Below are 288,358 nucleotides of genomic sequence, written 5' to 3'. Positions count from 1 at the left end.
ATGCAGTGGTCATCTTGGGGGAAAGTATAGCATCCAGTTTGCTTGTAGAGCAGGATTTAAAGGCAGTTGTCGTGTGAAAAGGGACTAACATAGGAGACAGAGACCTGGCTTCCAAAACCCTCAAATGGAAACATTGAATTTCTACACTAAACTAGGAAACATATACAACAGAAGGGAAAAATCTAGAGAAAGTTTTAGTTCCTGTTTTATTTTAGGGACTATGGAGATGACTCAATGAGTAATAATGCTCTTGTATAAACAAGGGGGCCTGAGGTTGGATCCGTGGGACACCTACAAAAGCCACTTGGACAGCAGCCTAAGCAACAAACATCAAACACCAGATTCAGTGACAGACCCTGCCTCAAGGGTTATAAGAGAAAAAGTAATAGAGGACACCTGACATCCTGCACTAGCCTCTTTGTGTATATGCACATATATGTATGTCACACACACACACACACATACACACACACGTGTGCGCACATACAATTTATTTTAATATTAGTAATTCTCTAGTTTTACTTATGCATGGTTGTTTGTACAGCTTATGTAAATGAGTGCAGTTCATCCTGGAGGCCAAAGGCATGAATACTCCTAGTGCTAGAATCAGAGACAGTTGTGAGCCACTCAACTTGGATGCTGGAAAATAAACTTGGATCTCCTGAAGAGCAACAAGCACTTTCCATTGCTAGCTTACTTCCCTGTCCTCACATTTATTTTTAATAAATGCACTTGCATTATTTTACAACTTATTTTCCTTTGTGCAAACTGGGTCAAAAATATATATGCTGTTTCAAGTTGATAATAAATGTATAAAATGTCCTCTCTAAAATGCTGCTATACCAGGCCTCCAGATCATGAAAATATATATATATATATACATATATGTATATGTATGTATATATATGTATATATATGTATGTATATATATGTATATATATATATATGTGTGTGTGTGTGTGTGTGTATAGTTTATTTCAGAAAATGTTAACAATACACAAAAAATTGTAGCATAAAGGCTTAAAATGTGATGTGATGCCAAATGCATATTTTCATGTCAGTTTATGAAAATTCAATATCTGTAATACTGTCTTGGGGGGGACCACATGTGCACATTTGGAGCAATTGGAAAAGCCTTGCAGATTCCATTAGTGTCACACTTAGACAGTGGAAGTACTTACACCAGTTCCCAGACAGGGAGTCTGAGTGATACCAGTAGTTCAGATGTGCAGTTGACATAAGCAAGACAATTCAGCACACTGGATTCGGCTTCCTGTGGCTGGGAATTATGGTACTGCCTGGGGCTCTTCCCACAACATTTGTTGAAGTTTTATTTGAGTGTGTGTGTGTGTGTGTGTGTGTGTGTGTGTGTGTGTGTGTCATGAACTTATGTATACCACATACTCACAGAGACCAGAAGAGGGCATAAGGTCCCCTGGAAATAAAGATAGAGGGAGTTGTGAACTCTCTGGGTGAGGGGGCCTGAGCTTTGATCCTCTTCAGGAGAAGCAAGTGCTCTTAACCACTGAGATGTCTCTCCAGCCCCCGATACTATTTTTTCTTTTAAAAGAATATGGCTTTCTTGGATGTAGCATGAATACTGAAATGTGCTTGAAAAACCCTAACCATTAGAACTTGCATCCAAAGGAAAAGGCAGCTTTGATGAAAGAGGGAAGAGGTTTAGCACATTGGTAAATAGTAAGATACAAACCAAAGAGCAACCAAAGAGAAATATAGTTATGAGACCAATAAAAATAAGATTTATTGGAGAGTTTTCACTCATAAATGAGCATAAACTCCCAAGGACCATGCCCCATTTTTACTCTATTCACATAATTAAAACTAGTTTTCATTCTGTCAAAGGAGAGAGAACTGATAAATTAATTATTCAAGACTGCTTTTAAAGACAAACAGAACAGTTGGAATATCCAGGGGAAAACTCAATGGGACTAGAAATTCTTATTACTGATTTTTTTTCTCCAATTCAGGCTTTGCCTAAGCCTCTTGCTTGGTATCTGGATACAAAATCTTAATATGCAATACTAGCTTTGGCCTTATTTTCTTGAAGAAAAACCAAAATCTCATTCAGTCTCTATGACATACAAAGGTTGCTTACAGAATTACAGATTCAAGCATAACCAACAGAATACAAGAGATGGAAGACAGAATCTCAGTCATTGAAGATACACTAGGAGAACTATATTCACTGAGCAAACAAAATCTTAAGTTCAACAAATCCATAACACGAATTATTCAGGAAATATGGGACAATGTGAAAAAGCCAAACCTAAGGATAATAGGTATAGAAGAAAGTGAAGAAACCCAACTCAAAGTTTCAGAAAATATATTCAAAAAATTATAAAAGAAAACTTTCCCAACCTAAAGAAAGACATACCATTGAATGTACAAGAAGCTTACAAAACACCAAATAGAGTAGGCCACCAAAAAAAAAAATCCCCTTGCCACATAATATTCAAAACACCAAACTACAGAATAAAGAAAGAATATTAAGAGCAGCAAAGGAAAAAGGCCAAGTAACATGCAAAGGCAAACCTATCAGAATTACACATGATTTCTCCATGGAAACTCTGAAGGCCAGAAGGACATGGATAGATATTCTACCATCACTAAGAGACCATGGATGCCAACCCAGACTACTATACACAGGAAAGCTTTAAATAACTATAGACTGAGAGACCAAGATATTTCATGACAAAACCATTTAAACACTTATCAACTAATCTAGTCCTACAGAAAGTTCTGAAAGAAAAACTCCAAGCCAAGGAAGTCAACTACACCCAGAAAAACTCAGGCAATAGATAATCCTATTTTACCAACAGCCAAAAGAAAAATGGGAAATACATACATAACAACAGCAAATCCAAAACAAACAAGAATTAACAATAAATGGTCATTAATATTGCTCACTATTAATGGTCTTAACTCGTCTATAAAAAGACACAGACTAACACAATGGATAGGAAGACAGAATCCATCCTTCTGCTGCACACAAGAAACACATCAACTTCAAAGACAGATGTTACCTCAGAGTTAAGGGTTGAGAAAGATTTTCCAATCAAATGGACCCAAGAAACAAGCTTGTGTAGCAACCACAATATCTAACAAATTATATTTTAAACTAAAATAAATCAAAAGAGATGAAGAATGTCATTTCTTCTTTATCACAGGAAAAATCCATCAAGATAAAGTCTTAATTCTGAACATCAATGCCCCAAATACAAAGGAACTCACATACATAAAAGAAACATTACTAAAACTCAAATCACAGATAAAACCCCATACACTTAAAGTAGGAGATTTCAATCCCCCAATCTCAACACTAGACAGTACCATCAGACAGAAACTTAACAAAGAAACAAAGGAACTAACAGAAGTTATGACCCAGTTAGGTTTAACAGACATTTATAGGACATTCCATCCAAACACAAAAGAATACACATTCTTCTCAGTGCTACGTAGAACCTTCTCTAAAATTGTACACTTACTCTGCAATATAGCAAAACTCAATAGGCACCAAAAATTGGAATAAACATCTGTATCTTATCAGACACCATGCTTTAAAGTTAGAATTCAAAAAAAAAACAAACAAACAAACAAACAAACAAAAACAAATTGCAGAAAACCTACGGACTCGTGGAAATTGAATTGCACCATTCCTGGGTCAAGGAAGAAATAAAGAATGAAATTAAATACTTCCTAGAATTCAGTGAGAATGAAGACAAAACATATCCAAACTTATGTTACACTTTGAAAGCAGTACTAACAGGAAAATTCATAGCAGTAGGTGCCCACATGAAGAAACAGAATAGTCACATTAGGGAATTAATAGCACAACTGAAAGCTCTAGAACAAAAAGAAGCAAACTCATCCTGAGAAGTATATGCCAGGAAATAATCAAATTGAGGGCTTAAATCAATAAAGTAGAAACTAGGAAAACAATACAAAGAATCAATGTAACAAAGAGTTGGTTCTTTGGGAGAATCAATAAGATAGAAGATAGACAAACCTTTTATCCAAACTAACCAAAAGGCAGAAAAAGAACATGAAAATTAACAAGATCAGAAATGAAAAGGGGGACATAACAACGGGCACTGAGGAAATCCAGAGAATCTTCAGGTCATTCTTTGAATACCTGTACTCCACAAAATTCAAAAATTCTATGGAATTGACAATTTTCTGGATACATATCACTTACCAAAATTAAATAAAGAACAGATAAGCAATGTAAATACACGTATGATGCCTAATGAAATACAAGCAGCAATCAAAAGTCTTCCAACCAAACAAGGCTCAGGGAAATATGGTTTCAGTGTACCATTGTACACTGTACATTGCACCAGAAATTAAAAGAACAGCTAATACTAATACTCCTCAAAGTGTTCCACACAATAGAAGCAGAAAGGCCATTGGCAAACTCTCTTTTATGAGGCTACAATTACCTTAGTACCCAAGCCACACAAAGACACAATTAAGAAATCCCTCATGAACTTTGATGCAAAACTACTCGATAAAATACTGGCAAATCAAATCCAAGAACACATTAAAGAAATCATCCACCATGACCAATTAGGCTTCATCCCAGGGATGTAGTAATGGTTCAACATAGGAAAATACATCAATGTAATCCACCATATAAAAAACTTAAAAAGAAAAAACATATGATCATTTCGCTAGATGCTGAAAAAGCCTTTGACAAAATCCAATGCCCCCTCATGTTTAAGATCTTGGAGAGATCAGGGATAACAGAAACATACCTAAACATAATAAAAGCAATATACAGCAAACTGACAAACAACATCAAACTAAATGGAGAGAAACTCAATATGATTCCTCTAATATCAGGAACAAGACAAGGCTACCCCTTTTTCTCCATATCTCTTCAATATTGTACTTGAAGTTCTAGCTAGAGCAAAAATAAGACAACAAAACTAGATTAAGGGGATATAAATGGGAAAGGAAAAATATCATACTCTCACTATTTGCAGATGATATGATAGTTTACATAAGTGACCCGAAAAATTCCACTAGGGAACTCCTACAGCTGATAAACACCTTAAGCAATGTGGCAGAGTACAATATGAGCAAAAAAAAAATCAGTAATTCTACTATATAAAGATGGTAAAGTTGCTGAGAAAAAAATCAGAGAAACAAGAAACATCACCTTCTACAATAGCCACAAACAACATAAAGTATCTTGGGGTAATGCTAACCAAATAAGTGAAGAACTATAAAATAAGAACTCTGAGTCTTTAAGAAATAAATAAGATACCATAGAAAATGGAAAGCTGTCCCGTGCTCTTGGATAGGTAGGATCAAGACAGTAAAAATGGCAATCTTGCCAAAAGCAATCTAGACATTCAATGCAATTCCCATCAAAATCCCAGCATAATTCTTCACAGACCTTAAAAGAACAACATTCAACTTCATATGGGAAAACAAAAGACCCAGGATAGCCAAAACAACCCTGCACAATAAAGGAACTTCTGGAGGCACCACCATCCCTGACTTCAAGCTCTATTACAGAGTTGTAGTCCTGAAAAAAACTTGGTATTGGGGTAGAAATAGGTGGATCAATGTGATAAAATTGAAAACCCTGATAATAACCCACACACCTATGAACACCTGATTTTTGACAAAGAAACTAAAATTATACAATGGAAAAAAGAAAGCATCTTCAACACATGGTGCTGGTATATCTGGATGCTATGTAAAAGTGTGTAAAAGACTGCAGATAGATGCATATCTATGGCCATGCACAAAAATTAAATCCAAATGGATCAAAGACCTCAGCATAAATCCAGCCACACTGAACTTCTTAGAAGAGAACATGGGAGGTACCCCTGAATGAATGGGTACAGGAGACTGCTTCCTGAACATAACACCAGTAGCACAGACACTGACATCAACAATTAATAAATGCGACCTCCTGTAATTGAAAAGCTTCTGTAAGGCAAAGGACACAGTCAACAAGACAAAATAGCAGCCTAAAGATGGTAAAAGATCTTCCCCAACCCCACATCTGACAGAAGGCTGATTTCCAAACTATACAAATAACTCAAGCTAGTTACCAGAGCACCAAATAATCAAATTAAAAAGTGGGGTACAGAAATAAATAGAAAATTCTCAATAGAGGAATCTAAAATGGCTGAAAGACACTTAAGAAAGTGCTCAGCATCCTTAGTCATCAGGGAAATAAAAATCAAAACAACTCTGAGATACCATCTCACTCATGTCAGAATGGCTAAAATCAAAAACACCAAAGATAGTGTATGCTGAGAGGATGTGGAGTAAGGGGAACAGTCCTCCACTGGTGGTAGGAGTGCAAACTCATACAGCCACGTTGGAAATCAGTATGGTGGTTCCTCAGGAAAATGGGAATCAGTCTACCTCAAGATCCAGTAATTCTACTCTTAGGCATAAACCCAAAAGATGCACATTCATACAACAAGGACATCTGTTCAACTATGTTCATAGCAGCATTATTTGTAATAGCCAGAACCTGAAAGCAACCTAAATGCCCCTCAACTGAAGAATGGTTCGAGAAAATGTGGTACAATTACACAATATAGTACTACTCAGTGGGAAAAAAAAAACAATGGAATCTTGAAATTCACAGGCAAATGGATGGAACTGGAAGAAACCATTCTGAGTGAGGTAACCTAGTCACAAAAGACAAACATAGTGTGTACTCACTCATATATGGTTTTTAGACATAGAGCAAAGGATTACCAACCAGTCCACCCTGCCAGAAAAGCTAGGAAATAAGGAGGACCCTAAGATAGACATACATGGTCCCCTGGAGAAGGGGAAAGGAACATGACCTCATTAGCAAATTGGGAGCATGAGGGGAGGGGAGAGGAGAGGAATTTAGTGGGAAGAGAAGGGGAAAGGTGAGCATGAAAGAGCAAGAAGATTGATTCAGGGAAATAATAGAGGAGAGCAAAAAAAGAGATACCATAATAGAGGGAGCCATTATTGGTTTTAAGAGAAATCTGGCACTAGGGAAATGTCCAGATATCTACAAGGATGACCCTAACTAACAACAATCTAAGCAATAGTGGAGAGACTACCTTAAATGCCCTTTCCTGATAATAAGATTGATGACTACCTTATCATCCTAGAGCCTTTGTCTAGTAGTAGCTGATGGAGGCAGAAGCAGACACCCATAGCTAAACACTGAGCAGAATTCTTGGAATCCAGTTGCAAATAGGGAGGAGTGATGAGCTGAGAAAAGGGGTCAAAACCAGGCTGGAGAAACCCACAGAAACTGCTGATCTGAATACAGGGGATCTCATGGACTCCAGTCCGATAGCCGCGAAACCAGCACAGGACTGACCCAGATTTTCTGAATGTGGTGTTAGTTGGGAGGACTTGGCCATCTATGGGGCCTCTGGTAGTGGGTCAGTATTTATCTCTACTATATAAATGGACTTTGGGAGTCCATTCCACATAGAGAGATACACCCTCAGCCTAGACACATGGGAGAGGACCTGGGCCCTGCTCCAAATAATATGACAGACTTTGAAGACTCCCCATGGAAGGCTTCATCCTCCCAGAGCAGAAATGGAATGGGATTGGGGTTGTTTGGGAGAACAGGAGAGGACAAGAGGGTATGGGAACTGGGAATGACGTGTAAAACAAGCTTGTTTCAAATTTAATTTAAAAATTATTTTTAAAAATTACACATGCGCACACACACACACACACACACCACAGAGGAGCTTTCCCATGTGTAATTACATCTACATGTAACTACTGTAACAACATGTACCTGCCCCATGTATAACTACTCCACAATAGCCATGAAGCCATTGTTTTGTAAGTTCAATGGCCCTAATCTTACACATCCTATACCTCTCTGAAGATAACGTCTTCTATGATAAGTTCTAGCTTAATCAGCTACCACTTCTATTTCTCCTCATAGAAGTCTCCATTTTAGCTCTGGACATGCTCAGTGTGGGTGGGTGGGTGTGTGGAGGCCCTGCAAAACTCTAGATACAAGCATAGCCAGGGTGGGCGGGGGGGGGGGGAGAGTAAAGCATAGTGAACACGTGGGAATGTCTGGACCAGGAAACAGAAAGGAAGATCCTGGAGAAAGCTGAGAGGACATTCCTGGGTAATGTTTATCTAATTGTGAACACTAGGAGCTAAAATTAAAGTCCTCCCCAAGAGAAGGTAATTACTTTTTCTTTCCCTACCACCTTCCACAATAGATTATATTGACAAACTAAAGAATTCTTTAGCCTCCAGATAATTTGGCTAGATCAGAGGGTTTAAAACAACCTTGCCTCCTGTGTTTGATCCAGTGAAGCTTTGTGAGAAGACAGATGAAATGTGAAATATTTAGATTCCAAGGGCAGCTGTGGCTTTGGGATTTACCTGTCTATTGTCCAAGAACTCATAGTGGATGCCTCCTACCAAGATCAAAGAAAACATCACCGCTACTTACACTTCAAAACTGAATTGTTGCAGAAATCAACTCTAGTCCATCAATGTTTTAGAAGTCAAGTGATGATTTTGTTGCAAGAACATTTATTTAACCTTTATTGGGAGACTATTTTCCTATTATATCTCTAATGTCACATCAGGGAATTTGTTCATCAATAGCACTTATGTTAGGGACAACACAAAGACAATTTGTCTTTTTAGTGGTTCCCACTTTTCCATAGCCCTTAACCTTTCAAAATATTTACAAAGAACAATAAATACAGTAACTGGCACTTGAGATTCAGCTGTGTGGCTGTCACTATGTGCACACTTCCTCGGAACTTCAAAGCGATTCTGTGCCTGTGTTATGTCCTTTGCTCTTCAGAAGAGCCAACTGAGGACCAGACTTTCATCACAAACCCAAGGTCACTTACTGGTAAATAGTGGGTAGGTCTCCAGCTCCTTAGGTTCTAAATGGGTTATATTCCTTTGTAAGTTACTGCCTTACCTCCTTTACCAAAAAAGCACTTGCCCTGTTTGTCCATAACTAGACCCACAATGAATACTAAAAACTTCTCAGGGGCAAGGTGAAATGCTCAGTACAATTGAAGCCACATTGTGCCATGACAATGTCATTCTTTGAAAGTAACCTACAGAAAACCCTTGTTCCTAATGCAATAACAACATCATTTTGCATCTACACTTACTTTTAGGCAATAGGAGATTAAGAGTTCACAGTTTGTTAATATAGTATCAAGTATTTAACTTTCCAAATTGAAGAACGTGGTTAACTTATTTCCAAGTAGCTACACTTAACCATTATCACCTAAAAATAAAACTGTAGTATTTGATAAATGTTTCTAGTTTTAGTTATTGTTCATCATCATCATCATCACATGACTTTAGTACTAGGGACAATTTAAGAAATCAGAGACATTAAAAAAAAGTCTGAAATATTTCTTCCAGAAAGCTATGCTCTGGTTTCCTTTAATTTTTCACTTACTATATTTATATGTCTAGGCCCATGTCCCATCACCTCCCACATGGTTCCTATGTTCACTGCCAATTTTTAAGAGTAAATACATGATGTAATTTTTCTCCTAACAAGCTGCCATGACTGTCTACATTTCTTATTTAGAAATAAATAATAGTTGAACACAAAGAAAATAATCATGAGATGAGCTGAAGAGGTCCAGTGACTTAGTCGGCTTTGAATGAATTCAGTTTGAACACAAATCATACCTCTTCAGTTGTTGTACCAAGTGTTTAAGACATAAAATAAATTCACTCAATAAGTCTATAAGCATCTGATAAAATTTTATTATGCAGAAGCTGTGTGGTTCAGCCAGGCTGCATCAAGAAAAAGGTTTTGCGGTTTTTGTTGTTTTTGTTTTTATTTTTTTTTTTTTTGTTTGTTTGGGGTTGTTATTTGTTTGTTTTCCTACATATGCTCCTCATCTTGTTTCTGAGCTAGCAAATATGATTTGTTGATGCTGGTATAAATTGATTGCTAATTTTAAAATAGCATACCAAAGCACTCTATGGATGTAATTTACTCCTAACCATGGACCACTAAGATTTACTATCTCTATTTACAAAAGAGACTAAGATGAGAGGAACATGCCAGTCCACACTGCTATGGAGACACTTTCTCTAGGATCAGCTCTTCTTTCCAAATAAAAACAAAACTGTCCCTTATCCAACTCTACTTCTGAGGGTCCAAGACTATGTTCTTGCTATTCAACAGTGTTCATCACAATTGAATTTAAGAGACAGTTTTTTGCTTTGGGAGAGAGGTGAAGAATATCTCATCCAGCCTCCAATTTCCTGGTGAGGCTCTGCTTGGAATTTCAGTCAGATCCTCTGATGCAGCTGCAGCTACAAGGATCTGAAGTCTCGCTAGCTCACTACAGCAATAAGACAATTGTACATGATGTGTTCTCAATCCCTCTCCATCATTAGAATATATTACTTCTCAGCAAATCAGTGCTACTGCTAGAACCTTGCACCGTGGGAATGTGAGACAAAGATAAGTGAATGTAAATAAGCTTACTGCAGTATTAATTACATACTAGAAAGTGAGGTAAGTATCCAGTGAGGGGGGAGGACCTAATCAATCATGGAGAGATGTTTAATGGCATACTATGTGGCCACTGTGAATATTTTTTTTCCAATTGTGATTTTGGCATAAAGTAAATGTTTTTAACTAAGCTATAACATATATAGCAACCAAACACAGATTATAAGAAATTGCTCACTGCACTATGAGAGCATCATACTCCATTATGCTAGAAGCTGTGTTGTGGCAGCTCTCACTTGCTTACTTCTCTATTCTTAGAAATAGTCTGAGCATATTCAGCAAGATGGCTCAACAAGTAAAGACCTTTTAGCAAGGATCCTGATGACCTAAATTCTGTGCCCAGAACATACATGACAGGAGAGACATGACTGCCCCAACTGTACCCGACCTCCACATTTGTGTTCTCTCTCTCTCTCTCTCTCTCTCTCTCTCTCTCTCTCTCTCTCTCTCTCTCTCTCTCTCTCTGCATGTGTGTGTATGTGGGGTATGTGGGGGGCTAGAAGGGGAAAGGAGGGAGAGATACACACAATTAGCCAACTACTTTTAAAATAGTCATTATCTTACTTTAACATATGAAGAAACAGTTTGATAGATAAATGAGGAAAATTGAGAGAAATTATGTGTGCATCATTCTTTTGTGACCTCAATACAAATGTAAGTGTGCAGAAAAGGGCTAGAAGGAAAAACATTAAATGTTAGCAGTGGTTCTTGCTCAATAATTTGATTGGGAACAATATTTAGTTTCTTCTTGAATGGGAAACTCTATGACACAAGTAAATAATTTTCAGGAAAAAAGCGTTCCTTATGCATAAAACACAGCTTTAACCAATTGAAACATGATTTTTCCCAGTTGTTAGGCACTCAGGATGTTTTCCAGTCTGTGAGATGTAGAAGAGGTGAGCAAGTTGCCTAGGAAATAAGGCTGTTATACAGGGTGGTGTTTAAAGCAATACATTCCTATCAGGACATGGAAAATCATGTCAAAATTTTAATATTACTTAAGAGGTTACTTAAGAGAGCATTTCTCTCTTACCTTCCCTCCCTCAAAACACTCCGATATACATCTCTCCTGTCTCCATTAATTTTATAAGGTCTTTTCTCATTAGTTATTGCATTCACATATGCACACGCAAATACTGATTCCCCCTACACACACACACACACACACACACACACACACATATACCTAAACATAAATCAAACAAACAATGTTACTTGTATATATATTTTCAGAGTTGACTTTTGGACAACCATCTCGTGTACCTTTCCCTGAGGAAGACTGCCTCTTCCACTCACAGCTTTCCTCAGTTGCCAGTAGTTCTTTGTGTAGGACTGAAGCTTCATGGATTTTTCCCCGCATCTACTTCAGCATGCCCATTGCTGTCATCATTGTTCAGCTCATATTTGGGCTGTCATGTTAGTAAGAGTTTATGGCTGTAGCATCTGATGTTACTAGAAGATACAATCTTACAGTAAACTTCTTGATCCTCTGGCTCTTACAATTGTTCTACACCATTTTCTGCAAAGTTCCCTGAGCCTTGGCTGCAAGATTGCTCTGTAGATGTATCCATTGAGACTGGGCTCTACAACTCTACATTTTAATTGGTTGTGGTTTTCTATAATGGGTCTGTATCTGCTACAAAGAGAAGCTGCCTTGATGAGAAATGAAGACTATACTTATCTGTGGGTATAACAACAAATGTTTAAAGATAGTTGTAAGGGATTATGTTTGTTTAGTAAGTTAGTGGTTATAGATTTTTCCCAAATAACCATGACTTCATTAGTACTGAGCAGTTAGCTAGGTTTCCACTTTTAGCAAGGTTTCCTTCTTGTTGAGCAAGTATTAAGTCCAATTAATGAGCTGTCAGTTGCCACCAAGTTTGTGCCACTTACAATTGCACCCTTATGGTTATCATGCCATGGTGGTTATTGATGTGGTTCATAGGTGTCATAGCTGGGTAGGATTGTTTGCTATCCCCCTCCTTTGGATCCTTGAATAGTGCCCTCTGGTACCATTGACAAGCTTTTTTAAATTATACAATGTATACCAGATCCTGTGATTCCAGAGGCAGACAACACAAGGCCAATTGGGATGTGGCTTATCCTCCTGGCCACTGTGGCATGCTTCCCAAGATGATAGCTCTATCACTGTTTAGGCAATTCATTTTCCAGCCTTATATGAAACTCTAGAAGCTGATGCTGAAGACTGCATAAACAGAATAACAAAGTACACTGACCAAAAGTGCACTGACCAAGCAGCAGAAGTTTTTAGAATAATAACTTAAATTCTGCAAATCAGTTGAAACCAGGAGTATAGTGATAAGAAGGGGAAGGCATATCTGTTTCCCTCTTTTTTTTTTCTTCAAAAACTCGGTAATATATTGGTGTGGGAGTAGAGATGTGAGGAAAGATTTAACTCTCAATAAGTCTTGGGTAGACGATAAAATTTAAAGTTATCTGACTCTTTTTCACTCTGCCCTTCCTCCTAAAACTTCTTTCTTCTGTTGAGTATTTATTCTGAAAACAGACAAGCATTTGCTAGAAGGCAGGGTATATACGACCTAGCAGGACTGAAATAATAACTAAATAGAAAACAAATGGAAAGAAATTCAACAGTTCAACAAAGTAATTCACAATATGATTTATCTGGGAAAGGAGAAGCCTAAAAACTTTCTCAATTGGAAAATCTTCCCTCTTGGGAAGTCAGTTTTCTCAGAAGGAGTTGGAAAAGGGAAAAGATGCTTGAGTCACTGATGGGAAAAACCTAGTCCTCCATCCAAGCAGAGGCCCCAATTCTGCTCTGTCACACTGTCCTATGCAATACATTCCCTAGCCAAGTTGCCCAGGTTTCTAAGAAATTAAAATTTTTGAGCTGATGGGAAATATTAGAGATTGGAACCATTATGTATGGTTCAAACACACATAATACTGATGTTTGCAAACCTAAGGCTCCATGCCTCTTTTTTCATTGTCCAGAAAGACATTAATTTTCCTGGAAAAAATAGCCCTGGAATAATGGAATGTCTTTCAAACAAAAACAAAAACAAAAACAAAAACAAAACAAAACAAAACAAAACAAAACAAAAAACTGCTCTACTAGCCAAACTGGATAATTTAAAATCCATCAGTGCCTTTAAGTGTTTTGGTTTGGTTTTTGGGTTTTGAGGTTTTTTTTTTTTTTTTTTTTAGTCTTTTCATTAATTTAATGCCTTTAATACTATTTCATTTATTCTAGGTGCCTGGTAGTCAGTCAGTTGTGCATAGTTATCATTTATGAGTTTGTTTTTGTTTTATTTTCTAATTCATAGCTGCTATTGACCCAAGAAGGATTATTTTAGCAACAACCAGGAACTAATTTAGTGAAAGAATAACATTGTCTTCTGGCTTGGTAAGGTCACAGAACATATGGGAAGAAGGGTCAAAGTTATACCAGAGTATGCATCTCTAGCTAATGATGGCTGTGAGGTCGCACATACAGCTTGAATGTGCATCTCCAGCTAGTGATGACTGTAAGGTTACATACACTGCTTAGCTTCTTTAAGACTTAATTTTGTAACCTGTCAAATGGGAATGTAACAACTTCTTCTGAAGTATCACATGCCATAGATACATACATCAGAAGGCCACAAAAATAAACAAATAATGCCTGCAATAAGTTTCTTGCCTGCTTCTATGGTTCTACTTTCTCACCTGAAAAAAAAGTGTTTGATTTGTTATGATTAATATGAGTTATCTAGAGTATACCATGAAATTTATTTGAAACCAAAGTGGAATTTTCATGAAATGCTAGATATCCATGTCTGCCTTGGCCAAAGGAGGAAGAGCCTATTAGCTACCCCCTACTCCAAAAAAGCTTCTGGTTTTGAATATGGCCTATGTTCTCAGGCTATATTTATTAACCAGTTTCTGTTTAATTAAAGTAGCCTAAATTAGGACCTTTGTTGTCAGAACTTTAAGGCTAATGAATTTCAGATACAATGTGGCAAGTTCCTCATTCAGAGACCTTTGCACACAGATGTTGCAGGGAAACTTGCCTTGTCAACCTCAGGCTAGCAGGACTCTAGCAGTGAAAAGCTGGTATTGATCATTTGCCAATAAAAATATCTCTGTGGAGTTTCATTGCCTTATAGACTCTTAGAGGTTCAGGATAAGAGATATGCTTATCTTATTTCTCTAAACCATTCCACACTTCTTAGTTTACTCTCAGTTTACTAGGAGGGAAACAGGCAACAATATTCTTGGAAGAAATGAAGTGTAGTTAATAATTCAACTATTTAGAAACATGGCTAAGAGAATAGCTTCAGAAATTAAATGTACTGAGTATAACACAAATTTTGCTTGAGACCAGGATTTTAATATTCACTTCTATTTCCATTTTTCACTTTTGTTATAAAAACAAAATACTTTGGAACTATTTTTAAATTCCCTTAAATATTACAATTGCAATCCTGAACCAGTTATTACAAATCTAGTTCAAGTTTCACCTATCTGCACATACATGTGTGTTTTCAGTGGTTTGTAAATTTCAAATATGTTTAATTTTAAATTCAAACCATTTATAAAGAATTGTAAATATTTCCCCATACTTCCCATTTTCATTATGGAAAAGAGGTAATTTTTAATTACATTATAGTGTGTCATACCTATGGGGGCAATAATTTATTGGCCATTTAATGTTTTATTATTTAGTTTTAAAATGTAAAATCATAAACCTAACTTCAAGATCTGGCTAGACTTGGACAGGAATGAGGCCATGTTTGATTTGGAAATAGATTTGTTTTTTATGTGCCAAGCATGGAGCAGTTTTATTAATAATGGTTTGGTGGGTTATTCTGTAGAACAAAGGAACCCAGCCTCTCTCTAATTTGTAATAATAGAAGCTATTTCACATTTATGCTCATCACCCTCAACTAGGATACCCAGATGGACTGAAGAGCCTTGGCCTGGTATTCTGATGGTCTTCAAGTGGTCATCAATAGATGACCAGGCATTGTCAAATGCCATGTCCCCTCCCCATGTGACTGTTTCCAACAAAAATAGGGGAAGACTAATCTATCATATGGTGGGACACTCCCAGCATTTGTCGAATAGTAACAGAATATTTTTGTCATGGAAATGGTTCTTAATCTTCTAACATAGAGCCATATTTCACTTGGTCCTCCACAGCCTTTAAGATCATATTAAACTTCAAAGTTGGGCATTGGTAAAAGTTAAAGGGAGATAATAAGGTTAGCTTAGTCTCTTTCAATTACTTCTGACTATTTGGAAATAAGGATTATGAGTTCTGGGTCCAACAATTCAGAATGAGTCCAGATTCTTATGTCACACCCCAGGCAGATCTTAACAAGTGACTAAGATTGACAAAAGGAAACTCTCAAACGGTAAAAATGCCTTAGTTTTTCTCTACGGTGACTATATCATTAGTGAATTCACACTAAGCATGCTTGACCTGAAGACATACTATCACGAGTCTGTTGCTGACAAATACCATCGACTCTACAAGGTGGGACATGTTTGATTCTCAGAGAAGACCTCTCTGGAACACCCAGGAATTATAGGGAATGTGATTTTCTTTCAGAACAGATCATGAATTCACATTGTTCAATTGCCCTTCTTAATAGCACACAGGATGCTTTCATTCAGTTGCCAGTTTTATCTCCTGTTTTATATTACCAAGTTTGCCTTGCCCTTTGCTGCATTTAGGTAGGTGGACTTCTGAAAATACTTAGACCCTTGCCTTCACATGTTTAAATAATGTAAGGCATTAATTTTATTGAGACAACACTGAGCCCAACTCACTTGGGAAATGCATCTCAAAGTACAATTCATCATCCAGGGCCTGTCCACTAGTCCGTTACTCCCTGGGAGTAAATTAGGATCTTTGAAAGGTGCATTAAACTCTTCCTGATACTAGGTTCCATTTAAGACTACAGCACCATAATTTACTCAATAGTACCTTGGTGACCTCAAAAAGTTTGTTGTTTTGAAAGATTTTAATTTTCTTCTGGAAGGTAATTTATACACTATGAGGTTGGATACACTTATAAATATGTTTCTAGGAAGGCAACAACTATTGGATAGAATAAACAAGATTAAATTGTCATGGATCCGAAATTAAGTATTCACAAATTGTGGTCTTGCCTATTCATGGGATAGATGCATAGATCACTTAACAATTATTGCTTTGTTTTATATTTTACTGCATAAGTTAAATTACATTAATGCCCTATAGCAATAAAGATCTTCAGATCTACATAAACACGTTTTTGTTTATAAAACATAGTTATCCAATGTTAAAGTGCCAAATATAATTTTCTTCTTTCTATCTATGTCAGACTTTCCCCCACATTAAGTTAATTGGTTGTCAAGACTTGATGTCTACTACTTCATCCATTTACCTTCTTTGTTAAAACTAATCAAGTGCCTGAAGAGATAGTTCATCAGTTAAGAATACTGACTGATGTTATAGAGGACCTGAGTTCAGTTTCCAACACCCACAGTGGGATCTCACAATCACCTGTAACTTCAATTCCAAAGAATCCAACCCGTTTCTGGTTTCCTTGGGTACCTTCACATAACCTCATGCTGGCACAAATACACACACGTAAATAAATAATTTTAACAAGTCAAATTAAGCTTTATTAACTAAATAAATGTAATATGTATTGGATTGCACTTTCATTTGGAGAAACTGCTTAACAATTCTAAGAGGCAACGATTTTTTTTTTTTTTTTACTTTTTAATATCTCTAACATCAGGATATATCTTGTAACTGATAGCTAAACTTTTGAACAACATTTTACTCTATGATTTTTCACAATTGGTATCCTCTTTCATATTTTGGAATATAGAAGGCTTGTTATTTTCATATATTTAGAGGAATAATCTGAAAATGGTAGACTTTAATAGTATGAACATACTGTCATTTGTGAGGCAAACTGTCCTTCTAAAGATGAGCTAATTTCCATCAACTAGGTTTCTTTTAATGTTTCAAAGTGAACATACAGTAAGCTTGTTATAGACATGAAACCTATGAAAAATATACATATTTTAACAAAGCAGTAGAATATTTATTTGAAAATTACTAAGGATGATCACTACCACTACCTGAGCAATAAAGGGTAAAATGATCACTCATTAACAAATGACTGTGATATTTTACTTTGTCAGAAAATAACTCTAAGTGACTGTCACTTGTCATGCTTTTTAGGAGGATCATCTATACACATACACCACAATTTGATTGCATATACTAATTATATGCATTAGTTCTGAGGTCTTCTATGATGTTTCTGTGCATCTGAAATGATGTTTATTTAAATCTTCAATATACATTCAAACTCTGAACATTTGGGTATTATCTTCTTATCCACAAACTGCTCATGTGCCCATGGTTTCTCACTGTCTTCATACTTGTAGCAATGTTTAGCATGACTGAGAAAGCTCTGGCTTCATTACGAACAGAGGATAATGTACCTATTTTTTTTCCTTAGAGTTTACTTTAAATGATTAATCAGTTTGTATCTTGCATGACTATTTAGAGCCTGATAGTCAGAGGTTAAGTATGAACAATACAATATTTGAACATTCTTTGCTACTTACTACCTCCCTATCCACCAGAAATTCATTACATTTTTGTGCCTCTGGTTCCATATCCATAAGATAATGGTAGTACTTATCTTTACAGTTATTTACACAATTAAATGAGCTATTGTGTGTGGGATACTTGGCACATAAAATATATTCCTTCATTGATTGCTTAAAATGAGTCTGTAGCAATTGAAGACTAGCTTGGCTTTTCAGTTCTGTGTAACTAGAATGTGTTTGACAGATTAGCCTTAATTTCTAAGTAAGGTTCATTACAGTTTGAATGTGCTTTTCCTTTCTGAAAATTCACATTGAAATTTAATTCTTGTTATGAAATATTAAGATGTGGGAATAGGTAGAACCTTTGAGAGGCTTTTAGAGCTCTGCCCTTCTGAATAGATTAATCATTCAAAGGATTAATGTATTATCTCAAAAGCAGGTCTGCTATCAACTCTAGTTTGGCTATGTTTCTCTTATGCTTCCTGCTCTGTGTGGAGCCCTGTGCCAGCTGGGAACCCTAGCTACAAGAAGATCATCACCAGATGGGAACTCCCAACATTGAATCAGAAGTATGAGCTAAAAGAAATCCATTTTCTTTATACTTTACCCAGTCTGTGGTATTGTGATATGAGCAACATAAAACAGATTAAGACACATAAGTTTTAAATGCAGTCAGTAGTTCAACTGAATAAATATTTGTTAAATACTGTGAAGGATCCAAGGAAGAGGGAAAGTGTGCAGGATTGCCCATTAGAGTACTAACATAGCAAGGAGATTCATCAGAAGATCCTTCAGATTCTTTACAAGTCTTACCAGGAAATAGGAGAATCCATGTGATGAAACTATAGTGTGGCAAATTAATTATAAGAGGAGTCACAAAATGACTCCCAAGAAATATCTAGTTGACTTGAAAATTCTCAAATAAAAAGAAAAATAGAGAAAAGAAGGAAAGAAGGAAGGAGGGAGGGGGAGGGAGGGCAGGAGGGAGGGAAGGAAGGAAGGAAGGAAGGAAGGAAGGAAGGAGGGAAGGAAGGAAAGAAGGAAGAATCACCATCCTTAAAACAATTAAGGGCAACAAAACCACACAACGACAAACTGACATCCAAAGAATTTTCAAGATACCTTGGAGACAAGAAGGGCCAGCTAATATGTCAGGCATGAGTAGTTTCAAATGAGGATTTTGGCCACCTGATTAATTTAGTAGGTGAAACCCATGTTGTCTTTATCACAGAAGAGAGATTATTGGAGACCAATTTTTCATAGTTCTTGGATCAGGGTCACTGGGTCTTTGAAGAAAAGCCAACATCTCTTGCTTGAAGCCAAAGGTCCATGAGGCATGGTCGATTTATTTTCCTGATAAAGAAATGTATGAAGGGCTAAAGGGAGATAAAACATGACCCGAGACTTTAAGGGTCACGAAAGGGGCCTTTATCACAGCTTCCAGCAGCTCTTGTACCTTTTGTTCACATTTGCCTCCAACATCACCAAGTCTTCCTCTGACTCATGCAGAGCAGATGGTCTCTCCAATTTGGCAGTTTAGGATTCAGAATCACAGCTCTATCCAAACAGGCATTTAGACAACCCTCCCCCAAAGGCATTTTCTTTCATGTGAAAAAAAATTTTCTACAGCTGTTAGGGGAGTATTGTGTTCTCCATTTTAGCACACAGACTATCAGAAACGTCTCAAATCCTCAAGCCTAACTTTCTCTGCTCCTATACTTATGAAGCTTTAGGGAAGAGGTTGTAAAAGTACTGCCTAAATCTATGACCATCCACAATCACCTTGATGTTGCAATCAGTAATCAAAATTATTATCTAGTAATGGCATCTTTGACAACGATGCTTTAGATTAATTCATTGACCATGCAAACGTCTCAAAGAATTTCATTTTCTCAATATTACTTGCTTGTGACAAGTAAAAAAAAATCATAAAATTCTTGGCAGAATTCAAAGCAGGCAAAAATGCTATTTTTGCTACTTACTCCTAAAAATTGCTTAGTAGCAAGATTTCTTGGATGATTTTATTTATTCATTCATTTATCTACCTATTTATTTAGTGAGAAAGGGCCTCATTCTCTGTCCTAACTTGTCTGGAACTGTCTGGATTAGGCATGCCCTGAACACAAAGGTCTATACACCTCTGCTCCTTGAATGAAAGGATTAGAGGTTAGGGCCACATCTAATGGCTCAGTGATTTAGAGTGCTTACTCCTTATAAGACCACATGGTTTTGAGTCTCAGAAACCCCAAGTTAGCTCACAGCATATAGTAATTCTGAATCCATGGGACTAAATACCCTTTTCTGATTGCCTCGGGCTCCTGAAAGCATATAGCACACACACACACACACACACACACACACACACACACACACACACACACCACGTATGCACACATACACATTAAATAAACAGAAAGAAATCTAAAACCAATATTTTAAGAGGTGTATGCTAATAATTGTTTTTACTAAGGAAAAATATGTTTAGAAGGAAAGATGATAACAAGAAGGAGAATAGCGTAGAAGTTGCGTGGATGATAAAAATGAAGAAAATTGCTTGCTCCAAATGAGACTTTTAGGAGAGGGGAAACATACATATTCTACAATGAGGCAATATCAAGTTGGAGGTGGTGGAGCATGCATTTAATACTAACACTCAGGAGGCCTCTGAATTCAAGGCCAGCCAGGTATACATAGGAAGCTTCAGAGCACCCAGGGCTACAAAGTAAGACCATATCTGAAGATAGGGGTTGAGGGAAAGAAGGAATTATCAAGAAATACTTTTCTTTATAAGCAGTAGATACTGCCATTTCACTATGTGTTTCGCCACAGAGATTGGACCATATGGAGCCTCAGGTGTTATGTGCACTATAATTTTATGTATAAGTAAAGCATACATGTATGTGTATTATATGTACATAGGTTTCTCTGAAGGCCAAGCTCTTGTTTACTTTCACACTTTGCACAGCTCCAAGCATAATGTAAGATTCTGCACATGGTAGGCATTCAATACTCACTGGAGCCAAAGAAGAATGGCTCCAAATTTGTGTTCATTAAGGTGTACATACTGTACAATATTGGTAAGAGATTGGGACTGGTAATGTGGAAAGTGACAGTTGTATTCTGGGCTTGTAAAACAGTACCCTAGGCATCAGATGCAATTCTTGGTGAAACAGGGACTTCTCTCCTACCCCTGCAAAAGCTCTAAGTCTACTATTTTCATCTCAGACATTTCTAGGTGATTTTATTTAGCATTGATAGATTAAGTACCATTTGGCCAAGAATTCCATCCACTCTGCTCTGAGATTCCCTTCTTGCTCTAAGATTCAGTCAGGTTTAATATTGTTGTTATAGATATAAGATAAACATAAGAGAGAGCACTCACAAAGAAGGGTGAAGGAAAGCCCTTGTTTACAGAAGCTGCCACTACTGTTTAAGTTGCTTGAGATGATAAAGTGGCCCCCAAAATGGTAGTAGCCCCATTCTTATATGTTCTAGGTCACTTATCATACATTTATCTTGTGCTGGCAATAACCCCATTGACAGCTACTCTCTTAGCCAACACTTCTTGGAATAACTATAGGAATCACTAGTAAAAGTTTAAGTTGAGACTGGGGGTTTGGAAGATGCCCATTCACTCCTTGGATCATAACTTTTGTGTTACAAGAAGGTTTTTCCACTTGTAGTTTGAGTTTTTTCAGTGAAAAGAAGAGAGTTTATGAAAGTTTGAATGGGTCTTACTGATACTATGGACTTATCCTTGAAATTTCCTTTGTTCAGTTTCTAGCTAGATCTTTTGGAACTGGCTTTGCCATATAAGTAGACAAGATTTATGGTTCTTAAAAAAAGTGGAAATTATAAAATAGACTAATTGACTCTACTAACACATCTTGCCAGATAAATGAATTGCAGATCAATATGGTATATTAACTGAATCAAACTGATACATAAATATGCATTCTATTGCAGCAGCCTCAGGAAGACAGAACTAGTCTCAACTATTTTGAAAAATAAAATAATAATAATAATATTTAGAGCATGAAGGCTTCCTTCCTGCATAGTTAATGGTTTTTGAATATAATTTAGTAGGAACTGCTTAATGATAACATCCCTTTCTGAAAAAAAAAATACCCAATTACAACAAAATGAATAGCATTCCTCAACAATTTATCATTTCTAAACAATTCTGCAGTCAAATGTTTATTCATATTAGAGTGATCGTACGGCAATAATTGTTATTTTAGTTTACCTTTTTTTCTCCCATTCTAGTATGCAAGTTATTCTGAAAACAGAGACTAATTACATATGATGGCTGTAACAGTCACCCTTCTTGCAAGTTCTCCATTCCTCAGAGCCTAACCTCAAAGATAATAACCAGAATTCCAAAGCAAAATAATTGCAAAAGCACTTGGTTATACCCATCAGACACAAAAATACAATGATATCTGCAAAGCTTCAGGGACTAATTAAGATTTTAATGTGGTCTCATCATTACAAAAATATTAAGAATTGTGATTCAAGAAGCCCTGGGTTTCACAAATTAAAACAAAAACAACAGAGGCCATTTATTAAAGTGCCCCAGGATGGAAGTTTAATGAAAAGCTTTAATTAATATATATTTTATCATTATTGAGAGAATCATTAGAAAAATTAAGACTGCTATGAACTGTCCACATTCCCACTTCGTTATTTTTTTAAAGTGAAGTCAAATGGTAAAATATGACACCTGAGAAAGAGAAAAAAAACAAACTGTAAATTATGTTCTGCAGAAGGATGTGTGTAGCCCAGCATTACAGTGCTTTTGATTTTCATTGCTCATTACACTTTGACACTCTTGACTAGGAACTTGGATTTAAGGAACCCAAACCTGGGATATGGGTGTTCCATTTCAAATAAGAGGATAGGAAGCAGAGATTCACAGTTACTGAGGGAAAGGGGCAAATAAAGTCACCATTAGACCGGTACAGTCTGCAGCAAGATGTAGAATAAAGAAGTCAGCCTTAATTCTGGGGGAAAGGTGAAGAAAAGTCCCGACATCCTTTTCTGTCTCTGTTGACAGCATATAGAAATGAAATGAAAAGGGGAACTATAAAAGATAAAATCTGTTTCTCATTATGCTGTGTCTTAAGAGGAAAAAGATAATGCATCTGTCTAACATGAGTTACTGATTGTCATATCACTGACCATGACTGGAATTTCCTTAGCAAGGATACTAGAAGCACACCTCTCATCCAATAATAATCTTCTATCACTTACATGCACCTTAAATTCCTGTGTTGCTTCCAGAATCAAGATCTACGTGACTTAATTAATTCTTATTTATTTTTGTTTTTCATATGTGCCTGTTTGCTGTATGTGCAAGATGTGCTATATTGACAACAGAGGCCAGAAGGTGGTGATATATCTTCTAGAACTAGAATTATAGATGTGTGTGGGTCATTTAACACAGGTTCTGGGAACTAAACAAAGTCCTCTCCAAAAGTAGCAAGTTCTCTTAACTACTGAGTCATCTCCTCAGCCCCTGTAAGTTAATTTTATTTTATTTTTTAAGGAGTAAGAGGCAGAGTAAGACTGAACAGGTAAGAGAAAACATGAGCTTGCCAAGCTCCATTAGGGCAAGAGTGGGAGAATCAAACTTGCCTGACCTGAGGAGCACTGGTCGGGGAGAAAACAAATGGCACTGTTAGGTACTATTATGGTTAGCCAATATATGACAAGGTATGAACAATAGAGAGACAGAATAGTTCATCTACTGTGAAGACAGGCAGATCTGAAAAGGTGAAGGCAATGAGAACTGGGCTGAGGTAGGTGACCTGCTTGTCACCCGAGGCCATGGTAATTTCAGGGCCTGGGCGCTGCCAAAGACTATGTCTGGTCCTGCTCCCTGATCTTCCATGGGTAATGTGGGTGAGTGAAAGATGGCTCCTTGCTGCCTGTGACAGGTGGAAGAAAAGGCCCAGAGGTTACCAGAGAGAGAAAGAGCTGGCCCTGCCTCTCACCAGCTTGGGAAAGTGGGCCCACACCTGAGCAACATAGTAGAGCTACTGGTAGTGGTATAAGTTTGAAAGAACTGACCTCCTCGAATGTCTGAGAGCAGGAAAACAAGCTCAATCCCTTGCTGCATGGAGTCAGCTAGGCTGGGCAATGAAGCACAGCTCACTCCAATAATGAGGATGAGGCATGCAGACCAACCCAGCAACCACTCAGGACCAGGACCAGGGCTGTGAGTTAGCCCATCTCAACGTCTCTCTGTCTATCATCTGCTGGAGCATACACAGGAGCTAGTCCTGCAGACTCAAAGCTGCAGGATCTTCACAACACAAGACAACAACAGGATATCCAGGAGGAGTCCCAGTGATGGCCAAATATGCATAGTGCCACAGAAGCCAAAGGTCTCGAAGCAGACCTATGGCTCTGAAATCAACACTAGCCAGTAAAGATGTACGGACTAAAAGGGCATACTGTGTGGCTCACTGTATTACACTACACCTTTCACAGTGGGATTTCTTTTTATAAAGTTTAATTTTATTTTGTCTTGCAGTGGATGTTGCTAGGGTAGAGGGAGGATGCAAGGAGATGGGGAGATGGATGGGATCTAGCTATATGATGTGAAATCCACAGAAAACCAATAAAAAGTTAAGTTAGAAGGAGTAAAGGCTAGCTTATTATGGAGCTAAATATTACCCTGAACAAATGAGTATCCCAATGATATGGGGGTCACAAATTATGTCAATTTAAATTTCATGTTCCAATTATCTAATAATTTTATGAATTCTGTCTAGTAATGGAAAAGTAAGGTCATAAATCAAGGTACCCTTTAAATGCATGATGGTAGGCAAACTACAGTAAGACAGGGAATCCATTGCAGGTCTTAGATGGCATTCTTAGCCCTTTGATTAGTGAAAAACTAGCATTTTGTTACAGTAGTACACACCAAAGGAGCTTTTATCTATTAGTCACAGGATCTAAGTTTAGGTTCAACACAGATGAGCAAGAAATGGCTGCTTAGGGAGCTAAATATAGCCCCAAAATTGTGATTGTAATTGTAAAAATAATAAGTTGTAATTAAGCTCTGCCCCTGAAAAATTCCAACCTCTCCATATTTCTGGATTTCTAATCAATTAGACTTTACAGGCATGGCTTGTTTAAGGAGTTCTATTTTTTATCTTGCAGTTCTCCAGCTTGACCCAGCATCACACTTGTGCAGCAGAAGCCACACATTCTTTACCAAATGTTGAAATATAATGATCCACACAGCTATGAAACTTATTTTAGGATATGATATAAATGAGGCTGAGTAGTGGGCAGGACAGCAGTCTTCAGGAAATTGCTACTTCCAGGTCAGCCAAGCCTATACAGAAAAACCCTGTTTGGGGGGGGGGGGAAACTACACACATACACACACACACACACAGACACACACACACACATATATGAGCAATACTAAATTCATTAGGTTGTATTAACATATTTATTCACATATGTGTGTATATGTGTGTAAATGTGCGTATGTGCATTTGTGTAGCAATAATAAAGGAAAGATACCATAAATTTGAGAGGAAGAAGAGGATAAAGGGACAGGAGAGATGAAGGAAGGGAGAAAAGAAAATGCTGCAAGTAATATAGAATACATATATGAAATATAAAATAAGATTAAAAACATTTTCTCATTATTTAGTATAATTTATAAATGGTGTGTGTGTGTGTGTGTGTGTGTGTGTGTGTGTGTGTACATATGACTGTAGGACTGATCACTTGCTATCAGATAACCAGTTAGGAGGCTAATCTTAGGGGGAAACTGGTTCTCCCTCTCCCAGCAATCATTAACTGCCTATAGGTCTTCTTCTAAAGGTAAATGCTTGGAGATTTTCCCTGTCAACATTGGCATGTCCACTGGAGTGCTCCTTTTCCTTTCCAAAATGTACATTTTTTATTTCTTTCTGCCACTCATGCTCTTTTCCATTGTAGATTTACAAAAGAGTGATTATTAATAAAAACCACACAATGACATCATTATTTGGCTCCACTGAAATCTCCTTCAAGAAATCAGTCACTATTTTGTTTTTGATTTTTGAGACATGGTTTCTCAATACAGCCCTAGCTGTCCTGGAATTCACTTTGCAGACCAAGCTGGCCTTAAACTCAGATCCACCTGGCTCTGCCTCCCAAGTGTTGGGATTATAGACATTTGCTACTACCACTCCACTTTTTAAAAATTATTATTATTTTTAAATTTAGCTTCAGGCATGCTCTTAGAACATGGACAGAAAAGCAGCCACATATTACAAAACAATCTCCAGCCCAATTTCCAAAGTTGTTCTCTTCTTGAACTTGGCCTTCACTGTATTATTCTCAGTACTATCTTTGAGTCTTCTACCAGAATGGTCCATTGACATGCTGAGACCTCTAGAGATAAAGAAATGTCACAAAATGTAGAATAGCTGACGACCAGGGCTATTGTAAATGTTTAAATATTTTGCTAAGGTTGCTTTTTTGTGCATAACTGTTATAAGCACAACCCTGTCCCACAACCCTGTCAGCCAGTTGTTGGCCAGTTACTAGCATTTCCTCTCCACGTGGTCTTTGCTTACCAGGAATGACAAACCTTCATCTCTTTTGCTGCTACATCTCTGCAGAGAAGGGAGGGATTTCCTGTTTGTCCCTGCTTATATTCTGATTCTGCCCAGCTACATCACTTCCTGCCTGTTTGTACAGACTTCCAGACCTCTATGGTTAGCTAGTGGCAGTATATGCCATGCTACGTCACTTCCTGCCTGGCCAAACAGTGTTTTATTCATCAACCAATAAGACAAACATACATACAGAAGAACATTCTCCATCACTTAACTTTATGTAATTATTAAGAAACTATCAATAAATATCAGCTTTGTTTCCATGTTTAAAAAAAATAGGGAATGGGCCATTGATCCCTGGCTATACCCTTCAGCTGTTTTTATAGTCTAAAGTTGCAAGGTTTCCCTCATTCCTTCAAAGGAAAATAAAAGAATGAGAAAGAAAGATAGGAAGGAAGAAAGAAGAAAAGAAAGAAAAAGAACTACAAGATCAAGTCTATCACAGCAAAAGTCCATTTCTGGTTCAAACTCTTAGTTACTTTTTTATTGCTATGATAAAACTCCATAGGCAAGGCAATATATAGGGGGAAAAAGACTTATTTGGTTCCAAGGGTTAGGATCCATAATGGTAGATACAACAGATGGCAGGCATGGCTGCAGGAGTAGCTGAGAGCTCACATCTCAAAGCACAAACAGGAAGCAGAGAAAACTAATTAGCAATGGAATGTGACTTTTGAAATCTCCAAGTCTGTTTTCAGTGACAAAGTTCCTCTAACAGGGCCATACCTTCTCAGCCTCCCCAAACAGTACCAACAAATTGGAGTGAAATATTCAAATGATGGAACTGAGTTATATCCCATTCATCCACCATAGGAGCTTTCACAGTTCTTTCAATAACTCAAGGGCAAGTCCTTAAAAAGGGAGGTTTCCAGGCAAGACAGAGCCAGTTTCTTCCAAGTCCTGTCTCAACTTCATGGTGTCTTCAGCCAGAAGAACTTAACTTCAACTTCTAGGAATCAGTCAAGGGCTATAGCAATGACTACATTGTTCAGAACTTGCATCAAGTCAGCTGACCAACAATTCAAAAGGAGATTACTGATGCCTAGTACTGCCAGTTTTGTTAGATATTCTATTGTTGGAGGGAGCATTATCACCATATGTGTGGTGTGACTTCATTTAAACTGTATGTATGTAGGTATGTATGTATGTGTGTATACATGCATGTACATGGGTAAATATAGCACATATACCTGTAATTTTGACAAATATAGAATAATATGATTCCCTATGGGTTCCTCAAGCATGCTGTTATTTATCCCTCTTCCATAACTCTTCCTCCATATTGTCCTCCTCCTTCCCCAGTTAAAGCTCTGCCCCTGGCATTCCCATTTCCCCCCTCATATCACCTGTATCCTGTTACTTATTTCCATTTCTACAGTTCCTACCACCACCACGGTCCTACCAACATGGTCCTTTTTCACTTTCCTGGATTTTGTAGTCAGCCCACATTATTCGTACATATCTGAAGAGTTGTATCAGGGAACCATAAGTATGAGAGAACAGGAAGTTTATGTCTTTCAGGTTCTAGGTTAGCTTTCTCATTATATTCCTAGTGCTATCCAGTTATCTGCAAATATCATGATTTCTTTTTCTTAACGTCTGGATAGTATTCTATTGTGTATATGTGTACTACATTTCTAGTATCCATTCATCAGTTGAAGGCATTAGGTTGTTTTAATTTCCTGCTATTGTGAATACAGCAAAAATGAACACAACCAAACAACTATCTGTGGAGTAAGATGTCTAGTCCTATGATACATGCCAAGAAGTGGCATAGCCGAGTCAAACGGTAATGTTCTTTTAGCTTCATGGGAGTTTTCCCCAGTTTCCAAAGTGGCTGACCCCATTTCCAATTCCAGCAAAGGCAAATGAGGCCCCTTCCTCACCATAATCTCACCAGCATTTTTTGTCCATTGTTTTCTTTCTGTTTGGTTGGTTTTGTTTTGTTTTTCCTGTTGTTATTTTTTGTTTGTTTGTTATTCGAGACAGGGTTTCTCTGTGGCTTTGGAGACTGTCTTGGAGCTAGCTCTTATAGACCATGCTGGTCTTGAACTCACAGAGATCCTCCTGCCTCTGCCTCCTGAGTGCTGGGACTAAAGGCATGCACCACCACGACCCAAAGTTTTCTTGAACTTAGTCATTTAGACTGGAGTAAGATGAAAACTCAAAATTATTGTATTTTGCATTTCCCTAACTTCTAAAGATGTTGCATACTTCCTGTGATGTTTATTAGCCATTTTTATGTCTCCTTTTGAGAAATGTCTATTCATATCCACAGCCAATTTTTTTAAAAAATTGGGTCATTGTCATTTGTTTTTGTGAAAGCTTTCCTCTGTGTGTTTGTGTCTGTGTGTGTGTGTGTGTGTGAGAGAGAGAGAGAGAGAGAGAGAGAGAGAGAGAGAGAGAAAGAGAGAGAGAGAGAGAGAGAGTAGGTGTGGATGTGGGTGTGTGTATATATGTGCTCATGTTTATTTTCCTTGCAGAAGTCAGGGAGTCAGGTATAAACCTCAGATATCATTCCTTTGGAGCTGTATGTCTTGCTTTTTGAGCCTGGAACTTGCTTAGTTATCTAAGTAGCTGGTCAGTGAATTCCAGGAATCCCCCTGCCTCTACTGCCTCTATGCTAAGATTTTTAAGTGCATTCCACCATTCTCAACTTTGTATGGGGTTCTAGAAATTGAACTCATACTTGTACAGAAAGCACCTTATTGACTGTACTGTCTCATAGCCCTGGATCTATTTTTAATATCATTATATTCATATTGTTGATGATCTAATAATGATGATGATTTTTTAGCCATGTTTGACATTTGATTGGGATATGCTGCTTAACCTTTTAATTTTTACTCTAATGACTAACAGTTTTCCCCATTACTAACATAACCCTGAACTGCCATGATGAGGACATTATTGGCAATAACCTATCCTTCTCCCTTCTGGATCCCATTTCCTCAGTAGTATTCTGGAACATCTTTTGTCTGTAGGACTCAGGCCAAGCCTGGCTAATTCTTTGTCATGACTTAGCACTTGAGTCATTTTGATTGTTCTCTGATGTGTGTTCCTTCAATGTCCTTTGACAGTGTTGTATGCAGAACTGTGCATAGCAACATTCCCCAGTGCAACTTCATCCGTTCTTCATGTGGTGCCAGGACAGCATCAGCACCTTGAAGCATGCTGCGTAATAATCTGACTGTCTTCCTTCCTCATTTGTCCCAGATCATGAAGACAGGTTGGTGAAAAGTCCACATTTACTCCCACAGTGTGCTCCACATTCCAACTTGATAATAGTCTCTTACTTTTCATTCCCAATCATTTTTATTATTAAAATGGCTTTGTTTTGAGATGTGGTATAGAAACAGCTTTCTCCAGATGAGAGAACGGAAATCCATGCCTGGCGTATGAATGATTCACTGCAGACCTTGTCTTCTCTGTAGTCTTGATTCTGGTTTAAAACACTGAAGAGGAGAGGAGAGAAGGATGAGAGGATTCTCCAGACAAAGCAGGTATCTCTGTTTTCCGATCTTTCTGTAGTTTTGTAGACCATCCTGTATTCGACCTCACTTTACTGACAAAGGGAGGATCACTATATCTGCCTATTTGGGCTGGCATGAAGGGATAATGTATGCAGAATGCCACCCTTGTTACATGTACCCTTTAGATATATAATTTGCATATTGTGTCAGTACAGTAAAATGTACATCCAGAAGCAAAGATCAAGTTTCCTTTTCAATACCAGTCCTGAAGGTCGCATCATGTTGTAGAGTTCCAAGGACATCAAAAGCTCTTCCCAAGTGAACTTTGCAAACCAGGAGCCTCAATTTCCTTTTACACACTCAGAAAATTATGATGTGTTCCCTCTCTACACTTGATTCTTAAAACAGTTTTCATTTTTCACATTATCTCACTGTTGGACATTTCAGGATGTGGGAATTCTTCAAAACTTTAATTTTATGTTCTCTATAAAACAATTGTAGAAACTAATAGACATCTGTGAATAAAACTTCAAAATAACAACAACCACCTTTGCAAGTGGTATGTTCCCACACTTTGGGAACAAAGCAATTATGGAGTGTTTAATTTGTTAATAGAATGGCTTTAAAATAGAATGACAATTTGGAAAGAGAAAATTACTTTGTTGTTTGACAAATCAGTTGCCTTTCATCAGATGTGTTCAAATCTTGACTCTACAATTAAATTACAGAAATGTAACATCCAGATCTCATCTGAGGTGCTCATCCTATGCCTTAGTCCAGTCAGGTAACTTCCAGGAACTCACCCACTGACACCAGGTCTATTCCTGGTGGCACATACTATGCATTGGCCCTGTCTGCTTATTCCTACCTGAATGGCTGAACAGATACAGTCAACATAGCCAAGAGCAGTCACCTTCCACATGTGCCTAAATCCAAGATGTCTGAATATGGTGATATCTACTAAGGCCCCTTTAATTCTTTAATGCTAGCATCTGGAGAAGTCTTCCTTTTGTAATGAGATGGATTTCTTATTTTATGATTAATTTTTTTAAGTCTTTACAGAATTTATTTTTATATGTGCGGGTGTTCTGAATGCATGTGTGTATCTGTCGAGTATGTGTGTGCTGGGTGCCCGTGGAGGCCAAAGAAAGGATCCGATCCTCTGGAATTGGAATTACAGACAGTTGTGAGCTGTGACATGAGACCTGTGAATCCAACCTAAGTCCTCTGGAAGAGCATTAAGTGCTATTAAACACAAAACCACCTCTCCAGCCCCTAATTGATTCTTTTAATCAGAAGAAAAAACAATAAAACAATTGTCCATCACAAATTGTATTTAGGAAATAGATATTATACATTCAAAGTACTCTGTGTATATACTACACAGTCCCACCACTTTCAGAACATAGACCCCAAAACTATGTCTAGATCTAAGACCAGTTTGTTGAACTTAATGTAATAATGTAATTCTTAAGATGAGAGATGCTAGACTAGCATCACTATTATGAAATATGTTTTATAATAACCTTTATTGCTTTTATTTCTCTCCCAATTCTTAGATTGGTTTATTTCTCTATTAGCCTAACCTAAGCATTTTCTACAGGGGTTAGTGGTTTGCAAATCAAAGGGTGAGAACTGGTTCTTTAATGGTAAAATAAGAATCTAACTCTTATTTTGCATTAATCATACTATATAAAGGGAACCTAAGAAGATCACTGTGTATCTGGGAAATTGACATTTCATGATGAAAAGGACATGGGGAAATACACTGTATATGTACATAAATATATAGATATATGTACATGTATAATATGTAGTGTGTGTGCATGTGTACTCTTAGGAATACAATAAAGACAAAAGAAGTTGAGAATTACTGAACATCCATGAAGTAAAAAAAAAAAAAAAAAAAAAAAAAAAGGTAGTCTGTGAATAGGGTGATGCATCACATTTTTAGGTTGATCATCTTAGGGACTTACAGTTGCCTTCACAATATTGTATTATCTCCATAGAGTTCAGGAAAATGTAAATAAAATTCAGGAAGGAACCCCTTTGTCCTGAATAGTATATTCTATTAGCAGAGGTATCTAATTTCATGTACAATTATATAAATGACATTATTTTATTTTCATGATTCTGTAGCATAAATTCTAATTGGTCTTAATACTAAAAACCCAGAGTCAGATATTAGAGGGCTAAAGCTTAAAAAATCAAGAGAAACAGAGCATCCAGCCACTAGAGTTCTCATCTCTACAAAATCTTCAGACCAAAAAGAGGCCGAGCTCCTGGTTCCTCCTGCTTTATATTCTTCTCTCTGCCCAGCCATATCACTTACTGTCTGTCTGTAAAGACCTCCAGACCTCTAAGGATAACTCTTGGCTTGCTTCACCCTCTGATCTTCAGGCAAGCTTTATTTGTTAGAGTACAAACCACAGGATTCAGTTATTCCTCTCTCATATACTTTTCTAAGCCAAATTTTATTTAAGAATGGTCAGTTCCTTAGGAAACTCTATCCCTTCTTGCAGGAAACTGTAAGGAGTATGGGTTTTTCCTCCCGCCGCCAGGTCTAGTCCTGCTGCTGCGCCAGCCCCAAATAATACACAGAGATTCTGTATTTGATACTATGCTGTTGGCCCAGTTACTTGTTTCTTATCGGCTAGCTCTGCCTTAATTATTAACCCATTTCTGCTGATCTATGTATTTCTCTTACCGGGGAGCCAGCGGCATACTGCTTTCTTCAGACTCTCCATCTTGACTCCTCCTTACTACTTCCTATTTCCTCCTTGTCTCCTAGTCCCTCCTATCTTCCTTTCCTATTGGCCAACAGTGCTTTATTATTAACCAGTATGAGAAACATATACAGAATGACATCTCCCATCAGGAAACCCCAATTGTTCCCATGATCTCCTCAAGATCACTGGATCCTTATTCTCTTCTGACCTATAACTAAACCAAGAACAGGCCTCAAACATCCTCCTGTTAAGCAACATGCCTCTTAGCCTGGGGAGTGGGTTAAACATTTAATATGCATTGGCTATCTCAGTGTTGGGACCACATTTGGCTTGAACTTGAGTAGGCCTTATGTATGCTGCCAAGTTCTCCTGGGTGCATATGTGTATCAATCTTGTTGTGTTTGGAAGACACTGTTTTCTTGGAAACATGCATCTTCTATGGCCCTTAAAATCTTTCCACTTCCTGTTCTGCACAAACGCTGAGCCTAGAGGGAAAGACTATGTTCCAAAGTATCTCAATCTCTGCAAATTATCTAGTTGTAGTTCTCTGAAGCTTCTATGATGAACCTAAATGAGACATTAATCTATATAGCAGTGTGTCATTAGGTGTTATTTTGTTGCTATGTTCCTTTAGAAAAATAATAATATTTGGTTTTCCTCTAAGCCCATGATCCATCTAGTCTCAGGTTCTTGGCCAAGTTAGCACTGTCAGGTATGAGTTCCATCTCATGGAGTTGGCTTTAAGTGCCATCAGAGAGTGGATGGTTATTCCAATACCATGTGTGCCATTATTACACCATTGTATCCTACAGTCAGGTCACTATTGTAAATCATAAAGTTTATAGATGGGAAATACTGATGGTGACCTTTGTCCTCTAGTATTTGTATAGAGTATCTCCCAGTAAAATGAGTAACAACTCAGTAGGCAGTGAAACTTCCAGTTAGTTCAACTTCTCCATTCTCAGTGACATATTTATGTGTTGTTTTCAGCAACAGGGATTTACCATCAGGTTTTGGAAGGTGACCAATTTTCCTGGCAACAGCCTGTGAAGTTGGGAGATTTCCATGGAGCCACATTAGCCAATGGCTCAAAAGTTGTAAAACCATTCCTGGCACTGGAGGTTTTACTTCATGGTATAAATTGTCTAATTGAATTATTTTCTTCCCTTAGTATTCAGTGACTTATTTTAATATGTATATTTTGTAGGAAACTTCTATAGTAGCAGGTTTCCATATTTCTTCTCAAATGGACTTTAGTATTTGTTATGCCTCTCCATATTCCCTCATTTACCCTTCTCGTCTATCCCCTCCCTATTTAATATTGAATAGGTGTGGAGAGAGTGAACATCTTTGACTTGTTTCTGACTTTAGTGGAAATGCTTGTGTTTCCATTTAAGTTAATATTGGCCTTGCTGCAAATTGTGTTTAGGTATGTTCCTTATAACCTTAATCTCTCCAGAACTTTTATCATAAAGATGTGTTCGGTTTTATCAAAGGTCTTTTCTGCATCTAATGAGATGGCCATACTGTTTTTTGTCTTTCAGCCTGTTTATGTGGTGGATTACATTTATCTATGTATATATGTTGCAGTATCACTGCATCTCTGGGATGAGTCTATTTGATCATTGTAATTAATCTTTTTTTAATATGCTCTTGAATTCACTTTGTAAGTATTTTATTGAGTATTTTTGCATCTATGTTCATAAATTATATTGGTCTATAATTTTCATTGTTTAGTGGCTCTATATATATTGTTTGGGTATCAGGGAAACACTGGTAGTAGTAGATTCACAAAGAGAAATTGGAAATGTTCCTTAAGATTCTATTTTGATGAACAAATTCAGAGATATTAGTGTCAGTTCTTTGAAAGTCTGGTAGTTATGCCCTGAATCAATCTGGTCCTGGGCCTTTTCAGTTCTGAGATCTTTTTCATTACTAATTCTATTTCACAAAGGATTATGGGTCTATTTAAATTGTTTCAGGTTGATTTGACTATGGTAGTTCATATATATCATATACATCAACAAATCCAACTGTTTCTTTGAATTTCGTTGGCTTTTTTTTTTTTTTTTTTTTTTTTCTATCTTCTTCAAGTTCATGCAGGGTTTTTTTCTTATGTCATCATTGAATTCCACAAGTTATTTAATCATGTTGTATTTGTTCTTATACATTCTGTGTCCTCCATTTCATCCAAGTAACTTCCATTTGAGAACATTTATAAAGGACTGGTGGTCTTTAAATGCAATGTATTGTCTTGTTCTATCATATTCTTGGTGGTTTGTGATGGGACCTGGTTGTGTGAATTTTGTTTGTTGGTTGTATGCCTGATATGTGATTCTAGTCTGCCTCCATATTGTGGAAATTTGGTTCTGTTTTTTATATTTGCCAAACTCTGTTAATATCAAGTCAGGAAGAAGTAAGCAGGTCAGTGCTGATTATTGCTTAGAGAGATTATGGTAACTTCAATTCACTAACAACTAGTATAACAAGAGGTGACAGCCAGCCTTAAAGACACTGTGAAATTGCTTGGGTAATATCCAAGAAAACACTCTTATGCAGCTCCCAACTTGACCTGGACCAGAAAGGTTGCACAGGGCAAGGGACTGACAGACCTACAGAAGCAAATATGTGGCTTAGCCCAAGAGCTCAGAGATGCAATTCCTATCTGCTAGAGGGATAACTTGGATCTTATCTGCTTCATCTTTTACTTCTCCTCTTCTCCTCCTTACTTTTCTGAATTTTTTTACTTTTTGATATTAGACTTCAGTCATAACATTTTCCCTTCCCTTCCTTCCCTCTAGAGCTTCCCTTATACTCCTCCCACTCTCCTGCAAACTCATGACCTCTTTTTCACTAATTGTTAATATATATGGTGATTAATTGTTAATATTTGTTGATTAATCTTTTTAATGTGATCTTGAATTGGATTTGTATGTATGTTTCAAGGCTGATTATTTGCATACAAGAAGCACCATAAAGGCTAAATAAGCTATGTTTAGAAAGAAACAGCATGAATTATAGATCAATATCATTTATGAACGTAGATGCAAAGCTTACAAATCCAAATGTTATGTTCTTCATTGGGGAAGACTGTTCTCAAGCTAGCAGTTTTCCTCAGTTGCCTATAGTTCTTTGTGTAGGACTGAGGCTTCGTGGGCTTTTCTCCATTTGGTTTAGCACATTGATATTATCTTCTTCAGTTCAAGTTTGACCATTCATATTGGTGAGACTTAATTAGTGCAGCTTCTGCTATTACTGTGAGACACAAACTCACGGCTTTCTGATCCTCAGGCCCTTTCCCTGAGCCTTAGGTGTGGGAGTGTGTGATAGATAGGTCCATTAGGATGGAGTTCCACAACTCTACATTTTGGTTGTGACTTTCTGTAGTTGTCTCTGTATGTTTCAAATAGAAGTTTCCTTGACAAAGAGTTTTTTAATCTTTATATGTGGCTATAATGACAAATGTTTATATATTGCTATTAGAGTTTACTAAACAGGTTTAGTAAAGTAGTGGTTGTAGATTTTTTCTCCCATAACCATAATTTCATTAGCAGTAGTAGTTAGATAAATTTCTAGTACCATAATTCACCATGCAAGTTTCCAAAAGAGGAATGTAGCCAATGGTCCCACCCAGATATGACACTTGTAAACCATATCAGTGACTAGAACAGCAAAATAACCTTAAAATGTAAAGTTGTGACACATATCCCTTGATGATAACCAACAGTTCTCTAATTAAACTTAAGATCTTCTCAACAAGAAAGATACCATTCCTACCATATTTGTAACATTTATAGTGAGTATATTCCTTACATGATCTGCTTTCTGAAATGTTAAGTCATTACTAAGACTATATTCGTAAGAAATCAGGATGGTGTAGTGGTTTGAAAGAGAATGGTCCCATGGGCTCATATGTTTGAATGCTTGATCCATATTTAGTGGAACTATTTGGAAAATCTTAGGAGGTGTAGCTTTATTTGGGTATGTATGGCCTTGGAGAAAGTTTGTCACTGGGAGTGGGCTTTGAGCTTGCAAAAGCCCCCACCAAATCCAGCCTCTCTCGGCCTGTAACTTGCTGATCAGTTGTGAACTCTCAGCTACTTCTCTAGCACCATAGCTGCCTGCCTGCCATTATGCTCCCCACCATGGTGATCATGGACTAACGCTCTGAAACTGTAAACAAGCCCATAATTAAACATTTCCTTTTATAAACTGCCTTGGTCATGCCATTTCATCATAGCAAGGTAACCCCAGCTAAGAAAGATGGAATAGTTGTTAGCCCTCACAATTATAATTTTGATTTCATTTTCAAATGAAACACAGAATTTTGGCCTTTGCTTTCCTATATTCTGAGAGATATCATAGATCATTTTCACTGGTAGTAACTATTGCTCCAAGATATTTATATTTATTATTTCTGCTAAAAATTAGGTCAGGGTCGTGGCTTGCTAGTTAGTTTAAACCACAAAAAGTCATTGCATCATGTTTCTGGTAGATAGAGTACTAGGGCTAGGGGGGGTTGACTCCTGACTCTGTCTGGAAGCATTACCTCTGCCTTTATTATCTTTACATGTTTCTCACACTGTGTGTGTGTGTGTGTGTGTGTGTGTGTGTGTTTGAGAGAGAGAGAGATAGAGAGAGAGAGAACATATGTATTGTGTTCAGTGTTTAAAGTTCTCATTTTTTAGTAAAAACACCATCACATTATATTAGTGTCCATTCTTATCTTTGTGTAACAAATTATCTGCAAGTTTATTCCAAATAAGACCTTATTTCAGAGATACTGTTTAGTAGAACTTGACATTTTGGGGACTCAATTCAACTCTTACTAGTCACCAACAAACATTCCAAGACCAAATAACACTTCCCCAAGCTAACACTTGTCAAAGTGAAGATATATGAATCATTGGGTGTAAGTACATTAATGTTTATCATTACATTATCATTATCATTACATTAATGTAAGGAAAATTGTCACCTCTACTCTGTAGCTCATCCCACCTTGGACTTCTCAGTTTAAAGAGATGACTTGTGCACACCCAGCTGGAACACATAGGCCCTGTGATCTCAGCCCCTGAACCTGTACCTTCTCCAAGCAGATAAGTGGTGAGCAGATACTCAAGCCTCCAGAGTTTCCCTCTTTATCAACATCTTTTTGAAAAGCTAGTTATCCCAGAGGCTGTCATAAAGTGAATATTTTACCACTCATTTCCCAGGTCTCTGTGAAGGCCAAGGGCAGCTTAGTGATGTGCTACACAATTCGGCCTGATACAAGCCTTCTTCTGCCAGCTTTCTGAGCCCAGCCCAGGGACTGTAACACACACTGTGAAAGTCCATATAATTTTGGTTCATTTGTTCATTTTAAAGCAAGACATGTTTGGCAAGTTATTCCACTGTTCCTATGACTGAAAAAAAAAAAAACTGGCTCCAACACAATTATTGCCCAGAAAAACACTGTGGCAGATTTATGAACATAATCAAAGAAGAAACCATAATCTAAGATTCCAAAATCCTGACACAAATAGCTTCCATGATAATACTTCTGAACAATAAAATTATACCTTACAAGTCAGAAATATTGGTTATAAAAGAGCAAATGTAGTGGAGGTTGAGTTCTCAGACATCAGAGATGTGGAATAATCTTGTCCAATTTTCACCTTTTCTTCAAAGTAGTGGGACTCAAAAATGTATTCCTTAGAGCAACAAAGCAACATCATCTGGGGTCACGATGGAAATACAGATGCTGGAGCCATTCTCCTGGTGCAAAGTCAGAACCTGGAAGATTTTAAGATGCTCCTGGGGGGGGAGAGGCCTTACTCTAAAGAGCTGGTTCTCATCCTAGGATGCACATTAGCATTTTCAAAGCCTTGAAGAAAACAAACTGTTGTCTGAATCCTAAACCCATGGTCAGATCATAAACTCTTGGGTGAGGCTGGGAAGGGGTTTCTTGAGGAAGATCCTCAGATGGTTCAAAAGGGCAGCCAGAGTCCACCTATGAATCAGCCACTTCCAGGCCCTGCTCCAAGGACAAGCAACCCCCTATGGGTTGCTGTCAGAGGCATGGGTCCAGCCCCTGCCTTGGCCACCTCCCAACCCCCCCCCCCAAACCAAGAACAGCTGGAAAGTTATCTGTTTCCCACATTTGACTGCAGCGTAATGTTTTACTTGTATAAAGGTTTCTGTGGCTAAAAAGTACAAAAATTAATTCTCTAAAGGATAATAAATTGTAAAATTCAAGAGGAAAGTAATGGGAAAGTGTAACAATGAAATAAATTATAAGCAGAGATTACAAGAAAAAAGGGTGACAGAAGGGTCCTCCTGAGGTGAGAGGAAATGGAAGCCAGAGAATGAACTTGAGGGCAGGCAAACCTGAAGGGAAGTTCAGAAGTCTGCAATCCAGAAGCCACTTAGCTAACCATATCCTCTGAGACCCCTTGCCCATGACAGCAGGAGTCTCCCTACCACAAGTGACAAAAATGTTCAACTTTTGGTAACATTTATGGCACAAAGGCATGAATTAGAGGCCTTTCCTGTTGTCAATATCCAATATTAAGTCAATTAGTGGATGTCAGAATATGAAGTACAGAGATTTAAAATAATAAAATCATCAAAGAGAGGAGGAAGTCCATGATGGAATTTTTCATGGAAAATTTAATAAAAGGAATTAGAAGTAGAATTTTGAAGTATTTATTTTAAGTATATTTATTTTTTATTTAGGGTGATTTAAATACTTCAGTGAAGGTATATAAGGAAGAAGATATACATATAAGGTTGGATAGCTTTTTAAATCAAGGTGAGTTATAGTTTAAAAGCCAGTACTCCCTCTTCCCATGTCCTATACACACATACACACACTCAAAAAGGCCTTTACCACTTATTTGATTAGGAACTCCTAAATAGTAACCAGATCCCTGGAAACATGAAACCTTACTAGCAGTAGCCATGCAGATCACAGGAGTGTGTTCTGAGTAAGCACAAAAAGGAGGACAATATTTAAATTTGAAGAGGTATGAAAACAAAAGGCCGATGAGTGTCATCAGTGTCAACCCAACAGATGGAGAGGGGAATGAGCCTGGCAGGTGGGAAGACAGAGGTGGCTGTCAAAGGTTTTGAAAACAGGAAGCTCCAGTTGGTGTGGTGCATGGCTAGGATTATAGTACTAGGTGATCATTATAGCCACTTCCTTCCATTCCTCACTCCAACTGAATAAATAAGAAATCATAGGAGGATGAACAGCCCATAAAACACTCACAAAATTATGTTGTGATTTCAATTGTCTTGCATGTGCACCTTGCTCTGGAATTTCAAACAAATGACAAAAATCTTGTCAGAGAAGAGCTGAAATGAAGCTTTTCTCTTTTGGGGGAAACTCAAATGAAGAATTAGTACAAAAGAAAGAAAGAAAGAAAGAAAGAAAGAAAGAAAGAAAGAAAGAAAGAAAGGAGGAAGGAAAGAAGGAAAGAAAGGAAAAGAAAAAGAAAACACACACACAAAACTGAAAATACACAGCCCCATGGTTTGACTTCATAAGCCTTCTGAGGTGAGTTTTAAACTCTTGAAAGGCAGGAACTATGTAGCTCATGGTTTATGATACTCAACAACACGCACAGTTCCTTTAATAAGAAAAAAATTATGAAGAGAAACATAAACAGGCACAGATCTTTTGCATCGCTTCCCAGGGCTCTTTGTAAAAGGTCCTAAGCTTTATCTAATTAAGACATGCAATTATATTTAAAATATAAATGAAAGTTAGAGTTAAAAGTTCTCCAGTCTTATTTGTATAGTATTTTAAAATGACACATGGAGATGACATGTAGTCTCTATCTATCCTATACATATCTTCCTATAGTATTTTCAAACAACAGCATCATGTCTATGCACTAACTCTTACAACCAGTTTATGAAACTAATTAAACTAGTGCTTCTCTTGGTGACATAAGGGCAGGGAAAGGCAGGCAGTCAGTTGCTGGGTCATCTCTTCATCCCAGATTGACCTGGGAAGTCTCCCATGAACCAGAGCTCATTGAAAACCATGATAATGTTTTATAGCATATAAAGCATATGGAACAAGTTAATACAAATAAAGAAATGTTCAGCAACAGCAACCATTTACTACTTAAAGTTATTAACATAGCCATTTATTCCTGTCAATTACCTGGGTACTATATGCATAGACTTTCTTGCTCCAAGGTTATCAACTCCTTGCTCTGAGTTTTATTTGGGAGGAAGGATTTCCCCAGAAAGAAAGGAAGAAGGAAGGAAGGAAGGAAGGAAGGAAGGAAGAAGGAAGGAAAGAAAGGAAAAGAAAGAAGAATAAAAACAAAAGCAGCTAAGTGTAATGATTGAGCCTGTAATCCCAGGTACTCCAGAGTTTAGGTAGGAGAATTACAGACTGAGGCTAGTTTGAACTATTTAATAAGCTCAAGACCCACAGACTTAGCACATTGGCAGATTTAGCAAGACTTTGTTTCAGAGGTAAAAATAAAGAGGGGTTGAGAGGGTAGCTCTGTGGCAGAATGTTTGTCTAACATACACCAAAACTCTGAGGCTAGTCCCCAATGTTACACACACACACACACACACACACACACACACACACACACACACACACACACACACGAGATACATAGTGGGTGGGGAGACAGATGTAGTGAGTAGTGAGATCCTACTTAAACCAGCAAAGACAAGTCTTGCCTGCAGCTTCCTCACCCTGACCTGTGCATACAATTGTGTAACTTCCTCCCCATCACAACAATGTAGCCTCTGACTATGAACACTCAAGTTTCCCTTCTTTGGCAATGTAGAATGTATTGTTTAAATTTTGGTCTGGCTGCAAACATGAGTTACTTTCCCATGGGTTTGTATATTATCAGCTCATTTTCATTACTGACTAGAGATGACTTTTGCTTTCATTTTTCTTACTTCATAGGTCATCGGGCAGCTATGCGTCTTACCTACTCACTCTTCATTTTTGCATAAATCAGCATCAGAATTTAACAATGGACAGAACCTTTAACACCACAGAGATCATTGCTGATAATATTAGGTATTAGGAGCTGGCATAGGTCACAGTTCTAATTGATGGGAGAGTCTTGAAGGCAGAAAATCCTGTACATACTCATTATTTCTGTCATATGCCTCATGTCACCCTTACTTCCTTAGGAAGTCACACAGGCACTCTTCTTGCCTGTTGATAATAAGGTTATCATGAGTTCCTCACTTCTCCGGGAGAGATCTGACCCTGTTTGTCCTCTTTCAGATCCTTACTCATCTTCAATATACTCACAAACTAGATGTGTTTTGTCCTTTATTGTCAAATATGTTTACTGCACTCCCTTCACCCTCAATCTATCTAGTCCTTGGTACTTTAAAATACCTCTTTTGTCAAGGAAATCACAAGAAAACCCACAGACTCAACTAACCTGGGCTCATACGAGCTCACAGAGACTGAATCCACAACCACGGGGCCTGCATGGAACTGACCTCAGCCCTCTGCATATACGTCACAGTTATGTAGCTTGGTCATCTTGTGGGACTCCTAAGAGTGAGAGCAGGAGCTGTCTTTGACACTTTTGTTGGCTTTTGGGACTCTATTCTTCTTACTGGATTGCCTTGCCCAGCTTTAATACAAGATATGGGATGGGGCACTATTTAATCTTAGTGCAACTTGATATGCCATGTTTTGTTGACATCCATGAGAAGTCTGCCCTTTTCTGAATAGAAGTAGAGAGGATGGTGGTGGAGCAGAGGGGAGGTAGGTGGGTGGGGCTTGAAGGAGAGGACAGAGAGGAAACTAGACAGGATGTAAATAAATAATTTGTTCAATATAAAAAAGAAATCTTTCTTTAAATGCAGTGTGCTAGTTAATGATATTTTCCTAGGTAACTGTGTCCCGTATTCCACAATTTTCTCATATTTATTTGTCTCTTATTTTTAATATGTTTCAGATTATAATATAATTACATTGTTTCCTTTTCCCTTTCCTCCCTCCAAAAGCCTTCCATGTATACCCAACTCCTTCTATCTTTCAAATTCATGGCCACTGTTGAAAGAGTTGTTGTTGATGTTTTCTGTGTTTGTGTTCCTAAACATATAAACACAAATTACTCAGTCCATATGTAAATTGCATGAATGTTCTGAGGGCTGATCATTTGGTTTTGGATAACCAATTGGTGTGTACTTCCCTGAGGAAGACTACTATTTTTCCTGCTCTCAGCATGCAATACGTCCTTCAGGGTGAAGCATTATGAACATTCCTTTTTTCACATTAATATGTCTATTGAAGTCATCCTTGTTCAGGTCTTTTTTAGGCAGCCATGTTGGTGTAGAAACCAGGAAAGTAAAAAGGGACCATTGCAGGAAGAATGGAGGAGCAATAGATTAGCAGAGTACAAGTGTTCTGAAGGAGAAAATGGGAAAAACAAGGGTGCTCTAATTAGGGAAGAGGATGGAGACAGATATAGAAGAAGGGAGATGGGCAAGAAGAGAGATAGGTAAAATAACAGTAAGGATGACTGAAAAAAAAAAATCATCTCTCTACCCCAAAAAATACCTAATACATAAATCAGCATCTAAATATAGATATAGTTTAAATGATTTTTTTTTCTATTTGGGATGACAATGCCACCTCAAAGAGTCATAGACAAGCTAACAGAATTCCATCACCTAGGAGGAGAGGCCCTCTTTTAAGTTGTTGGTCAGGGCTGTCTATGAGGCTCCCACAACATTACAGGCTATTTTTGTTACCCTTTGTTGCCCCCCATGAGGTGGAAAGTAAGTCCCTACCGCTGAAGACTTCAGGCACTTTGGACCCAGGGCCAGAGGACATGATTGGAACTAACCTGAAAACTTCCTCCCTGAGGACATATTTTCATGGTAACAGAAAGTGTTAGGTGAGCTTCCTGTTGGGAAATGATCAACAGTTCTCAGCCTTCTGATTTCCATCCACTGAATAAATTGTCATCCCACATATCCTCCTTTAGCTTTCCCTTCTAACCACTGCCCTTACTCCACCACCAGTGTAGAGGGTTATTCACTTTGTCTCCTTCTGTGGCACTGACCACGCCCGTTGGGGGGAGGAGCCAGGGGCTTAAGTGACCTGTGGAAATAGGTCTGAAGAGGAGCCAGGGAAGGGGAACACTCTCTTGCTAGCTCCATGGGGACAGGAGGACTTCTGCCCCTGGCTCCACCCCGCATGGACGTGGTCATTACTACAGAAGGAGACAAAGTGAATATCCCACTACACACCAGTAGCCTGGCTCTGTGTCTATGTTTATTTGTTTTGCTATGTGGCTTTTCTTCTCAATGTCTAACTTTTTGGACTGGCAAAACCATAAGTTCATCTTAGAGTATCACAACAGTCTTAATGGCAAGCAAGCATTTATGTAACATGTGTTATGGCTCATGCACCTTCTTAAGCATTTTATACAAATTAACTCACTCAATTGACTTACTTGTTTCACAGATGAGGAAGCTAAAGCAATAAACAAATTGCCTAAGGTCATATGCTCTTAGTCATAAGACTCAGTGAGTCTGGCTGCAGAGTCTTTGTTACAAACTCCTTGCTTCTGACAATAAAAATGGTCCATGGTACACGATACAGTAGGGAAAGCCAACTGAACATGTTTGTGATACATTTTTAGAAAAACAATGGGGATATAACAGGCACAGGAATTTGTATGGCAAAGGTCCCTGGAAGGAAATGGAAGGAAAAATCCCAAAAGGGTTAGAAGTATCCGCTTACATGTAAATAACAGAAGGGACAGAACGAGTCACCCAACCACTGTTGCAAGGATGAATTACTGAGGGAAACAAGCTGACTCATCTGCAGAGAGGGATATTTGGGGGTGCTCCAGAATAATTACTTAGACTAAGTTGATTTTTATAGATTAAAGGATAATGACAGCCTATACATTATAAAAATTGAAAATGCTAGTTCATTGCTCTCTATCGTGCATCAAATGGGGTGAGCTAAATGGATAAAGTAATTGATTTGGCAGAAATTTAACCACATGTAATTTCTTCAAGAACATAGATTGCAGTTAATTATTTTCTGTATCATATTCACATTTCAGTACCAGAGCTGCTACATTTGTATGGGAGATACAGTGAGAAAAAAGGGTGATGGATACTTACATCTGGTTGGGAAACATCAAGCAGCCAGGAACTTTTAAAGCAGTACTGTGAAAACTGTTTCATGCCTTCAATTTTTTGTTTTGATGATATAGCCTCTCCCTGTAACTCTGGCTGGTCTATACACAAGGTTGGCCTCTTAACCACTGAGCCATCTCTCTGTCTTGGACCAGGTTGGTCTCCAACTAATAGAGAATTACTTGCCTCTGCCTCCAGAGTGCAGGAAGGCTGTGGTTAAAGGTGTACCACTAACTATAGCAAGCCCCATTCGATAAAAAAAAAAATAGTAAAAAAGAATAAAAAGTGGCATTACAATTCTAAAATGAGAAAATTGAGACCTAAAGCAATTGCATAACAACTCACAGAGGCATAGATAAGTGCTGTAACTTGGAATTGAGAAATAAATTACACACAGGCAAATACAGATAGCAAGAATGATTGCTGCAGAGGGAGCCAGAGTCAAAGATAGAACTGGAGTGGTACCCAAGGGCTGTGCAGGTGCCACCCTTAGTAAAGTGTTTGCCTCACAAGTTTGAGGACCTGAGTTTAATTGAAAGAACCCTTGTGAAAATGCTGAGTGTAAGTTAAGTCAGGCATATTCCAATCCCAGTGTTGCTGCAATGGAGACACACAGGAGGATGCCTGGGACACACTACCAGCCAGTCTAGCCCTATTGGTGTGCTCTAAGCCTGTGAAAATCTCTGTCTGAAAAGAGGTGGGCAGTGTATTTTAGGTTAACACATAGAGTTGTCCTTTGCTCTGCCACACACAAACATATTCATATATACATACATACGTATGTACACACGATATTTTTAGGTTGTATCTACATGTAGAAGCAGTTATGATGTAACTGTTAATTAAAAGATATCTCAGAGCTGTGAGATGTTTCATTCAAGGTTACCATGATATAATTTGGCTTTTTCTTCCACATACATTTTATGGTGAGACCTAAGTTCTCCATAAAAAAGCCATTAGTTGGTGATTACACTATCCACAAACTCACTAGAAGTGAATAGTGTTAAATATTTCTATTGCCTATGCTTTGAATATTGCTCTAGCTTACCTAATCTTATTTTGTTATGAAAGTATGGTAAAAGTTGTTGCACAGAAGCTTACTCACTGGGAGGGAAAAGATCTGTTTGCATTCTGTAGAAAGGCAGTAACTTCAGGACCCTGTTTACACTAGCATTTTAATTTATTGCTTTTCACACTTGCTTTCAGACTTTTTTCTTAATTTCATTCAACTGATACCCCTTGTCTCCTGACACACCTCCAACGTTGAGTCTATTTTCTCTAGTGATTATATTTTTAAACTTAGGAAAGATGTTTGAACTATGTGCATGGGTCTTAAACTTTTGTGAGAGCTAATAACAAACAACACCAATATAAACCAATACTTCCAATAAGCCATTTGGAAAAGCATGTATTTTTGTTTATAGCCAGATAAATATATTTATAGAAAGTTCTCTGGAAAAGAGATGATAGCCACTGAATTTCAAACTTTACTGAAACAACAAAGTTCAAGTTGTGAACAAAGCCAACACATGAGGATTCTGTACCAGAAAACAGACAGATGTCTGTAACGAGTACGGTTTTTTCCTCCCTCCGCCTGGTATTGTCCTGCTGCTGCACCAGCTCCAAATAATACACAGAGACTCTGTATTTGATATTATACTGTTGGCCAGGTACTAGTTTCTTATCGGCTAGCTCTGCCTTAGTTATTAACCCATTTGTGTTAATCTATGTGTGTCCACGTGTTCTTCTTCCCGGGAGCCGGCTGCTGCATACTGCTCTCTCCTGACTCTCCATCTTGACCCCCTTTTTACCTTTAAAAAGAACTGGCTGTGATCATTAACCATTTATACCCAAGTCCATTTAAATGAAAACAAACATTTATAAATATTTGGGAATTTGGGCGTCGTTCTTTCCAAACTACTTCCTGCTGATAGGGGGCACTGTCATGGGGGATCCTGAGAAGATGTAGAAATCTTGGCTGTAGTCTGTAAGGCTGTTTTGTTTAGCTGTTTGGAATGTAGGATCACCTGGTACTCTGTTTCAGGCGGTCTGGCTTGCTCAAACCACATTAGTCTGGAAGGAATCCACAGCTTATTATTTTCTGTGGAAACAAAAACAGAAATCCTTTTCCCCAGTAACTTGTCCTTGAACTTAAATGTTGGAGTCAAAGCATTTTTAAAATATATAAATTGAATTAATGCAGCAACATTTCCTTTATCAGTTGTTATTTTCTCAGCAGTTAAACAATGTAGAGACAACACAATAGCATACAGTAACCAGATTCTCTCTGAGCTTTTCATCTTTACGTGGCTTTATTATTACTCTGTTTATTTTACTTTAATTTTTTTATTTTTTGACATGGGTTTTACTGTCCCTGTGTAACTCTTATCTGTCCTGGAATTTACTCGGCATACCAGGTTTACTTTACAAATCACAGAGATCTGCTTGCCTCTGTCTCTTGAGTGCTGGGATTAAAGGCGTGTGCTACAACACCCAGTTCCTCTTTGTCTCTTTAAAACCATTTTTTTCATGTCTACGTATATTTTAAAACACACTGTAAACCTTTAGAGGTTTTTCTTAATATGAATCTGTCTTTACTGTAAATCTTTATCTTCGTCTGGCTACAAGTCTTTTATCTGGTAAACAACAACATTGCTAAAATGAAAGTCATAGCTGTGTCAGCCGCGGTTTACCAAAGATGGTGGCGGGTATTTTACCGCCAGCACGGAAAGCTGTGCTCACTGCCCTAGTCAACGCTGCCATCCAGCCGCATGCTGCCGGCTTGGAGATGTGGTCACTGCCATTGCCATCTCTCATACACACCAATAAATTGTTAGCAGAGTTATTTAAAAGCTATGCGTTTTTTTGCCGCTTATTCAAAGTAAGGAATCTTCCCTTAAAGGAGCCGTGCGAATATCTGCTTGTCTCTAGCAAAGCAGAGTTCAACTGAGAAAAATGCTGCTACCAAGAAACCTTGCTTATCTCTGTTCTTTTGTTTCTAAAACCCATTTTTAACCTTTTGTTAAATTTTAAGTGGAAGTTCTTACTAGCCACGTGGGCGCCATTTGTAAGGTGTACGGTTTTTCTGCCCACCACCTGCTCTTGTTCCGCCACCAAGCCAGCCCCAAATAACACACTGAGACTCTGTAGATGTCATTTCACTGTGTGGGTGGGAGTTTGGATTATTGGTTCCAACTTTCATTCCTACCTGGTCAATAACAATGATGGCTTTTGGTTGATTGGTATTCAATAAGTGTCTTCTCTCCCAACTTTGTTCAAACTCTAGCACAAATACTGACAAAGATTAGACACCAAGAATGAACAGAACACTGTGTAAGACCTTTGTACACATACTTGAAGAAGTCTGGTGTAAATGCTGTTAGGAGCACTCACTCTATTTTATTGTTCTGAGTCTAGCAGAAACCAGCCCTGGCACAGCTGAGTTAAAACTTTGGGGACTTTCACTACTGCAGTCTGAATGCATCAATCCTACACAAATTGCGTTTCTTCTTGGAAGTGGAAATGTATGGTCATTGGTGGTTATTTGACAACTATGGTTTTATCATCTTCAAAAAGAAACCCTTGGATATTATAAGGAGGCATAAACAGAGAAGAAAGCTCAGGGAAAGAGCTCAAAGTCAATGGAAATAAATGGAAATGTTATATTATAAAAAATCTCTGCTTTTCCTTAACTTGTATTACTTTAAGTGATTTTATTTTTAATTGTTTTTATTTTAGAGCACAAAATATAGAGATGGCCAGGACTGTGGTTCCTACTGAATTCTAGATTTGAAAGGGAAAAATTCTTTCAAAGTAAATTGTCAAGGTTGTGTTATAATTCATCAAATCTAAGAAAAGGTGTTTATAAAATTGGATTACTAATCCAATGTGTCACTAAGAAGACAAACTATTGGCAATCAAACACGAGCCCCTTCCATATGAGAAATACTTTTATTTCATAAAAGTTAGAAGATGGCCATACCAAGACTTAGAACTAGTAAAACATGAGAGTTTCCTTCCTAATCAGCTAGGAGTTTCCTTCCTAATCCTTTTCAAAGGAGACTATATACTATGTAATAGAGAAAGTCAGTTAAGTCTGCTCATCTTGTGATGGTGGGGGGGGGGGAGCATGAATTTACCTTGTAATTGTCTGATAGGATAGGTCATTGATTCTGTACTCTAGAAATTCAAGGGATCCTTACACCAGCCCTCTTCCCATCAGCCACTGCAAATGCCAAAGTAAAGAAAATGCTCAGTGTTTATAAGTGATAGTTGAGGTGTCCCTTGACAGTTTTATATAGTTTTTACATAGAACAAATGATTCAAGGAAGAATCCCAATACTCATTCAGAATAAATTGCTAGGGAAAGTACTAAAGTTGGAGATCTGGGGATTAAGAAACAGTTGAAAATCTCAGGATAATTGTGAGATCATTTGGGACTGTGTCAAGGTTCCCCTCTCCTCACCAGCCCCATTTTAATTCACTGAACCATTGTGTGATATATCTCATTATGCTGGATGGTATGAGGGCAAGTAATGGAAGCTGTGTTCCAAAGGGCTTGCTGGGGCTAAAAAAGGAAGAAGAAGAAGAAGAAGAAGAAAAAGAAGAAGAAGAAGAAGAAGAAGAAGAAGAAGAAGAAGAAGAAAAGAAAGAAAGAAAGAAAGAAAGAAAGAAAGAAAGAAAGAGTCATGGAAACAGGAAAGTAAACTGACAGTGGCCAAGGGAGGGAGTTAAGTCTACCTACATTAACTTGGGAGATAAATACAAATGTGTTGGAGCTTGCTTACACACTTCTCTTCTGGTTGATTAGCTACAGTATCCTACAGGAGGAAACCAGAAGCAATCAGCCAGAGCATCTTTTACTAGTTTCTTTCACTCTGAGTGATGAATGAGGGCCACCCACTAGGACTTTCAAAAATCTCCAAAAGCTATCTCACCAGTGTCTCCGGGGGGGGGGGGGGGAATCCAAATTTTATAGCAAGTACAGAGATGCTATCAAAGCTCCAGCATCCTCATATATGAACAGCTCAATTACAGAGAGAAGAAAAAGAAAAAAGACAAAAAGAAAACACCTAAAGTGAAATCGGCTCTCATATGTACAGTCTGCTTCCTTAACAAAAACTTCGAAAGTTGCTCCTAAATTTGCGATTCGGGTTTTACCTTTTTCAGTCTCATTACATATTGTTCCTTCTTTAAAAGGAAAGCAGAATAAAAAGTTGTATAGGTCTGATGCCTGCTTGGCAATCTACATAAGCAACTCATCACAATGAGAGTCAGGTTCAAGTGTGCCAAACTTCAGGAAGTTGAAATTATTGAAGCCAACCTGGGGGTGGAGGTTGGGCAGGGTGGGCTGTATTGAAATTTAATCCCAAGGGAGCCTAAGAATCTACAAAAAGGACAAAGTGAGCTGTGTGTTCTTCCTCGTTCAAATAATTGCTAAGCTGTTGTAATTTCAAATATGTGTGGCCTTTCTATGCGTGACTCTACAATTTTTGATAGATTTCAGGAAATCGGTTCGGCTCTGGTCCTGAAGGCTTGCCAGTGCATTGGAATGCTGTCCTTTGCTCAGTGGGTGCGCCACGGGGGGCTGAACAGCTGCAGCCTTGAAAAGCCTTCCATTGTGCCTTTCCCACTGTGGCCCTGAGAACTGGGCCTGAGGGAGGTCTACCCATCCTGCTCTGTCTGCCTTTATTGCTGTTCAGTGTACCCTCCTTTACCAAAGGCAGACACTCGCCACACCGAAAATGAGTTTCTGCCCGTTGCCTTCCACTTTGTAATCATCAAATTAGTCTACTATGTTCCCACAGAAAGAATTTGGCTGTAAAATAAAATTCCCTCCTCAGTTTGAAGTGACCGAGTCACATGATTAAAAGGACAACATTCCTTACAATTTCCTAATGGTAAGCTTCCTAAGAAATATTTGTGCAGGCTGAACTGAAGCTGGCCTGGCGCTATGAAACAGAGCCCTCCTGGGGCTTGTTCCACATAAAAGTCATACCCTTCGTCTTTAAATGCCAAAGGCTGCCCTTTAAACACACTTGCATCCAATTACTCTCTCTGAGGCAGAGGCAGACATTGTCACCCCTCTCACCATAAAGGTTCCGCTGACAAAGATCCCTTAGAATGACAGGAAACAGGTATATTTGTTTCCTGTTTGTCACACATTTATCCTGTGTTGGGTGCTTCCTCAGAGCTTTAGTTTCTCTAGACTTCTCAAGACTGAAATATACCTGTTTAATACCACAAGTTTTAAAGATCAAGGGTCCAGTGATGTTCAAATGACTGTTCATAGAAAAGTTCCAAGTGATGAAATTAGATTTTGGACTGAGTTTCATAGACAGTTTATGCTATTTTCATATTTTACTTCTAAAGGAACATGCTGGTCCTGGCATTGTCCGTTGGTATTTTCTTTCCTTTTATCAAGGCATGCTTCAGTAGAATTTTACCCAGAGGTGTAAGGCATAATTGCCTTTGGGAGGTCATAACAAAAGCTGTGTGGGAGAGAAGGAAAGAGAGAAACAGAGCTGGGAGAGTAAGAGAAGGAGGAAGGAATGGGGGGGGGCATGTTCACCTCACATGTATGAGAAACTATTAGCAACCTAGGGTACAAGAAGTCCCTAAAGCAAGGGGCTTGGGAATACTTGCCTTTAGCAGTTTGATTAGACACTGGTTAGTTCTACAGTTCTTTCAAAGTCCCACTGCTTAGGATTCCCCAGGGTGTCTTGTTCAAATGTAGGTTATTTCTCTGGATCTGGGCTGGAGGTTTCAACCTTTCTGGTAAGTCACTGGGTGCCACTGAGGTTGGTGGTTTAATGACCACACTTTGAATAGCAAAGGTGTAGAGGTTATACATACAAAAAAAAAAAAAAAAAAAAAAAAAGAAGAAGAAGAAGCTGATTCCACTTTCTAGGACAGCTTTTTTTCCCCCCAGAGGGACTCCTTGCAGAGTTGCTTAGCTAGAAGAAACCTTTGGTGTTCAGAGATTTGCATGAATTGCCCTGTTGATGGAAGAACTTGCTTTGATCACTGTTGCATGATCTTGTGATCCATTTCTTTCTTTTCCTTCTAGAAGTGCTAAAATTGCCAGCAACAGATAGAAAGGGACATTTTCTACATCTATGCTCTAATAACTCTACCATACTTTTAGCAAAACATTCTTAACAGACTCACTGAAAACATTTTGACTGTTTTTTAGAAATGTGTGTGTATATGTGTGTAGGTCGTGTGTCTGTGTGTGTGTTTAATATAGCTGTGGTGTTAACGTTGGAAGCAACAGGAAAACATCTGTATACACTGCTTTTCATATGAAGTTTTACCATCATAGCAAATATAAAGGAAAGATGATTGAATAAAAATTACTTTTCAGTAGTGGTGTGAGCGTTGGCTTCAAATAGCTGCTTTATATTTTATTTCCTGTGTATCAGCATGTGTTCATGTGTGTGTGTGTGTGTGTGTGTGTGTGTGTGTGTGTGTGTGTGTAAGTTCATGTGTGAACATATGTCATGATGTACATGTGCAGGTTAGAGAACAGCTAGCTAGTAGGAGTCAGTCCTCTCCTTCCACCAAGTGGATTCCAGGGATCCAGCTTAGCTTGTCAGTTTTAGCAGCTGGTAACTTTACTCTCTGAGCCATTCCACTTGCCTGAAAAATAAGCATAGTTTTAAATATTTAATGCACAATTGTAAGCATACTTAACAGGATGAAAATTGCATCTGCTTTGACTGCTGCCTGCTGCAATTTTCATCTTGCTCTCTGTGTTGATGGATGGAGTTCCAGTTCTCATCAGCACCTTTCTCAAGTCCAGAGAACACATCTCTGGAAATATACAACACTCTTGTTTTGCCCCTAAAGATTCTCCTTTAGATCTGTCAGGTGCTAAGCATGCTGTAGAGATTCCTCTTTTGTAGTAAATATGTTCTAGGTAAATGTGACATGTGGAAGAGAAGAAGCCAGAGGGATGAGTCTGCCCTAATGTTGGTTCAGATGAGTAAGGAGAATTTATGATTGGCTGGGAATTAACAAAACTTCACAGAGAGTATGTTTCAAATTCTGAGTCACTTAAGCAGTGTGGTGGTAGGATATGAATGAATGACAGTGCAGTGACATAATACAAAGAATCTAGAAATAAGTTTAAATGAATAAAGGAATTTGGAATATAAAAGAGGCATCTAGTCCAGATAAGGAAAAAAAAAACCCACATAATTAAATAAATGATTGGTTCAATAGAGGGCACCTCATAGCAAATGTAAATTTGTAATAGGCCAAAGGTTTAGATGTCTGAAAAAAAATGCATAGACTTAAGGGGAAAGCAACATAAAAATAATTGGCAATTTTAGAATAAGAATAAATTATTGTGGGGGAGCAAAGAGGTAACTCAGCAATTAAAAGCATCTTTAGCTCTTACAGAGGACTCAAGTCTTCTTCCCAAGACCCATATGGGGCAGTTCATCCATAACAACAATTTTAGGGGATCTAACATCCACTTCTGACATCTGTGGATATTTACACTAGGGTGCACATACAGAAACACACACACACACACACACTCACACAATGATAGATAGATGATAGGTAGATAATAAATAATAAATATAATTGCAAAACTATAAATGAATCATAACCTCTGAAGATGTATAGGAAAGTAGATAACAACTTTCCACACACAGCCTGACAACCATTGCTCAGCCCACTGTAACAGTGTGAGTAGCAGATATTGCTGGTTCTGAAGTCCCTTCCTGTCTGTTCTTGCACCAGTCTTGCCTAAAGTACAAGACACACTTCAAATATTTGTCCTTTCTTCAGCCTTCCACCCTATCTGTATTTAAACTAATCATTGGTTGCCTTTCCTCTGTGCCCTGCAGTATAGAGTTTTTGTTTTAATTTTGCTGTTTGGTAGCCTTTTATATTTATTTTCCCATTCTTTTTTAGATTAAAAACAGGAACCTAATATTTATCAACACTATCATTGGCAGATATAAATAGAAGAATTTGAATATTTAATTTGACTTTTGAGGTTAATATCCATCTTACTCATCTTTGTTCACAGAGAAGAATGACATTTTCTTAACAATAGAATACTTGTCTGTGTCAGTCAATTAAGTCAGGAGACCACAGGGTCCATCTGCTCTCTAGTTGTTCCTGCAAACTGAGTTTGTCCACACACTAAAGGAGTATTTAGTCCTAAAACACAGACCAAAGATATAGAAGATAGAACTTTTCCTATGGTGTGCCCCATAATCTCACAGGGAGGGGAATGGTACTATTAGGAGGTATGGCTTTGTTGGAGTAGATATGGCATTGTTGGAGGAAGTGCATCACTGTGGGGGTGGGCTTTGAGGTTTCTTATGCTCAGGATACTGCCCTGTGTCTCAGCCCCTCTCCTGTCACCTGCCAGATCTGTTTCACCAACACCATGTCTGCCTGCACACTGCCTTGCTCCCCACCATGATGATAATGGACTGAACCTCTGAAACTGTAAGTAAGCCACCCCAATTAAATGTTTTCTTTATAAGGGTTGCCATGGTCATGCTGTCTCTTCACAGCAATAAAAACCCTAACTAAGACAGGGACTGGGGTGTTGCTGTGATGGGTCTTGACTGTGTGTTTGGAGGAATTTGTACTTTAGTACTTTGGATTATGAAAGCAGTAGAATATTTTAAGCACTGTTTAATGGGCCATACTGGTTGGAGCATGGAAGACAGAAGTGCTAAGATTATTTGAACAGTCCGGGGCTCACTCAATAGGTTTCAGGAAAGAATTTTAGTATGTTGCCTAGAGATCATTCTTGTGATACTTTGGTGAAGAAAGTTGCTGTCTTTTGCTCTTGTCTGAAGAGTCTGCCTGAGGCTAAAGTGAAGAGTTTGGGATTAATTCCATTGGCAGAAGACATTTCAAAACAGCCTAGTGTAGACTGTTGTGTGGATATTAGTGGTAACTCGAATAAAGATTCATAATGAAAAGGAGGAAGCTGAACAGAGCAAATTGAAAAATGTAAATTTTGACAAGAAAAAGACTGCCAGGAAGTGGAATGGAGCTAAATCTTGTGTTCAAGGAAATAAATGCATTAAGATATGGAATAAAGGGAGTGGTGATCAGGGGGAAGGGAGAGGGAGTTAGGAGAAAGAGAAAGGGAGAAGAGGAAGGCAGAGGAAGACATGAGGGACCAGGAAGATTGAGTCAGGGGCAGAATATAGGAGAGCAAGAAGAGAGATACCTTAATAGAGGGAGCCATTATATGATTTAGAGAGAAATCTGGTACTAGGGAAATATCCAGAGATACTATGATGATTGCAACTAACAATCTAAGCAATAGGGGAGAGGCTATCTTAAATGCCCTTCCCCTATAATGAGATTGATGGCTACCTTATATGCTATCATAGAGCCTTCATCCAGTAGTTGATGGAAACAGAAGCAGAGACCCACAGCTAAGCACTGAGCCAAATTCCTGTAATCCAGTTTTAGAGAAGGGGGAGTGATGAGCAAAGGGGTCAAGACCATGCTGGGAACACCCACAGAAATAGCTGACATGAAAAAGGGGGAGGTTATGGACCTGAGACTGACAACTTGGAAACCAGCATAGGACACAATCAGGCTCCCTGCACATTGGTGATAGATAGGAGTCCTGGGCAGTCTATGGGGCCCCTGGTAATGATACACCATTTATACCTAGTATACGAATGGACATTGGAAGCCCACTCCCCATTGAGGGATACTCTCAGCCTAGACACAATCCTAGACACATCCTCCAAATGATGTCACAGACTTTGATGATTCCCTCATAGAATGCCTCACCCTTTCTATGGAGCAGAAGAGGGATGGGATGGGGGTCAGTAGGGGGCCTGAAGAATTGGAGGGAAATGGAACTGGGATTGATATATAAAATAAGATTGTTTCTAGTTTAAATAAAAACAAGAAAATAGATTCTCATTCAAGGATTTGCTGTTGTCTACCCACGGAGAGAAATGCTCTCATACAATACATGGAGAATGTGGACAAGCCGCCCCTGCTGTGTTCCCCTGTCTTATATCATTTGACAACATTCCCTATTGTCCACTCTTACTTATCCATGACTATCCACTTTCATCAACAGATTTAGCATAAAATTACATATGTTTAAGTGTTTCTTTGGGAATTCATTTCCTTCTGAAGATTCCTATGCCACATGAAACTCAAAATTGATTGCTTTTCTCTTGGTAATTTATCTTTCTCTGTATTGGACTCAACCATGAATCAAGAATAGGTGAGGGAAAAATATTTTTCCTCCTCTATAAGTACATCCCCAAATTTGAGTCAGTTCCAGGCCCAGAAAAAGTTACACAATAATCCTGTTAGATTTATGCTGGAATTATTAGCAATCATATCTTATGGTTTTGATTTCTTTTGTCCCTAGATAGTACTTTGAGGGATGAATGTTGCATAAATCTAGCATCAATATTTATGTAAATAATTTTGTTTGTACTATCCAGTAAATATGCATCATTATTAACTAGTTATCATAATTGAAAGCAAAGGCCACTGCTTGCTTACAGCTCTAAAGAGATGAATGTCTGGTGAGTAGGATCCCTTGTAAAAAGGAAAACTTGTCCCTTATGACCTGTGGAGAGATGGACTCATCCAAAGTGTTGTGTAAATGAGCTCTTGGCCATTGGTGGGCTTTACATTCCCACTTTAGTATTCCCTAATTTTAGCACTTTTTGACATCCAATAGTGAAGCAGAATACTTTAATTGGGAATATATTTGGAAAGGATTCCAGAGAGCCTAGGCTGAATCAATTGTACTCTGGGAGATTTTCACTCATTTTGTGTTCTGTAACTAGCTGGCGCTCTTCCAACTGTAATGTAGACTTACCATGAACTATAGGTTTTTGTTGTTTTCCCCCTTCTTTTCAGTGCACAGTGACTTTTTTCAAACCTAATTTCTTTCAGTTGTTCTAAATTTTAATTTTGTACATTCTCTTAATAGTCTTGTTATATTTAAGCACACTCTAGCCTTGCATGCTGATGTTTGTAACAAAGTACATTTTATCAGTGGTGTTTATTGTTTAAACACTTGGGGTAGTTGGTAATGTGGGTTGACTTATAAAACTTTTACAATCCCTTTGTCAGCATCTTCAGAAATGTCAGCCACCCCACTACTACTCTATTTAAGTTATAATAGGAACTGCCTTTGAGAATTCGAGGAGCCTGATTTATGCTCTTTTAATGGAGTAACTGTAAAAGGGGGTGTCTCCCTTAGGGTTTTTATTGCTTTAAAGAGACACCATGACCATGGCAACTCTTATAAAGAAAAGCATTTAGTTGGGGTGGTGTGCATACAGTTTCAGAGGTTCAGTTCATTCTCATCATGGCAGGGAGCATGGTGGCATACAGGCAGATATTCTGCTGGCTACATCTTGGCTAGCAGGTAACAGGAAGTCAACTGAGACACTAGGAGGTATCCTGAACATCAGAAACCAAAGCCTATGTCCACAGTGACACACTTCTGCCAACAAAGCCATGTCCACTCCAACAAAACCACACCTCCTAATACTGCCATTCCCTATGACATTATGGGGCCAATTATATTCAAATTATAGCATTCCACTCCATGGCTCCTGTAGGCAAACTTTTTCTGTTCTGACTGCCTGCTCCCCTTTTCAGCAGCTGCTTCCAAATTGCCACACAGAGACTATTATTAATAAATGCTTGACCAATAGTTTAGGCTTATTACTAACCAGTTCTTACATTTAAATTAACCCATTTCTATTAATCTATGTTTTGCTTGTGGCTTTACCTGTACCCTACATGTCCTGTTCCCCCAGCAGCTGACTGGCATCTCCCCTAACTCTGACATTCTTCACCCCATCATTCTCTGTTTACCTTTCCTGCATAACTTCCTGCCAGGATACCGGACTGTTATTTTTTTTAATTATGCAGTGAGAATAATACATAGTGTTCAGAATTATTCCACAGCAGGCCCCCATAGTCTTGTAAAAATATCACAATTTAGTCCAACTTCAAAAGTCCTCATAGTCTATCACAGTGTCATCAATATTTAAAAATCCAAAGTTCAAAGTCTCTCCTGAGAACCATAGAGTCTCTTAACTACAATCCCCTATCAAATTGAAAAGCAGATCACATACTTCCAACATATAATGGAATGGGATATACATTACCATTCCAAAACATAGGGAAGGGAGTATAATGAGGAAATACTGGACCAAAGCAAAACCAAAAACCAGCTGGGCAAACTCTAAGCTCTGCATCTCCATGTCTGATGTAAAAGTGCTCTTCAGATCTCCAACTCTGTTCAGCTTTGTTGACTGCAACACACTTCTTGCTCTTGGGCTATTTCCACTCCCTGACAACAGCTCTCCTTCATAGGTATCCCATGGCTTTGGCATATTTAACATCTTGCTGTCTCCAAGACAATCTAGGCTTCAATTTCACAGTTTCACAAAATAGCCTCTCTAGGCTTCCATTCAGGGACATCATTGACACATGCCTGGTCTCAGCATCTTTCTTTAGGCACAGAAGCAAATAACCCATTTCTTCTATCCTTAACTCTAAAGCCAGAACCATGTGACTGAACCTGCTGAGATCTGCAGCTTGTTGGGACTGAAACACAGCCCTCTCATTCAATTAAATCTTCACCAGCTTTCTGTTTTCCTTCATTGCCTAAACACGGCTGTTCTGAAACTTGCTCTATAGACCAGGCTAGCCTCAAACTCAGAGATCTGCCGGCCTCTGCCTTCCAAGTCCTCGGATTAAAGGCGTGTACCATCACACCTGGTTCTAATTTTTCTTTAACTCTTTTTCACAAGTGGGAAACTTAGCTAGGTGGGATCTTACCCTGAAGTCACCATTCCCCCCCCCCCTTTTGATGTTTTTATTTATTTTTTTTAATTTAAATTAGAAACAATCTTATTTTTTGTAGGGCCCTGCATGGACCCCCAAAGCACCTTGAGCAAGCTTGAGCTGTTGGCTGGAACATTCTGCAGTTTTAGCAAAATATCTTGCACCAGAGTAGTTCTTGGTACTCTTCTTGATTTGGTAACATACATCTGCTGGGGAGGAACTAAGCCCTTGATTGTTTTCCACTGTACAGTGAGTCAGTATATACACCAGCTCCTTCCCCTCAATAAACGGCCTTCAGCATTAGGGCATTCCTGTTGCAGGAATGACCTGCTGTCTTGTCTTTTATTTAAATCTCTAGGCCTTCACCCAATTAACAGATTGTAGGGCAGGCCCTACATTTTATATATCAATCCCAGTTCCTTCTCCCTCCCATTCTCCCAGCCCTCCCCTAACTACTCCCATCCCATCCCTCTTCTCCATAGAAAGGGTGAGGCCTTCTATGGGGGAATCATCAAAGTCTGTCATATCATTTAAAGGAGAGCCTAGGCTGAGAGTATCCCTCTATGGGGAGAGGGCTCCCAATGTCCTTTCGTATACTAGGTATAAATGGTGTATCATTACCAGGGGCCCCATAGACTGCCCAGGACTCCTAACTGTCACCCACATGCAGGGAGCCTGATTCTGTCCTATGCTGGTTTCCAAGATCCCCCTTTTTCATGTCAGCTGTTTCTGTGAGTTTCCCCAGCATGGTCTTGACCCCTTTGCTCACCACTCCTCCCTCTCTACAACTGGATTACAGAAATTTGCCTCGGTTCTTAGCTGTGGGTCTGTTTCCATCAGCTACTGGATTAAGGCTCTATAATGACATATAAGGTAACCATCAACCTCATTATAGGAGAAGGGCATTTAAGATAGCCTCTCCCCTATTGCTTAGATTGTTAGTTGGGGTCATCCTAGTATATCTCTGGACATTTCCCTAGTGCCAATTTCTCTCTAAACCTATAATGGCTCCTCTATTAAGGTATCTCTTTTCTTTCTCTCTTGTATTCTGCCCTTGACTTAATCTTCCTGGTCCCTCATGTCTTCCTCTGCACTCCTCTTCTTCCTTTCTCTTTTTCCTAACTCCCTCTCCCCTCCCCCACCCCACGATCCCAATTTTCTCAGGAGATCTTGGCCCTTTCCCCTTCTCCATGGGACCATGTATATCTCTCTTAGAGTCCTCCTTGTTTCCTATCTTTTCTGGCAGTGTCAATTGTAGGCTCTATGTCTAATATCCACATATGAGTGAGTACATACCATGTTTGTCTTTTTGTGACTGGGTTACCTCACTCAGGATGGTTTCTTCTAGTTCCATCCATTTACCTGCAAATTTCAAGATTCTATTGTTTTTTTTTCCCACTGGGTAATACTCCATTGTGTAAATGTATCACAACTTTGGTATCCATTCTTCAATTGAGAGGCATGTAGGTTGCTTCCAGGTTGTGGCTACTACAAATAATGCTGCTATGAACATAGTTGAACAGATATCCTTGAATGAGAATCTTAAAAGATCTGTTTCAGGGGAAGGTTTGAGGGACAGCTACAGGGTAGAAGATTGGGAGATGGGGGACTGTTCTAATTATGATTTTCCCCCAAATTCCTCCAGCTTAAAATATTTGGGTAGCCTGTCTTAAACTCCACTACAATTATACCTAGCTTTTATTAATATTAAACATAGAATTGTCTCAAACATCATTATCTGTAGCCAATTGAAACACTCAGCACACAAATGGAACTTGTCATTCTATAGTTCCTAACAGCACTTGATTGCTCAGCCTTAGAAATGAGGATGTATGCCAATTTTCTAAAACTGAAAATCCATTGTCTTTGATACACAAAACTAATAAAAAAAAATGTCACCAAACCTATGTGTTATCACTGTGGTCTGGGCAAGAGAAACAAGTTGGGAAGAATCTAGATAATCTAGAATTTACTTAATAGGGAATCAATAATTTATAGAACTAAAGGGAAAGTCTGCCTTTCATAACACAGAATGTCTCATATCATTATGGCAATCTTTGTTCATAAATGATAGATGTTTCTTAAGTTCTATAATTTATATTTATTCCCACATACTGTTGGTTGCCTAATAAACAGACAGAAAGGGATACAATAGAGACTGATTTGTAGATACTAGGTAGTGATACTAGGCACAGCTGGTAAAAGAAGGCTGATGTCAAGCCTGATGATCAATACCCACTTGGCAAAAGGAAAGAATATTACCTTACCTTGTCCTCTGACATCCACACTAATGCCAGGGCACATGTGCCCCACCCCACCTCCAATAAATAAGAACAGAGTTCCATTTTTTTATTATTATCATCATTTTTCTTACTATAAGATACTCATTTTCCTGATCTCTTTCCCTCTCAAGGATCCTGAGTCTTGAGTAATGAAAACTAGGCCAGATGACTAAAGACAAACCCAAGTTATGAGAATAGTAGATTATAGTCAGAATTTATGTTAGCTTTCCACAAATGTGACAAGCAAACTACTTGACAAAATGAATTTATGAGCAACAAGGGTTTGTTCTGCCTTACAGTTTCAGTTTTTCAGTCCAATATGGCTTGGCACCATGGTCTTTGGATCTGTGGTAGCACAGCACAACATGGCTCCAGTACATGGTTTGCTTACCTCACAGCAGCTAAGAAGCAAAGGGAAAAGAAAAGGAGGAGACTGGTCCCAACATTTCTTTCAAGTACACATACTAATGATCTAATTTCCTTCTAGTAGAACCCGCCCACCGACACAAGTTTTCACCAACAACCCATTGTGTTCTGACTTAAAGGGAAGGCCTTGCATATATGGGCCATGGGAGATACTCAAAGTCTGCAGCAGACTGCTGATTTTCACTTTGATTTACTACTCAGTTAGAAATCAAATGGTATAAGTGATAGGTTCAAATAAACACACCTCAGAGTAAGTGTTCAGCTTTTGGGCCTCTGTCTCAATAGTGCAACTCACAGACTGAGAAGCCCATCTTTTCTCCAGAGTCGAGGAACTGTAGATCTCATCTTGTCCTATGCTATCCCAGGAGAGAAGCCACGATGGCCCTAAAATGTCTACTGTCACACAAGGCAGCTCCCTGCAGTAATATATCATTCTTCAGGTTTTACTTTACATCATGCATCCTCCACAAACCATCCATAGTAGGGGAAATATTTTTAGGGAGGGACAGAGAATGAGATGCTCCTAGAGATTACTTTTTCCAAATAGAAAGAAGGGTACATTTGGAGTAACTGTGCCTCCCTTCCCCTCCATGCTTTTGAAAAGGACCATGTGTCCCAAGTTCAAACAGAAATGGCATGGCTGGTCTGACCAGCAGAGAAAAGCCAACATCTAAGGCAGGCTAGGAAAGGTTAAAAACAATCCTAGATTCCTGACATGTTATAAAACTGCTAAAATAAAAAAGTCCTGGATTCTTCTTTCTCAGTTGAAGAAAACAGTGAAAGCTGCATTTGGTGGGGTTCATTATGAAATTTGTATTTCAGCTCAATAATCATTAAGACCAGCATCCCTCATTAAGAAAGGGAGGCTTTCAGGCAAATAGTCTCTGAAACAAAATAAGCACCAGCTCTGTCTTTGCCTTGCTTTCGCCTCATGGATAGTCAAACATCTCTGATGCTTTCATCCTGTTTTTTATAACTACATATTTATTGTGCATGAGTCACAGTGTGAGTGTGGAAGCCTGGGAACAACTTGTAAGACTCAGTTCTCTTCTTCCAAGTTGAACTCCAGTTGTCAAGTTTGGCAGCAAAACATTTAGCCTTGGAGGGAGCTTTCACACTGGTCCCTCCAATATCTGATTCTTAATTGAGGCTCTGTTTGCACATATGGTAGGTACAGCCTGTTAACCTTCATTTATTATGTAATTACTTGTTCAGTGTCAGTGGTCCTCAAGAAACAGAGCACTAGCAAGCTCCAGAAGCAAGAGCAAAAACTGTCATAAGCTGTGCTGTTAGCCATGCCACACCTGGCACACTATTTGTATTGAATTAATACCTCTGATTGATTACTTACGCTCTGAAAGCCAACCTCAAACTTTGGCCATTAATTATGTGAAGGTGTCTTCAGCGGCTTTTGCATTTCTTTCCCCTTTTCCCTTCACAAAATTCTTGTGCTTCCGTTGTTGCTGCAAGCCTGCCTTTACTTCCTCAGAACTACTGAGTCCAGGGAATTAATTCTGTTCCCTCATGTAAGTCTTTCAAGCCAGATATAGCGTATGGTTCTACACATGCTTTTAATTATTTATGGCCGATAATATGTACTTAAGAGCTATTGAATAAATAAATACATGAGTCAATTAATGATCTGGGCACTGGTGCTAAGTGGATAGTATCTTTGAGCCTTATTTTTAAAGTATATTAAATGGAGATTCGGCCCCAAAAAATCTACATTTAACAGCTCATATGTACAAGACACCTAATCATTGACTTTATATTTCTCCACATCAATTCAATTACTTCAGTGGTGAACTACGTTATCCACTAAGGGTTTTATTTTTGTCAAACTTGAAAATGTTCTAAGCTTGTGGGATAAAACTGATTAGCACATTAGTTTATATTCATTTGTTACAGTAATTAGGCAGTATCTTGGCCTCTGAAGGAAGATAGCTTGGCCTGGAAGAGCAATCCTGCCACTGGACTAGAGCTTTTAAAACCCAGTGATATGATGTTCTCAGTTTATAATCATTTTAGTAAATGCTAAAATTTTAACTCATGTACATTTGTTTTCATTGCTGCTGTTAATGATTTATCAGAAGGCCTATAGTTTAAACAATGCTAATTTATCACCTGTGGGAGATCACATTCCATGTGGCTGCCTTCCTCCCTCTGTAAAGCCTGAAGATTCGCATCTCTCTGACCTCCTGTCTGCTGCTAAACCTCATTCTTCCTGCTGCTGAAAAGTCTCTTCTGAGGATCTATATAAATTAGATTGAGCCAATCTAGTTAATTCACAGATTCCGGAAATTAGGATAAGCATATCACTTCGAGGTGTGGGGGGGCACTATTGTATCACACTGAGAGTTCTATCCATATGTTAACTAATGTGTGTGCCTGAATTATTTAAGGAGAACCATGGTTTGCTGTTGAAGTGGTACCAGGTAGGAGATGCTAGAGGGAAACAGATGTAAAGTCTTTTGCTTCCTGAAAAGAAGAATCAGACAAAGGGTGATGGTACTGAAAATGGCAGGAACAGAGCAGGTGATGGAATGATACAGATAATGGAAAACTCAGCATTCACACATGTGATCACTGGTGTTGGAATGTAATTTTTGTATGGAATATTTTGGGGAAAGTTCTCCAGAACTTTTTTCTTAAATATAGTGTCAATGGCTCTGAGGTAATTTGGATTTGAGATCCTATATCAGTGCTTGGAATAATGAAATATGCTGACTCCAACCAGGTGAGGAGTGCTAGGAAAAGCTTCAGAGCTGAGAGATGAATCAAACAGAAAAAGATGTGTGGGGGAATGGGCTTTAAGAGTTTCACTTAGGGTAACACATAAAATGAATACCATGGAATGAAGGGATGAGCATTGATTAACTGGGTAAGCAAATTTTTTTGTTTGTTTTATTGTTGTTTGTTGGGTTTTTTTTTTTTTTAAGATTTAATTCAAAACAGTGTCTTGGGAAAATAGGGGGGGGGGAAACAAAAACAAAAAACACCCTGCAAACTGAATAACAAAAAGCCAGGAGAAAGGAGGCACCCCACTGAAGGTTACAGGAATTCCACTATTTACCACTTATCAGTTTAGCAAGGACTAAGGTCACAGAGCCATGCTGCAGACTGAACATTTCTGATTTGATTATATCTCAGAGTCTTCTGGAATATGTTCTGACATTCTGTTACTCTCCTGACTTGATATTTCAGAGTTAATTTTTCCAGAGAAAATCTGGCCTGACTCTTCTTTGTGAGCGTTGGCAAATTCTTAGTCTGTTGGTGGTATGGCTGCAGGCCCAATTCCCATCTAGTGAATGTAGGCAGTGACTGCATGTTTTTGGTATGCAGGCCTGTTTATGTGTACCCAAAAAAGAACTTCAGTGTAAAGGAAAAACCCTTTAAGGTATTTCAGCCTTATAACAACTGCTAAGTGAGAGATGGACTACCTCCCTATTACCGCACAGGTTTGCCTGGTTCTCTTAATAAAATCCAGGTTGCTGTTTCCATGGTCACCTTATGGCGATGATGGGTGAAGAGAAGAAAGACCAGATGTTAAGAAGTTCAACAAGTAATGAGACTTAGCTTTCTTTCCCAGGGTTAGATGTTTGCTGTTAAAAGATGTGCAAAGGTAGCCGATATCTTTTCTGATTTGTTAATTCGATGTGGCTCAAGTTTTAGAACATAGTTAATGCTAACGGTCTACCTTTCTAGTATTATATCAAAAGTTCAGACACAGTATCTTTAACAAATTAAATGTCTTCAGAAACTGAAAATTTTTGGTGCACCTACCCAGATGTTTGGCCATATGGTGCCAAACACCTGTGTGTTCATTTCATATTAATTCGAGAAGCTTTTGTTGAAATGGTTGAACAATTACATGTAGGTAAACCAGCTAAAAAAAAAATCAGGCCCAGAGAGGGCCAAAGGTTATCTAGTTTCTCCATTCTAGAAGAGTGAAGAAAACAGAGTCTAGTGTAGGGAAAAGCCAGTGTTCCACGTGGTGGAGATGATGATCACCCTAAGAAGTAATCATAGCTGAGGTTTTGTTCATTCTAATCATGTTTGTTGTCAAGCTGTTAAAATTCTTGGCTTTTAAAATTTGACCAGCTGAGTCCTAGAGGTGTGGTACAAAGAAACAACTACAGTCCAAAAATACCTAGAAATCTGAAAAGAATTCTAATTTTCAAAGTGATCATTTAGCCTCAAAACAGAAAAAAAAAATAGAAACCTATTTTCCTTTACCACTAAAATTCCACCATTGCTCAAGGAGCAACACTGGCCATAGTGTACATATGAAAACAATTTTGAGCGTCTGTCAATACAAAATATATTAGTAAAAGTCCTTGGACTTGAAGTTAACAGGGGAGAGTTAAGATTAATGGGTCTAGAAATATCATCATTTTCTCTTGGCATGGTCTTCACAACATCTTCAGTTTCTTAAAAATGGAACATTCTGCTATGAATCTACTATTTCACCTCTTCAGATAATTTTGTGAATTCCTCAGACCATAGGACAACAAAACTGAGGCACAATTATTGTGTTCTTCACCCATGTGTCCAAATGTTGCAGTGATTTTTATGACATTATACAGTGAATTTAAACAATCTAAAAAATAGGTCAAACTACTATCACTTAAAGAGTATTAGTAGCTTATATTAATTTTATATAGTCAGTCATGAAGAATATATCTTGAGTACCCTGTGGAGGATGTGAGACAATTACTCAGTTTTCCCATTTCTCTTTCAGTCCAGATCATGAAATAAAATCCAGATAAAGTTAGGACACAATAAAAGTCTTATAATTACTTCTTAAGTGCTAAGTTTCCAACTACAGAAAACTTTAAGACTGGAAGCAAAACATTTGAGCAAATGTGTTCCTAGTAAGCCTGCACATAATTAGCAACACACAATTCCAAATGAACACGTTGTAGGCCTTGACTTCTGACGCCTCACTTCTGCTAATAACATGTCACAAAAATGGTGACTCTGAATTGACAATGTAACATTCATTTGTGCCAATTATAGCTGGAGAGACTAACAGGGGAATCTAATGCTTGTTTGAAATTGAACTTTTGCAGGCATCTTCTCTATGCTTCTTGTGTGACTCTCATAAGTACTTTATGAAAGGACGAAATGGAGAAAACTAGAGTGATTCTTCCCCAGCTTGCATAACTAGAAGGAGAAAAGTCGAATACCAGATCCAGTGTCCTATTACAACCACCTCATGGTTAATTCTCATGTTGTAGACACATGAGCATTTAAAAATGTAATTACCCCAGAGTTGAGATGAGAGTGTGAGACTGAGGGAGACAGATGGACTCCAACTTAACTCTGTCACGGGCTCAGTGAGTGACTGTGTCTCAGTCACTTCATTAGAGCAAATTCCACTTTCTCATTTACAAAGCAGAAAGTTTCTCTTGGTCACTTAGGAACAGTATGGCTTCCAAATCAAAAAAGAGCTTGTGTCTCTGAGATGACAAATTGTAATGACTAAGCCCATCCAGATGTCAAGGGAGAAGCATATTTCAAGCCAAAACCAAATTTAAAATAATGTGTTTCTGTAGGATTCATTTGATAACTAACTCTAAGTAGTAAATATGTGCTTTTGTCTGTGTTTGACAACATCATTCCCAGGAAACAAGTTAGGACATACTGAGAAGTAATTCTCAAATCTACACAAATAGTATTCTCTTTTCTCTTTGTTACAAAAGTTATTTTGAATGCTTATGGCTTTTTTTTCCCTAAGCCTTATCTTTTCTGAAGAAATCTGACTAGACTTGCTTAAAATTTTTCTGGGAAGTTGTAAAATAATAAGAAAAATAGAAACCAATTTCATAATAGTATTGGGATTAAAAGCAACATATAAATCCTACTTTGAAATGAAAATTCCTATCAATCAATTATGCAGTGTGTCAATGGAGCCATAAATATGGAATGAAGATTGAATTTTAAGACATTACTTAGCCATCATTCTTACTACTTATTTTCTTATTAAAATGAAAGGAATTTTCCCTCTATTTTAATGATATCTTTCCCATTTGCAAAATCATCCAAATACTTTATAAATGGAGACTAATTTCCTGTCTCAGCTTTACTGTATTTTGCCAAAATATCTTGAGTCCAAAATCAAATAGCAAAACCATGATTCTGAAATGGATTTCAATGAGTCATTTTTCCCCTCACCTAACTCAGTGTCTGTTTCTTTTTCTCTATTCTGGCCTTCCTTCATCTCCCCTGTTCAATGGTTCTCCCAGTCCACAAGCAAACCATATTCTGTACTTAGGAAAGAGAATCCTTCTGGTAAAATAATAGCCTTTGCTTTTACAACTCAAAGATGCCTTGAGTTCCAGTTCCAACCTATCCTTACTTCCTTGACTTGAACCTTAATATAAAATATGCGAATCTGCTTCCTGCATGCTGTCAAGTAATTACTGTCTCCCATACAGCTTCCTTACTGGCTTAACCTGTGTGAGTTTCATCAACCCAGTACACATACAACTTAAATTTTAAGAATTATGCTGCTATATAGCATAAAAAATATGGTATGGTGTTAGGATATTAGTGTTGCTTATTCTCCATTTAAGTAAGCAGAGTGGTATTTCTATCTCATTTCTTATTGTGACAGCAGATAGACAAATAGTAAGCTATGTAGATTTTAGCCAGGGTATGATTCTATTTTAGAAACATATTTAGTTTTTATATATTTTGATTTATTTATACGTCTCTACCTGGCCCCAAAAGTCCCATGTAAAGCATGTAGAATATTAGGGCAGAAGTATATGAGAATGAAAGCAAGTCAACAGAGTTTAATAGTGAGGCTGTTACAAAAATGAAAACCATTGCTCTCAGACCATCACTTTGGCTCTGTGCCTTCATGGAGCTGAAGTCTGAGAGCTGTATAAGAGAAAGAAATATGGTTATGAAATGATTCCCTGTCTTAAAAATAAAGAACTCTAAAGTCATCCAGAAAAGAAAAAGAAAAAAAGAAAGAAAGCAGGTCATAATTATTTCAAGGGTTGAAATTTGGAGCACTGTGAAGTCTAGCTACCATGCTCAGTAATAATCTCATTCTCCAAACAATGAAGGTCCATTAAACCCTTTCAGATACTGGTTTTCAATAAAAATCAAAGGCATTCTGACAAAAGGAATGAATACGAAAGGAATGGTTCTAGCCACTGTGATTAAAGTATATCAGTTGATGGCCTATTTTAATACAAGTTTAAAGTTTGAAATATCTACTAAACCAACCTTTGTGAACTAGTGTTTCTCCAAAAACTACAGGTCATATCATGCAGTTGACAGATGCAAGTCTTTGTCACTGTTGTGCCTCTGCTGTGGGATCTACAGTGTGGGCTTTGTAAAGTACAGCATCTGTATTGTGCAGTTAGCAAAGACCCATTGCTTCAGGCTTAAGAAAGTGCTTGGTAACTATTTCTCAAGAATTGACATTTTTGTCAAGAATATGATTTCTTTTTAAGAAACTCTGTTCTTGGCCATGTCATGACATGTAACAGTATGTATAAGACCTGCACCGATTCAAGCCACATAGGGACCAGCAATGAAAAAGGGAAATGTCTTGTGAAATATGTATGTATATATGTATGTATGTATGTATGTTTGTATGTATGTATGTATGTATATGTATCCTCGTGGTTTACAGACAATGGCAAGAGAAGGAGTTCACAAAGCCCTGCTTACTGGTATGAAAGAGGATAGAAAGCAACATTTTTCCCAAGCTAATTTAGCACCAAGGAGATGAAAAACTCAAGTGTTTGGGGTTTTCTCCTCTTTCTTGGTGAACTCAATGGAGGTAGGCCTGACCAGAACAATTCACAGAGGATCACTTTTATATCATATGCAGTTTCTGGTTTAAAAACAAACCAATTTTTAATTTATTATTTAAAATATTGAGTGCATCATTAAACATCTTAAGTAAATTAGACTGCTCTCTAACCACCTTGAAAAACTCTATGACCAAATTAAACTTTGACTTGTCAAATGAGACCCAGTCTCATCGTGACTAGTGGCATGTTCACATACCTTGCCCTTAAAGTATACATGAGTATAGACCACCTCAAAAGAGCATACATATTTCCAAATGCAGGGATTTCTAGTGATAACCCTTCACACAACAGTTTAACTCAACCTTGCCAACTTAACTGCACTAGGCAGTCCCCTCTGAGACCACAAGTGTAAAAACAGATCTGTTTCATTGTGGCCAGTGCTTCTCTGTGTAAGTTCCCCAGACATTGTTAAAACATACTTTTCTAAAAGACTTAGTAATTTAGCTTCCTGTTATAGGACAATATATGCTTAAGAGGCCACAGAAAGCAAAATAGGATAGTTAATATTATGTCAGCTAAAGATCTTTCTTCTCTAAGAAAACTTACAAGGATAGTTGAAGGAATAAAGATTTAAAGAGTAAAAGTCATGTTTGTGAATTCTTGTTAAATTATTCCTACGAGTTATATTCTATAGAATAATGCTGAAAAAGCCAACCTTAGCACATCCAGGAAAGCCCACTGTATATATTTAAAAGCTCCTAAGTTTCTGTTACTTATGCTGCATATTGTATTAAGTCCATTTAAAGCATACATGCTAGCTTCCTCAAGCCAATGTTTTTACAAGTTCATGACCATGATAAAATATATTGCTTCAGAATAAATACCCCTTATGCCTATCATAACTGTGTTCTACCAATTAAATTATACCAACATTCATATGAGAAAGTTTCCTAGAAATAGTCTGTGTGTAATGCCTGCAGTGACATCTACTGGTAAAGAAACACACCTAGTTCTTGAAAACAGTAGATACTCAGGTTCACATTTTCATTCCCCAGACATAAATTCATCATCAACCATAATTCTTCTTCTCAGATGATTAGCTTTAGAAGCTTTTTCATAATACATGCATGAAAATGAAATTTTATTTGGGAGGATAAGGATTCTCCATGCAGTTGTTTGTCTTATCTTGAGTGAGCATGATAAAGACATGCCTTTCTGGCTGTAACAGGTTACCACCATTCATCTTATTTATGCCCATGCAAAAGCAGAAGCCTCCTTCCTAGCCAAAATGCTCCTGAGAGATGGTGGTTCTGATAAGTTGAGAAGAAAATGAAGGGAAATGAATTGTTTCCATAGAAAAGTAAAGCGTTATAGGGTGATCACTGTTTCCATCATCTCTGAGAGTCTTTGACACATTTCACTTCAGCAATGCAGAGTTTATGTACAGTTCTTGTTGCAAATGATTTTGATTTATCCTTAGACAATGTCTTCAATCTGACCATGTTTCAAGGCAGCATGCTATACTTGTGTTCCTGTCACTATATCATGCACTCCTCTTCCTCAATCCTCTATATCAAGTCAAGTTATTAAAAATTTGAGGGAGTTGGGCATGGTAGTGCCTGTCTTTAATCCCAGAACCTACAAGGCAAAAACAGGCAGATCTCTGAGTTATGACCATCCTGGTCTCAAGTTCCAAGACACTCAGGGATACACAGAGAAAACTTGTATTAAAGAAACAACAACAAAAATATCCTGAGGCATCAGTAAGATGGTTCAGGAGGTACGGATGCTTGCCATCAGGGCAAACATACAATATGAACAATGATAAGAACAGCAAGATACTCTGGAAGATCCAATAGTGCCGTTTACATCTGGGATGTAACCAGCAGCTGTCTAATTGGACTGGAAGAACTCTCAATAGAACAGGGTTCACATTGGGTACTATAAACCTAGACAACTACTCATGCTTACTGAGGTCATGGGCCTTAGATAACTTACTATTGCCATTTTCCTAAAGCAGTATTGTTTATAACTATATTTCAAATGCATATCCTTATACCCAGGGATAAGTGTAACCCTCACTCCTCATCAAAGAAATTTCTTTTTTGAGCAGACAAAAAGCACCAGGGCAAGCCACAACTGGTTAAAACACAAAACATGGCTGTCTATGGGGTTCCTGGCCTTGACTGGTATATCTGAACACAACCCTAAACCCAATGGGCTGGGAACAGGAAGATGTGGTAGAAAGATTGGGAAAGCAAGGAGACCAAAACAGGTCATCTAATGGGAAATATTCTCTTCGGTATATACCAGGGAAGCTTCAACCAGGAAATCACAACAATATGATTGCCTAAGCAAGATCTAAAAAAAAAAATAACATCACCAGTTGACATGCCAATGTGGATGTATTAAATTCTCACAAGGCCTTACCCCTAGAATGAAGAGATTCAGGCAGTGTCAGTTTGCTAAGAAAGGGAGGATTCTTCAGTTGTAAAAAATGCACCATTCTTCTTCTGGATGTTAATGGTAAGGAGATTTATACATGTGTGGAATCTATGGCAATTCCTGCACAAAAGTTCTGCAATTCCTGTTGTGCAATGGCACAAATTTGCCATGAATCTAAAACTGCTCTAAAAATAAAGTTGATTAATTTTTAGAAACTGTTAATGGCTGGTTAGAATCTTGGGTCAGGCATTTGGACTTGTAGGTGTTTGTTTTCCCAGGTGATTCTCATGTGTGGCCCAGGTTCAAACCTGCTGTGCTGATATCTCCTATATACCTGCAGTGCTCTGGTCCTCAGGCTGGAAAGAGCCAGCTAGAAAGGGCCATGTCAGAAATCATTGAAAGTCAGCCTCTTTGTGCATGCATGCTAGGGCCATCTCCATTGTTACCCCTCAGCTTCAGCCTTCCTTGTTACAATGATATTTGTTATACCATACATAACAATATAATAAAATCATATCTTATAGAGACCACATATGCATGTAACATGGCAAACCACTACCCACCTCATCTCTGAGTCTTTGTCTCAGAGTCCCCAACATCCAAGGCATCATGAGATCCCTAAGTGCATCCTCTCTATACATTTACAGACAATTCCCTGGAGTGGGTGAGAATGTACAATAACAGTTCACATCAGAGGGCAAGCTCTTAGAAGGCCTTATTCATCTCTGCCACCTACGGTGCTTGACAAGCCTCAGTATATAACACTGCAAGTGGAAAATACAGTTCCTACCTACCTTCTTGAGGTTCTGAAGAATGCCTAATGATTAAATGCTATTTGTATGAACATTAGTGGCAAAAAGAGCTTGTGTTAATTTATGTGAGAGCTTCACTGAAAGACCTCTTGTCAAAGTTTAGACTGTGAGATGCTTACATAAAACAGTATCTTTGAGGGGGGCATCTGTTCCTTACTCTAAGTAACTGTGAGGTGCACCAGAGAGCTATGACATCTTATTGGTGATTTCTTGTGGGGGCAATGGTAAGTTAGTTGCTTCCCAGAAAGAAGATGTTCTTTTCTTAAGTAAAAACCCAGACCCTGCTGCAAAGCCTTCAGACATAGCACAGTGTCTGAGCTAAGTCCTGTGTGAGATATATATATATATTTGAAGTAACAATTTTATGACAGGCACAGGGTCATCATTATTACTAAAGATATTTTCTTTATTTTTCCATAAAACATGAGGATTTACCCTACAATTCAAGTATGAAATCTTTTATTAATTTACACTGTATTTAGAAAGTTTTGCAATTAGCTAGGTCAACCAATAGTCTTGGAATCTCTCCTTGTATTCCTAAGAACAGGTTATTTAGAACTGAACTGCCAAGCTCAGAAATTTGGTTATCTCAGGAAAATGTTAGTAAAGCCACTTGTATTTATTTACTGTCTATATCAATCAAGTTGTGTCTGAATGTTCCTGGTCTCAGTAACTTACAGGAACACTCTAGATCTATGAGGTGTTTCTAAAACTCACCTGAGCAATACAAAGCTCTATGGTCTACTACACTTGATATAGTACAGCCAGGCTTCTGGTCAAACACCAGCATATTTAAATTGTCTGATATTGTTTTGATGGCCCCTAAGTAGAAGATTAATATTTTGGGATAGAAATGCTAGAGCTAGACTGTCCAGATGTTTGGCTCAGTGTGTTTGGGCTGTGATTGTTTAAATACAACCTAAAGGAAGGCCTAATGAGTACTTGCTGTGGTGGTGAAAGTTCCCACAATGCCTCCAGGGTTGCCACAGCAGTGGGTTTGCATTTCAGCCCTCAATGTTAGGACGCTGGTGGGGGCCTATTAATACGATTTAAAATGCATTTTCTGTGTGTCTAATTTGGTATACATTGAAATGTGTACATGTACACACATAAATGTTTGTGATTGCTATTTAAGGTATTCCAAGTGAGGCTTAAAACATTACAACCATCTGATTTGCATTTTTCAACAAGAACCAACATTCATATGTATTTATGGAAACATTTTGGCACAAGACTTTCTACTAAATTATAATAAAAAGCTTTCTCTATCACCCTGGGGAATCTGGCAATCAGCCTACCTCCTACCCAGATCAGTCTTCCCCACCTACTCCTGTTTTCTCCCGCCCACAGCTGGCATAACTCAAAACTCTGGTCTTGCCTTGAGTGGCTATTTGAGGAGAAACAGAAAGTTCCATAAAGCTTGGCATGATAACATGGCTGGGATTCCTTTGTTTTCCGAGGAGGCGCTTTAGGTATTCATAGACTAATAGTGTATCATTTACATATCTGTGCTTTAGGTATTCATAGACAGTCTATCATTTACATAGCTCTATTTTCACTTTTTTAGACAGTGAGCACAAAATATATTCACCCTTATATTTTAAATTTCAACTTTTAATAGCATCCAAAAGACTAATTCAATATTATTCTGGCCTAAGACTGATAAAGCCATATCACATCAACATATTCATCTATAATCTATAATCAACCTACATGTGGAGTCCAAATTGATCAATAACAAGCTCCCAAATAAACATCATGGTTTTAAAATTATTGCTACTTACTCCTGTCAAGGTAATGACAATAAGATATATTGAAATCTTATCTTTCAGGCAATTGTAAGAGTCAGGTGAACACACTCAGGAACAACCATGACTTCATTTAGTTGTCAAATTAAAACATGAAATAGTTACTCATTTCATAGATGGCAAATCCAGACCTACAGAAAGCTAAAATGGGACTGGGGAGATCGCACAGCTGCCAAAGTGTTTGTCACACAAGCATCACGCATGAGTTTAGATCACTGGAAACCATTTAAAGCTAAACACAGTCATCATGTCTGTTATCTCAGAATTTCCACAGTGGAGAAAGGAAAGTCCACAAGCTGTAGGGTCAGCTGGCCTATGACACATAGCAGCAAACAATATACATCTCTGTCTCAAACAAAGTGGAAGATGGAGACCAATGCCCAAAATTGTCCTTTGACCTCCACATGTGCACTGTGGCAGGAACATACACATTGGTGGGGGGGGGGCTCTTGTAAAGTGACTTGTTCAAGATCATACAATTAGAAATTGATGGTGATATGGCTCAGAGGACAAAGGCAACTACCACCAAATCTAATGAATGATCCAACTCCAATTCCTGAAACACATGTTGTGAAAGGAGAGAACTAACTCCCCCTGGTCTCTAACTTCTACATGGATGCTAGTACATATGTGCCCCCATCCCATATACATATTATGTAAACAAATAAATGTAATAAATATTTTTTAAAGATAGTAATAAAAAAAAGAAATCTGATTTCATTCTAAGATACATGACTACAATAATCCTAGGTGGCTGACTATATTTCCAGTACCAGATATGATTTCCCTCCTCTTAAGCAAGCCTGAAGTCCAATTACACAGCTGTTGGCTGTCACCTAGGTATGCATACCACTACTGCACACCACTGTGGTCATTGTTACCCCCAGGAAGGAGGTTTTCAGGTCAGACTCAGCTCATATCTCCATGTCTTATGTCTGAAGTACATGATGTCCTCAAAATTAGAGACTTAGCTTCTGGGAAAAAACAAAGAGCAACAGCAACAACCTCTATTGTTTTAAGTGTCTCTTGAACTCCCATAACCAGACCAACAACTTTAAAGGAGGGTTATATTGTTTTGTATTAGATTGTCTCTGGCTCTTGGGAGGGGGCATTGTCAGATCAAGTGAGATAACTTCCCTTGAACTATGTATGTATATGTATACAAATAGACTTAATTCAGTTAAATAAGTAATACTTTCATATGGCTTTTTGAACATCTTTACTTTTATTTTACCTTCTTACCTCTTCTTCTATATTGACTACCCTCCCTCACACCAACTATCCATTTTAACCATTTTCCTCTTCCATATCACTTAGATCCTTCTATTCCCTTCTCTTATGCTCTTCCACTCAGATCTCCTTTTGCTTTCCTAGTTTTTGCAAATAGTCTAGGTTATATACTCACATCTGAAGATTTGGATCTAGGTACCACATATGAGAGAGAACACATGACATTTCATTCTCTTGGTTTGGGTTATTTCACTCAACATAATACTTTCTAGTTCCTTTCATTTGCCTATAAATTTCATTATTTCTGTTTTATTTATAGCTGAATAATATTTCCCAATGCAGAAATATCACATTTTTATTGTCCATTCACGAGTTTAATGACATTTAGATTGTTTCCACTTCCTGGCTATTGTTAATGGAATGGATGAACCTGGCTAAACAAGTATCTGTAGACTAGGCCATTGAGTCCTTTGGGCTTGTATCAAACAGTTGTATAGCTAGGTCATATGGTAGATTTGCTTTTAGCTTTTTGAAAGCTCTCTACACTGATATCCAAAGTGACTGGACTACCATGAGTGAATAAGGATTCCTCTTCCCCCATATCTCCTCCAGCATATGTTGTCAAATGTCAAATATTGATATTTGCCATTCTGACAGGCGTGGGATGAAATTTCAAAGGTTTTTTTTTTTTTTTTTTTTTCTGATTTGTACTGTTCTGATTGCTAGAGATGATGGACATTTTGTGAGCTATTTCTTAGTCACTTTTATTTCCTCTTTGGAAAACTCAATTGTAGTTCTCGCCCTTCACCAAAGAAATTACTCTTTGGAACAGAAGGAGACCATTACAAAAAGATCACAACTAGTCAAAATACAAAGAACAAGTGATCATGGTCTGAGATAACTAGCCTCAATTGATACATCTACAACACAGCTCCTCTACCTATGGTTCAGAGAACAACAAAGAAGAGAGTTATGGAAAGATTATAAGAGCCAGAGGACCTGGAAAGCTGTTGTGAGATTGTGTCTCATAGAAATGAAAAGGGAGCTTCATCCATGATACCCATTAACAATATGGCTGTTTAAACAAGATATGAAAAAAGGCACTACCTCCTTCCAACACAGATACACAGACATACACACAAATTTTTTTTTAATGAACAAAAATGTTCATGGATTTCCCCGTTGGTTAAAATCATTGTATATAAGTCATCACACTAAATTTTCAAATAACCCTCACATCCCTAAATCTGGGCATAATTAATTATACCAGGGGCCTTTTCTCTGCCCAGATTCGCAAGTCTTCGGGGGGGGGTATTTTAGTCCCTGTGTGAGTACATCTGTTTAAGAATTTGTCACATTGAACCTTCAGGAGAGAAGGAAAATGAGTTGTTGGAGAAATGATAGGGAATAAGAAAAAAAAATCTTGAAATTTTGGATTAAGAGACTATTTCCTAAGCAAAATACAAAAAGAAATCCAAAACCACAAAAGACACTGATATAAATGTTGAATATCTACAAAATAACAATACCCATTATATAACAATAGACTAGGGCACCTATCAGATAAAGCATGGCACAGCACAATTGGCAGCAAGATATATGCTGGCACAGGTAATGGGCCACAATAAGAACACAGAGAATCCAGTATGAAGATAATCAAAGAAACTGAGGGCTCCAATATTTAATATTGGAGAAAATATGGGAAGAATAGGAAGTGTGTGTGTGTGTGTGTCCATGTCTATATCTGTGTGTAGACACTTAAATGTTTCTATCACTTTAAACTAGTGATGCCTAATCAACAAAAAACTTCATCATGACTAGGAATTTTGTTCTAGGTAAGTATTCTCCAAAAATAAAGGACTTATCCAAGTTTATTGGCAGCATTGTTTCATTTATAATAGTAAAATTTGGAAGCTCCTCAAATCTCTAGTAGTACAAATTTAGTTACAATTCAAAGGAATAAACAATTCTACACAGATCTTTAAAATTCCTTTGTTTAACAGAAAACAAATGGCAGAATAAAATGCACCTGGATATATGAAAATAAAACATGGATGTCTTTTAAGTGATCCCAGGAGTTGCTTTAAGAAAGAGACAGGAAAGTTGCCACAAATGGGATAAAAAAAAATATCCCATCTTAAATGATGCTGAAGTATGCAAAATGAATCAACTAAAAGGACTTGAGAGATGATTCTGAAGATGAACATTTTGCCCTGGAAGCATGAATTCTGATTGTCATCAATCATATAAAAAGCTAGGTCTGGCAGTTATTCCAGCACTAGGGAGTAACAGGAGGATGTATTGGACAGAAAGCCCAACTAACCAGTGAGCTACAGGCTCACAGGGAGATCCTGGAGCAATAGTGGAAGATGCTGATGTCCACGGGTGCATGCTCAGGTGAACATACCTGCAATACAATATGCGTGCACACCACATGGTGGGGGAGGTGAGGGAGGGAAACAGAAAGAACAATTCCTTTCCTTCAGCTCTTAAGTGTTCAAGTACTCAGACAAGAGACAAGATTTATTTGTGTACCTGTATGTATGCACACATGTATGTGGGTGTCTGTAGACCCCAAAAGAGGCCATTTTATCATCTGAAGCTAGAGTTACAGGCATTTTTGAGTTGCCCAGTGTGGGTGCTGGAAACCTAACTCCAGCCCTATGAATGAGTTGAGAGCACTTTTAACTTGTGAGCCATCTCTCCGATCTCCCCAATGTATCTTAAGATCTTTTCTTTTACATCCACATTATGGAAGCATTTCTCGTGTCCTAGTAAAACAACAGTAATGGGCAGTGATCAGGGATCACACTCTTTATATATAATTCATCATCTAGTTCCTGTAACATGTAATATAATGGTATATTTGCCTCAATGTAAAAGACAAGACAACTTGGTTTTACACCTGTTACTAGTGCCAGTTTATAGAATGAGTTCTAGAGACTGAGTTACTATATATAAGAGAACTTATATACAGCATTCTATTTTCAGTGGTTGGAAATCAAGAACACCAAGGCTCTAGGAGTATAATTATGTTCTGAATCAAAGAGCTGGTGAAAATCGAGAATAAGGATAGAGTGAAGCACTTAGAGCTTAAATACTGTTTGGAGAGTTGGTGTGCCCATCCTCTTGAAGCATAGCAAAAAATACCAGAGAAGGCAAGACTTGGTTTGGTGTGGGCTTTTGAAATGTCAAAGCCCACCCTCAGTGACACACCACCTCCAACAAGACCACATTTCCTAATCCTTTCTAAATAGTCCACCAACTGGGAACCAAATATTCAAACATATGAGTCTATGTAGTCCATTCTTACTCAAACCACTATATAAGATTCAAATGAGTATCTATAGCATGCTAGCCTTTGTGCAAAATAATCATAAATATGTCTGCCTGGGTATGGGAATCTTCTTAAGATTCTAAAGTGATGCACAGCAAACCACAGGCAAAAGTTTCTAAGGTGGCAAATACATAAATAAGAACAATGGATGAACACAAAACGCAATTTTAACATTGTACTTCCTGTTTTCACTTTACCCTGTGAATACATTAAGCTATTCAAAAACCAATAAATTATTCATAACTGCTTATCAAATACTTTTACAGGTATCCATTGCCCATGTCTGCTTAATTATTTCCTTTCTTGCAGTAAAAAGAGGATTGGGAAAACCTTACAACAAAGGAGTTAAGGGGAGCTGGACCTGTGTCAGCATTTGGGCAAGATCAAGAATGACAATATATAAATGGGAACCTGTGGAATGGAAAATAAGAGAGGAGAGGCCTATGAAACTGTCCATATTATGAATCCCAACCCTCACTTGGAATCAAGAGTCTAGAACACACCAGTGTGGATGACAGTTTTGGAGCTTGGAACTGGGAAGTTGGACAGCATGGAAACAGCCTTTGGATAAAGATGAACAAGTACTGATAATCATGAAGAAAGTTGCTGCTCATAGCTGGAAGGTCTTTTGTATTGAGCTTTCCAGATACTACCACAAAATTTGGAGATACACTTGATAAAACAATATTTGGAAGTTCAAAAACCATATGCCTTAAAACTGGACAATCAAACAGCCATATTTGTAATTTTATATCAAAGAGAATAAAACAAGAGTCAAGAAAAGTCTTGGGAGCGCCCACCTCCCTTGAGTGTTCTGCTGGAGATGAAAGTACACCCAGTGAGCTGTGGCAGTCTGCAATGGAGTTACCTTCCAGAATCCCAGCATGTGGCAGCCAGCCATGCAGATGTAGTCAATATTGTTTGACATTCTCTCAGTGTAAACTATGGAAGTGATGGCTTCAATAATGAAACCATATTCCCTAAAATAAAGTTGATGAGTTATTTTCTTATCATTGTAAAATTTGTTGCCCTAAAAAAAAAATGAAAAAAATTTTGGATAAAGATGAAGAAATCCCACTTTGGCGAGTACAGAGTGAACAATGATGAATCATTTTAACAGATGAGCAAGGGATTTAGTGTTCCTGGACAGCAAGTGTTGTACAGCATGGCAACCCTGGGATGCATGAAGATTTTGCATGCACATGTTGTATGTGCTATGGAAACCTAAAGTTTGAACAAGTCCTGTGAACATTTCACTTTGCTATTATAAGGAAAAACCAACTGGAATTACATAGGAAACAAAAGAGAAGATAACTATTTCATGAGACTGGCTCTTAGGACAGGAGAGAGCATTTCATAAGAAATAAAACTAAAGCACACACATAGCTCCAAGAGAAGTGAAGAAACAAGAATTTTAACTTCCTGGTAATTTAAATATTGCTGATAAAATAGCTGTCAGTTGACTTTCCTTTCTTGTATCCATGAATAAGTTATTTGTTTTAACTGTTTTCTATCTCTTCTTACACAGTTGGTAAATATAATTCCCCAGTTTTCCTACATTGTTGCTTGGGAATTTTCTTGATTTAGGTTTCAAAAGACATTAAGGACATTTTCCAAGAACTACTCCAGATTCTAACTCATTGAACTTTCATCCAACTGAATTTTACTTATTCTTTTAATATACTGTTTCAAAAGTTGATCAGAGATTTTTTTTTTTTTTCAGAAAGACAAGAACAAAGAAGCACAGAATGAGCTTTAACAGATGTTCGGATATTTTAATTTCTGGAGTCTGCAATTCCCACTTGACTCTAATGAGCTTATCCAATAGTTCTGGCTTTTAATGAAGACTGTGCACTCTCACACTTGTTCCTAAACCACACAAGGATACTGGAAGGCAGAGCACGTAAAGCAAGCTTACCGTGTAGGAAGGGAATTCTCACATGCCAGTGACTTTAGAGTGAGGGAACATGCTCAGTTGGGGTGGTAGGAGATGAGGAAGGATGACAACAAGAGAACACTTCAGTAATAAATGCTGCACCATGGAGTTAAATGGCTCAACTTGCAAGCCAGCTCTACATCTCCTTGAATAGCTTTAGCTCTCTGATCGCAAGTGACTTTTTATTGCTATTGGTTGTTTTCTGTCACTTTTTCATGAAAAACATTAAATTTCATATTTTCAGATTCTGTCTAATTGAATCAAACAAGTTTACTGTCTTTTGAAAGTAAGAGAACAACCCTTGAAGCCTTATTTCCTCAGTACCTGACTAGCTCTTCTGCTTTGAACTTAAATGTCAGTGTTTATTTTCTTATGTCAATAGCTCAACAATAATGTTACAGCTCTAAAATTTCAAGTTCTTGCACTGAAAGAATAATCGCTCATAAAGACATTCAATTAGATTACTCCAGACCTCTCTATGATGGAATTAACTTATGGGCGGGGGGGGGGGGTGGAGAAAATCCATGCTAGATGTCATATACAGCACAGTATAATAAGGACGAACTACTAAAATTACCATTTACTTTAAATGGGTGTCATAGATTTTTAGATCGACTATGCAGTTAATTTACTAGGGAAAGTATACACTATGCAGACTTTTAAGCTATTGTTAGGTTTATATAAAGTTTATAACTTTATAGTGATTAAACTGATAAAAGAAACACAATAAAAAAGAGGTTTGTATTTATTTTCAGAATAAAAGAAAACCTAAGAGGATAGTTACTAATGATGTATAGATTAAGATACATGGGAAGAGGATAAAATATGGGTTATATATTTTATTCTGGGAGAAGTCACTTACATGAGAATCCAATGATCCACGGGTTCCCGTTCCAAGGATCCACACTCAGGCTACTCCCGGTGACCCCGACTGGAACCAAGAGAGAGCAAGACTGTCCCTGACCCCAGAGCAAATACCACACACTCACCTACCTACCTGTGACCATGCCCGTTTGAGCATGGTCAGAGCCACAGGTGCAGCTGGGTGGATCTCTCAACACAGGTTACCTGTTACATCTGATTAAAAAATAAAAACAAAACTGTAAAAAGTAGCATAAAAACCATTAAGTTAGTAAACCTTGGATTATTAAGCGATGTCAGTTCAAGTGTGCTACTCTTTTGTCTACTGTTATTATTTCAAATGGTATCACAGGGTCTATCTTTCACTTCAAAGAAAGTTCTAAGCTGGGCATTGGTGGCACATGACTTTAATCCCAGCACTTGACACTTGGGAGGCAGAGGAAAGCAGAACTTTGTGAGTTCAACACCAGCCTTGTCTACAGTGCTAGTTCCACGACAGGTTCCAATACCAGAACCCCAGTCTCAAAAAAAAAAAAGAAAAAGAAAAAAAAAAAAAAGAAAAAAGAAAAAAACAAACAAAAGAAAGTTGTAAGAATGTAAAATGAAATAGTAAGATTAAATTTGTTGTTATTCTAGGTTCAAAATGATAGCTTAATGATATAATTATGAAACTGAAATAACAGGTCAGCTATTCAAAACTAAAATCAAACTATATACATACATAAATATTTTAAGGCTAAAATGTAGGTGATAAATTCTAGTAACACATGGATAAATATCAGAATACCTCAAAGAGAATTAAGAACTACCATGCATAGTACATCTTACATCAACTACCAAAATCATATTAAAAGCAGAGTCATTTTTTATTTTATTTTTTTTATAACCAAGTCCATTTAAATGAAAGCAAACATTTATAGACAGTATTTGGGAATTTGGGCATCGTTCTTTCCAAACTACTTCCTATTGGTAAGGGTCACTGTCATGGGGTATTCTAAGAAGATGCAGAAATCCTGGCTGTAGTCTGCAAGGCTGCCAAAGAGTCATTCTTAAGAATATGATCAAAATATAAAAAATACTTCTCTCTGTGCCCTTTGTCTTTAGTGAACACCCTATCAGGATACAAGGAAGAGACATATTGTATGATGTGTAATGCAGACATTACTCAGGCACAGGTGTAGGCCAGATTAACCCCAAGTGGCTCTTCAGCACCGAGACCACTGAGAGCAGAGAGTTATACTAAAGTGAGACCATCTGAAGGGCTCTGAAAAGGCACAAAAGTCTGGGTGGACACAGTCCCCAGACCATCTAAGCAGAGAGGGTAGCCTGGAAAGAAATCCCTTCCTTTGGTTTCTTCCCCTATGATTTCTGGTCTGAACTCTCACTGACTGACAGGGGTGTGGTACAGAGCAGGGATGGAACTCTGTGGGGTGAAAGGCAGATGTTCAGCCAATCAATTAGTGCAATATGTTCAATCCAGACAGATGGGACAACCTGGCTGCATGATCAGGCCTATAATTCCTGCTTCATCCACTTCTTCCCAGCCCTGAAGTTACCATGTGGATGCTATAAAGGGAAGGTTGATTTTAATCTCAGTGGCAGGAAAAATGATATGTGTCATAAAACATATAGGGATAAAAATTAACAATATATAGGGACTACAGCAAAAAAAAAAGAAAGAAAGAAAGAAAAGAAAAAGAAAAAAGAAATGAAAAAGGCTTCACCAAGGGTTTTAAAGACATAACATGCTCCTTGGTTGAAATGACAAAATAGCATTCCTTCCCAAGTTAATTTTAGACATCCTAACACGGTTAAGCTTTTTATAGTATCTTTAATTGAAATTTCTTTCAAGATTAGATTTAAAGATACTGGCAAAAGAGAAATCCATGATTACTTTTACTAGAGGTTATTAAGGGACTACTTGCCCATTACATTGGGAAATTAAATAATCTTAAAAATTTAATGATTGAATATACTATCTTAAAAAAATCAGATATGGAGAGTAACTTTAATCTTTTCTGTTGGTATTTAATAACTTCAAAACAACAGGCTTCATTGTGAAAATTCCATAGGCTCGCTGGCTCCCCTTTCATTCCCTGTCTTTGTCCTCCGATAGGTTCTACATGTAATATTTGTTTTTCAGAGTCTCACGTAAGAGGAGCTTCCAGTTCCATCCATTTTCCTGTGAATGACATGACTTTATTTCTATTTGTAGCTGACCAATACTCCATTGTACATATATGCCACAACCTTTAAATGCATTCTAATATTGATACCATAGCTTGTCCATTATGCTGTGATAAATATGGGCACACAGATGTCTTCAAGTCAGCTGACTTTTATGATTTCAGAGTCCTACCTTTGAGCAATGTGCTACATACAGCTAAATCATATGGTGTCTTAGTCACTTTTATTTTGTTGTGATAAAATACTGGGTCTAAGGCAAGTTATAAAAGAAAGTGTTTAATATGGTTCCAGAGTATAAGAGTCCATGATAGCCAGAGAAGAAATGGTAACTGGGACACATGAGAGCCCTGAAGGAGACTCTTGCACAGCGGGGGCTCCATTCCAGACCCTGAGTTGGGCAAAGATCACACCCAAACACCTGTTTTCACGGAGAGATCCTTTATTAATGGGGGAGGAAACATTCAAGTGGCTGCTTTCTGACTCAGGCAGGAAAGCAACATCAACTTGCAGGTGGCATTCTTAAGAAGATAAAAAGGGTAAGTCTGGGTAAGAATGGACTAAGATTACTTCTTATTTTGTGTTGAACATATTATATATATTAATTCTGTAAAATGAATAGCTAGCAAAAATTTGTAGGCTGGTTTGTCATTCTGATGTTTTCTGAATTAAAAATCTCTCTCTCTCTCTCTCTCTCTCTCTCTCTCTCTCTCTCTCTCTCTGTGTGTGTGTGTGTGTGTGTGTGTGTGTGTGTGTGTGTGTGTGTGTGTGTGAAGGTAAGAGAAAAACTTGTGGAGGTTAGTTTTTGCCTTAAACTGTGTGGGTCCTAGGATGAAGCTCAGGTCCTCTGGCTTGGCAGCGTGTGTCTTTCCCTGCCAAGCCATGTCTTGACTCCTGGCATTCTTCTTTCTAGAAAGCTTTCAAATCTAATGCAGTCCCACTTGCCAGTTCTTGCTATTATGGACTCACTGAGAATTGTGTAGCTGAATTATACTGGCTTGTATACGATTCCTTTATTCAGTAGTATTGAGTTACATGCTTTTGTGTCATTACCATGTAATCTTTTTTACAATAATACTTTAGTATAATTTAAAATTACTCTTTTTGCTCAGGATTGCTCAAGGTCTTTGTGTTTCTATATGAATTCTCTCTCTCTCTATCTCTGTCTCTCTCTCTCTCTGAGAATGTCATTGCAATTTTGATTGGGATGACATTGAACCCATAAGTTGCTTTGGGAAATACAGTCATTCAATAGTTTCAATTCTGCTAGTGCAGAGCATTTTCTAGTGTCTTTATTTCTTCAATGTGGATTGCTTTGTAGGGTTGTTTTACGTCCTTGCTTAGATTCATTAGTATTTTGTTTAGCTACAGCTTATTTCCTGATGACTGAGTTTATCATTGGTATATAAAAATATGTAGATTTTTGTATGTCAATTCATTATCCTGTTACTTTGTTAAATTGTTTATCAAAACTGAGGTTTTTAGTGGTGTCTATAAGATCTATTAAAAATAAAATTGTATCATCTGCAAATAGAGATAATTTGATTCCCTCTTATTTGTATCATTGTTTTTCTTCTGTCTCTATTGATTTAGCTAAGATTTCAAACAATTTTTGAAAAGAAGCAGTGAGAGTGGAAACCCTTGCCTCATTCCCAAGTTTAGAGAAAAATCCCGTCTAGTACTCTACTAAGTATAGACAGGCCATATTTTCTTTATTCACTCATCCATTCATGGACACACTCAGGTTATATTTGTATCTTGTGAATAATTGTAGGGAGTATGGTTTTTCTGCCCACCGCCAGACTTGTCCCGCCACCACGCCTGCCCCAATTAATACACTGAGACTCTGTATTTGATATAATTCTATTGGCTCATTACTAGTTTCTTATCGGCTAGCTCTGTCTTAAGTACTAACCCATTTCTGTTGATCTATGTATTTTCACGTGGTCTTTTCTTACCAGGGAGTGGGGCAGGCGTCTGGTCTCCCCAGTCTCTCCATCTTGGCTCCTTACTACTTGTCTTCTAGTCCTCTCCTATCTTCCTTTCCTATTGGCCAACAATGCTTTATTCATTAACCAGTATGAGAAACATGTACAGAATGATATCTCCCATCAAATAATGGTGAAGTAAAACTTAAGTTGACTCAAGTATTATTTTCTATAAGAATATGCCTTGGGTCTAGGGAGGTGGATTAGAAATTAAAGCCTTGTCATGCAATGGTGGAGACTAGAGTTTGGATCTCCAGCACCTACATAAAGATCAGGTAGTTGTGTTAATTCTTGAAATCCCAGCACTCAGAGGCAAAAACAGGGGATTCTCAGGGCAAGGTGGCTTGCTAGTTTGGCAAAACTAGTGAGTTCTAGGTTCCATGGAGAAAAGCTGCCTCAATATATAAGATGGAGAGCAAGTAATTGAGGATGATATATGAAGTCAACTTCTGGCCTCCACACTCAATACACTTGACCTACATATTCATATTCACATGTGAACACAAATACACACAAGTACATGGAAAAAGAAAGAAAAACAAATACATAACACAAAACAAATATCTATACATAATTCAACTAGATTTTAGCTTTAACAAATATTCTTTTTAGTACAATTTCCCTTAATTTTTAAAAAGTAAATATTTTCTGGTGCTACTCAAGGCCTCAGTGGTAAAGAACACTGTTTACTCTTCTAGAGGATACACATAGATGATACCTAGACATTAACAAATATCAAAAATGAAACAGAATATGTGTGTATAAGGGAGAAAGACCAGCCAATTGGAAAATCACAGATTACTAAACAAATAATAAGGGATAATTAGTCTAGCTTTCATTATTTATTTAAATTTTATTAGTGTTTATTTTGTGTATGTGCATGTATATATGAATGTGTAAGGTCATTTGTGTGTGTGTGTGTGCGTGTGTGTATGTGTGTGTACTTGTGGATCAATTCCACAAGTAAGTGAGGATGTGAAGTATCATTGACCAGCTTATTTTACCTTACATAATGCCACGTGTGGTCATCCATGCTGTTGAAAATGAAAGGATTTCCTTCTTTTTAGAATATAAATTTTCCACTGTATATATACCATTTTTTTTAAATCATCTATCTATCTGTGGACACAGGCTGCTTCTTTATTTTGGTGTTCCAGAATGTTCTCCTTCATCCCCAACAAGGCCCTTTTGAATTCCACGAAGTTGTGATTAACTAAAAGATACTTGTTCAAGATTGAGCCCATTGACTTCCTGTCATGGCAAGGAGAAGGGTTCCTAGGAATCTGTCCATCCCTAAAGACTTATGCACTACTAATAGTTATTAGGGGTTAAATTCATAAGCGCATGCCCCTTCCCAAGGACTTATAACAGTTGTTGGGAAGAAATAACTTCTTCAGTGGCACAGCCACACAAATGTTGCTCTTTTACCTAACCCCTCCCCAACTTAACTAACCCTAACTTAAAGTCACTGTCTCACAGTGAGTGCAGTCACCATTTCACCAAGCCATACTGAATTTGGCACTACCTAGGGTGAAGAGAGATTTGTTGTTTCAGGAAAAGGTCACACAAGACTTGGCTATTGCAAACAATGCTGAAATGAACACAGAGTGCAGGCATCTACATATATTCTTGTGGGTTCACATTGAGTAGTGGATTTCTAGAGCCTGTGACAGTTCTCTTCTGAACTTTGGGGCAATGTCCATACTGTGTTCCAATATGACTCTCCCATTACCTCCCACATCCTCGCCAGCATTTATCTTTCCTCACTTTGATAAGAACCATTATAAACAGGTCTGAGGAAAGAACATTGTGGTATTAATTAGTATTTTCCCTACGGTCAGTGATGTTATCAATTCCTAATATACATAACAGTTTAACTGTTCAATGAGTTATGCTATTTACACATGGATAATTATATAGATGGAAAAATAAAACCAAGAACACTAAGAAATGTTTAATAAATAAAAACAGTCAAAAATGTTAATTTCAGGATACAAAATGTATGTATAAAAGAAGTGGTCTCATTTCAGAACATTCGTGTGCACATGTGACTGAATCAACAATAATAGTTCTTGAACACTTACTGTATGACATAACCCACTCTAAGTGTTTTTACAAGATCTGTTTTTCTCAAGTCCAAATCCACCCATTCTTCCCTGTTATATGGGAAGCAGACTCTGAATATTTTCCCTTTTCTAGCTAGAGCAATCTTAAACTTTGTCAGTAGAGTGTGAGAGTGAGACACTGCAGATGCAGCAGTTCTCAACCTGTGGGTCATGACCCCTATTGTGGGGGTCAAGGGACTCTTTCACAGTAGTTGCATTTCAGATATCCTGTATAGCAGATATTTACATTATGATTTATAACAGCAGCAAAATTAAAGTTATGGAAGAACTATGAAGTAATTTTGGGGTTGTGGTCAACACAGCATTAGGAACTATATTAAAGGGTTACAGCATTAGGAAGGTTGAGAACCAGCACTGTAGAAGATTTTACTTCCTGTTGGCAGGCTCTTCTGGCACCAGACACTAGCAATCCTGCAGGGCAGAATAACTAGCATCATTAGCCCCTGTCCCTTCCTGCTTGACTCAGCTTGGTAGCAGAGTCTCCTATGTTTACTACATACCACACCACCTTGACTCATGAAAGTTTTCCCTGACAATTTATAGGACAATTATTTTTGGCCAATTCCACCAATATGCCATCAGAATAAATGCTATTCCACTGACTGAGCTACAGCTACATCCTTAAAAGATGAGCTTTGGGTGAGAAGAGGGTGAAAATGAATACACAGTTGAGGAGAAGAGCTTATTGAAGATATGATGGAGACAATAGCCAGAGGCATTAGAAAGGGTCCAGAATGAACTGGTCCATAAGAGGAGGTGGTGGTAGGGGCAGAGGTTGAGAAGAGAAGTGGGTCAAAAACCAAATCAGGAGACCAAAAGAGAGCAAGTCTGGGATTCAAGAGAGCAGTAGCCAAAATGGCTGAGTTATTTAGTGTCCTGGGGGGTGCTAAGCCCAACCCCTGGGCTGGAAAGGTTTAGGGTAAGGGGCAGGGTAAGAAATTCTTGGTGGAGCCACACAAACTTGTCTAGGGTCTCTTTGGGAGTTGACAATAACTAGAGTAATCTAGAAGCTAATAGATGATCTGTTATACATGAATAAAAAGCATATCATCTGATGAGATGCAGATGGGGGCTACTGAACTCAGAATGAAAACACTTTGGCTCCAAAGTTCACACTGGCAGACATCATTAGAAAGGGCCTGAACTGTTGAGAATATGCACACAGACCATAGAAAGGCCTTTGAAGAAGAAATTTCTACACACATGTGGTCACTCAATGGACTGGTGTGAAATTTCCCAATTTCTTTCCATGTGTGGAATATTAACTTTATCATCAGAGAGATACATATTTAAGCTAGAAAATAAAATTTTGAGGCCTCCTTTCCCGACTACTTTCTTCACAAAGCTGTACTAGCTATTCAGCAAAGTCACCCAAGCTGCCTCTCCATTCACTTCAAGCCCCTAGCCAAGGTGTGACCTGCCTCAGTGAAAGGACAACACCACATTCCAGAGGAGCTATGCTGACAACCTATTTAGCACCGAAGAAAAGGAACTGTAGTTAACTTGTAATCTGCTTAATTGCAAACTCACACAAATATAAAGCATCTATTATGGTTGCAACTGAACTGGCCCCAGTTTTTATCATCCCCTGGATTACAGGCCGCTAGTATCTTCCATGGAACATAGTATTTTAAAAAATAAATTTGGGAAGTAAAACTATGAACATTATTTCCTGTGATGGCTAGTTTTGTGCCAGCTTGACACAAGCTAGAGTCATTGGAGGGAAGGGAGCCTAAACTGAGAAGATGCCTGCATAAGATCAGCCATAGGCAAGCCTGTAGAACGGTGGTTCTCAACTTGTGGGTTGAGACCATTTGGGGGGTCAAATGACCTAAGACTATCTGCATATCAGATGTTTACATTCTGATTCATAACAGAGGTCAAATTACAGTTATGAACTAGCAATGAAAATAATTTTATAGTTGGAGGTCACCACAGAATGAGAAGCTATATTAAGGGGTACCCTTAGAAAGGCCGAGAACCATTGCATTTTCTTAATCAGTGATCCATGTAGAGCCCAGCTCAATGCTGGTGGGACACCCTTGGCCTGGTGGTCTTGCATTCTATAAGAAAACAGAATGAGAAAATCATGTGAGCAAGCCAATAAGCAGCCCCCTTCATGGCCTCTGCATCAGTTCCTGCTTCCAGCTTCTTGCTTGTTTGGGTTGTTGCTGTGGCTTTCTCAATGGACTGTGATATGTAAGCCAAATAAAGCTTTTTCTCTCCAGGTTGCTTTTCATAGTGTTTCATCACAGCAATAAAAAAAATCATAACTAGTATATCTCACAATTTCAAATTGTATAAATTCTTTCTCTCTTTTTCTTTTTATCAGACTTATTTTTACTGAATTTTCAAGCCACATTCTGATAACTTAATCCTGTGCTGATAGAATCTGAGGGAAGGCCAGCTTTTATTTTCCAACTCCCAAAATTGCTACTGCTAAGTCTGTTGCAATTCTGAACAGTTTTAAATAAAGTCATCTTTTCCATTTAGTGTCTTGTTGCACTGGTCTCTTCTTCTAATTGATTGAAGTTGCATGACGGTGTTCCTTGATTTCCACCTATTTTGACCCATTTCCTCATCAGACTTTGAAGTTAGAAAACTCATCATATTTAGTTAAAGTTGAGTTCTAGGCTGAATGGATCCATATCCATGATTGCTTGACAACAGAGGCAGCGTATTTTTTTCTCACAGTGTCCCAGATTTCCTGGATGGTTTGTGCCTGGATTTATCTATCTATCTATCTATCTATCTATCTATCTATCTATCTATCTATCTATCTATCTATCCATCCATCCATCCATCCATCCATCTTTCTTTCTATCTATCTATCCATCTTCAATTTGCCATTTTCATTGTCTGGGGTATCCATTTCTTCTATCCTGTCTTCTTCGATGACTGAGGTTATTTCTTCTATGCCAGTATTCTGTTGATGAGGCTTACCTCTGAGGTTTTGTTTGACTTTGTATGTTTTTCACTCTCAGTGTTATCTTGGGTTAGGATTTCTTTAGTGATTCCATTTCTGCTCTCGTATTCTGAACTGTTGTCTTCATTTTATTCCACTGTTTGTGTGGAATCTATTCATGCCTTCTTTGAGGGCCTTGAAAAATATTCATCATAGCTGTTTTGAAGTCCTTGTAGTGTGTGTTTCAGCTATGTTACATATCACAGGGCCTGCTATAGGAGCATTGCTTAATTCTAATGGAAATATATTGTCCTGACTGTTACTGTGTTTTTATGATACTGTCCAGGCCTTTGGGATGATTTTAATTCTAGGTGTTGATATCAGGTCTTGTCTATGTAGGGTGGGTTTTTTTATTATTATTATTCCTTATTTTCTGTTGCTTTCTTTGGATCTTAAAAGAATGTAGTAGTTGGGGTTTGGTTGGTAGGAGTGCTTCTGAGTCCCTCCCAGGTGTGGGCACTGAGGGTCCCAGTAGAAAGTGTTACTAGGTATTGGGATCTGATATGAAGGAAAGGTAATGGACAAGAAGGGTGGGGGGTGGTAGTAGAGAGGGTCTGTAGCAGGGAGGAAATATGGATCTGCCATAAGGATTGGGGGAGTCCCCTGGAATGGAGTTGGAGATAGGAAACAGGTCCCTGCAACTGTTCTGTTACTGGACATAGGATGAGACTGGGAATTTGAAATGGAGGACAGAAAAGAGACTGATATTTGCCTACCTGATTCCCAGGCTGAATGTCACCAGCAGGTTTCAGAGGATAGAGTTCTTCATGTTACCTGTTGAGACAAAGGGATGGATTGGAGGTGCCTGTAGAAGATCTGCTTTGTTCCCTGAGGATGGGGACAGAGAGAAAGGAGAGGACAAAGCAGGTGGTCTGCTAAAAAGCTGGGGATAAGACAGGGGAATTGCATTTCGAGGGCTCTGTTAAATATTGTTAATAAGTCTATCCTCAAATTTCTGCTTCATTTAGTGGATAACTGTGGATCATTGTAATCCTCCTTCACTTGGAGGAAATGGAACCATTTATTCTGGTAGCTAACAAGATAAGATATATTATTGTTGCTATGGAAATAGTTTTAAAAGCTAATTTAAAAAATCATTATACTTTTGAAAAACACCTATCACTCAAAAGCATCTTGATACTTTAAATTCAAACCTAGCCTGTTGCTGAATAGCATGTGGACTGTGGAACATGTAACTATTTCACAGCTCTCATTATTTTACATCATGTGTATATGAAAAAGAAATGAAGACTTGATTAATAAAATCAAAATAGAACCTAATCATAATTTCATGATTTGCTATAGATAACATCTTTTGCCAGACATGGGAGCACATGTCTTCAATCCTAGCACTCAGTAGGCAGAGGCAGACAGATCTCTATGAGTTCAGGAGTCCAGCCTAGTTCACACAATTGTTTCAGGACATCCAGCACTATGTAAAGAGACCCTCTCTCAAAAAACAAAACAAACAAACAAACAAACCTTTTCGGTATATTTAGCCATCCATGTAGTTCATTAGAAGTTTTGCTATATTTACTCTGGTGAAAGCTGATGCAATTGTTATAAGATTATTTTTTTTTTTACAATAGTAGACATATTTTAATGTGTTGTAATTGTAGCATCCTCTTAATAGTTGTTTTAAAAAAGTCTCAAAGATGATAACATTGTAATCCCTGGTTCTACATTAAGGGGCAAATTCTTCCCAAGATACTAATGCATAAAGTAGGGTAGTAATAATAGGTATGTGGAAATGTGTGCTCAGGGAAAAATAGAACTTTTTAAAATTACTTACAAGAGGAAATGAATGCCAAAACATATTTAATCACAACTAAAACTAATTTTCTTTTCTTGCAAATACAATAATAAAAATATCAAATGAATTCCAAGGAGTAACTTAAGATCAAGTTTCTTAATTTCAAGTACACATGTAACATGGGTGGTATTTCATAAACATTCTCCAGCACAGATTTTTATAGGCTTTACAGCAAACTAAATGTCAAGTTTTCTTCAAATAACCCTTAACCAGAACAAGGTTTAATACATGACCGATTTTTTTTAAATGAATGCTTTCTGACTTAAGATGATAGAAGAAGAGTCAAAAGGCCTTTGCAACTGGCCCTTGACCCCAAATTAGAACTAGGTTTTTAGAGAGGATCACAAAGTGCTTCTGAGAAATTACTAATACCCTAGACACTCCATCATCAATATCTTATTGAATAGGTCCTACTTAATATATAGAATTTCTTTAATAGTCAAGAACTTTAAGGTTAACTAAGGTGTTATTTTAACCTCTCACCAAATTACCAAATACAGGTAGAAAAAAATGGATATTCTTTAGCATTAAAAATAGTATATTTAATATCTAGCTGGCTTGCATTATGAATATGTTAATTTACAGTAAATATGAGAAGACATGTTTTCCTAAAAAGCTTTTGATTTGTGAGGTGTTTGGTTTGGGGCAAGAAATGTGTGTGCTTTCTTTTTCTTTATTTTGCAGGAAGATACTATTCTGTTATATATTGAAAATGAGAAAAAAATGTTGAATATCCTGACCTACTAGGGATAGTGACTCTTCACATATCCCACCATTAATTGTTTTGTGGCTGCATAAGAGAGTTTAGAATAATGTTAAGGATAAATTTTGTCAAAATAGTCCTTGGCCAATAGACTCATTTCACCTTACACACTTGCCACAGGGATTAGAATAGGAATGGGTGTGGTAAAATAAATGATGCTGATTATGACACAGGAAATCTCCTCAGAGACTCTTCTTGACTCCAGCCACGCAAAGTGTTGAGAAGGTCAGTTTCTAAGTGGTGGTCTGTCATCAGGCGTGACATACCTTCTTAGAACAAGTACATACCCAGAAATAGCAAGAGAACCTAAGAAGAAAAACATTTTCCCTTCCATTCAAGGCAGCCATGTAAGGTATCCTAAAGCCAGCTGGCCACAGAAAGGAACATCTGTGTGGAACAAAGAAATGGCCCCACAGAGAGCACAATCAGCAAGAGTAGTCAAGAGCATTGGCAACAATTACTGAAAGAAGTGTACAAGTACCCCCATTCCTAAACACAACTGTATCATTACCATCTATGTTGTTAACGCTATAAACCAGTCTACTCAAAAAAGAAAAGTCTATGTCTAGAAGAAGAAACTCCAAATTAAAGCCCATTAGGATATCCACACCAAACAATATGTTAGCTGAAATATTTAGTATCAAATATCAGAAATATATACAATACTCTCTGAGAAGCCAATCTAGATTATTCCTGCTATGTAAAATCAGGGCCATTCAATGATTCTGGAGACAGGGAGAAAACTAATTACTCAGTTCAAATTCGTTAATCATCTTCTTTCTGTATGAACTAAGATAAGCAACAGTTTCTTTGTAACTGTTTGCCTATCCATGAATGTGTATGGAGAGGACTACTATTAGAGTTGTTGAAAGAGTAAAGGGTTTCCTAGGGTTTACTGTTCAGACCCTGTGTCCTACACTATATTAGTTCAAGTTCTAACTTCATTGCATGCTAATATGTGCAAGTGCCTGGCTGGCATTTGATCTTCTGATACCTGCTTACTATAAGTGCTAGTCACTGTCAATTGTCATGGTATGCCTATATAAATGCACTTTCACAGTCTACACCGATTCACATCCACAGCACACACATTCATGACAATCATGGCTATAGCTACAGGAAGAACTTATAACTCTGGATAGGATAGATAGGACTGTATGAAATTAGGCAAGATGCTCAACATCAACATTAGCTGGCCTGGATGAATATCACTTTTTTGTCTGTTTGGCTCATGCTTTTACACTTGAAATAATCCAGAGGTTTGAAACTATTTCCTGTCTTTTGCATGCTTTTAAGATGAGCTGACTTTCACTAGAAAGTCAATGCTAAATGGCCAATATGTGCAAACTGTGGTCCACAGGGGTTGTTCACAGCCCTGGCCTAATCTTCCTCAGCCCTAGTTTCTTCCTAATTCTAACTTCTAGCTTGATCCTAATATTTGGTGACTTTTCCTGCCTTCCTCCTGCTTTTGACTTTGTGCTTGCCCAGGTTCTCCTCTGAGACTCTTTGTCTCCTACTGTGGATTCTTCAAATGAGCTGACTGGATGGCCTTTGTCTTGCTGTACTTGGCATTGTATGATTTAACCTATAAGGTTGAATCAGTGATCAAAGCGCAAGAAAACCACATTTTAATGTAGCTAGAACTTTTGAAAATTTAAACAATGTTAGAAAATATATGAAATTTGTGTCTGCAAAATCCATAAAGATAAAAATGAGGGTGAAAATGTTGATACAATACTTGGAAATAAAGTCTGATAAGTTATTCAACTTACTTTGATTGATTGGTTGACTTTTAAAGATTTCTTGTGTGTGTGTGTGTGTGTGTGTGTGTGTGTGTGTGTGTGTGTGTGTGTGTGTGTATGGGTATGTGCAGTTACCTACTGAGGGCAGAAGAAGGTTATGGAACCCTTGGAACCGGACTTGCAGGAAGTTGTAAGCTGCACAGTGCAGGTGCTGGAAACTGAACTTAGATCCTCTGAAAGAACAGCTAGTACTCTTAACCACTGAGACATCTCTCCATCCCATTTTTCCTTGTTTCTATAGAAGGCCAGGCCCCTTACTTTAAGGTAGGATCTTGCAATTCCAGGTCATGCTGTGAGAGTCACTGAAGCCTTTGTCACATTCAATAGCATTTGTTGTCTACTCAATTCTACTTTTTAAATAATCCTACCTGTATGGACCCCAACAATGTTTACACTACTCAGGAAATCTAAGGATTTTTTAAAAAATAAATCTTTCAATTGAAATGTGTAACATAATTACACTTAAAGTGTAGCATTTAAAGGTAAAAAAGTTTTCATACAGAAATTCTCTTCCTCTGAAAACTCTGAAAAAATAAAAGTACCACAAGGGTTTTTTTGTTTGTTTGTTTTTAAGACAGGGTCCTGTCATGTAGCCCAGGATGACCCCCAACACAAGATTCTGCTACCACAGCCTCTTATGGAGGAAGTACAGACTTGTATCATAATGCCTTTTAGAGGACTTCTTATAACGGACACCATGCACCAGCTCTTCTGTAATGCCACCATCTACTCTGATCTGATTTGTTCTTTCCAGTGTGGGTACCTTAGAGCAGGTGCTGGGCCCTTGCTTTGATTCCTGTGATTATTTTAGTGCCTGGTTCTTAACAAGTACTCAACTATTAGTCATTACATATTGAGAGGTAGGCAGTTACCTTATTGCTTTTCCCTGCCAAGGATATCTATTACTTAATAGTATTAAGATAACAGACTAGAAGGTCATGGCTACCTTTATTAAAATAAGGTATTGTATACTCTCTCTGACCTCTTTGATACTGACTACTGAATACAAATTTCAATAGTTCTTGGAGAAAATATACCAGTTCTTATACGGTCTAGTTTCTTTCTTATTTTCTGTCAAATTTATTAGTTGTATCTAAGTTTAAAAACCCTTGGTAATTCAGAAAAATCTGTGTGTTGCATATACATAAAATTACCCTATAGTTTAAAACTAGAAATGGTATTATACACGCCAATCCAATCATGTTATCTAATTCCAACAATTTGAAATATTCCATAGAGACATGGCAACAATCACATATGTAAAGAGCCTGAATCCAGAGATTATGGAAGAGCCAAACTCACTATAGTAAAAATGTAAATATTCCCTCATAAGAATGTGACTGATTTACTCATTAGATTTCTGACTTTTACCCAGTTCCTTTCAATTTTTCCATCTCATTTCTTACTAAACTAAAATTTATTTTTTAAAATATATATTATGCACACACACACACACACACACATATGTCATGGTGTGTGAATGTAGAGGTCAAAGGGCAATTTCATGCATTTGGTTCTCTTACTGTATTGTGTGGTTCCTGGGGATTGAACTTGGGTTCTCAGGTTTAGCAGCAAGCACCTATACTTGCTTTACCACTTTGCTTGTCCCCACTAAACTAGGGTTTCTAAGAATATATCACATTCAAATTATGAATCCTTTTTCAGAAAGTGCAATTCCTTGTTTATTAGATAACAAAGATATTGTAGATTAAGTCATTCATTTTTGTTTTCCAACATTTGTTTTGGTTTTTCTCCAATTTCAGAGATAATACTACAACGGAGAAACTGATATGTGATGAATTAGAACGCAGAGCCTTTCAGAGATGGTCGTAGACTAGTGGGGCAGTTCAAGCAACCCAATTCTTTGTTTCTAATAAACGTGTGCGCGCGTGTGTGTACGTGTGTGTGTGTGTGTGTATCTGTGTGTGCATGTATGTGTGTGTTTATCTCTGTGTGTGTGTATGTGTGTGTGTGTATCTGTGTGTGCTTGTGTGTGCATGTATGTGTGTGTTTATCTGTGTGTGTGTATGTGTGTGTGTGCTTGTGTGTGTGCTTGTGCGTGTTTATCTGTGTGTGTGTGTGTTTATCTGTGTGTGAATGTGCATGTGCATGTAAATGTCCATCTGTATGTGCTTATGGGTAGCAGAGGTTGACAGCAGGTTCCTTCCTCAGTGGCTCTTCACTTTCTTCTTAATAATACCAAAGGGATACCATTGTCAACTTACCTGATTGACAAGGTTCAGGTCGCGCGCGCGCGCGCGTGCGCACACACACACACACACACACACACACACACACACACACACGCATACATTTATTAGAGAAAGCAAAAGCTACAGATTTTATTCAAGCAAGCAACAGCTCCCATAAGTAAGGGAGGACCCCAGGGCTGTAGGCAGAATGGTGGTCTTATAGAGCCCTTGGAACCTTCCTTTCCCTGAATTCCCTCCCCATCTTCCTTTCTGGTATCACCTTGTTATCCTCCATGGGGTTCTTTCTTCCCTCAGAGATGAGGGAAGGGATGCTTTCCCCACTACTGGTGGCTAGCAGCAACCCTCTTAAAGAGGTACCCTTTGATTTCTCTATCTGCCTAAATTTGATTTCTCTATCTGCCTAAATTCTCCTAATTCTCTCTCAGTCTAGATAAAATTACAATAAAAAATAAAAATAAAAAAACCAGAGTCCAAATTCAAAAGCTAGTAGTTTTCAAGAGTAAAAATATAACAAGGGATTGATTTTAAAAAGATTGAGGTAAATGAAAAGGAAGCAATACTAATCCTGAATGAGTTCCTTAGTAAGAATTACAAAGTCTGAAGCCACAGGTAGAATACCAAACAAAATGGACACTTTCCCAAGAAATCCCAGCTGGGAGTGACTCGAAATAGTCAATATACAATGGCAAATATTGCCACAGATTCAGCAAGTGACTGTCTCCCACCCTCTTCCTTCTTCTTCTTTTTTTTTTTTTCTGAGTTGGCAACAAACTGAAACAAAAATGCCCAGAAGCTCAGTTACTTTTGAAAAGAAAAATAATTAAAGACAAAAATGCTTACACAACAGAGATAGAGCTGAGCTGCTGGCTTGTCACTAGTCAGCATCCTGGAAGCAGGGGCTTCAGCACCAAGTCAGCCTCAAGTGGCTGCAGGCCTGTAAACCCAGCTCTTGGGAGGAGGATCAGAAGTTCAAGGCCAGTTTGGATCACATGAGACTGTCTTTAAACTAAAAGTGCACTGGTATATATCAAAAGCCTCCTTAAACCCTGAATCGGAATGGATACCAAATGAGGCTGCTTCTTTTAAATTAACAGTTATATAGAGCCTCTGGCCACTAAGGGGCCCAGTTAAAATGTGGTTGGTTACTTGTCCTCTACAATTCTGAGTGCCCTAACTACATTCCTGGAGTTACACAAAAAAAACAAACAAACAAAAAGAAAAAACACACACGCAGAGAAATATAATACAAAATTAACTGCAGTTGAGTTGAATAGTTTCTAGTAGGTTTTACTATGACAGAACGCCCCAATAATAGGCACAAAGTTCTCACAGATATTAAAAGCATTTCCTATGTCAATTAGAATGAAGTAAAAATTTGGTAAAGTGACAAACTTGGAGGCTGGAGGGATATTTGACCCACATGTGCTATGCAGAGGGATGGAGAAAGCCTCATTGTTGCTCAGAGATGTATCATGGCCCCTCCGCTTTACCCCTCCTCCCCTTTCAGGCCACACTGCACACAAGGCATTCAAAGGCAAGTTTTCAGAGTGAGAAGCTCTTTATAGATACTGTGTGTTTGGTAGGGAGTGTCATTCCTTCTAGTGGGCAGGCTCTTTCTTCCTCACTATATCCCTAGATAAAACTCAGGGGTCTTCTAAAGAATCAATCATTCAGAGAGTCTGGAAGTTCTACTAACAGGAGGCACTTTATCTTTTATCCAGATGCTTGCTGGACTGCAAAACCCCTTAGGCCTTGCATGATGCAGCTATTAAAATTGATACCAGTAAGAAAGATTTTGGAGACTAGATGGGCTCCTCTGGAATTTGGAGGATAAGGAGATCACTACCTGGTTCTTCATGGGCAAGTTGAACTATGGAAATCTTTGTAGTCATGGGTCCCACATCACAGATTTGGATGTGTTGAGTTTGTCTGTGGTCCTTGGCAGGTATTCATTCTGAACTAGTACCATGATGAGATAAGTTTGACAAAAAGAACTGCCTTCCTAGATGTATGGGCCCTGGCAGGAAGAGTACTGGACTGTGCACCAGGAAAGTGGGGGTTCCTGGGCATTTTTATGAGGTCAGTAAGAACATACATCATTCTCATAAATGGGCAGATATCCAAGGAGAGAGAGTGGAGGAGGTCTCCAAATAACTCACTAAATCACTGGGTAACAGACAAAACCAGCCTTGGATATCTGCCATTGGAGGAAACTTTTGTCATCTTGTAGAGTAAAAAAGATACTTTGGCTGTTTTTCATGTCATCTACAGATCCATCCCCTAACAGAGAAATCAAAACAGAGGTAGATAGAAAAGTTACAGTTCATCCAAACATGAGGGCAAGCCAACTTGCTTTAAACTGAATGTGTGATGGCTGTTTAAAATGAAATAGCTTGTAGCTTATGTGTGATGGTGTATACTTGTAATCTCAGTATTTAGGAGTTGAAGTCAGGAACATTAAGTGTTCAAGGCCTTCCTGGGCTGTGTGTCTATGTCTCGGAGTGAAGGAGAGAGAGAGAGAGAGAAAGAAAGAAAGAGAGAGGGGGGGAATTGAAAGCGCTCTTCTGCCACTCACAAAAAGCTACAAAAATAAAAGTATTTTTTATGGTGATTTTAAAGGACATATGCATTTTTGATGCTTTAAAAAAGAAAAAAAAAAAGCCCAGAGACAGTCTATGCTACCTCTCCTGATACCTGTCAAGTCTTTGTGACTGCCCTCAGTGAGCAGATTCAGGCTGGATCAGACCAGACATGCATCAGGCTTGCCAGGTTAGCAGTCTCTAGACATGGTTCATTGTGGATATGATAAGTGAAACTGCCAGGGCTGCCCAGTTACAGCGTGTGAAACAGGTGTGAAACGGAGGACAGAACTTGGAAGAGTCAGGTATGGAAACCAGAGCCCTCCCTGAACTGTGTCTGATAAAGGCACTTAAATATGGGTATTCTGGGGTAGATACACAGGTGACAGCCTTATGATTTTATAAACCATTTTGAATTAATCTTTCCACTCTACAGAGAAGGCAACAGAGACAGCAGAGCAGTACCAGCCAGGAGTGGGTAGAATTCATCAGAAAGGCAAGGCAGTACAGGTGGCATGGAGCCTACCTCAGATGCAGGGCTAGCGTGGGATGCGGGTGGAGAAGAAAGATCTCTGCTCTCCTAGAGCTTGTTTCCTAACAGGGGTAGACAAGAGGACAGTAATGCTAGATACTGGAAAATGATACAAAGGTAGCATAGAGTAATGCGAAACTCAAGGGGGTGCTACTTTCATTGGAGAGCGGAGATATCTTCTCTACAGAGGCGACACTTGATCCGGGACCTGGATGAGAAGATTCTAGTCATTTTAAGCTGTGAAAAAAAACGTTTGCTAAAGATAAAGTACATTCCTGGGAGGCAGAACCAAAACAAAAGGAAGATAAAGGAATGAAAGCTTTCTGTGGGCTTTAAAATGAGAATAAATCACCTTAGGACATAGTCAAAATGAGAGATGCTGGTTGGTAGTAGGTTTGGTGTGTGCCTGAGTGGATGTATTTTTCTTGCCTTCCCTATTCACTGTCCTTTTCTTATGCTTTCCCTTTTTCCTGGGGTCTTGTGCATTCCCTAGCCTGACTTTGAGCTTGTTATATAGCTCAGGATGGCTTTAAATTCATTGCTCTTTTCCTTATTTTCCTTCTGGCTTATAGGTATGTGTCATCAAGCCTGACTGATTGGGCACCAGAAACAAGCCTCAGATCCATCGAGAAGTTTTCTGATTTACAGACCACATATTGAGCACTGCTTCCAAAGTGGAGTCTATAGCTTGGCCCACAGAGAAATTAAAACATAACCTTTACAAGTATCTATAGCAGTTTAACATTGGAAATAACAAAACACAACAACAACAACAAAAACCAAGATCACAAATAGTTTGAAAAGCATTGCCCTTGACTGAGTGATACTGTAAAGGAGTAAGCTAATTTAGCCACCAACACAGCATAGATGGGGGCCTGTTAAAACCAAGTACAACAGAATGAAAATGTCAGGTTTCTCTGTCTCTCTGCTTTTCTATCTCTCTGTACCTTCCCTCTTACTTTCTCTCTCTTTCTCCCTCTATCCATCTCTCTCCTTTTATCTCCTCCAACATAGTTTCTCCATAAAATTCCAACAACCATCCATCTTTTCCTAAAAAACAAAAATGTCACATAAAAATATCCCAAGGACACAGTGTAGCTTCAGCTTCGGGAAGACTTCCTCATTCTGGAATTTTGAGGCACTTTCCTTCATCAAGAAGAAACACAGGATTCAAGGGAATCGACATGTCTTCCCATGCACAAAAGTCTCAAGCCCATTGATCCAGTTTCAAACAGGAATAGACCCGAAAGGATATTTTGTTGGGAGTGAAGAGGCCCAGGAATAGTCATTTACTAACCCAAGATAAGAGACTAACAACAGAGCAAAGAAAGAATTCTTCTTAAGTCTAGCTAAGTGAGACCGTGGGTTTATTAGCATTACTTACAGGGACATTGGTGACTGGAATACAGCAGTATCACACCTTCTGTGTGTGGCAACTCAGAAAAACTGCACCCTGGAGTTCTCCCATGACTTGAAGGCCATTCATCTGAGTAGAGCCTGCTCTTTACAGAAATGGGTAATTGTTTCTATAGCCTTCAGCTTTTGCATGTCTTGTCACTGCCTCAGTTTCCTCTGTGTGGTATGTATCCTTTACTTTCTGCATGTAACCAACATCCCTCCCCCTTCTGGGAAATGTTTCTACTCCCAGGAAGCAGTTACACAGCAATTTTCATGGAATAAATCAAACACTTTTAGAAACAGAAGGAAGGCAAGATACAAACACAATTATACCAGGTTACAATTAGGACAGAATGACCAGCCTTGTGGTAAACAGGGAGAAAAACCTGGTCTCTAGCTCTATGTTCTGAGACAACCTTTAGTTTTGCTCTGTGCTTCTGTGTAAACTGAGAGGTACCATACCTCTTGGTGAGACCATGATCTTCACTGAAAGAATCCTGTTTTGCTGTCTGTCCTAGCTTCCTTTTTATAACCTCCACACACTGAGTAAACTCAAGTGTGCCTTTTGAACTCCAAAGGGTTTGTCCTGTTAGCTTGTTCCAGTTAGCTTAATATGTATATTACTTCAGAGTGAATAGCTAAAATGTATTAAAAACTAGTGATGGGAGATGTCATTCTGTAAATATGTTTCTCATACTGGTTAATGAATAAAGCACTGTTGGCCAAAAGGAAAGCAAGATAGGCAGGACTAGGAGACAAGGAGGAAAGAGAAAGTAGTAGGGAAGAGTCAACTCATATAAGGCACCACAATGTGGCTAATAAAAATTTCCACTTAAAATTTAACAAACACTTTAAAAGGATTTTAAAAACAAAACAAACAAACAAAAAAAAAAACAAATACAAGCAAGGCTTCTTGCTAGCAGCATTTTTCTGGGTTGGACTCTGTTTTGCAAGAGACAAGCAGACACTTTGCACGGCTCCTTTAAGGGAGTTTTCCTGAGGTCACTTCCGCCCCTGGCTCCACCCCCAATGGGCGTGGTCAGTGCCACAGAAGGAGACAAAGTGAATATCCCACTACAGAAGACCCCACATTCAAAGCATGCTATCCTGCTCCAAACTGCCACATACACTTCTCTCTCACCTGCTCAGCGGTGGCTGAAATAGCTCATTGTCTGCTATGTTTTGGTTATTGACCTGGATTGTTAGTATTTATTGGCTGATGTTGATGACTTTGACCTTATAGACTCCTCAGTCACTGTTTATTATACAAGCTCTCTTTGTTTTTACAGCTATGGAAGCACAACCTAATCATTCTTAATGCTAGTTAACTACTTATCTATGGAATGGTCTAGGGTTTCCTTTGGAAAACTTGTAGAGGTCTTCTTCGGAAATTTTACTATTAGCTGCATTTGAAGTAAGAATATGTAAAAGGGCAATAACATCCAGCATGTGTTTCCCTGGTCTCTTGGAAGCCAAACCTTCCCATGGTAACATGTGAAGGCACTGGGTACTCAATACTGACCTATTCCCTAGTAGTTATGATAAGTTGGTTCCTATATTTGCGACTTACCACAAGTCTACACCATCAATTCTCTTTCCATATATGTTTATAATTCTCCTTTCATTCCTAAACTAGTTTGTAACGAGTAAGGTTTTCCGGCCGGTCTGGTCCCACCGCCACTCCAGCCCCAAATAACACACAGAGACTCTATATTAGATATAATGCTGTTGGCCGGTACTTGTTTTTTATTGGCTAGCTCCATCTTAAGTATTAACCCATTTCTATTAATCTAAGTATTTCCTTGTGGTCTCATCTTACCGGAGAGAGAGGCTGCTGGCATCCTGCTCCTTCCGTCTCTCCATGTTGACTCTTCCCTACTACTTCCTCTTTCCTCCTTGTCTCCTAGTCCTGCCTATCTTGCTTTCCTATTGGCCAACAGTGCTTTATTCATTAACCAGTATGAGAAACATATTTACAGAATGACATCTCCCATCATCTCCTCTTTTCTGTCTAAATAAAAATAAGGGTTTTAAATTTACCATAGCAAAATATATCACACAACAATTATCAAATAAGAATCACAGTTAACATTATTTAGTCCATTAACATTTAGTAAGATTTAAGAAAATATCTCATCATCTATTCTATCTTTGTGAGTCTAAAGTCCCTTTTGTAACTTATCTTTAATCTTAACTAAGGAAAACTATAACCATAACTATTTGTCTTTAACTCCTTCAAAGACCATAGAAGGATAATATATAAACTCCAGAAATGACAGAGACAACTCACTGCCTGGTCAGTCACCCTAAGTTCTTCTGTAATTTTCCATCTTCAGGCCATAGGCCATAGTGTTTCTGGCAGACTCTTCAGCAAAGCAGGAAAGTCTAAACTGTCTTCTTGTATTGGCAATTTGTCAGTCACTTTTCTCTGTGTCCTGCAGACTGTCTGGCAGACTCTTCCATGAAGCAGGAATCCTGTAGCAATGTCCATCTTGTATCAGTAGTCACTTTTCTGTGGGTCCTGCATGTCCAGTTTATACAGCATAAAGTCAAATAGTCCAGACAATAGCAGTATCTCGCCAAATGGCTAGTTTTGCCATATTGAAAGTAAACTTCATAATGTGTTTCTTCCATGTCCATCTTCCTTTTTGACGCAGGTGGTATTGCCAGGAGCAGTTGTTCCTCACTGTTAAGAAAAACCATAAACCATTTTAAATGCCATATTCTGTAGGTCTTTGAAAGGTTTGAAGAATGCTTATTCATCTCAAATACATCTCTGTATATCTAGAAATCCTAACTAACTTAACTCTAAGTTTTGACTATTATAGGCAACTCTATAATCTGTACTAAGTTATACATTTTTAAATAAGCTATATAAACACAATACCTAAACAAGAGGAGAAATATACACATTACAAAATTGACCTTAAATTGTATCAATAAATGAAAATCCATTTGAAAACAAATATTTATATCTATACCATAATCCCCTTTTTACCTTTAAAAAGAGATTGGTTGTTGTCATTCATAACCAACCCCATTTAAATGAAAATAAACATTTATAAACAATATTTGGGCGTCGTTCTTTCCAAACTGCTTCCTGCTGGTAGGGGGCGCTGTCATGGGGATCCTAAGAAGATATCTTGGTTGTAGTCTGCAAGGCTGCTATGTCTCAACTGTTTTGAATGTTGGATCACCTATGCCTCTGTTTCGGGGGTCTGTTTTGACCAAACCACATTAGTCTGGAAGGAATCCATAGCTTTTCATTTTCTGTGGAAACAAAAATAGAAATCCTTTTCCCCAGTAACTTTTCCTTAGACTTAAATTTGGAAGTCAAAGCATTTTTAGAATATATAAATTGAATTAATCCAGCAGCATTTCTTTTTACAGTTGTTATTTCCTCAGCAGTCAAACAATTTAAAGACAACAGAATAGTGTATAGTATCCACAGATTTTTGTGCTTTCCTTCTTTAGTGGCTTTTTTATTACTCTGTTTCTTTTACTTTTTATTTTTTTATTTTTTGAGACAGGGTTTCTTTGTGTAACTTTTATCTGTCCTGGAATTTACTCTGCATTCGAGATTTACTTTGCAATCACAGAGATCTGCTTGCCTCTGTCTCCCGAGTGCTGGGATTAAAGGCGTGTGCCCCCACACTCAGCTCCTCTTTGTCTTTTTAAAACCATTTTATTCTTTTTTCTCCCAAGCCTACGTATATTTTAAAACACAATATAAACCTTTAGCTTTTTCTTAATGTGAATCTGTCTTTAATGTAAATCTTTATCTTTTTTCTGGCCACGAGTCTTTATCTGGTAAACAACAACATTGCTAAAAGGAAAGTCATAGCTGTGTTAGCCGCGGTCTATCCAAGATGGTGGAGGCTATTTTAGATAAGCCCATCTTCTTGTGAATTATTGAGTAAGAGTGAGATAATAGTATTATACAGCTTACATTGTTATATATTCTTATTTGTGGTAAGCTATGTAAAATTAAGTTTATATTCCCTTCCCGGGAGAATTGTATATTGTATTTTGTCATATTGTGTGAAATCTTTCCACTTATTTTTTTTTGCGCATTATTCTTACCATATTCTATGTATGTATACTTTTACTTATGTTCAAGACATTTTGTGTATTAATACATTTGGGGATATTTATCATGCTGCCCTTTATAGTTCTACCTCTTGTCTAGACATTTCTACTCTACCTCTATTTTAGGGATTTACATGTGTATATATATGTACATAGTTATATTGTTTAGGTATTAATCCCTGCTTTACTCAAGGAAGTTTTAATCAGTTTTTTTTAGCTAAGTTTCTGAGTATTACAGATTATCTTCACCCATGTTTCCTTTACCTATGAGATTAGTCAGACATAGATGCTTCAGTCACTTCATAGACATGCAGAACATGACATTTAAATGTTTTGATATTAGTACGCTATTGACATGAGACACTATTGCTCCTGACAGCACCATGCACTTTCCCAAAAATATGTTGGACATTGTTGTTGCTCCTTCTGGAGTTCATCCTTGCTTCGGCTAATGTCCTCTTGGGCAAAGAACTGCCCCCACCTTGACCACTGATTTTGACATGTGGTCCTATGTGCTTGCAGGAGACAAATATAGAAGACTGCTGAACCTTGCCATGTCAGGGTAAGAGAGCCTTTCTATCTCCCTGCTGTTGTTGTGGTCTGTCAAGTACTCTTGGCCTTAGCCAAAACTGGGTGTACCAACTTTGCTGTGAGACCTTGGGTGACTGTCCAGGAAGCCTGCTGTTTCTGTCCTCGCTGCACCTTTTTGGAAGTTGCTCATCCACACTTCCTGTCTACCCTAGTGTCGTTATTTTCCTTCTCAGGTTTTGATGAGGTTGAAGACTAAACTATCACAACTATTATTCTCTCTTCCTAGTTAGATATATTAGGTACTAGAATTAAGTTTCCTAATTTAGGACAACCCTATTGTAAACTCCGTTATGCTTTCATAAGCATAGACTAGACTAGATATGTAGGTCGTTTTATTTTTGATTTTCCTTTTCTTAGAGCACACTTGTTATTTACTATTTTGTGTATAGTTTTGTATCAAGCCTAAATCTTTTCTTTAGAATAAAAGGGGAATTGTAGTGGGATATTCACTTTGTCTCCTTCTGTGGAACTGACCATGACCATTGGGGGTGGAGCCGGGGCTAGAATGACCTGTGAAACTAGGTCTGAGGAGGAGCTGCATGGGGACAGGAGGACTTCTGGAGTCATCCTTGGGAGCAGGAACCTGCTGGTGTTCACCTGTCTATGTTGTGAATTTTTTCTCCCTGAATAAACCTCTGTTCGGCCTAATTGTTTATCCAGATCCTTATTAAACATCAATAGTCTTCTATATGGCCAACTAGTAACATGTCCCTAGTTTTTTGTCATAACCTGATAAAAATCTTCAGAATCAACTTGCCTTGGCACTCCACTCATGCCCTGTTTCCGGAGTTGACAATTTAACTTTCCTTCATACTAAATATATCTTGAGAGTTTCTCTAATCTTTTATTAATTTCTTAATTTTATGTAGTTATCCCTAATAAAGTTTGTCTCAATTACTCCTACAAGTGTCAACATCATTAACCCTCATTGCATGAGAAAAAACTAGAGACCCTTTGTCCCAGTCCATCGTTGGTGTCTGTGATAGCCGGTATTCTATGTCCTTAGATCAAGCACAACTGGACCATGAAAGGCCCTCTACTCTAAAAGTACTGGCTCAGTGTGATCCACTGGCTCAATGCTGTCCTCAAAAACCCAGTTTTAGGGGCCAGGAAGATGGCTAAGTGGGCAAAGGTAGATGGACAAGTAGGCAAAGCCCTTGCATATATGTGTGAAGATAGGGATATAAATTCCCTTCATCCATAAAAGAGGTGTGGGTGTGGGTGCTCACCTGTCATCTCAGCATCTGAGAGGCAAAGACATGAAACCAGCAAGTTCTGTGTTCAAGTGAGAAACTGTTCAATTTATAGGGTAGAGAGCACTCCAGAAAGGCACTGACACAGGAGGCAGAGGCAGGAGGATTCTTATGTGAGTGTCAGGCTAGCCTGGGCTACAGAGTGAGTGGCAGGATAGGTTTCAAAGCTACATAGCTACAAAGAGAAACTGTCGGAAAAAAAAAGAAAAGAAAAGAATTCAAATTGACATATAAATGCATGCACCACAAAAACATACATACACTGCACACACACACTGCATACACATACACATGCATACACACATACACATACATTCACTGCACACACACAAACACTGCACACACAAGCATACACACATACACAAGCATAGACTACATACACACACACTGTACACACATACCTACACTCATACACACCACACACACATACACAGATATATACCACATACACCTGCACACACACACACCCATGCAGACACACATATAAACATCCAAGGGTGTATACTTTAAAAAAAACATATACTTTCTGAGAATATTTTCACTCTTATTTGTTATTTACTTACTTTTATGTAATAAAATAGATTTTTGCCTGCATGTATGTCTGTGTACTGCTTGCTGCCTAGTACCTGAGGAGGTCAGAAGTTGGCACTGGTAAGGTTGTGAACCACCATGTTTGTGCTGGAAATCAAATACAAATTCTCTGAAGAGCATCCCGAGCTCTTCACAACCCCAGCCCTGTACTGCTTGTCCAGGGAGGACTTTTGCCTGAAAGATACTACACAACAAAGCATCCCCCTTTTGCTAGTGTTATTGCTTATATTTATTAGGGACAAAGAACTTATGCCTCAAAGCATAAATGGTAGGGAAAATGTGTTGTGTAGCTAGATTCCAAGATGTTATAGTCTCTGTTGTAAACTGAGATACAGATTCTGGAATAGTGTTTATGTTTCTCCTCTAAACAAACCTCATTCCAATGCTTCTGAATGCCCATACTCACGTGGGCCCCAAAGCATTTGAATTTAAGGTTAGAAGGTCATGGCCTCCTAATGCTTTTTGTTTCCTCAGAGGACTGACACATAATCAGGCACATTGTTGGATTTTAGAGCTTCCATCCTGCTATAAAAATTTTGCTATATGAAGAAAGACAGATTGCACCTTCTCAAAAGAAATAAATTTTACATTTTTCTCATACTTGAGATTCCCTGCCTCATTTTCTCCCACTTAAAGGCTTTTTTCCCCTGGACTCATGCACATCTACTATCCTCTTTTATCTCTAATTTCTCCTTTTGTTTATTTCAAATCAAGAAAAAAAGAGTGCATCTAATGTTTCATCTTTAAATGAATAAATTATTTCCCATTTCTTTTCTTTGACAAACTAGAAACCAGTTGAAACCATAAAATCAGCCAACCAATAGATGAGGTTTAAAAATATTCCTGCAAATTATAATAAGCCAGAACTGTACATGTGTTGGACATTAACTGCCATTAGGCAGAGGATGCTGCATGTGTGCCATCTAGTTTCCATTTAAACCAAGTATTGTTAGTAGGAATTATGCTGGGGAAAGGTAATGGGAATAGTTCAGGGTTCCACAACTGGAAACCCCTGAATCACATGGTCCTAAGAAAAGGCTTTGGTACCAACATTATGGTAATCTCAGAGTCCCACAGAAACATTCACTTTCATGTGTCCAAATGTGAGGAACACAGAATAAAGGCTGTGTTTGGGAAACACCTAAAAGAGACCTCTCATTTGCAGTGGATCTGAAGTGTAATCTCTGAGGTGTGCCTGTTCAGCTGACAGGATTTGACATTTCGCTTGTTTTAGAATTATAGAGTAATCAGAAATGTAAAACTATATTGGCTTAGTTTATGTTGTACTTGATCGACTATACTGTCAGATAATTTAAACTAGGAAAGAAGTGGCCAAAAACTTCTTTCATATAAAAGTGACATAAAATAGAGCCTCTTGGAAATCAGAATGAGATTTGTGTGCCTGGTCACATAGTGAAACAAGTTCTAATTTTTAAAAAATATTTGTATTAAATGCTTTAATTGTATGTGTTGTGTGTGTGTGTGTGTGTATGTTGGTGTGTGTTGTGTGTGTGTGTGTGTGTGTGTGTGTTGTTTGTGTGTGCTCATGTGGGTATGTGCCCCTGAATGTAAATGCCTTTGGAGGCCAGAGACATCAGACTCCCTAGAGCAGTTGCAAACTGCCAGGTATGGATGATAGGAGGTGAACCTGGTTCCCCTTCAAGAACAAAAACGATCTTAACTATTGGGCAGTCTCCCCAGCTCCCCCAGCTATGTGAAGAGTTGCCGTACTGATTTCCATAGTAAATACACTAGTTTCCACTCTCCCCAACTGGGTCTAAGAGTGCTCCCCCCCCCATTTTCATCAGCATTTGCTGTATTTTGTTTTCTTAACCCTAGCCTTTCTGACCAAGGTAAGGTGAAATTTCAAAGGAATTTTAATTGCTCTTCTCTAATGGCCAAGGATTGTGAACAGTCTTAAACATATTTCTTAGCTATGTATTTCTTCTGAGAACTCCCTGTTTAGTTCCATGTCCCACTTTTAAATTTCCTTATTTTCTTGATATTCAGTTTTGAGCTCTTTATAGAGACATTTCCTCATTCATGTTCACTGCTGCTCTATTTATAATATCCAGAAATTGGAAACAGCTTAGACATCCAGCAGCTGATGAATGGATAATGAAATTTTGGTACCTGTACACAGTTAGAATCCCATTCAATCATGAAGCAAAAAGAAATTGTGAAATTTACAGGTTAATGGATGGAATTGGAAGACATTATATTGAAGTAACCCAGGCCCAGAAAAACAAAAGTCACATGTTCCTACTCATGTAGATCATAAAGTTGAATCTTAATTCTGTGAGTTTAAGTTGAACCATCTATAAGTCCAGGAAACTAGAGAGGGACTATGGTGGTTTGAATGTGAAAATGTCCACAATAGGCTTTGGTATTTGTTCCATTCGGTCCCTATATGGTGGCATTGCTTAAGGAAGTTTAAGAGGTATAGTCTTGCTGGATAAAATACATCACTGGATGTGTGTTTTAGATTTTATAGCCTGGCCATACTTCTAATTCACTCTGTCTTCTCTGTGCTTTCATTTGAAGACATGAGCTATAAGCTTTCTGCTTTGCCTGTCCTGTCTACCTGCTGCAATGCCTCCCTACCATGATGATGAACTCATCCTTCTGGAGCTATAAGCCAAATAAATTCTTCCTTCTTAACATTGCATTGGTTACAGTGCCTTTATCTAAGCAACAGAAAAATAACTTCTACAGAGTCTTTGGTGAAGTGGAGAATAAATGTCTCAAGGGATGGTAGCAAAATGCAGGTGATATGAAGAGGAAAGGGGGAACAATGGGGATGGAGGTTCACTTGAGGAGAGGGATGGTGGGGTAGGGAGAGGAGAGGTGAGAAACGGGATAACTAACACTAAAAAAAACTAAAGGTGCTTTTAAAAGTTGCATGGAAACAATTTTATAAGTTAGACATCCAATTAAACTCATAAAATATACCTGAGATCAGTTCCCACCATCATATATATATATATGAGTTTAGTTGGAGTTACCCCACACAGAGAATAATGTTCCTTCCAAAAGCCACAAGGTGACAAATAGAAAGTCAGGTATGCAATACTTCCCATGGAGTTGCTGGTCAGAAGAGTTCCAGAGAGCACAAAAATAAGACAATGATATTGTCATTTCTCTTCAGGACATGATACTATGACTCTATTTTAAAGACAGCACATGCTTTGGCTGCAGACATGGAGACATCAGGTTGGTATTGATAAGGGAACACTTCACCACTAACAAGACTTCATAGGACTGAAAGTGCTATGCAGGTTGCTGGAGGGGGAAAATGTAAGCAATGGTGGCATGAATGTTATGTGGGTAACCAGCAGCTTTCTGATTGGGTTCCTCATGCCTGGTGCTATAAAATCTGCCAAGAACCTATTGTTGAAAAACTCACAAGCCCCAGGGAAGAACCTGCTACTAGTATTCTGCTAAATGGACATAGTATAAAACTGATCTCTAAATCTCCATCCATAGATCAGTATAGCTTTCAGACCTTATCATAGAAGTTTCTTTGTGCAGTGTATGAGGGTTAGTGTAGAAACTCACAGTTTTTAAAGGATAGCAAGACAGTGTCTGTGGTATACTCATCCAAAAATATGGTATCTATATCATATATCACTTTCCCAAGGCTGAAGAACCATTACAGAAGTGGGTACATAAAGATTGCAAGAACAGGAGGTCAAGGACAATCAGGGCAAAACAGTGTCTTCCTGATATGATGTATGCCTTAGTTAAGGGTTCTATTGCTGTCATAAAACACTATAAAAGCAACTTGGGGAGGAAAATGATTATTTGGCTTTCACATCCTGTGTCATAGTCTACTGAGGAAAGCCACGGCAGGAACTCAAGCAGGTCAGGAACATGGAGACCAGAACTGATGCAGAGGCTGTGGAGCAGTGCTGCTTACTGGACTTTTCCTTGTGGTTTGCTCAGCTTGCTTATGTTTATAGTACCCAGTACCATCAGTTTAGGGATAGCATAATAAGTGGTGGGGTAAGGGAATTGTCTCAACTGAGGTTCCATTTTCTAAAAAGACTCTAGCTATTGTCTGTCTCATTTTCATAAAACTAGTCAGCACAACTGCACTACACTCATGAAATCACAGTGGCTGTGTATGCCTTCACACGACCAAGCTAGTCAATAGTCCACCATAGAAGGGAAACAGAATCATGGACCTTCATCCTAGCTGAAGCACTATTCACAGTTGATGGTTTCTGGGGGTAAGGAGAGTCAGTTTCATTTAAATTTGTGGACCCAGATAGGTCAAACATGCTCCCTGGTATGGTTCCACACACAGCAGTATATGCATAGCATAACTTGGAATTTAGAGGCTATTAAAACTTTAAAAAGACAATGCAAAGCTGGGAGGAGTTTGGAGTATATGTGAATGGGAGTGGATCCGGAAATATTCAGGGGGTGGAACAGAGGTGAATATGACCAAAATATGTTGTATACATTCTCAAAAACATAAACATTATTCATTTAAAAAATAAGAATGCCTTAAGCATTATTTGGATTTAAGAAAAGAGGATGGTTATGGAGAATGTCTCATTGGGGATGTTACTGGAATGAGGACATTGTAATGCTCCTTTTCCTTTCAGATCCCTGAGTCCAACATAAAATATAAGGAATCTTAATAGTGTATATTAGGCAAATCAAGCAATCTCACAGTTAGGAACCAAGCAAATGCTAACATAGAAGCAATGATGTAGGTTGTAGCACTTTGGGTCTTAAGTGTCCATACTGCCCTAGAGAGCCCACATGTTATAAAGACTTGATGGTATCAGCTGGTAGATTTGCCTTTCAAAGGTGAGCAGTAATGGGAGGTTTCCAGGTCTTTGGCCTCATTCCCTTGAAGGACACAGTGGGACCAGTCTCTTCCTCTCATTCATTCCTAACATCAGTAAGCAATTTTGCTTTGCCACACTTTTCTTGTGATGAACTTCCATGTCAAAGACCAAAAGCAACAAAGTCAATAGACCATAGGCTCAAACCTCCAAAGTATAAGCCCAAATAAGGCTCTCTCCTTTTTAAGTGGACTAATGCAGGTATTGATTATAATGACAGAAAACTGACTATGTATGGGCTAGCTTCAAAGTTTTATTGATGAATGCTCACCCTTACAATCACTTATTTATCCTTTGCCATTTGAAGCTCAGTGAGGCTACAAGGTGATTTGTCTTCTGCTTTCATGGAGTTTATGGCTTAAGTGCAGAGTAAAGAGAGATACACAGCAGTGCATAAGTATTTGTAAAAAGTAAATCTATGACCATAAAGTAGAATGTATAGTATGAAGCCAAAATAGAGTGCAATGAGAATTTGTCACAATGGGTCTATCCTAAGTTGTAGAAGTAATGGACACTGAAGTATGTATGATGGCCATACTTGAACAGAGATATTACAATTTTATTTTGGGTGGGTCACACATGAGACAAACAAGGATGATCAATAAATGCTTGAATATATGAAACACTTGAGCTGAACATACAAATTTATGATTTCTTGGCCATTTAATGATAAGGTAGAAATGAAAACGTATTTAGAGGGACACCCAAGGCAGAAAAAGAATCTATTACTGAATCTTACCTAAGGCAGAAAAATAATCTATAACTGAATCTTGAGGAAGTTCAGCATTTAAGGGAGGCAAAGACAGAGGGGAAGCCGGATAACAGGCAGTTAGACCTGAAGACAAGGAAACTTTACATTCTGGCTCTTGTTTCTAACACAGGCTCTAGGAGGTCACTTAGTGTTTTAAAATTTCTAAAGCTATTTCTGTTGTGTTCTTCTTAAAAAGAACTACCGAAGCCTACACATTTGCACCTAAAAGGAAGAAACAAAACCAAAACAATTTTGACTGAATGAAATCAAAAGGGGGCTACAGTAAAGGCAAGATGGACAGAGGCAAGGGCTCTAAAAAGTGTTCAGCATGAGAGAACACGAGGTCTATGATAAAAATACATCCCACGGATTTAGGCTGAAGAAGGCCGATGTTCTCACCAAGTCACCTGTCAGTGATGACCCAGAATCAGGTCTCGATGAACAAGCCCAGGTCTGGATGAACAAGCCCAGTGAAGACAGAACTCTGGAGAAAGCCCCTCCTGCTTCTTTTTTCCTTTGTCTTTGTTTTTAAGATGGGAGACCCGAAGAACAGATACAAGTAGGAGAAAGTTAAGACTTTCCCTTATCTGAACTACATTTTCATTTTCAAAATCCTATAGTTGATTCATATCCATAAATTCTGAAGACATCCAGTTAAGAGTTTGTATTTTCCTGCTGGACAAATCTATGGTGATTTGGGTTTGGTGGAACCAAGGGAACCGAGGGCTTGAGATAGTGTTTAACCAAGTCCCATCAGCAAGCAAAAATATCCATCAAAAGACACCAGTTTCATCCTGGAGCTTTGTGTATTTTATGTGCCGCCTTTCTCCTTAAATATTTACTAAATGTTAGAGAAATGCAAATTGATTTTTAGTAGACAAAACAAAATTACAAATCTGCCAAAGGGAAAAAATAGTATACTTTTATTCAGCGTTAAACGCTATTCTTGTAAATATTTTAAATTCCGAGTTTTACATTGTACACTCTAATATTAGACATTAAAAGAGAGAGCACAGCATTTACTTCACAGTAAGGGTAGTAAGGGTGAGGGTGGGGGGGTTGCAGTGAGGGTGCGGATGGATTGGGACTCCAGAAGTCAACAGAAAGACCATCTTAAAAGGCACAAAAGGAACATCCTCTCTTCCTAGCAGCAGACACCCCTTAGCACTTCCCCAAGTTTACTGGTGTTTTTTTCCCTCTCGTTCTAATTGGCTCACCGGGCTAGGAATGCATCCTGATGTGCTAAGTAACTTCTCAAGAAAGGTTTCCCTTGGCCACTAAAGCAGGAAAACTGCAGGTAGTGCAGTAGTCCAAGGGGCCCGGGAGCATAAAACACAAAAACTGCTTTCTTACCCCAATTCAAGTTCTCGATAAAATATGAGCAAGGTTGTAATACAAGTGTTTCCCGCGCAATATTTGGAAAATACGTATACTTAAAAACCAAGCCAACAAAACCCATTTCCTTTGTAAGTCCCATGCAGGAGCCTGCCCCACACCCTGCCGCCTCCTTCGCGCTGTCCGTCACCCACGCGGGCCGGGAGGCCAGGGCGCCGGTGGTTCCATCCCGGCGGTGGCTGGGCCGCGCCCCTGATTGGCCAGCGCGCCCGGCCGGCGTCACGGCTTCCCGCAGCCCCGCGGCCTCCGGGAGCCTGGTCGGCGCGCAGCGAGGCCGGCCGGCCGCGGGCTCCGGTTCCCCCACGCGTGAACGTGCGCGCCCAGCCGGAGCAGCCGGGGCCGTGAGTGAAACGGGGAGGGGCGCAAGCGCTCTGCCCACCCTGGGAGACCCGCCGGGTCGCCGAGCCGGGTAAGTGGCCCCGCCCGGACGAGCAATGCCCCCGGGGCTCTGGAAGTTTCCCCGGCTGCGCGCTCTCCCCGCGGCCTGCGCCCCGGCTCGCGCGCCTGTTGCTCTCCGCAGGCCTGGGCGGTGCGGGGAGTGCGGGAGGATGGGGCCTGGTATTGGGGAGGGTCTGCGGGAGACGCTTTGTGTTGGAGCAATGCTGAGCGGGGCGCGGTGGTGCGCTTGGGGCTGGCATTATCGAGGGGTGCGGGGGGGGAGGCTGGGCAGTTCCTTCCCGGGTCACCGGCGGCGGTGAGGAGGAGGGGGCGGCGGTGGCAGCGGCGGACGCAAAGGGTTTGCTCTGCGCGGGGAGGACGCCCTGGGCATGCAGGCCTGCGGGAGGAGGCTGGGGTTTCCTTCTAGCATCAGATAAGAGGGCGGTGACTTCTGCAGCCAGAGGGGAAATCCCTCTGCGTGGTATTTCAGTGTCCTGAGGGGATGTGTGAGAACTCAACCCAGGCCACTTCATCCTGTGTTGTAGGGCTGCTTTACGGACAGCAGCATCATCTTTGTGTGTCCATAGACCTTAGTTTAGGATACCCTTTATAAAGTGAGTGATCTGGGAACAGAGAGGGGATTGGTTCTGGGAGTGTGAGGGTGTATAATTTGTTCAGAGACTATGAAGATGGTGTAATGACCAAATTATCCAATTTAGTATACTATAGTTTTAGAGGTTGATAGAGTCCAGGTTAACAATTGCACTTAAAACCCTAATAAAATTTGAACGTCTTTAATTTGAACTTCTAATGACAAAGTTTTGGATAAGTGCACCTGGGCTTTGTCCCTTGATAGAATAAAGCTAATTTCGGATGCTCTGTAACTTGCCTTCACGTCTCTTCCTCATTTGTTAAAAATTGATGGGATGTTTACTCAACACAGATAATAGCTCATAGGCACGCTATCTTTCTTCAGTGGATTCTACTGTTACCTTCTAGTTTCTTTTGGATCTTTCTCTCTTTCTTTCTTCCTTCCTTCCTTCCTTCCTTCCTTCCTTCCTTCCTTCCTTCCTTCCTTCCTTTCTTTCTTTCTTCATGTTCTTTTGCCACAGAACTCTTATGGAGGCTTGGGGAGGGAGCTAAGTTTGTTTTAAGGTGCTCATAATTCCAGTCACATAGATAATGATCTACTGAGTCCTTAGCTGTGTGTTTGCATTTTAATGCTTTTTATATGGGGCACACCATGGGGGGGGGTAAATGTTGTCTGTACCACATACATTTCTGCAGGTTGGAGGTTTCTAGAGAGGTCACTTTAAAAATGCGAATTTTCATTGATTCAGTGCTGGTTGGCACTTTCAACATTTAACTAATAAAGTAGGCAAACTGGTTTACAAATGAAAGCTTGGACACATGGTTTGGAGGTAAGATTAGGGGATTTAGACGCTATTGAGCAATAGGGAGTTGCTGGGAAGGTGTCCTGAGTTAGAGACAGATTTTTCTGCAGATTACATCCCTGTCTGTCATCAAAGATTTGACTGGAGATGAGTTGCAGATTGGCTCCACTTTTTACATTCATAATATGGCCAACATACTCTGAATTTCATCAAATATTTTGAGGCAAAGTTGACATACTGGACTGGATATGCCTCCAAATATGGTGTTTACCCCATCTGTTAGAGAAAGATCTACAGTCATGAATGAAGAAACAGACGAGTTCTCAGCAAATTCAGGATTGCTAGATGCATGGGAAAAGAATATATACACCCCACTTTTATGGGTTTGTAAAAATAAGACATTTGGCCTTAGATAGAATTTCATTGAGCATAGTTACATTGTTTCAAGCATCAGTTTGCTGATAAGAAAGGTATTTTCTTTTGTAAACTTAAGCATCTTGTACTGAAAAGTATTTACACAAAACTGAGATGCTCTATTTGGTGTGATAAAACTATCAAAATGTCAAGATTGTAGTTACTACATGGGAGGAAGGGTAGCTTGGAGAAATCAGTACTATTAACTAGTTGCCTTCAATATCTAAGGTAGTTAATCCATAGATAGTAATAGGTAGTTTAGGAGACTTATTGAATTGGATTAAGGTTGTAGGGTGTGCTGGAAGGGTGAATGCAAAATAAATTCAAGACAGTGCTGTGGAAGCTTGATGTCTTTACTAATCACAGGGGAGAATGGAAAGCTCTTATAGGTGGTCTTGAGATTCATCTATATATATATGAATAGCTGATAGGTCTTAGGACATGGTGAAGCGATGTAGTTTTGTTGTTGATGCTGCTGTTAGTGTATATTAGTGGTTTTTCATTGAGAAGTGGGCACAGACCTATAGGAGAAATGTCTGGGAAGAAAGTGGGGAGCAGGGACTAGAGAGGTCCTCAGTTTTTATCTTTCTAGTATAGAATTGAAGTTTTATGTCAAGGGGAAATGTTTGGATGATGAAGCTAAAAGTGCTAGGAAGCACACACGTATAGGCTAAGTTTTTTTTTTCTCACTGTTTATAATTTCCAGATGGGATCTCAGGGAAGTTATCCAAATGTCCTTGTATTTACCGGCAGTCCCTTCAAGACAATCCAGGCTCTTCTGTCATGTGCTTCAAACTCTTCTGGCTTCTACCCATTGTTTGCCTCCAAAGCTACATAGTTTTGGTAGTGCATTAAAAGGTATTCCCTTCCCAGCTGGCTGTAGTTGACTCAAGAGCTGGAGAACTATAATGGATGTGGCTGAGACAACAGGAAGTGATACCCTTGTTTCTCAGGGGCAGCCATCACCAAGTGTGGCATTTGCTTGGTTGGTTCCTGTCCCCTTGCCTTATAGGACTTCTCTCTGTGTTTTTCATGGTCTTCTCTCTTTGTAAGTATTACCCTAATTTCTTGTTAAGAGGATGCTCAGTCTCCTTAGATTAAAGTCACCAATTGTCCTACTTAATCTTATTTCTTTAAAGAAGCTTTCCAAATAGAGTCATATTGTCAGCTACTAAGGATTTGGATTTCTCGTGGGTTTTTGGGAAAGAGGCAATATATTCCTTAGCCCATAAGACAGTTACTTCTTGGAGAAACCTAACCTGTAAGTTGATTAGAACCAGGGTGAAGGAGAGAGATCATGGGGAGGCTGCTGAGTAGTCTGAGCATCACTGTGGTAATTTGATGCTTGGTAAGAAAAGGAGACTTCTATTTGAGGAAAGGCTATTTTATCTCTGGCTCAAGGCCGATTGTTTTCTTAAGTGTTTACTCAGTACTGTATGCCTAGGGCCCTACCTTTTTTGATAGAACTTTAGTTCTTCTTAGTGTTTTATAAAAGCATAATTTTCTTAAATTAGTTTTCTAAGCCTTAAAAATAGTAAAATATTCATTAAAGAAGAAAAATGTTAAAGTAAGCATTATGATTTTGTTTCTGATTAAAACAAGAAAAGTTTTTAAATTAATTAACTTTGTGTTTCTAGAGACAGGGTCTAATGTAGTCTCAGCTGGCCTCTGCTTCACTGTGTAGCTGAAGTTGGCCTTGAACTCCTGATTCCGTTGCCTCCACCTCTGTGATGCTGAGATTATGGAGAGGCACACTACCTCACCTAGCACAATTGCATTGATTTAGAGACTATGTCCCTTGTGTGTTTTGTAGCCTACTCTTTGTCACAGTCTTTTCCCCTTTTGAAAGATTCCCCTTTTCGGAAAAAGAAAAGAAAATTAAAAAGGCAGTGTAATCATATGTAATCAAATAACAAAAGCTCTCATTTGGATGTTGAAATTACATTTGATGATTTAGAGACATAGAAAAGCCATTCTTCCAGTTCTGACCAGCTGGGTGAAGAAAAACCAAATAAACAAAAGAGAAAATCGAGACTATCATTTGTATGTTTTCTTTCCTTTCTATCTTTTGGCCTGTGGTAGTTAGACTTGTTGGATTTAGGGAATTCTTATCTTTATATTTCTTACTCTTATAAAACCATTTACCTCCAGGTTTAAGATATTCTAAATGAATGCATGAAGGAAAGGTGAGAAAGCAAACATTTGTAAGAAAGACAAGAATCACACATAATGAAGTCAATACACACACACACACACACACACACACACACACCTTTCTCATTTAAGGTTGTGTTGAATATTTACTGTTGGTAGTTTTGAGTATAGAGTGAATAGATCATTTTTTCTATTGATTGCCTTTAAGCTTATATCAACTATAAATAATTGTCTCTTTTCATAACTCCTTTCTAAGAGTTACAGACATGAATATAAAAGGTAGCTTAGTTGATTTTATATGTGTGTGTGTGTGTGTGTGTGTGTGTGTGCGTGTGTGCATGCTTGCATGGGTGCATGCATGTGTGTGTGTGTGTGCATGACTTAGTTTAGTAGCTTGTTGTCTTGTCCCCTTTCTCTACTATGTTCACAGTTTTTTTGGGAGTGCGGAGTATAATCATGCTGTGCCAGTTAAGAAAAATATGTATAGCATGGGAAGCACAGAAACAGCTCAGCTGCCTGCCCTTTAAGCATGAGAATCATGAAAAAGTCAAGAGCAGAACCATGCATCCAATCCAGAGTAGAGGGTGTGGATTGAAGAGGCGTCCTGAAGATTTTTGGACAGCTAATTTAGGCAAGTCAATAAACTCTAATATAGAGAGTGAGAGAGGAAAACACCTGAGGTGCATGCAACTCTCCCACGTAGGCTTGCATACGCCAGGACATGAACATATGAATGTACATCTTACATGTATAGATACATGTACAGCATCACAATGCCTCTTATTATGTAGCTTGCTGAGTACAGATTGGATCAGGCTAAGTCAGAAAGCAGTTGTCTTGTAGCTGATAAGAGACAACAGGATAGATCCTTTGGGGCTGGATTATTGCTCCCTTGCATCTCCATTAAAGTTGGTGAACATCTCTTTAACTAAGGAGCTTCAGACTTCAAGTTCTCTTAAGGAGGCCTGGACTGTTTAATGTATTTGTTAATCTAAGACATTTCTTTATGACCCTTTATATTTCTTTCCTGCCTCCTTACCTACCCATGTCCCTTCTTCAGGGACCACCAACTCTCTTTCTGTCCCTGCAGATGAGCTGGCACACACAGAGCTTGACTAAACTGAATGAATTGATTATACAGGCTGCTCCAGTATTTTTTACTATGTAATTATTTTAGAGTTCAATGATGTTATTTATAGTTATTGCTTAGTTTGGTTTATTGTTCAATGCTGGTTCATTGAATGGATATACCATTAAAGAGATTTTAATAGTTTAGAATTCATCTCTACTTTCACCCTTCAATTATAGTATATTCATTCTTAATTTTGTGGATGAGTAGAAACTTTGCCCTTTTAAGTTTTATAGTTGAGCTGTGTGAATTAAAACAAAAGACAGATTGCCTGATGGAAAAGCCATATATATGTGTGTATGTGCTTTAGTTTATTTGCTTGAAATGTTACTTGCATGGAGGTTACACATAAAAATGAACACCTGAAGTGGTTAGACAATGGGAGTGTGCCTGTGTGTGTCTTTGTGTGTGTGCAGTAAAAATTTTTCTTCTTTTATTGTTATGGGAAAGCCTAAAATCTTTACTAATAACAATAAAGTATATGCATATTATGACAATAAGTGTATGTTATTTAACAACAGGCAATTTTTGCCTCATTTAGGGTAGAAAGAGAGAGGGCAAGGAATATTTTTGTGTTTTCTGGTACTCACTGCCTTCAGATCAAAATAATCCTCATGCCAAAGAAGCATATTTTAGGATAGTGTATTCTCATCCTTGTGTTTTGAGTAAGCATCAGACTTTTTTTGTTTGTTTGTTTCTGTTTGTTTGTTTGTTTTGTCAGGACAGAGTTTCTCTGTGTAATAGTCCTGGCTGGCCTGAAACTCCTTTGTAGACCAGGCTGTCCTTGAACTCACAGAGATTCACCTGTCTTGCCTCCAGAGTGGGATTAAAGGTGTGTTACCACCATCTGCCAATAAGAATAGATGTTTAAGCTATGAAAGTCCAATATTTGTCCTTTCTTCCTTTTCCCAGTATTTGGGATTGGATTTAAGACCTTAGGCATACTGAGCCAGTGTTCCACCATAGAGCCACACCACCCCCATGTGTTTCAGTCTTCTTAAGGATACTCTTGGATGGTCATAGAGTTTCAGTGTCTTTATTAGATGTTACTTGATGTTTCAAGATATGTAATCAATAGTTTAAAAAATACTCCTGGGACTTTAAATACAAAAAAGATCCAAGATACTTAATTTTTAATAAGGTGAATAATTCATAATAAATAAATGAGTAGTTCAACAAAGTGTTTCTTGTGAGGGTCTGAGCATAGCAGATTTCACAAGGAACCCTGTGCTTTTATTTCCAGACTTCATGCCAAAGTCTCTGCATGTGCTCACATATTTTTAAAATCATTTTTGTTAGCATTATCTGCCACTCCATATGAAAAACTAATATAACAAGAATATAAAAGACATTAAGCAGGAAAGGAATAATTTGGTATTGCAACTATACAAATAATAAACATTCTGTAAATGTTCCAATAAAGACCATTGAGTACATCAAGAATCAGAGATGGGATGGACTGCAAACCTATTACATTTCAACCTATTTTATCCAATAGAAAGGACACATACAATCAAAAATGATTGTGTGTGTGTGTGTGTGTGGTGCATGTGCAAATGCAAGTGCCTGTGGGTTCATGAAGAGGCCAGAAGACAGCCTGTCCTCTGGAACTGGAGTGACTGGCAATTATCAGCCAACCGCGGTGGGTTCTGGGAAAAGAAATCTGGTGCTATGTAAAAACAACAGTGCTTTTACCCCCCCAAACCATCTCTTCAGCTCTCAAATACATAAATTTTAAAATTTATAGGAGCCATAATAAAGAAAAATGCAGAAAGAGGTGAAATGTATTTATTTGTTTGTTTATTTTGGAGGTAGGGTTTCTCTGTAGCTTTGGAGGCTCTATAGACCAGTTTGGCCTCAAACTCCCAGAGATCCATATGCCTCTACCTCCAGAGTGCTGGGATTAAAGGCTTGCACCACCACTACCCACTGGACAGAACAGCATTTTATTTAGGACAGTTTCTTCAAAAAGTTATTTAAATATGCAATAAAATATGAACTACAGATGGAGCATTTGTTTTCCTTTTTTCATTAAAACATGTCTCTGAAGTCATTTCTATATTTTAATGTCATTTCTGTATTTTATACACAGAGTATCTCAATTTAGAATTTGCTATATTTCAGAAGCTAAATAGAAAAATTTGCTCCTAGCTACCATATTGGTCAACAAAGCACTTTATAACATTCACCTAAGCCTTGGATGTGCTTGGAAAGTGAGAGAGGCTATTTGTCTCCATCTTGGCCACTTTTAGTGTTTCTGTGTTTGTTTCTACTTTCTAACCATTTAGTTGAAAGTATGAGAGAAAACACAACACATCATTTTAAAATTAAGTGTGCTTTTGAGTGTTAGTAAAATACAGTTAGTGAGTATAGTTGGATAGTAGATGAGTTATTTAAAGAAATATGTCCAAACAAACAAAAAAAGATATTTCCAGAGAGCAAATACTGCTTGCCAAGGTGAACCAGGAGATTCCTAGAGAATCGAATTTGGTAGCTAAGTAATGTGGTTTGTCATGTTAGTGAATCAGTAATTAGGGCTTTGAATTAATGCTAGTTTATCTTGACATACCTAGGGTTTGTGTTCAGGGTCATATTACCATACATTTTAAAATAAGTTTTCCTTGTCTGAACTACTGGGAACCAAGCCAGCAAGGCACACATTGCCACCCTTTGCTGACTTTCCTGGAAGCCCTGGTTACCAAGGACTGAGTGTACTGTGGGATCTAGGCAGAACATTTCCACTCTCAGAGGAGAGCAGGGATCTCTCTAGCAATTGTTGAGTATGGTTCATGAAAAATACTTCTTGTACTTAATCTTCCTCAGTGTGTGCTTACATAATTAAGAAGATCCAAAAGTTAATTGTCATTGATTTAGTGACTAAGATGGAGGGGAAGGATTTGATGAACACATCCTCTTGAGAGCTGTGTGTTCCAGTGTCTCTGTGTGTAATTCTACCCTCAGTTCTTTTTTTCATCTTTGCCTTCTTCATTGGTCTTTATGTTGAGCAGAAGAAGTTTAGAGGCCGCATATTATCTACTTGCTGTCCCTATGTTATTTTGTTTCTTTAAACTTTTTCTTAGATGAATTTACATGTATGTTTATTTTTGCCCTCATGTATGCAAGTGCACCATTTGTGTGTCTGGTTTCCTGTGGAGGTCAGAAAAAGGTGTTGGATCTCCAGGAACTGAAGTTCCACATGGTTTAAAACACTGGGCTGGGAACTAAATGGTTCTCTGCAAAAGCAATGTTTGCTCTTAATCACAGAGCTGTCTCTCCAGCCCCAGGCTATCTTCTTGTGTAATTGGTCATTTTGCACATGTTTGCGCAATGTCTCCTCTAGGTGTCATTCAGCACATTCAGTGTCTACTGTGTGCATCACTCAGCACATTTGTGATGGTTTTGACTGCTGTTGATACATCCGCAACTATATTCTATAATTTGACATTTTCTAGAACCATTTCAAATTCAGTATGTCTGTCTATAAGGAATATATTTCCAGCCATCTAGGAGGCTGTGCCTTTTCTCTTACCTGCTGCTATTCTTTCAGCTAATGGTCTCATAGTATGTCCAGTGTCTCAGCTTAAAAATTAGGAGGGGTAGCCTCCTTTGATGTCACTTACTTTGCCCTCTGCTCCTGGAGTCCATTGAATCCTTTTGAATTGCTCTAATGAATTTGTTTGTCTTTTTTGGTTTATTCTAGCTGTTACCCTGTTCTGGATTCCCGGGAGTTTGTTTTGTTTTGTTGTTGTGGCACCATAGTTTGTTTGTTTGTTTCTTTCTTTCTTTTCTCTCTCTCTCCCTCCCCCCCTCTTTCTTTCTTTATACTATTGCCAGAATTTTTGTTTTTTGTTTTCTTTTCCCATAATGGAAGTTTTACAGTCTCCCATTTCGAAGCCTTCTTCCTTGTGCCTGTGTGTGTTCTGCTTTGCCTGCAGGGCAGTCCCAAGCAGGTCATGGAAGTGCTGCTTTCCTACTAGCTCCTCTCATTACCTCACTTAGCGCTCCAGCCATACTGCCATGTGAACTTTTGCATGCTTTGTGGTTTCTTGCCTTAGCAAGTATCCTTTCCTTCTCCTGGATCCTTTCTTTTCTCTCCATCCTCAAGGTGAGGTTCATGTGTCACATTTGCAGATTCTGTTGATTTCTGATGATGATGTTAGGTGCTTGGCATGTCACACACAATACAGGGGCAGGATATCCATTTAACTGGGCTCAGAAGGTAAACTCATATCCTTATTTTTTGCGATTCTTGTGACAGTGACAGTGACAAGCAAATGAAGTTTTTTTTTTTTTTTTTGTTTTGTTTTTAATACAATTTGGGTATTTGTCTTAAGTTTAAAAAGATTGAAGTTAGTTATGAAAATGTGTAAACACTGGTCACTAAATTGTTCCTGAAGATAAAGGAGATAAAAAATGAACAGATGGAAAAGAAGGAAGTTTAAAGTTGGAAATAGGAGTATTTAAAAATGTACTGTGATGTGCAAGAATTATTCCTTCAGTGAAACTGTTAGAAATAAAGACTCTTGCTTGGCCATGCTGAACAATTCCAGTATCTTATTTTATTTGAAAGTGAAGAGTATGGCTAGAGTGCTTTCCTAGCATGTGCGAGGCCCTGTGTGATGGTAACTTTTGGCTGTCAACGTGACAAGATGTAGAATCACTCATGAGGCAAGCTTCTCAGCACACCTGTGAGCTATCTTCTTGGTTAGGTTAATTACAGTGGGAAGACTCTTCCTAAAAGTAGGTGTGACCATTCTCCCAGTTTAGATCCCACACTGCATCAGATAGAAAAGTGAAAAGAGCACAGATATCCATTGCTCTTTGTTTCCTGGGTTTGGGCATGCTGTGGCTTTTCACTTCATGCTCTGATTTCTTTCACTTCTCTGGCATGATGGAGTGGACACTTGAACTGCAAACCGAAAGAAACTTCTCTCTTGAGTTGTGTTTTAGGGTATTTTCTCATAACAATAAGAAAAGAAAGTTAGATTCTCTGTGTCATATTGGAATGCCAAAAGAAGGGAGAGAGGAGGAGGGGAGGGTGAGATGGGATAAAGTAGTCATTTGAAGGAGAATGAAAGAACACTGGGCTCTGAGCATGTCTTAATAGTTGCTAATTCTTGTGCCTCGTATCTAGGAATATTTCAGTGTTTAATTAATAGTTAACGAAATAATACACTCATTGATTTTGGAGTTAGTAATATGTGTCAATGTCCACATTTCTAGGTTCTAGGTTAATATGTACAATTTTATTTTTGTGGTTGATTTCTATAAAGCAACCAATAACACTATTCTTGAGGTTAATATTGTAATAATAATGTCTGATGCCTCTGTAGTATTTCTGAGCATTCACAGTTTTTTTTTTTTCCAGACTAGATTTTTTTTTTCTTTGAGACTAGATTTGACTTTGATGGAGGAAATGATTTGGTTTCTTTCTAAACATGCATCACCTCAGTTACCAACACTTTGTTGTGCTTACTCTTGGCTCGTGAGTCATGAGTTGTGAAGCAGTTTGTAGGGCTTCCTGTGTCATCTCCCTGCTACTCTGTCTTTCTGAGTCTTTCTACTTCTTCGTTTCATTTATATGCACTTCATTTCACCTACGTTTGCTTTTGTGTATCTTATTGCACATCAAAACTAATCTCTCTCCATTGACTGCTCTGGTTAGTAACACTTTTATGTGTCAGCATTTTGTCTGAAGTTTGGAATTCACAATTTGTCAGGTTAATTCATGGGGTATGAATAAAAAAGTGTTCATGGCTGGGGAGATGAGGCAGTGGATAAAGGACTTGCATATAAGAACGAGGACCCTAGTTGGATCCGTTTGACCCATGTGAAAAATCCAGGAAAGAGTGCAGATCTCCTATAGTCTGAGAACTGGGAGGTATAGGCATACTTGGTTGGCTAGACTAGCTGTGGGTCCATGAACTCTTGAGTTCTGGTAAATACCTTGTATCAATTGAGAAAAAAACAAAACAAAACAAACAAAAAACCCAGCAAATACCTGTCAAGGATAAGAGCCAGTGTCAAAGTCAGTGCTCCAAAAACATGGGTACACATGCACTCTTACACACATGTGATGACACTTACGCACATATCACATCAGCAATCAATACAGATGCAAAAAAAGTTTTCAGTAAATGAGACAGGTATCATAAAACCTTGTACTTTTCTGCGTAGGTAAGAATAGGGTCGTTTTCAATTTTTACTCTAGAAGCAAGTAAAGTAACATTGATTAAACTAAGTACTTATTCTGATAGCTGTTTGTCTTAGTTTCTATTTCTAAGAAGAGACATCATGACCATAGCAACTCTTATAAATGAAAGCATTTATTTGGGGCTGGTTTACAATTCAGGCTTTAGTCTGTAGTTGGTGTGTTTTGTTTGGTTTTTTTATTTTACTCTTTACTTTTTGCTATTTGAGGGGTCCACCACCTAGTTCCCAAATAAATACATATAGGCGTATTCTTCCTTACAAATGCCTGGCCTTAGCTTGGCTTATTTCTAGCCAGCTTTTCTTAAATTATCTAGACTATCTTTTGCCTCTGGGCTTTTATCTTTCTCTATTCTATATTCCCTTCTTTACTTTTTATTCCATGGCTGTGTAGCTGGTTGTCTGACCCCTTATGTCCTCCTCTCCATCTCCTTTTTCTTAATCCTTGAACTTCTCTTCCCAAATTTGTCCTCCTATTTATTCTCCCTGCCTGCCAGCCTTGCCTATCCTTTCTCCTGCCTAGTTATTGGCTGTTCAGCTCTTTAAAATCAGGTGTCTTAGACAGGAAAAGTAATACCTCTTCACAGAGTTAAACAAATATAACATAAAAGAATGCAACATCTTTGCATCATTAAATAAATGTTTCACAACATAAACAAATGTAACATATTTTAAATTAATATTCCACAACCTTAGTCTCTTATTACCATGGCAGGAGGCATGGCAGCATGCAGGCAGACATAGTGTTGGAGGGGTAGCTGAGAGTTCTAGATCTGGATAGGCAGGCAGCTTCTGGCTTGAGCTTATGAGACCTCAAAGCCCATACACTTTCTCCAACAAAGCCACACCTACTGTAACAAGGCCACACCTCCAAATAGTGACATTCTCTATGGACTAAGTATTCAAACACATGAATCTATTGGTGCCATTCCTATTAAGACCACCACACTGTTGGAAACATAAGCATATAGCAATTAATATACAGACATTAAATAGAATACAACTTTTAATCAAAGTAGCTTTGTATGTCTATTGCTCATAGGCATTTTACAAATGTTAGCCATGGCTGACTTTTCCAAGTGGTTAGAACAGCTCAAAGAGGTCAAAACTCAACCTAAGATCTCATAATTAAGAAAGTGAGAGTGTTTGTTCAAGAGGGTTATTTAAAAAGCAACCATGAAACAGGAAATGTAGCTGCCTGAGCTACTTAATCTGAAAACATACAACTATTGCCTGTCCAACATTATTATTATTAGACCTAGAGGTGAGACTTGGTGCAGGGAAATTTCTAGTCTTTGATCTGTGGATTCCTAGGTTAGATGTATATGCTGGCTCTGTTTATAGGCTGTCCGCATTGGGAAACATTGTTTTCATGAGGCTCATTCTTATCTGAAAATGGAAGGATCTAAAAGCATGATGAATGCTCAATGAAAGAGGGACATATGACCAATGCTTCACAAGTAGTTCTATTTTATACAGTAAAAAGAAAGTACAGAGTGTTTTGCTGTCAGGGAGAGTCATTACTACAATAGATTTAATAACAAGGAATACTTAGATACAGTTTTATTTCTATTTTTCAAGACAGGGTTTCTCTTTGTTGCCTTGACTGTCCTGGAACTCTCTAGGTAGATCAAGATGGCTTGGAATTCAGAGATCGCCTTCCTCTGCCTCCTGAGTATTGGGACTAAAGATGTGTGTCACCATACCTGGCAAGATAACAAATGTATTTTAACAGCTGTTAGTGAACAGCTCATTTTGTAAGCCTCAAATAGCCTGACTGTTGCTTTCATTTAGAGATCACGTTTAAACATACATTTCAGATATTTCAGTGGTAAATATGTTTAAGGAAATATTTTATAATAGATTCTGTCTGAGGAACAAGGTTACTTTTCTCAATCAGGAAAATGTGGAATATGGTCACGGCTTTAATCTTTCCTCCATCCTTCCTCCTCTGTTTTCAAATACTTTTGTAGCCAAATCAATTTTAGATAAGCTTTGTGGTTTTATCATGTATAGTCTTCATATGTGATATTCTATCATCTTGAGGCTCATAATGACTGCTACAGTAAAACCTCAGGTACCTAGCTTTAAAATCTGGTCTTAGCAGGCATAGAGAGATCTTACTATTCTGAAATAATAATTGTGAAAGGAAATGTTGCTATATAGCAACTGAGTTTGAGGGTTTTGAAGTGCTCCTTGGAAACCATTGTGAAGAATAGGCTTGGAAAGTGAGGGTCTACCTGCTGCCCCCACCGCTCCACTTTTTCATAGTCCCTGCATGGCCTTGCTCTGAGCTGACCTGGAACTCAACCAACAGGGCTCACAAGCCATTAGTCACCACAATCATAGTACAGGAGAGAAAACAGCCGCATTCACTACTGCTCTAATGTGCTTTTTTCTTACCAGACAACTTCTGATCAGAAATTTGAGCCTGCCTTTTCTTGAGTTACTTGCAAACTTTCTCTTTACTTTTGTCCAGATTCAGGAAAGGGAAATCATGAAAGCCACAAACTGAATTTAGAAGCACTGATTGATGAGGAAGGATAAAAATACCTAATTACGTGCAGTGTTTTTTAGCTCAGGGTAACTACGTAGGCGATATGATAGACGACACTCTTGATGATTTCTGTAGAAAAGATTCAGTAACTGGAGAAACATTTTGGAAAGATAACGGGCAATGTTTGAAATCGAGTTACTCTCAAGAGCTAGAAGGAAAACCCTAGAAAATGTCCGTGGAGAATTTTTTAAACTTGAAGTAGTAGTTGGACAGAGACTTGCCTTCCCCCTCCACTACCAATTTCCTAGTTCCATAGTGTTTTTTCAGGGAAGGAAAGTTTGTCTCTATTCACTACCTTTTAGGATGCCACTGAGAAATCCCTCAGAGCTGACAAAGCCACATATTGTCTTGCCTCAGGATTGGTACTTCCATCTCGTTAACTCAATTCTATCATTGAGTAGGCAGCTCAGGAATGACAGACATCTTCAGTACCACCCCTTGTCCTGTAGCTACAAACTATTGTAGAGCAACTGCCAGCTATGCTTTTGTGCCCATGGGGATGTGCAAGGCTCCATGCCTTTTATAAGCACCAAGGACACAGTGTGCCCAGGCTCACTGGGGAATTAATTGCCTCATTCCAGGCAGGCAAAAGGGCAAACAGCAGGAGCCAGAAGTAACTTCTCTAGGGAAATCATTTCCAGTATAGGAATTACACCTGAGAATTCTGTGCCACAGAGTTTATCTTCCTGTGTGTCTGAGGTCACCCACGCAAACAGAGTGGCAGAAGCGTTTTGTGGGCTCCTGGCTGCATCTGCAATCTTGTAGTGACACATTTATCTGCCTGAGCCACTCTTGGAAGAATCCCTGTGCCTCATTCTATCCAAGAAATATATTTGGCATCTGATATTTTAGCCCTTTACACTGAAAATATGGTGGGGAACCAGGGCAAAAGGCCCAACAACCCAAATTCCTTTGAGTTTCACTAGGGAGTGAGAGAACAGAAGAGAGTAAATCTTCATTCTTAGAAGTATCACTTTCTGAGTTAGTATGCTGATGGGAGTTGACTTGAGAGCAGGATCCAGTTATAAAAGGGGCATGGGTAGAAAATATGTGAGATGAATGCCAAAGGTATCAGTAGCTTGATAGTTGAATGTTAGCAATGGCTGTAAAAACTCAGAAACTATTGATTTGTGTGGACCAAACCCAGTGAGTACATACTGTGTCATCTGTATGTTTTTTGAGTCTTCTTCCCAACTCTAGAATTGAGATCATAGTAGAGTATAAGCTGGGAATAAGAGAATTTAAAAACACTACAAATTATAATTTAAATTTGTAACTCATGAAGTAGATAGAAGTCTTTACAAAAACAGTATTTTTATGCATTGGGGTATTTGTAATTCGGGAAGGAAATTTATGTGTTTTTGAAAGGATGAGCATATCTCTCATCCAGGCAACCTTCTAAAAAAAATGAATGTAGACATACATGTAGACCAAACACCCACACACTTAAAATACAAATAAAGGGCAATTTTGAAAATTAAAGCAAAGTTAATGAATATTTGTTAGTTTGAATGCATTTGTTATATAATATATCCATAACTAATGAAATATTTAAACTTTTATTTCCAAATATTTTTTTTCTTTTAGGTGGCATCTTTGTCCCTCTAAAAATGGGGAAGTCTTAAGAAAAGGAAGGAGGACAATAATAGTAGGAAATTTATAAGAAATGGAATTAAATGATATTATTTATATTCAGACATCTTTAAGGCATGTGGATTCTCAGTTAAAGCAATAGTTTCCCTCTATGAGCTTGTTTATGTAGCTGCTATATTAATACAGTTTCCTATGGTAATATATGTCATAATATATTATAATGCTTTGCCATTTGAATATATGTGAAAAATAACAAATCTCTTTTAATTGAAGTGGAATTATGTTTGGGTTCCCCATCGCTTCCCTGAATGAGACTTTTAAATGTTTGTGTTGCATGTACATCCAGAGGTAAGCAGCAGGAGGGCCCAGCCTGCTGTAGATGCTGGGAACCTGCAAAGGTGGTCTTGGATGGCATAAGAGCAGACTGGGTGGGGTATGGAGAGCATGCCAGTAGGCTGCATTCCTCCATGGTCTCAGTTTCAGCTCCTGCCCTGAGTTCCTTTCATGAAGGACTGTAACCCACAAGATGAAATAAACCTCCTCTCCAAGTCACAGTGTTTTCACAGCAAATAGAAAGCAAACTGAAATACCAGAACAGAACAGTTTCACTCCCTAGATGCATGAGACCTACATCATGCGAATGGTTTGCTATTTGAAGCTCAGAATTTTTACTGTAGACATTCTGTGCCTGCATGCTTCCAGAACAGCTTGTCAGAAAGCAAAACAGCCAGTTAATGCTTGTTGCTCAGTAAACCCAAATATTCAGTTTATTTTTTATTCCCTGAAAAATAAAAGTAAAAAAACAAAACAAAACAAAACACAAACCCCAAAAAACATGTTATCAACCCATTGTTGGGGAATCATACGGCTACAGGCAATGTCTTATAAAACTAAGTCAGGATCTGTGAACTGTCATAATCATAGAAAGTTACAGAAAGCACAGAAGCCTAAAATTATAAAATAGTGTTTTAGTGTTATTATTCCTAAGCGAACTCAAAGATAATAGGGTTATCAATTAAAAGCTAAGTTAAATTTGAATTTTGGATATACACCTAATTGGAATGTAGCATAAATATCTCTGAAGTATTCCAAGAGATATACACTTAAATAGTATTCATTTTCCTATAATTCAAATATAAGTAGGCATTGTGTTTGTATTTGTTCAAGGTGATTGTGCTCAGTTAAGATGCAAAGATAAAGAGTGTGATGCTCAGTGGTTCTTCTCCCCTCTGGTTGACTATGTGTCACTGTGAGCATTTGTAGAAAAACCATGGAAGTAGTTTTTTATAAATATGCACTTTTATGCTTCTTGGAAGTATGTCTGTATTTATCTCCACCTATAATACATTTTATATTTCTTTTATGTTTTAAATAGATAGTAACAACATAATACACCATCTTATACATTCTCTTTTGAAAAATCTGTACCTTTACCATGTAATTTTAGTTTCAGGATGATATGGAAAACAGGGGGTAGAAACTGAGTTCAGTAGCACATACTTACCCTTAGTAGGCTGAGGGAAGAGGATTAAGAGCTTGAGGACTACATAATGAAATTGCCGTCAGCCCATGCAACATGGTAAGAACCTCTCTAAACAAATAGGGGCAATATGCTAGATTGTGGGTGGGCTTGGAAGCGAGGCAGAGATTTCAAGTACAACTTTCCCCCACTTAAGGGCTCTGTGATTTTTGCAAAAACATCACATCTTTCTTGCCTGGAAGATGGAGAACAGTATGTGGGGAACCAAAGGCTACTATTGTGAGCAACAAGATAGTCAGCATCCTCCCCAATACCATTGAGCAATGGTTGGTGTGTCCTGTTCTTCCTAGTGCATGGCTACTGAAACAGATTTTAGGTCCATTTATAAACAGATGGTAATACGACTACAAGTTGAACACATGGATGGTTGGTTGCAAGTGGGGAGCCGCTAATTCTGTGCTGGGAGATTTAGTCCTAGCACTTGAAATGCAACAGCCATGTTTTGGACATTAGTATAGATTTACTGTTTCTTGAGGAATTTTCTTAAAATACTGCATTTTAAAAGTGATTGTTTAAAATATATGTGATGAACATTATCTTTCTTTGGCAGGACTTACCCATAAATTCTAAAGCTACATAGTTCTGATTTGTTCAGATTGTGCTGGTAACTGGCTGTGTTGAATGCATATAACAGTCTATTTAATTTTATACTTTATTTACACTGAGTTTAGTTTTCTTCATTGGTTTAATCATGTATAGAGTACTGGTTAGTCTTTTTGGTTTTGCTTTTTAATCAGCTTGACATAAACTAGGGTCAAGTAGGAAGTGGAGGAACCTTTTCTTGTTTAGTGATTGATATGCGAGGGTACAGCTCACCGTGGGCTGTGCATAAGAAAGCAAACTGAGCCAGCCTTAAGAGCAAGAACATTCTTCTATGGCCTCTCCTTCAGTTTCTGTCTCCAGATTCCTGCTTGAGTTTCTGCTCTGACTTCCTTTAGTTATAGATGTGTTGGGGAAATGTAAACCAAACAAACCTGCTCTCCTCAAGTTGGTTATGGTCAGTGTTTTATCATAGCATCAAAGAGCAAAGTAGGAGATCAGGGAATGGTTTGCATGACAATTTTATAATTGAAAAGGAGGAAAAGAATGGCAAGGTGAATTTTTCTCCTGTTGAGAGACAGCATCTTGAAGTAGTTAAACTGTATACTCTTGAGCCAAGCTGTGTATTCAAATCTTGGCTTCATAATGGTGATGCCACATGCGACACAGGACTTACCCTGTGTCTGCTTCCTCTTGTGTAAGTGAGTGGACTGTGAGGATTAAGAGTATAATTGAATAATGTGCTGTGAATGGGGCCCATATTGGGGGTTTTCTGCTTGGCCATGTCATCACAGTTACAATGATAATGACCTGTAAAATGGGAAGGATGGTTGACAGGTGAGTAGTTGAATTAGTGTCAGTAGTTCAAGGGGGTAGATTTGATTTTTTTATACCCCCAAAGTTCTGTTTTTACAAGTTTATTTATAATTGGAAATGAATTTTTGGGATAGGGTGTAGGGCATAGAAAAGAACAACTTAAAAAAAAAGTTCTTGTCCTGTCACAGTTGTTGATATGGAAATCCCATGGAAACCTCTGAAAGGAGTAGGGAAAGGAAAGCTGTGGAACTGCTTTCTGTTTCTTTTAAATCTCTGAAATCCGCAGGAGTAATGCTCTTATCTGGAAACTACTGTTTGTGATTTGCTGCTGAGCGGTCTTCCTTTTTAACCCTCCTGGTAAGTGCTTTTTTGGAGGGGGAATATGCCATTCTGTTTCTCAGTTACTGGCTTGTAGCTGAATGTGGGCAATAGTGTTTTCCTCAGGTGGGATCTGCTCTGCAGATTCTTCATAAGCCTGCTAGCCTCCGAGCAAATCCTCAATGCTACCCATCTTTCTGAGTTTTGTTAGGGGACGAGTGTTGTCCAAGATTTCATTCAGTATACCAGTAACATTTTTTTCTCTCAAAAACTTTTTTTCTTATTCCTTATTTCTAAATGCACTCATGTTCAGAATGGATAAATAAATTAACAAGGGAAGTTACTTTTATTTATATTATATAAAACTTTTTATAGAGTATTTTTTGATCATGTTTTTCCTCCTTTAGCTCTGCAAGCAAACATACCTAGTCACACACAAAATCCACAAAACAAAAATCACAGTAACTAACCAAAGACCAATAAGACAAAAAAAAAAAAAAAAAAAAAAAAAAAAAATGTCAAAATAGCAAAAATTACAAAAAACCTGTGAAGTTAATTTTGTGTTGGCCAGCTATTCCTGGCTAATTTGCCTACCCTGAATTGCAGTTCACATGCTCAGTGAAACTCCACTGAAGAAAACAGATTTTTTTTTCTTTGCCATCAGCCATCAGTTACAAGTAGCTTCTTGGTTAGGAATGGGACCCTGTATCCACTTCCCTCTTTGAGTTCTGTGAGCTCATCCAGCATGAACCTGTGCATCCCTTGTATATGCTGCTACTGTCTTTGTGAATTCTTGCGTGCATTAGTCCTGTTGTGTTTGGAGGACACTGTCTCCTTGGAGTCATCGAATCCCTTTGGCTCTCACAGTCTTTCTGTCTCCTCTTCTGCAAAGAACCCTGGGCCTTGAGTGAACAGGGCTTTGATGAAAACTTCCAATTTAATACTCAGTGTTCCAAAGTCCTATACTCTCTGGACACTGTCCAGCTGTGGGTCTCTGTGTTATTTACTGTCCACTGAAGAAGTTTCTCTGAGGAACAGTAGTTTTTGAAGGGCTGGTTGCTCAGAATGCACAGACCTCTGCATTTGCTCTCCATCAGCACAGAAATCAATCAATCAAGGGGTTTGGTTTTTTTTGAAATGGTATCTAATAATGTCCTATTTTATGAAGGGCAATTCAATTATTTGTGGTTTATTTGTAAGATCTTCCTGTAGCATTTGTAAATTAAAACTTGCCATGTTATCCTTTTCATTTTGTGTTAGACTACACAATAAAGGACTTGTTTTCTGGGCAGTCAAGGATTAGATGCTAGGCCCATTGTTTAAGGCCATGTAGCTGTTTTGATTTCAATTCTAGGTCTGAGCCAGGGCCTTCCTTTAATACTTGGGAACTGTTTCAAAGAAGCACTAGCCTCCGTGATATCTCCCTATGTGGAATGGAGCTGGTATTGTCAGTGCCTTCCAAATTGGGAACAGAAAGTAAACACTGCCTTTGGTTATTGCCCAGAGCAAATGGCAGCCATTGCAGGCATTGGTGTTCAATGCAATTGTTTGACAACTTCATGTACCACCTAGTTTTCCAAGTGTAGTTTCCTGTAAAGAGGTGGTTGGGGCCAACTGGTGATTTTTGGAGTTATGGCCTGTTTTTTCAAGACAAAGAATGGAGAAGAACTTTTTTCTTTATTTTCATATATATTGTGATATTTTACATTTTTAGTAGCATGTGCTCTGTTTCATTATGGCATTTGCGTACATATGCCATTATACCGTGTAATGTTGTTTGGTCAGTAACACTTGTAATTTTTTCTTTGGGCCTGTAAGAACTTGTTCTGCATTTTCAAATGAGGAAGAATAATAATACAGACTCTTTGGCTCCAAGGCAGTGAAGGGGTTGAGTTATAGAGGTAGTTGTGAAGAATAGCTAGGGGATGAGGGTTGGACATAGTCAATGACAATGGCTTTGCAAGTTTGGGTCCACTATTTCAAAGAGCTTAGTGAAGGGAGTGTTAGCAGAAAACTAGTTTGAATTGAAACAGTTGATAATGTTTGGGGTTGGGTGTTTTATTTGTTTTTGTTTTTGTGGGGAGAACATTCTAGTCAGGGAGCTATTTTGAATACCTTTGAAGTTGTAACACTGTGAATTTTTTTCAAAGTTAAGTTTATAATCCCCAGTCTAATTTATTGTCCTGAGGAGATTTATGTACTGTGGTTGTATCATAGTATATTTTCAGTTGTCTTCCCAGTTAGGGCTAGGGGCATCTGGAGAAAGATAACAGCTTTCACAGTGTTGGTCACTGAATTTCTTCTGTGCACACAGGTCACTCTTGTGTTCTGTGGCATGAGGGTCTTGCTGTTAATTCAAGGTGTGGTAGTCTATTTTAAGAGGTTTCTCAGGAAAGGCTTTGGACACTTTGCCATCTTGTTTAGAACAGAACTTTTTCCTTATTACAACAGTTATAAAAGTTTTGAAATGACTTTTTAATTAATAAAATTTATTTATTCTATGTTTTTCCCATTCATTCCCCATCCCTTCACATCTGCCCCTTCACCCTTTCCCCCCTTTCCCAAATAAAACACGATTCAAGATTAAAAATGAAGAAAAGGGAGGGAAGGAATTAAAATCTTGTGGAAGCTGCACTGCGACCCAACTCACACCATACCCCTTGGTCCATACATCTCTACCTGCAAGTGTTCATTGCCAAGAATCATTGGTCTGGTTTGAGGCCCCTGGTCTTTACTACAAGGTCAATGTTGGGCCCTCATTAGGATTTTTCCTAGACATCCCACTGGTGCCCTGTGCTGTGGAGATCGTGTAGCTTTGGGTCTATGGGTCAGATTTCTTCATGTGCTCCAGCAGATCATAGATGGGGTGGATTTTGGGGCAGGCCAAGTCATAACCCTAGGTCTGGGCCTGGACAGCTTCAGGGTTGGTTCACCAGAAGGGAAATGGGGACAGTTATCTCATGCTCAAGGTTTCAGAAGTGGCCCACCCACACCTCCACTAACAGGGTTGGATCTGTTGTGTGCTGCTGGTGGGGATAACAAATAGCTCTCTTGCTTTTATGACCCAGGGTCAACTCTCTCACCTGCTCCAGGCGTTGATGGGAGGGGGGCAGGACTCTCCCCCTACCCATAATGCCACAAGACAGATGAGAAAAGGGGGCAGCTATCCCATGCACACAACTTTGAGGCTGGCTCACCCCATCTGAGCTAGTGGGGTTGGCTCTGTTGCGATGCCTTGGTAAGGTGCGGGGACTGCTCTGCAGAGATTGCAGTTCTTAGGTTAAAATGACTTCTACGCTGCATACAAAGAAAACTGTTGAACTTAAGTCAATATAATTTTAATTAAAGAATTATAAAAGTACTGAACACTTTTTAGTCTTTAACTTTTATTGAAATATAACGACTTCATTTAATTTCTTCTCAGAGTTTCATTTTAGTTGGTGTTTTGAGTCATTACAGAGAACACTGAACTCTGAAAAAGATGCTGGAGACCATAGGTAAGACTTCCTCTTTTCTTCCTGTTTTTATCAGAATTGAACATACTTCCACTGCTCTTTTAGCATGTTGTGTTCTACATAGCTATAGGAACTTATTTTAAATTTTTTTATCCAGTAGCATTGAACCAGGTAATGGATTTCTGTTTGCAAAAATGGTTATAAAGAACAAATCATAATAAAAAGTAAACATATGAGATAGTCTATAAATTATGAGTTTTAATAAGCTTAATCTTGTTTTAATAAGCTCTGTCTTGTTTTGTGAACACAGTCATGGCTTTTGGGTACCACAAGAAAGCATAACAGTTAGTCAGCTTACTTGTTAGTGCAATAGGTGCTCCTGGGTGCTTGGTTCCACATGCTAGGACCATAGTCATCTCTCAATTCCATTTAAAATAGTTTAGCTTTTGCATGACAGATTTCATCAACTGAGAGATCCGGATTTCTGTTGATTGTGTATCACTCTTTTTCCCACACTGCAGTGTAGTTTTAGAAACAATTGATGAGGGAAAGCTTGTAAGGTGTGGCACACAGATCACTCTTGGGAGACTGGATACACAGTTCACTCTGGCACTAAGATGATGTCTCCACAGTTGCCAGTTTTGAGGGATTGGGACAGTAAAGGGAAAAAGAGCTGTTTGTGACATTGGGCTTTTGATTCTGTTCCTACTCTGATAATAAAATTGTGTGGATATATTTTCCATGCCATGTTCCACATTGAAATCATAGGATATAAAAACTGTTGGAATGCATAGGCAAGATCCTTATAATCCAAGAGAAGGAAGGGGAAAGTATGGCTTCCATTAAACCACTGTTTTCTAGATTTCTAGTTATTAAGCAGTATACCTTTTCAGAATTGATGTAAACATGAATAATAGATGTGTGTTCTCAGTTACCATGGGACATAGGACACAGAACCAACATTTTCATGTGTATTTTTTATCATTCTTTGCTTAGAATTTCTGAAGAAATAGTGTTGTTTATCCCAGCTTGTTTGTGTATATGTACTCATTATTGATAGGATTTTGTATTTAGTTACCCGGGATCTGTGGAATGCTAGATGTGGTGCTATAAGCACTGTTTCTGATGATCCCTCTTTTCTGGTTACATGATTGACAATAGGTGCACATGCTGGGTTATGCCATACTAGGATAATCTCCACTTCAGAAAACAATTTGACTTAAAAAAAGAACCTGTATTGTATAATTCAGGAATATATTAAAATTCATTGGTGGAAGTGTGTATGTAACTGGGTGGGACTGAAGATGTTCACTTCCATAACATATCAAATTTGCAATATGTTTAATAGTGATTTGAATTAGTTGAGAGCATTTGTAAATATGCTATTTAATTTTAGGATATTACATCCCAAGGGTTGAAATAGCACTTTTGAAATTTCTATTATTTATTATTCCTAAGTTATTAAGTATAGAATACATTAAATTCTAATATATGAAATTATGATATTTTGGATGTGATTCATCAGTGGTATTCACATCCACTTAATGGGTTAGTTATTCTTTTTTATGTATAAATGTAATATCATGTTTATTTTTTAAAAAGAAGAGATTGGATTTTTAAGGCCATGCAAGGCTTTATGTGATTTTCACAAGAGCTGAAACATCTGGCACTGAGTTCAGTTATACATCATTTGCATCAGTGTCTATGACTTTACAACTGTTTGCCTATATACTTTGTTCCTGCTTAAACGGATTTCATTATAAGAGACTTATAGGTTTACAGTGAGAGGCTGTAGTCTACCTTTAGGTTCGAAATCTAATATGAAGCAGCTGGATTGCTTTGAAGCATATGTAAATATGCTATTTAATTTTGAGGAAAATATTTAAACCTTAAAAGAGTGCCTTGTACTTTTGTATAGTTAGGGATTCAGTTAAACTGTTGAGGAAGCTGTGCACTTAGGGAGAATTGTTTTAGGATTTCTAATGGTGCAGAGTCTTCGTGGATTTGGCAAGTCTTTTGACTGATGCTTCTCTTTGGAATAGACAAAAACAGAGCCCTGCAGGCAGCAGAGCGCTTGCAAAACAAGCTAAAGGAACGTGGGGATGTTGCAAATGAAGACAAACTGAGCCTCCTCAAGTCTGTCCTGCAGAGCCCACTCTTCAGTCAGATTCTAAACCTTCAGACTTCTCTACAGCAGCTGAAAGACCAGGTAGGATGTCATCACCCAAGGTGGCCTCCATGGAGTCCTAAAAATCTTGTGAAAAAGGCTTATGCTTTTCCAAAGGCTGCCTTTTGTGTGCTAATGGAGTCATTTAAACCACTAACAGACTTTGAGCCTTCACTGTGGCTTTTCCCTGCTAGTTATTTTTGTACCCGTTGTTGTTGTGGATGATGTGACATTATGTTGAAAGCTCATGTGGATGCTTAGACACGAGCTCCCACAGGAGGAAGGCTGGTGAAAATGTTTGGGTTGGGTGGCTGCAGACTTGGTTTTCATCATCACTAAGCCCTGTTGTTCATGTGATCTTGCTCATTCACATTCAGACATCCAGTACAGATACAGGATTTCAGGGTAGCATGAATTTGTAAGTTTAATCATGTGTGTGAGCAAGGGAAGTCACCTCTATTTTGACAGTAAAAGGATAATTACATTGTCATCAGTTAAAGGAGCTGCAATTCTCACTTCTTAAGAGTGTGCAAGTAGCACTTGCTTTCATGACAGCATCAGATGGTGATAAACATTGGGACTTCTAAATGTAACACCATGTTTTATTCCCTGTAAAAATTATGAACATTAAAATGTTTGAACATTTATATTAAAACTGAAAGCATATCACACGACAGGATGAAAACCAAAGTAAGTTCTTTGAACTTACTTAATTTAATCACCATTTCACAGGTTTTAAAAAATATTTTTAAAACAGTTCTTATCCTCTTAGTGTTTGAAGTCAGTTTAATTATGTTGTCATGTTTTTAGTATTAATTTAATGGTTATGGATGACTTGCTAGCAAGTATTCTGCCTTAAAAGGATAAAAATGAAACTTAAAAACTAGTTTCGTAATTCAGTAAGGAATAATTCTAATGAGATGGATGTTCCAGATACCAACAGATGGACAGTAGAGGAACAGGCTCAGTGCTTGCAACCTCACCCAGATTCCGATATGCTCTTGGAACTCCCAAGAAATTAAAGGAATCTTCAGAAAAAATTTTCTAATGGGCCAAGGAGATAGCTCAGTCGACAGAGTTCCCCCATTCCCAGAATGCTTTATTAACAGGCAAACAAATGAAAACAGACAAGCTGGGCGTGGCAATGCTGAGGAAAAAGAAACAAAGGTTACTACATGCCTATACACCTGCAGGTGGCATTATGTAGACACACATACACCCTCACAAACTATTTCCTGTTGTAAGTTTCAGCCTAATTATTTAAAAAGTCATGGTTGTAAATTTAAAAAGAAGTTTTTGTTGGATGTATGTGTTTTTCCTCCTGATAAGCTATTGGATATATTGATGGATTAGCAAGCTTTTAGAGAAATTAGTATCTAGGATATAAGCATGAATATGGTATAGGAAATTATCTGGGTTTATTTTTTCTTTTCCAGAGTGTAAGGAAATTGAGCAGAGGTCTCCTTAGTGTGCTGTGTGAACACATAGTTGTAATGAGAGGAAAGTTAAGTCATATTCTGAGTATTAAAATGCATAAGTAGTCAAGCAAAAGTAGCTGGATCTTTGTGTACTAGCTAGCCTTCTGCAGAGAAGGGGGTTGTGTTCACTGTGTCTGATGAAGGGACACCAATTGCCTGTAGGTTGCACTGATTCTGCTGTTTCTAAGTGGAAATAAGATATAGCTCTAAGGCTATGTGGGCCTTCTTGATTCACATAAAACCTTCTGGGAAACCTATTGAGTATTGTAGCGAGTTTCACTTTCTGTGACCAAGTATAGCCTACTGTGGCTTTTATTACTTAAATAGGAATGCCTGATACTATAGAAGATACTGAGACAGAAATTGTTCCATGAGGATGTAAGATTTATTTAAGACAAATGGACAGATGACAGTGTGGCCAGAGCTCTGAGAAGAGCTCAGGTCCCAAGTACCAGACATAGATAGCATGATTGGGGACTCTGAATAGAGGAAATCAGGATACACATGGGTCTTCTTACACATTTATAAGGATGAGGGATGTTTCATAGTTCAAGTCTGCAGCTAGGCTATTGAATTTCCAGGCAGGAGGCAGCATAAGGGATAGGAGCAGGGTGTGTGCCCAACAATACCTCTTTTGATACAAACCTACTTCTTAGGTGGGAAGCTCCTGGCACCAGGATGTCTAACTTACTGTGAGTTCACAGTAAGTTAGACTTCTCAGTAGTAGGTTGGCATCTGTGAAAGGCAGGAGCTGCAGCAGAATATTGTGTCCTGAGCAGCCATTAGAATCTGCATTACATTTTTACAATATATTTTCAAGATAAGTTGTGAGGCCCTTGAACTCTGCTGCCATGTCTTAGATATATTTGAACTTTTGTCTCCTTGGCCATTTGTCATGTAGAAGTAGAAGAAGAGGGAAATGGGTAGCTGTGCCCTCTTTGTCACAAAGGCCCAAGAAGATAAGTGATACATTTACAAGGCAGAGCTATAAGAAGATGTTGGTTTTTTTAATGGCCTTTGGTATCTGAAGCTTGGTTGAGACATTTTATTTCTGTGTTTTTTTTGTTTTTTTTTTTTCAAGGATAGACTTGATGCTTATGCATTTCTCAAAGGTTGGTAACTTTTTCCACTTTTTCCAGGACTTTGGAACTTTTTATTTGCACATGTATTCTGTGAAATTTCTCCTCTCTACTATAGGTGGATGCCATTCTTTACCAGCTCCTCTTGCTCAGCAGATTTTTTTTATTTTTTATTTTTGTATGAATCTAGTGTCATTTCAGCAATTGTATTGTTTCTATTTTAAATTTTAATATAAATTTCTAGACCATCATGTTAGATTTAAAAATTCTAATTTGTGAATGTTTACAATTTGATAATTAATATAAATAATAAGATTTTTTCTCATGCTTTTAATCCAGTACCCATAGAAATTACGCATTGCTAATTTGTTGCTGTATACCTATATTATGTTGTTAACGTACAATTTTATATGCACAGCAGGTGAAAAATTTTTCTTCCATCTCTCTTTTTACTATAGCCAGCACCCCCCATGCCTAATATCATTCTCTGTCTTTTAAAGAAGCAGAGGAAGTGAATAATTGAAAAGCTCGAGGTGTATATTGCACAATGAAGAACATGATCATATTGTTGCATTAATGACAGATGCTGACATGCCATGTTGAATTAAACCTGCAATTTTTCCCCCTCCAATCCTTCTCATTACTTCTATTCAATGATGTTTAATTTTTCCAATTTGCTTCTACAGTACTAAGATTGCCCTTAGAAATCAAACTGTTTCCCTTTGGCAAATTAAACACTTGACAGGTGTGTAACTGAGAGGGCAAAAAAGCCGTGCCCTGAAGGGATGTGCTATTTAAATATTGTCAAAAATATTAGCAGGTCTGAGGGTATAATTGATGCCTCTGTTTAACTCCACCACATTGTGTATTGTTCTAACGCCAGCTAAAAGGATGTATGCTATTAAACGTGAATAATCTCTAATCGCTCCAGCTCATTTCCTATTGCATGATTCCTGTTTAAGTGAAAAGGAACTGTGACTGTGTGTCAATGATCTGTCAAATGCAGGTTCTCAAGTAGTGTCCTCACTGTCACCTAGTCATCACAGCTATTAACTATGGGGTCTAATGTGTATTCATGAAAAAAATCTAGCTATTGTGGGAGAAATAAACACGTTAGCAGTTTAATAATAGAAACTTGTCAGCCTTGAGGATATTGGATTTGCATATTTATTCAGTGAAGTTACTCCAGTCCAGTATAGATGTGGATTCTGCTTTCCTGATTAATTAATCGCCTTACTTTATGAGTGGCCATGGGCACTAAATAGCTCCCCCATGTTACTTGAAGGAGCACTGTGAATTAAAATTTTTGATTTTTAAATAAAGATTTAGGTCCAGGACTTAGAAGCTGTCATTAGCAAGATTATTTTTAAACCATGGCAACAGAGACTAATTCTAAGATTGGAGAAATGGTGTGGCTAGCTCAGATTACCAGGGACAGTTCTCTGGGAAATGTGTCTTGGACCAGGAATATGAGGAAGCCACTTGCTAGGGATCTTATTAGCATCTGTGGCATATGGTATTCTGCTGCAGTAGTGGTTTGGTTAATATATCCAGGTTCCTAGTTTATCTACCCACCCCTTTCAAAAACATGTTGGTGAGTACACATTTTATTTAGATGTATGATATATATTCATATAACCTAAGATAGACTTCTTTTTGAAAATTTAAAACTTTTGAAATATCTCAAGAGATGCTAGGTTTTACATGGCATAAGTGTTGGCAGTTAGAGCAGTTATATCATTTTAAAAAATCATTTTTATTTTTGAAGCACCATCTGCATGCTGTAACATTTTTGTATATATTTCTTTATTTGTGAGTTTTACCTGTTTACATTCAGAAGCACTCCTGATGACAAACAAGGAGAACAATGAACAACAGTGAACACAAATACACACACACTAAAAATACCACAGAAGTAGATCAGCAGATACCTAAGAACCTTGGTTAATAAAATCCATATCATTTCATTTCAGTTCCTGAGGGTTGGGGCAAAACTAAACCAAATGACATTAGAACTGGGGGGTTATATACCTCTTTTTGTGAGACATTCATTGAATTAAAAATTCCCATGGCAATGAGAGTTTTTTTGCACAGTAACTGTTTTATTAAGTATTTACAGGCATCTATAATGTCTTTTGTTGACCACCTAAAATCAGTGAGAAACAAGTGAATGATATGGTAGGGTTCTTACTATCTCAATGGGAAAATAGAACACAGGAAAACAAGGTGATCCATGCTATGATGGAAAGAATAACTTAGCTTTGACTAAAGGAATAGTCCCCATTAAAAGGAACAATATTTAAGGCTGATCATGAAAAATGAGTACTTTTCTGCAGAGCTGGGAGAACAGTTTCAGATGGAAGGAAGAATAATCACACTTGCACAGAGTGCTTGTCAAATGACAGTGTTGTTGTCTGCAATCAGTTTTGCTTGTGAATGATGGGTAGAGCTTGGGAAAGCTATTACATACCCATCAGTGCCTAGCACAGGCGTGTCCTCCCCCAACTTCCAACTTCTTCATGTTTCTTCCTCTTCTTCTTTTCATTCCTACGTACTTGTTTTTCCTACATTCTTACCCTTCTACATTTCTGTTAATTTCTGCCAGCTTCTTCCTCCAGCCATTACTCTCATGTCTCCTATACCCAGAACTCTCTTGCCTCAGAGGTTTGAAGCAAAGGCCAAGAATTACAGAGTTCATTTTTCAATGGTCAGGACCACATTTCTAAGCTAAGCAACAAAGGCAGAACCATAGTCATGGCAACATAAGGTCCCAAAACCATAGGAGTGGAATTGCATCCAAACAGGGAGGGCACAGTGCCCAATGGCAACTTTAAGCACAGATCTATTGTTAGTAGACTGGCAAGTGAAGGATAGGCATTCTTTATGGTTAATGTGAGGTTGGCTTGGGACAAAGCTTTCCTGTCTGTTAGCAGAGAGAATCCAGAACACTCAAGTCTCTTTCTGAGAGCTATGTCTCATCAACTTTAGAAATGCCGTGTAATTCTTGTCCCTGGGCATCTGTGAATGTCTCAGTGGAAACCAGCACTAACCAGCTGTCTGCAAAGGAAGATCCCTATTGGGGGGAGGGGAGCAGGTTTCTAATTTATTCAAACACTTGGTTGAGAGAGTAAGGGTGATGACTGTGATTACTTTCTTGACAGAATCATGCATTGCTGGGGGGAGCCATCCAGTGTACCAATGCACAGGAGGAAATGTGCCCAGGAAATAATTAATACACTGCTGGAGGTTTGGGGATGAATCCCACTATAGAAAAGGAATGCTATGGCCTCACAGGGAATTTGCAGTAAGGGCTGTGACGATTCATAAAACAAATATTCCCACCACCCTGCATGCGTGCCTCCTCCATCGGAAAATGATTCCCATGGGTTAGCTCCATCATTTGTCAGTTGACTTCATACTGCATAATTCTGCGGTCTGTAGCACCTGTACAGAAGAGCCATATGCACACCATTATTCTCCAATGTTCCTTCATGATAAGAAATCTTGAGGAGAATAGGAATACAGGAGATATAGTTCAGCATGATAAAGTCAATCTATAGCAATCACATAGTGAACATCATCTCAAAAGGAGAACAACTCAACATCAGGAGTAGGACAAGGGTATCTACTCCCCTTCCTCCTATTCGGCATAGTAGTTAAAATCTGAGCTAGAACGATAGGAATGAAGGAGATAGAGGGATACAAATAAGAAGTGAAGACAGTCAAAGTTTCCTTATTAGCAGATATGATCCTATACATAAGACCCTAAAAGCTCCAACAGAAATGTCCAATTTTTTTTTGGAATTAAACATAGCAAAATTAAGGTAAGAGTGTTAGTAATATTTTGATAAATAACATCTTTGAATATAATTTTAAAATATATGAATTGTGCTCCAAAGTAATGCTGTTTTCATATTCCTCATGATAAGAATACAGCATCATGTTCAAATTTAGCAGTGGCCTCTCTGGTGACGGGTACCTGAAGTGACACTGCAGAGATAAAGGCGAGGCTACATGTGCATTTTATAGAGTCACTTTTGATTGTCTGGCATGAACATAGGCATTCCTGAAGAGTTGAGTCTGTGTATAGCTATCTGTAACACTGAAGAATCAAGTTTGTATCGAGATGTGGAGACACGATGCTTTCAATTCACAACATCATCAACTGTGATAACTTCCTATGTTTTAAATTGACAGAAAGACAAGGTCTGGGGAGATGACTCAGGGGACAGAGCACTTGCTTCTCAGCTGTGAGGGCCCGGGTTTGTATCTCCAGAACCTTTATACAACCTAGATGTAGTAAAATGTGTCTTCAGTCTCAGCATTTCTGAGAGGTGACAGGTGATTCCGCAGAAGATCTGGAGCCAACTACCCTGGCACACACAGTGGCAAAGGAAACAAGACTGTCTAAAACAAGGTGAAAGACAAAGATGCATAGCCAAGGTCCTCTGACCAACACACACATGCATGCACACGCACACACTTGAAAACAAAAAAGAGAGAGAAATGAGAAATTTTGGTACTTGATCATTTAAAATATTTTAGTATGGGGTGGGGGCAGATGTGTGTATATGACATGGTATGTGTGGAAAGGTCATAAGACATCTTTGTGAAGTTAGTTCTCTCCTTCCATCTCTATGTGGCTTTCGAATATTTTACTCATGCTGCTAGATTGAGAGACAAAAATGCTCTGGTTTGTGTGTGTGTGTGTGTGTGTGTGTGTGTGTGTGTGTGTGTGTGTGTGTGTGTGTGTGTTGTTATTCTGTGGAAACTTGGCATGGGTATATGTGGAGGTCAGAGGATAACTTTGTGGAAATGGTTCTCTCCCACTTCTGTGTGGGTTCTGGGGATAAGCTCAGGTTGTCAGGTTTGTATAGTAAGCAACTTTACCCACAGAAGCATCCCACTAGCCCAGTACCAGAGCACTTTACTGCTTAATTTGACCTTTGTAATTTGAAAGATGCTATTTTGTGACATTTCTGTTAAATAGTGGAAATGTTTATGCTTCCCAAGCTTTATTTCATTACCTAACATATTTCTGCCCTTTCTTGATTCTAATTTGCACTGAAATGACTATGATCCATCTGTAGGCTTTCTGCTAGTTAAAGCAAAATGACAACTACTTCCTAGGAGCGTCTTGCTAAGTTGGGACTTGCTCTTGGTTGGGGGAAGGAGGACAGAAAGAAAGAAGATGTATCAAAATCCCATTAACAGAATTATCCGAGAAAAATGCAGTTTTCCCCCAGTGTTTGTTGCTTATGAAATGGAAAAATATCTTACTTCTGGAATAATTTTAAGATAGAGAGCATGGTAGCTGGCTAAGATGAAAATATCTGTTGTTGCAAGGAGACAAGGCAGATGAGTGGGATCTGACTGCATGGTGTGAAATCTGCAACAGTAATCAATTAAAGTTAAAGAAAGAAAGAAAGAATCTGTGATATTTTTTGGAATTCTGATGTACATTATGTAGACATTAAGAAAATGAGTATTTATTTTTTCACTTTACTTAAAGCTTGTTTACTGTAGAAATTTCCAAATACTTTGTTTCAGTACAATAACAGCTTTAATGTTAGTTTCTTAATTAAATAGTAAATGCAGAGGCACTGAATGGACTGAATTCTTGTTTATCCTGACTAAGAAGGCAATGTTCAAATGGTGCAGAGCTGGACTCAAATGAAGCTGTGTTTTGTTGTTGAAAATTCCTGTGTATCTGAAATAGGAAATGGTGATAATTATATTGTATTTTTGTGTCAAAGATAAAACTTCAGAGAATTAAAAAACAAGTGAAGAGGACTTTACTGCTCTTTCAGAGAATCTGGATTTAGTTTTCAGCCCCCACGCCAGGGAGCTCAAAGCCCACCTGTTACTCCAGGTTCAGGGAATCTGATGCTTCTTTGTGTGTACATGCAGCTGCATGCATGGTGCACATAGACCCACAGAGGCACACATGTGTACATATAACTAAAGATAACTTTAAAGAATTTAAGAAAACTATTTTCTTTAGAAGCTATAGCAACAACCATTAGCTTTCAGAAGCCCTTGAATGCTTGGACATTTGTTTACTTAACTTCTGTATCAGTCTGCCTTATTCCTATCTTATCTAGTGATAAGGCTGGAGCTTCTGCATGATATGAGTGTTACCCAAGACCATGCAGATATTCATAGTAGACTGAGAAGGAAATAGCCAGTCTGTGTTACCTGAAAACAATGCCTTTTTTGACTCTAAGTTTACATTATTTCTGACTTTGATTCTCTTTCTAGAAGAATGAGTGAGACTTTAAAAAATTGAAAGCAAATGCCATTCCTGATGTTTTAAAATTCGGATTAATTAAGATTAGCAATGACTATGAAATTCTCTTATAAAAGTTAATCATTCTTCTAATTATGACAAAAGTTTCATCCTAATTTTATTTATATTTATAATTTAGATGTAAAAGATCAACTCAATGTAATAGGTTAAAATGATATTGGGGTGGAGAGACTGAAAGGTGGGAATGGTGTTGGTTTCTGTGGGACTCTGACTTCCCAGCTGCATTTATCTTCAGGGTTATTCATCACTTCTCTGAGAAAGTTGTAAGCACTTAATAGTTGGATTTGTCTTCTGTAGATGTGAAAATGATGGGAAAAAGTCATTGTTAAACCATAGTGTCCTTCCTAAACTCCTGTTTGCCTTGGCATGCAGTGGGTTAATTCAATTAATCTTGGTACTTTTGTTGATGTAGAAAATTTGAGTATACTTTGATGGTAATATGTTTTGTCAAGATACATTCCTTGAATTTTTCCTTTGAAAATTTGGCCGAGCAAACATGTATCTTGAGATTTAGATGAATGAGTACTATCCTGAGTTATGCATGAGTCGAACACAGACTGCTGTGTGCTGTGATGCTTGAGTTGGTGCCAGAATGCACCAGGAGGAGCTTTGTGGCCAGTCAGAGTTCAGCTTGGCTGGAAGTCCATTCACTGTGCCTTGTTTGTCTTTGAATACTTTGTATCTCATATACCCTTAAGCTCAAAGATGATTGCTTAACTAATTAACATTTAAATAATATTAAATACTCAAAATACTTCTGCATTGAATACGCAGAAGTACCATTCTTTTTCCAAGAGAGAACTTTTTACATAAAAAGACAAGTAACCAGTGTTCCTATGGAGATTCTGTACTTTCTCTGAGTAGATACCTCCTTGAGAACTATGTACCATCATTTCATTATCATTGTCCTCACGGTGAACAGTTAGAGTCTTACTCGGTGCCAGGACTTAAGGTAGGTACAGTTCTGTGCCTCATAACTTCAGTGTTAGGAAATAGAAGAGAGGATGCTCCTCATGTCCTCAGAAGGATGTGGGATCACAGTGAGAGTACATGACCAAACTGGTGTCTGAACCCAGCAAGCTGAAGCCAGGACCCACGTCTTAACTGTAGAGATCCCCGTTGTTTATGTTTTACTGACTTCATAAATTATTGAGCATAATTAAAGGATTTCCTCATGACTGGAGGGCTCTTTAGGAATATTTTCAGATTGCCGTAGGGCGATTTTTGTATTATTTAGATAGAATGAGATTTGTATTCTGTTACTAATAGGTTTCAGTAAATGATCTTAAGACTTCAATCTTATGATGTGCACATGCGCAGTGCATGCTCATGCTCTCTCTCTCTCTCTCTCTCTCTCTCAGACACACACACACACACATACACACACACTGCCAGTGCCATCACCACCACCATACTTCTTCACTGAGCCCTTCTCTCTCTTTACTCAAATAATGGGATCTAAATGAAACAGATCTGAAAGGCCTAACCGATAAGCCAGTACTTTAATAGCACTAGTGTATACTAGACATTTTTTTTTTAATCAGCTCACCTTTCTTACTGGAATTTAATAATCTAAGGCAACAGTTTTCAAACACTCTGATTTCATGATGAACTAGTATATTGTTAGTATTTATGAAGAGCTGTGGTTAGAGAGATGACTCAGCAGTTAAGAGTGCTTTGCAGTCCTGAGAACCACAGTTTGGATCCCAGCTCCCATATAACAAGCCCTTACATGACTATAGTTCCGGTTGTCAGGGATATGATGGCCTCTTCTGGGCTCTGCTACAGTGGTGCAGGTCAGTACACACAGGTCCACATCCTCTCACACAGACACACACTCATAAATAAAATAAACCTTTAATACTATTGATAAAGAGCTATAAAAAGTTTTATGGATTTTACCCACAAGCATTGATCATAGGAAAAAATCACAGAAAACCCATTTTATATTTAAAAATAGTGAGAGGAGTAACTTTGCTTTATATTTTTTGCTCATTACTCTAATGCTTGAAAGAAGGAAGTTGGGTTTTCTAACTTGATTTCACATTGATTGATTTCTGATTTTAGCTAATATATTTGGGGAAAAAGATTTGTGATGTTTTCCTAAATGTTAGATAGAATATGGGGCCTGAGACTCAAGAGTATTTCATGTTCCTTTGCAGTAAAAACCTAGTAGTCTGTCTTGCCATTTTAGCTTTAATTTTTTACTCAAGCATGACTTTATGTTACCTTGGCCATTTGAAAATTTTGATCTGACAAAATTAAGTTTTATATTTAATTATATACTAATTGCACTTGATAATAACATTTGAGATCTTATCAACAACACCTTAGTTAGATATAGAATGGTGTCAAAACTGCTATCTGTTCAGAAATTATAATTTCACTTGAAAGCTCAAGTTACTTAATTGGTAACAACTACAGTCAGCTGTTTTACTTGAGATTGTAATCTTGGTGTGACAGCTGTGTTTTGTTCATTTTTTGAGGAAGAGTACATTATCATAACTTGAATATGAATCATATTTTCAGATATTCACATTAAAAACTTGACTGATTTACCTTGCAACTGAAAAGTAGTAGTTTTCCTTGATCCCTCCACGAAGGCTTTTTCCTTTATATGACACTACCATTAAAACGACATGAACTCAAGGTAAGACTTTTGAAAGGGCTTTTTACCACTACATCAGGAAGTTTTGGGCCAGGTATGATGGCTTGCATCTATAATACCTGTATTTGAGTGGCTGAGACTGGAGCAGTGCCAGGAGTTTACAACCATCCAGTTCTGTACAGTGAGGCTCCATTGTGACACTGATTCCACAAGCCAGACCATAACCAACCAACAAAGAAACAAATCCCCTCCCCCCAGCCAAGTTGAAACCTTTGTAAGGTGATTTAAATCATGGGGAGATAGAACCTTACTCTTGGTGGAAGAGCTAAAAGTATTTGTGGTCATCTGTCTTTTAGCCTATCACAATATAAATACCCCCTCATTACAAACAATAAAACTGAAGATATCATCCAAGCACATGAGAACTGCTCTGGGCACAGGACTTGGTGATAGAGTTCTTGCCTTACACACCCAGTGCCCAGAGGTGAACCCTTGGCTGCCAAGACAGAACCATTAACTTTGGAATTAGAATCTCAGTGTAAACTAAGACAGTAAGTTAAAATCCTTTCACCTGACTATTTTATTACATTGTGTGTGTGTGTGTGTGTGTGTGTGTGTGTGTGTGTGTGTGTACACTCAAGTGCACATACATAGGCCATAACTTAGATGTAGTGATCAGAGAACAACTTGTGGTGGTTAGTTTCTCCTTCATGTGGCATGTGGGTCCAGGGATTGAACTCAAGTCATTAGGCTTGGCGACAAGTACCCTTACCCTTCTTTTCTTGTCAAGGCATTTCACAGGCCTCAGAACTTAATGGCTTTAAAAGGTAAACTTCAATTTTTCTTTTATAACACCAATGGAAAGAGTTTGATACACAACTGGGACTCTTAAACTTTAGTTTCTTCTTCACAAAAATTACTCAATTATTTATACATGTGTTATGAAATTGGGGAGGGGCAAGTCCCAAACTTTTCACTTGAGTATCCTTTAAAAAGATTTTAACATCACAGGTCTTCTTCAGAACATCAATTTATATAGTCAGATGGAATACATTCCATTATGTTTCTTGGGCATAGTTTAGTGTGTGATGGCTGAATTTTAACATATGTATGTATGTATGTATGTATGTATATTTATATATTACCTGTAGTTTCAGAAATGAATAAGATCTTTGTAGATATAGTTTTGAGTGAAACCTATAATGTTATAAAATAGCATAACCCATGAAGTGGCCATTCATTTGAAGTAATTGACATTGTGTAGAAGCTGGCCTACAGTTTTGCACTTGATGCTGTCATTTAACAAACTAATCAGCATTGCATTGGGTAGGTTAGTGATTATCTGTATATACTTTACTAAATACCAGAAAGAAAAGTCAAGAGCCTTACATACTCTTTAATTCATTTCCTTCTCTAGGCTTTAAGTGTTCTTTGCCTTCCATCTTGAGTTTTATAGTGGGTAATTTATGCTTTCTAGCACAGGGAATGTTATGACAAATAGGCCATACAAACTCAGCACTCACGCCTAATGGGCACAGGTGCAGAGACTTTACATCCCCACCACTCAGAATGGCTTCTTGAATTCTTAGGTGAAGGAATTAGTTTCTAACTTGAAATCTCTTATTTGTTAAATCTATCAGCTGAAGGCTGTTAGAATCTACTTTAGGAGTATCTGTAAATTACAGGTTCTAGACCACTATCTGCTCTGCTCTTAAAAATTCATAGCTGAGAAAGAAAGTTATCCATCTTAGTAGTTGAGGGAATTAATCTGCTCAGAATGATATTACAGTTAATTTTAAATACAAATTGTTATTTATATTTAGAATTATGACTAGGAAAAGAAAATTTTCACTTAACTGCCCCTAACACTGCCCAGTATCACATAACTCAATGCTTACCAGATATCTAAATGAATGAAAGGGAGGCTTCAGACAACGTGGAAAATTGTGCTTATATGTGACCATGATTCCTTTCATGCAACTACATTCCATTCTGTCTATTTCCCAAAGATCAGGAACTATAAATTCTTTTTGTTTACAGTTGCCTCCTGATTGAACACACAACACAATTTCTCATTAGCTTTAAAAACAAGGATTATTAAATCAGAGTGCTTCCATCAATTTCTGTCTAGTTTGTCTGTTCAATTATATGTTGAGATTTACTCTAATCAGCACTGTGCTGGAAGAGGTACAGGAAGAGAGGTCTCACCAGGTCCCAGGCTTGAAATGGAGTCCTGATATGTAGCCACGTTTTCTTGTTCTTGTCATTTCAGCTGATAGATTTCCTTGAAAAGTCTTAGCTTCTCTCCAACTTTGCACTTCATATTTAGGATCGTTCCAGAGAGTATTTTATACATTTTTGTAAATCTGCAAGAAAATAAGCACTTTTTTTTTTTTGCTCTGTTAGAAGAAAAGACAGTGCAGGTTTAAAGCCTTCTTCTCTAAGAGGTGCACCTGGTGAAGGAGAGTCCCCAGGCAAGCCCCCCTTATGTTAGCACTAAAATGGAAAAATGGAAAAATACTGATATTTGATAAGCATTTTTCTGAAATCTACCAAAGCTAGCATTGTAAATGCAATATGAAAATGCCATATTTTAGCATTCAGATGACAGAAACACAATGCCTAGCAGATGCACACAAGCACTGTTTCTATCATTTGAGTTCTCTAAGAGAACTGTGCTTTCATGTTGTGTACTAGAAAGCCCTGAGTTGTGTGCACTCGTCATTACGTCTCATGTTGTAAACTTTAATACAATTGATAAATAGTGGTATAGAAAAATTTGAAAGCTCCACTTTTTAGCATATTGAATATGTATCTTCAGTTGTGTTAAAAGTCCAATGTGTGTTTGTATAGTCAACACAAATCAATTTATAGGAAGTTACCAGCATTTCTAATGTCCTGTGGAATTGTTTCTCACTCAGAACTATCCCTTTCCTGAAGAATCTGTGTGATGTTCATGTTGTGGGAAGAATAACATATATGCTTGGATCTTTGTATAAGGGAGAACATATATTTACTTTTTTTTCTGAAATTGTGTGACCTTACTTAACATTACACATTTTCCTGAAAATGTTGTGGTTTCATTTTTCCTTAAAAATGAATAATTTTCCATTTTATATTTCTGCTAGATTTTTATTATCCATTCATCAATTAATAGACTACTAGAATAGTTTAATTTCTTGTTATGTTAAATGCAGTAGCAGTAAACATGGAGGTACAAATATCTCTATGTTAGTGTATGTAGTTCTGTGGGTTTTGAAATATGTAGTTCTGCCCAGCTTTGAAATAACAGGGTCATATGGTAATTCAATTTTAATTTTTTTGAGAAATACTCAAACTTAATTCTACAATTACTGTGTGAATTTACATCCCTACCAACAGAGAATAAAGATTCCTTTCTCGCCACATCATCCACAACATTTGCTATCTTTTCATTGCAACATGCGTTTTTATCCACTTTTTATAAAGAGGTTGTAGCTTTGTTGTCTTTTTTCCAGGTCCTCTGTTCTATTTTTCTGCCAGTATCACTATAGCTCTGTAGTATAGTTTGAGGACAGGTGTTGTTAAATGTTCTGCATCATACTGAATCCTTTGAATTGTTTGGTTGTTTGTGGTCTTTTGTGGTTTTGTATGAAGTTGTGAATTGTTTTTCCAGATCTATGAAATCTGAATTAAATCTGTAGATAAATTTTAGTAGTATTTTTTATTTATAATCTGCCAATCAAGGAGCACAGGAGGCCTTTCCATTGTCTAGTATGGTCTCTAATTTCCCTTTTGATTGTCATGGTTTTTTTTTTTTTTTTTTTTTTTTGGTTTTTGTTGTAGAGGTCTTTCTCTTCAGTCAGATATATTTCTAAATACAGTTATTTATATCAGAGTATTATAGATGTATATAGACTACTTTTTTAAAAAAAATATTGACACTATATCCTCTAACAGTACTATGTTTATTAGATCTAGGCATCTTCTAGTAGACTCTGTTTGAATTTTTTAAGTATTTATTTCATAAATATAGAACATTTTAGACTATTTTTCATATAGTACAATACTCTTGAAATGCATCCAAAATGCATTCAATCTTTGTTCCTTGAATAATCTGAAGTAAACTCACTCCTTTCTGCTATTCTTGGTAGGAGAAGCACAAAAATCATATTCCAAGAACAATTCCATGTTTTGTAAAAAAACCAAGGTCACAAGACTCCTGTCTTGTTTTCCAGGCATTTTCTCAGAAGCATATGAGAATTGTCCTCATACGACTCCACTCTTGGTTCTTGTTCTGACAGTCTGCCATTTGTGTTTAATTTCATGAAGCTATATGACATGTGTGATGTAAAATTTTTCTATGGAAACATAAAATACTTTGAAAACTATATAGGTGAATAAATTAGTTATGGTGGATTCGTTATATGGACCACACTTTAAGACTGAGTAAAGGTCTGTAGTGTTCTAGAAATCCTTGTAAGAGGAATTCTCACATTTCTAACAACTGGCACCATGCTAGAACCTGTCTTTGCACTTATAGTTAGGGAAACAATGTTTCTGCTAAACAGTGAGCACAATCTTCAGTTAAGGTCTATTTTAGGTCACAGTAATAACCAAAGTCCGTAAGTTAATATTTATTTGTTTATTGGGCATATAAAAGCTCCTTGAGACTCAAATAATCTGCCAAAAGTTAATAAGTAAGATTCATTCCCGTGTTTCAAGGTGCATAACAGAGAATGTCTCTATTTTTATTCCATACTACTTTCTAGACCTTGACATTCTTGCTACCCCAGGCTGGCCTAAAACTTGAGATCTTCTTGCCTAGGACTCCCTAGTGCTGGAATTGTATTTGTGCATGGATGCCTGGGTTAGGAAACCATTATAATAAATAGTTGAAAATGAATCAAAATGTGCCTTTGTGCTTTTTCCTTAGAGTATACATTTTCAAACTTAAAAGTCTTTTGATGGTATAATGAAATGACAGTTTTAAAATATGTGGACTGTTTTCAGTAGATAACCCTGGCTCTTCATTTATATGAAACCCTAAGATCAGGGAAGAAGCCAGGCAAATCAGTGACCTTTGACCCTTAACAGGTGATCTTTATATTGCAATGATACTTTTTCTCCTGTGATTTTACTCTTACAGTGCCCTTAGCCCTGGCCCTCTGTAACATCAGAGCTTTTGCTTTAGTGGTTAATTTCTTGTAGAGAAGCCATCTATTATTGGAATGGAGTTTTGTTCACTCTGGCACACTGGAGCAGAAGTCCAGATATTTTTCACTATGCAAACATACCATAGGCATTAGGTCCTAGTGTGTGGGATCTTCAGCCTGTCACAAATTTTATTATGCCATCTGCTTCAACCTGAGCAGTGTGCTTCTGCCGGCAGACTTTGCTGAAGTTGCCATGGCTCGGGATAAAAAAAATCAGTCTTGGCAAAAGAAACTTGCTTTTGAAAAATAATAATTGATCATGCCTGCTGTAGATTTTAAAATAAGCATTTGAAAGAATTCCCAGAAGCTTCCTCCCTCTTTTTCATGGGTGACTAAAGGTAGCTAATATAATGGTAAATTTTTGGTAACTTTGGTAATAAGTTTTCTGTTTTATTTTTAAGAATGAGTGGCAAACTCTTATTGGGACACAGGATGAAACATTTTCGTAGAGTTCATCATTGGAAGCTCTGCACCTTCTTTATCCAGGAATGGTATTGCAAGTGACTATATTTTGTGTGTCACAAAAAGATGATAGCAGCATGATGAAAATGTATCTTTGACACACATTATTATTAGGTCCTTGATTTTGTGTTATCCCATCATCTATGAATTGGAGACAATACCAGTGGAGGAGTTGTGTGGATAAGTGTTTACTTTGTAAAGTTATGTTGATGGCCAACTCTGTGCAAGGCATTCCTGGAGAGATTAGCGACCTGGAAGTAAACAGAATGGCTGGATTCCTGCACTGCAGAGAAATACACTCTGGTTACCTTTACTGGATGGAATGGAGGTGATTTGACAGTGGGTGTGCATCAACAGCTTGGAAGTGCTGCCCTAGTCAGCATTAGTTGTCAGTCAAACAGCCTAGAATCTACTGAAAAGGGAGTCTTTGTTGAGTAATTATCATTAAGTTTGCCTGTGGGGATGTCTGTGAGTCATTTTCATGATTGGCAATTGGTGTAGGGCCCAGCCCCCGGAGGAAATACCATTCCATGGGCTGGTGGTCCTGAATTGTAGAAGAAAGCTAGCTAAGGAAGAGTGCTTGGGAGAGTGAGCCAAAGAACTGGCTGGCAAGTTGCACTCCTCATGGTTCCTGCCTCTGTCTTCCTGCCATGAATTCCTGCCCTCTTTCCTTCAGTGATGGACTATGGCCTGAGTGTAAGCCACATAAACCATTTTCTCTCCAAGCTGTGTTTGTTTAGAGTGTTTTATCTATCATAGCAGCAGAATGAAACCAGAATAAGAGGTCTGAAGAGAAGCATGGCAAGGCCTGCCCACAGAGAAAGATGGCGGGAACTATCTAGATTAGGCTGTTGGGGAGAGCTTCCCCATTGTAAGGTTGAATAGGTGTGTATGAAATAATTGGATGTATTTCTACCTGGCTGGTGGTGTGAGATATACTGAGGAGGTCAGCACAGCTAAAGTTAAGGGGCTAAGGAACAAGGCAGAGCTATTTTGAACATATCACTGATGAATCTGACACAATTGAAAACAAAAAGTTGCAGGAAAACTTTGCAACAATGTCCAGTTAGGACTGACTGCATTGTGCAGGAAAGATTGGCTGTCTACATGGCACAGATACACTACTTCAGTTAGGACTAACAGTTTATACTGCACAGTTAGGATTATATGTCTACACTATACAGTTAGGATTGAGCATCTACATTCCAGTTAGAACTGACAACTGTCTATACTTCTTTGAGTTAGCTTTTCTTGACCATGTAGTAGCCATTGTGATGTTCTGTTTTACAAAACGAAATAATCGATTTTTTTGTTTTGTTTTGTTTTGTTTTGGTCGTGTTATCCCAGGTGTTTGCCAGTTCAGTCTAATACTTTTGAGAATATTAACCCAAAATTAAAGAGAAAAGTGGGTTCAAGGCCACTCTCAAGTCTTAGACAAGTGCGGAACCAACACAGTTGACTTAAACACACTAGACCTGATGTTATTAATCTCTGCATCCTTCTAGGTAAACATTGCTACTTTGGCAACTACAAATGCTGATCCTGCCCACACACCTCAGCTCAGCCCTGCTGCAATTCCCACTCTGCAAAGTGAATCACTTTTACTGTCTCCAAGTAATGGGAACCTGGAAGCACTTTCTGGACCTGGTGCTTTACCTGTCATGGTTGGGAAGCCTGCCTTTGATGAACTTGATCAGCTCATCAAAAATATGGCCCAGGTAAGAGCATTTCTCCCTGTCATTTAGCACTGGATATAAGAAGGTGTCTGATTCCTGCCATAATTCGTGGAATACAGTATTTATAACACCTGAACACTTTGGGCGATGAGAAAGAATTTGGGGGATTTATGTAGTTCAGATTTTTCTATTACATTTTAATTTTGAAGATGATAATGTATTATTTCCCCCTTGCCTTTATTCCTGCCAAAACTCTTTTAAATTCATGGTGTCTCTTTCCTTTTTTATTGTTATACACACACACACACACACACACACACACACACACATACACACACTTTGAGTACATGACAGCAATAAAAGAAAGCGGTAAGTGTGAGTATTTTTATCTGGCTGGTAATTTGAGCACTCTGACTGTGTGTGTGTGTGTGTGTGTGTGAGAGAGAGAGAGATGCAATGAGGTCAGCATAACTGTAGCTAAGGCAGCGAGGACAGAATTCTAGGTGACAGGAAAGAGTAATCTGGGAAAAACACTGATGAATCTTCCTAAAACTTTCAGTTGTCAATTAAAAGTTGCATTCCTGATAAATATAGTTAGGTTTGACCATCTACGCTGAATTCAGTGAACTCATTCACACACACACATTCTCTCTCTCTCTCTCTCTCTGTGTGTGTGTGTGTGTGTGTGAGAGAGAGAGAGAGAGAGAGAGAGTTCCTAATACATAAATGCAACCTGTTTAGTCTGTATAATGTTACTTGCATATTTATATTTTCAAGGCTGATCATTTGGAAAAGTGATTGCATTTTAAATTGGATATTTCATGCCACATTCCAGAAATATTCCTCTGGAAAAAATGAAATATTCTATTCTAGGTGATGACTGCTAAACTGATCTCTTTTTGGTAAACAAAGTAATGTCTCAAGAAGATGATTGTTATCTGTAATAATGTTTTTTGTTTTCTGTAGTTTCTATTTTGAGATTGTTAGTTTGATTCTGATTTTGCTATGTAATCTGGTGGTAATGCTGGCTTGCTTTCCATGTGTAACCCCGGTTTGCATAAAACTCTCTATCCTCTGGTCTCAGTCTTAAGAGCTAAGATTTAAAAAAATGCACCATTGCTGCCAGCTTGTAATCGGCTCTTAATTTTATTTCCTGTTTTGTTTCCTGAACAGGGCCGCCATGTGGAAATATTTGAGCTCCTCAAACCGCCATGTGGAGGCCTTGGATTTAGTGTTGTTGGACTCAGAAGTGAAAACAGGGGAGAATTGGGAATATTTGTACAGGAAATTCAAGAGGGCAGTGTGGCTCACAGGTGAGATTGTCACAGCAAATTATTTGGTTTTGATGTAACAATCAGAAGGCTTTTGATCACTACAGGGAAAAATGAATATAAACAAAACCAGAAATAATGAGATATTAGCCATTTTTTAGAAATTATTAATATTTTTGGGGGGTCACTACTATTTTGGTGCTATAAAGCAAGTCAATTAAAATGAGTCACGGGGTGGGTAAGATGGTAGAAATGTTTGATGTGCAAGTGTGAGGAGCTAGGTTTGGATCCCCATAAAAAGAAGAAAAAAAGCCAGGCGAGGTGGTCCACATTTCTAATCCAGCACTGTTGTAGTAGAGATAGCCAGATGCCAGAGTTTGCTGGTCTGCCAGTCTATCCAAGAAGATGAACTTGGGTTTCTCTGACAGACTGTCACAAAAAATGAGTTGCAAAGTGATAAAGGAAGACACTTGATATCATCCTGTGGCATCCCTATACTGGTGCACAAGCAGTCATGCACATGCATGTGTATGTCACACATATACACAAAAGTAAAATGAGAGTAGTTAAATTTTAGTTAAGAAATCACTGTTATATTTTGGGCTCCTTTGACTAGAAATCACCAGAACTGTCTCATTATAATTTGAACCATTTTTTATTAATATATTCAGAGCAGGAAGAAATACATGTTTATCTAGCAGGCTTTCTTGGACCACCATTCCCCAAATCATGACACAGAGACTTATTAGTAGTTATGAATGCTCAGCTTTATCTTATGCTTGTCCTACTAGCTCTTGTAAGTTAATTTAACCTGTTTCTCTTCATTTACATTTTGCCTTGGGCCATTTTTAAACCTTTCTTTCATTCTGTATGTCCTCCTTACTTTGTTTGGCTGTCTGGTAGCTGCCTGTCTGGCTGGCCTCAGGCATCTCCCTCTTTTTCTCCTTCATTCTCTCTCCTCTCTCAACCCTAGATATCTGCTATTCTTGTTCTCTCTGGCCCACAGTCCTGCCTCTCCTTCTATTGCCTAGCCATTGGATTTTTATTAGCCCAATCAGTGGCCTTAGGAAGTCAAAGCAACACATCTTTACATCATTAAACAAATGCAGCATAAACAAATGGAACACATCTTTGCTTGGTTAAAGTAATATACTACAACATTTCCCTCTTTTTCTCTAAATAAGAAGTGTTTTAACTTTAATATAGTAAAATTTATACAATAAGAACAGTTATCAAATAAGAATTATATTTATACTATCTAGTTATTTGTAGTTGGCCAATTCAAAGAAAATATTCCATTATTTGTCCTATCTTGGTGAGTCTAAAGTTTTGTAGCTAATTTACCTTCTGTCATGACTAAGAAAAACTGTAACTGTAACTGTTTATAGTCTTCAACTCCATCAAAGACCCCAGGTGGATATAATATTACCTGAGTAAATGGGAAGTGCAGTGCAAGCCACTTCCAAAACTATAGAAATGATAGAGACATTTGTCAGTCTTTACAATCACCCAAGGTTTCTCTGCAATGTTATGGTACTCATCTTCAGCTTGTAGGCCCAGACTATCTGGCACACTTTTCTATGAAGCAGGAATTTTGAAGGACTGTTTCACCTTGTGTTGGCAAAGTTAAGGCAGATGCTTTCCTTTGTGTCCTGCATATCCAGTTTGATGGTATATGCTGCCAACAGTTGAGGTAAAAAACAGTTTCTTGTCAAAATAGCTAGATTTTCCATATTGAAAGCAAACTCTATATGGAGGTTCTTTGATGTCAATCATCCTTTTATGAAGTAGATGGGTGCTCCTAGGAGTAGGAATGTCTCACTGTCATGAAAAGACTTAGGTTATTAAATAACTTAAATGCCCTATTCTATAGTTCTATGAAGCATTTGGAGATGATCTGTCTAAAAATATATCTGTGTTTACCCTTGAAAACATACCCAACATGACTATAAGTTTAATTATTATATATGACTAACTATTAACCTGGCCTTCTGATTATACATTACATTTTCAAATGAACTGTGTAAGCACAATATACTAAACAAGAGTAGAAACATTCAGCATAACAAAAATTACTTTACATTTGTACCAATATATCAAAATCCATACCAATATAAAATATTTGAGGTTAATAGTTTTCTTTTTATCCTATATTTTTATATTCCCCCTAAACAATGACACGAATCCATAATCCACTGAATAACCAAAAATGACCTACCCTACATCTTGGGGATATGGGCCTTGTGTTCTCTAGATTGCTTCTTGTAATGTGGAGGTAATGACATCTTTAGGGGACCCTGAGAAATGTGAGATAATGGTCAAGTCCAGGAAAAAGTAGTTGTAACTAACATTTGTTGACCAGTCTCAGAACTGTTCCCATGCAGAAGGATCAGTATATATATCACCTGTCTTGTAGTTTTCCTTGGTTTATTTCTTTTTGGCTATCACCAAGGTTTTTAGGAGGTCTCCCTTGATCAAATCTGATCTCTATTAACCTTGGAGGAAATCCGCAGCAGTTTATTTCCTGTGGAAACAAAAGCATAGCCTCTTCCCCAACACAACAATTTTCTGAATTCCATTTTAAAGTTAAGACCTTTCTAAAGTGTCTAGGCTGGTTTAATTCCGTGTCTCTCAGCTCTTGTTTACTTATCAGTATACAAAACATTCAAAGTCAATACAACACTATCAGGATCCTGACTCCTTTTTTTTTTTTTTTTTTTTTTTTTTTTGGTGGCTTATTTTTTTTATTATTATTACTTTACTCTCTTTAAAGACTTTACTATTATTTTTAAACTATACATCTTCTTCCCCCTATGACTGTCAATATCCATTTCTTTTCTTCCTTAAGCATACACACATTTTTAAATATGCTGTAACCTGTTTAGAGGGTTTTCCCCCATCTGTACTTGTCCTTATTGCATGTTTCTAGCCTTTCTGACCACATGAGCCAAACCTTAAACTCACTGCATAGCTTTGCACTGAAAGCTGATTCCTCCTGGCTCAGGTCTGTGATAGCTGAGCTTTAGCCCCTGAGCCTGACTGAGAGCTGCACACAACTGGGTGCTGCCTCTAACCAGGAGTTGTATTCAATCTCCCCTTCTCTAGCAAGCTGGTGCCCTTGCTGTGACAGGCGTTTTAAAATACCTTTGTTTCGGGCTGGAGAGATGGCTCAACCGTTAAAGGCTAGGCTCACAACCAAAAACATAAAATAGCTTTGTTTCTACTTAATGTGCCAGCTACTTAAGTGTTCCCTTTATGGCAGAGTCTCTTAAATGAACCATATCCTTTCTTTTTTCTTTCTCCCCCCCCCCCCCAGCTTTCTCAGGCCCTTTGTGGAAATACAGGCTCATATTGGAATGCCTGATTCCTCCTCCTGCTTATTCCTGATACCTGCCAGCCAGCCCTGCCTATCCTCCTATTGCCTAGCTATTGGTTGTTCAGCTTTTTATTAGACCAATCAGGTGCCTTAGGCAGACAAAGTAACACATCTTTTAAACAAATGCAGCATGAACAAATGTAACACATGTTTACATTAATAAAAAAAGGCAACATGAACAGATGTAGCTCATCTTTACATAGTTAAACAAATGCAGCTTAAACATATGTAACACATCTTTGCTTAGTTAATGTAATATTCAACCACATGCTTACTTTTAAAATAAAGGACCATCTGTAAATAAGTGCTTGGGTTGGTTAGTCGGCAGTTGATGAAAAAGTGACCTTTGACAGTGGTTCAGGTAGCAGTGAAATTGCTACAAGCACTGGTGCCAAATCACATGCTTTTAAAAGTAGATGCTTTAAAAATATTCACAGTAGGATTAAAATGACTTGAATACTTAGGCCACAGAACTGTCATTTCCTTGAGAGTGTTAACATCTTTCATTATTTCATTTCCTTCCTTGATAGAGATGGCAGGCTGAAGGAGACAGACCAGATCCTCGCCATCAATGGCCAAGTCCTGGACCAGACAATCACACACCAGCAAGCCATTAGCATCCTGCAGAAGGCCAAAGACACTGTGCAGCTGGTTGTTGCCAGAGGCTCCTCGCCTCAGGTCCCCAGCCCCCAAATTTCCAGGTCTCCATCTGCAGCTAGCACAGTTTCAGCTCACTCGAACCCAGTGAGTAGACAAGGCACCACCTTTTCAGCTGTGCTCTCGCTAATGCCTGCCATTTCCTCATATGTCTTAGAGGCTTGCTTGCTTTTGTTTTTCGTGTTTTATATATATATTTCGACATGGGATATTGATTTCTGAGTCATGATTAAGTTTTGAATTTTTAAAACAGCCTTTACTTTGCATGATCCTTTAACAGCATTCATACTAAATGCAGTCTCTTAGTAAAATATACCTGTAAGTAGATAAAAATATTTAAAATATTTCTCTCTCTCTCTCTCTCTCTCTCTCTCTCTGTGTGTGTGTGTGTGTGTGTGTGTGTGTGTGTGTGTTTGTGTATGCCCAAGCTTGAACGTATGTGGCACCATACCTCATGTGGTTACAGTTAGCAGTCAATGATGGTGTAGATTTATACAAATTAGCTTCCTGCCTCAAGGTATGATTAGAAGGACTCTCCTACCATAGTACAGTTGTTGTTTTGGAAGTTCTTTTTAGTGAAGTTTTACAAATATGTTACAGACTCAGTGCCTGTTTCTGTGGGTTAAATGCAGTCAATATAGTGATATATTGATGACTATAGGAAGGCTCATAATCAATAGTGGTAGTTAGGCGTCTTTTGAAGGGGAAGTATATTAAATGAAAAGTTGGACTTGGTTAGCACTCATGATTCTGTATGAAGTCAGTATTTAAAACAAACAAACTACTTATCAAAAGCTTTCCTTTTAGATTCACTGGCAGCATGTGGAAACTATAGAGCTGGTAAATGATGGTTCAGGTCTGGGATTTGGCATCATAGGAGGAAAAGCAACTGGTGTGATAGTCAAGACCATTCTGCCTGGAGGAGTGGCTGACCAGGTGAGCTGCTATGATAGGTTATTTTTCTGTTCTTCTAGTATGGCTTCATCATTTAGGTTTTCTGTTAAAAGAAGGAAATTTTGATCAATTAAGAATCTTTCATCTTATTGGACTGACCTTCAGATATTCTCTTAGACTTGGAAGAGAATACTTGAAAGTAGATATGGATCTTACTTAAAATACAGTTATAGGCAATGCACTGAGCACTCTGAAGAACCAGGGGCTAAACCAGGCTTATGGCTGCAATCCCTGTAGAGATAGCTACCCTTTGTTTGATAATTATATATTTGTAAACCTAGCAGCTGTTTAAAAACCACATTAAGGAAAAAGTACGTTATTGTGTAGGTAAAACCAACCCATCTCTCCCTTTAGTGCTGGTTCCCTGGCTTCATATCACACACAGCCTCTTTTCTGTTCAGTTTGTTGAGGTGTTGGTGTATATGAAATGTGCCATTTATTGTATTGTGTGTGAACAATTGTTCAATGCACTTATTACCTGTGTCTCATATTTTAACTTTATAAGGTTATAAAGCTAGTGTTTTCACTTACAGATTTGAACTTAAATTGGGAAGCTGAGTTCATCAGGCACCCTCATATTCATGAATGAAAGCCCTAGTTAAACAGCAACGCTTTAACTAGTGATATTGACAGTAACATAACATTTAAGTTTTAGCCAGCATCTAGCAATAGCAAATGAATTTCATATGCTTGAGAGAAAAGGCAGAATACCATTTACTTATTTTCCTTAGGATATACAAAATATAAACACATTCAGCTTTAAATCACTAAAATTAAGTTAAATTACAAGGTTAGTCCTTAGTTGGACTGGCCACATGCCTGGTGTCCCTCAGCCACATGTCACGAATTATTTGCCCTGGACAGTACAAAGCAGCTTGTCATTTCAGAGTTTTTCAGATACCGTTAATATCTCTCATCTGTTTGAATTTTCCTTTCATTGGGATATTATCTGCAAGTGCATTCTTTGGCATATTTATAATTGAAATGGCCAGATAGAATCTGTAGGAACATTCCAGTACTTTCTGGTGTTTTTTTAAAATCACAATCTAATTAATATGAACTGTGTTTACATAAGTAACCTCATCCTTCATCTATGCTTAATGACATTTTCTTCTTGTTCGTCAAAACTAAAAAAAAGAAAAAGTCATATTTTCCTTGTGAATTCTTAAATAAAAACCAAACTGAAAAAAAATCATATGAGTTACTGACTTAACAAACTATATGTGAGTTTTGTTTGCTTTCACAACACTGAATGGTGCTAGAGTGATTCAGAAGACAATTCATAATAAAATCACACACTTAATTCCATATGATCGACACATGCCTTATTATTGCCATTTTTATTATTGTTTCTAGATCATTTACAGTTTTTCTAGAGCAGTTAAAATCACAGTACCTTAATTATTGACCTTTCTTTAAATTCAGCATGGGCGATTATGCAGTGGAGACCACATTCTAAAGATTGGGGACACCGACTTGGCAGGAATGAGCAGTGAGCAAGTAGCACAGGTTCTCAGACAGTGTGGAAATAGAGTTAAGCTGATGATTGCCAGAGGAGCTGTAGAAGAAACTGCAGCACCTTCTGCTTTGAGCATCACCCTCTCCTCTTCCCCCATGTCTACATCAGAGATTCGTGTAAGTAGCTGAAAACAGTAAATGCAAAGGTCTAAGCAAATAGCGTGCAGAAGTTAGACTTACTGATGCCTGTATGAAAGTATTAAAAGAAAGGAACGAAAAGCATGAGTGTCTATGCGATAATTTCATTTCCCTGTAAGCAGCCTTTTTTTTTTTTTAAATAAAGATAGTATTATGAAGCATCTATGAAATTTTAGGGTTCTGTTTTTCTAATGCCTATATTTGAGTCTGCCTTAGTCTTAATTAGAAGCCTTTTTGTGAACTGGGTCACCATTGTAATCATGGACTTTTAACAGTTTTTCTTTAGACGGTTTCTTATTTGTTTTGGGGGGGCTGGGAGCTCGGATTGTGGAGTGAATGAGGTTTAAGGACCTCCTATGTCATTGATTTAATATGTGAGAGCTATGAACTATTACTTGAGTTGTGATGAGTGGTTGTCATTGTAAGTAGTTGCTTGAAACAGCAGCAGCAGCTGTGTTTTGGTGTTGTACAGGAACATGATTCATTGTTGTTGTGTCCCACTTATCATAAATTGATATAAAAAGCATTAGAACATTGCAAAGCTCTTGGAAATTAGAAGTTACCTCAGTTGGTTTACAGGCCATAACACTATAGTGAATAAAAAACTTTTAAAATTCCATCCAAAAATGTCTTAAATATGTTAGAAACAAATTCTACCCATTTCTACATAATTTTTCTATCACATGCCAGCCAGTCCTATATTCATTTCCCATAGATGTAAAATGTTAATGTTTTCTTTTATTGAAATTGCTCTAACCATTGGTTACACATTCTTTGTTTTAAATAACCTAACATCCTCCATGAGCCCTTTAAAACTTTATTAGAACATTTGAATTTTCCATGATTCTGTTGTTTTTCGGACTAGATTTGGTTGCTATTTTTTACAGAGGGAAAGAAGAAAGCACGCTTGTTTATGAAAGTGTTTAAATGGCATTCTTTTGTGGAAAACAAAACATTTTATTCAGCAATATATAAATGAATGCAATACGAGAAACTACTTGATGTAATGAAAGCTTAGGGCAGTGTCTATTCTCTGCATACCATCATTTCTGAAGCTTGTGCCCCGTTTAAAACCATTCGATAGTCAAATTGCCACCCTCTAAAATAGCACGCGAATAACTTATTAAAAATAGAAAACACATTTGTTTCAATTGAAGCAGATTTCATCCTGTCATTTTCTTGTAATTATCTAAACTTTAAACTTTTGCTAAGTTTGCACAGATAATTATGTGCAATGAAAAAAAAAATGAATCCAACTTTACTTGTTAAATTATACTTCATTTAGGTGGACCATCAGTGAGATAACTGTTTACTTTTATAGGAAATCAGAAAATGTTATAGGCAAGCCTCAGCCTGCATGCCTGTTAAAGCCCATTGCCTTGATTTTTCTAGGGTTGACTAGAGAGTCTGCTGGCATCACACCAATGTGTAGGACCAATGGCTTATTGATAACATCATGTGTCAGTTCAATATTGCTTAATTTAGGGAGTATTTTCCTTTTGTTCAACATACAATTAATAACTGTATTAAGTACATGTTAGAGATGGCTCGGTCCGAGGCAGCCCTTTTTGGCTACTGTCTCAGAGCAGGAGGATGTCCATGAACACGTTCTTTATGAATATCTTTAAATTTACAAAACAAATAAAGGGACAATGTAGAGAAACTTCCTAGCTGCCATTTCATTCTTTTAAAAATAACTCACCAGCCTATTAATAACACGGCTGTGGGGTAGAGTCACCCATATTCATGGTTTGAGATTCAACTACAAATTATAGGTAAGACTACGAGCTCTCTGTGGAGGCTTTGGCCCTATGTTGTACAGTCTTACACACTGTTCATCATCTACAAACAGGAGCTCTGCAACCACACTGTTGAGATTTGAGTTCCACCTCTCCAAGTATTAGCAGTTTGTCCTACGAAATATGTATATGCCTTCTTCTCTAGAGAAAAGCCAATATAATTGGACCTGTCTTACTGGCTCACAATTGATATAGACAATTGTAAATTGTTAGATATGCTAAATACCTTACAATGAAACTGCTCAGTAAATGGCAGCTGGTCATTACTCTTCTTGGTAGGTGGTTTTCCACAAAGATTAAGTGGCAACACTAGATTGTAATTTTTTTATATCAATTCAAAACATGACTTTTTTGAACTTTAAACAGCCCAACTCCTTCAGAAATGATGATTTGCTATGTCTGAAAATACTTTGTTAAGAGTCTGTTCATCCATACATTTTGTGTATACAGTAAATTTGTCTGAGAAGGGGAAGTTCAGCTTTCTCCTATATTTCTGAATGAAACTGATGCTCAGCCTATATTGTCAGGATGTAAGGGACCAATTCTACAGCATAGTTTGTGATATCTCAGGCCAGACTAATCCTGAATTGCATCTTTGAGTTTTTAAATTTGACCTTAATTTTCCTCATATGTTGATTTATTCATTAATACTATTTTAGGTTGATGCATCTACTCAAAAAAGTGAAGAAAGTGAGATGTTTGATGTGGAACTCACAAAAAATGTCCAAGGATTAGGAATTACTATTGCTGGTTATATTGGAGATAAAAAATTAGGTAATATTAACCTTAAATATTTTCTAAATATCACATTTGCCTCTAATACCTGTCTTAAGAGATATTCAGTCATTGTATAGGTTCTTTTATTGGATATGATTGTTGTCAGATTTCTTAGAAATAATTTGGTATAGGTATGAACAGTTGCTATTCTTTCCACTTGATGCCTTTGTTGCTTATTACTAAATACTTATTCATATTTAGGATATGATTTAGACGATAGAGATGGCTATTCTTTGTGTGTGCTTTATAGATAGTGAAAAATTGCCTATTTTTAATCTTAGAACCTTCGGGAATCTTTGTAAAGAGCATTACAAAAAGCAGTGCTGTGGAGCATGATGGAAGAATAAAAATTGGAGACCAAATTATAGCAGTAAGTTATACATTTAGTAATAGTTTTTGTAATTTTCATGATTAAGAATTATGTTCTCTGGGATTGAAGAGATGGTTTGGTGGTTAAAAACATGTATTGCTCTTCTAGAGAACCCGAGTTTTGTTCTTAGCACTTGTATTGGGATACCTAGAACCACACCCACATACATATATGTAAATAAAAATAAAATCTTAAAATGAAGACCTAATTTTACATGTATCGATGTAGGTACTTGTGTGTGCATGCTATTGTACGTTTGTGTACATGTATACTCATTTGTTCATGTGTGCCAGAGGCCAGGGCTCAATACTAGATATTCTGTAGCATTCTGTGTCTGTTTTTTTTTTTTTTATTGGGATAGTGTTTGGCACTGAATCTGGAGTTCATCAGTTGGCTAGACTAGCTGGCAACTTGATTTCTCTGGGATTTGCCTGTCTTTGCCTCTTACTTATTGAGGTTAAATATTATGCTTCCATGCCTGGGCTTTATGTGGGTACTGGAGAGCTGTACTCCAGTCCTCATGTTTGTAACTAAATATATCCACTGAACTGTGTATCAAATATTTTGATTTTACTTTGTAAAAAACTATATTTATTAACATTAATTTTTGTGTGTTTGTATTTGTGGTATATACATGTATGTATATATGAACTCGTGTCTGTCTGCTGATGTTTGCACATGTAAAGGCCAGAGGTTGACACTGGGTGTTTTTTTCTATCCACCTCTGCCTTATTTTTGAGATAGGGTCACTAATTTGCTAGACTGGATGAGCCCCAGCAATCTTCTTCTCCCCATTTGCTGGCATTACAATTATAGACCTGCACCAGCACACTCATCTTTTCACATGGGTACTGTCATCCCAATGTTGGTCCTTATGCTTGAACAGCAAGCACTTTACCTCATGAGCCATTTCCCCAACCACAGATTGATTAATTTAGTCTAGCTTTAGTGGCTTGAGACTGCCATTATAATTGCCTACTTTATTATTTTCAGATTAAATGGAACATTTGATAGAGGCTTTACTTTTCTTAAGTATAAAATGGAAATTTGCTTCTTATGTAATTTTTATGATGTATTTGAACTATGATGATAATGAATTTGTTATGCTAACATTACACAGTACATTTTCTTGTGGATATTCTGAAGGAAGATTAAATGTTTGCAGTAGTGGATCCTAAATTTCAGATGCGTGCATTTTATTTTAATCCTGCAGAATGATATTATCAATGAGATGAGCTCCTTTCAGTTCTGTAAATGCATAGGAGTGAAAGAAATTAATCCAGCCATCTTTAATGTGATTCTTATGCTATTGTAGTAACATTGTGTTTTAAGTATGTGGCTATTTCAGATAGTTGAGAAGAAAAAAAAAATCTCACCTGCTGTTCAGTGAATACTGGCTTCTTCAAATTGCTCTTTGATCTAGAAACTAATTTAGGTTAAATGCACGAAGGAAGCCTGTAGATGATATAGTCTCTTAGGGATTCCTAGCCCACAATAAAAAAAAGATTACTGTGATATGACTTAAACTTCTGTAATTATAGGTTCTGTCTCATTGCCAGCGTTTATTTTAATATCATTTTCAAAACATTGGTGGAGAATGTTGACTTATTAGTTTATCATTAATTAAGTCCAATATCCCCTTGTGATCTTATTAATTAGAATAAGTTAAATAATAAAGATTCCTTACCCACAGTAGTGTGAGCAGTCCAGATACTGTTAGTAGAGACCTGGATAAAGAAAATGTAGTATACAGATGCCATGACTTGCTTTTGACCTGCTAAAGAAGGAAATTTTGTCACACATTGCAACATTGTTCAGTCTTAAAGACTTGTGCTAACTGAAATAAGCATGTTGTAAAGAGACAAATGTGTGTTCTAACTGACATGACCCAAGCTTGTCAGAGAACAGAGAAGGGGCATTTGGGGTTGTGGAGTCACATGGTTGGAAGTTGCCACTCAGTGTGACAGTGATTCATCTACGTGTTAAAAAAAAAAAAAAAAAAAAAAAACAACCCTAAAATCTTTTATAAACCAGTCTGAAAATATTTAACACTAAGAACTGGATGGTTACAAGATGCTAAATTGGTAGGGTTTTTGTTACATATTTTCTGTCACATTGTAGAAATAAATTATTAAAGACTATTACTTCTGCCCTGGTAATGTCTACAGCATGTCTCCTAGAGTGTTCCTGGGACATCAGCACTGGGAATTCTTAACTGTATCTGTTTACCTCTTTAAGTCCAATTGAAAGATCAAGTTGAGCTTCCTACCCATTTGGGTATTAGCTGGGAAAGCCTCCTTGATATGTCTCTGTCTTTTCACAACTGGAAATGAGCCACACTGCACACTTCATTTCGGGATTAATAGAGAGATGAGTAGACAGTGTAAATCCACATAGAGTTGTCCTAGTTAGGATTACTATTGCTTGTGATGAAACACCATGACTAAAAGCAATTGGGCGATGTTTGCCACTCTAAAAGCAGTGGGACCTGGGATAATGAAGTCCAAAAATGAGGTGAATTAAAGTCTCACACAATAGCCAGCTTTATTCAGAACATCAGACAACTTATCCTGTGGGAGTTGAGAGGTCACTTGAGTAAAGGTCTCATGAGTTCAAGTTGTATACGGTCACAATGACAAGCCACAGGTGGCAAAAACATGCTTTTTCATACAGGCATATAAAGGACAATTCAACATTTATTTGAATAAAAGCAGCAAGCACTAGTATCTGAAGTAAACTCACTCCTCTCCGCTAAACCTGGTAGGAGCACAAAAACACATGCTGGAGACAGTTCCATATTTTGAAGAAACTAAGGTCACAAGACTCTTGTTTTCTTGGGGAGTCCTCACAAGTGCTCACAATTCCCCTCACATGACTCCATTATTGTACCATGTTCCAACAAAGGAGGAAAGGTTTACTTGGTTTGACCTGACTGAAGGAACTCAGGACATCAAACAGCAGGTACCTGGAGGCAGGAGCTGATGCAGAGGGCATGCTTGGGTGCAGCTTATTGGCTTGATCTTCATGGCTTGCTTAGCCTGCTTTCTTATAGAACCTTGAACCAACATCCCAGTGGTAGGCTGGCCCTTCCCCATTAGTCACTAATTTAGACAATGCTCTACGGGCTTGCCTCCACCGCCCCATCTTATGAGGCATTTTCTTAATTGAGGTTCCTTCCTCTCAGATGAGTATAGTATTTTAATGAGCTGACAGAACACTATCCAGCACAATAAATAAACTGAGTTAAAATTTACTTTTTATTCCTCCAACTATCTACATCAGTTTACTAGACAGTTCCAAATCATCATTGTAAGTAATTTATATATTCTGTAATTTGTCCCTTTAAATTGTACAATTCTGTGTCTGTTCATATGCTTCCATAGTTGAACATTCAGCATTGCAATTGGCCATAGAATATTTCCTTTACTGTAGTTCTTGCTCCCTGCTTCCCCTGTCTTCATGGGTCTGTGCACTATGGGGTCTACTTCCTGTCTCCACAGACTTACTTGCCTTTCTGGGACACTTACTGTAAGTATAGTCACATAGGATTTGGAACTCTGTGATTGACTGCTTCATTTAATATAATGTCTTCAAGGTTCATCGGTGTTGTAGAGTGAGTTTCCATTTCCTTGGGGGTGGGTTTGCCACATTTACCTATTAGTCAGTTCAGCCATGAGGTATGTTTTCACGTGTTTATTTGTTAGAGTTAATATTGTTGTGAAATTCTTGAACAAGGTTTTATTAGGATATGTTTTCTCTTTTTTATTGTATATATTAAACAGTGGAATAGCTAGATATTAGCCATTAGATGGTTTAGATAGCTCTATGTTTAATTTTTAAACAAACTTTAAAAATTTTTTGGATTGTAATTTAATTATGTCATTTATCCCTTCCATTTTTTTCCTCTGAACAATCCCATATACCTCTTCTCTCTTTCAAATTAATGCCTTTTTTTGAAAACTAATTGCTAGTGCATGCTTATGTGTATATACATTTCTGAATATGATCTATTCAACCTGTACAGTCTTTCTTGTTTTCAGGGCTGGCTATTTGGTACTGGGCAGCCAACTGGGGGCTCTTCCTTCCATAAGGCTACATCTTCTACCCCCAGCTTTCTTCACTTGCCTATAAATTCTTTGTGTATGATTGGGGTTCATGGGTTTTTCTCAGTTCACTTTGGATGTTCATTGCTGACAACCTTTAGTGAGCTTCTTGATTCAGTTGCATTATCTTAAGATAGGATTTAATCTCCCTTGAGTTTCCCTTAAGAGATCCACATTAGACCTTCAAAGGCACTGGTGTAGAACTTGCTGTATTAGTGTGTTTTAATTAGGGAATGTTTACTGAGGGAGTAGATTTATTACAAATTTTTAAATTTCACAGTGACTTGCCTCCAGGTTGTCACTGCCTTTGTTCTTATGTGATGACTTCCTCTTAGCTAAGTAAGGTGATAAAGAAATGTACTCAATAAGGGGAGGTGTACTTTCCCTGTCTTTAGTTGCTTTTAATGAGGTTACCTTCACTGTCATCCATAGTGTAGTTTTACTTTTCACCAACATTTGTTTTAAATTGAGAAGTGCCTTAACCTCTAGGGAGTGTTGTGCAGCGCTCTTGACCATGTTTTCATTTAGTGCAAAGTGTCACCCTCTTGTGGTCTTTTCATAAATTGGTAATATTTCCTTCCTTCCTAGTTGCATTTTTATAACCATATTCTTTATTTCTTCTGGCTTTATTTTGACAGCAAATATTGGAGCTATGGTCTATTTTTAATTTGTATTTATTGAGGTGCTGAGAAGATTAAGAAATTATTTACTATTTTGAGGAAGCAATTATTTTGTAATTTTAACCTATTCTGCTCTTCTGTTACAGATTGTGTTCTGTGGACCCCTAGCGTTATGCTGTGTACAGTATAGGGGCAGGAAAGTGCAAGTGATTTCCCCCAAAAGCCTCTTCCATGTTGGCATTCTGAACAACAGTTATTTGATAGAGGGATTTTTTTTCTCTCTCAGAATGTTAGCTGATCATATCAACAGATAAAAATCAGGATTCCGATTAGTTACTTAGTGACACATAGTTAAAACCAACATCCAATTGTGGTTAATGAAGAGAAATAGCAAATGTGCCTTTAATACTCTGTGATAGAAGAAGATTCTCAGTCTCTGTTAGTAGACATAAGTTGCTGGAAGATGGCTTGGCAAACTACATGGAGTACCCTAAGGATGCAGGTTTTCTCAACTGAGTAATTGGTATTGCTTCTTCGTAATTTCTCTGCTAGTTGTGGAGCCTGCATTATGTGTTAACATGATGATGAGTGTGTGCCTTTCATGAATGGAGGCAGTTTGCCTGTTTACCTACTTCTGCTACTCTCCTCTTTGTGGTGTCACTGAGGCAGAGCTGACCCCCTAGCTCTCCTGCAGTCAAGAGTAGCCAGAGTTAAATAATGTTTCTCCATAGGTTTTTTTGCTGATTGGGTCTGACTGTAAATTGATTATTCCTTGGAATTTCATGTTTATTACCTTTTCATCCTAGTAATAATAATACTAGCCTCTATGTGTCTTAGTACAGGGTGTCATGTGTTGGAGTTCTGGGAAAGTAGGTGCCTTATGTCCACTTTACACATGATATTAGGAATCTAAAGTGAAGTATAGTTTAAGATCTAGTCCTTTGTAGTGACTTTTTGCTTCTTTGTGCTGGTACCATTCTGTGACATTTAGGCAGTGGACATATTTTAACATCCAATTTGCCAAGTTTTTTTTTTTTTTTTTAAAGAAGCAAATGCATTTTCTACAGGTTTGAACACAATCCTTTGTACAAGCTTTTCCTTAATGAAACTTCTTTTTACAAAGAGTGATAAAAATTGGTCATAGACCAAAAACTTGAAAGGAAAAGTGTTGTGCATTTTAAGAATTTTCATGGGGCATCAGTGTTCATGTTTGAGCCATTTTGTCCACCTCCACACCTTTGCCAATGGGTTTGGCTCTATTGTACTGCCCAGGCAAAGTGCCTGCTCTCCTGAGCGTTTCAGCTGGTGGGAGACACAGAAACAGTGCTCCCAACTGCCTTGGGTGTTAACAGGGTGAGAGGCATCTCTCCCCTGCCAATGCCCTCATATGGCAGATGAGTGAAGGTGAGGGCTTGGCTTATTCATGCCCCTAAAACTAAAGTATTTTAAATTTGAAAACTTCCATATCTATGTTTAAATATTACTGTTTTCTATTTGGCATCTTGAATGTGCCGTGTCTCCTCCCTTTCCCCCTCTCCCTCTCCCTCCCTCTCTCTCTCTCTGTATGTGTGTGTGTATATGCATATTTGCATGTGTGCACATAAATATGGAGAAGTTGATGTTAAATGTATTTCACAATTAGGCAGTCAGTCTCCTACTGAACCTGTAGCTTGCTGATTTGGTTACACTGGCTAGTCAACAAGCCCCAAGGATTCTCCTTTCTGTATCTTCCACATGTCATGGTATTAAGAGGTCAACTTGTAGGACTCCATTCTGTCCTTCCTTTAAGTGGGTCTTGAAGATCAGACTTGGGATGTCAGAACTGACAGAAACCATTAGCTAATCCATCTTCAGTTCTGTTCCCAGATTGTGGGGGGGGGGGGGTTAGCGGGGGAGTTCTAGGGGAATTTGTGCACTCACACATACATAGCTAACCACTGACAAAATGAGCCATCTCCCCAACCTGGAATCATCTCTTCTTAATGAGAGAATTTGGTTTTATTTCTATTTACATTTGTTCTCTGATCAGATGAGCCACTATTAGGCATATAGAAATTAAGCTAGCTTACCTTGAGCCTGTATTCCCAGACCATTTTAGTAGACGTTCTTCCAGTTCTGGTGTAAGAACTTTTTTCCTTCCTTGATTATGGATTCTATTGCATATTCTTCTGTTATTCTTATTTGCCAATCTTTTGAAAGGGAATCAGAAAAGTTGGGTATTGGGAAGAATAGAGCCAGAACCAGGTGCCTGTGTCCAAGATCCTGTGTAACTCAGAGGAATTGCACAAGAGTCAAGGAATCAGAGTTTGAGACTCTTCTGTAGAGTCCCTAGATAATTGACTCACTATTCCCACTAAAACAAAACAAAACTATGTACTCATTTTCTCTTCTGTATATATCTTCTGTATATAGATATCATATATTATTATATACATATTTCGTGTAGACAGTAGATGTTTATGCTTGTATATACTTATGTACATATAAATAAAAAATGGGTTTTAAGTATTTAATTTGAGGTTTTAATGTATCCGATCAAAAACTTTAGTTTTTGGATCTCATAGCTTTTTATTCACCCAATGAATATGTGATTGCAAAAATTTTCCACTTCTCTTGTTCACAGGCAATGTAAAATACTGGGATCTGTACATCCTAGTGTCTTGGGGGAATGCTTTTCTCACTGCATTTTGTAACTTGATTTCCCCTATAGTGCTGGTTTCCAAATTTGACTGCCTATGAGGATCACCTAGGGAGTTAGAGAAATGATCTTAAAAGTCACACCCTGAAAATATACCACAGAATGCATAGAAACCAGCAAAATCCTCAGAAAAGTCCTGAGCCAACCAACATTGCTCCTAGACACTGAGTGTGAGCAAGGGCATTGTAGCCACTTTCCAGTTCCAGTTAGAGAAATATCCATTGTCTGTCCCTTCCTCAGTACTAAGCGATGAATACACGTTGTGTGAAATAGCAATACAAAAGTATTTTTTGTATTTGATTTTTAATGTGTCTTGTTATCACAGGTAGATGGCACCAACCTTCAAGGTTTCACCAATCAACAAGCAGTAGAGGTGTTACGGCACACGGGACAGACAGTGCGCCTGACACTGATGAGGAAGGGAGCAAGACAGGAAGCAGAGCCCACATCTAGAGAAGACACCTCAAGAGATGTGGACGTGCCACCCGACGATGCCACTGTAAGCAAAGGTAATGCTTAGGGCCTGGTTCTCACTTGGACCTTTGCGTTATTTAGCATTTCCTTCTAACTCTAAAGTAATTTATGCAGAAGACTTTTTGGTTTTAGCTGGAGTCACTGATTTGTGCATTAGCCTTCTAATGGGCTCTTCAGTAAAGCAGACATCCATTTATGCTTGCCATCACATTGCTGTTTCTCAGCTTGTTCCTTCCTGTCCCTACCTTAATTGGGGTATAATCAATGTTTTCTCTTCAGAGGGATGCATTTCTGTTTGATGCTTATAGAACATATGTGGGTGGGCATACATGGTGTTTGTGTGTGTGTGTGTGTGCATGCCTGCGTGTGTGTGCATAACACCTACACAAGTCAGAAGACAGCCTCAGGTGCTAGTCTTTTCCTCTATCTTGCTTGAGAGAGGGTATCTTTGTTGTTTGGCATGGTATATGCTGAGCTAGCTGGCCCACAAACTTCTGAAGAATCTCTTTTTTTCCACCTCCCATCTCACTATAGGAACACTTGAATTAAAGACCCAGTTTATTGTCCACAGTTTTACATGAGTTTAAGGGATTCAAATTCAAGTCCTCATGCTGTACCCACTGAGTAATCTCTCCACCCCATACTTGCACGTTTTTTGAAATACTGATAGCTAATTCCATAGAATTTCCTTAAATTATCAAATTGAATTATAGAAATGCCATTCACAGGGTTTGGGAGTTGTGTCTGCTGGTGGAGTTTCTGCTACTCAAGCAAGAGGACCTGATCTCTACCCTAGTACCCATAATAAAAGCTGGGTGTGGTACATGTGTATAATCTCTGCACTGGAGGGGAAGAGACTCTGGGGACTCTGGGACTCTCTATCCAGCCATCCTAGTCTAATTAGAACATTCTAGGTCCTGGTGAGTGACCCTGTCTCCAAAGCAAGGGTGGCCAGCTCCTGAAGAGTAAAGTTGATCTCTGGCTTGCATCTAAACACGTGTATCTGAACATACATGAAGACACTCACCTACACCCACACTCACAAATTCAAACACAAATGCCATTCATAAGCTGAGATCCATGGATACTCCTGCAAATTACCGAAATAATCCCCATCGTGAGGTTGTTGGCTGGAAAGTTGTTCTTTCTAACAGTTGAGCTTGTTGGTGTTTGTGCCATGTGCTATGTAATGCATTCCTAGGGGATGGACAGGCAGGTTTCAGGAAAGTTCTAGTCTACTTACAGGATGATAATGAATATATGTGGTTACTATGGAATTTGCCCCTTTAAAATTGTACATTATCAGTGATTCAAACAAGTAAAGTGGGTTCAGAAAAATTCCACTGCTTTTATTATCTTATGGATGTAACTATTAAAATATTTTTATCTTTTAGAAAATTATGAAAAAGATGAAGAGTCTTTATCTTTGAGGAGAAATACCAGCATATTGCCAATTGAAGAAGAAGGTAAAACTTAGAGCCAGGCTTCAGTGTTCAATGTGTTTTAGAGAGGATGTTTGCAAAGAGCTTACGTTCTTTATGACAGACTGAGTTACTAACCCACTATAAATATGCTACTAACCTCTTAGGAAAAGTGATGTTGACTAACCCATATTTACCAATAGGGCTAACTGCTATTTTAGATTAAATTAATTAATTTAGAGTTGGTTATTTTGTTTTGCTGAACCAGTCTGTTCTTTAACGTGTGTGTGTGTGCAAAAACACATGAGTGTGTACACAAGTAACAGAACTATTCTTGAGACATCAATTGGTAATATGTTGTTTTAACTTAGTATTTATATATAGCTGATTTGTCTCTACACAAATGTGAAACAATAGTAAGATATAGATTATTTAAATACAAACATGGAGACTCTTAGGTTTTTAGGAATCGAAATCCCTGGTTTTTGTTGTGATGGTTATTTTCTTTTTTAATTGTATATATATTTATTATTTTTTTAATTTTACATATCGATCCCAGTTCCCTCTCTTTCCCTCCCTTCCATGCAGCCTGACCCCCCCCCTCCTGTCCCATTCTCCCTCACTCCACAGGGAGGGTGATCCCTTCCAGGAGAGATCATCAAAATCTGTCAAGTCATTTGAAGTAGGATCAAGGCAGGCTTTTGATATGTAGTAGCCCAGACTGACTCTGAACTCATGACCTACTGCTGGATTTCAGGCAAATACTACCACTTCTGCAAGGAACTGTCTGTTTAGGGCGGCTGTTATTTACATTTCAGCTTTTCAGGAGTCACAAGTTTTAATGTTGGGGACTTGAAAGCAGTTCTACAGAGAAATTGTTAAGCTTGTCTAAGAATTCTTATCACTGTAGATTTACTAGGGTCTCTTGTTTTAACATACTTCATACTTGTTCTGCCCTCCTTTTATGCCATGTGCCTTCTGCTTCTTTCCCTTGTCCTTTTGATGGGTATTCGGACACTTTTAAAGTCACTAAGCAAATGGAAAACAATTCCTTTCTGGTAGTGTGGATTCAGCTGTTCGGCAGGAACACGGAAGCCTCTTCACTGTGTCGTGGTGTCATTATTGCATTTCGTCTACTGCTGAAAGTTTTAGTTTATTTTTATTATTTAAAGGGATTTTGGGTATGTAATGATATCCTGGAAGGAAAATGTGTAGTGTTCATACATATTAATTACATTCTGCCATTTTTACACTAATTAGTAAAGAAAATATTTAGGCTAAAGTGAATATCAAGAGTAGGGGGAAAGGATAAAAATAGTTATGAAATAACTTGAAATGGGAAGTGAAGATGGGCACGAGGGGTTATGTTAAAGATTCAGAACAGTCTGTTTTGCTATGGAAAAGGCAACTAATGAGAAATTTGCATATGCATGTGGAAGGGTGGTAAGTGGTTGGCACCTCCAGCCTTATAATTGAGAATTCTCGAATTATTAAAAAAAAGTAGTAATGCAGAAACCTGGAAATGGTCCTAATGTACCTGTTCTGCCCCATCTGCCCCAGGGTAGGATGCTACTGCCCTCCTGCAGAAAGGTGACTCTCTGTACCAGATAGTCACTTGACTGTTGTTCACCAAGCCTGGAGGACAGGGCTCTGAGGCTTTTTGTGTGTAGTTTTAAATTTCTGAAATGTAATCTGGGGGTAGGTGGGAGGTAAGAATGGCCTGGCCTTGAGTTGACTTCATGAATATGAATCTCAGCAGTGTCATCTGATTCCCCACATTCCATTTACAATCCCACGTTATATTCTGCTTGAGCTGTGTGGATACAAAGGAATGATTCAAGGTGACCTGGGGGACTCCAGGATGACCTCTGCTCCCAGAATTAGGTTTAAAACTCCCTTATGATCCCTGCTCCCTGTTGATTGTGACCTCTCATGTAACTAAATTTAGTTTTTAAGAGAAAACACTTATTCACGGGGATAGCTTCCAATCCTGTGTTGCTTCGTTGTATAAGCTTGGGACTGAACCTAGGACTTTGCACATGAGCAACTACTTGCTTTCCTGAAACCTTCCAGACTAGTTACCAACTTTGTTCATTTTCTCCAGACAAAATCAGAATCATTATCCAAAGCATGAATTGCCTGGAATTCTCATGAGAGAGAAAGCAACTGGTAGAAATCTGAATTTTGGAATATTTCTTAAATTAATTTAGAGACTCTTTTTTATTTTGTTTGTTTTTTAAAAGAAAGCCTTTATGAACAAGTACAGAGTAAATGTAGACATGTTGCAGGGCGGGAGCTGGAGCTCAGTTACTTCTGGAAGTGACAGAGACCCACATAGATGCTAGATGCTACTTAGTCACCCAGCTTTCAGCTGCAAATTCTGCATTTGGAATTATTTATGTCACTTTCTTGATTCTTTCTTTCCTTTTTTGACTAATTAGCGGAATTCAGACTACAGGCTCTTAATACACATTTCCAGCTTTTTATTGTTTCACATTCTTATTTATATTGTTGTTTTTCATGGAGTTGTATGTTACTAATTTATATTGTTTGTATGTGGGCTAATATGATAGCTCCCTTTTCTCCTGACCACACTTTTTTACTGCAACATCACCAGTAGACAAGCTTGTGCATCTGAGCGCAGCCCAGAGCTATTATCTTTTTAATGACTGTTAGATAATATACGGAGACTCTAATGAAAAGTCTACTTAAAGTAAGTAGTACTTTAAGTAAGTAAAGTAAGGTGTCCATTTTTAGAAAAAAAAGGTGTTGCATTACTTAAATGTGTCTATTCAAGAATAGTGTTGCATATGCCCATGTTAGTCTAAATTAGATCATTAATTCAGTAGAACTATGAGGAATATAGTGCCCACAAAGGTTTGGCTAGGTCTTCCTTCCTCCCCAAAGCTGTAGAAGGTGAGTTTTGGGGACTGACAATAACTTTGGTACTTTGACTATTTCAGGGTATCCACTGTTGTCAACTGAACTGGAAGAAGCAGAAGATGTGCAGCAAGAGGCTGCCCTGCTGACAAAGTGGCAGAGAATTATGGGAATTAACTATGAAATAGTGGTAGGTTAGCTTGCTTTTCATGTTTCCTGACTTGTTTCTGTGTGTGAGCAGGAAATCTTGGTGAAAATATCATAATCACTGGAAATGAGCCCTGTAGAGAGATCAAATGTCTAGAGCTCTTCAAAGGCTGTAATAGTAGCTAAGACACCAAAATACATGGTTTGAAACCTTAAGAATGCATGTGTCATTATTTCTTAATTCTGGGGATGATGTAAGTAATATATATGCAAGAAAGGTTTTCCTGACTCTTAAGCATGTCATTTATAGAGAGAACCAGAATGGAATGACAATTTTCTTCATATGAGCTAAAGTTTATCATGACCTGTGACAGAATTTTAGGCTTGCTTTCCTCTTTTCCTCTCTTCCTTTCTTTCTTTCCTTCTTAAAAACAAAAACAAAACAAAACAAAAAACAAAAACAAAACAAAACAAAAAAAACAAAAAAAAAAAAAACACTTGAGGCAAGGTCTCATATAGACAGCCTGACCTCAGATTCTCTGCATAGTCTCCTGCCTCTACTTCCCTAGTGCTGGGCTTACAAAAGTGCACCACACCCCTTTTGTCATTCTCATGTGTTTAGCTTCTGTAATAGATGGATTCTGCTTATTTTTTTCATGTCACTTATGTCATGGTAATGTTTGATGTTTATTAACAGTGTGAGTATCTAGCTAAGATACCATGGTTTGCTATTCTAAAAAGTTATAAAGTTGACACACATTATTAAAATATCAGGCAATTCAAAATCAAAGTAAAATACTACATTTAGTATAGTTTTTCATATTTACCACATCCATAAGAGATAAAGAGAAGAGACAATATGTTAAAAGTAACACTGGCTTTCATTGCCAAACAGTTATATCAATTTTGCACTTACTTTTCACAGCAATATCTACTTTTAAAACTCAAGGTAATTTATAGTTAAATGAAAATGAGTAAGTATAGCCATGAGCATTTTAATTCTTAAGTTGGGAGGAATACAATAGGATCCAGGTGAAGAGTGGTTCATTTAGCATTGGCTTTGTGAGATTAATATGGCTGGTGTCCACTGCAGACACCTGCTGTTTAGATGGTAATTGAATAAGGGAGCCCTTCACAAGCCATTTCATCCAGATCAGAGCCAAGACTGAACCTTTAGTGCCCTTTGTGCACCTGTTGTCTGGATGATATTCCCAGTGCCCTGTTAGGAGTGTACAGCCTTAAGTAGGATCATGTCATTTGTGATCCTTGCTCAGGTAACTGGGAGCATCTCTGCCTTCTCCTTGCCTGTTGCATACTTGGTAGCATTAACATAATCATTAAGTGGGTGGTGTAGCAGAAATGGCAGGTGACAGCAATGGGGACCTACAGTTTCTTAGGGTATGTGAGCTCTACATTAGGTTTTCAGGGCTAAGAAGAATGTTGCCCAGCCTTACAGCTCAAAGTCAGGTGATTTCCTTCTGATACTGACCTCTCACCAGCTACCATTAAGATATGGAAATTCTTGTTTGGTAAATGTATTGTGGGGGATGACATGTGACACCCCATAGAATGCATAGCTGCAGGATGCAGCTTTTCAGGCTGTCAGCTGTGCTCAGGTCTAGAGTAGTTTCTGCCTGCCTCCATTTATTACCTGCATTCTACCCATTTACTACTATATGCTCAGTAGGCACTGAAGATGGCCCTGGGTGCTTGTGGCTGGGCACTTCCCTAAAGTCTTTGTTGGTTTGTGAATCTATTAGACATCTATATTTTCCACTGGCAAACCTCTAGTGACATGCAGTTTGAAAATAAGATTTCGAAGCTTTTGTGAGAAATTTGACTTTTTTTTTGGTGAGGGGAATGCACTCTATAATATTTACATGAGTAGGAAAGGAAAAACAGAAGAATATTACACTTGTGAATGTTTTTCTCATTTTAGGTGGCTCATGTGAGCAAATTCAGTGAGAACAGTGGATTAGGCATAAGTCTGGAGGCAACGGTGGGACATCACTTCATCCGGTCTGTTCTACCAGAAGGCCCCGTGGGACACAGTGGGAAGCTCTTCAGTGGAGATGAGCTGTTGGAAGTGAGGAGCTCTGATTTCCTTTTTTTGCTACAGATATAAAATGGAAAAAGCTGCTGGAGAATTAATGGTGACAAATAACTAAAGTCAGCTCAAAGCGGAAATAGCAAAGCTGTGTGTGTGCGCACCACACTACAGATCCAGTTCAAAACTACATTCCATTTCGGTGGTGTTTGTTGTGTTGTGAAACTTCCTATGACAGTTTTTTTTAACATGTACTCAGTTCTTAGAATAGGCAACACTTTCGCATGCTTCCATAGAGAATAATGACAGTGAGCATGTCCTTTCTGTTCCCAATTACTCAATTCCTATCACTCACTAGCTATCTACTGGTATTTATTTCTATGTAATATGTCAATTTTTTTAATGCAGAAATAAGAAAAATTGAAAAGTTTTGTTTCCACTTTTATAACCATTTTCACATACTGTTATGTCATTTCTAGTTTAATTGTTTGCTTGTTTTTTCTATCCTGCATCCTTTGGGAGTATTTTTATTTTCTCTTTCTACAGTACACTGGCAGATCAAACCTAGGGAGAAGCTAAGGGTTCTGCCCTGAGTACTTGTGAAGTTCCAGTTGTAGCCAGACTCTAAACACGAATGCAGGACTCTGTTAGTTAGATCTAACTGCAGGTCTTGGCATGGCAGAGCCACAGCCATCACAGTGAAATTTATATTCATGGAAAAATGGTGCTTCACACAGTCTTTGTATTATGACATTTTATCCTCTGGGGACCATGTGTGTTCTTTTGCAGGTGAATGGCATAAATTTGCTTGGGGAAAATCATCAAGATGTGGTTAATATTTTAAAAGAATTACCTATTGATGTGACAATGGTGTGCTGCCGCCGAACTGTGCCACCCACCGCTGCATCAGAATTGGATGGCCTGGACATAAGTGATCTTGAACCAACGGAAAAGGTATTAGATATGCAGAAACGAGGATAATTTGCATCACAGCAGGGCTTAATAGTGTTAAAATGTTACAACACTTTTATTTTCATTAATACTTCATTGTTCTCACATAGTCTGTGCTTACAGAGAAGTCATACAGGCCTGGGCTTGAATCAGAATTGTCCCAACAGGCAGAAGTATGTAAGTAGTGTATGTGTGGTACACAGATGGAGAAACATACTTCTATATACCTTCATAGCTGTTTCTGGTTTCCAGTTAATCGTTCAGTGAATAGCTGAAATACAGAAGAGTACATTCCAGTGTATTTATAGGTTTTAACTTATTTGTGCATTTTAGTGGAAGAATATGAGAACGCCAAAGTCATAATTCCCATCAAATAATTTTCTATGATGTATATTTTCTTATCTGCTTGTTCTTAGCTCTTTGTATCACAGTGTTCAAAACCAGAATGAATCATCTTGTTGGAGGAAGTGCTGTACATATTTAGCATAGGAGCCTAGTCAGATCTCAGGAGGAAGGAATCCCATTTACATTATGGTAAAGGATTCAATACAGTAAAATAATTTTACAACTTAAAAGGATAAAGTGCATGGTTTATTAGTCACATGGGTGATCATAATAGGACAGAGTAAGAAATAGTATTCTAAACTGTGTGCCTCTCAAGGCTGAGCCATGTATATGTGTGTACATATTCACGTGGTGTCCATGGGATGGTCCCAGGGAGGCAGGGGAGGCGGATTTGTGTACATGGCTCTAGGCAATGCAATAGAATGTCAAAAGAAAAGGCAGCACACAAACTAGAATTATATTCTGTCAAACACCTTTGTTAAATTTGATATGTTCATATAGATAAATAGGGTTAGTTAACCTATTTTCACTTAGATTTGTTTTTGTTGAGAGAAGCTAACATTTGAAGCCCAGTTTCTGTGTCAAATATTTTACAAACATTACCCCTGCTTAATCCACCTATTTCTATGTATTTAGAGGCTTATTTGCCTATATTACAAAAGTTTACACATACCCACCTTTCCCTGAATTTATCTTATTTATCATGAGTTCTTTTTAGTTAATGACAACACAGTTCCTTTTATTCTTCTTGTAGAGGTGACTCAAACTTATACAGAAGGTAAAAGTCACATATAAACTGTCTTGTTCTATGCAGATACCAGAACCAGAATGAAAGAGTTTTTGTAGTGTTGGTACATGTGTCAAATGCTGTTTCCTCTGAAATAAGAGATCCCTGATCTGTTATTCAGCCTCATATAGATCTCGGTGAGTTCATCGGGTCCTCAGAGACAGAGGATCCCATGCTGGCGATACCTGATGTGGATCAGAATACTGAGGATATTCAAACACCACTGGCTATGTGGGAAGCTGGCATTCAGTCCATTGAGCTGGAGAAAGGGAGCAGGGGCCTTGGCTTCAGCATTTTAGACTACCAGGTAAATAGATCCTATTTTCCTAATTGTTGAAAGGATGTCATATTTTCAAAGTAAATTCTTGTTAGCAGATAGTAAGAAAATACTATTAAGTTAGGTATGACTTTTACATGTTCAAATTAATTGCTCAGGATAATAATATAATTGGTATGATTTCTCTTTATTATAAAAGGTTCCTTTTAGCATTATACTTATGAAACTGTTTTATGTTTCAGCTTGAAAACTTGAGCAAACCACAGAATGCTTTTTAGGAGTATTATAATACAGTGGGCTCTTGTGTCATTTGAGGCCTCTTTATTTCCATGCTTCTAATTGACAGCTTATATTCTAGTTATCCACAAAGTCTTTGCTATTTCTTTTCTAATATGGAGATAAGTTTGTATTTGAATATATCACAAATTATAACATTTCAGTCATTTTACTATGTTTATGATAGTTTTTAAGTTGTCTCAGTGTGGCTTGGACCCTTCCCTGTATTGTTTTGTGCTAGGCAAATGTGGAAATGCTGAACACTGCCTGATAAAACACAGGATTTATTGTCAATAGTTTTCTACTCAGGCTATCTCTAATTACTCCAGCACCTCATGCTTGTAGCACAGGTGCTGCCTGACTTCTATGTGTAAATCTTCATTTCTAAGGGTCAAAACCTACTTCAGCATGCATCCATCTACTATAAAATACTATGGTTATGAATGCCCTTGACACCCAGCTTCTGGTGATAGCAAACAATTTACCACTCTACCAAAAATTAAAATTTCCTCTTGAAGTTATCTACTATTACCTGGGGGATTATTTAACAGCACTAGCAAATGAGGTTTCCATTGTTTCTGGCAAACTCCTCTGATCTTTCTAAAATGAAATAGGCATCACCTTGTCCTAGGTATTTATTAGAACCTCCATGAAAACCTTAAGACACTTAACAATTGGAGGGGACAGCCTGTAAAATACACTTACAATGTCACAATGAGCTGACTTCTTTTCACACTCCTGCCCTGTTAGGATCCCATCGACCCAGCAAGCACTGTGATAGTCATTCGTTCTCTGGTGCCTGGTGGCATTGCTGAGAAGGATGGCCGGCTTCTCCCAGGAGACAGGCTCATGTTTGTCAATGACACTAACCTGGAGAACAGCAGTCTTGAAGAGGCCGTGGAAGCCCTGAAGGGAGCGCCCTCTGGGATGGTGCGGATAGGTGTGGCCAAGCCTTTGCCTGTAAGAATTTGGATTTTATTGATTTCTCTATATTTGCAAGGGAAATGGCTAGGGAGGCACTTTACTGCCACTAAGGAAAAAACAATAGTTATTTTGAAGCAATATCTTTTTGTAGCTAGTTCCAGGACAATATTTGGTGTTTCATATTCTGTTTACTGAACCATACTGTGAGTATTTCTGTCACTTAAAGTGAAGTCTGAATAAAAATAAACTTAAATCTATAGGCAAATAAGAAAAATGCTTTTCCTATAAAAGTTCTACACATGTTAGGGTTACTAATACCAGGTAATGTGGTAAGACAATAAAAATTTCCCTTTTCATTAGAAAGTAGAATACAAGTGTAGAGTTCTCAGTATTTCAGAACTGTAGTAGGAATTCAAGAGGGTTATTCAGGCAGATGGCACCCCTGTGCAATTTAGTTTCATTTTGTCTTATAAGCTGTGTTGTATTTAAACTCTCAAGTTATCCCCTCTTAATTTTAGGAGACAGGTGATTATTTTAAGTGTTTCCAAAGTTTCTTTCTTTGTAATTCTAATGGCTACCTGGGAAGAAGTGCTTTCCACTTATTTTAGAGATCTTTAATGAGTTCATTATGTCCTCAGAAACATTCATTGTCAAGTAAGCTTCATCCTTTATAATACTTGAGAGAGAACAAAACATCAATTTTCTTTAATGCTTCATTCCGCAGCTTTTAAAGTCTTAATACTTAAAATTGCCTGTCATTAATTAGCCAGAATATTTAGCAGATAAAAATGACCAGAAGATTAGTATAAAAATCATTGCTTTTGATTGTAATTTGCAAGAATAAAAATAGTAGAAATGGATTCTCATCTAATTGTTTGTGCTTATGCTAGGAGAAAGACCTCTGTACCCTTTCAAGTGAAATGATTAGGACTAATATTTGTCTAACTTTGTAGTTTTCATTCTGTGTTGAGGTTATATGTTTTGATGTGAAGACTTCATTTCTTCCCTTCATTCTTCTTTCTCTTCCCCCCTTCCCCTTTCCAATCCTCTTTGTTGTTTGTTCTGTTCCACAAACCCCTTCTTGACACCAATGTCCTGCAGCTTTCACCAGAAGAAGGATATGTTTCTGCCAAGGAGGATGCCTTTCTCTGCCAACCACACTCCTGTAAGGAGCCAGGCCTGCCTGATAAAGCCCTCTTCAGGGCTGACTTGGCTCTGGTTAGTGGCTATAACTGATTGATTTTTAATAAATATTCTGCTGAAGTTATATTGAGTTACTTAGTGTATGTAGACTCTCAATGTGCGTACATTGCTTTAAGCTAGAGAGTGTGAATTAGGTCTTTGATATTGTATATATTTTGCCAATACTAATTTCAAAGGAAGATAATTCTTTCTGTTAGTATTTTTAAATTATAAACTCCTGAATCACTATTTATGGGATATTTTGATATGTTTATAATAAGTATAATATATTCATATTATACTTAAAGTATGAGATCACTTTGGCTTCCTCTAGGGGCATTGTAGTTTAGGACTTTGTGAGGTGTTATGATAAGTCATATCTTGCCATAGCAAATCCATTTTGAAACATCATAGTACACAAAGATATCATTCCTTCATTTTTTTTTGAGACAGGATTTCACTATGTTGCCATGGCTTGTCTGCAACTCCCAGTTATCCACCCACCTGCCTCTGCCTCCTGAGTTCTGGGATTAAGGGCATAAACAACCATCCCAAGTCAGGGTCTTTAAAGTACACCATGCACCATGAATCAGTGTCCTCTCTAGGGTTTGGATGGCACTTTTGAACCCCTTGAAATGAATGTCAATTGAAAGGATTACTTTCATTCTCATGGAAGGTCAGTACCTTGTCATAGTCACAGGAGTCCTCAATATTTCTAATGAGCTCTGTTTTCTTGAACTGGTCACTCAACTTCCTGGGGACTTCATGCTTCATCTCTACAGTAACTAAGCTAATTGAATTTTAAGATTCCTAAGATTCAAAGGCAGCAGTGATAGATATGCAAATTCTGTTTGGAGTATTCATTTAAAAGTGCTTTAAAACAAACATTTGTCTATTATAAGCTGGCATAAGTCTCAGTTAATACTAGATAGCACACACTAAGTATTTATCGCTCAGATTGTTTCACATAATGTACATGTGTAGACAACCTCCACCTTGTAGCTTTTTAGTGAATTTAAACAAATATTTAAAATATGTTATCAGCCTGGGAATTATATTTTGAGATTCACTTTGAAATGTTCCAGTGACATATTATCAATTTTTATATTAGTATAGCTTGCTAATTTTAAAATGTTTATTACTTAATATTTCTAGTAACCAGTCCATGATCAGGCCCCTTCATTGTTAGTGTGATCTAGCTCAAACATGAAGTTACTCTTTGGTTTCTGCATCTTAGTTAGACAATCACAAAACTGCCTTTATGAATAATGGTTTATTAAATATGAAGTATGATAATGAAATTTTTCTTTGCATCATAAAATGTTGTATATTTTTCTTGCTTATGTAACTGTTTAAACTTAAAGTGAAAGTTGAGGTGGTGTAATAGTGTCCAGAGCCAGAGGCCTCTGCTGTGAGTGGTGTGTCCATGTTTGTACTGCTCTATCAATGAACCTTTCAAGTGTTAAGAGTAGGGAAGGCACATGAAGAAAGCAGGGCAGAAGAAGGTGCAGCTGTGCCTTCTAGCTCAGATAGTGATAGTGATAGTGATGTGGGATAGGGTACGATAACCAGCTGGTCTTATTTTATTCCTAGATAGATGCACCTGATGCTGAGTCAGTAGCCGAGTCAAGATTTGATTCTCCGTTCTCTCCTGATAATGACAGTGTCTACTCTACCCAGGCCTCTGTTTTATCTCTTCATGATAGTGCTTGCAGTGATGGCATGAACTACGCCCCCTCCCTTCCATCATCTCCTCCCAAGGTACAACAGAAATGTCACTTTATTTTGGAGAAAAGTCTGTGGAAGTCAGAGTTTCTCGAAATTGTAGGAGTAGCAGAACAGATTCACTGTTCTGTTGCTGTGAAGAGACACCGTGACCAAGATAACTAAAAACCAAACAAACAAACAAAAAAAGCATTTAGCATTTAACTGTGGGTTGGCTTACAGTGTCAGAGGGTAAGTACATTGTCATGACAGGGGACATGGTGGCGTACTGACAGGCAGGATGCTGGAGTGATAGCTAAGAGCTTATATCTTATCCAAAGTAGGAAGCAGGTAGATGATGATACTGAACCTGGAGTGAGCTTTTGAAACCTCAGAGCCCACCCCCAGTGACACACCTCCTCCAACAAAGGCACACCTACTAATCCTTCTAGACAGTCCACCAATTGAGAGCCCAGTACATAAGACCTGTGGGGGCCATGCTCATTCAAACAGCCACATAGCATATTAATGATGTTACTTCTCTCCAGCCACAGATTTTTCACTTCAAATCAGAGTAATTTCACCATTTTGATTGTTTAGATTACTAGTGACTAGTTCAATGTTTGGTAGACAGACTGATAGAAACAAAAAAAATTAGAATGACTTTTGTTGTAGTAGTTTTTAAAAAACTAACTTTTAGGCAAAAGAATATAGTATGTTTAATTTAACAGTCGCTAGCTAATTTATAGTTAGCGTTGGACTTACCAGTGTGAGGTGATGTCAAAGAATGCTTTATATAAAGACTATAGTGGGAGGCAGTATGTGTTGATGTCAGTGGACCTGAACGCAGGGCATAGTCACTGTGTGACACATCAGCTGTCCAAGCTGTTAAATTGGTTATTAGTGTAAATGCTAGTACTCCATTAATTTTCTTGGTAAAGCACCCTATATTGTTTAGAAGTAATGTTTTAAAACCTCTGGAAACTTTTAAGTACAAAGTGACATATTGATATGTATTTTAATTGGGATTTCCTAATTCCTGTAGACCATGTGCTTCTCTATATTTTAGCCATTGTTTTTTAACTATCATTGATCTCTGCATCTATTTCAGTCATTTTTATTTTATACTGGCTCTTATTCTGTTGATTTGTTAGACTCTCCAAGGATTGATTTATGAATTGATTATACATATAAAGATACATTATGGATATCTGTGTTCTTTTGGGTAGAGGAAAACCTAAAATGTATGGATGTGATACTTTCCAACTTCAGGACACAAGCTACTTCCAAGACAACAAGGACATGGGGAGGGGGGCGCTCTGCTCTGTCTGATTTATCTGTTGTGTACAACAGTGACTGAGGCTCGAACAGGGCATCTAGGCAGTTCATGTGTGGACATAATTCTGTGTTGGAAATATATAGTAAACCGACATATAGATACAAAGTGTTGTTCTTTCCTTATAGTTATAAGACTAAAAGGTGGAGAAGGGATGGGGATGAGTGGTCCTGAGTGAGGCCCCCAGGTCAGTGGGGGTAGCTGGTGGCTAACCAAAAGCAGGAGAGAAAGAGAGGAAGAGAAAACAAAAGAGTGAAAGCAAAAGAGAGCCTAAGTGGGTGGGGTCTGACTTTTAAATGGGTCCTTTACACCTGCCTGCAGACTAGTACTCATGGAACCTTGGACTGACCAGAGCACTGCCTAAGTACAATCTGCCAGGTGACAGGGGCAGGCCTTTGTAATGCCTGAATCCTTACACAGAGACTAGACAGCTTTTTTCTTCAAGTGATAACGTGTTTTTTACTACAATGAATTCAGTGGGAAAGGGCCCCATTCAGTAGTATGATGGGGAGCAGGATCTCTCAGGCCTGCCTTTGTTTCCTTTCTTTCCTGATTAACAACTGGCTTTGGCCAGGGCATTTGCAGAACATTTTGTGCTATGTCTGAAGTGCACCTGTTACCCTTGCCGGTGCCACTGGGCATCCTCCTGGAATTGGTTTTCAAAGTACGTCTTTAGTGAGCAGCCACTCCTCGCCTGCACACCTGAGGTCCATGGCTGCAGACTGTCTGGACTGTGTTCATCCTTGACTGGCCTCGGGCCTGGAAGCTTGTTTTATATCCTGGTGGGATCTCCTAATCCGTAGCATCCCACACTTCTTCTTGCCAGTGGGACAGATTGCATTGTTTAATGTAGTAATTATTATTTAAAGGAATTACACAATCTGCACACCGAGAAGCATATATTTTACAGGGCAAACACTGGCTATATGCAACACAACATATTGACTTGCTGAAGTCTGTTTGCCTCATTTTTTTTTCCTAAGCAGTTTACTCTTTTGTTGAATCAAAGTTTGGCAAGCTGGCCTGACAACTGAAATATTTAAACTAAAAAGCAACAAATAAAACATTAATGAGGGTGTTTAAACCTCCTGTGGGCTTTCAGTTTCCTTAGTTAAATACTGCAATTCTGGTGTTTTCTTGTGTTTTGCCTTTGTTTGTTTCTGTCTCTAAATTTTGGTACCTAGATTTCTTAGTAGAAAAAAATTATAAAACTCAATGAATTATATGGTCTATCCTCGCTGTTTGCATTAAGTTCATCATAAGGGCTTTATAAGAAATTCAGAACTGACCCTTTGATAAAATGGAATCTGACATCAGGGCTTTTCAATGAACAGAACTATACCATTAACACCTATGGCTATTTAAGCATATGTGATTAAGTGGTTATGTACTCTATATGACTATATCATGCATATGGGTAATTATCAAAACCAAAGATTCCCATCATGTATGCAATTTTAAGAATGATGAAGTAGAAGCTCAGTGTTTCCTCCATTTTTTATTTATTCTTTTCTTTCTTTCTTTTTTTTTTTTTTTTTACTTACTATGTATAGACTTGAAATGGAACTTTCCTCTGTGGAGACACATCTCTATAGCTCGGTCAAGGGAAATCCCAGTGGGGATTTCTAAGCCCTGACCTTAGAGCATGAGCTTCCCCTTGGGGATGGCCTTGAACTATAGAGCAGAGTTTAGTGCACCAGGCTAAGCAGCTGTTCTCAGAAGTCTCCATTTTGTCAGGGGGAGTGTATATTATGTTTTAGTTTTAGTAATAATTAAAGAGTTAAATTATCCATTCTGTTTTATATGCAGTTTACTAAATTGCCCATTTGAGCACTGTGGCCTCCTTGCCACTTGCAGCCTCCTGCCTTTTTTTTTTTTTTTTTTAAACAGGGTCTTAGTATTGGTAGCTTGGACTTGTTCCGTAAACCAGACTGGCCTTGAAGAGTTCTGCCTGCCATTGCTCCAACCCCAACCTCCACCCCTGGTGCTGGGGTTAAGGCCTTGCCACAAAGTTCAGGCAGTCAAGACTTTAGCAGGAGGATTTAGAGTTCTAGGCCAGGAAAGATAGGCATAGCAAACTCCTGTCTCAAGAGACCCAGGAAATAAAAAAATAAATACCAAAGTATATTTAGTATCAAGTAGCTGTAGCCATTGAACTTTTTTTCCTTTTTTTGTTATTTTAGGTTTTAATTTGGGGATAACTTGAAAAAAATAATTTATTATTTTTTTTATTGCTACACCTATGGCTATTTAAGCTGTAATGCTTTTCCAAAATTAAGCATCAGTTGACTCTTGTTTAAAGGTTCAACATAGTTTCTGAAGAAATTCTTGCTTTAAAAAATGACCCAAGAAAACAACTGGTAAAGATTTTATAGATATGTTATGTCCCCTGTAATCTATTCTCCTGTTATACCCATATTCTCAGCCTGTCATTAGACTGAAACTGTCTGTCATGACTGACAACTTTTCTCCACTAAATGCTGTGTGTTCTAGTACGTGGTAAAGTTGTGTTTCTTTAGATAAACCTTCCTGTTCACTTAACACAGCAAGCACAACTAATGGATTTCATCATAATAAAAAAAAGCAGCCCAAGCATCCTACACATTTCTGCTTTGTAGCATTCTCTACCATATGATGCTGATGTGTGTATAGTTGCACCTGTTCTGGGATGGTTTTGGAGAAGAGCATATGATTGAAATCTGAATCTCTTGAGACAGAAGGTGGAAAACAACTTTAAGGACAGTGGAGGAATTGCTGGCTATTAAAAGGAAAGATTTTACCCTTACAACAGGAACCATAAGAAAACAATAAGAGGGAATGCAATTCAGAAAATGGGAGAATGGCGGTAAGGTAGAGGAGTCGGAATTAGGATGTGCAATGGGAATTCTCTGTTGCATTGCTATTGCAGCTGTCAACAACCTCATTTGGGTAATCTATATAAATTGTTATCAAGAAAAGTGGTGAGTAGTACAGATAATAAAAACGTAGAGACTGATATTTGGGTTCATCAAAAGATCAGAAAAGCAAAGCAGTCAGACAGTAGTTCTTACCTCTACCAAGACTGAAATGGAGATCCTGTCTTCCCTGTGCCTGGAAACTGAATCTCACATGAGACCCTTTGCTTCTTCCTTATATACCTCTAGTGCTGGGATTAAAGGCATGAACTCTCTTTCTCTTTTAGATTGATTCACTATTGTGTGGCCCAGGTAGGTCTTGTAGTGACAGAGATCTATCTGCCTCTTCTGAGTCCTGGGATTAAAGGTGTATACTACCACTACCTGGCCTTTATGGCTTGTGGCTATTTTTACATACTGAGTCCCAGGAAAGCTTTATTAAATCATAAACAATATATCACCACAGTAGTGTGGTAATCAGCCACCTTCAGTCTTGCATTAAACTAAGAAATATAGCTTTTCATTTACATTTGACCTTTTAATTTCTCATCTCCATTTCTTCTGAGAACAAGGATATATCAAGTATTACTAGGAATTTTTGAAAGACTTTACTTAAGATACCAAGAAGCATGGGGAAATGGAAAGATTATTTTGAACATTGGGCTAGAGGAAAAAAAAGTTTTACTTTTAGATCCTTATGAGCTTTAAACATGAAGAAGGATGTTCAGTACCTCTATCTTCTAAAATAGGTGTGTGTTATATTCCTTGTTGATTAGCTATTCCCTTTCAGTGTATCTCTACCACTTTCTATGAATAATGCATGGACATTTTTGTCATGCAATTTCTAGTAAATCCCAGCTAACAAGGGTGGATAGACTGCTTCTTCTCATGAAAAGCAGTTTTGATTATATTTCTTTGAGACGTAAATGAGATAACTTTTCTGGTAATTAATTGTAATTAATTAGTAATTTTGAAACTTAACAGTCCTTTAGTAAGTATGTTATTTATTTATTTTTTTGTAACAATAATATAACTCAAGTTGGATACAGGAGCAAACAGTCTATCTAGATTGTGGATTGTCCAGGCAGTCTCTTCCTACCCTTTGTTCCTAAGAATACTGATGATGTTAAATACTTCTGTGAGAGACCATTATATCTATTCTCTGTGCTAGGAATATCTGATAATTTAGAAAAACGACTACTTAAATTGAAGGCAGGAAGTACAATAGATTGTTGCAAATAGTTAAGTTCATAACAAATGAAGAGAGCCACAACTGAATGGGAGTCTAGATATCTAAAATGTCAGTTATTTGTAAATTAGAAGAAAAATACTAGAATGTGTCACCCTTCTCCTTTGTGGGATTGTGAGTAGTACATGAAGCTCAGAATCCCCCAAATGACAAATTTGGTTATGTAAAGAACTTTGTCATTATAAAATACTACATGTACAGATTTAGGACACTAGTAAACTACTTTCAGTCCAGACTTCACAACCTGAAAAGACAAAATGTCTGAATCTGGTAAAAGGTCCAAAGATGGATGTGGAAAGAGTATTCACCAGGGTGCACAGGTTTACCTATGCTACTTGTCAGGAGTATGCATGCTAAAATGCTGCCCAGTGTACTTCTTCCAGATCTCATTTCCAAGCAAATATATGCTTGTCAGGATAGTTTATAGGCACTGTACTGTCTCTTTTCTATGAGAGAACACTGGGGTCAATGAGCAGTTGCTGAGCTAATTCAAGGTTGGTTTGACTATACTACATTGTGTTACATAAATAACTGTAGTAGCTAAGGTCTATTGGGTATTTCCTATTAAGTCAAGACTGGTTTTAACTCTTCTTGTTCCTCTCAAAAGTCCTGTGCACCAATCTATTATTTTTCTCTTGAAGTAGGTGACAGGAACAGAATGGAGAGTGTAAGTATGAACTCTGCCAAGGCTTATAGTAATTGTGACCCAGTATCTGAACTGAGGCTTTAATGTGACAGTCCACCATTTCTTGTCAGCAATAATTATGTTCATGAGTAAAGTGGAGTGGACTTTAAATATATACAGATATAGAGAGTGGACAAAAGTCTAAATACCACTTAATGATGGTTCTGTTTAGACCTTAAGATAGTAGCGTCATGTCCAAGTATGTATATATATTTACATGAATAAGCTTGTTTTATTTTTTACAAGATAGTAATTCACTAAACAAAAGGCTTATAATAAATTGGTATAACTCTTAAGTCTCAGTTTTGGTGAGTGGCTTTGTCTGTTCATTATCAGGATGTGACTGGAAGTTCTGATCTAGTGCTTGGTCTCCATTTGTCCCTGGAAGAGCTCTACACACAGAACCTCCTGCAGAGACAGCAGGCTGCCTCTCCTCTCCCAGACATAAGCATGGCAGCTCCTTCTGGTTCTGCCATTGGTGATTATACACCTGAAAGTGCTGTTGAACAAAACTATGAATGTGCAAACCCGGTAGTATGGACTCACTCACAGTTACCAAGCGGCCTGTGCACCACAGAGCTTGCTCCTGCACTGCCAACTGCAGCTCAGAAGGTATCATCTTAGAGCTAGCACCTGCTGTTGTGGCTAGGTTGATGATAGGGGAGGGGAGAGAGGAGAGTTACACCCTGAGTCTCTTCTAGTTTGAGATGAGTGTTTGTGTGATCCTGTTGTGACCTATGAACTTGATTAATTGTAGGTTCTTGCTAAAGCATGACTCATGGGGAACACATGCAATGTTGAAATGACCACTCCAAAGACTAATTTTCTTTCCGTGTGACTTTCATTTTTCTTTCTTTTGGGATTCCGAGTATTCTGAACAGAGCTCTCTGGCTTCTGATGCTGAGTCTGTCACACTGCAAAGTATGCCCCAAGAAGCTTTTGAGAGGACAGTCACTATAGCAAAAGGCAGCTCCAGTCTGGGTAAGTTCCTTATCTTTCACGTGGTGTTGCTCCTTAGCCCACAAAGAGGACAGTATATTTCAACATCATTTTTTATCTGCAGAGAATGGATGCTAGAAATGTTCTTGCTTCTTTTTATGTGCTTGTTATTTTTCCTGAAACGGGAATGGGTTTGTTTATTTTATACTAGCCTACATCCCTTGTTCTCTTATTTCCAAGTATTCAAAAATCTCATTTATGTTCAAGTAAAAGTTATATGAATTGTGTGTGTGTTAAGTAACAAATCAGAAAAAGAACTCTTTGAAAATGTGAAGTCAGCAATTGGAATTCTAAGTTCTTTGGGAAAGTAAATTATTACTTTCTCTGAACATTGCTAGTTATGCGAGAGTCAGATTGTATTTAATTTCTTTCATTCACTGATAGAAAGACTAACGACTGCCAGGTGTGCCACTACCAAAATATAAATGCAGGTTATTCATAGTCTCCGTTTGTCCCTGGAGGAACTCTACACACAGAACCTCCTGTGGAGATAGTCCTATGCCAGTCTTAATAGGCTTTGCCTGTTTCAAAATCACAAAACCTTCTAAATGGGCCCAAACTTCTTGAGGAGCTGAATCCCTGGTGACAGTAGGTAGAGCTCCTGGGACAGAGTGCACCTGTTCCTGCACTGACAAAGGCAGCTTCCCTCCTGTTGGGACTGATGGAGGACCATCCATTAGAACCTCAAATGACCAAAATTAGCCCAGTTGTTAGCTCACATCAAAGACTGTTTCCCTAGAGTGACCAACCAGCAAGCGACCTTTACACAGGTACCCTGCCACTGGACCTGCTTTCTGTTGCAACTTAACACTGAGAAGAGAAATTCCTAGAACCACCCCCAGACTCTCCTAGATTTTGTTCTGTTTGGTGGTAACTGGATAACCTACCAATAACAGCTGATAGGAGAATTGTAGGATAGGATGTGTATTGCTGTGCTACATATAATTGCATATGAAATAATGATTTAAAAAAGACAATGAAAGCAATTGCATGAGTCAAATGAGTCTATCTTATTTGCATGATACATGTGTATTAAATAGGATATATATGTATATATATAAAATAAATCAAACATATGACATAACTATAATCAATAAATATATTAAATATTCATATTCCATATGCAATAAGCATGTATATTACTTTGGTTCTGGGATCTTCATTAACTCACTGGTCTTAAGATAAGTTTTGCTGACATCTATTCAGCTCTGACTGCTGCCCAGCAGAGTGTTGGGAGCCACGTGGTTCTGTGCTCACTTTGTAATATGTTGGTAAGAGTTCTCAGCAAGTTCTGTACTTCATATTTTGGGTTGTGGCAAATGTAAGATTACTCATCATTCAGAAGGTTTGGATGCTGCTGTGTATTGTGGGTCTCTGAGGAAATTATAATGGAATGTAGCATGGTGACTTTTACAGAAATGTACAAGCCTTTTCATTATTAAACAGCTCATGCTAGAGGAACCTCATTTAGAAAACACAATGGAAATATATTCACTCCACCATCAAATAGTTGGTTTTCTTTTATCTGGCGCTCACTATACAGATACACCACAGTGTAACTCCTCCCCTGCACACACCGAGAGGGAATGAAACTCCTGGTTAAGCTGATAGTGCTCTATGCTTGAGTAGCATAGTAAATGTAATGCTTCAATGCTTTTATGTCATATGGTGACTGGCCTCCTGCCTTCGGTTTATGTTTTTGCTCTAGTTACAAGTAAGTGGGCAATACAGTACTTAAACTTTTGAAACTATTTTACATTGCTAATATCTTTAAATCTCAATTGGCACATATCAAAAATATCCTTTTTTTAGGCCAAATACTATTCAATTGTAAGTAAACATTGCATTTTTTAAAACTCATGTGATGATTGACATTTGAACTACTTCACGTTAACTTTTAAGTTTTGATGGGAAAATGTTATGAGTTAATTAAATTCTTGTTAAAAAACAGTAAGGGTTAAAAGTATCGTTTATCATATCTAGAAATTCATTTAAACTTCAGATTTAATTAAAATACAAAATATTCCTTAATTGTGAATACGAGAGTAATGTTGATATAAGAAATCACAGCATATTACCCTATACCTTGTACCACAATATGAGACTGTAAAATAAGTGCCATTCAGTTGTGCTGATATTAATTTATTTGTATTACTATTATTACTTCATTTTAGTGAAGAATTAGGGTACATACTGAAGTATTATTATTATTATTATTATTTTTATAAATTTAGGCCCTGGTTGTTTGATATGTTGGTACTCAGCAAGGTTCCTCTTACATGTGTGTTCAAGCTGAGATCTGTGGGTCACATTTGCCTCTGTTCAGCTGAGCATATCCATGATTAGAGCCTAAAACAAAATTGTAGTTACCTCAACATTGTGCGATAGTCTACTGCAACTTTTTAACTTAAAGGTTTAGTTCTTAAGTGTGAACTTTGTGAATGACATCACGACACAATATCAAGATTTTGAATATGTCTCCCAGCTTTTCAGAGTTAAAATTCAAAGCCTATCATGTTGAGAACATTTCTCTACATAGTTCATTTGACAGGAGATTTAAATGTTTAACTATCAACAGTACTAACAGACAAATCTTGCAAGAGTCCCATTTAAAAATTTTATGGACATAAATATTAAAATATTTCAGTATACATAGCTAAGATTTAATGTGGTAAGATGTTTATATTATAAACTAAAGTAACATAAAGCTTGGTAAATAATACCATAGGAAATCTAAACAAGTGAGTGTGTTCCTGGTGGGTGTGCAGTCATCATTTGCTCAGGTTCCTAGTCTCCTCAGCCCATCTGAGGTGTGCTGCCTTTCTCTTCTACATGCTTTGCCTCTATTCCTAGTGATGATGGGAACAAATCATTAATAAATTACAGGTTTCTGTAAAAGGTCTCACCACAAATTTGTTTTGATTTTATGAAACATTTTTTGTGGTTGCAGTTTTTGATATTATAATTTGAGGACAGGGTCTTAGGTAGCCCTCAAATTCATGATTGGGATTTTAGGCATGTGCCACCATGCCAATGGGTTATTCTTTGATGTTGTTAAACTTAGAGATTAGTGTGTGTATGTGTGTGTGGGGGGGCATACCCACTTCAAGTTATGGTGGGTAACCTAGGGCAATGGCAGTATCCTGTCTTGTTTTGGAGACCTCTGGGGTGTTCCTGACTGATAGGGAGATGTCCTATGACTTGCACTGTACTTTTCTTCAGTAACTCATATCTTCTGAGACCAGCATTGCCAACCCATGCAAAGCAATTCTTTTATAACTTTATTTTTAGTTATATTTTTAAATTAGCTCTTGAACTAGTGAGATCCCCTCAGACTTGCTCATATCTGTGATTTGGGTTAATCCCCGCTGCTAGCTCTGTAGCATTGGATCTAGTAGTGCTTGTTTTATGACACTTGATATGCGTATATTTAGAACTGTAATGTTCCCTTGATGGGTTGTGTGCTGATTCTGAGGTAAACTTTATTTTTCCTGACTAGTTTTGTTTTGAAGTCTATTTTGTCAGATACTGAAATAGACCTGCTTGTTTTTTAGTTATATTTGCTTAGAATAACTTTCCATCCTTTTATCCAAGGTAATATAATTATTTAGAGGTGAGTTATGTTCTTGAAGGCAGAGGAATAAACAATTATAGGACAATGTATTTCTCCTATCCAGGTCGGTGGCACTTGGATGTAAATATTACAGGGAACATATTAAAGATATATGATTTGATATAGTTGATATTCATATTAAGCAGATAATAAAATATATTTTATTATAAAAATAAAAAGGCTAACAATGACTTTTTTACTTTTGTCAAAGTTTCTATTTTAAAAAATCATTATTGTGTGATTTATACCTATAATCTTGGCACTTGAGAGGCAGAGGCAGGTGAATTGTTGCAAGTTCAAGGTTAGCTTGATCTATATGGCAAGTTCCTGGCTAATCAGAATTGTAGAGCGAAACCCTGTCTCAATAAAACAAAACAAAATGACAATAAACCAACAAAAAGTACTAGGTGTGGTGGCTCTTGCCTTTAATACCAGCATGCTAATCCCAGTACTGGGAGGGGGCAGAGGCAGTAAGATCTCTCTGAAGCCAGTTTATTCTACATAGTGAGTCCCAGGTCTACCATAGCTATATAGTGAAACCATGTCTTGAAATAGCAACAGCAACAAAACTCCTCTACTAACAAGAAGAGGGAGAAAATGAACAGGAAAAATACTCGATAGCTTTATATCTAGATCCTATCTTGTTTATCCATGCAATCTTACTTGAAAAGAAAATATTACCACTTTACTAAAGTGAATTACATTGTACTTGAAATGTGAAATGTTTTCAATGTAAATTTAAAGGTTTTTATGTGTTAATAGGATTGAAGTAATAGTAATTCAAATAGCATATATGGAATGGCTGCCTGTAGAAGATAATGCAGAAACATTAGAATGAATTAGTTGATACACTGCAAACAGAGTATTGGCTAAACAGAAAAAAAAAGTGAAGAGGTCAACTGTATATATGAAGGAAGGCAGATATGCTAAGGCTGGAACTCAAGGGCCAAGGACTATGTGATAGAAAGGGAGGACACAAGTTTCAAGGAAAGCAGGTCTCCTGTGTTTTCTGGATTGTACCTGAGAGATATGTTATATCTTAGGAAAATGTTGTCGGATTTCATACAGAGGATACATAGGCTAGGATTTTTCTATTTTGAATTATTTCTCTACTGTGAGTACAGTGCATTAGAAGGGACAATATCAGGAAACAGATGACTACTTAAGAGGCTGCAAAATTATAAGGTGATGACTTGATCCAGGATTTATTTAGAAATGTAGAAAAAAATATAGATTCAAGGTAATATTTAGAGATAAAAATGGTAGGTCTTAGGGATGTGTTAAATCTAGGGGAGAGATGCCAGATAGTAACCAAAACAACTCCAGGACAGTGGAGATGGTTAAATTGATGAAACACATACCAATCAAGTATGAAGGCCTTAACCAGAACCCACATTAAAAGTCAGATTGGGTGTTCCATGGTTGTCATTCCAGCTATGATGACATTGGAGGCAGAAATGAGCAGCCTCCTGCAGTTTGTTAGCCAGCTAGCCTACTATACCTGGTGCAGTTCCAGACCAATCATGGACTTTGTCTGAATCAATATATTGAAGATGCCTAAGGAACATCACCCAAGGTTGTCCTCTGATCTCCGCACATGTTTGTACACACATGCACCCCAGGCTCACACACATGTACACACATGCACACATACACATACACACACACACACACACACTCACACATACACACACATACACACACATACACACACACCAATATGCATACAAAGAACAACTCCTGTGTTTCTTTTTGAACAATGGAGGATACTAAGATAGGATGGCAGTGCCTTTTATCAAGAAGGGGAAGACTGTAGAAATGTAAAAGTTATACATCATTATAATGACTAAGATTTAATTTTTGTCTTGATATGAAATCCAAGGAATATGTTAAGACAGTATCTAATGCCCACATTGGGGCCTAAATAGAGTTCAGAGTCAGAAATGGAACGGATGAGAATTCCATTTTTCTTGGTTTAGGTCAATAGACAACATTCAATTACAGGGTAGGCTCTAGGTCAAGACTTTAGCCTTGGCTGTAGATTGTTAGGAGTTCTGCTTTCTGTGTTTAGTATCTTAAAATACCTGTGTCATATTCTGCATATACTTCCACCTTCCATACACAGAGAGATAAATGAGTGAACTAGACATAAGGTAGTAACTGACATCTTAGGCTATCCTCTTGGAGTCTTGCCTTTACTGTGTTACATGTAAAAGATACAAACTGCTGCTAGAAATCTAATCTGATGCCATATGGTATTTTCTCTGAGAGAGCTTTATCTTGAAAGGTGGACCACATCAAATGCTGTAATTACAGTGAGTTTTGAAGTATAAATTGTTTTCAGGTCTTATATATTAAACATGGAATATTTTATCTTTATACAATTTCACTAACATCTTAAATCACTTGAGAATATTTTATTATGGGCCATCAAGATGACTCAACAGGTAAAAATGCCTGCCATGTGATCTTGATGACCTAAGTCAGTCCCCAGAAACAATAGCAGAAAAAAAGAAGTGACCAAAAAGATGTCTTCTGGTGTCCACATGTATGCCATGGCACAGAAACACCAACACAACCATGACTGACAAAATAAATTTAAAAAATATTTTAGCAAAACTTCTTGGTAACTAAGGACATGACTCATACACTTTTATCTAAAAAGCCATAAGTGAATGCTAAATTATGGTGAGTTTGAAAATTGTGTCTTTGATCATTGTGAGCATTCTATCTTCCCACAGGGATGACAGTAAGTGCTAATAAAGATGGCCTTGGAGTAATTGTGCGAAGCATTATTCATGGAGGGGCCATCAGTCGGGATGGCCGGATTGCTGTTGGCGACTGCATTTTGTCCATTAATGAGGAATCAACTATCAGTTTATCCAATGCCCAGGCACGAGCCATGTTGAGAAGACATTCACTAATTGGACCTGACATAAAGTAAGTGTCATCAGTTCCCATTTGCATTGAGGAATTCATGAATTGAATCTCATTAATAAGGATATTTTTTCTTATTAATAAGTATATATTTCTATACAACACACAGAGTTCATTACATGTAAATCCGTGCTTTATTTCTGATTAGTGTGGTAACTTCTGCTTATAGACCCTGTAACTTATTTTGCCAGGAAGTTCTTGGATTTTCCTGTAAGTCTATAATGGTCTGAAAACACATCATGTGATTTAATTTTTAGCTCATTAGATGTTCTTTGAGGCAACATAAAATGCAGCTCAGGCTTTATTGCCATGTCTCATCAATGTGGCTCTCCCTTCTAACATTCATCATTGAACATTTGTGTTTACCGTGCAAGGGATCAAAGTATAAATTAGCTCAGGGGAAAGCTGCTTACCTTAAATTGGTAGTGATTACTAGTGCTGGGGCACTTTTCTACAATATTTTGCCATTGGCATTCCATTGCAGAATATGCATTGATAGAGTATAGTGACCGTGTGGTTTCTCCTCTGCTATTCATAAGCAGTGAACACATCCCATTGTAAACAGCTTCTGATGACTTACATAGAAGGGCTGTTACTCAGTGTTGCTCAGGCAGAACCTTCACTCATGCTTTCATATTCCACATACCCTTTTGACTTTATTATATAGTAGATCTGCTTTATTTATAGTAGATCAGATCTTCAGATCATGTGGCAATTTCTTAGATATCTTTTAGTGATAAGAGTACAGGAGAACATCATTTTAAGCATCAGTTCTTGGGCTAAAATTGGAGAAACTTTTCCGTTCATTCTTTATTGCCCTTCCTTTTGCCTAAAGGCAAATGATGTAGAGCACAAGGGCATTGTTTGTTGCGGGATATTTAGCTTACATGATTGGGTGTGGTATGAAATGCAAATGGCCTGGTGATTGGACATTCAGTTCTTGTTCAGTGATGCTTATGTTGGCTACTTGCAGCATCAGATTTCATACGTGATACTGGAATTCTCCCTAAATGCTTATTAAAATGCAAAAGTATCTCAAAGCAAGGGTCCTTCATCTAGTTAATTGCAAAGACATTTTTAGTACATTTAAAGTCAAAATGTCTCTTCCCTTATTTCTTATGATTTGTGTTGTGTCTCTCTGCTTTTCCCCTTCACTTGCATATCCAGCCAGAATCCCCAATCCTCCAATGGAGAGAGCACTTTAACTTTGAAAGATATCTAGAGGGGATACCTTCCTAAACATGGCATCACATCTCAAAAGCCAAACACACTGCAGCATTTACATGTAAAACTGGAAGAAGAAAATTCTGCCATCTTAAGGAATTAACTAGTTAGTATTACACATACACACACACACACTCACTCGGTATTTCTCACACATTAGTCATTTTCACACACTTAGATGAATGTCATTGTTCACACACACTCTAGTTATTCTTTCTTAACATACATATGTCATTATTTCTTACACACATGCTAGTCAGTCTTTCTGTTACACAGCATGTCAGTCTTTCACAGAGATATACTAGACAGGCTTTCTCTTATGCACATGCTAACTAGTCCTACACACACACTTCATTTTCATACTCATCTACACTGAGACATCAGCATATTCACAAAATATACCGTCTCTTTTTAAAGGCCCACCAATGCTGACTCAGATGACTGTAAATGAACTTACTGAGCAAGTGGTAGAAATTAAGTTCATTCTTCTGCAGTTCTTTTTCAGAAACATAAAATATTATGTGAAGGGCTGCTTAAATCTGTTCTCTGGGTTCTCTGACAAGTTTTGGCCCTGTCCCTTTTCTGTCACTTCCGTTTCCTGAAACAGGGATTTAGAGCTACCCTGGAGTCACTATGGCCATTCTCTCAAAGGGAAGTCCAGTTGTTCCTTTATTCTGAGTAGAACCATATCACTGCCTCTGGCCAATTAAGCTTTGTAGTTATTGCTTGGCTCTATGCTCTGTCTAATCTATTTCCCCATATTGCTTATTAAGGGGGAATGCTTGAAACTGGAAAAATAAAAACAAAAACAAAACAAAGATTCTGGCTCAGCTCCACAACTGGACCTTAGGGAAAGGATTGCTTGTCGAGACAATGCATATCCTCCCTTCTCTTCCCTTCAGGATAGATAACTATGAAGTTTATGTGCCTTCAGAAATGCCTAAGAAATAATACGAGTTTCCAGAGTTCAAGAACAGTCAGTTAAGTTCCAGGCCTCCTTGTTTCCCATGGAAAGCCAGATGTGAAGCCTCACCAGAATACATTCTGTTTCTCTCCAGTCTACCTTGCCAGGAGCTCTTCCACATTTCTGTAATAATAGCCAGGGTTTTGTGCTTAGCAGCAGCTGTTTATAACATCTGCCAGATAATTACTAAGCTGAATCAGAATTCACCTGCCTTAACCCAATGTGTGGGATGAATTCCTGATCAAGGAATAAAAGATTGATTGCAGTTACATTTTTCCATGCTTGTTAATAATCACAGCTATAGACACCAGGAAAGAGCAGATGCTTTCCTGGGGGAGGTGTAGATGAGAGGGAGGTGGAAAGGGGGAAAATATCCAGGAGCACCCACTTTTAACTACATATGTATGCGTCTCACATTCAGCACAAGACATTGACATTTGTTAACACCATTGTAAAAAGATGCTGCGGCGTATGCTTCACATTCTAGATTCTCTGCAGCACCTGCTGACGATCGAGCCCCCTTTTATGTGTGAGTATCGGTGACTCAAAAGCTCATTATGGCTGTGTGTTACAACTTGTCTGTGAAAACCATTTCATGCTTTTGTAACATCCCAGTGCAGGAATAGATCCAGATTAGATTCAATGTGTACAGTTTGGCTTTTTCTTCATTTAGAAGAACATAAATTCCAGCAAGCTATGCCTTTGCTACATTTTCTCATTGCAGCAATGGTTGTGAACTCATTTGCTAGCCACTAAGCTTTCAGGCTGCTTTGGGAGGCTTATTCTGTCTGTGTGTGCAGGCGTGGCCCCTGGATTAGTGGCTCTTATTACAAGTCAGCATCACTGAGCCTCTTTTCTTCCACTCCATGTGTAACCATAAGTTAGATTATAGCAAAGGTTTTAACACAGCTCCCAAATAATCTGCTTCCATGTGTTTCTGCAGCTTGTCATTCAGCTTTGCCATCTTCTGGCTCATATGGAGGTTATGGCTTGTGTGACTGCTCATGTGCTAGAACTGCTATGCATGTGTGCTGTGGCATTGTGGGATATGTGTTATGGTGGTTTCTGTCAATGTTGGGCTGAATGACCGTGACAGCAACTTTCTTTATTCTTTCTCCTTGGTAATAAAATATCAAACAAATATTTTCAAAACTCTCTTTTCTTTTTGATAGAAGTAAATCAGTAAATATAAACAGCAAACATGAATGCTACTTGGGGTTTATAGCTGGCCAACAAAACAGGTGATGCTTCTTTTTAGTATCAGTGCTTCCAAGTCCTGCTTTGACCATATATTTTCTCTTGGTTTTAACTTAAAAGATTATTTATATGACCTGTCTCAAATTTTAGAATTAATATAGGTTCTTTAAAATCAAGTTACTTTCAGATTTTATGTTAATTTTTATAAAGTACATTAGGGTTTTTCTGATACATAATGCTGCATGTTTTTGACTCATGGAATTTGGAGGGAAAAACAGCAAATCTACTATTCAGTATATTTATAACACCTTAAAGGCGTTTTGTTGTTGTTTTGTTTTTTAATACATGAATAAATTAAGCTGGGCCAGTGAAAAGGCAAGCCTTCACCCTGCCTAAGGACATTTTCCTTACTGGTGTTTTCTACTTGTAATTTAGACCATGGGGTAGAAATGTCACAAGAAATTCTAGGGGTTAAGTGTTCTTTTGGTTTGACGGTGGTATAGGAAGCTGTGTTTGAGAGAACCTTGCCTCATTGTCTATGGTGGCAGTTAACGTATTTCTACTGTATAGTATAAAGAATGTCATGCTTGTGGTTGAGGGTTTGGAGGTTTATCAGTGTTGTCTCACCTTGAACCCATGAGACTGCACTTCGGAGACCTGAAAGACAGAATGTCTTTATGGTATCATCAATATGTTTGAAACATACCCTCCTAACTCCAAAGTAATGAATCAGTGTAATTTTTATTTTCTTACAACATGATAGATAGTCATCTTAATGGATGTATTATTAGTTTAAGAGTCTTTGTAATTTCTATATTGAGCATGTTTTATACATACTCTCCTCTCCTAGTTGTACAAACATGCCTGCCCTACTGACATCAGATACAGTATTTCTCTATTAATTTGAGGGCTTTGACCACCTTACTTACAAATTTTATGAGCCGGGTAACAGGCCTTTCAGAATAGCAGTAAGTTTGAACTTTGCCATGTTGGTTTCTAAGGATGTCGCTGTATGACACATGCAGTGCACTGACTTCCACTTGATGAGTACTCAGTCGCTACTTGTTGAATTTACTGGTTTGCTTCTAAGTATAAACAGATTTCTTTGAGGAAAAAAAACAAGATAAAAGAAGTTTCTGCACATTAATGAACCTTTCTATAAACTTAAGCATGTTAGCTTTAGGCTTCAGGTTTTCAAGTTTGTAATTTAATAGAGCTCACTCAGGCATTGAGTATGATAATTAATATACACAATTAACTGTTTATTGTGAACAACAGTAAGTTCTAAATATTTAGTGCTTAATATAGTAAACCTCATTTAATATTTCTAGGGCATCTACCTTATGACAGAAATAATATTAATATGGATATTTATTTATGTACATATTTATTTTGTGATACTAGTGATGAACCTAGGCCTTGGGCATGATAAGCAAAAATTTACAATTGAGCTATAACTCTAGTCCCATTTATTCATTTACTCATCATTGTAGTAAATGGAGCAAACCCAGAACTTTTCACTGTAAGTGCTCTGCTCTTGAACTGCCTCCTTAACTCTCTTATCGAATTTTATAGCTTCCTAATCTCAAAAAAAAAAAAAAAAAAAAAGAAAGAAAGAAAGAAAGAAAGAAAGGGAAAAGAAAAAAAATATTGGTTAAATATTGGTTTTCTCATTTCGAGAGAATAATAATCCTACTTCCCTGTGTGGTTGTTAATAAATTGGTAGTTTATCAGTAGCATTTACAACTTTTATTCCAATTGTGTTTGCCTGTAAAGTACTTTGCCTTTTGAATTTCTCATTGCCTGTATAGTATGCTCATTGCACACATCACATGCAGTGTAGAGGTGAATGGGCAGTGTGATGATTGTTTTCTGTGTTTCAGAGGCTTTCATAACAAGCAGAACTCTTTTCCCTTTGCTTTCATGAATTATGTTTATTTCCAGAATTACTTACGTGCCTGCAGAACATTTAGAAGAGTTCAGAGTAAGTTTTGGTCAACAATCTGGAGGAATAATGGCACTGGATATTTTTTCTTCATACACTGGCAGGTGAGTAAATAAGTCTACTACAAAACAATCATGATGCAGAAAGATTAAAAAAAAACCCTCCCTTTGTCTCAGTTATTTAAGTAATTATCATTTGGAATTGAAATTTTGGGGGATTTTATAAATATTCAAATCAATAAATTAAACGTCTTTTATTTCACCCACCTAATATAGCCCTTTTAACATTAACTTTTGGTAATTCTCCCCACATTATTATTTCATTAAATTCCTGGATAGCATATTTACTGTGGCTTTATATAATGTTTTCAATTTCCTAAAAATCTCAAAACAACTCAATCAGAAACATTTTTATTTAGCAAATATGTTTATTATCTTCAAAGATTTTAGGCTGAGAATCTTGATATGTAGTGATATTAAGAAACCCTGCTTAGCTTTTTAACCTCTTGTTTGTATGTTAAGAACCTTTCAATAACAGAATACTCTTTCCTCTTAGAAAAAGACAGAATTGGGGCTTGTTGGTACTACTGATTGAGTTCATAGCAGGAGAGAAATGTCAGGGTGCTTTCTCTGGAAGTATGTTCTGTGGGTTGTGTTTTACATTTACACTAACAGTTGGATACCAGATTTCTCCTAAGCATACTGTAGAGCATAGAGCTTCACAAACATTTGGATGTCTTCTCAGAAGAATCCTACATCCACCGAGCGTGTCAGAACACCCTGGTTCCCAGTGGCCCTGAAGGAATTATGGTGTAGTACCATTGCTTCCTCTGCAAATTATACAAGGCCACAGTGTGTACAGAGTAGTTGGGACTGGAAAAGACATGATCTGTGCTCAATGAAGAAAAAAAATTACAGTCCTTTGTGCCTCATGACATGTATGGTAGGAGTATCTCACCCTGTGCAAAAGTTGGCCCATACTAAAGAATTCCTATGTCATCTTTAACAGCATGGGTTGATTGTAGTTTCTCAGTGTTTCCTATCAAAATGAAAAAGTAATCTTTCTTTTGTCCAAATAGAGGGCCATTTACCATCTCAGAAAGTTCATGGGCCTTAAAGCATTCAAAAACTTTAGAAAGAAAGAGCTACTTTCATCACCTTTCTTCTCATCATAGACAGGAAATGGCCTTGGTTGCCCAGTCTAGTGATTAGCTGCTTCATTACAAAGAAAGTGTATTTGTTATTAATAGCAGGATGCTTACAAAAGCCGGTCTGCATCTTATGGAGGAGGAATGTGCTGCAGCTAGCTAGACCTTAACTCCCTGGATTCCCACAGCTAGTTTCAAAGCCAGACATAGGATGTAATCAGTCAGACTCTGAGGTCTTGACCAGTGAATTCAAAGGCAGAATTGTGCAAGCCCTTAAAACAGAGTAAACCCTAGGTTGCCTCACTTCTACTCTTATTGTCTTGTACTATGATTTTGTTTTTTACCAGTGACTTTAGTGGCACTTAGATGCATTAACATGGGTAGCGGTTATAGTTATAAAAATGTCTTTGATTGGCAACACTAAGTCACAGGGAGAAAGCAATTAAATACTTGCTTGGATGCCTGAGTGTAGGAAGAAAAGAATTGTTCTATTCTGATCTAAGAAGTAGATGACATCATAGTACCTGAAACCACATGCTAAGATAAGTAACGAATACCAGCCATATCTAGAAGAGCATGTATGAGTTAGTAAAAGGACTCCACATGGTAGAGTCATTTGAAGAAGCTGAGGTCTCTGTGTCAAAGGATTAAGACTGTCTTCTCAACTCAAATGGCAGGCCTGCAGTATAGCATGACCAAGATCATTTATGTTTAGCTATGCATAGATCTCCTAGCCCAGGCCTTAGGGCAGAGAACCTCCCCAATCCTATTGCTGTCAGTAGCTGTTACAGTAGTTACTCACATTCTCTGTCTCCTAAACCTACCTTTCCCTTCATCTCCTTTTCATCTTTTCAGCTTACATTTCTCTGGGTCGAGAGGACTTGGATTGTTTCTCATTCAATGCCTTGACATCTTTTTACAGTATACCTCTTGGAGCTGTTGCTAACCATCCTGGCCCATTGTCAGGTGTAGACTCTAGAAAGCAAAGCTTTTCCAATATCTATCCTCTTTAGTTTACATAAAAGGGGACTTCAAGTGCAGAACAGCTGGTAGAGCCTGAAATAGCTAAATTTCATTTTAACAATGTTTAAACAATGTTTGACCATTCCAGTTAAAGAAAAGAATGTTCATGGAGAGCCTGGACCTGGGTTTGTGAGCAGTGTGAATCATATTCAAGTGCAGATCCAATGGACTACCAAACTTCTGATCTCAAATCTGAAGATCACATAGTTTGAATAAGTTCAGTATTCCTAACAGTGAGCAATGGCTATAATTGGGATATAAGTTTTCTATAGATTTTTTCAGTTCTATAAAATCAACTGATGATGAATTCCTTTGGGCCAGAGAAACCTTTGCTGAATAAATTTCCTTTAGAATTCAGGAATTTGTTGCAATTTCTCCATTCCTTTCCTCTACTCCTTTATTCTGCCACATTTAATCCGCAAATAGATCAGGCAAGACTTTATGTGCAGCTGGATCTTGTGTAGGTTGTTACTTGTTTGGTTAGGTTTTTCGTTTGCATGCTTGTTTTGTTTTGTTTTGTTTTGTTTTGTTTCCTGTGCTGGGAAATGATGTAAGTTTGTAGGTCAGGGACAGTGAAACTTCAAATAGCTCTGCTATTTTAATTAACAATTAAGGGTATTCAAGGCAGTATTGCTCAGAATTCTCTCTGTTTCTTTCCTAAAGCAGAGACATTCCAGAACTACCAGAGAGGGAAGAAGGAGAAGGGGAAGAAAGTGAACTGCAGAATGCAGCCTACAGCAGCTGGAGTCAGCCCCGGAGGTGAGGGTTATTTCTGTGTTCAGCCCATTCAGTGAGTTTAAAGAGAGAGAGAGAAGGATGTGTGCTCTAAAGGACTGGCGTGCAGCTCAATACTTATAGCATGAGACACTTTTTTTTTAATTTTTTTAAATTTATTTTATATAACAAAGACCATTTAAATGAAAACAAACATATATAGACAATATTTGGGAATTTGGGCATTGTTCTTTCCAAACTAATTCCTGCTGGTAAGGGGCGCTGCCATGGGGGATGGAAAAAGATGCAGAAATCCTGGCTGTAGTCTGCAAGGCTGCTTTGTCCAGCTGTTTTGAATGTAGGATCACCTCCTACTCTGTTTCAGGTGGTCTGGCTTGATCAAACCACATTAGTCTGGAAGGAATCCACATCTTTTCATTTTCTGTGGAAACAAAAATAGAAATCCTTTTCCCCAGTAACTTGTCCTTGAACTTAAATTTTGGAGTCAAAGCAATTTTTTTTAATTTAATTTATTATTTTACATGTCGATCCCAGTTCCCTCTCCCTCCCTCCCTCCTTCCCTCCCTCCCTCCTTCCCTCCCTCCCTCCCTCCTCCCCTCCCTTTTACCCTCTCTGCCCTCTCACATGCACTCTAACCACCCTCCTCTCCCATCCCCCCACCCCAATTCCATATGTAGGGGAATGCCATCCAGTTGGGGTCATGTAGATCTGACAGATCATGTGAAGTAGGGACTAGGGCTTCTTTCCTGTCTCTAGATTAAGGCAGTTATCCCTCCATGGAGGATGTGTTCGCAAAGTCCTTTTGTGCACCAGGGATACATCCTGCTCCACTGTCTGAGGTCCCTTAGACTGCTCAGTCCTTCTGGCTGAGACCCATATTCGGGGGGTGGGGGGCTGAGTCAATCCCATGCTGGCTTCCCAGCTATCAGTCTAGTGGCCCATTAGCTCCTCCTTGTTCAGGTAAGCTGTCTGTATGTGTTTCTGCCGCTTGGTCTCGTCCTCTCCATTTGCATCTGGGTTCTAGTTCGACTCAGTGTTTATGTATGGGTGTTTGATCCTGTTTCCAGCAGGCGTTAGTTGAGGGCTCCATGGATAAGTTAGTTGTTGATCTCACTCTCCGGGGAAGGGCATTTATGACAGCCTTTCCACGGAAGCTTAAATTGTTAGTTGGCAGCAGTCTTGTAGTTCTCTAGACCTTTCTTTGTGTTCAAATTTTATCTTCAAACCAATATTGGCTCCCTCTTTTATGTTCTCTCTCTCTGTCTCTGTCTCTCTCTCTCTCTCTCTCTTTCCTGTCTTCTATTCCTAACCAGGCTCAATCTTCCTGGTCACACATGTTTTCCTTTCCTACCCCTGGTTATCTCCTACTTCTCTCTCCATTCACTGCCCCCCTTTCCCTGAGCTCTGGGGGATTTGTCCCTTTCCAGTTCTGTGAAGGACTTTATATGAATCTCTTAGAATACACCTTGTATCCTAGTTCCTCTGGTGGTGTGAATTATAGGCTGGTGATCTTTTGCTCTAGGTCCAAAATCCATATATGAGTGAGTACATACTGTGTTCCTCTTTTTGTGACTGGGTTACCTCATTCAGGATGGTTTCTTCAAGTGGCAACCACTTGCCTGCAAATTTCAGGATACTATTATTTTTTTCTTCAGAGTAGTATTCCATTGTGTAGATGTGCCACATCTTCATTAACCATTCTTCAATTGAGGGGCATCTAGGTTGCTTCCAGGTTCTTGCTATTACAAATAGTGCTGCTATGAACATAGTTGAACAGATGTCTTTGTTGCATGGATGTGAATTCTTTGGGTATATTCCTATGAGGGGGATTGACGGGTCTTATGGCAGTTCCTCAGGAAAATGAGACACTTTTTTTTTTAAAGCAATGTTAATTCTTTATTTGTTTGTATGAACATTAGAGAAAATATTTATCACACAGGGTAAAAACCAACTTATATGCAAGGATCTGTAGTAGACATTAAAGACAATTACCTACAGAAAAGTATGGACAGATTTTTGGAATGAATATGTTCCAAATAGTTTTAGGAATAGTGCCAAATGTTCATTTAGATTTTAAAATTGTGTTTACATTTCAAATTTTATATATATATATATGTATATATATATATTTAACTTTAATATAATATATATGTAAAACACATTGTTTTATGTTTTACAAACATTTATAAATGTGTGTGTGTGACAACTATTAAATATGTAAAAGAGGTAGAAATATGAGCAAAGAACTTTGCTGTCACAGGCTGAGTTTGTCAAAGCTGGCACTGATTCCCATATAACAAGGAACACACTCAGAAAGATCACTACATCCTGAGGACACAAGAACATGCTATTGCTGAGGAGTCAAGTCAGCTTCTCTGTAACAAGTTCACTGAGTCTTGGGTGTGAACCCAGAATAACCAGGGTGTAAGTCTGAGATAAATTCTACCTCTGAGGAAGTTCAGATGTCCTTAACCAGGAAAGATCTAGAGATGTATGAAGCAGGGAACAACCTGGGATATTAATATCAGTACTCATGGCTCAGCTTCATACAGCCCTGAAGGCTCATACCACAGAGCCTTACATTGTCATGTTGGCTATTCATTCACAAATGAGCTTTAACCTGTGGCCATACTTTTCAAAATACAGAAAAGACAATTTTTAATGTCAATTTCAGAGAGACTAAACATCTCCAGCCATCTAAAGGAAATTTTCAGTTTGAATTTCTGCAATATCCAATTAGCTTGCTGTCTTTCTCAAAGCATTTAGACAGTGAAAAAAAGGATATATGTGAAAGATTCTTGGCATATATTATCTATTATAAGTTGTTACAGGTTTTATTTATATTAATGGATAGAGAAAGAAATTAAAGTTGTTCTAGAGCAGGTTGTCACAGGTAAATTGTGTTGGAAAAAGTAATAACAATAGGAAAGGTAAGTTGGCTTAGTTTTAATGACACATTGATATGAAAAATAGTTTAGGCAGTGTTCGAATGGTTGGAGGCAATATGAACTGAACTTGAGTCTGTTGTGCACAAGTTTCTTGATTTGTAAAGCTCTTCACTTGTATAATTGGATTAGTTATGGAGTCTCTTAAATTTGGAGGAAGAATCAGTAAGTTCTGCATCTAAACAGATCCATGAAGGCAGTGGGAAGTCCTCAGTAGTACCTGGTCCAGTCTGTGTGTCTATCCCAAGTAGCTAAACAAAAGGCAGGTGTTACAGAAAAAGAATCACATATCTTTGGTACCAGAAAGTTTTGTATGCTTTACTCTCCTCAGTTTTGTCTTCTCATCAACCTAAGGATTCCCTCCCTCTATGGTGTTGATTTACCCAGGAAAAAAATGTCCAAGGCTTCTATGGAGGCCTTTTCAGCAAGACACTTTGCATCTATACACTACCGTGTAGAGAGGCAATGACTTACTCTATGGGAATGGTCATACATGACATACATGGCAGACCAGCACAGCAAGAGCTTTCTGTAAACAAGGGCCTACTTTCCAGTATTAGAAACACAAAATCAACAGAGATTTGTTAAGAAATAGAGGATATTTGTTAATTAAGTGTTAAGGATTTTAAAATGGGTCTGATGACAGAGCTCAGTGGTAAAGGTGCTTGCTGCACAAGCCAAATGACCTGAGTTCAATCCCCAAAGCATACAAAGTGTGTCAAGGGAGAGCCAAAGCTATAAAATTGTCCTGTGACTTCCACATGCACATCATGGCACACATGCCTCTGTGTGTGCATGATACACACAGTCATAATTTTAAAAATTAAGATATAAAGTAGGCATGAGTACATTGAATTTTTGCTAGTGATTTTATTTCTCTTTTTAAATTTAAGTGAGAAACCATCTTAGTTTACATATCAATCCCAGTTCCCTCTCCCTTCCATCCTCCCATCCCCTTTCTGCTCCCCAGGGAGGGTGAAGCCTTCCATGGGGAGTCTTCAAAGTCTGTCACATCATTTGGGACAGGGCCTAGGCTCTTCCCCATGTGTCTAGGCTCCCAAAGTCCATTCATATACTAGGATCCACTACCAGAGGCCCCATAAACTGCCCAGTCCTCCTAACTGACACACACATTAAGGGGTCCTGGTTCAGGTCTCTTATGCTGGTTTCACAGCTGTCACTTTGGGGTCCCCCTTTGTTCAGGTCTTTGCTAGTGATTTTCACGTATGTAATTTTCCAGCTTGCTTAGTGTTTTATCTTGTGTTTTGGAGATTTGTTGTAGCTGATTCAGGTCACAGCTAATACTTAAGTGGCTTGTAGTATGTTGTTACACTAATTCTGTACAGCAAATGTGTATTTTTTATGTGTGTATGAAACCTTATTTAGAATATGTATGTATCCAGAAGTAGAATTACTGACTTATAGATTTACATGCATTTTGAACATTTATTTGAATTTATCTTGTTTCTTTTTTATGGTCATTATAACAGTTTCCACTTCTATTTCAATATATAAGTGTTCTCCAAATGGCATATTTAGCATTTTTTAAAAGTTTTCTGCCAATGGATGGAAATGTTACATTTTTTTTTACACACTTTAGGTTTGAGGAGGTGGGTACATACCTGCTCAATTGTCATACAGATAGATTAGTATACTTCCTGCAATCTCTGTGCAAATCACCACCATCATGATGGTTACCAAAAGACTATCTTATTGGAGACTTTTATTGGCTGTGTTTCACAGCTGAGATAAATAAGACAAAGAGACTCAGGAGGTTGCCTAATGACATGTGATTAAGTAGCAGAAGAGCAGGGCTGGAATCCAGGGACTCTGTTCACACAACCCAGATGTCTGGTTCCAGAGCCAGAACGTGCTCTGCAAAGTGCTTCTTGACAGGTGTCCTTCTCATCCAGGGATACTCACTATGATGTGTCTAATGACTTGGCAGCCTAGTTTTTTTGCCTGTGTGATCATTTGACTATTGTCTGCATTGTTTAAGGATTCACAGACCATACATCACAATAGTATGTTTAAACTGTAGATCCACTAGAGTACCCAGTGCCAGAGCTCACTAATCTGTGATTCTTCCTTTTGGGGTCTAAAGAGTATGTACCTTCCATGTTTAATATGAGGATTAAGTGGAAACATATTAGTTCCCTTGAAGATCACAGTGGGGACACCCTTAGTCTTACTATAATTTGTTGTTTATATCACTCCCAAAGTCATTTAACTCACATTTATCAATGGACTGCCTTAGGTGATATTTCCTGTCTTCCTTTTTAAAATTTTCTTAGGAGTTCAAGATTGCTACCTGGCTTCTAATGTGTATACATACACATTTCTGTGTTTTAACCAACTTACTATTAAAACTAATTAAAGAAACATTTCAAAGGGGCTTGAAGACCCTTTTCTTCTCTCTATATGGACACAAGCATGAGCATCCATGTACACTTCATACTGGCATGTGCAAATACAGGCACACACATCTGCATATACCTGTGTGCATAATGTGTATACCTCACTCTGACATATGCATAATTGTGCATAGACACACATATGCATATAAATAGGTACAATAATGCATAGTGTTATTATTATAAAAATTAAATATAAAAATAGAAAATGATGTTGATTCTTTGATTTGTATAAACTAAAGAGAAAGTGTTGAATAATATTTTAGTTTGTTTATTCACAAAGATCATGGATCAATTTCTTCCAACTGAACAAATCAACTTTTGAGGATTGTATATATTCAGTTAAGAAAAAAAAAATTGCCTGACCAAAGAGGAAAGATTTGTGTTGTGCATTTTATCTGACACACCTGCAGCCCTACAGTAGCCCCTTCCTTCTGACAGTTCATTCACTTTGCAGCAGTCCTATTTTTCCTCTCATTGAGACACCCCAAATGTCAGTGTTGAGGACACATTGACAATGCTGTCTTCTTGTCCTGATATCTAACACCATTGTCTTCCATTAAGTCTGGAATAGATACAGGGTCAATACCCTGAGTTTCTTTCTCACTGAAAATCACCTCATGCTTCATCTCTCCCTTTTCACAGATGGCCCTGTCAGTCTACCCTTACCTCTATTTCCTTTTGTGGTGTTGATGTCAAACACCAAACGATCATGTTACCACTTAAATCCTCATCCTCCGTCCATCCTTAACTCTTTAGCTGTTGATAGTTATTCTGGGTTAGTTCTGTGTTGACTCTGTGGGTAGGGAGGGACATTAGATAAACTGCTAAGACTGCAAGGTAGTAGCATATGAAATCAACTTACAGAACAGTGAGGAGCGGCTGTGCTTCCTGGAGGGAAAGGTGCAAAGCAGTTCAGGGAGCCTCGGGAGGTGCTGGAAGGATGGTTTCATGTAGAATATTGTCAGCAGCTGCCCTTCATGGCCTGACTGTTAATGACCAGGTCTGCTCTGGCAAGGAAGACTCCCACAGAGGCAAGCTTCTGATTAGTGTGTGCAAAAGTGTTCTTTCCCTGGATTTGGCTGCTAAACCTAGGAGCTGCCATCTGTTCAGTGGTAACTGAGTCTCCTGATCATGTAATGTCTGTATTATTAACACTCCTGCAAAATGCCACTTCTCCACTGGGCTGTACATTAGCATAGAATTTGAGTTCAATATTAATACCAACAAAACACATAATTTGGGGGAGTATTTTAATTAATCTGTTATGACTAGGGTGCTGTTGAGATTAGACATTTATTATTCTATTCTAAGTGTGTGATTCAGAGGTTTCACTATAGAAATTCAGTACCATCCTCTACAGAAGACTTTTCATCTTATAAAGCTAAGACTGTGTCCACTGAACATTACCTCCCTATCCACTTCCTAGCTGAGCAAACCAGTCTGTGTCCTCTCCCTGAATATGCTTCCTCTGGACTTCTTGTGAGTACAACCATATTCATTTAGCTGGTCAATTTTATATACATTGAATACTTAGAGTTTGTGTATGTCAAAACATATTTCAGCATTTTCTTCCTTTTTAAGAAAGAATATAATCCCAATAAGCTATGATGATTTTGCTTGTTCATTTTTAAATTTTAAAACTGTTATTGCATATGTGGTATGTGTGTGCATGAGTGTGGGTGCCTGTGGAGGTCAGAGAACAATTTTTTGAAGTCAGTTTATCTCTCGCTAATAATTCAAGGCAAGGTGAGCTTCTGGGTAGTCCTTTTTTGTCTGTGCCTCCCATCTCTGTACAGTACTGATATTACAGATGTGAGCCAACACGTTTGGCTTTTATGGGCTCCAGGGATCAAAATTGTTGTTGAGATTATGCAGTTAGCACTAGTCCTTATTAGTTCATTTCTAATAGAAGTTAGGGTTACACTTACCTACTAACAGTTGCGGATGATGTCTTTCTGATGTACGTGTTTAAATATCTCTTCACAACCCTGATTTGTATTCTTTTGGTTGTGTTCCCATATGGTAGTTGTATTTTTAATTTTTCATTGTGGTTCTACCTTGTCACAGTACCACCAGCAATGCACAGAGCTCCCATTTCTCTCCATTCTCATAGACACTAGTTATTTTCTGTTCTTGTTAATAGTATTCAACCTAACGGGTATGAGGTAATGTACTATTGGGTATTGATTGTGTATCTACAGATGCTACTCATTATTTCACATCTCTATAAATCATTTATAAGCCTATAGATAAATTTTATTTATTTTAAATTTTAATAGATACATTTGTTTGGATTTTTGATAACTGGATCTTAGGAAATTCATTCAGACGTTCTGGATATTAATTCTTTATCAGATGTGTGATTCCCAAATGTTGTTTTCCTTCTGTGAATTGTCTCTTTTTCCTCTCATTTTAATGAAGTCCAATTTGTCTGTGTCTTTTTTATTGCCTATGCTCTTGGTGTCTGTACTGACTAGGTTTATATCAGCTTGACATAACCTAGAATCATCAGAGAGGAGGGAGCCTCAATTGAGAAAATGCCCAGAGGTGTTTTCTTAATTATTGATCAATGGGGTGGGTCCAGCACATTGTGGGTGGTGTCATCCCTGGGCTGGTGGTCCTGGGTTCCATAAGAAAGCAGCCTGAGCAAGCCACAAGGATCAAGCATCAGCTCCTGCCTCTAGATTTCTGCCCTGTTTAAGTTCCTGTCCTTACTTTGATGATCATGAACAAAGACATGGAGATGTTAGCTAAAATTAACCCTTTCTTCCCCTATTTGCTGAGTCATCTACAGAATATTCTAAAATTCAGGAAGCTTTCCCTTTGTGTTTTTCTCTGGGGGTTTACAGTTATTTTTTGTTTTTTGTTTTTTGTTTTTTTTTTTTTTTTTTTGTTTTAAGGGTGGAACTGTGGAGAGAACCAAGCAAGTCTTTGGGTATCAGCATTGTTGGTGGTCGAGGGATGGGGAGTCGTCTGAGCAATGGTGAAGTGATGAGGGGCATTTTCATCAAACATGTTCTTGAAGATAGTCCCGCTGGCAAAAATGGAACCTTGAAGCCTGGAGACAGAATAATTGAGGTAACCTCCAGGGAGCTTTCTGTTCAAAACTTTCTTTTCACTTTCTTACCAAAGGAGTTGCCATCCTTGCCCTAGTGGTATAATCAAGCGTTTGTTTCATTTTCTTCTTTTCACCTATTTTTTGTATGGATGTGATGGTAAATTATGTGTGTTGTGTAAAAACAAATGTATGTTTAGAAATATAGACAACCAATTATAAAAGCATTGGTCGTAAGGAATATAAATAAAAAAATGTTCTTAGGGGAAAACGATAATATTTAATATCATGTATATACAGGGAAAACATACATCTCATAGTTCAGTTCAGATATTATTTCTAGGAATATTTTACTGTAGTCATTTCTATGTACACAAATTTTGTTATGTGACGTTTTGTTCCAAGTGAGTCTTTTCTCCTCAAATTTTCAGTGCTATAAACTTGATTACTTTTTAAATTAAAGTTTTAACAAAGCTAGGAGCTTCCTCCTCAGAGCTATGCCCCTTCACCTAAAAGAAGGCCTTTTATGTGCAACTGCAGAGGAAGCACTTTGCTGTGTTGAAGAAAAAATCATAATCAAATCACATGCCATCCCTAATTAAATTTAATATCTTACACAGACTTCTTATGTGCAGTAAAGTCACACATGCATTTACTGATGTGTATTAAAAAGCAGCTACTATATTCCCGGTGCTGAGTCAGGAGCTAGTGTCCACAGTAGACAAAGCACTGTGCCTGCCTGGCCAGAAGGAAACAGAGAAGTAACCGAGATACCTCAAAGAAGTACAGTAAAATGTCTAATCAGATTAGGCACAGTTAGATTTAAAATGTTGAGGAGTCCGATTTTTCTAAACCATAGAGTGAAAGTAAAGGAGTAACTGATAAGTAAAGATGATTGTGATGGTAATGGACATTATGTTTCCTTATACAAGGGATGTCTAATTTTCTCAGTGTGTAGGCTTATGCATTCAAATGCCTTCCTAGTTCAGAGGCTGGATATTATATAGCAGTCATACTTTAGAATGAACCCTTGTCCCGGCATTTAGCTCAGTGCTGCATGGTCACTGCATACACATGTAAGGCCCTGGGTTAACCCCCTCCCCACCAGAATTGTGAAGTGAAAATAAAATGTTTTAGTATTAGCTATCTTATTCACTCTTCTATTTATTCATTCTCTGGGCCTGAGGAAATGAGAGATTGAAATTTGAGAGGAAATGGGCATCTTGTGCCTTTCTATAAGAACAAATGACAGGACAGACTGGCCTATTCTCATTAAATGATTTACTAGCTCCTTTAATGGAATTCTTTCTTGTAATTAGAACTCCCATCTAAAAGTTTCAATTTTGAATTGTTCTAGGATGTTTATTTTATATAGTTTAAATATTAAATACTTTCTGCCTAAAGAGAAAAGCAATAATTACTTACAATCATCTTTAGACATGATTGGGCATAGTTTGCTCCCAAATGCCCTTTAAAATAATTAACTATTAATTAAAATTACTAAAGGTAAGCAATATTAATTAAAACATTTCTTTCCAATTGAAAAGAAAAGATGTTTTTATGTGTATTGTAGAATACCTGCACTTAGGTTAGTGGTAACTTCTTCAGTACATCACATGCAGAGTTTCTCAAGGAAATAGGCAGCCTGGGCCCCTGGTCCTAGGATTCTATAACAAGAGCTCTATAGTAATGTGCCTGCTTTGGACTTGAGGAACAGTGTTTGATCTACAGTAGGCATGAATATTGATTTGTTAGAAACATTAAATAATTTTAGTATGAATTAAAAAATTGTCGTCATATTACCGAAGTATCAACCTGAGAGGCTTTTAACTAAATGTGTCTAATTGTATGACAGGGCTTAATGATTGGTTCTCTTCCTCAGAATTGTGTCCACTGCAAGAGCATTACTTGATAAGTGGAAATGACAACATCTGCGGTTATCTGGCAGAATTAGCATTTGGCCCTTTCACTATGTTCCTTCCTGACCATCTAGTATATAAGCTAAGCTCATCATCACCCACAAAACATTACAAATTACCTTTCATTTTCCAAACTATTTATATAAGAAACTAACAAACAAGCACAATTTCTTTGCTTACAACTTCTGTTACATCTACTGCAGATTCTTTTGCAAAACTAACCTAGCAGTAGTCTCACATTTCTGAATAACACTAATTTTTTTCTTATTATTCTTTAAATTTCTCTAAGAGAAACACAGAAAGAATCATTCTCCCTGCTCCTGCAATGTCCTTAGTAAATTATTTTATGAAGAATTAGCAGTCCAGCACAGGCTTTGATGACAGGGACCCTGGATGCATCCACCTAGATTGTCTCTTTAATGATGCTTGTCCATAAACTGATTCAGGAACATAGAAGAGCAGAAAGTACAGCGAGGAATGGAGAAGCAGAGCCCTCATTTCAACTGGCTATGATTCCAGTTGACTTTGCAAGCCCTGTATCCAAACAGTGTGCCACAAATCCACAGAGGGATGAGAAGTGTGTAGCCTAACAGTTCCTTTTGTTTTTGATACCGAAATAAATCTGCCAGGCTCTAAAGGAGCCTCAGAACTCCTGATACAAATTGCTCTTCTGTTCTTTTAGCTTCTGAAATTGTTAAGCTGAGGCCTTCCATTGCAGGTGGATGGAATGGACCTCAGAGATGCAAGCCATGAACAAGCTGTGGAAGCCATTCGGAAAGCAGGCAACCCTGTAGTATTTATGGTACAGAGCATTATAAACAGACCAAGGGTAAGATACTGAAACAGTACTCAACTTGGAATCTAATGTAGCAAGGGCCAAGTTGTCTGCATGTGCACCTCCCAGTTTTTGAGATCTCAGAGGTGTTTATAAAAGGTTTTGTTGTTGCATTGAAACATTGAGCTCCCCTGCAAATCTCTTTTACTGTATGTCACCATGCCAAGTGGATATCTTGCTAGTATTGATTCTGAATAAAAAATAAATTAATTAATTAATGAAAGAAATAGAATGTGATATGTAGGTTAAATACTAGTCCTTTTTAGTTGAGTCTCTTGGAAACTATAGACTTCTATTTTCCCCTAAATTTATTCTTTAGCTATAATCTCCTACCTATGCACTCACAACATCAGATCTTTAATGTATTTGCATAATCCACTGGATACAAAATTTTCATAAAGTACATTCTCCTTATGTAAAAATCATTTCATAATTATTTCGCAGATATAATCAGAATGCAGGTACTTGGGGACAGAAACTTACTAGCCCCTTTAATCTTCGGCCATCATTGGTAAAGTAGTGGAAACATTTATTTTAGAGACCAGTCATGTTGTTGTGTTCCTCCAAACCCACCTGTCCAGAGACCAAGCCAGGGGATTTCAAATTCCATGCTCCTGATATCATCTAGCAAGACCCTGAATTAAAATAAACTTTAAGAATATTTATCACTGGCTATTATTGATATAAAGGACACAAACTGCAGCTTAGCATATTTGATATGTCCTAGTGATGCCAAAGGTGAACATTTATTTCGCTAATAGTTTAATGTTGCTTTTGAGTCCTTTCTGCCTCACTGAAATGTCTCTTCATATGCAGAGACATCTATGTACCTCCATAGTGGAGTTTTCTTAGTACTAATTTCCCAAGATTCCTCAAGCTCCTGAAGCTCCAGGCAATGCCAGTTTTGGGGTGTAAAAGCTTTGGGTGTATACTCATTCCCTGGACTTGTGCTTGCTGGCAGGTCTAGGGTTAGTTGGCTTTGAAAGAAAAGTGTTAGTACATGTGAGAGCAGCCAAAGGCTTCATATGAAACTTAAAATATGTTGTGTTGTATGTAAAGTACATTGAACTTTAACCTGGGAAATCAAGATTTAAGATGCTGATGCTCAAATGAGGTGAGGAAAGCAGCAGGCTCCCTGTGAGATCAGTGAGATGAATGAGAAGAACCTTCTGTACTCCTGAGTACAGAGCCCAGGTTCATGTTACTGGTCCATTGCCTTGTAGACAAGACAGGTGTGGCTCTGGCCTGGGGTTCACAGTGTGGAGTGGATGGAGTGGTTCTTAATCTAAGCAGCTCTCTTCACATCTGCCGTTTTTAACCATTCAGTTGTTTATTGTTAGGTAATAATTATCCATTCAGATAGAAAATCTGCCAAATGATAGGGCTGCCTCATGCTGCATTCTTTGCAAATGCTATTCAGTTTGTTTAAATAACTACAAATCTTCATACATTTGTTAACATTTGTTGTGTTAAACATAGACACAGCATGGTAATATTGTAAATGGCTGTTTAAGTTGAGTTACAGCCATTTTTTTGTGTGTGGGGGAGGGTTTATTCCATTTTTTGTTTTATTTTAATTTCTAGCTCATAATTTAGGATAATATTATAAACTGGTGAATAGTGATTTTTAATATTACTTTGAACACTTAAACTACAAACATTTCTTTCAATGCCAATCACATTTTCTAATGAGCTGGAAAGATATTGTCTCATACACCTGGAAAATATTCCTTTTTTTTTTTTTTTTTTTTATTTGAGGCATAATGACACCTAATTTTATAGCAATTATTCCAGGATAAATCTTGCTTAGAAATGACATGTTTAGTCAAGTTAGACACATTTTGCTTTGGGAAACTAGAATTAATTTTGCATTTAAAATGAGATATTCTTTGTTAGTGGTGATTTACTTCCAAATGGAAGTAATCAGGCCTGTGGTTAGTTCAAGGAAAAACACCACAAATGCACTTACCATAGAGTCCCCGTGTGGTGAAGTTTTCTTTGTGAGCATAAGATAAAGCTTCTGGAAAATCTTACATGGTTGAGAAGGCCTTGTGTCTGTTTCTCTGTGTGTTGACTATTCAGGGATGAGAACAGCATATCCCATATAACCAGTCAGTATGATCTGAGTTGGGCTGTGCACATCTGACTGCTGGGTGGGCCCCTTCGTGGGGCCAGAGGATGTTTTAGTGTCCTCTCAGATATAATGTTCCTTACTTCCATGGTCCTAAGGACATTTCAACATTTCATCCTAATTTTTTTTTTTTTTAATTTTGTCAAACTATCAGTTAAACTATTTCCTTATTGACAAAGTGACCTACCATTCCAGGCCCTCCTCTGACCTTATACTATGCTTAAAATGCCAAATTAAAATCTTGTAAGGTCTGAATAAAAATGAAAACTCGGGACCTCTCACGATGGCCTGTCATCCTGGTTCTGTTGTTGTTATTCCACACAGTTACAAAGGACACTCAGGCCCTGGATGTGCCATGCATGATGAATAGAAATAGTCTCCATCCACACCAGCAGGCCTCCAGCGTTTTCCACTGTCCAGTCATTTCTAACATCTTACTAAGTGGTCATGTCTTTTGGCATTTCTACCCCTCTTGAGTAAAGCAGGAGTTGACATTTTAAACTGAAAATCAGGGAGGAAGTTGAGAGGAACAGAAATGTCATTGTACCAGTATCTTTTCCTGCCTTGCCTCTTGGGAAAAACATTGGGAAGCACAGATTGAAAGGGGAATGTGGCAGAAGCATTGATACTGGCACAGGAGGACAGTGTCTCCAGCATGCTCTCCCATGCAGGGCAGAGTCACGTGACCAGTCCCTCCGCTCTGCTCCGGCCGGCAATGGGGCTTTTTCAGAGGAAGAAACACAAACATTTAATTGGAGCCAACATGAATTTTAAATGTCTGCAATTTTCTTTGAAAGATACAGTCAATAGAAGGAAAAGATAGCGAGTGTGAAAGGAAGAGTTTATTGTGCTAAGGAAATTACTTTTTTTTTTTTTTGTCTTTTTAAATATGAACGTGCTAAATTCTGTTTGGCTGACTTCCTGCCTTTGATACATATCTTCAGCTCTAACAGTCCTGGCTAGGAGCTTACTACAGGCAAGTCACAAAAATCTAGGAGAAAACACTCTTAACACAGAATTTAAATATTATCCAAAGCTGTAAATTCTTCAGTAATGTAGAAGATGTTATCAGAGCTTTTCATTTCCTTTGTTAAAAAATATGAATATGTCAAATCTCCACAAAAAGTAGAACTCACTGTATAGTGGTTCATTTCTTATTTTTCTTTTTCCCCCACCTTTTAAAGTTTAAAACTGTGACTGTTCTAAATCAGCATCTACTGGCCAGTCAGAGTGCAATTCCCTTAATGGGGGACAGTGTAAAGTAAGGAAGGTTACTAGCAGGTTGGCAGGTAAGTGCTTACTGTGCATTCTACACCATTTATTGAAAGTCATGTCAACCCACTTCTAAAAGTAAACGAAAAAAATGTTTTGGCTTTCCTTCTGAAACAGGAGTATTGGTACTCAGGAGTCAGAAGCTAGTACATAACAAGGGCAGAGCGCATGCATTTCCATGGGAGTAAAACCTTCAGAGAAAATGGAAGAAATATGAGTCAGCTTGACCATCCAGTTTCCTTTATGGAGAGATTAGACTCCAGTATAGGATTGGGTCATTAGACTCTTTGGTTTCTTTTAGGCAGGTCTCTAAAATCAGTAAGTACTTTGATCTTGGGAGAGGGTTGTTTTAAATACATCTTCTGTTTCCTTTTAGAAATTACCTTTGCCTTCCTTGCCGCCACACAGCCTTTACCCTAAGTACAGCTTCAGCAGCACTAACCCATTTGCTGACTCTCTCCAGCTCACCACAGACAAGGTTGGATAATGTCCATTGTCTTGTCCTTGCCTTTGCAAATGTTTGTTGTTGCTTCTATGCCTTTGTCCTAGTTCACTGTTTGCTACACTTGGTCAGAAAAACAAAAACAAACCACTGTGTCTTCTGTACTGCACCTGCATGCAGGTCCTTGTAAAGACTTTGTCCAGCCAGAGAATATTGGTTTTTTTGCCTGAAATTTAAAATAAGAATCCAGTATTTTTTTCTGGATTGATTTAGTATTTTATGTTTAAATTTTTGTTGCCTTTTGTATAAACTACTTTTTAGTATATAATTTTCTTAAACCTTGTAATTGTCTCAAAACATCTTCAGACTTGTATAGCATAATCATAAAAGCTCTCTAACCAATTTGCCAATAATTGTATGTGTGTATGTGTACATGACAAAGCCCCTGAATATTCCTAAATTAAGCCTATATGAATACCAGGTTAGGAAGTATAAATGTTTCTGTGCTTGTCAGTTGTACTTGGATATTCTCTTATTCTAATGAAATTGTAAGAGCAAATTTAAAATAAAAATTTATAAAGATTATTTTATACCATAACTTGGTAATAGAAAGGAAGAAAGTTGTCAACATTTTCTTTCATAAACCACATCATGAATATTCATTGGATTTTCATGTTACTGTGTCATGGGTAGAAGACGCCAGACCTGAATGGATGTGTTTTCTATTACTGTAGGAGCTACAAAATCCAAATATTATCATCTCCCATTGTTCCCCAACTAACCCTTTTGCTCCTACACCATTTAAGGTTTGTCTCCATATGGGTGTGTTTTTGTGTGACATGCATGTCCATTTTGCTTGATGTGTGCACACGGGCTTGGGGTGATTGCCTTTCCATTTTTGTTTCTTCCAACAAGGTTAAATGACCTTTGTTAAATATACATTTTTGTTAACAAATTGGAAGAAGTGTCAGTAACATGTCATTATTTTGTCAATAACAAACATTATTTTGATATGGGCAAATAGAAGACTTAATTGCACCTCCAGGAAAAAAGTAATATTAGTTCTATGAGTACACAGTTAAATCGGGTTACAATTATGGTGTGTAATCACAGTGTGAAAGTATGACTGTAATCTTGAAGAAGTTTTGAGATTAGCAGAATTTTTCTTCATTATTAAGAAGAATAACAAGAAAGGTATAATGAACTATAAAATATGCATCTGTCAACCTGAATTAATTCATCCTGGCCAAATAATTGTTTTTGATGATACAGAGAAGCTATTTTCTTTTTGACCAGAACTCTTCACAAGTTTATATCCTGTCTTCTTTAGTGTGATGTGTGAGCTTTGATTGGATCATATGAAGTTTCTGGTGTGCTTGCACATTTTTATTTGTATATTATTTGAGAAATTTATAGCATAGCATTCTGGAAGACAGCAGAAATTTCATTGGCACTTGTAACTTTTTGTTTGGCCAATGATGTGTAAACTGAACATTGTTAGTACAGGAAGTTCTGTGCCTGAAAATAAATTGCCCCTGAATCTGTCAGCTAGTCCTGTGCTCTGCTGGTAAACTATGTGCATTTTTAATTAACAAAAAAGATCATATTGCGTGCATGAAGTCCTAGTGTTGATATATTCGCATTCCTAGCACCAGCTAATCATTCCTGATCCTTCATGTCCCTGATCTTGAGATATAGGTACTCTTTCACTATGGAAACTGGAGAAGACAGTTTAATACAATATGCAGTATTATAAAAACTAAACAGAGAAATGACTAGTAGGGTGGCTTAGCAGCTAAGGGTACTTGCCACCAAGACCAATGACCTGATTTCAGTCCCTGGAAATCACATGGTGAGAGAACCAGCTCTAGCAAGCTACTCTCTGTCCTCCACACTCACCCTCAGGCATCACACTCATGCACACTAGTATGCTAAATAAACAAATGCAACAGAAAAGAACTACAGAGAAGGAAGTCTAGCACCTGAATTTCAAGAAGATTTTCCTTTCGTTGGCCTTAGTGTGTTCATCTGCAAATTAATGGAACACACTGGAGAACCTAGAGGTTTGCAAACTTTTCAAATTCAGACCTGCTGCCACATAAATAACTTATATAAGAATTCAATTAAACCAAATTGTTTTTAAAAGTAATACTAATGATCCTAAGTGACACCAGGCATGTCATGTCTGGCTTTGTATAAAGGATTCCTTGTGAGCTACTATGACAATAAAAAGTTGGAGGTGGCCTTAAACCCAAACCAGACAGATCTGAGTCTAGGCTCTTCATTAACAAGCATGCTGTCCCTAGAGAGCAGCCTGCAATGTGTCTTGCTTTCTTGGGTTCAAGTAACAACAAAGAATTGCTCATGTGGGGCTGGAGCTGTGACTCAGTGGAATACTTACCAAGTATATGTAGGATCCTGTGTTTAGTCCCTAGCTTCACCAAAAAAAGTCTTCCTGTGTAGTCTTCCAAGTTTTGATGCTGTTATTATTACATTTATTTTGTGGATATTGGTATGTGCGAGTGCATATGTCAGAGCTACGTCAAGATATGGAGGTCATAAGTAAACTTGTGGCAATTAGTTCTTTCCTTCTACTGTGTGAGCCCAGGAATTGAACTCAGGCCTTTGAACTTGCCCAAGTGCTTTTATCCATTATGCCATCTCAGTGGCTCTTACTAACAAGATTTAAGGGATATGTTTCTTGTTAATTTGCTTTGTACTGATTTGTTTATTTCTTGACAGACTTGAATGCTCCATAACATATTGTACACATCCTTACTCTTTTTTCTCCAATAGGAAAACATGAACAAATTTCTCTTAGGTCATTTAGCCTTTGAATTGAATTATTTATTGTTTGCATCAGCAAATAACAATTTAATGAATTGTGTTCTGATAGCTGAATCTTGGCTAACATTTCTTACATGCACGTGTAAGATTTCTGTTATTTGGAGAACATTTTCAAGCTAGCCTTTGGTTTTGGAATTATAGTCTTATTTGTTTTCCTGTAAGTTCTCATGAGATTGCACATGCCCACTGAATTCTTCTTATTCCCACAGGCCCCCAACCAGTCAGCATCAGAATCAGAGAATGCTCCATTGTGTGATGTTCCTCCCTCCTCCCCTTCAGCATTCTCAGAAATGGGTAGTGACTGTGCACAGACATCTGCAATCACAGTCTCAGAAGATGCAGACAAAGCGGATGAGTTTGGGTACAGCTGGAGTAAGTTGTCTGTGATGCTCTTAATTATAAGAAGTTTTAAAATAGCTCAGGGTTTTTGTATGAACAAAATTTCAGCATTAATGATCTATACTGCAGTTGTATGTGGGAAAACTACTGTTTATTTTCCTTGAATACAACATGCATTCCTGAGGCATGATTTCACATTCCTTCTTTACATTAAATGTGCATTTCTCATAAAGCCCTCTCATTTGAGAATTACAGCAGTCAAGAGGACTTCTCAGAACCCAGTACCAGATCAACTTTCTTGAACAACCTCTGCCCTTTATAGGCCTCAGATTCCTCCTTGTAGTATCTGATTGTTATTAGTGTTATGCTCTGAGTTTCTCATGTTTTGTTTTGGGCACTAGAATGGTGTCCTTGTAGTTATTAAGATCAACTCTTTGGGCATCTAGGAAGTGGTCTCAAGTTTGAATTCAGGTCTCTCAGGCTACTAATGTATCTTAGGTATGCGAGGAATGCTGATACAGTGCCCCATGTAAAATTTGAGCCAAAAGTCATAAATTTGTCATCAAGTTAAAAAGTTTCATTTTAAAAATGGTTTTAGATTTATTTGTTTTATTGAATACATGTGTATGCAGCACATGTGTGCCTGGAGCCCTGGATAATCGTGAGGGCCCCAGATCATCTGGAACTGGAGATATAACCACTCTATGGGTTCCGGGAACTGAACATGGATTCTTCATAAGAGCAACAAATACTCTTAACATGGAACCATCTCTTCAGCACTCAAAAAGCTTTCTTTTCAAAACCTAACTATTTTCTTTAAGAAGTCTACAGTACACATATTCTAGAAAACATGGAACATGAAAGTTACCCTGCTTAACTGTGAATGGGTTGCAGGGATGTTTGTTTAACTGATGTAGAAAGAATCAACAAGTGTAGGTTATTAGACCTGTAGTTCTTTTCTAAGAGATGACTTGTCAAAAATAATCACCTAATCAATGATCCCATCTTACAGGTAGTTGGTTGTTTTTGAAATCAGTTACCACAAAACATAATGGCTTAAAATAAGAACTTATGACTACTCATGTGGGATGATTGTCTTGCTCATCAGGGCCAGGCTCCTAAGATGACTCTCTGTCTTGGGGCTTATCAGGTGACACTGGCATGGGCTTTTGCATTGGGCACCTACATGGGGCCATATCCTCTCAGATTAAAGTAGGTAGACAAACTAAAGCAAGAAATCTGATATCATGTAGTCAGGGCAAATTCTCAAAGCTCAGACAGGTATATTGACTTGTCCTGGCCTGATGGCTCTCTCCACCACGGAAGCCCATTCTCTTCCTTCTGAGTTGCTGCCCAGCATGATGTGACACATGGTGGAGACTGTTCTCTGTTGGAAAAGCTTTCACTCACCACTAAACAAAAGTATTCTGAGTACTTTAGCTCTGCTCCTTTCTCCAAGTGAGAAGTTGATGTTTTGGTCTAATCATAGTCTTCTGAGAGGTTATATAGTTCAGTCACTTCTCTTGGAGCTAACACCACCAAGGTGAACAGTTTAATGTAGCCCCCAGCATGAACTGGCTAGTCTGACATTATGCTTTGTACACCCTCAATACAAGGAAATCTCTCTGCTCTTGGTTATTCTGGAAAAACAAACCTAATGTCCAGGCAGCCAGTCTGTCTAACTTTTAACTGCCAAGAAATCATGTTGAAACAAATAATGTCCCTTAAGGTACATAAATCTAAATAAGCTTTTATAGTAAAGCATTTGGCTGTGAATTAACTGTAAATGCATTTATTGTTACATGGAGAAAATATCCAAGAGCGTTATGGATCCCTCTCAGGCCAGCTCCACATGATTGAACTAGAGAAAGGCCAAGGCGGTTTGGGTCTAAGTCTTGCTGGGAATAAAGACCGAACCAGGATGAGTGTGTTTATAGTGGGGATTGATCCCACTGGAGCAGCAGGAAGAGATGGCCGACTACAGGTTGCTGATGAACTTCTAGAGGTAGGTGTTGGTAGACAGTTTTGAATTTGCTCTTGGCTTCATCGGTACAGTGAAAACATCAGTTTCCAGAAAGTCACCCAGACATTGTGTAGTGACTAACTTAGCCAAATCATCCACTGCCTAATAAAATGGATGCAGTACAGCAAATTTGACTCCACACCAAATCTCTACAGCATAGTTTGTGTCCCATTAACTCACATTAAAGTTCTTGACTCTGCAGCACCAGAAAGAGTTTTTGCCCCAAGATAGTAATAAAAATCACACTTCAAAAACATTTTTGTGCCTTTGCTTTATTTTTTATTGGTAGTTTTTGAAATACCAGTAATGATGCTGACCCACTAAACATTCTGGAGGTTGAATCACTAATGAAACAAGTATTAGGGGTGAGGTGAGATGAGGCCAAAGCTAATGCAAGCAGTAACTAAACCTGCCAAGCAAAATAGGTCTACAGGTCATACTGTATAATGTTTATACTTTGTCTTTCCTTGGGCGGGTCTGCATGACTCCACACTGCCTCAGTGCTTTTCCATGTGTTCGTGTATCTCTGCTGTCTGGACCAGTTCTGTCCATGGCTCAATGACTGGATGCCTCGGCTGGCACATTCACTTCTGTGCTACTTATAGACAGTCTGCTGCTGTGCCCTGAGCCTCCCTGGCATGAATTTCAATACCCTGTTTTCCAGGATATGCTTCTTAAGACCAACTGAGAGATGTGACAGTAAGCTTACACATGTGGTCTTTGCAGGCCACAGAGCCCTTGTCTGTAGGGAATTTGACTGTCTTCTCTTCTTATTTGATCAACGTGATGTGTCTACAAGTGCCCAGGGATATCAGAGTTCTTGTATGTCACCTTCATGTTAGCTTCAAACATGAGATCTTCTATATTCATCGTCCAAATTTTGGTTTGTGTTCTGGAGAGGAAAAATGTACATAATATGATAAATGTACATAATATGATAAATGTATCATAATATGATAAACTCACTTTTTATTATCTAGACAAGATGACAAAAACTAAAGAAATGAAGAAACTTAGTTTCAACTAATGATGCCTATTTCTTACAGATCAATGGCCAGATATTGTATGGCAGAAGTCATCAGAATGCTTCATCAATCATTAAATGTGCTCCATCTAAAGTAAAAATAATTTTTATCAGGTGAGGATTTTCTCTGGTGTGCTAAATGCTTGATTAACATTTCACCTCTGAATTATTTTCAGTGAAATAAAACATACATACATATACATACATACATATGTAAATACACACATACACACACTACATACACACACACACACACACACACACACACACACACACATATAATGCTAAGACTTTGGGGTTAGATAATTTGTTCCTAATAATCATTATGACTCTTCAAGATAGAGATGGGAATGTCATGGTATGATGAACTGATACATTCTTGTGTTCTTTTAGAAATGAAGATGCAGTGAGCCAGATGGCTGTATGTCCTGGAAATGCAGCAGACCCTCTGCCTTCTACTTCAGAAAGTCCTCAAAATAAGGAGGTATCTGTAATGTATTTGATTCTCTAGGAAAATTTGATTGATACACATTATTAATTCGTCTAACCATTGTAGATCATTACAGGGATTCAAAGATAGCTATAATGCTAATGTTCAAGATACTACCACCAAATAGCACACTACTTTCACAAAGGTCACCTGAAGAGCCTGCATATGCAGTGGTAAGAGGAAAAGAGTGGTCTGCTCTGCTCTGGAGAAGTTACATGTGGAGAATATGGTGGAGGATTAGGGGACACTGAGAAAGCCATCCATTTCAACTTCCATCATCATAAAAATTCTATTTAAAATGTGTTGGGGTCCATGAAATTTTACACTGCTGGAGAGAATGGAACCGTGCAAGGCAAGAAGGAAACTGCGTATAACACGACTTAGTTAGCTGGACTGGTTCTAACTTCTGAGGTCTGACCCCAGCCAGTTTATTTTAGTCATATTTAAGTACAGTACAATTTTGGAAAAGAGTTTTCCAGTGACAGTTATCTCAATATCATGTGCACAATAAAGCTTGTGGTGTGACTACATCAAGACTCTTTTGCAAAGTATATGTGACTTCTACCATGAAGTAGGTTATATAGCTTAGCTTAAGGGCCTAGGATCTGGTATAGTCTCAGAAGAAGATAGAATAGAGGTCACTAGGCTAAAAAGTACATGTGACATCTCCCTTAAAGATGGATTTTATTGAATGAGAACGAAGTCTCAAGATAAAGTTGTAGGGAGGAAGAATTTGAGATAAACCATATCATCTGGGTGATTCAGATGTGAGCAGGCCCTCCAAATAGTACAGATTACCAGGATATTAACAAAATCTACTCTGAGCTTTCTTGGGCATAAAACAGGCTTGATGGTTCTTTTCTGTTGAAGAGAAAAGCCTGCATGTTCAGAATTCCTGGTTTCTCTGGTGCTTTTCTGTGAGCATGAGGCCCTTATGCCCTCTTCATAAATGAATGATAGTTATATTTTCAAAATCTATTATCAGGCATTTCAGGGCATAGAAATGGAATTTAAGGAATTACAGAAACAGAAGCAATTCAGGAGAAAATACAATGAACACCCATAGTACAATAAGGAAAGAAGAAGAATTCCCATTAGAGGTTTTAGACCCAGTCTAGTAATATTCACTCCTACATAGATGTACTTGTGAAAAAGAGTTGGGAAATTTTCATTCATTGAACACTTCTTGACTAATTTGATGGTTTGGATAAAGAATCAAAGAGTGATTAAAATAGAAGGAAGTACAAGGCTTTCCTCCATTTATCATATTTCACTAACTGTAAACCTATGTAGAATACTTTTCATAACCACCCCATTGGCTATCTCAGGCTATCTATTGGGGAGTGGTATACAGGAATGTTTCTAAACTACCTATGCTTTTACTGGGACTGTGGCTTTTTCTTCTTGAGCCATTGACCAGTCTACAGGTTGGGAAGCCTGCTAAAGTATACATTTAGATACATTGTGTGGTGTTTAGAGACAACAACTCCCCACAGAGCATATTGCATTTGTTTGCCCTGGGGGCTGAAAATACTGGCTTACAAAGAACATTAGGAGAGAAGATAGCGAAGGGCAGCCTGTGCAATGTGCAGAAGGTTAAAAAAAAAATTACAAAGAGGAAAAGGCCCTTCTATAACAGTAGAGGAGAGCAAAGTGGATCCCACAGCCTGAGATGCTGCAGAGAAGGCCAAGAACAAGGTAGTAAGAGAGGCCCCTTGGATCTACAGCCAGGTTGTGATGGGAAAGCAAATAACAACAAAAAAGAAAACAAGAGGTAGAGGACAAAGTAGTAGTTTTTGTTTGAACTGAGACATCTTGGGATTTGTGCCTAAGAACAATAAGACAGCAGAGACAGAAGAGCTTGCCATTAGAGGAGCCATGGGGTTACCAGTGGCAGAAGGTAAGGGTAGGCTTCGTTCTCCCTTCAAGGAATGTTTGAGAAGAAGGCTTATTTACATATATAAGAGAGAAAGAAATCATAGTCTGCATGAAGCTACTTCCTCCTGGGACCTAATATGGGTATGCTACAAAGTTATAGATGGCAAACATGTATTTTCATATTGCACCAACTGTGCCCCTTCAATATTATAGCTTAATGACTTTTAAGGAAAGTACTTAATAATTTCTGAACACCTATCAAAACTTCTGGAGAAAGAACAATGCAGGGCTCCTTTTCTGTCAGACATGTGACAATAGGCTTACACATGTGGTCTTTGCAGGCCACAGAGCCCTTGTCTGTAGGGAAATTGACTGTCTTCTCTTCTTATTTGATCAACGTGATGTGTCTACAAGTGCCCAGGGATATCAGAGTTCTTGTATTTCACCTTCATGTTAGCTTTAAACATGAGATCTTCTATATTCATCGTCCAAATTTTGGTTTGTGTTCTGGAGAGGAAAAATGTACATAATATGATAAAGAGAGCAACTACTTTTTATTATCTAGACAAGATGATAAAAACTAAAGAAATGAAGAAACTTAATTTCAACTAATGATGCCATCCGAATACACTATGCTCTAAAAACAATTACTATTCAGTCACCCCTCCCAAGCATTTTAATATAAGATACACATAACTAGCATCAGATATATATTAAAACAGAAGTAGTAGATAACATGTAATGTTAGGTAACAAATATACCTAAGTTACCTTTCGGTCATTTTTCTTTGTCAGGTGGAACCAAGTGTTACTACTTCTGCTGCAGCTGTAGATCTCAATCCACTTACAAATGTATACCATCTGGAGCTTCCCAAGGTACATCTTCTTTGACTGGGAGTTAAATGAATGAGAACCCTCACACTGTTCCTGTTCACTGGCTCCCTGAAGGTTTCTCTCTAGAAAGTGGTGTGTGCACCATCTGGAGTCTTGTTAGAAATGCAGGTGATGGGACACACCCAGAGTTTCCTGTGAATGAGGAGCCCTGGGGTGAGCCTGGGACTCTGCTTTAAACCCCCCCCCCCAATGATTGCAATGCACAGTCAAGCCTGCGGATCACTGTGCTAATAGGTCCTGTACTGTGACCCAGCTTTTCCTGGTTTTGGTGTTACTGGAAGGCATGAAATCTACCATCTTTCCTTAATTCATTTACTGAGATGCTGCTTAGTAGATGCAGTAATGAAGAAACTAGTTCATAAAACTGGGATAACTAGAAGTTCAGCTGATAGGCTGGCACTCAGTGAAGTATTTGCCTGAGAAAGGTTTTGACTTTCAGGTTCAAATACTGCTTTACAGAAGTGGTTTGCTGAAAAGAAACATGTTTTCATCTGCTGCAGCTCATACTGAAAAGCAAGGGGACGTGGGGATGTAAGGAAGGGCCCAGGAGGTGAAGGAAGTAGGGTAGGGCAGAAGGCTGTATGCAGGAAATGTTGCAAACATAGGTAGCAGGAGTGGTCCATTTCCTCTAGCCATGAGGCACCAAGGCCTGATACTCTGAGCCTGGATCATTCTATCTGGGAAGAGTCTGTGCTCCATCACAGATAAGCTTTATTTCATTAATTTTCTCCCATATTGTTTGCAGATGATAGCACTACTTTTGTCTTAGACATTCACGAAGATTAAATGAATTACTTATATAATAGCATAATTCCTAGCACACAGCCAGAATAGTGGAAAAATATATGACTGTACTGTTTCTTTTTATAAAGAAACAAACTTGTAAAAAGATGGGTGGCTGCAGTGTTTTATTATATAATATTTTTTATGAAATTATTGAGAATTTCATATGTGCACCCGATGTATCAAAACACTTCACTCCAACTCCTCCAAGTGTTTCCCACCACTTCCCCAGCCCCTCCCAGCTTCACGCCCTGCACCCCACCCCGGTTTGTGCTGTTCAAACACTCAGTGGGACAATCTCGATGGAGCATAGTTGACCAAGGGGCACACCCTCAGCTGTCAGATGTCATGAACCCAGCACACTATCACCAATTCAGGAGTGCTTGGTTATGTACAGCAGCCCCAGGTGTCGTGAGGTCTCATCATGGGTATAAAAAAAGTGTTTCTGTTATGGATTGTTTTGCTCTAGACAGATGGAACAGAAGTCATTAGAAGCTTTTCCTCATACATTTTAATTAGAACCCCTGCCAGTGCCATGTCAGAGTGATTATGTCCTCTGTGTTCCTGTCCAGATTTCAGGACTCAGTTTGTCTTAAGTCTGTGAATGCCAGTAGCACTGTTTAGTAGTGTAATTATGTACCTACAGTTTAATTAGTTTATCTGTAGAAAAGTTGAAAATATGGTAAATGTCTCACATGACCTTTATTTGTAATGCTTAGTGTATACTACAATAAAAGTGTCAAATAATGCTAAAAAAATGATCATGGTAGATGAATGAGGCCCACAACAGTATAGCAGCTTAGAGCACAGACTGAAAGTCAGACTATCTGGAGCAGAGCCCTAGACTTAGCCCTTAATAGCAATGGCAGCACTGTTAACCTAGGGAAGATTCCTGATGAATTATCCTGACAAAGTAACTTAAGGAGAAACTGGTTTACTTTGGCTCACAGTTCAAGGTGAATCATGGCAGCACGACTTTGAGGAAACAGGTGGTCATGTTGCATCTGTATTCTATTGATGCTCAGTTTAGTCTCCTTTACATTCAGTCTAGGACACCAGCCTGTAGAATGGTGCCATCTACAGTGAAGGTGGGTATCACCACCTCTGTTAACCTAATACATATAATCCCTAATAGGCATGCATAGTGGCTAACCCCATCCAGGTAATATCTCACAGGAATATATTGAGGCCTGTCTTCAAGATAATTCCGGATCCTGTTGTTTAGCATCAATAGTAATATGAGAAATGCAAGGTGTTGCTGTGATGAATCTGACCATACTAGGGTTTTTTGTTTGTTTGTTGGTTGGTTTTGTTTTGGTTTTGTTTGTTTGTTTTTGTTTGGTTTGGTTTTGGTTTTTATTTGTCTTTTTGAGGACTGTAACATTTTAGAGCTTTAGATATGGAAAGCTGGAGAAATCTCCAGGGAAGCAAGGAAGTATTTCTTCAAGGTCATCATGCAGGAGCTGTGGTCTAGAAGTGGCCAAGGCTCATCTGAAGCTGGCAGCCACACTTGGCAGTGTGTAATAGTCACCCTTGTGTCACTGATGTTCATGGCACGAAAGTTACAGGCTTGATCATAAATGGCAGCTGAAGCTTGGCATTGGGGGAGGCTAGGAGAGGCCATCTGTGAAGGTACAGCCTTAGCTTCAGTGGAGAGGAGACCCCCATGATTGAAGGGTTTATAGAGAGGAACTGAAGCTTGGCACCAGGAGAGGCCACTGGTGAACATAGATCCTAAGTTGCTATGGAAATTCCAAGGTATTGAAAATACCTGGACTATGAGATGACTACCAAGGACAGCAGGAGGTATGGAATAGTGGACTGGGCTGAACCTAGGAGATGAGCTGCATGTGCTATTGGGGCCAGAGCTAGAGAGGTGGGGCTTTTGGAGACCAGAAGATCATGAGTGAACCCAAGATGTGGGCCACTGAGCTATTTACACTGTTTAGAAGTTTGGTTTCACTTTGATTTAATTGTTGCTGTGCCCTGGGTCTTCCCTATTGGGAATAGCAAAGTATAAAAGTTGGTTTTTACTTCATAGGAGCCCACAGTAAAAAGATTTCAGATTTGTAAAGAGACCTTACACTTCCAAAGATTTGAAAGTTTTAAAGACTGCTAGATTTTCAAAATGACATTATGTTTAATAGTGTGAAACTACATGAAAAAGAAACCATTATGGTCTAATTGTGGTGTTTTCATGGGTCAAGTTGACAAGTGGTCAGTCATGCTGGTTGGTTTCTGTCAAATTTGACACCCATGAAGAAGGAACCTCAATTAAGGAATTTCCTCCATCAAACTGGCCTGTGGTCATGTCTTTGATGCTTTTTCTTGATTAATAATTGATGGGAGAGAGTCCAGCCCACTGTGGGCAGTGCCCCTCATAACAGGTAGTCCTTGCTTGATAAGAAAGTAACAAGCAAGCTGTGATAAGCAAGCTATGAAAAGCAAGCCAGCAAGCATTGTTCTGCCACAGCTCTTGGTGGCTTCCACAGTTCCTGGTAGCTTCCTTGAGCTTTGTCTTGCTTTTCCTTGAATGTGGACTGTTAACCTGGAAATGTAAGGTGAAATAAACCCTTTTCTCCCCATGTTGCTTTGGTCAATATTTTACCACAGCAACCAAAACAAAGCTAAGTATAATACTCTCCAAAATAAGGATAAAAAATAGTACTCACTGTATAGTTAGTGATAAGTACATACATACACATAGTGTATGTAGTACTTGGTATACATGTGCACACACACACACATACAAACAAGTATTGGGTATTATTATAATTGTTAGGAAAGAATGAAAGATATCTCATTGCTGACACTGGTCTTCTCTCTTCCTGCCTTGTTGAACTATTCCACACTTGTTTGCATTACTTTCATCCCTGGCTTAGAAGCTTTTAACAACTTTGATTGTCAAGCAGATCAATCAGCATTTCTATTGCCTGGTCCTTAGTAGCAAGGTAGACAGAAGCCTGTTTTGTCCACAAGAAGCTATCTCATACCCTGAAGGATCTCAGATGATGCTTTAATCTCATTTTCTTCTGTTTTCTGAAATTAAGGCTGCCCCAGTCAGTTATGGTTGGATTGGATGAGACCTGGAACAATATTCCTTCATGCTGTAACATAACTTTGTTTTTGCCCTTTACCCTTCTTAAGATTCATTCATAGATGCCTATCTGACTTCCCTTTCTGACATTGTTGCTATATGTTGAAATTACAAAACCTTGGAGATGTCAACACTTTGTCCACAAAAATCTTCTATTTACAATTAAGTTTTGTTCTAAACTAAAATATCAGGGAATTGGAATGTATTCTTTTGACAAAGGGAATACACAGAGAATATTTAAGAATCTTTTAAAATAAGCTAGACATAGAGGAAGTCATGATTTCAATTGTGAAATTTGAAGACACTGTGTTCTTTTGGGGTGCTTTCCTTATCTATAAGGGGGAATTTACAAATTCATACTGGAAATACTATTCTGATATTAAGTGAAATCAATGAAGCACTTGTCAGGATCGATGTTCCCACAATTGTTTTCATAAAGATTTTTAAACCTGTGAGATTCAGAATGGCCTACAGAATGTGCCCTTGGCTGCTTCCTTTGGGGAAGTCTTTTCTCAAAAATGGTGAGTGGTGCATCCTACTAAGCTTGTGTGTGCCTCATTCTTAGATGGCATGGGACTGAAATTTAGTGAAGTATAGGCACAAGTGCCTTTTAACATTAGTGACTCATCTCAAGTCCTTTGTCCCTTAATCCTCCAGAAACTTCAAAATATGTTTGTTTGGAAAAATAATTTAATAGTAAATAGAAAGTTTTTTCTTTATGACATCTATTGCTTGGCAACAGTGGAAGATTGTCATTACCCCTCAACCTTTAACTGCTGCTCTCTTCCTACCTGAGACTACATCACTGGTGTTCCCGTATGTTCCCCTGTGTCCATGGAAATCCTCAAAGAAAATGTCAGGGCTTTCTTCTGAATTTTAGAAAACCATCCACCTTCTGATCATAACAGTAGTTTGCTCAGTTCAGTCTCGCCTGCAATTCTTGTTGACAGTTTTCTAACTATGTGTCTGTATGACTTCTCCAGAGTCATGCATGTCGCCATTTATGAACTAGCTCAAGACAGTGTTTTAATGTCTTCTCCTGCTGAGGAGGGACCTCATAAACCATGGCAGAAGCAAGTGGGGGAAAGTTAACAGTTAGGTAGGAAAATACACACATCCTACTCTCAGAGTTTCAGCCTGCTTCTCTGATACCATTTATCTACAGTACATGTACTTATTTTTGTAGTGCCCTCAGTGGGTTTAGGGCATAATATATATGCTAATGTTTGGCTTATTATTCCTTTAAAATTCATTGCAAACAAGAACAAAAAACACAAGCAAAAAAGTAACAAAAAAAAAGGAAAAAGAAAAAATTAATTCCATCAGGCTTAATCAAAGAAGATTTTTGGTCCCTGGAGGAGTTAGGTATACTAATGAAAATGATTCATTATTACCTAGGGTAAGATGAGAATGTGTATGAGATAAGTAGCACCCCTTCCCCATATTCGTAAAGTCCTTCTCTGACTAAGTATAAAGTGCTACTATCATTTAAAGTTTTAGATGAGAAAACAGATTTTTTTCCCTCCTTAGATAGGAACATTAAGATATCATATGATATACCTAGTTGTAAGGTAGATTCAAAGCCAGTAACCTACTTTCTGATAGTAAGTGTGGCTCCAGGTGTATTCTTCTGAGAGACCATACAAGATGCCTTTTCTCTCTCTGACTTTGTGCGAAATTCCACTATATGAAAGCTATAATGCAAAAAGTGACTAGCTCAGGCTAGCCCAAAAGCTCAACATTCAGTTTTAATTTTATTGAAGTAATCAGAAAGGAAGATAAAAACCCCTGTTACTGATTTTTTTTTAATGTTGAAAAACAACAGACCCATGTGTTTGATGTGTTGGCTCTGAAGCCTTGGCCATTTTGTGATTTACTCACAGAATCAAGCATGCTCATTCTGTAGCAAACAGAGCCTCTTCTTGAGAAATGACTCTGAGGGTTGTGCCTAAAAGGAACAGAGCCTTTGGGCTGATGGTGTGCTGGGTCATCAAGACTCCTAATCTTTACATTTGAGTAATATAAATCACTTCAATTTTCTTGACTGGTCTTCATTTCCTCCTCTAGGATCAAGGAGGTCTGGGTATCGCTATCAGTGAGGAAGACACACTCAATGGAGTAGCCATCAAGAGTCTAACTGAGCACGGAGGAGCAGCCAAGGTGACACTAGTTAATGTTCTTGCTGCTGATAAATAGTGGAAGGCGTGGGGGGAACTGCTCTGAGAATGCTTACTCTGATCTTCCACTTTCTCCATAGGATGGACGTCTTAAAGCTGGAGATCGGATCTTGGCTGTAGATGATGAAGTTGTTGTTGGGTGTCCTGTTGAGAAGGTATTTTTGCAATAAAGGCAGTGGCACTGCCAACCCATCCTTTGGCCTGGCTAAAGTGGGGGGATAAGTATTAAGCCTGGGTAGATACGTGAAATGGATTATTTCCAAAAGAGGGTTCTCAGGCCTCCCAATTGTTTTCTATTATCTAATTGAGATGATGTTGTGATTCTGCCTGATGTATTCACTGTTAGTTTTGGTAAGTGTTGTCTCCTTTCTTTTGAGAAATCTGAGACCATTGAACAGTAGATTACTTCATGTTGAGAATAAGGGCATATTTTCCTTATGAATATTTAGCCTTAGGTAGCTGTCATATATATTGTTATTAAATGGATTTGAAGATGTAGCCATTACATGCTTGATATTTGTTGGTGTTTAGCAGCTCTTTATAACTGAAGTCTGAGTGATGCTATTTGTATATAAGTGCCAGAAAAAAAGCGTTGTTTTCCTGTGGATGTGATATTCTTCCACTTAACCCCTTCTAGGGTAGAATCCCTTTCTATTTTGGCCACCAAGAAGCTTAAAATCTTTCAGTTTTAATACTAAAGCTTTACTTCAGTCCATTAACCTATAAATCTGATTTTGATTTGCACTTGTCTTGACTTTACTTTTGCTTAGTTTGCTGCCCTGCCTTTAGCATGTGCTTATCAGTGTGTTTGTCAAAACTGGTGGGTGGAAGCTGCTTCAGATCCCATGTAGAACCAGAGAGTAGGCAAAATGCTTTCTTTGTAATAAACATTGTAGGGATCTAGGGAAATGGAGAAGCTTGATTAGATATGTAACAAGCTGAAAGCCACTCCCCCAAAATACTAACATAAAGAAGAATCTTGGCAAAGCTATTCTAGAAGGAGAGTAGAAAGTAACCATATGTGTAATCTCATTGGACAGTTAAAGGACTAGAGGGGGATTTCTTTTTGGCCTCTCCGGGAACCACAGGAAATCATTTGTCTCTTTTTTCTTGATAACAGATGAGTTAGAGCACAGCAACACTGGGTCTTGGGAGCTAGTTCAGCCAATGTTGTGTCTTAGGATCTGAATCTTTGGGGCTGGAGCCAGGGTTCAGTGGTAAAGAATGCTTCCCTCAGAACTAAGTTATGTTCCTAGCACCTATATCAGGTAGCTTCCAGCTGCCTTCAACTCCACTCCAAAAGATCTGACACCCTCTTGTGGACTCCACAGGCACCTGCATATACATATACATGCATACACACACATACCAAGTAATAAATAAATGAATAAATCTACACATAAGGAACCTGAATTGGATACTCAGAACCCATATTGGAAGAAGGAGGAAGGGAAGGAGTAGGAGAAAGAGAAATATAAAGCTAGCATAGTGATATATCAGCTTTTATAATCCTCTGAAGAAGAAGCAGAAACCAGAGAGTCTCTGTGGCTCATTGAACATCCAGCCCAGTATCCTCACACAAGTGATAAACCCTACGACTTCGACATGCCCACACATATGTACTTATGCACACACAGACATGTACACATGCATACACACACAAATACACAGAAGAGATTCCAGTAACTCTGGTGACTTAATTGTATATGTTTACTCATTTGTCTTTGAATTTTGTTCTCTTTCACATGAATATCTGGCCAGTTTATCAGTCTTCTGAAGACACCAAAAGCAACTGTAAAACTGACTGTTCGAGCTGAGAATCCAGCTTGCCAGGCTGTTCCTTCAGCAGCTTCTGCAGCCAGTGAAGAAAGGAAAGACAGTTCCCAGTCTCCTGCAGTCCCAGCTCTAGACCCAGACTCCATCCCAAGTAAGGACTGACTCTTGAGAGTCCTGCACACAGGGCAACCTCATAGAGGGTCTTCCTTTAAAACAGGCCTGCCCACAGGGAAGTTTGAAGGGCATTAATGTCAAAGCATCTTCAGTGACTGACAGGTTTAAAGAGGGACTAACTGAAGAAAGGGGTCCCTGGGCAGTGGACCTGTGTGTATAGGTTACACAACTGTGATACCATAGGAAGCCACTGTGGTGCCTGCTTTCCTGTCTTCTTTGAACACAAGTTTTTGCTAAGGGTACATGAAATTACAGATATTCACATACAGAATCAGACATGTCATTTTGTAACTTCTGGTAGAATGGGAAAGGAGTGTTATCTTCAGTTTCCAGATACATGAAGTGGATACAAAATGATCCTGATTCATAACTAGGATCAGTACTTGCTGCTATTACACTAAAGCTTAAAGTCCTGGCCATTGCTGTGTATGGGATAGATCCAAGTTGGGAGCTCAGGGAAATAGAGCTCTTGTCAGATGAGTTACTGATGAGACTTCTTGTAGCACTAAATCACAACTTAGTATACAGAGCCTTCATTCAGTCCCAGCACTCAGAAGGCAGAAGTAGGTGGGTCTCTCAAGTTCAGCCTAGTATACAGACTAAGTTCCTGGACAGTCAGAACTGCACAGAGAAAGCCTGTCTCAAAACAAAACAAAATTTGACTTGCTTTTTTAAAAGGAATGCTCATGGATAATAAAATAATAAATAACTCTAAACTCTCTAAAGAATCATTTAGAAATGATTTGAACATTACCTTTTCTGTGGTAGATAGGCAAGGGAGAAATGTTTTTGACCTATAATATAAACTGATATATTCCATTCATGTGACAGCTTGTTAATGAAAAAAGGACTGGAAGCATTTGTAATACACCTATTAAAAAGTCTTAAAGTAAGATATCTCTGATAACAGTAATCGTGTGTTAGAAGGACTGGGAAATTTATTCAATGAAGATTTTCTCATTTAATATTGCATCCTAAATAGAACTGCATATAAAATATGAAACATTCAATGAAAACTTAGCATAAATTAAAATATAATACACCTGTTTGTACCAATTCTGGAGGAAGAGCATAGTCTGTTTCTGATTTCCTGGAAAGAGAACATCTTGTCTGCATTACACACTACTCAAAAAGAGTGGCTCTGCTAACCCCACTCTTCCCTGGGTGATTAAAAGTGTATCTTGTGCCACTCAGAAAAGGTATGAGATTTTTCCCTTTATTTTTTTCACACTATGTTCTTATCTGTCTAATTCAGAAAGGTATGTAGCAGGATTTAATGTTGAAAGCATAAAAATACCAACCACGTGAGACTCAGGAAGAAAGATGAAATGGATAAAGTGAATATTTTTGCATGTGTTTATATATGTGCAAGTATGCTCAGAACTGATTATATAAGAAGAGATGTTTCATGATACCAAGAAAAGGAAAAGAAACACCGTCAGACCGTGGTGCAGCACCATGACCACAATTAATGTGAGCTTTGCTCATCTGAGTGTGCTTGCCAGTCTGTGCAGGCCAGCCCAACTCTTGCACATAAAGCACATTTGGGTCTGGTGAAGTGTAGGGTTCTAAATTCTAAAGAGAGTCTCAACCTGACTCTCAGTTTGCTTTCTTTCATAGTCTGTCCTGTTTAGCTCCAGCAACTTAAAAATTACAAAATAGCATTATAAAATACAAGTAATTTTATACCTAGTCCCCAGTTTGATGATAACGAGTTAGTCATACTACTTTGATGTTTTAAATATAAAATGGCTAAAATATTCAAGACAGACTTGAAGTTGCTTTTCCCTAATGTCTTCCCTTTCTCTGTCTTCATCAGTAACTTATGTGCTGAATTTGTTATGTATTCTCTCTGAGTAGTTTGTATGTGTGGCTCATCCATTCTAAACTCACTTTTTAGGTACAAGCAGGTCGTCGACCCCAGCAGTCTTTGCTTCTGACCCTGCCACTTGCCCCATCATCCCTGGCTGTGAAACAACCATTGAGATTTCCAAAGGGCAAACAGGACTGGGCCTGAGTATTGTTGGCGGGTCAGACACACTGCTTGTAAGTACCCTACCCATTACAGAGGCACTCAGGTGGTCCATGAGACCAGGAGGCGGGGTTTCCTGTCTCTATTGTTAAATGTGATGTACAGGTGGAGAAAACAAATAGTATCATTGGTAATAGACACTAGGATTGTGACTTTGCCTAAGCCAAGACTGACATAAGTAGATGGTGTTACATATAAAATTTTAGAGTGTTTGTATTACTTCACTGGTCCTTGCCATTGTTGAACTTGCTTTTTAGTTATGCCCAGGTTATGTCAGCTCCATATTGAGAAGAATCTGAAATAGTTTATACGTAATTTTTACATGTCAAAATACTTTAAAAGTTTTCCATTTGTAGATCATAATGGTGCTATATCTCATTATATTTGCATATGCTTTATAAATTTTATGAGTTTTATCATGAAATTTATCATTACAAAAGAATATGTGCTTCTTTCAGCCTTTTAACAAAAATTATGTCATTAGATGTTTCCTTACAGTATGATAGATGGCTTACATATGGATCCATAAAGTACATGCCCATTTGGCTATATACAAAGTACAGTGTCCTTGGATTCCTGTATTCTCAGCATTACTACAGAGAGTGCATAACACATGGGTATGCTATGTTTTGGCCTCTAGGGTGCTATTATTATCCATGAAGTTTATGAAGAGGGGGCAGCATGCAAAGATGGAAGATTGTGGGCTGGAGACCAGATTTTAGAGGTACAAATATTTATTTTTAACCAAGAGTAAAAGGCAAAGGTTATGTGTGTTTTCCTTCCTTTTTTCTCTCCCCTCCTCTTCTTTCTCTCCCCTCTTCCTCTTTGCTCCCTTCCTTCACTCACCTCACCTAGCTCCTCACCATCAGTGTCCTGCTTTGTACAGGTGAATGGTATTGACTTGAGAAAGGCCACGCATGATGAAGCAATCAATGTTCTGAGGCAGACACCACAAAGAGTAAGGCTGACGCTCTATCGAGATGAGGCCCCATACAAAGAAGAGGATGTGTGTGATACCTTCACCATTGAGCTACAAAAGAGGCCTGGCAAAGGCCTTGGCTTGAGTATTGTTGGCAAGAGGTGTGTTGGAGGGAACAAACCTGGGGCCCTTTTGAAACTGATCATATCCTTAAACGAATATATCAATGGCTTATGTTCTGTCACTGTAGACATTGTAAGTCATTGTGCTGGAGGGTTATATAGTCTTCAGTAAAAGGTCATTTGGTATGAAATATCTACTGTGTACATTACATCCTGAGAGAAGTAAAATAAGAAAGAGTTATTCACCTCAGAAAATTCTTCCTCCAGGGTCACTGGGCCTAGGGAACACTAAAGGTGACCCATTTGCTGGGTTCATTTCCCAGCACCCATACTGGGAGGCTAACAGATGTCTATAACTACAACTCCAGGTGATATGATACCCTCTTCTCACCTCCTCTGGTATTCAAACACAAGTAGCATACACACATACTAAAAATAATAATACAAATATAAAATTAAAACCTTTTTAAAAAATAATTATCTGATGAATGAAACTCTAATTCTTATAGCAAATGAATTTATCCAGAGTCACAGAGGCACACTGGGAGTGCAAGAAAAAAGAAATATGAACGGGACCAATGGAGTTCCCTAATTAAGAGAGAGGATGGGCAAAAGGTTCAAGAAAAGAGGATAGCTGATCTGTTAAAGGAGACAGAGGGTAATGTAGTCTAGGGACAAGAGTCATTATGAAAGGCATGTGCCACCAGCAGAGAACTGAAGCATAAATCAGGGCATCTGAGAAGATTGGTGAGTACACTTAAATTCAGTTCCTTATTATTGAAATACATATATACTTTTTAAAGAATATTGATGTATAATTTATATTAACCAATGTTTATATAAGTAATATTAACCACTAGTGAGTTTCGTAAACATTTCTTCCTTGTGCATTAGAAGACCATCAGGATGAGAATCTATGGAATAGTTAAGCAGATGAGTCAGAACTCAGAATTAGCTTCTGTGTAGGCTGCAGTAGCCCTGTGTTACCACCAGCTGTCCTTATTCCACACAAACCATCATATCAGAGCAGTCTTCCTGTGAGGCACCACCTATGAATTGTGCTTTTCTAGTCTGCAGCTACACGTCTGTATTAGAATTAAAGAACACATGTAACAGATTGTTTTTGCAGAGAAAATCAAAGACCTAACTTCTTTTTTAATGCATAAAGAAAATGCATGGTGCTACTTGAATCTCAATGGGAATAAGTCTGGGGAAAGTGGGTTGTTTTTGGAGATACAACACCCGTAAATTCATTCTTGCACAATAATTTCAGATATAAGGCTGCTGTGGCCTATTAGGTAAGCAGAACACTACGCAGAGTTCTAGTAATAAAACCTAACTAGACCACTTAGTCCTAACATCTAATTTGAAAATGAGAAAATCTACTGTTAGAATAGAATGATTTTATGGTCAGATGGTATGTTTGAAGTCTTCTTTTACAATTCAGTTTTCACTGTACAATCCTATTTCCATCTTAATGGAAAATCCTAGAGTTTGTTTTCAGTTTTGTGAATCAATTAGATTAATGTTTGTTTTGTATTGTATAAATCTATTTATATCTAAAAGTTAAATCTATTATATGTCATGACCTAAAGACATCATAGTAATGTGGTTAAACTGTAACAGTTTCAGTTTCTTGTTTATTGTCAGTAATGTTAATGACGTTGATGATAACTCAAAATGTTCACATGTCTACAGGACAGTGTTCATAGGAAACTTTAGTGTGGTGTGGAAAAAGCATGTGCTTAGTACCCAGCCACTGATTCCTCAATGTTGTTTTGACTGTCTTCTAGGTGTGTGACCCATAAAATAAGAATTATATTCACTTATTCAGAGTACATGACTGATAAAGACTAGATATGCCCCGAGAGACACTTTCAATCTATGAAATACCCGTTTAAGATATAATTCCCTGTTATTTCCATATTCCGGCAAAGCTATCCCAGCATTGCACAAAACTGTAACAGTCTTAGAGATAGACATAATTTTCACTTAGAATAACTACTTGTGATTAAATGAGCATTGCATTGCTGCTGAGAACCGGTCTTAATGATCAAATCTACTGTTGCTTGCAGAAATGACACTGGGGTATTTGTGTCAGATATTGTCAAGGGAGGCATTGCAGATGCTGATGGAAGACTGATGCAGGGGGACCAGATATTAATGGTGAATGGAGAAGATGTCCGGAATGCCACCCAGGAAGCAGTTGCTGCCCTTCTAAAGGTATAGATCAATCAATAAACATACTTTTGTATAGTAATTGTCTGTGTTACTAGTCATCTCAGATAAATCAGTAAATTTGTGATCATTTATTATGTTGTTGTGTATTTACCTAGTAACTTTGTTAGAATTCTTGACACAGATACTTGAAATAATAGTAAATTTTTAAAGTACATATTAAAAAAATAGAATACATATTCAGATGACAAATGTTTTAACATCTGTTTGTCCATGTTTACTTCTGGGTGTATTCTTTTAACTTGGTTTAAGTAAAGTCTCTCATCAGAGGTATTAGGAGACCACCAGGGCCCCCACAGTGTTGCAGGAGGTCATGTTTTCTGGCTTTTCTTTTCAGATTCTTCCTGAACCTTTCTAGGCACAGCAGAATTGGTATTTAGTCTTGGGACACCAAGCTGCAGAATCTCACTCAGTTTCACACAAGGGAATACATAGCCCAGTTCCCATCTGACTCAACACTGTTGCTCTGTTTTAAAGTCAAGTCAAAGTGTCCTTGGGTGTGCCATCCTCATGCTCTGAAGGGAGATTAGTACAGAGTCACCCACTGCATCAACACTAGGAATTACTGTGACAGTGACAAAGCTTCCACCCCCAAGGGCACTTAGAGCTTTACTGCATCAATCACTGTGAAACAGGTTTCCTCAGAAGAAAGCTCTCTTCATGGGGAATGGTTCTCTGTTGAAAGGTAGAGTCATTCTGAAAACAAGCTGTGTGGTTCAGAATAGTCATTAGAAAACAATTTGTGGGAGGTAGGTTTTTCCCTCTCATGAAAAGGTCCAGTTTATAGAGGAGATTGTATTTTAAATGACGTGTTGTTTACTGCATTTTCCTTTGCCTGATGTATTTTTCTCCTTAAGTTTAATTCAGTATGGACTTGAAAACATTGCCATTGTTTTATTCCCCACATCTGGGTCTAAGTGAATATGAGCCTGTGTGTGTCAGTTCCACAGCTGTTAGGGCGGCTGGGCATGTGCTGTCATGGGAGCCTCTCAGGCTGGGCTCCCAGAGGCCTTTTCTAGGTGAAGCTCCACCTTAACTTCTGTGATTTGGATGGGAACTGGCACTACATTAATTAATAGAACTACATTAATTAATAGCATTACATTAATTAATGGAGCACACATTAAACATGTTGTTCATTAAAGTCATCAAAACAAAGTGATCAGAATTGTTTCTTTTTATGGACACAAGGGTCTGGTGTTTGAGGCAGGATCTTACTGTGTAGCCTGGGCTATTCTAGAACTCACTATGTAGCTTAAGGTGTCCTGGAACTCATGGTGACCTACCTGCCTAGCCTCTTGAGTGCTGGAGTTATAGCCACAAGCCAGAATTCCTTAGGGAAGAATGCTTCCTTTTGGAGATAAATTAGGAATGTTTGTTAGTTCCTTAAGACTGACAAGTCTTACAGAAAGAGAGAGGAGGAGGTCACGTTGAGATTGCATAAATGAGATTAAAGTCAGTCCAGCTAGCCATTTTAAAAACAGTCAGGCAATGTACAATGAGAGCCATAAACATTTATATTGTATGTTTGGCTTGCTCTAGCTTGTTGCTGTTTTGTCTAATTCTTTATCTTAAAAGAAATAATCTTAAATGTAGAAATAATGTATGTGAATAAATATTATTGAAGTGTTTTTGCAATATTACAAAAATTGGCTCTAAAAGCCCTACATTTTACACAACTCCTTGTACCACTTCCATTTTCATAAGACTATGCTGTATTTCCTGCCTAGTATCAGCTCTTAGCATTACATTTTTCTACGTGTTATAGAGTAGGTCTGCTCAACTACCATGCATCAAGGAAATTTGACTCAATTATTTGAGTACATTCTCTATTAAGGGAAATGTAAGTTGTATAGGTAGTCATTTGAAACTTTGGTTTGCATTTTAATCCCTGAGATTCCCTGGTTCATTTGCCCTTCTTATGGCCATGGTATTCATGAGAAATTACTTAATTCTCAATTTGTGTTTGTCTTGGTAGGAATGATCTCCATGTACATTGTGGAACATTGAGATGGACACTTACAGCTGCCATGCTGTTATTTTTTTTGAGTTTAAATGTTTAAATACTGTTTTCACAAAGAATTGGGTAGCTCTGTCTAAGGACATCACAAATGGAAGATGCCTTTAGTTTTAGACCATATTTTTCCAAAGATGATTATAGAATTTTGTTTTAACATTTTTATAAACTGTTTCCCTTAGTGTTCCCTAGGCACAGTAACCCTAGAAGTTGGAAGAATCAAAGCTGGTCCATTCCACTCAGAGAGGAGGCCTTCTCAAAGCAGCCAGGTAGGTGGGTAGATGTGGGATTTATGAATAAAACTAGGGCACGTGTAAAGAGGAACTCAAAGGTGTCTCCAGTGTCTACCCAGGCTTACAGACACAGGTCCAGCCTCTAGTATCAGGGAACTGAGTGTAGAGTTTGACAGAGATGAGTAAGAGAAACATGGTCAGTAAGGCCATCGGACCTTGAAGGCTCTTAGCAATTCAGAGGGACTTTGTTTCCAGAATCTCAAAGTTAGCCGCCTAATCAGTGTAGACAGATCCAGTCAAGGTGACATACTTTTGAAGATACTATCAAACATCAATCAGTATTCACCTGGAAAATTCCAGGTAAGTGATTGTAAACCATGTCTTTTATAGAACTGTGTTATGAAAATAACTTGGTCTGCTGGGTTAGCATGAGGACTTAAGTTAAATCCACAGAACCCAAATAAAAGAGCCAATTTTTGTGGTCCTTTCAAACCCAGTTCTAGGTTGGTAAATGCAGCTTGTTCACTGACCAGCTTAACCACACTGGCAAGCTCCTGGTCCCATTGAGAAACCCTAGCTCAGAAAGCAAGATGATGTCTCTTGAAGAATGACACCTAAGGCAGACCTGGGGCCTCTTCTCATATGTATTTATTTATATGCACATATAGGTTCCCCAACACAAACATACATAAATATGTACACACAAAAAATATAGTAAATGAATGATTTGATTCTTGGCAAGCTTTTCTTTGCAGTATTATCTTCTGATGACAGAATCTCATTTTCATGTGTCTGTTCATGAAGAGCATTTTCCAGCTTCCTTAATTACTGCTATTAGGTTCCAGCACACTGGCCCTTGTTACATAGTTTTAAGCTCTGGTTATTGTGTAGCTGTTTAAATTCAAAGAGAGTTAAGTATTGAAAGAGATTATGAAAGACTGCTAAAATTTTACATAGGTTAAAATCAACTTCAACTGTCCTTTCATTTTCAATTATTAGTATCACTATTCCTTCTACAGAAAGACACCAATAACTATGCTTAAGTTGCTCTTAAAATTACCAAATTCCACTGTTGTTTAACAGTGTTTCTCATTAGATGAGATAAACAAATGGAATTGTGAAACATTTTTGTACTCAGGAGAATTACAATTTCCCAAAACCGTCAGTAATAATTTGCTGTATATTTTAGGTGAGTGACAGTAGCCTGTCATCCTTCACTCTCCCGCTTTCTGGAATAAATGCATCTGAATCACTGGATAGTAACTCAAAGAAGAATGCACGTAAGACTGGCTTAACATTTTATGCATGAAGCTTACTGCTCTGAATTTTGGCTGCTGACACTGTTTTTTTTTTTTTTTTTGATTGTTTAACACTGAACCCATTTCTGCCCCCAGCCATCTCATATCCTAATGCAGATATAAAACATGTACTAGCCAAAATCTTGAGCAAATGAAGGCATGCCCTGTGGCAATTTTTCCCCCCACTTATGTTTGCTTTACAAGTGTTAGATGCATTATTATCAAGATTCTGTAATTTTTTTTTCCTACCAAGCAGAGTAGGATATTTGATTTTATTCCTTTTCTGTGTTGAATGTAACTCAAGTAAATCAGAAAATACCACTAAGCAAAGCCTTATTTTTTTATCGTTAAGATTACAAAAATTTTGAACAAAATTGACATAATCCTCCTGTGTTTTAATTACATAAAACCATGGCGCAGAGGATTTTTGGCTTGATGCATTGGTTGAGAGTTTTTCAAATTGAAGAAATTCGCCATATGGCAGTCTCTATTTGCAATGTGACTAATATTCTAGAAATTTAGACAGTGCATAGACTTTTTTAACTCATCCATAACTATTCCTTTTTGCTGTGTGAGCAACTTTCTATCCAAATCATAGTCTGCACTTGATTCAGTCAGAGTAGATAGTACAATTACATAATCAAAGCTAAATAAGGGGAAGGAAGATGGGATAGCATGCACACTTTTCCACCTGGGGATATAGAGTTCCATATGAACTGATTCAATCATATGTACTGCCCATAACCAAGTGTACCCTTTTGAAAAAGGATAGCCCATGCAGTGCCATACAGCTCCATGCACTAGATAAAATGTTAATAAGCCAAAAAATGTTTTAACAATCGTATTTTTGTCTACTTCTGCCTTTACAGTAGCATCTGAAATTCAGGGATTAAGAACAGTCGAAATAAAAAAGGTAATGTACTGTCTTCAAAGGCAATTTGTATTTTCTTGTTGAATGTTTTACAGTGCACATCTGAAAAATGTATGAGTACATTGTAAGCAGTGGAGATAATACAATTAAATTCAATCATTGCCAGATTTCTTAGACATACTTAAAAGTCCTTATTTATATTTTCTATGCTGCCAAAAGTGGTATCATTCTGCCCCTACACAAAATAATTCCTTGCTTCTCACTTCTTGTGCTAATGAAAAAGCCTTTATATAGGATATATGGCCTAATAGCCATGAGAGAGAACATAAGGGCATGATTTGCTGCAACTTATTGCAGTCTCAATGCTGGGTGTTGCCATAGTATGCTTCATGTTCACTGAAGGCCTGTGCACAACCCAGACGTCTGGGCACAGTACATGAGTTCCAGGCCTTGCACTAGAAAGTGTTAGGCCAGTGTTCAACATCAGGACCTGCACACTATAGTCTTCTTACTTCCTGAGTTTTCCTACCTTTTATCAGTCTCATCTTGATTTAGTATGTGTTGATTGTTTCACTTCCCAAACAGAAACATTCCTAAACCTCTTGTGTCAAATGAAGTATTTTCCACACTCATACCTAGAAGATCCTAAGTGACAATAGAATATTGTATATCAGAGAACAAACAAAAAATCTGTTTAAAATACTGCATTGACCAAACTCTATCTGTTCCATGGCAGGGGCCTGCAGACTCACTGGGAATCAGCATTGCTGGAGGAGTGGGCAGCCCACTTGGTGATGTTCCTATATTTATTGCAATGATGCATCCAAACGGTGTTGCGGCGCAAACCCAGAAACTCAGAGTATGTTTCTTACTCACCATTATGGCCTTGCCAATCTAGCAGGCATTTCCTGCTTCTTAATACAGCCACCTATGGCTAGGGTTTAAATCTGTTTTCATATTGTTAGCAGAGCTTTGGTAGAGCTTACTGTAAGTGGAAGATTTAAAAAAAAAAAAAAAAGAACATGATGTTGTCAGGTATTGTCAGGCAATTACAACTATGCAAAACATTAAAAAGAAAGCAACATGTGTTCAGAGCACAAGTATAGAGGGAAACTTCCTTGATATGTCTTCTTCATTTAAATGCTGTCTTGACCATACTGAATTGAAAATACTGTTTATTTCATTTTATTAAAAGTTTAATGCAAATCTGATTTAAAATACTGTAGGTAATACAAATTCCATTCAAGGTTGTAGGATGGCCTTAGTGTGGAGCAGTGCTGGAGTCTCTCCTGACCCAGCAGACCCTCCTTCAGCAGCCTGGTCTCTAAAGGAAAATCTCCTATGCTCAAGCTGTAAACAAGGTCTCCAGAAGAATCTTATCTTAGTTAAATAACCTCAAGTTTGGGAGTGAGTGGGTCAGCACTTCTAAATTTATGATGGGCACTCAGAAACTAATTATACCATAGTGCCATAGAGTCGATGAATGTCCTATAACACAGCAAGTGAACACTTTAAACTGGGCCATAGGACTCTCTTGAAACTGCTCAGCTCTGCCTGTGAACTAGCCAAATAAGCATTCTGTCTTCCAACCAAATCTTATTAACTGAAGTGGGCAGTGTGCCAGGTTGGCTCTGCTGCCCTTAGTCTGACTTACAGTCTCATCTCGCCCTCACAGTGATGGTGTCCAGAGGAAATCTGGCTTCCAAATGACACTGATTCTTTATGGTTTTAATAAAAAGTAATACCTTACCCAGGAGAAAGAAGGTCCAGGGAAAAGTGACTTTCTTCTTCTCATCACTCTCCCTCCCCTAGAACTATCAAACTCATCTACACCGCATCTCTTTTTATAGTTGATTCTTAGGCTTGAGTTAGTGGTCTCCTTGGTTGTATTTCACTGGTGGGTGGCAACTTAGGGGTGCTGTGAGTGATAGAGAAGCAAGGCTGTACTAGGCTGTCAGCCCTGCTCTGCATGGAGGTTATTTGTCTTGCAGGTTGGGGATAGGATTGTTACCATCTGTGGCACATCCACTGAAGGGATGACTCATACACAAGCAGTTAACTTGATGAAAAATGCTTCTGGCTCCATTGAAATGCAGGTAAGGCTTTTATCCCCAGCACTGTTCAGAATATAGGTAGCCTGAGGACACAGGAACTGTGGTGTTAAATAAAAATGATTCAGTCTCCTGCTACTATTTTATTTAATATGTCCCTTGAATGTCAGTGATTAAAATGAGAGCTCCAAGAAAGCATTATGAAACATGTTCTGTAACATTTCATCCCAGTGCCTTCAATTATTTTACATTTTATGTCAAAGGGAAAAATACAGGGGCCTTAGCAACCAATGATTAATTGTTAGAATTTTGAGTGCACTGTGAGTGGCATGTCTTCTAAAGATCTTTGAAAAAATAATTGCACATGAGGTCATGATTTATAAACATCAAAGGAAATTACAGAATTTAATTTAGGAAATTTTTACTATCTGGGCAGTTAGGAGGCGTCTGGGCATTGTGAAATTCCTTTCTATTTAATAATATTTTAATCTTTTCTTTGATTAAGTAGGCAGTAAAATACTCATTTTAAGCCACATTTGTTTTTTGGAGAAAAGTCTTTTGGAGTCTCTCAAGCTGTATGAACATATGTTCTTCTCTTTTCACTTTGCCCACACACAGGTGGTTGCTGGGGGAGATGTGAGTGTGGTCACAGGTCATCAGCAAGAGCTTGCCAACCCATGTCTTGCTTTCACTGGGCTAACATCAAGCAGTATATTTCCAGATGACTTAGGGTAAGCACATACATTATCAGTGGTTTATCATTTGTTATTTTCAAATCAAGTGCTCCAGACACATGCAGTCTCTTTCCCATGTTCTAGCACTTATGCAGAGGTAACACAATGGGAGAAGTAGAAGGTGCCAATGCTTTAATTGTCAGCTAGTCAAAGATGGGTAGATTACAGACAACTACCTTATATAAGATGAATAGATGACAGTTACCTAGTGAGAGATGGGTAGATTACAGACAGTTACCTAGTCAGAGATGAGTATGTTATCTGGTCAGAGATGGATAGATTACAGACTGCTGTTCACCCTACTACACTTCCTGAATTTTTGGTTTTTTTTTTTTTTTTTTTTTTTTTTTTGAGAGAGAGAGAGAGAGGACATCTTACTCTTATTGATTGTACTTTTTATTGAAAATGTTTAATGTGTTGGAAAACAACACTAAATATAAAAGCGCTAGAAAAGAAGGGTAAAGAGAGCCACATTTGAATTTTCAAACTATTTGCTGCTGCCCTTACATTGCTCACAATTGATTTTCTTCTCTGAAGTTGAGATGAGTGTTTCTAACTCTCTATTATGGTCCTATAAACATTCACCCTCTCCTCTCCCAATAAACTGAAACAGAAGGAGAATTTCTGTGCCATGAGAACATGCAATAACATCAATTACAGAAGAAGCATGCTAGCTGTAGTTTGGGTCAGGTAATTCACAAGGCACAGAGAGTAATGGTGTGTGTGTGTGTGTGTGTGTGTGTGTGTGTTAGTCATGAACCTCCTCATTTCTCCTTCCCTTTTCTGTAGACCTCCACAGTGTAAGACTATAACATTAGACCGAGGACCAGATGGCTTAGGCTTCAGCATTGTAGGAGGATATGGCAGCCCTCATGGAGACTTACCAATTTATGTGAAAACAGTATTTGCAAAGGTAAGCTTTCAAATTTAACCATTCTGTTCCCTGCTAAACATTAATTAATACTGGTCAGCAGCTGGCTTATTAGTTTATGGCCTGAGGTGATGCCAAATGGTTAACATTGATATTTTCTTTCTAATTCCCTTCAGGAATGGGTCATTAAATATTTTTTTTTCAATTTGAGGCTTGTTATGTTTAGAGAAAAATAAGCTCAAGTTGAAACTCCATGGAATCTCAACATTATACATAAAATAATTAAGCCTATCCTTTTCATTTGAAAGCAAGTTTTATATGATGATCTCTTGAAAATGGACTTTCATCATATATCGACTGCCAAGGACTGGCATATTTTTCTTTGTGTTCTTTTGTAGTTGTAAGACATAAAGTAGGCACACAAAAATATAGAAAATGCATACTGCATTATAATGAGGGTGTTTATAAGTTTAATTGAAAAGAAAAACGTATTTTAAATTCAAGGAGTGCTAAACAGACCTGTCATCAACGATAAAGCATGATTTGCAATCAAGGGATTCAATTACTTTTGAAAAGAAAGCTCTGTATATAGTTGTAGTCATCTACTAAACTATCTTAAGACTGTTTAGAATAAAAATAAAGGGACTATAATTTTGATGAAGTCATTAAAATAATGGAAACACATAATGGTTGATATTGTGTTGTTAAGACCCATTTTCAAAGACTACAAAACTGAACAGTGTTTCCTGCAGAAGAAAAGCAGGATCTCACATTTTACAGTGTAAACAAACAAAATGAATGTCAGGCCTGTAAAGATCTCATCCGGGCTCTTTAAGTGTTTTGGTCCTTTAGTTATGGAAGTTTCATTCTATTATTTTAGAAAAATACTACTATTTTAAGCCAATTTAAAGTGTTGTTCTTGTGACAAGCTAGCTGTAGGCTTAATTTGTGAGATTTTTAAAAAGTTATTGGTATATCCAAAAATACAGCCAGCATTTGCCAGTGAGTAGAAGCACCATACAATCCTTTTCCTCGGCCTAGGGATGATTTATTTAAGGCATGCTAGTTAGAACATATTTTAAGAATTTCATCATTATACACTCCTCATTAACTTTTCCATATTTTTAATCTTATATTTAATTGCATAATTATCTTCTATACGCATGCCTTAAGATGGAGTTCTTTTTTAAATAGGATGTCTGTGTTTATCATAATTATTTAGGACCTGTAGAAATAGGAGAATGTCTCTACCCTAACAGTAAGAACTGAGGGAGCTTGAGCACTCTTTCCAAAGCTTTGGAAAAATTACCAGTAGCAGTGGTTGGGGGCTTGTGTCTGGGGTATGTTCTGAGGATGGAATTTGGGGCCTCATCCGTCTTGGACAAGTACTGCACAAGCAATGTCTCCTCAGCCCTGGAATGGCTTTGAAATCATCACTTTGCCTTACCCTGTTCAGGTCGGCCCCCATGTGAGCTTTCTCTTTCTGGAATTCTATGGATTCTGGAGTCTTTAGCTTTGTTTGATGAAGCTGCTTTTGTTGTTCACTGACCTTTTGTCTTTCTTAAGTCTTCTTTATGGATAGAAAACCCTCATTTCTATGAAATCGCTCCTGCTAGGCAAATGCCAAAATATTCTGTATTAATTTTAGTTGCTACCAACTGCTGTGCTAAACAGCCAAAAAAGCATCCAGCTTCTCTGTTGACTGCTAAATTCACTCCCAGATTGGGATCTCAGTGTTAAAACCATTTTGGAGAAAGGCCTCTTTTGTGTGTGTTCATCATGCCTAATGGTATGGGGCGCCGGGAGCAATGTGTGTGTACATGCAGAGCAATTTGCATTCTTGTTCAGCTCTTTCTCTTTGTGTGAGGCTGAATTCTTTCACAAGTAAACAAGCCTGCTTTATAATTGCAGGGAGCAGCCGCGGAAGACGGGCGTCTAAAAAGAGGCGATCAGATCATTGCTGTCAATGGGCAGAGTCTAGAAGGAGTAACCCATGAAGAAGCAGTTGCCTTCCTTAAGCGGACAAAAGGCACTGTCACCCTTGTGGTCCTCTCCTGAACTGGCTGCCAGAGCTGAACTAGCCCAGCCACTAGCTCGCCACCTGTAATAGAGTGGAACTGTCTCTGTGGGCTTACTATGCTGTGTTCATTGGAAAAATTGCAATGGGGAGAGAAACATTTATTATTGACAACTTTTTTGACACCATTTTTCCTTTTGCCTTGCATTTCATAGTCCTAAACTCAAAGAGAAGGAATGTTTGCATAATAGGTAGACCTCATTTTTATTTTGAAGATATCTAAAAATTTGTAGTCATGTGGACAAAATTATTATAGGCTCATCTTCATGATATGAAAACAAAATAACTCAAAGTTAGCCTAGAGAAATGGCTTCAGAATATTAGGATAAAAAAAAATTACAAAAAAAAAAGACAATCTTGAATTTTAGAAAAATACCCCAATCTGGCAGTCTCCCCACCCCAAAATATGTTCACAATAATCTCCAACAGTCTATTATTTTGAAATTGTGACCACTATAGCATACTGGATCTCCTTACCACTAATATATATTTTTCTGCTGACATTGTTTAGCATTATTACTAAGCTTTAAAAAGAAACTGTGTTTAATTCATATCATGGTGTTCATTTTCAGTTTTTGACCTGTTATTGTTTTTGTTTTGTTTTGTTTTGTTTTTCATGTTGTTGTAAGTCAAATAATGATGATACCCTGTATTGGCTACAACCATCCAGCCAGGAAAGACATAGGAAGGAGCCCAGAAACTTCTAGTGCTGATTTAACAGACTGATACAACTTGAAAATGTTAGTATACTGTGCTATTGTTTTTTCATTAGTATTAATCTTAATGACAGAGAAAGGGGCCGTGTGTTAGTAATTATTTTGGTTGCATGCCATTAATAAATAGACAGAAAAATTAAGGGGGTTAACATAACTTCATTTCATTGCTGTGTATTAACATCTTATAATACAATAGTTTAAGACTAAAGGAAACAGATGGAGCTGTTTACTGAGACAACTGGTGAGGAATTATCATGTGTTCAATCCCATTTTAGAGCGTGAAACTCCTACATTAGAATATATAAAGTCATTTTAAATATTATCTATATTTATAACAGGGGTAGTGTACAGATATTTAGTTATAGCATTCTTGTGTAAATGTAAAGTGAATAAATAAGTTTCAGTGGTGCACAACAACAAAAAAAAGACAGATGCTTTCTTTGTTCTTTATACTGGCGTAAAGATTTATTATTGAAGATTTACTGTTTTAAATTATTGAGTCTTACCATGGATGCACTTGGAAGCACTCTGGACAACATCCATGTGCAAACCTCAGTGTTTTCACTTCCACCATGTTTTCTAACCTCAGATATTCAAAGGCTGCTTGTGATCTGAGGAAGATGATATAGGAGGAGATGTTCTGCTGTTGTTTTTCAGGGGTGCTACATATGCAGTGACATTGTATTATTGTATGAATTGTAAACCGCTAAAATGCATCAAATGGAAACTGTCTCACCAAACAAGGCAAACATCAAGACACCTCTGTGGATTCTGTCTCAAGTTAGCTAGTGGGAATGTATTCTTTCTTATTGGTTCTCTCTGTAAAATGATAGCTCATTTTGTTGAAAAGCATTGAGTTAATTTTTCAAATATAGGAAAACATTTTTCTATAACCATCTTATGAGTTTATTTGTCCATTCAGAACTCAAAATGAATGAACCAAAGTGTAGGTTGCCACAACCTTCAGCCAGTTCTTGTCAATTGAGGTAGTTGGTTAGCAAAATCCATCTTTTTATGCTTATAACCTATAGGCTTTTTGACCATCTTTTAATGACCCCATGTTATGAAAGTATGACTGAATCCTTGTATGGTATACTGTGGGTGCTGAATTTAGCCACTTCTATAAGTTTGTAGTCAAAAGGATTCTAATAGAGGTTAATATTATCAGTACTGGGGAAAAAGTCAAGCAATCAAATTGATGTTTGAGACAATTTATAAAAGTACTGCCCCCCCCCAGTATCCACTCCCAGAAAAGAAACAGAAAGCTATGTGTCTTCACTTAACATTGTCCTAAGAATCCATATCTACCTGAATCTAAGAATGTAATCTTTTTGCCAGTGTGGTTAAAGCCAGATTGTATTAGAATGGGTCCTGTCCTATGATTGTGACAACTCAGCCATATGGCAGAAGATGGCCATGTCAAGATGGAGGCAAGGACATCAGCCTAGGTACACCTGGGACCATCACCTATAGGGGCAAGGGTCTGTTCCTATAAAGCCCTTTAAGGGAACATTTTGAGTTCAAGTTCCTGACCTCCAGAATTGTGAGAAAATAAATCTAACATTTCTTTAAGCCACCAGTTGACAGGACTTTATAAAAGAATCCCTAGATAATTAATAATGTAGTTTTATATCATGCACTACTATACATTTGTCTAACAAATGCTTTTAGCAAACATGAGGAAGACTTATAGGAGAAAAAGTTTGAAAGGAAAAGAACGTAGATTCCACTAGCTTTATAACTAAGCAAAGGCACATGCTTCTTAGAGTATTCCATTGTATAAACATATGTTTATGTGACGGAAGAGCACCCTTAGGCAAACAGTTTAAAATTAACCTTATGGTATTAATGTTGTGTATTATATAAGGCAATGGATTGCCTATAAATTCAGTGTATTGTTCAGTTAAATTTAGAGACCACCACAGATTTCTGGTGCTGTTCCTCATTGCTGCCAAGGGATAATTATAGCAGTAATGATGTGTTAACTTCACACCGACCCATTGTAGCATCGGGGCATAAGGGGCATAATAAGTCCATGGAATTCCTCTATCATAAGAGTGAATCATGAAGGGAGACGGCAAAAAAAAAAAGAGTTCTTTCTTCTTCTTTTTTTTTTTTTCCTTTTTTTTTTTTATCACCTTAAGAATCCTGAGAAAGCAGATGTTGACAGACATGAAGAAAGGAAGGGAGCTCTTCGCTTGTCTGAGGTAGATGGCATTAAGCCCATTTAGATTTGCTCAGGTAGTTTGTTGTCTGAATGCCAACACCCCTCTTCAGATCTCTGAGTGAAGCTGGGAGTTGAAAGGTTGCCTGCAGAGAGACAGGAGGAACAGGCTTTGTGCTTGCAGTGTGGGAATGTCAGACTCTCATCGCTTGCTTCCCGCAGCCCTGCTGTGTTGTTTCCAGTTCATGACAGATCTGGAATGCATTTGATTTGTGCAAAGATGTCCCTGGACTTTGTCTACTAGGAATTAATGTTAAACTTTGCCCTTTGAAAGGGAGCTCTTTGTAAGGCTATATTGGCCTCCATCACTTCAAGAGATAAAAAGTAAAGCTGTTGGTGCCAAGAAAATGTCTGTGTAAAAGAGTGCAAAACCCAGGAAAAATAAGTATTCTTAAAGTGATTTCTGTGTGCTTTACATTTCAGCTTCTCCTGCCTCAAGATACAAGTATTCTAAATTGTCCATTTCATTGTAAACTATAGACAAAATAATTTATGTAGGCATTTGACTGAAAGCCAAGGACTGAAACTTTAACAGTAGGCCCTAAATGAAATCCTATCAGAGAGGTAAATGTGTAGTAATAATGTCAGAATTGTCCCATTGAAAATATTTGTATTTTAAAGCCTGTCGCTCAGAAGACTGCCTTAGGCACATTGTGGAGCAGTTTTTGATGTTGTTATTGTTAACACTGAGTATTACTTCCCTGTAATCCTGTGGGAAAGCTACTCCATGCCATTGCTTAGCATTCTTCTTCTCCTTCCATACCTATAATTTTGTCTTTTCATGGTGCCCCGAAGTTCATGTTCCCTGTGCGTGTGCGTGTGCGTGTGCGTGTGTGTGTGTGTGTGTGTGTGTGTGTGTGTGTGTGTGTTTGTTTCTAGCCATGGACATCGCTCAGGTGTTTATTCCTATCCTCTTTAAATTCATTCAGCTGTTTGTTGTGTCATTGAGTAGCCTGTGATCCTTCTCTCTTTCTCCTTACCATATGTGTTCAGAAATATACATAGGTTTGGGAAATAAGTTTTCTTCTTTCTAGAAACTACAATTCTTGCCTAAGTCTATCAGGAAATACTCTACATTAACACTTCCATCCCCCTAACTGTCTTTAACCTAGAGGTTCTTTATTCCAGTCAGTAAAATGCACAGGCTTACTTGAACTTGGAAGATTAATGAGATATCATGGTATAAAATATTTCCATCATGCCAAAAATAAGCAATCAAAATTTAGAGTCGTTTGGGCTTTCTTAAAAGATACAGAACAAAATTTTAATATTTTCTTCAGCCATTTTCATTTTTTTGTTCAATGTTGTCTTTTTTCCTGTATACAAATGAATACAAAAGTTGGCTACAAGTCAACTTACAGAAAATTTTCAAAATTCCACTGTTTATGATCTTTCTAGTATCTCCCATGCCTTCATATAACTGTACTATTAATTACTTATTTTCCTTTTGTAATGATTATTGTCCTGGTTAGTTTTATGTCAGCTTGACACAGGCTATCTGAAAGGGGGAACCTCAGTGAAGAAATCCCTCCATAAAATCCAGCTGTGAATCATTTTCTTAGTGATTGGTAGGGGAGGACCCAGCCCATTATGGATGGTGCTATATCTGGGCTGGTAATCCTATATTCTATTAGAAAGCAAGCTGAGTACACCCCTCCATGGCCTCTTCATCAGCGCCTGCCTTCAGGTTCCTGCCCTGTTTCACTTCCTTTTTTAGCTTCCTTCCATGATAAAAGTGTAAGCCAAATAAACCCTTTCTCCCTCATGTTGCCTTGGTCATGGTGTTTCGTCACTGCAACAGGAACCCTGATTAAGACAGTCATTCAACTTAAATTCTCTTGAGAGAAAGTTTATCTAAGAAGTCAGTATGACTTACCATAAACACAAAATAATGTAAGAAGTTCTATCACCATTGACAGCAACTCAGTGGAGACTTTTCTGGACTTAAAAAATGGAAAATACTTTTCTTTCTCTGATGCTGTACTTGTTAGTGCCTGGGCCACTTTCTTCTTCTTCAGCTGTGAAAGCTAACCAGTCATTTCCTAGCTACAAAAGTTGCTATAAGGTGTTCACTAAAATGGATCAGGACATGATATGTATGGAATTAGCTTTGGCAATCCTAATTTGAAATAATGGATGAATTGAATAAATTAATGAAGTAAAATTAATGATGTGGTAATATGAAATAAAGCAAATGCCTCTTGCACCTGGAGAGTTCCGCAGGTAGCAGGCTTTCCTAATTCTCTTTTAAATGTACTGATAAAAGTCTCAGCTGAGTGTAATGTATGCAATTGCTAGAGTGAGCCGTTATAGGGTTGAAGAGAAAACTGACTCTAGAGAAATGTCCAGAGATCTACAAGGATGACCCCAACTAACAATCTGAGCAAAAGTGGAGAGGCTACCTTAAACGCCCTTCCCTGATAATGAGATTGATAACTAACTTATATGTCATCCTAGAACCTCATGTAGTAGATGTTGGAAACAGAAGTAGACACCCATAGCTAAACACTTGAATCAAACTCCTAGAATACAGTTGCAGAGAGGGAGGAATGATAAGAAAAGGAGTCAAGACCAGGCTACAGAAACAGCTGACTTGAAAAAGGGGGGCTCATGGACCCCCAGACTGATAGCAGGGAAACCAGCATTGAACAGACTTAGACCCCTTGAACATGGGTCTCAGTTAGAAGGTCTGCACAGTCTAAGGGACCTCTGACAGTAGAGCCAGGATGTATCCATGGTGCACGAAAGGGCTTTGGGAGCACATTCCCCATGGAGGGATACTCCCTTAGCCTAGAGGCAGGAGGGAGGGCCTAGACTCTATTCCAAATGACTTGACAGATTTTGATGGTCCCTCCTGGAAGGCCTCACCCTCCCTATGGAGTGTGTGGAGAATGGGATGGGAGGGAGTGAGGGGACATGGGAGGGAGAGAGGGATGGAGGAAGGAAGGAAGGGAGGGAGAGGGAATTGGGATAAATATGTAAGAATATTAAAACATATTTAAATTTTTAAAAGGAAAAAAAGCTGAGGGAGACAACCAATGTATAGATCTTATTTTTATGGAAAAAAAAAAAAAAGCACAATTCTTTAAGTGAGATAGTGTGTGATTTTAAAAAACAAATCATTACAATTATTGTCTTTATCCTTTCTGTGAATGTTATGTCTGAAAAAGTTTTCCCTCAAGCCAGTAAGGGAGTACTTACATGCAAGCATGTTATTATTAGAAGGAATAATTTGTTAGTGGGATTCTAAAGAAGTTAATTTTCTAGGTATAATCTAAACTTCTCAGTTATTGCTAACTTGTTAACCTAATTCTTTGAAAAGTAGCTTCTCTGGAAAATGTATCACAATAATTAGACTAAGTGCATAGGCAATGATCTGCTGCAGAACTTTCAAAAAGCATGAGCATTGAATCTCCATATGCACTTGCCACACCACACACACACACACACACACACACACACACACACACACACACTGCCAACTACTTCTTTTATTTCAGAATGATGGCTTAAACAATTTTTCTAAAAGTATTTGGTATGCATACATTTTTTGGTAATTTGCGATATTGGTTACTTATAGTTTCCAAGTAAAGGACAAGAAGTTGGGGATATGACTCCATCAACAGAGTGCCTGTCACAAAACAAGAGGACCTGAGTTTAGATTCCCAGCAGCTATGTAAGTGCCAGGTGTGATAGTACACATATGTAACTCCAGCCCTGTTGGATACCGAAATAGGTGGGTCCTTGTTGATCACTGGCCAGCCATCTCACCAACCTAGTGAGCTCTGGGTTCAGTATCCAGCCCTATTTAAGAATCACATGGACAGACTGAGGAAGACATTCAGCTGTGCTCTCTGGCCTCCACACCTGTGTGCACACAGACACTTGCACATCTGCTGTGCACTCAGCACAAACCACAAGTGTGTACATCTACTAAAGCCAGTAAAGAGGGACAAGCATCATAGTTTGGGTCTTAGACGTCTCTCAACAGCTATGTATGGAGTCCTAGTGGCCAGCACGTAGCATTGTAGGTGACAGAACTTTTAGGAGGCAAAGCTTGCCTAACAGAAGGAAACTAAAGCATTTGAGGAATGGCCCTGAAATATGGACTGAGCCCTGAATCCTTCCTATCTTTGGGGTTCCCACCATGTACGGTCCCAGAAACAATAAGCAAAGTATCTATAGGCAGACCTGGAGATACTGAGCCAAAATACATCTTCCTTCCTTGTGAGCCACGTGTAACAGCAATCAGTAAATGGTGGGATTTTCCCCCAAAATAAAGAATGTGGTGTCTGGTATTTATAGACAAGGAGTGTGAGTTTTGTCTTGTTTTAAAAGAACAAGTGGCTTATTGGAGACTCAAGGGGCATTTATTACTTAATTTTACTAAATTATACATTTAAACAGAATTTAAAATACTTATTGCCTTTTGGATAACAGATACCCCATCACCCACATCTGTTTGCAGGTTTGCAGTCCTTTTCTTCTTTCTAGCCAATAGAATTTTTTTCTAAAGTCTCCTGTCTGCCCATTACAGCATTTTCTGTGATAGTGTCTGTCATCAAGTCTTCCTGTACTCCCATGTTTTCATTTATTGTGAAACATGTGTTGTGCTTCATAAAGCTACTAAACAGCTTATGCTAAAGGAACTGGAGATTTTTCAGAAGTGCAGAATGAAGATTCAGGTCTATGGCTCTCTAAGCCTTGGCTTGACTCCTTACTAGAGGGTAACTAGCTGGGCTCTCTGTGCCTGTCTGTGAAATGGGACTATGGGCAGCATCCTCTTCTTGTGTTTTCTATCAAATGAGAGTAAATGTCTGTAGATGTTAATATTCAAATGCCCGTGTGTATTAAGGGCTGTGGTATGTGCAGTGGCGTTGGAGGAGACATCAAAAGCTGTGTGCTACCAATTTTATTCATTAGAGCCCAGACTTCACAATAAACTCACAGAGCATTTGCCTCAATTTCATTCCATCTCTTCATAATTACTGCTTAGAAGGGGAAGCTGAATACAAAGAGTCCCAGACTGGGAAGTGCAGCCTCCTCCATTGGTTGCATGAATGTGCCTTGGTATTACAAGCAAGAATTGCTTTCAATGGGAGTTTCTTAAACCCAGCAAGAGTTTTTTTTTTCCAGTAATTGAAGTGTCAGTGCTTATATAATAGGCCAGATACTTAGTTTTCAAACTAACCAGGAAATTGTGCGATTTCCGTCATTTGTTTTATGCTTTCTCTGTCCTCTGTGTCATATTAATTAAAAGAAATAGATCTATTTCCAGGCCGTGTCTAAATACAGTCACTACAAAAGCAGGGAAACAGGAAATCAGATTCTTAATAGGACTTAATAGCCTTCTAGAAGATACTGTGTGAGATCCAACTGTCTGCCAAATGTCTTCTACCTTAGGTACCTTTTCAAATGGCACTGGGATATTTGGTTTTTGTTTGTGTGTTTGATAGTTTGTTTCAAGACAGGGTTCTCTGTATCCCTGGCTGTCCTAGTACTTGCTCTGTGGACCAAATTGGCCTGGAACTCAGAGATACACCTCCCTCTGCTAGGATTAAAGGGGTGGGCCACCACCATTCTGCTGCCTTTTGCTGTTTTTTGTTGTTATTGTTGCTGTTATTTGGGGTGAGTAGTTTATGATGCAGATTAATATTAAAGTAGAGAAAGGTAAAGTGGGATTTATAGATATAAATTTATAGATATAAACTTCTCACAATAGAGCCATGACATGCCAGGCAGGGAAGCAAGAGTCACATCCTCAGTTTTGCAAGCTGGAAGCAGACAAATAGTCCAGAAGCTGCCTTACAGATCAGTCTTGGCCCTCCCTTGGCAGGCAAGTGTTTTGTGAATATTTGTAAAAGAAACCATGCATCCCAAATACTGAAAGGCAGTGAAAGACAATGGCACTGAAACATCAATTTGCCATCCTAAACATATGCCCTTGGCCACTGGTGTGGAGCAGTCACCTGCAAATAGGTGTGTCCCTGTGTGGTTAATTGTACTTGAATGTCAGAATTATAACACCAATTTCTGAAGGATGAAATTCTTTGGAATGTTTTCCTTTCTGGCTATATTTTGGGGAGGTGTGATAAACTTATCATGATTCTGCTGCCTATTTTGAACTTTCAAGTTAAAAGGTTAAAAGTTACTAGAAGTTCTTTAGTACTCAACATGAGCAGTTGGAATACTTGAGAAATGTCAACTGCTAAAGCATTTAATGAGATTTTAGAACATGTTGATTTAATGGAGGAAAAAAGATTATTGTCACAGATCATGCTTGCCTTCTCTAAGTATATTTCTTTCTGGGAATAATATACCCACATGAGATTTTATAACCCTAACTATATAACAAATGTGATCTTAAAAAATATTTATTAGTTTAAATTATGTGTAGGTGAGTATGTCTGGAGTACAGGAGCCTAAGGAAGCCAAGTGTGAAATTCCCTGGAGCTGTAGTTACAGACAGTTGTGAGCCTCCTGACATGGGTGCAATGAAGTGAACTCATGTCCCCTGGAAGAGCAGCAAATGCTTTTAACCACAAAGCCATTTCTCCAGCCCCCTACAAAGTTGAGCTTTGAAAGAAACATATTATTGGGATCATTTCTGTGGTCCATTAAATCAACATACATAGGTATTGGTCATTCTTTATATATATGTAGTATTTTCACCGTGTATTTTTAGCTAGTTTGATTAAAACTCATTGCATTGATAAAGCACTCTCTATGTATAACATCTGTCATTTTCCTGCTATGTGCTCTAGAAATGAAATCTTTCTACTGGTATGTTTATTAATAACATACCACATAATTCTACAAATATACAAAGGAAATATATTATTTTGTAGTAGTTAAGCCAGAACTTTGGAGACTAAAGTTCTCTGATGTAATCATGTTTGTTGAGACAATTCCAGGTATCATTCAGGAAAGTAGCAGCAGGCTCAGAACAATTTCTGTAGCTACCAGAAAAAGAACTAGGCATTGGAAGCCGATCTGACCAGCATGGGAGCTAAGTATATTTTTTTGCATTAAAATTGTATGGAAGAATAACATTGTTTGCATTGAATTTGTAAATGGCTATAGATCAGAGAAGTAGGATGAGTGGATTCTTAGGGGTAAGAGGACAGTCTGTAAGCAAAGGTACTTACTTGTTGCTTCCAGACTCATTGAGATTATAATAGCCGAGAAAGTTGACTAAGCAGAGTGATGTGCTTTGCTCTAAGGCTTGCTAGTCTATCTGGAGTTTATGTTGAAGTTTCAACCGGCATCTAGGAATATTATTGTCTCATGCCTGATAAGCCCACAGCTAGGTATTAGCTGGTTGAGATGTGTTATCTCTCAAGCCTCTTTGCTGTCTTCTGACCTTTAGGATTATATTTAGCATAACAAAATATTTCATCATGAGTATATAGTTTTAAAAATGTTATAATTGATCAGTTGGAGAGAAAGCCCATTTCCTCCAACAGCATGCCTGTCCATCATCTTTAACAACCCTCTGTTGTCGATATAGGTGTCTTATAACATGTCTTACTGCTTCTAATCTACATCATGAGCTCAGTTTACATTAGAAACAATATCAGTATTGCTCACAAGCAGAACTGGTGGCAGGAGTTGACAAATGGATAAAAGAGGAAAGAGGAAGAGCAGGAGGAAGGAGTTTGGAGGAAGGCAAGAGTATCTGCTTCAGTCAGTGGGTGAGCCCATTTTCTAGTTTAAATTTTGTGTGAAAGGCAGAACTTCTAAAATCTTGGATGCAATTACTAACTTTATAAACACTTTCTGAACAACAAATGTGAATAAAGGTTATAAATATATGATAGGAGCATTCTGGGACAGTCTTGGAAAAGGAAAAGGGATCCAAGAATAATGCAAATTGGATCAATAATAGTTCTCATTTGCTGTCTCTTCTATTCATTTAAACACTGTTTTTGATTTATGAAAAAACTGAGAGAATGGTGGCATGTCGTTGGTATCTTTCACACAGTAAAGAAATGGGAAAATGGGCTTTGTCTCTAGCATATGAGTTTCAGAAAGCAACTGCTGCTCGCTTTTGCAGACTCCAGAAGCGGGGCCCAGCAGCTGGTTTCCATGTGAACGCACGGTGTCTAAGCAGATGCAGGCAGCATGATTCCAGCCTTTCAGAATAACAATTGTTCTGAATTAAATCTGCTTCCAAGATGCTCTTGATTATAAAACCAAGAAGTATATGATGTGTGCCTTACTTAAACCCACTTTCCAAACTAAGTGCAGCATCTACTGACAGTATCTTTGAGGAAAATGCCATCTGGGTGTTATTTACTCCTTGATCTATACCATGGACAATATTAATGATAATCACTGTTTTCCTACCCATTCCTACTGATGGGTCCCACAGTGGCTTCATTATTTATTTATTTATTTATTTATTTATTTATTTATTTATTTATTTATTTTCCTTTTGAGAGCATCAGAAGACTTTCTCAGATCTTGGTGGGTTTCCCATGGAACAATTGAGTACCAAACCATCAGTGGTCACCAAAGCCACCCTCAGCTTCTGGTGTTGTTGTCTCACACCCAAGAAGAATAAGAAAATGCAGAGATAGAGGGGCAAAAAGACTGAGTAAGGGAAAATTAGAAGGAATTCCCAGGAGTAGAAGAGGCTCCCAGTGAGAAAAGCAAACTTGGTCCAATGATGTTTTAATGGGGCTTTTGGGAGAAAATGGATGGAGACTCAGGTAATATTTCTTGTGCTGAATCATTTTGAGCTCATCCCAGACCTAGCCAGTAAGGAGATGCCATAGTGTATGCATGCTCCCTTGGCCCAATCAGATGTGATGCAGTCAGGAGAGTGCTCCCAAGACTGACTCATGGCCTCCATGGCCCTCTACCCTTTGGTTTATAAACTTAAAGTTTATAAACTCAGAAGCTCATGGCAACTGTTTTAAGAGAAGTGAACTTAAGTCCATGTCTAGATAATCTAGATGACACTTCCAGGATTAAACTATCAGCCACATTGGCCTATTCTTTGAAAACTTTTCTATTGTGTAGGTCTGCAGGGAAGAATAATCAAAATAAAGTTTTAAACACATACTGGCAACTGTATATGACAATGAATTTTATAGCTGAGTTGAGGAACATTTTTCCCAGAATCCTGCATGAACATTTTAGGCAATATTTTTAGAAATAGATGATAGACTAGTGACTATAAAGACAACACTGATCCCACCTTACCTCCATTTGAACTATGCTGGTGTATAGACAGGGTACACCCGTGTCTTTCATGTGTCATTTCGATAGGTTCCTCATAATTCTAGCATGCCTTTTTTTCTGTGATTGTGTGTATTCTTGGTCTGATCATGGGGAGAACATCTCTCACCACCACCCTTCCTGGAAGTGGAGTATAGTTAGTTAAGATGACAGGCAAGGAAAGCCTATTGACTGTGGCTGAGCTGAGGTTGGGAGGCTAACAGGGAAGGACCATAGTTCCAGCCCACTGTTTTAACAGCAGACACTAAAGGATACAGATCATCCTCAGAATTGTCCCACTGTCTTCTGCGACTGACCCCTTCTTAACAAATGAAGAAATCAATGACTATGGGCATCACGTGATCGCATAACTACAGCAGTTTCTTTCTTCCCTTTAACTTTTCATCTTCTGTAGTAAAATATGATGTCCTTTGACTTCTTTAAAGTGAACACTATGGAGATGAAAGTTAGAACAAAGCCAAGTTTATTTCAAGGGCGTGTGCCCTGAGGAAATAGGTGAAGCTACCCCCCTCTTCTGCCAAAGACCTTAGGGAGCTCAGTATGCACAGGATTGCATAGTGCCATCTTCATCATTTTTCCCCTACAATAACATTGTAATTTGCTTAGACTTCCTAAGACTGGGTCCTGTAATTCTGTAGATAAAGTTATCTGCAGGTTACACATCAGAAAAGTACTGTGTACTTTGTGTTCATGAAGCTCAGGAGTAATGTAAGGAGGCTTCTTACATATTTACGCTCTGGGTTCTGTGAGTCTAAGGAAAGTTTTTCCATTGGATAATTTCTTAAGGATTTTGGTGGAACCTGGATTTTCTTCAGACTACCCTATGTCACAGAGTGCAGTTTCCAAAGGAGTGGCCATGGTATACTCCTAACTGACATTATTTATCCATTTTTCAAGGTTGCTTTCTTTTGGGCTCCTTATAAACCTTGCTTTTGTAAACACTATCTCATGGAGCCGAGATCTAAGGTTTTTCACCAAGGCATAATCAGTGAGTGGTTTATTCATATTTTGTAATCAAAGAAACACAGACTGACAAGGAAGAGAATATAGCATCTATTTCTTTTATCAAGTCAAATCTGTTTAACCTTTAATACACTTAGGCTGCCAAAGTCAGAGAAGGGGTGTGAAACACTATCCCCCTCAAGTCACCCCACAGTACTTTTCCTCACATCATGTGTTGTCCCATCCTCTTCCTCCATCTCACACAGGAGTGGCCACTGCTGCCTGCCAGGCATGCAATTACTCTTTACCTATAACACATACAAAATGCTCTTCATCTTCAACTCATACCCCTTTTTACTCTGGCCATCTTTGTCTAGTAGATTCAGCATATAAATGAATGAAAGCTACAATTTACATCATAACAATCTGCTGAAGCAGGGGGATCATACGTTATTGGCCAACTTGAGCTGCGTAGTGAGATTCTATCCCTAAAAGAAAAACTGCTTGAAAAAAACCATGGCTAGGGAAGATGGGGTAAGCATGGCTGAGTGTAGATAATGTGGAACAGAGGCATGCCTCATGAGTATGTCTACAAGGAAAAATATGGGACTTTTACTCTCTCTCTCTCTCTCTGTGTGTGTGTGTGTGTGTGTGTGTGTCTACTTCCTCTCTTGTGTGTCTGTCTGTCTCTCTCTTCCAATCAAAAGATCTTTTCCTAGCTATCAAGGAAGCATAAGAAAAATTTCAATCTGCCAAAATAAATGATAGACAATGTGGGCTCACGTTGACTGCTTTTACTCTCCAGTGGATTTCAGAACAGATTGACAAGGAGAAAGGAGAAAGAGACTGGAAGGAACAGAGAATGTTAGGTGGGAAGGGGAGGAAGAAATCCTGCATTGTAGGTGCTGGGGAGTGAGACTTGTCCAAAGTTGTTCATAAGTGATAATTGCTATTCTCATTCACAATTGACCTAAGATGTCCCTTTCTCTACCTCATTGCCCCTGTATAACCTACCATCTGGCAGAGCAGTCACTTACAAACTCCTCAGATAAACTGTATATTCTGGACTGAATGAATCTAATGAGTTTAGTCATATGGGAAAAAACAAAATTCTTAACTCCTGCCTGAGCACAACTGGAGATAAGGAGAATTTGGGTCCAGTAGTTCTAGACCGGCCTGGAAAACATAAATATGGACCTTAAATGAATCACCACCAGCAGCAACAACAACAAAATTCTTTAAAATGCCTAGCATTTCATTTCAGTTGTAATATTCTCTAATCCTGGTAATCAGAACTGTGGAGGTTTTCCTTCCTTTGTGAAAATACTCAAGTCCCCATGCAAAGTAGGACTTGAGCTCATATCTGAATCTTCTTCGAATCCCCCCAAGACAGCGCCCCTTACCAGCAGGAAGTAGCTTGGAAAGAACGACACCCAAATTCCCAAATATTGTGTATAAATGTTTGTTTTCATTTAATTGGACTTTGTTATATAAAATTAAATAAAATAAAAAAAATAAAAAAAAAGAGCCTCAAGTTTCAACTTTTCGTTTAAGACTGACTGGGGATGGTAGGGTTCTGTGTTTTGGATGTGGTCTGAATATGAACCAAAGGGACTCATGTGTTGGAAGCCTGGTCCCTATTGTAGCAATGTTATAAGATGGTGGACCTCTTCATATGTAAAACAAAGGGAAATAAATACACTATTGTGAACCCTGCCTTCAGAAGGACTTGATGAAGCTCCAATGAGACTGCTTGGTTCTCATGATGGGATGTTATAAAGGAATAACTTATCCCTTTGGTGTGTGTGTGTGTGTATTTCTCTTCTTTCCCCTCTCTTTTATGCCTCTGTGTTAACACTTGCTCTGTAGTCTTGTGGTCTTCAGAGTTCTTCACCATGTTGTCCTGATGCACAGCTAAGATGATGTCATGCTCTTGGACTTACAAGATGGTGATCTAGATAAACTTTTCTCTATAGTGTACTCAGGGATTTCATTACAATAACAGAAAATTTACTGATACATGGGGCATGGCCACTGAAGCCAGAAATTAGAACTCAGTTTGCCACTGACAAACTTTTCTCCTTTGAGCTTGGCTGGAAATTATTAGTTCAAAGGAAGGGGCATCATGGGAAACCTGGCACAGGCCTTTATAAGTTTCCCCAGTGTTCTTTCTGCTTGAAAAACCACACTTTCCTTTGTCCTACTACCTTTCCCCATAACTTTCCACTGCTCACCACATCTAGGGCAGACATTCCTAATGAAGACCCCAGTGCCATATGTAATGTGCTAAGTACATGTGTGTGCTTCTCTGTTACTAATCTGTGTCTTAGTGCAGGAACCCCAGAAAAAGGCATCCTCTCCCTCACATGTCCAAAGCACCCCCACCCAGCACCCAAACAATGTATTTAACATTTTTTAGTGTGGCCTGTATTCACTGCCAGTATCTACCCATGGTTTGGATGGAGCACTGCAATGCAGTCTCCTCCTCCTCTTTGCTATCTGTTTATATGGGCTGCAGACATAGATGCATTGACCCCCTCTGCCTGTCCACTGATGTCAGCAGTGGACACCCATCTTTCCTGAGTGGAAGGACCCTTCTACTCTTTCACTGAATCCTTCTGGGTTCTTAGAAGACCGACTCTCATCCCAAAAGCTGGCTCAGAAGATGGGTTAGATGTTTATGGTTGGTTGAATAACAAACACTGCCATTGTGTATTCTGGTGAAATTGTTTCCTAAAGAAGCTAGAATTGGGGGTATGTTGGGTGTGTGCAAGAGAAGCCAGGCTTAGAGAAGGAGGACAAGCAGAGCATGTACAGGTCTGGAAGAAAGGCCTTGGGTATTCAGTGCTCTAGATTGAAGTGCAGGACTTTCTTAGAACCCTAACTTTCCTACCCACCACATGGCTTTGTTTGCTTCTGATCTACCTGTGTCTCTGAGACCATGTGTTTGGGGATCGGTTGTTCAGTCATAACAGTTCTTGTTGCAGCTTGCCTTAGGCTGCTGATTGCATGAGAAACAAATGATGTTATCTTAGTATTGGGGTACTGTCACTTAACTTTTAGTTTTTCTGTTTAATTCTCCTCACCCTTGTTTTGAATAAGGAGGCCTCTAGATCTTTTTTCCCCGCTTTTCCAAACACACTGGCATAGACTGCCTTTTCCTAGGGTGACCTTTTCCTCACCAGTCGCTCCTTCAACCCTCTGCCTGCAATCCTTTGCTTTTCGTATGACCCCTGCTTAATGAGATAACATGCACAGGCGTGTGTCGCATGTAAAATACCCAGAATGTAATGAATATACATGCTTATGTAATTTTATTTATTAAAAATAAAATCTCATATGATCCAAAAATCCTTGAACATCAGTTTAATGTAGATATGTATTTTTGGAAAACATCAAAACATCAAACATAGAAATATATCATAAAACTGTTCATTGAATGAAGAGTATCGTTTTTCCAAATCTCTTTGATAAAATATCTGAAGGGATTGAAGTTCTGAGCACCATGTTTTGGGAAACCCACCTCTGTGGCACCACAGTTTCATCTGATATTCACCCATAAGTTATGTTCTGGTCTTCCTCCTTAGCATCTGCAAGAAAGAGCTGGGTCTCTTTCTATTTGTATAAATCAGAGCAGTTAAATCACAGAGCAGGCCATAACATGTGATCCCATGCTTTCTTCTCCTTTTTTAAAGAATAGGGTATGTTTTCTTATAGACCCTGAACAGAGTTTACAGCAAGGAGGGACTTATTTTTGAGGTATCATTGAGATTTGAGAAGTATGAAGGAAAACCTCAGTGTGGTATGGACACTGAGGATGCATGGGGCTGGAGCACAAAGTAATAGGTCAGCACTTGGCTACTCACTAAGTTATGATGTGCAATTCAGTGGATGTTAAAAATTTGGAGGGAGGGTATAAACCAGTCCTTTGATGGCCCCTGTGTCTAACTGCCTAGTCTCAACATTATACATTTGGTGTGTGTGTCTTTCTTATATTCCAATCATCTGCCATCTTTATTGTCAAACTTCGCCCAAATGTGTACTATATGGTAAATGTACTACTATGCTAAAGTAAATCATTGTCAGGCATGAATGTTCTTCACTGTTGATAAGATTAAACAGTTTGGGCTGAACGTGGTAGCAGGTGCTAGAAACCCAATGCTAAGGAGACTGAGTCAGGAGGATAATGAACTACACAACAAAGCACTATTTAAAAGGGGGGAGTTAACATGACCCCAACTGGATGGCATTCCCCTACATATGGTATTGTGGTGGGTGGTTGGGAGGGGAGGGTGTTTAGAGTGCATGTGAGAGGGCAGAGAGGGTAAAAGGGAGGGAAGGAGGGAGGGAGGGCTGGGGGGAGGGAGGGAGGGAGGGAGAGGGAACTGGGATCGACATGTAAAATAATAAATTAAAAAAAAAAAAAAAAAAAAAAAACGCTTTGACTCCAAAATTTAAGTTGAAGAACAAGTTACTGGGGAAAAGGATTTCTATTTTTGTTTCCACAGAAAATGAAAAGATGAGGATTCCTTCCAGACTAATGTGGTTTGATCACGCCAGACCGCCTGAAACAGAGTACAAGCTGATCCTACATTCTAAACAGCTGGACAAAACAGCCCTACAGACTACAGCTAGGATATCTGAATCTTCTTCGAGTCCCCCCAAGACAGCGCCCCTTACCAGCAGGAAGTAGTTTGGAAAGAACGACACCCAAATTCCCAAATATTGTGTATAAATGTTTGTTTTCATTTAATTGGACTTTGTTATATAAAATTAAATAAAAAAATAAAAAAAATAAAAGGGGGGAGTTAATCTAGTCCCCTGATTTTATACATGAATCATCTTTAAAATAGTCAACAATCTATTATAAAAACTGCTGTTGAAAACCAGATATTTCTGGAAAATGATTTTTTATTTAACTGAAATATTTGGAAGTGGGTTTCTTTAGAGGATTAAGTAATTTAATATTATCTCACCTTATTCTGTTTTGAGGGAATTAGCTAAGCATTAAGCATGCACATTGGAAGCTGGAGTGGAGGAGACAAATGGAAAGCAGCTGACAGTTGTCGTTAATTGCTTAGCTGAACTTCCCACAATCCAGATATTCTACCCTCCCTGCTTCCACCCATCAGCGTATATGTTTCTCCAGGAGGCTTCCTGAGACCATTGGGCTTCCGCTTCCTTCAGTGGGAAGGGCTCTGCAGGTGAGCAGCTTTCTCGGTGATTCTTAACCATGCCAGTTGACTCAAAGCTGCTCTTGTGGCTTTGCCCAAAGTGATGTCAGGCAAGTGCCCATAGTATTCCGCCACCTGCTAGTATTGGGACACTTAGAAAAAAGGACTAAGCCAAAAAGGCATTTTGATCACTGTTGTGTTTACTATTGATAGGCTAACACACACTTGATTCAACGTGTCTGTTTGTGTAATAGTGGTTGCAATATCAGGTTATGTACAAATGTAAGGTGTGTGTAACTAAAAAGCAATCCACTAAGTGAAGGGACAGCAAAAAGTGGGTGAATTTAAGATTAGTACTGAATAGCGTCAGTGTGATTTTCTACACTTATAAAGCACACTTCAAAAAGTAAAGTTAGAATTATCTACAGTAAATAAAAATGACAGATGAGAAAAAAAATTCTTGTACCAACGTTAAAATATGTGGCTCGCTGGGGATGGCCAGCCTCAGCCAGCTCTGGTTTGGGCACAGGAAGTGCATCAGTGACCACCATTAGACATTTATTTCTCCTCCATTTCTACCTTTCAAGGTGGAAAAAAGAAGAGATGAAAGCAATTAGGAAAATATGGTTATTTGGGGTCTCAAGTAGGGAGTGATACCTTAGCAATATCATTATAGTGCTGGTGCTTTTTGGCATGCTTTAACTTAATAATATAAATGACTGAAGGACCAGTTGTCAGCCATCCTTGATACCTCCGCAAAATTGTCTTTAATTAAATTTACTTGAAATTCTCTCAAGTAAACCCAGGGAAATAAAACAAATCCACTAAGGAAGTTGTATTTCTGACGTACAACCTCTAGAGGGCAGGAGAGCCCATGCTACTTCTGCTTTGCCATGGTACCCTCCACACTGAACCCCTGGCCCCTGGCCCACCCACTCCCCTTGACAGGCTAAATAGTCTCTAAAAAAAAGTACTAATATTTTACAGTTCCCCAGAGATGTGTACAAAAGCATAAAGCGAGAGTACATCCTTCTCAGATCACGTTGTTTCTGTTTCTGAGAAACTGGGGTTTTGTTGTTCTTTGTTTGGTTTTTGCTTTTAGCTTTGTAGGAAAAACAAAACAAAACAAGACAAAAGATGGAGCCACAGGCTTATGTTGTTGAAGAAAAAGATACCGTGAAATACTTAATCAGCTAATTCTTAAAAAACACCTCCTTTGTGGAAATTCAATTTTAAAATGGGACAATTTTAGAGATGATTTTAAAAATGCAGCATACTGTATTTCAAACAAAACAGCCCACTTAAGAAACCCAAAACAAAATTCATACTAAGTGCTGATACTCAGGAGCCTGGCTTCTTAGTAATGTTACTGCTATCTGACTGAACTTTAAAATGTATTTCATAGGCTTCTTTCTCTGCCCTCTCAATAAAGCTTTCCTTCCGGTAAAATGGGAAGATCTGTTTGATTGTTTGTTGTTGTTGTTTGTTTGTTTGTTTTATTGTTTTTCTGTGACCTAAGTTGAAGTTGGTTTTGTGTGTGCTGCTTTGGTACCCTCAGTGGAAAGGATTTAATACAGCTTTTCTCTGAAGCAAAGGCCAGCCCTCTCCTGTGCCCTTCAGCATCTTGATGGTACTTTGCATCTTGGGAACAAAAGGAAGCAAGCATAGCTGGCATCTTTGCTTGAGACACTTAGAGTCATCTCCCTCTAAACAACAGAAGGATCTGAGAAAAGTTGTGGGGTTTTTTGTTTTGTTTTTTGTTTGTTTGTTTGGTTGGTTGGTTGGTTTTTTGTTTGTTTGGTTTTGGTTTTTGGGTTTTTTTGCTACACACACACACACACACAAAATAATAGATTTCACTTTGCACTTTGTTTAATGAAAATATATATCCATTGAGCATATTACTCCTGCCTGGTAGGAGCCAAGGCTCACTAAATTAATAAATATCTGATATTACCCACACTCCTAGTGCCTGGCTGGCTTTTGTTAAGGTCTCCCTCCTCACAGAATTGCTTCCTCACACTTACTTTACAAAGAACTAGTTGGTATTTTTAAACAGAGATGATGGTGAATACTGCACTGTGCTAAAACAGTGCTGGCTCGTTCTGGAAAAAAGAAGATGCATTTCCACAAAATCCTGGCCTGTTTTCTTTGGTAGCTGTTCACTCTTGGTGCTTTGTCCTTTGGTAGGGGATTAAAGGTTAGCTGGGTGTGGATAATAGCCCAGGGCAACTTCCTGGAAGGCTTTGTGGAAACCCCATTTTAAGCTCACGGTTCCTGGCTGGGTTGAGTTTTTCCCCTTAATGTGTAATCCAACCATTACTCATGCTGAGGTTCAGTCTACATTGATCTGTAGGGAACTGCAGTACAGAAGTAAGGAAATACTCTACCCAGGTCAAAGCAGTGGAATTGGTATACTTAAAGCAGTATCTTTGGAAGGCTGCCACTGGCCATGGGTTGCCACTGTCTTGAAATCTGCTTGGGCAGGCCATCTGTGTTAACCTCAAAGACATTATCTTTATTTCCTCCAACCAACAGGTAACTTTGTGAACCTTGGAGCAGTCATTGAAAACCATTGTTTGCAATGTGGTTCTTCTGAAATGGAAACGCATCCCTGCTATTGACACCCCCAGACCAGAGTGATTTCACTTGCAACCTTACCATGGGAGAGCAGCCCTCTTCTGGGGGAGCCAATTTTTGCCCACTGGTTATGATTATATGTAAAAAAGATTGTTGGCAATGTTAAGCTTGAAATGTAGACCTTAGTTAACCCACTGCTAATCCCATTCAGGTAACATTCCAGGGTGCCCTGCCAACATTCCCTCTATTAGACATGAGGACCAACCTGACCTGGATAATAGTCAATTAATCCTTTTTATGTGGTGCTGTTGCTCTTTAGACTCCTAGTCTTTATGTGTGTGTGTCGGGGGGGGGGGGGGGGGCAGCCTCCAGCACGTGGTTTCTTAAGTCAGCCATCATTTCCTTAGCACTTATCATGCCCTGATCCTCTCTCCAACCCCCTTCATCCAAGCATCTTACACAAAGAGGAAAAGTAATGAAAATCCAGCTAAGTAGCTGGTCAAGAATCACACTATGATTAGGAACAGGGTAATGATCGAGGCTTTTAAAGTCGGTAAACATTTCTGTTTTGGACAAAACTGCATACGGTTGAAGTTTCAGGCAGGATGGGCTGGGGAAAGGAGTTTGAAGCAGAAGTCACATTAGGGTGCATTGCTACCAAGTGGGAACAATGGTAGGGGCCCCTGAATGGGGTCTTCAACGGGTAGACTGCCCTGACCTCCTTTCAACAGGACAGCTGCTCTGCAGAGGCCTGTCTGTACACAGGAGGGCTGCTGCATGGTCCTGCCCCAGTGTCAGGCAAACTGCTGCTGTTTCACAGAGCAGGGAAACAAGTTCAGGCAGCCTAGATCTTTATCTGCTTTGCTGAAAGGGGCTGGTTACATTTTAATCTCAGTTATATAAATGTTTGTTTTGAAAGCAAACTGGCACATCTCTAGTCTTTCCCTTTCCTTTGATTTCCAGTAAATAACCTCTCATGTCCCTCTCTATCCCTCCTTCCCTCCCTCCCATACTCCCCTTGCCCTCCCTCTCATAAAAGAGAAGGATTAGAGAAAATTAAGTAAGTATATCAAACGATGGAGATTATTGAGTATTATATTCTTCTACTTGGGTTGTTCAGATGTTTTGTGATACTAGCCAATTATAATCTAGACATGTTTTGTATGTGTCTATATGTTGTATGCATACTACATTTGTGGGGATATGGATGTATGTGTGTTCATATGCGGAGACTGGAAGCTGGAGATTTACCTCAGTGTCTTTCTCCATTCCTCTCCACTCGCTTCATTGAAGCACAATCTCTCACTGAACCCAGCTTACCCTAAGGATGCCCTGTTTCTGCCCCTGAGTATTGGGATTACAGGTAACCACTGAGCATGCCTAGCTTTTATGTTGGTTATGAGGATCCAAAAATCTGCTTTATTCATGGAATCATCTCCCCACCCCTAATCTAGACTTCCTAAACGTCAACTTGAATAGGCTTAATTTATATTCAGTTAACTAAATCCCATATCTCCATCTGATTATGTCCATTTTCAATCATGCAGACTTCTTTCACACCTAGAAGCAGTGTCACTTTCTGTCTCTATAGGTTAATTTTTTCCTTAACAGAAAGTCTTAGTAACTAAATCACAAAAATACATTTTTCTATATTGGTTTCCTTTTTTAAGCATGTTCTGGAGATTGTCTACATGATGTCATTAATCTTCTCCTGAGTAACATTCCTTTGTTAAAATATGGAAGTTTGTTCATTTGTTTAATAACAATGTGCCTTTGGTTCAAGTATCCAGTTACCATGAATATACATATTAACAATACATGAGAGTATCCTTATTGATGTAGCCCATACTTCACTCCAGAAGAATTTACTACAATTTATCTTTTACCCTGTAAGAAAATTTCAACCCTTTCAATGGGATTTAAACAGTCTTAAATTCCCACCAGTGAAGTCTGAAGGCTTCAGTGTCCTATAAGCATTTGGTGAGGGCCATCTTCTGAACATGCAGTCCTAATGACTGCATATTGGCTTTTATTACACCCAGTAATGAGCAATATCTTTGGGTCTCCTTCCCGGTGCCTGTTGCAATCTGTGTATTACCTTGGTGAACTCTCCACAGGTCTTCTGCCTTTTTAAAAAATTGGCTTGATTGTTCTCTCTCTCTCTCTCTCTCTCTCTCTCTCTCTCTCTCTCTCTCTCTCTCTCTCCCTGTCCCTTCCTCCCTATCCCTCCCTCTCTCTCTCCCTCTGTGTGTATGAGAAAGAGAGAGAAGAAGGGACAGAGAGGAGGAGGGAGAGACAGAGAGAGACAGAGACAGAGAGAGACAGAGAGAGACAGAGACAGAGAGAGACAGAGAGAGGAGAGGGAAAGAGAAGTGTCTTTGTCATTTCTTTGTGTTTTATGGTGTTTCCAGTCTCTCCAGCACAGTTTGGTGTTTTCTTGAGACAGGTCTTACTTTATAGCCCAGCCTAGTAGGAGACTCCTAATCCTTCTGCCTCTGCTCCCTGAGTGGGAGAAACAGGCCAATACCACAGCCCTGCTCCTTTATCATTCTCTGTTATAGAATGGATGCTGACCTTTGAAAACTGGTTATTGCTTTGTTCTTGTATGGATCATTAACTTTAAGAACATCTAAACAAATCTTTGCCTACATCCAAGTTACAAATGTTTTCTTTTAGATTGTTAGCATTTTAGGCCTGTAATTCATGTTGAGCATGTATGGTGTGAAGTATGTATCTAAATGTTCATTGCTTATGTGTTGTGTGTGCATGTCAATCATTCTAGTGTCCTTTGTTAAGAAGTCTGTCTTCCTCCTCTGCTTTGTTTTGTGAACATTCATTTATCCACATAGCAGCAAAATAATTTCTTTTCTTTTGATTCATTTTTCTCTTTATATGCTGATACACAATCTCAATTATTTTCTTGTTACACCTTAAAATATGCAATATAATCTATTTTTGTTCTTAATGTTCAAAGTGTTTTGATTATCTCAGGCCCTGTTCATTTTTATTTAAGATTTAGAGTTGGTTTTTCAAAGTCTACAAAATAAGGCTTTTAGTATTTTGGATGGAATTTTGTTGAATGTGGGAATCAGCTTAGAGAACTCTGACATCTTAGCAGGATGAACCCTTTAATGCCATGAGGTCCCATTTGCCACTTATTGGTGCAACGACAGTTATATTAAGAAAACTGTTGACCTATCTCTATCTTGAAATATTTTACCTACTTTCCCCTCTTTCATTTTCATAGTTCAGGTTTTATGCCAAAGACTTTCATCTCCTTGGAATTGATTTTGTTCAGGGTGAGAGGTAGGGAACTGGTTTAAATCTTCTAAGCATGCATATCATCCAGCACCATTGCTAAAAAGGATTACCTTTTCTCCAATGTATATTTTTGTACCTTTATAAAAATTAGGATGCTATTGGGTGGGCATATGTAATGGTCATCTTAGTCTGTTTCAATGATCGATTTATCTAATTTTGTGTTACTATCATGGTGTCTTTATTACTGTGGCTCTGTAGTATAACCTGAAATTGGTACTGTGGAACCTTTGACATTGGTCTTTTTGCTCCTCAGTGCTTCCAAACACATCTTAAGATTATTAAAGTGTATTCCCATGAAGACCAGCAGTGGAATACTAAAGGAGATCATGTTGACTCTGTAAATTGTTTTTAGTACCATAGCAATTTTCCTAATATTAATTCTTCTGATCTATAGACATGGGGAGTTCTTCCATTCCAGTGCTTTCCTCAAATTTTTATGCTTAGTGTTTTAAGGTTTTCATTATAGATGTGTTTACTTCTTTGGTTAGGCTTTTTTTTAAATGTAGTTTTATTTTGTTTGGCTTTGGGCAATTTTGAATGGGAGATTTTCCAGAATCTTTCTTGATCTTGTTATAGAGGCAAGTTATTGTTTTTTTGTACGTTAATTTTGTGTAATACCAGTTCTCAGAAAGTATTTGTTAACTCTCAGCTAAAAATACTGCTTCAGTCTTTATGGAGTTGTATATAGAGAGAATCATATTATCTTCACATAAAGATACTTGGTTCTCTTCCTTTTATTTTTATTTTCATTGTTGATTGTTCTAGCTAGGACTTCAGACCCTATACTGAATAAGGGTTTAAAAAAAAAAAACTGTAAAGAGTGAGCATGTGCCTTGTTTCTGATTTTAAATGATTTCAGTTGACTGTAGGTTTGTTATATATAGCTCTATTATGTTGAAATGTGTTCTTTCTATTCCAAGTCTCTTCCTAGCTTTTATCATAATGAAATGCCTTTTTCGAACCTGTCATGATGACCATGCAATTTTGCCCTTAATTCATTTAAGATGAAGGATTACAATTAGGGATTTGTATATTTTGAACTATGCTTGTATCTATGGAAAGTATCTGCCTAGTTCATGAAGACTGATATTTTTGATTAGTTTTTTAGTTCAATTTGAAAGCATTTCTTTGAGAATTTTTGTGCCTGTGTTCATTGGGAATATGGAATTATCATTTTCTTTGTTGCAATTGCCCTGTCTCTGTGTGGCTTGCTATTAGGGTACTGCTGACTTTGTAGGAGCCTGGCAATGTTCTCTTCCTACCCACTTCATGTACTACATTAAGTACATCAGGGTCAATTCCCTGTTGACAGTCAGGGGGAATTCAGCAGTGAATCTATCTGGGCCTGGACTTATTTTAGTTGGAAAATTTTAAGTTGCTGCTTAAATGTTACTGCTTATAAGTCTTTGGAAGTTTTGCCTTTTTTTGGTTTATTTTGGGTACAACACTTGAATCTAAAAATTCACCTACTTTCTTTAGTTTTTTTCAATTTAGTGGAATATAAGATTTAAAACATGTCCCAATGACTTTCAGAATTCTACTACTACCTACTGTAATATCTCCTTTTTAATCACCAATGTTGTTAATTGGGGCCTTCGTGATTTCTTTTATTTTGTTTTGCTAAAGTTTAATCACCTATTATTTATTTTTGAAAAGAATCATTTCTTTATTTAATTATTTTATTTTCATTTCTTTTTCATGAATTACTTCCCCGATCTGCCTTATTTGTTTGTTCTATCAATTTTGAGTTTTTTCATGTGCTTCTTTTTCCATCTTCTTGAGGTGCACCTCTGAGTTACTTGTTTCAGAGATCTCTGATTTCCTAACATAGACATTTATAGTAATGAGCTTCGCTTCAAATATAGTTTCCATTATAGCCCATAGAGTTAGTTCATTGTGTTTCATTTTCATCCAATTATAGGAATTTTAAAAATTTCTTCTTAGTTTTCTTAATTATCTATTCATCATTCACTAATGTTCAGTCTTCATGATTTTCTCTTTATATAGATTCTTAGCAAAACTCCATTATGAACATGTATAATACAAGAAACATATTTTAGTTTCCTTATATTTGTTAAGGTCACCTATTTTAGAAAAAGTTCTGTGGGCTGCCACAAAGAATACATATAATTTGGTTCAAATGTTCTGTAGATATCTGTTAATACTTTGATCTATAAAGTCACTGAGTTCAGATGTTTCTCTGTTTTCTGGTTTTCTTTTTCTTTTTTTCTTTTTTTTTTTAAGAATTACTTATCTATTGTTGAGAGCAGGAAATTGAAATCACTTGCAATATTGTGTTGTAGTTAATCTTTGTCTTTGTATCTACTAGTATATTTTAATTAGATTCACCAGTGTTCACTGCACATATGTTTAGAATTGTAATTTCCTCTTGATGAATTGTTCATTTAGTCAATGTGTAGTAACCCTTTTCATCTTATCTGACTAATTTCGACATGTAATCTATTTGCCAGATATAAAATAGTGATCCCAGGCTTTTCTCTGATTTTGTTTGCTTAGAAAAACTGTTTCCATCCTTTTGTCCTAAAGTTACATTGATTTTTGATGATAAGGTATGCTTCATAGATAAAATAAATAAGGATCATGATTTTAAAATTCAATTTGTTAGTATGAGTCTACTGATGAGGGAATTTACTCTGTTAATATTCAAAGTTATTATAAGGAGGACTGTGTTAACTGCTGTCATCTTGTTAATTTTGGAGTGTTTGGTGACTTCCTGTATAGTATCCACTGTTTACTAAAAAAGTTATTGGTTATTGCATCCAGGATCCTGGTGGTCATGTTGATGTTTCTTTTCAGTCCAAAGAATCTCCTACAGTGTTAATTTTTCAGTTATAAATTCCTTTGTTTAGTTTTTATCATGGAAAATTCTTCCTCTTTTTCACTTATGACAGATAGTTTTGCTGGATATAAGAATCTAGATTGTCAGTTATTATCTTTCAATGCTTAGATTCCATCACTCCATGCTGTCCTGGCTTTTGGCATTTATATTGTGAAATCTCATGCCATTCTGATGGGTTTGCCTTTATGTGTTATTTGATGTTTCTCTTGCAGATTTTAGAATTTTTAATCTATTCTCTATAGTTCTTGTTTGGTCTATAATATGACATTGAAAAGTTTTATTTCTGATTTTTGTTTAATATTCTAAATGCCTCCTGAGTCTTGATGATCAATCTCTCTAAATATGCAGACTTTTCTGCTATATTTTTTATTGGATATATTGTTTATATTTAGTCTGAAGTCTATCTTCTTCTACCCTTATGTTGCATGAATTTGGTCCTTTAATGGTTTTCTTTAGAA

At 38.0% G+C, this 288,358-nt stretch overlaps 1 protein-coding gene across 1 annotated transcript; it reads left to right on the top strand.

Moving 5' to 3' along the window:
- The first annotated feature begins 115,939 nt into the window (after positions 1-115,939).
- On the top strand, positions 115,940-260,878 carry Mpdz (multiple PDZ domain crumbs cell polarity complex component). Its single transcript, XM_051188103.1, has 48 exons — positions 115,940-116,149; positions 138,208-138,280; positions 140,281-140,447; positions 159,043-159,255; positions 160,387-160,526; positions 164,391-164,604; positions 165,325-165,453; positions 166,897-167,106; positions 169,586-169,700; positions 169,985-170,073; positions 177,820-178,003; positions 179,363-179,434; positions 182,353-182,459; positions 184,356-184,502; positions 185,253-185,417; positions 186,668-186,853; positions 187,850-188,059; positions 189,125-189,241; positions 190,799-190,966; positions 197,410-197,685; positions 197,943-198,054; positions 204,427-204,625; positions 207,298-207,339; positions 209,952-210,056; positions 212,789-212,881; positions 221,120-221,297; positions 223,912-224,022; positions 227,808-227,909; positions 230,930-231,092; positions 232,868-233,064; positions 234,129-234,220; positions 234,500-234,590; positions 237,269-237,349; positions 243,315-243,407; positions 243,505-243,579; positions 245,186-245,351; positions 247,275-247,420; positions 248,047-248,130; positions 248,293-248,486; positions 250,523-250,670; positions 252,885-252,971; positions 254,125-254,215; positions 255,103-255,146; positions 255,841-255,963; positions 257,096-257,200; positions 257,774-257,886; positions 258,679-258,802; positions 260,672-260,878. The coding sequence occupies exons 2-48, from the start codon at positions 138,265-138,267 to the stop codon at positions 260,816-260,818; spliced, it is 6,231 nt and encodes a 2,076-aa protein (XP_051044060.1). The 5' UTR covers positions 115,940-116,149; positions 138,208-138,264; the 3' UTR covers positions 260,819-260,878.
- The last annotated feature ends 27,480 nt before the right edge of the window (positions 260,879-288,358 follow it).

Source organism: Phodopus roborovskii, unplaced genomic scaffold, assembly GCF_943737965.1.
Source record: "Phodopus roborovskii unplaced genomic scaffold, PHOROB, whole genome shotgun sequence".
Lineage (NCBI taxonomy): Eukaryota > Metazoa > Chordata > Mammalia > Rodentia > Cricetidae > Phodopus > Phodopus roborovskii.
This window is presented reverse-complemented; position numbering and strand designations above follow the sequence as displayed.

Coding starts and splice junctions, on each gene's coding strand:
- Mpdz (XM_051188103.1), top strand. Junction 184,503..185,252: donor GTGGAGATGAGCTGTTGGAA/GTGAGGAGCTCT, acceptor GTTCTTTTGCAG/GTGAATGGCATAAATTTGCT. Junction 227,910..230,929: donor TCCAGCTCACCACAGACAAG/GTTGGATAATGT, acceptor TTATTCCCACAG/GCCCCCAACCAGTCAGCATC.